The 243,793-nt window shown below is 35.4% G+C and overlaps 3 protein-coding genes across 3 annotated transcripts in view; 2 read left to right on the top strand and 1 right to left on the bottom strand.

Annotated features, from left to right (window-relative positions):
- Nucleotides 1–8,747: 8,747 nt before the first annotated feature.
- On the bottom strand, nucleotides 8,748–9,188 carry LOC150110467 (protein CFDP2-like). The gene has a single exon (XM_090399062.1). It carries the CDS (start codon nucleotides 9,186–9,188, stop codon nucleotides 8,748–8,750), a length of 441 nt encoding a protein of 146 aa, XP_090255188.1.
- Nucleotides 9,189–10,013: 825 nt separating this feature from the next.
- mof (males absent on the first) lies at nucleotides 10,014–164,033 on the top strand. The gene is made up of 9 exons (XM_090399455.1): nucleotides 10,014–10,496; nucleotides 24,751–24,828; nucleotides 62,550–62,722; nucleotides 72,237–72,290; nucleotides 91,313–91,477; nucleotides 126,802–126,891; nucleotides 140,817–141,051; nucleotides 155,841–155,991; nucleotides 163,612–164,033. Exons 1-9 carry the CDS (start codon nucleotides 10,292–10,294, stop codon nucleotides 163,826–163,828), a joined length of 1,368 nt encoding a protein of 455 aa, XP_090255581.1. The 5' UTR covers nucleotides 10,014–10,291; the 3' UTR covers nucleotides 163,829–164,033.
- Nucleotides 164,034–216,803: 52,770 nt separating this feature from the next.
- Nucleotides 216,804–243,793, top strand: part of LOC150110465 (ubiquitin-conjugating enzyme E2-17 kDa) — a 158,773-nt gene continuing 131,783 nt past the window's right edge. Inside the window, exon 1 of the mRNA XM_090399443.1 lies at nucleotides 216,804–217,086. Within this exon, the coding sequence (XP_090255569.1) occupies nucleotides 217,063–217,086 (24 nt within the window). The 5' untranslated portion in view covers nucleotides 216,804–217,062. The remainder of the gene's footprint in view (nucleotides 217,087–243,793) is intronic.

Raw genomic sequence — 243,793 nt, 5'->3', positions numbered from 1 at the left:
ACAGCGCCTCTTTTTTTTTTCCTGACAGAAAAGAAAAATATGGGCAAAAGAGGAAACACTTACTCAATATCGTTTACTAATTAGGAAAAACAAAACAAATCCACAATTGTGTGCTGTATACTTAAATATAGACTTGGCGGCGGCTAGTGGGGGTTAATGTTTCTCACATGACAGTCAGTCGAAGATTGTTAGAATCAGGGAGGACTGCCCACCTTAAGAGAAACAACTGTTGACGAAGGCTATGCATAAAAAGAGGCTCCACTGGGCAAAAGTGTAAAAAGATTGGACTGTTGAGAAGTGGAAGAAGGATATATTCTGAGATGAGAGCCATTTCTTTGTCAAAGGAGAGCAAGTACCTTATGTTCGCAAATTAACGGCAGTGAAGATGTTTCTCACCCACCTTCAACAAGCCTCTAAACGCAAAGCTAAAAAGATGTTCTGTGGTTGCTTCAGGATCATTTGTGCCTATTAACAGTATGATGAAAAGTGACCAATACTTTGAAATACTAGAGAAAAGAGTGGTCCAACAGATCCAGAAAGACAACGAACCTATCATCCAAGAGAATGTCGCTATATGCCACACTTCAATTAATTTGAACGAGCTCTTCAAAAATCACAATATCCAATTGCTGCGATGGCCAGGTAACTCACAGAAGAGAAAATTTGTGAGCATAGGAAAAAAGAGACTCGGAAAATTAAATTGTGATACAAAGGATAACTTGATGCAATCCATTATAAAATTATGGTTCCAGATGCAGAAATAACAAAAATAAGTGCTCTTTGTTTGTAGAGCCCATGCCTAGGCGAATTAATGTACATATTAGGAACAGAGAAGTGCATATTCAAAAAAATAATAATAATAAGCTAACACCTTTTTGTTCCCGTATATAGGGAGTAGGCGAGGGCGTTGAGCCCTATCTAACTTTTGGAGACTGAATGAGCAGTTAAATTTCCACTGGTAGCCAATCAGAGATAGCTAGCCCAAGGTTATCACTAATTAATCGGTACGCAGTGAAGAAGAGGACTAGCAAGTGGCGCCTAACCCTAACACAATATTTTTAATGTTCTGAAAATAGTGTGGGTTCGACGGCCGACGGCGCTTGAGTTAACGGGACGAATAAACCCAAGTTTCCGGGAGAAAAAACCCGCTAGCCCGTGCCAGAGATCGACTAACTCGGGAACCCGTCAAGAAAAGGCTTAGAAAAAGTTCCTCTAGTCGCCGACTAGATTTGAAAGTTTTTCGTCGTGCGGTCAAGAGCCGTATTGTGCAAACGCCACTTCTACTAAGTTACAAAGGCTCTCCAGAGGAGCGCACAGATAAAGATGGAGTTAAAAATGTTTGTGTTTATTTTCTTGCAAAAAAATTATAGATAAGTTTCTTAAATACTCATATATTTAAGAAACTTTTCTTAAATATGTAAGTATTCGAATTAATATATATATATATATATATATATATATATATATATATATATATATGTGGCGATTAGTTTTTACTCGGTTGTTATACATTTCAAAAAATAGATTTAATGGCTCCAAGACCGAGATAACATATAAAGATTTTAATGATAAATACTACTAGTTTCGGCATATAGCAGCCTTCTTCAGGTATTTATAAAGGAAAGGAATACTAATAAACATTGAATTATTTAAATAAACAAACTGGAAATTACAGGTACAAATTGCCTCACATAATCGATACATAAAAACGTTGTATTTTTCAAGTTGTTCCAACTGGCGTGCCATTGTTTGTTGCAATTGTGCGTGCAAGTTCACGTGAACGCCAATATTGAATAACTGCAGCATGGCTATCTGGGATGTTATAACTTAAATTATTATTTAAGTGGACCGGGTTCAGTAGGATTTCCCGTGATTCTACGATTTTTCTTTCAAACTCATCTTCACAGCGAAAAATATTTTCTGATCTATTCCAGCATACAGAGTGGCTTTGTTGGTCATCATTAGGATTATTTGAAAAAAGAACATGACTGGATAAAGCAGTTGCTTTATCCAGTCATGTTCCATATATTTATCCATATATATATATATATATATATATATATATATATATATATATTCATTTTTCTAAATTAACTGACTTAAAACCCGAGAATCACAATGACATTTATTTGAAAAAAACGCAACATGTTTCGTCAAGAACGACTTCATCAGGCGATAAGAACATAGAAAGATGTTAAAAGACACGAAATTAACATTGACACACTCTAAAGCTATACAATTATAAAGCCATAATATTCGACTGTAAATTACAGTTATTATGAGCTTGAACTACAGTCCGAGTTAAAGTTCTATTGTTGTACACCTGTGCGTGTGTGGAATCACGCGATCTCCAGTATCTAATAGTAGAGTTAAAAGAGTCAGGCAAATTATATCTAAGATTGTTATTCATGTGAAAAGGGTCCAAGGTGATTTCTTTTGATTCGACAATGCGGCGCTCTACTTCATCATGGCAGATGTGTAGGTTTGAAGTTGATGTCCAGTTTATTTCATGTTGGTGGCTTTCGTTGTTCGTGTTTATTGAAAACAGGACATGGCTTGACAGAGCAGTTGCTCTGGTTCTTTTATAAGCAGTTTCTCAATGGTGCTCTTCGAGACGTAGTAAGATAGATTTCTCTGTCTGCCCATAGTAAGGCTTTCCGCATTCACAAGTGACCTTGTATACACCTGGGAATTGTAGAAGGTTGTGAGGTTGTTTATAGTTGTTGAAGCGTGATCTTATTTTTGGCATAGTCGAGAAGCACGTTTTTATGTTAAACTTCTTTAGAATTCTACTCAGCTTTTTGGATACTGTGCTGATATATGGCAAGACGATATGACCTTTGGAGTCGTCCTGTGTCTCTACGTTGCTACGTTGACGGTGGGATAATTGGTTGTTAATATTTTTTAGAGAGTAGCCATTGTTTTTAAAGGTCCATTTAAGATGTTGTAGTTCCTTTTTCAGTTCTTCTTCACCTGACAGTACAGATCTTGTACGATTCGCTAGAGTTGATATAATACCCAACTTTTGTGCTGGATGGTGATGGGATGACGCATGCAAATATCTGTCTGTATGAGTTGGCTTTCTAAATATAGAGACTTTAATTGATTCAGGCGTCTTGGTGAGTTTAACATCTAGGAAACAGATGGAACTATTTTCTTCAATCTGCATAGCCAATTTTATATCTTGATGGCGGTTGTTTAAGTGGTCGAGAAACTTGTGAAGATTCTCAGTACCATGCTCCCATATGAGGAATATATCATCCACATATCTAAGCCAAATTTTCGGTTTTAAAGTAAAAGAGGAGATTGCTTTTTGTTCAAATTCCTCGAAAAAAATGTTGGCTAACACAGAAGAGAGGGGGCTTCCCATAGCTAATCCTTTGACCTGTTTGTATAGTTTACCTTCGAATTCAAAATAGCCAGTGTTTACACAGTGAGATAACAGAGAGAACATTTTATTTGAAATCTTGTTTTTTAAAATATGGAAAACGTCCTGTGTCGGAACGTTGGTAAAGAGTGCTACCACGTCAAAGCTCACCATGATGTCAGAAGATTTTAGTTTTAGGTCCTTTATTTTAGAGACAAAATCTGTTGAGTTTTTAATATAAGAAGAAGATTTCCCCGCATAAGCTTTTAACGATGACGCCAAATATTTGGATAACCTGTGGGTGAGTCAATGCTGTCTACTATAGGTCTCAGTGGATAGTTTTCTTTATGTACCTTCGGGAGACCATATAACCTTGGAATGAAGGGGGTGTACGGATGGAGAGCCGTGTATTCCGTGGAATTTCTGTGGTCTTTTGTAGGAGATTATTGGTTCTATTGTGTATTTCAATTGTTGGATCTCTCTCAATTTCCGAATAACTATCTGAATCTAACAGTGTTAAGATTTTTTCTCGGTAGTCTATTTTATCTAGAACTACAGTTGCATTCCCCTTATCAGCCTTTAAGATGACAATGTCCTTGTTAATCCTTAGATTTTTAATTGCAAGTCTCTCAATTCTTGCAATCAACAACGCAAAACCTCCTTCTGATAATATATCCCCTAGTGAGATTCTGGGCCACCCTTTGGATTTTTTATCATTCATCGATGTATACAGGCTTTAGCTGATAATCTTTCTGTTCCCATTTTGGTCATGTGGCTAAACCATCGCAGTCTTCTTTCTTTAATTTTGTTCATTATCGTTATTTCTTGTTTTAGTCGTTTCATTATTTCTTCGTTTCTTAGTCTGTCCAGCAGAGACATTGCAATTAAACTTTTTAGCCAACCAAATTCAGTAGTTAATAATTTTTTTATCTTTAGATTAATATTAATTAATCTATATGGTGAATGACAGTTTCAGCCCAATATGACTTTGAAATTGAGTTCTCTCTGATTGGCACTCGTTTCCAATCAAAAAGAACTCGTCCAAGATTATCACTCGTTATAAATGTCAACAAGTGAAATAACGGTTGACAAGTGCCGCCATCTTGTGGTCCCCATCATCATCGTCATCATCATCATTGGCTTGAGAGCCCTACCAGGACCCTGGCCTTCTTCAGAAACTTCTACCTGCCTTCCTTTATCAATGTCAAACTCCTCCAATGTTTGACTCCTAAAACCTAAATATCTTGCATCACTCCATCTTCCCATCTTAATTTAGGCCTTCCAATTTTTATTTTCCCTTCCAGATTAGAATTAAACATCTTAACTATTCTATTACTATCCATGCATATAATATGTCCAACCCAACTTAATCTATTTATTTTTATGTACTTGTTGATGTCTGGCTCATTAAATAATCTGTAGAGTTCCTTGGTTATATATTTTCATACACACACCATTCTCTTGTACCACTCCAAAAATATATCTGTGAACTCTTCTTTCAAACAGACCTAGCAATCTGTCATCTACCATTGATAATACCCAGTTTTCAGAGGCATAGGTTAACACTGGCCTTACAAGTACTTTGTACATCATTATTTTTGGTTTTTTTTTAGATCAGATGCAACTTTAGGTGTTTCCTAAGTCCACAAAAGCATCTATTTGGGAAAGAATACCTCTCGGAATCTCAGGACTGATATAATTTTTACAATTAACTTTTGAACCCAAGTATATAAAATGATGTACAATTTCAAATTTATAGGAATCAGTTTCAATTTGAAAACGATTTTTATCACAAACCTTTCTAGTTACTGGCATATACTTTGTGTTTTCTTGGTTAATCTGCTTTGCTGATTTTTCTAAACTGATGAAAGTTTGTTCCATTGATGTTTGTGTCTTTCCTATATTATCGATATCGTCTGCATCTACCATCTGCATATAATTGTACTTAGTTGTAGAAAATAGTTACACTTGTATTAATGCCAGCTTCTCTGAAAACCTTTTCAAGTGCTATGTTAAACAGTAAACAAGCAATCCCTTTGTTGAACACCACTTTTTATATAATCAGACAACATGTTATGAATTTTGATCTGACAATGAGTATTTCTCATTGCAACTTTAACTAAAGCAATAAGTTTTAGTGGAATCTGTATTTCCTCCATTGCAATAAATAAGTTAGATCTATCCATGCTATCATATGCAACTCCAAAATCTATGAAAAGATGGTGTGTTTCAATTCCAACTTCATTGCATTTTTCAAGTAATTGGTGTATATTAAAATTCTGATCATTTGTGGATCTCCCTTGATGGAATCCATACTGATAATTGCCAATAACATTTTCTACATAGGATAAAGTATCTTAAATAGAATGTTAGAGAAAATTTTATAAGTTGTACATACTAAATTTATTCCTCTATAGTTAGAGCATATCATTACATCTTCTTTCTTATGGATAGGACATATGACGCTCAGATTCCATTCTTCTGGAATGGTTTCATTAATCCAGATTTTGATGATATGTTGACAGAGATGTTTGAAGTATTCTGTACCCGCACCTTGAATTAATTCTTCTTGTATCCTATTCATTCCTGGGGCTTTGTTGTTCTTAAGTTTTTTAATAGCTGCCTCCACATCTGCATCTGTTGGTACTGGTTCATTATCTTCTAGATCTTAGCTCTCTTCCATATCATCTAATCGACCAGATATATTTGAATTCAATAGTTCCTTGAAATGCTCTGCCCATCTTTCTAGTGTCATTTCATTCCCACTGGAAATTATACCTTCCGAAGCACTCATAGTATTTCTTCTTTCCATTCTTATGCACTCTTTTTTCTTCTTTTCTAGCGCAACGAAATTCCTCCACAGCTTTACGAGTGTGGTTCCTTTGCTGCATTTGTTTATATGCTAAGCTAAGCTAAAGCTAACGCCTTTTTTATTCCCTTATAGGGCGAAGCCTTCAAACCAGTGGCGACCCGTACATAAGCACTGCGACACTGCAGCACCCCCAAGGAAAAAATGAAAAAATGAAATTTTCTTTGTGTTTATAAATAATAACAATGCTTACAACATTATATAAATGCAGTACAACATGTTAAAGGTTACAGCTTATGTTTTGACATTGATTGAATAGTTAATAATTGGAATTGTTCGATTAACGCTTTAGATTACGAAACAAATGCACTGCGATCTAACGCCGATATTCGTTTGCTCTTGGCATTTCACGTTACATCATTCCCAACTGTAACTGCTCAAACAGCAGTCTATTTTTAGTATGCTTATGTACCTTATTTCTGTGAGATATTATTATTATTATTATTATTCCTGATACCTCCAAGGAGTCCGAAGACTCATCGCGGGAGAACACCTACAACTGTCTCAACCACACCGAACCTCTACTACGAATCATCTTCATCAACGCCATCTACCGCTCACCTCGACCACCACAATTGGTGTTCTGTGTCTATAAATTGCGTGTGTTCTGAAGGGCCGATTTGTCTGTATGCGGCATGAAAAACCCGAGTTTCCGGGAGAAAAAAACTCTACTACCTCCGTATGAGATCGACTAACTCACCTTCGATTGAAAATCGTCCAGATAAAGATTCTTCCTGCTGCTACGAGAATCGAACTTAGGCCAATTCCAATCGAAGGGCGCAATGTACCGTCGTTCTTCCAATTGCTCTATGGAGGCGCTGAAGCGTTTATTATTGGTGTGTGTGCCTGGTGAACTATTTTTTGTAAATCTTTTTATTTTTATTTTTTGTTAAAACAATATATAGTTATTTATTTATTATAGATACAAGGCTGAAATATAACGAGTCTCACTGTTGGAAATATGAAAAGAATAATATTTTTTCAATTATCGTTACACGAAACAAATGCACTGCGATCTAACGCCGATATTCGTTTGCTTCGTTGCACGTTACGTCATTAGATACACTGCCGCTTGGGCAGTGTATCTTATGCCTGCACTCGTTATTTTTATTATTATTATTATTATTATTCCTGATACCTCCAAGGAGTCCGAAGACTCATCGCGGGAGGACATCTTCAACTATCTCTACACCTTACCTCTACTACGAATCAACGCCATCTACCGCCCACCTCCAACACCACCACAACTAGTAATTTTTGTCTGTAAATTGCGTGTGTTCTGAAAGGCCGATTTGTATGTATGCGGGATGAAAAACCCGAGTTTCCGGGAGAAAAAACCCTGCTACCTCCGTATGAGATCGGCTAACTCTCCATCGATTGAAATCGACCAGATAAAGATTCCTCCCGTCGCGACTTTGATATCTCATATTTCTATGAGATATGAAACGTTTATCATTGGTGCGTGTTCGTGGTGGACTATTTTTTTTGTAAATCTTATTTTATTTTGTTTAAATAACATATAATTATTTATTTATTAATACAAGGCTGAATTATGACGAGTGTCACTGTTGAAAAAATGAAAACATTTATATTTTTTCAATTATCGTTACACGAAACATATGCACTGCGATATTCGTTTGCACTTGTTGCTATTGATACAAAACTTTTATTATTGGTGTTTGTTGATGGTGAGGATGAAATATCTTTAATAAAGCAATTTTTAATATGTAAATTTATTTATTAATAAATTCATCACCAGCACCCACTTAAAATTTTCACCGACCGCCACTGCTTTAAACTCTATCTAAGTTTTGGAGACTGAGTAAGCAGTTAATCTCCACCAATCAGAGATAGTTGGCCCATGACTATCACTAATTAATAGCTGCTACCGATTAAGAGACTGGTAAGCAAGTGCTGCCACCTCTTGTACCTAACCCTAACAGAATATGTTACTGTCTGGATTATTGCGGGTTCTACGGTCGATTTACTTAAGTTTGGAGAATGAAAAACCCGAGTTTCCTGGAGAAAAACCCTATTTCCCATGTCAGGGATCAACTAACTAGAAGATAAGCTTAGAAAAAGTTTCTCAAGTTGGCGACCACACTATAACTGAAGTCTATCTTCGAGCGATCTAGCGCACAGAATGCAAGCGCCACATTCACTGAGCTGCACAGATCTTTCTGTTTATATGCTTCATTTTTTAATACAGTCACACGTTCACATTTTGCATCAAACCAATGGTTATACTTATCCCTACTGACTTTCCCTAATACTATGTCTGCTGTTGTCACTATGATATCCCTAAGAACATACTAAGCTTCATTATCACTCTCACCAATGGTCAGACCAGACAGGTTTTCATTGAATCTCTCACCATATTGGCTTTAACTTCTAATTCCTTCAATCTTTCCTTATTAAACTTTCTAACATGGGACCCATATATCTCCCTTGCATTAGAAATTCTTCTTATAATCTTAATATAATCAAATAGTGATCAGAATCAATATTTCCTCATCTGTAGGTTATAACATCCATCAAATTGGATAGGTGTCTTGCATCTATTAAAAGATAATCAATTTGGTTAAAGTTATCTCCATCAGGAGACTTCCAGGTCATTTTATGAATATCTTTATGATTAAACATTGTACTACCAATAACCACATTTCTTGAAGAAGCAAAGTTGATCCATCTAGTCCCATTATCATTAATCTCATTATGTGAACTATAATTCCCAATGATTGGTTTGTGTGTATCCTCGTCACCTATCTTGTCATTTAAATCACCTATAATAATTTTTGCATCCCTCTTTGGACATTCCCCATAGATGTTATCTAATTCGTCATAAAACAACTCTTTTTCAGCTGGTGCATGTATGTAGATAAAACTGTAATTAAAAAACTGTCCTTTAATTAGTAACCTGCACAGTTGAGGTGAGTTTGCTTTGAAGTCCATGATAAGATGTTTTATCGTCTTGTTTACAATGAAACCTGTTCCAAACGTGCGATCTTTTTATTTTTTTTTGGAACTATAAAAAATTTTATGATTTTTCTTTTCTATAATCCCCTCCCCTGTCCATCTAATTTCTTGTATAGCCATAACAAGTATCCTGTATTTATCCAATTACTCCAGCAGCATTTTTAAAGCTCCAGATCGGTAAAGAGAGAGTACATTCCATGATCCAATTTTCAAATCCATACAGCATTTGCCATTTTGTCGCCATTTAGCTATCCGATCTTCAGCCCAAAAGGCTGCGGGTTCGAATCCCGTCGTGGGCATAGATGTTTGTGATTATCCTTGGAAATACCAGTAGTGGTGGGCGGCGGTGGATGGCGTTGATGTAGTTGCGGTCAGATGGTGGATTGAATGGTGGAGACAGAGTTGTAGAGCAGGTGCCCTCCCTCGACGAGTCTTTGGACTCCCTGGAGGTGTCTCATAATAATAATAATAATAATAATAATAATAATAATAATAATAATAATAATAATAATAATAATAACGGCCTCGCCTACTCCCTATACGGAATAAAAGGCATCAGCTGATATTTTTGATTAGCAGTTATTTCTTTAGATTTCGTAACAAGTTTTTTTTTTTTTTTTTTTCAGGGTGGGGTCGTCAGCCCTACGCCCAACTCCAACCTGTAGGACCTGGCCTCCGTATTTATGATACCCAGAGACAGAGTGACCCAGCTATACCCTCAGTCACTGGATACTCATTTTAGTCGCCTCGTACGAAATGCATGAGCTACAGTAGGGCTTTTTTTATTCGCCGACCACCACACGGGGACTTATGGCCCCTAACACAATATATTTATTGTCCTTAAATAGTGTGGGTTATATGGTCGATTTTCTTGAGGTTACGGGAAGAAAAACCTGAGTTTCCGGTAGAAAAAAACTAGTGGCTATCCCTGAGATCGACTAACTCAGGAACCGGTTTAGGCTTATGCTTAGAAAAAGTTGTTGATTAGAAAGAGTGATTAATCTTTATGTCGAGAATCAAATTTTGGTATGGTGAATAATAATGTGTTTTGGTACTGAGGTTATAAACGTATTGTGACTATGGCGGATAATGAAAGCAATTTTGATGTGTCTGCTTCAAATCCAGCTGTATTAACCGATATTAGGAATGAAAATAATTTACAGAATTCTCGAAATAACAATGTCATAACTCCAAGTAATACAAGTTGTTTAAGCACTCCTTCGGGAGAGAATGTCTTAGATATTGGCGAGCACTATCTTGTCAGACGATCCGATGAAACTTGGCGTGAGTATGAGTAATATAAAACAATGTTTACTACATGTTTTGATATTGATATAATGCTTCTGTGAATTGGAAAGGGTCATCGCAGTCAGTAGTCCTTTTTTCTAAAATAATGACTACTGCACTTGCCTAGCCAAACTATCAAAGCCCATAGATAGTTTGGCTAGGCAAGTGCAGTAGTCATTATTTTAGAAAAAAGATACTTTGACTACTCCCAGGGGCGCGCCGGCCATGTGTGCGACGTACACAGGCGCCAGGATAGTAAAGGCGCCAAAGAGGAGGAAATACTTTAAAAAAAAAACGTTTTTTTAAAGTAATTTTTTTATTGAAGGGGAGGGATAGGGGCGCCAACTAAAGTTTTACACACTGGCGCGCCCCTGACTACTCCATCTGGAATTTGACTTAAATAGGCCTTTTGATTCATGCAGCATAGCCGTGTTAACTGTCGTGAGGGAGGTGGATTGTGCCATTGATTATAATGTGATTTATTTAGATTTAAGCAAAGCCTTTGATAGTGTTCAACAAGTTGTGTATGATGGAACAGTGCCTCAAAAAATGAGGGTAATCTGCATCCCTCAGGATTCTGTGTTTTGAGTCCCTGCTGTTTTACTTGCTTGTAAATGATATATCATGTGGACTGACAGGGGATCTTCAGATGTTTGCTTATGATGTAGAGCTGAGGAGAATTATAAGTAACCCTGCTGATGTTCATTCCCTTCAGGAAGATTTGAATAGATGTTTGGCTTGGACAAAAGGAGTGGGATTGTAGTTTTAATATTAATAAGTGCAGGGTGTTGCATTTTGGAGTGCAGAAGTATGAAGTGCTGTGCTGATAAGGAAGTGGATAAGATTCAAGATTTGGGAATGATGGTTGATAGTTTACATTAAAGATGCCAAGAAATTATATTCTTGGTTTTAATCCTTTATCCAAGTGTAGGGAGACAAAAATCTGCACCTGAAATAACTTCATGACTGGGCTACTTATATATGGAGGCTAATGACTTCACACCAATCATCTTAGTATCTCATAATGCTACTCACATACCCTTACATGCACAAAAATTTTTTGTTTGCTTACGCTTGGATAATGGTTGATGGTAAACTGAAGTTTAGAGGACATATTATAAGTCTTGCAAAATCTGCACATTGGAGTGCTGCTATGATAAGTACACTAACATGTAGAGATAAAGAAGTTTATTTATCTCTAAAGGATAAATAAACTAGGGATAAAGAAAGGAATTTTATTGGATTAATCCAGAGGGGATTATAAAAAAAAAAGTAGAAGGTGAGAGGGAAAGAACCAGAGGCCATCCCTGGAAGTTGTAAGAGCATGGTGAAGAGAAGTGTGAGGAGTAGATTTTTTACATGAAGAATTGTCAGTGAATAGAATGTATTACTAGATTATGTTGTTAATGCAGCAAGTGTTTAAGGATTTTAAGATAATAGATATGTTGTCAGTTGAATGAAGCTCCCACGATGAGTCTTCTGATTCCATGGAGGGTGTAATAATAATAATAATATGAATTTGATAAAGCTGCATGATTTGGCTATAGATTATTATTATTGCACAGGCATAATCCATAGGGTTTGAATACTCCATGGAAAAGATTGTGAACAGTCATTCACACAATCCTATGTACATTCCACTCATTCACCACTCTCAGAAATCTATTTCTTATGCCCTTGCTTATTAAGCACAAGTACACTCGTACCAGCTCATACTCAATTTTTTCTATCTATGGATAATTCCTTGTTTTTCACCCCTTTCCCGATAAGTGCTGAAATATTTCCACCACATCAATCCTATAAAACCCTTCTAGAAATCTTTCTTATCCCATTTTCTCATTTTAGCCTATCAGCCAACTTATGCAATCATCATGCTTTCATCCTATTCTCATATGGAGAGAATATTACTTAAACCACTCGATTTTCACCTTTGGATCTGGTCTACCACTTTCTCACCCCTAGGAAACTCCAGTGAGTGATCAGATCTCTCCACATTAGTCCATATGGAATATCAAAGGCTCACAAAGAGGAAAGACATTTTCTTATTTCTGTTTGTTGTGTGTTCTTCAAAAACCAAGTACTCCTGTGACTGTTTTGGCTCCTTTTTATAACCCTCTAAACTGTTTATCCACCAACATGCCAAAATCTGTGACTTCATTTTTTTTCCTAGTATGGTTCTGCCAGTATTGTACTCATCTAGTAATCAAGTTAATTAAGTATTTTACTAATTATAGTTTTGCATCATCAGAAAACAACTAAATATCCATATCATGCTTCATGTCTATCCCCACTTTCTCTGGTTTGTATAACAGAGTTCCAAGTGGCATCCTGTTAGATGCCTCTGCAAAGTCCAGCAGTTTCATCTTGTAGTCATTCTCTTTATCTAACTCAGCTGTCACTTTTATAAAAATGGAGTAAATTACAGAGGCTTGACCTAACTTTCACATGGCCATATATATTCTTATCCACCCATTTCTGAATTTTGTCTTTGAACATCTTCAGTATCTTTACAAAGCACCACTCGTGAGATTTTTTTTTTTTTGATGAGATGCAGGTTGTAGAAGCAGGTTTGGTATGTTTACAGTTGCATATTTGCAGCATTACCTCTGTCTTGGGCTTTCTTTTATGAAAGAACTTTTTGCACTCCTTCCACTTTCTTGGGACCTTATCAGAGAACAGCTTAATCTGAGACTTTGCCAATTTTTGTGCATTTTTGTAATATGCAAGTTAATATAATTTGTCAAGTCCCATGGCCATATTTGTATTGTGATTCTCTATCTCTGATTTTTTCTGCCTTTATTCCCATGAGTTCCTGTCATATCTGTCACTACATCCTTTCCACCTAGATGAAAGCTAGCAAAAACATTCAATAACTATTTCAACTGCATCTCTCACATATTAGCTTTCATTAAAGTTATTCTTATATATATATATATATACACACACACACATTTTTTTTAATAACGAAACCTGTGGTGAGATCATAATTAAAAGAAACACACGTATTAACCATAGTGAAAATTATTTACTTGTAAATATTTCATCCTAAGTATCTTAGGACATCATCAGTACAGTAGTTTAAACAATAATAGGAATAACATACAGTTAGGGTGCATGATTACAATAGAATCTCATTAAACGTGCGTAACGTGTTACAGAAGTAAAAAAAAACAAAAAAAAAATAATTATTTTACACAATTTTGTATGACAATTTCCCATACTTTAGGAATAGTAAGAACATCATTGTGGTTTAAATTTGGTCTGTGTAGTAGGGCTTCAGAACTTTCTTTATATAAACATGAATGTTTATATAAAGATCTGTGTAAAAGTTTAGACTTTTCCCAATGGATCTTATGGCTTGGATTTTCAATTCCATGTTGAGAGAGGCCAGATTTCTGCGGTTTGAAAAGACGAATGTGGTCTTGATGTTCTGAGATGCGTTTCTGAACAGACCTACAAGTCTGTCCAAAGTAAGACAATTTGCATGAGCATGGAATCTCAACCTAAAATGTTTTCTCAATTAATTTTTTGAGAACAATCTTTTTTCTCAAAGGTTTTTTTTAAAAATCTTTTCTCAATGTAGAATTTTTTAAAAATCTTTTGTCACATTGCATCACATTCATTTGCAATTCATTTGAGATTCCATGCTCATGCAAATTGTCTTACTTTGGACAGACAGACAAGTCTGTTCAGAAACGCATCTCGGAACATCAAGACCACATTCGTCTTTTTAAACCGTAGAAATCTGGCCTCTCTCAACACGGAATTGAAAATCCAAGCCATAGGATCCATTGGGAAAAGTCTAAACTTTTACGTAGATCTTTATATAAACATTCATGTTTATATAAAGAAAGTTCTGAAGCCCTACTACACAGACCAAATTTAAACCACAATGACGTTCTTACTATTCCTAAAGTATGGGAAATTGTCATACAAAATTGTGTAAAATAATTATTTTTTTTTTGTTTTTTTTTACTTCTGTAACACGTTACGCACGTTTAATGAGATTCTATTGTAATCATGCACCCTAACTGTATCTTATTCCTATTATTGTTTAAACTACTGTACTGATGATGTCCTAAGATACTTAGGATGAAATATTTACAAGTAAATAATTTTCACTGTGGTTAATACGTGTGTTTCTTTTAATTTTAATTAATTCTTATATAGTCATTCTTCTTTATAATAAAATACCTTTCTGAGGTTTCCTTTGGTCTGCTTGGTTAATTTCTTACTTTTTTTTTTTTTCTTTTTTTCAGCTCTTACTTAATGATAATGCTCATCTAATTCCTGCCTGTTTTATTTTCCTGATCTTGGTAAATATCCCATCCTTCAGACACCTCTTGATTATCTCATATGCACTGCTAATGACCTTTCTTTGAAGATTCTTATGCTACAGCACTGCTTCAAGATGCCTCCTAAGCTTGTCATAATCATCTCCCCTGTAGTCCACATATATGCTTTCTTAGCTGAAAATTTCATTTTGTGATCCCTCAAGTTGAGAATGATGCACAATCACTCTCTAGTCAGGGACAATCTATGTAACTTGTTTATGAACATATCCTCTTGAAGCTGTCACCAATAAATGTGTGATCTAGTGATGGCACATCATGTGATCTTTCCACTTCCAATATCTGTCCCTATAGTTAAAGTCTTCCATAATAATTACTTGGATTTCACTCATGATAATTTACTGATGCATGTGTGTATTTTTCCCTCCTGACAGAAATTGCCTTTTGTGGAGTGTGATTGCATCAAAGTGTGCAAGTCTTTGCTTGTAAGAAACTATTAACCTCTCTACCAGTCAAAATGGATGAAATACACAAGCCACCTTAATTTTTCAAGGATTAACACATGAGCAGCTTTCTGCCTTTTATCATATAATTATCCTACTCCGTTAATCCCACAAACTGCAGTTGGATCATTATATGCTAAAAAAGGCAGAAATTGGTTGTAAAGCCATTATTGGATTAACTGTAACAGAGTGACCTTTGTGTCCACTTGATTTAAAGTATACTGTTTTATTGGAAGTTTTTTTTTCCACTTGGTTAGACTATAATAAATTTAGTTTAATCCTTTATCCAAGTGTAAGCAAACAAAGTTTGCACCTGAAGTATCATCAGGACTGAGGCAACTTGTGGTAAAGGTGGACCAAGCTCTCATCACTTATGTCTTAGTATCTCCCATAATGCAAAGCACATCTCCTTGCAGACATATATAATGCTATGCATTAAGGAAAGGGCCACTACCCAGACCAGTTTCGACCTTTATTGAGGTCTCATCAGTGGGAGCCAGATCCAGAGGTAGTGATACTAAGGTGAAAGCAATGGAGAAGTCATATTTACCTATATACAGTCACCAAAAGGTGTCTCATCTTATTATTAAATTACTCTGGATTTAGAGAAAGATGTTGGAAGTTTTTTTTCCACTTGGTTAGACTATAATAAATTTAGTTTCCTTTATCCAAGTATAAGCAACAAATTTGCATTATGGGAGATACTACGACAAGTAGTGATGAGAGCTTGGCCCACCTTTACCATGAGTTGCTTCAGTCATGAAGATACTTAAGGTGTAGACTTTGTTTGTTTATACTTGGATAAAGGATTAAACTAAATTTATTATATACTGTTTTACTACGAATATACTGTATTTCCTTCAATATTTTTACTTTTTGCTTATTTATTATGTTTGTTCCCGAGGATAAAAATGAATTTCTCATTTATGAAAATAAAATACATTATCTGTTTTGAAATGTGATAAGAGATCAACTTGACTCATGATTTTTATTTTATTCCACATGTGAGGTAAAAGAACCCATAGCACATCAGTGCTGTGTGTGAGGTGCAGATAAGGATTGAAAAAGAAATTCATTGACAGTTTTTCTTAAAGAGTTGGAGGTTGAAGTTGTTGGGAAGGCTGTTTCAAAGAACCAAGATAGACAGAATAAATGAGAAAGAGTAGAAGCAAGTTCGATGTGTTTGCAGTTGTACTGAAAAGGGATGTTGTGTAAATGTTGCTTTTGTTTTAACAGGTTCAGCATTAAACGGAGGAATGATGTTTGTCCATTCACTGGAACGGTAACTATGGAAGTATTTGTAAAAGAGATGTTGAGCTGAAACTTGTTTGTGAAACAGAGATTGAGGTGAGCCTGTGAGGGAAGGGTCATCTAATGCTTCTCTTTTGTATAGCATGAAGAAATTTTAAGTGCACTACCCCAAATGTGCAAACAGTATTCTAAGGATGGGCGGATTTGGGATTTATATTAGATTAGTAGCTGGGTGGGTGTAAAATAGTTTCTTGAGCGGAAAAGAAGAATGCGTAGGTTTTTAGAGGCTGAAGAAGATACTAATGTGAGGTGTTTGTGCCAGCAGTGGTTGGAGGTAAATGTCATTCCTGGGAAGGAGGTAGGGGGAGAGAGAGAGAGAGAGAGAGAGAGAGATGATTCTGGCTTGTGATGTGTAGTGACCAGATTATCCTTGTTACACTGAAGGATAGTATGGAGATCAGTGTTATAGGCACTGGTTGCAGATGATCTTGATGCTTGGGATGTCTGAGAATTACATGGTTTGTTGAAAGTGTAGGGTGAATGGAGTGTTCTGTTGTCAGCAAAACTGTGGATAAGATTGGTGGTGATTGAATGTAGGTCATTTATGTTTAAGAGAAAGAGGGGTGGGTGACAGAATGGAGCCCTGAGATACTCCTGCATTAGTGGCAAATGTTGAAGAGAGGGAACCATCCACCATGATACTGAGTGAACAGTCAGAGAGAGAAAGCTGGCCATCCAGTTATAAAGAGTGACAAATAGACCAAAGGAAGGCAGTTTGCAAAGCAGACCTTGATGCCAAACACAATCAAAAGTCCTGGAGATTTCAAGTGTGACAGTACACATTTTTCTGAACTTTTCCATGTCACATGTCCAGTGGTGGGTAATGTAAAGTTAAGTGGTGAGCTGTGGATCTGGGTTGGCAGAATCCATATTGGTGGTTGTTGATTAACTGGTGAGCTTCTATGTAGTGAAGAAATTGACTACTCATAACTTTCTCCATTATTTTGGAGAGGGTTGCAGTGATGGCAATTGGCCGTTGGGTTTTATCTCCCTTTTTTTAGAATGGGTTAGATATGTGATGCCAGCTGAGTATAGAAGATTGAAGTGATTATAGAAGACGTTAGTTCTGGAGCACAATGTTTGTATACAATAGGAGAGATGCCATTGGGACCAGAAAACCTTTTTGTTGTTCAAGATATCTAGTATTCTTATGTCTTTTTATGTCCAAAAGACCACAGGAGACAAATGGCACTTAGTTGCTGGCATGGAAGGAGGTGATTTGCCTTTGTCATCTGTGCAGGAGTTAGAGGAAGTGATGCCAGGAGGTTAGCTTTATCTTTGGGTGCTGCTGTAAAATTCAGTTCAATGTAAATTTTTCTATTTTTTATTGCATTGACTTTTACAGGAGTCACATCCAAAATTCACAAAAAGTAAACTTATAAAATCTATATGTAAATAATACTATCTGCCCATATATTAAAACTCAGAGGAATTAGCATGATAAAGTGTGTAAATAGAAAATATGTGAATGTGTTAAATTCAAGGGCAATGCTAGAAATCAGAAAACGTATTCTAATTGTCTAAGTAATACCAAAAGCCCAGTATAGAAACCCAGAGGAATTAACATGCTAAATAGAGTAAACAGAAGATGTCTTAAAATGTTATGTTCAAGGGCAATGTCTTTGAATTTGGAAATGTATTGATGTTAGCATTTAGTATAAAGGAAACCTATTGTATCCAAAGTCAGTCCGATACCGCCTTCAAGGTCAATAGTAAAAGAGGATGGTACACATCAGAAACATTTCCGCTATGCTGTAAAAAGGATTAAACATACTCTTCAGGGAGAGCTAGAAGTGTGCGCTTTCAAGCGGTTAAGAGTTTGTGCGTGAAAGTACAGGGGTCTCAGACCTTAGTTCAAAATTTGCACAGGAATGTTTGGGGTCCCAAACCTTCACCCAGGGTTCCACAGAAAACCAAATATAAGGGTCATAGAAAAGAGATCAAGATCAACATTCGACCATCGGCAGAGTTGACGCCAGGAGAAAAAAAGAGGAGGGAGTCGATCCATGGACTACGTCGAATCTGGATGAGGTCGTGGATTGAAAACCGGAGGTGAAAACTTACAGAGCGAATATCAGCCCAGGACCAGGATGACTAAGCCTTGATTGTCAGACCGTATGTTCGAATATAACGCCAAAAAGTCATGCTCCAGCCCCGCATGCCATTCCAGAGGAGAATATGGTATCCATGAACCCTCTAAATTAAGAGCCCAAGCCCTGACATAGATAGGAATCTAGGAAATCTGTAAAGGAAGTATGAACAAGGGCACTGTACAGATGAAAGAGTCGGGAGTTAATTTTAGTCGTGAATTTTCTTATGTTGTGAAGGACTGCTTAGGACTAATAATCTTATAGAATTACTATATACAGTAGAATGAGAATTTGTTTGCATAGAAAGAAGTTGTTTTTAAATTAATTTTGTCTAATGTAAAAGACTGTTTTTGAAGAACTGATAAGATTATAGAATTACTATATATATTGTTATGAAAAGTAGTTTGCATAAAGAGAATTATATATTAAATGAAGGCTGGAATTTATGGTTATAGTTAATCAAAGCATGATAATTCCCAAATTGTAAATGGGCTGATAATTATCTCATTTAATTGCTTAATTATTTGTATCACTGATATTTTGTTGCATGCTTACGTATATGTGCTAAAAGAAAGTTTCCTCTAAAGTGCTTAACTTAGAGAGGAGTGACAAGTAGCATTTCATTAGATGTTTCAGCATAAATAAACATGTTTGTTTTAATTACAAAGTGTGCCGCTTGATCTTTTTCGCAATGCACTGTTCCAAATAAATACGATCCTGTGAGCGGGCAGTTTAAAAATAGGTATGAATTAAAGTTAAGAGTTAGCCACAACTGTAAATAATTATTGAGAAGGGCTTTAAAAGCGAACTTTACTGGAAGTATTGATATTTCTTATACCACAAGGAGACCTTTAGTGATGCAGTCTGTAATAAAAAATAAATTTCTAGAGATCTTTGGTATAAGGAAGGAATACTGAAGGTAGAGCAAAGATAATAAAGTTAATAGAGTACATGAAAGGATTAGATAAAGAAAAAGTAAGGATAAAAATAAGGATAGTGAAGAACACAGATATAGAAGTAGTAAATTAAAATATAAAGAAGAACGTAGCAAGAGTAATTGAATAATAAGAAAAATACAAAAGCTTGTACAAATAGATATAATAGAGTACAAAGGTGCAATGACTATAATATTACAATATAGACAACAATAGCATTCAGTTTACACTGTAACAGTAGTGCAATCTAGATGAGAGAGAGGTGGAAGTGCAGGCGAGCAGAAGTTGCATCGGAAGGTAACTTCTGTCTGGACAAGAGGCAATTTTTCTGCTATTGGTCTTTTTGAATTTGGATTTGCTAATACAGTAGTGATTTTACATTTATTGCATGCTTCAGCATAGGCTGAGGATGAAGCTGGGGTTCTCGATGCACGCCACCTGATTTAAGCTGAGTTTTTTCTCTCACCTGCTTTTGTACATCTCATCTTCTGTACATGAAAATTTTGGTTTGAATGAGTGGTAAAGGCCTTCATGCCAGTGTAGATGATCTCTGTGACTTCCTCAGTGCAGGTGTCTGGGTTAGAATAGTGGAAGTAATAGTCATGCCATGAAAAGAAATAGTAGTAGTTCTGGAGGGCATCCCACTTGATACCTATGTTTAGCCAAAGAACATGAAGTGAGGTGTGTTGTTAAGTTCCTGTGCAAGTTCCCATTCTCACAGAATGGGAACTTGCACAAGATTGTGATCTGAGTTACTGGTAGGAGAGATGACCTCTGTAGTGTATCTGGAAGAAGTAGTAGTTAAAAAAAAAAAAAAAAAAAAGATAAAAAGGATATTGGGAAAATGGACAGATTTTTGGGAATTCAGGCAGATACATGTACGATCTGTGTTGGATCATTCCATATAGCAAAAACTTCCATTTCATGTCCAGCTTGATTGGTAGTGTTTGAGAAGGGGAGCCAGTTGAAGTTGTGGACATTCAAATTACCTAGGAAGATGATTTTGCTGTATAGCTTAACTGAAGATAGTTAAGTTTCATGAAGAAGTCTGAGTGGTTTGTAGTGTTTCCAGGAATGTTGCTAAATGGGCAAAGAAAATCCTGAGCCAGAGGAGGTCAAAAGCAGGGGAGTCTATATTTGGCAGGCTGTGTTAGTTGCACAAAGGTATAGGTGCCACTATTGTGGCAAAATCAGTTGTGAGTATAATTTAGACATTGAAGGTGAAGTGTGGTAATTGTAGCTGTAATTTGAGGTGGTTAATATCAGGAGGTCTGGTGTGGATGACTGTAAGTGGTGATGAACATTGTTTATGTTAGAGTTTTTTCTACAGGTATTTCTAAAGTGGATGTTAAAGTGATTTTTTTTTTTTTTTTTGGTAGGAATTCTGGAATGTATTGAATATTGTGCTTGGTTATCTGTTTATTTGTTTGGATGAATTGGTCGAGATTTCTTTCAATTGCAGTGTTACTGTCATTGTTTCATTTTGGTTTTTTATTACATGAAAGGAAAGAGTGGGGACATGCACTTAGAAGAGATACTCTTGAATACGATACATACAGCGACCAGTCTCCTTGTCATTCTGTAGCCTTGACATTGCAACCCATATCCCACTACTTCGTGTGTAGAGGCTTAAGTGCTGTGAAGACATCATGTTGAAGGTTTAATGGATTTTTTACAACACTCAAAAAGAATTAAAATAGAATTTAATACTTCCTATATTTCGTCCTAGTCACTAGGACATCTACGGGGATTACAAAAACAATTAATGTAACATGCACACACAAATCTTACAATACTAAGCCCAACCACGTGGGTGACACTAAAAGTCCTATCTAGGTGGAGCGCCCTCTAAGGGTGGTAGTAGGTGGCCTGGAATGTAAGGTGGGATCTCTGGTGATGAGTGTTTCCCAAATCTTCGGAAGCTTAATGCAACCGTATTTATTAAGATTTGGTTGGTTTCTGAGAGCTGCTGCTTCTAAGAAAAGTCTCTCTTTCTTGAATTTGCTGTGGTGGAGCATGGTGGTTTTCTTCCATGATACTCTGTGGGTGGTGTCCAAAACATGGTCAGCCAAACTTAAATGGCCATAGTTGTGTTTACAGATGTAAGACTTGTGTTCCTCCAGGCAGATGGATGCTGATCTGTCTGTCTGTCCAGTTTTGGACACTACCCACAGAGTATCATGGAAGAAAACCACCATGCTCCACCACAGCAAATTCAAGAAAGAGAGACTTTTCTTAGAAGCAGCAGCAGCTCTCAGAAACCAACCAAATCTTAATAAATACGGTTGCATTAAGCTTACAGGAACAACCAACGTGGTTCGGCTTAGTATTGTAAGATTTGTGTGTGCATGTTCCTGTAAGCTGGCGTACTTTGGACAGACAGGCAGATCAGCATCCATCTGCCTGGAGGAACACAAGTCTTGCATCTGTAAACACAACTATGGCTATTCAGGCTTGGCTGACCATGTTTTGGACACCACCCACAGAGTATCATGGAAGAAAACCACCATGCTCCACCACAGCAAATTCAAGAAAGAGAGACTTTCCTTAGAAGCAGCAGTAGCTCTCAGAAACCAACCAAATCTTACTAAATACGGTTGCATTAAGCTTCCGAAGATTTGGGAAACACTCATCACCAAAGATCCCACCTTGCATTCCAGGCCACCCACTACCGCCCTTAGAGGGCGCTCCACCTAGATAGGACTTTAGTGTCACCCACGTGGTTGGGCTTAGTATTGTAAGATTTGTGTGTGCATGTTACAGTAATTGTTTTTGTAATCCCCGTAGATGTCCTAGTGACTAGGACGAAATATAGGAAGTATTAAATTCTATTTTAATTCTTTTTGAGTGTTGTAAAAAATCCATTAAGCCTCGAACATGATATCCCACTACTTGAACTCCCTCTCCAAGCATGACAAAGCAGAGTGTGTGGCATCAGGATTATGATTATGCAGTAATTGACCGGGCAGCTTCCTGACAGGCTCAGGGCCTGTATACTATCTGGCAGCCAGCTTGCATTACTACTATTTTAACTGATGTACACTTGCAATGGAAGATATTCTGAGTCTCTAAGAACTGATACAAGGGAAAGGTTGTCCTTTTAAATCTAAACAGCACAATAGGAAATTAATACCAGACATACAGAGAAATGCTTTGGGAAAATTTTGAGAAAAGTGCAAAACTAATAATAATGGTACGTGCCTGCTGGATTTCTTTTCAGAAGATGGATTAGTCATTACTGTTACCATGTTCCAACATAAAGATGTGCACAAATTCACATGGAAAGAAGACATAAAAAATTTCTAGTTTTAGTTTTGAGTAGGATAAAATTGAATATACTACCAAAAAAGGTAGTTTTTAAGTAAATGAAAATCATGCAGAATTCAGAGATGAACTGTAGACTCAAATGTACAAATATTATTTAAAAAAAAAAAAACATCGAGGGTTTGAAAACAAGAACCTAACTTTGGAGGCTGAGTGGAAGAAAACAATGAGTGATTCATCAGTGTTAGCTCTAGAAATCAAGCTTTCTCCATTAATCTTGGCATTACTTTTCTTGATCAGATGTGTAATGCATAAAGTGGGTTGCTTTGAATATACACACACACACACAAAGAAAGAAAGCAGCTGAATTTAGCAATCAGCCTAATTTTTTTTTAATTATTATTTTTTTACATACTAAATAATTCAGTATTCAGAAATATTAAATTGTTGAGGACTATACCAAAAAAGAAGCAAAAGGGCCTCTTGCCTTATACTTCATTTCTACCTCAGTTTGCAAAGACAGATATTCTGAAGTATTGGCATCTAGGATGCAGTATTCAGAGGTTGGCATAAAAACAGTTCTAGTTTTAAGGAGGATATAATTGAATATGTTACTGAAAAGGAAAGCATCTAAGTTTATTTTTGAATATTCATTTATTTTCCCCCTTAAAAAAGTCCCAAATTTCACTACTACTTCAGCTGCTGGTTGCCATTTCTGAAATAAGCTGTCTTACAAATACTAGGTAATAATCCTCTTTGTCCCAGCAACAGGGTGAAATCCTAGAAAACTTTGACAGCTATTGAGGGGGGGGGGAATCTTCAGAAGTCATACTAAAGAGCCCCAAAAAGTAGTGAATTATACATCAGCAATTCTTGTTTTGTTTTTAGTACTTGGCCATCTGAATACAACAGGAAATAAAATGGCTGGATTTAAAGTTTACATTCCCTTAATGTTTATAAAAATAGGTTTCTGAAATGTCCAATAATTTGCACATATTTGGGTTGGGCTGCAGTGCAAACACTGAGTTAGTTTGATAGTATTGGTAGAATAGAATACCAGTGGATTCTATAATAAGGGTCTGATTCAAGCTTTTCATTTCAAATCATAGCAGACTGCTGCTGGACATTTCAGTTTTCAACTTCCACAGTGGTTTGTAGCACCACATTTCAACCAGGTTAGTTAAGAATAAATTAGAATAAATTTCAATGGATATGCTTGGATGTTGGTTATTCATATTGATGTTTCATGGAATGAAATAAATGCCTAAAGCTAGTCATTAACTAACTAAATTTATTTAGCTAATTAAATTATTCAGCCAATATTTCTCTTTGGTCACCAGGACATCTTCACAGGCACACACAGATATATTGAGCATGAGCACAAGCATGTAGGAACACCAGTACAAGCAAACACAGACTATTTTCAGTTTGTTTTCGTGCTTACTAGCATGCATGTGCTTAATATATCTATTTATGCCTGTGAAGATGGTGACCAAGGTGAAATATTGAATGAGTAACTTAATTAGCTAAATAAATTTAGTTAATTATGTGTTTTATTCCATGAAATCTTCAATATGATGAAGATTTCATTCAAATTGTTAACAACTAGCAAGAGTCAATTTAAGAATGATAAAGAATTTTGCACACAAAAATATAATATATACTGAAGTACTATGTTAAAAGTTTTTAACACTAGTAGTTAAAAATTGAAAATTGCTTTTGATCTACTCTTAATTAAAGATGATATTATTAATACTGCAACTTTAATCATATTTCTTTATATGTGGAATAAATGATTTTATATTAGGATCATACTTATCTGTGATTATTGTTTGTTTCACAATGATTTTTTTTAGATCCAGCAGAGATAATTCAAATTCGATCCAATGACCAGGAAGAAGGGAAGTTTGAATACTATGTGCATTATGAAGGATGTAAGTCTTCTTTTTTTTTTTTTTTCAGTGAAATGTTTATTATTAACCATTTATTATGAGTATATATTCACACATTCCTTATTTTATATGTCATATATTCATATTACAGCAGCTTGTTTTTCATCCTGTAAAACAAGCAAACCATCCAGAATAGCATGTAATTAACTGGGATTAATTAATATGGCTTTAGCTGTTATGGATATGATTATAAACAATAACATATTCAGTCAATGTATATTTATAATAGTGATGCATTTTAAGGTATAAAATTCTACTTATTGTTTCATTTTTTTATATATATATATATATATATAGATACCTCAGCTGCTTACTGTTGACCCTCATTATAATAAACACTTAACAAACTTGCTCACTGTAATAAACTGTTGAAAAGCCCTAACCATACCCCCATAAGCATAGTGCTATTCTTAAGGGAATTCAGCAAAAAAAAAAGTGAAATTGCCCATGAAAGATTGTAAATCTGTAATAGTATTATTACTTTTCCAGTAGATGTGCTTGGAGGGAGTCTTAGAAGTGTTATGTATTGGAGGCACTGCTGTAGCCATAATATGCAGAGGAGTTGGTGAAATTCTCCATGGATATAGCTTAGCCAAGAATCCATTACTGTATATACCATGTCCATCCCAATTTCATTATATATAAAACAAAAACCCATAAGTCCAGCAAAGCGAAATAGATTAAATACTGATAAAGGCAAACTTTCCAGATACACTTTACAAATGATGAATGTATCATTTCCAATCTCAGTTAATATTTCTTCCATATAAATTTTGTCAAAACACACCTTTTTTTCCCTAATGGAAGTTCAAATTTCAGCTTCAACCATTTACCATTTCTATGACTCTTTTCATCTCAAAGGGAGCATTTGTACATGTTTGTTCTGATAATCACATGATAGAGAGAGAGAGATTGCAAAACCCCTCTTTTTAGCCCGCTTTGCTATAACTGCCTTGCCTCATTCCATCAAATGCAATCTCTGTCACCTTACTAATGCTACCACCTATTCTGAGCTTTTTGATTTTCACCTTTAAATGTTGATTTTCTGCAGTCCAGTTTTCCTAATAGAGAATTCATCTTCCTTGGAGATTTTAATTTTCACAATTCCAAAATGGCTTTCTAACTGCGCTGATCCAGCAGGTAGAGATATTGACAGATTTGTTCTCACCAGCAATTTACAAATTGTTCACATAACTACAGCATAGGCAATAATTCTTAACTACTCCCTCTGTGTTCCCACTAAGTTGGTTGATAGATTTTTATGTTGCTTGATGTGAAACCCCCCCCCCCCCCCCAATTATTAGATTACTGGTGTGGCTTGAAAAAATTACTCCCTTACTACCACTTTTAGTCCATTTCCATGGATGACCTCTTGTTTAACTCATATTATTCATGTACTGAAATATTTCATCCACATCAGTCCTATAATCCCCCTCTTCCCCAAGCAATTTATATTATATCCCCCCTCTTATCTGCCAATCAAAGTGTAACCCACAAATCTTCAAATTTCTCTCCTCATATGGAGCATCACACAGTCCTGTCACCATCTTACTTACTCACTCTCCTCTGAATCTGCTCCACTTCTCCAAGAAACCCAGGTGACCAAATCTGTGCAGTAATTCACATGAGGTCTTATCAAAGCTGTATAAAGCCTTATTAAAATCTTATCTCTGCATGTCAGGTGTTCTTCAATAATCAGATAATCCCATGAGCTTCTTTAGCCACTTTTGCCCTCTAAATTTTAACTCCCTATCCACCAACATCTCTAAATCCCTGCCTTCATCAAGTTCTAATTTATGTATCAAGTTCTAGGAGTACAGTCCCATCAATATGGTATGCAGATGGTAATCTTTTCATTACAAAATGCATAACCTTACATTTTGCCACATTTTGCCAAATTGGCATCCATTCTTCTCTCCCCATACTGCCAATCTATTTAAATCAACCTGTAGGATATCATCATAGAGATGATTTATATACTACAGGATGATAGACTATTGCTCTGCCTAATTTTGCATCATCTGCACAGCTGAATATATTTCCCTTCAGATCATTTCCTATATGATTAATAAACTAATTAAATTGTAGTGGCCCAAATACAGAGCTCTGTGGTATGCCACTCTGTGGTTAGCTTTCCACAAGACTGTGCACCTGTCTAGGCTATTATCTGGTATCTCTCCATCAACCAGTCCATACCCATTTGATGTAATTTATGTATCAAGATTCCATGGGGTATCTGATCAAATGCCTTTGCAAAGTCCAACATTATGACTGTATAGCCAACCTTTATCCAACTTAACTCTCACCCTATTATAAAATGTATGTTTTTGAAGCCATTCCTATCCACCTGAATTTTGTCTTTAACCAACTTCTCCAGTACTTTGACCACTAATCATCATCATCAAATTCCTGACATGTACCCTCAAAGGGTGTACAGGACACATGAAAAATTTACATCATTACTAACTTCCTATCTACAATTTTCCTCCAAATCAGTCTGTTACTTGTCAAGACTCCAACATTATCAGATCTTATATTTCTATCGTCTAAGGCACTTTGTACCGTATCAATCCACCTATATCTTGGTCTTCCTCTGGGTCGTTTTCCTTCCAACCTGGCAGAGAACACTTGTTTTGCTAATCTTTCCTCGCCCATTCTGTTTAAGTGACCATACCACCTGAGATTAGCTCTGCTAATGCATTCCTGGATGCTGACAATGTCAAGTTCTTTCCTAAATCCTCGTTTTTAATATGATATTGCCATTGATGCCACCTATTCATGCCTCTAATCTTTCTCAGGACTCTCATATCTGCAGTCCCTAGAGTCTTTGGTCAAGTGTTTTACTTCTGACCCAGTTCTCAGATCCATAAGTTAAAACTGGTTTGAACATTGTCTTGTATACAGCTAATTTAGTGTTCCAACTAATTTCTTTCTTATTCCATATGAATTTTTCTAGTAGTAAGACTTATACGTTGGTTAGACATAACTGGTAATTAGTTTACGGAATGACGTCTGACGTTCCTAAAACGCTGCCGGGATAACAAAGTGATCCCTAATTGTGTCAAATTGAAGCACCGTTTCACTTCCGAGAAAGCTCTACGCATTTATAACCGCACTAGCTTCGTCCTGTTAAGAGAACAAATTACCGCGACACACGTTCTCCTTGCCGATGAAAATAAAACCTTACGGGCACTAGAGGAAGAGCTTTCTAATACACTCGGCCTTGATCTATGGTCTATACTTCATGACATCTCATGCACATCGTCAAGAAAGGAATTCGAAAAAATACGTAGTCGACACATGAAAAAATACGAAAACCTGACAAAGACTTCTACTTCTGTACCCCAGCCACCACTCAACGCTGTAGTCAACCTCTCGTCGGCAGTTTTAAAGCCTGAAGCACTCACCGCACTTTCACGTGGTCACAATTTCGCCCTAGCTCCTAAAAGGATACCTGCTGAAGAAATCATGATCCAAATAGAGCGTGGAATTCGCAACCTGCTTAACCATATCGCCAACAACGTGAGACTGGATGTAGTCAGTGTTCTCACTGAAGCCAAACCTCCAAAATCCAACTTATCCAAAAACGAATATACAGCCCTACAAGAATTGAAAAACAACAAAAAAATAGTAATCACCAAAGCTAATAAGGGAAGCGCCACTGTGGTACTCAATCAAAAAGACTACAAAGGTAAGCTAAATTCTTTAGTACGAGACCGTACTACTTACCTCCCCATTGAATATAGTCCGACCAGCTCTCAGATTAGAACTATCCACAGACTCCTTAAGAAAGTCACTTCTTGGCCTGTGGAAGTCACCAACAAACTTAAACCTTATAACTCTAGGACCCCCCCCCGATTATATGGACTCCCAAAAATACATAAACAAAATGTGCCATTGCGTCCCATAGTGGATGGCATTGATTCCCCCACATATAAATTAGCCAAACATTTAGCCAAGACGCTCACACACTACACTGGCAACACACCATTACACATAAAAAACTCGGCCCACTTTAAAGCCAGTATAGAAACCCTCACACTCCAACACACTGACATAATTGTCAGTTTTGACGTCGCCTCCCTATTCACTAATGTCCCACTCAAAGAAACCCTTGAGCTCATCCAAGCCAAGTTTCCTCCCGATATCTCAGCCCTATTTCAATTCACAATGAACTCAGGCTATTTCGTTTGGCAAGGAAAGTTCTACAAACAGATAGAGGGGGCAGCCATGGGTTCACCACTTTCCCCACCCTTGGCCAATTTCTTTATGCAGACATTTGAAGAGAAAGCCTTAAACTCCGCCCCACAAAAACCCACTATTTGGCTTCGTTATGTGGATGATGTGTTTGCTATTTGGCCACATGGCTCAGACACACTCCACTCCTTCCTAACACGCTTAAACAACCAACATCCCAGAGTCCAGTTCACCTTAGAAAAAGAGGAAAACAACACCCTCCCCTTCCTAGACACTTTAATCACCCGCCAGCTTGATGGATCTTTGGTTTTCTCTGTTTTCAGAAAACCCACCCACACTGGCAGATACATTCACCAGCAATCCCACCCCCCCTCACAACAATATGGGGTGATAAAAACACTATATAACAGGGCAAAATTAATCTGCTCAGATGACAAGGCCCTGACTATTGAACTAAACCACATCCTCAACACTTTCTTAGCCAATGGCTATAACCCCAAAAAAATCGAAAAAATACTAAAACCTGTAAACCACAACCTCCCTCCCCCCCCCTCCACAATATAGATTACACCAAGTCTATCACCATCCCCTACATCCAGGGCACCTCTGAAAAAATAACCAATATCCTCAAAAAAATATGACCTTACTTCCTGTTACAGACCATATAAAAAGTTGGCATCCCTTATTCGCTACCAAAGACCAACCACTTCCCCTAGACCTACCTGGTGTATACCAGGTCCCTTGCAGCTGCAAATTGTCCTACTTTGGCCAAACAGGCAGAACAACAAATATCAGGATTTCAGAACACCAAGACTACATCCGGTTTCACCAGTACAGCCGCTCTGGGCTGGCAGACCGTGCCTAGATACCCACCATAAAATTCGTTGGAAGAAAACAAAAATAATCCATCGCAGCCAGTTTAAATACGAAAGATTATTCAAAGAATCTTCAGCAGCTCTAAAAAATGTTCCTAACCTCAACAAATTTGGGTGCATGAAACTGCCCCAAATTTGGGAGACTTTCATTATGAAAACTTCAGCCCAACTGCCAAGACTACCAAATTAGCCCACAAGAGGGCACCATTAGGACTTTAGGAACAATATTAGTTTCTTGCCTTCTTCCTCATTTGCTTTGTGTTAGTTCCTGAGTTGCACATACCATATCTTTATGTTCCCGAAGATGGCAATGTGACATTGCCGAAATATAGAAGTTGTTCATTAAAGTTACCTTTAATTAATATACTTTATATGCGTTGTTAATTCCGTAAACTAATTTCCATATGAATTTATTCAATTGACTTCCTACCATACCAGCTTTGTTCATTCTGTTGTTTATTTCCATTTTTAATTCACCATCTTCACTAAAAATTGTGCCTAAGTAGCCGAAATGTTTTCCTTGTTCCACAGGTTCTCCGTTCAAAACACAGTTGATATTTTCAACAATTCTACCTATTTTCGTTGTCTTTGTCTTTTTATTGCTAACCTTCATACCATATCTATTACAAGTTATTCAATTTAGTCAGGGAATCTTACAAACTTGTAGCGGATTTATTTAGAAGTATAACATCGTCCGCATAAAGCAAAGAGCTGATATTAACATCTCCAATTCTGATATCATATTTAGTACCACTTTCCTTCATAATGTGATCCATATAGATAATGAATAACAGAGGGATAATGTACATTCTTGTCTGACACCAGATTTAACATTAAACCATCTTCCTGTACTTCAATTCTAACTGCTGACTTACAACTCAAATAAAGACTACGTATTGTTTGATATAATGCCCCATTGACACTATATAACTGTAGCGTATTGAATAGCTTCTCTCTTGGTACCTTGTCATATGCCTTTTCCAGATCGACAAAACTTAAATACAGATCTTTGTTATATTCCCATGCTTTCTCAACTATTTGTCATAAGGTGAAGATCTGATTCGACAGCCTCCATTTGGCCTGAATCTAGCTTGTTTTTCACCCAGCTTTTCTTCCACAATTCTTCTCAACCGTTTCTCAAGTATACTGGCATAAATCTTGCCAGGAACACTCAGTAGGGAAATACCTCTGTAATTCTCACATTCAGTTTTATTTCCCTTTTGTGTACGGGTACTATTAGAGCTCTACTCCAGTCATCGGGAATTTGTCCCTCTGTAATTCTCACATTCAGTTTTATTTCCCTTTTGTGTACGGGTACTATTAGAGCTCTACTCCAATCATCAGGAATTCGTCTCTCTGTCCAGGCCTTCTGAACTATGCAGTGCAGCCACATTTCAAGCCTTTGATGGCTTTTTCCACTTCAAGTATGAATATGTATTCCTGACTATGACTGTTGAGTGTTTTTTACCACTGTGCTATCACTGCTTGTTTCATTTAGCAATTTTTCGAAGTACTTACTCCATACTTCAAGGATATCTTTTTCCCCATTTTCATGTCACCTTTATCATCTCTAATTCCTTTTATTAACATCTCTTTCCTCCATTTCTAAGCTTCTTCAACAACCTCCAGAATATCTTACCACCCTCTTGATATTTATTTTCTATGTTCTTGCCAAAGTCCTCCCATGACTTGTTTAGCTAGTTTTACACATTGTTTATCTTTCTTACATTTGTCTCTATATTCTCTAAGAGCACAAGCTGACTTATTTGTCAGGAACTTTTGATATGCTTTCTTCTTTTCTTCACTGCCTCTTTAACTTCCTGTGTCCACCATTGGAGTTCTGATTTTTCTATCCTTACAGACAACTTCACCACATTCCTCTCTGGCTGAATCAATCAGGGTTTTCTTCAAGGCTTGCCACTGAATCTTCAAGGTTTTTTCCTGTTCTGAAACTGTTTCATTTTTTCTTCAATAATGTTTGTGTATTTTAGTCTACAGTTCACATCTGAGAGCTGCTCAACTTTTATTCGCTTTAAAACTTTCTTACATATTATTCTTTTCAATATGAAATTCAGTTTTATCCTGCTCAAGACTAATAGTGATCACTTCCAATTTCAAATCCTCTGTACACTGTGGTGTCCTGCACCAGGGAGAAAACATCACTATCAACAATAACATAGTCAATGAGACTTTTCTTATTCCTTGCCTCTTCTCTCCATGTGAATTTGTGCACATTTTTATTTTTGAACTTGAGGAGAAATCCAAATGGTATTTGCCATTATTATTAGCTTTGTTCTTTTCTCCAAATTTTCCCAAAATATTTTTGTATGTCTGACAATCATTTCCTACTCTGATATTTAGATCCCCAACAAGGACCAACTTTTCCTTTTTCATTGTGTCAGTTGCTTTCTCCACTAATCCTGAAATGCTAATTGATCCCTAAATCAGTCTTGAAACCACCTTTATGCAATGGTGGTTTTTACCTCCTTCCATTCCCTTGGGACTCTACCCAAGCTGAAACTAAATCTAGTCATGGGGACTACCAATTGTCTAATACATTCTCATAATACGAGCTAATATCCCTTCCAAACACACAGCTGTATTTAAATCAAGATTCTGTAATATACTATGTAACTTGACTTCCTCTATCCTTGTTTCCACATTAATCTCTATCATATCTATTATTGTAATATCATCACCTTGATATATACTCTTACAAAATGATTACTCAATAATTCAACTAGTTTGTTTGCTATAGTTACTCCCCTACCATCTTCATTCTTCTTCAAACCATTCCTCTGTGGTCCTTTTTTTTTTTTTTTGTCACATATTGAAAGAACTCTTTCGGATTACTCTTGTCTCATTGGACTAATCTTCTCTCATATTCTGATTTTGCCTTCCTTACCATGCCAGTCACTTTTCTGGCCTGTGCTTTATACTCCTCATGAGAAAAAAAAAAAAAAGTGATTAACGATTTCTGTGCAATGACACTTCATGACTGACTCTATGGAAGTACAGAATGTTCTTTTTGCTTAAATAATATACAGAAATAATATACTGTACCATCAAATAAAAACAAAGTGCACTTAATAAAAATAATCATTCCTTGTATGTGTGTGTGTGTATATATATATATATATATATACACACATACATACAGTTCTCAGCAAAGATATCAATTTGGTTTACATGAATATTGTTATAGGTGATATTTTAAGAAACTAAATATTATTATGAAAAGATAAAGCAATACATTCTTTAATTCTCACTACACGTTACACACAATTATAAGAAATATCCTTTCCTTTAATATGGATTTGAAATGTATGATATAATATAACACAAGTCAGTTTGTATTTTCTTTCATTTATTGTTCATAATGAAGTGTGAATTTATATAAACTAACTATAAACAATTTAATAGGAAAAACAAATAATAAAATTCACGAAAACAACAAAAAAGTAGGTCACTCGTGGAGCAAGACTCACTTTTCAGAATGCACCCAGTTACATAATTTAGTTTTTGACTTATCTTTGCAAGATAATTGTATTTTTTAAATAACAGTATTCGAAAGCCTTTTTATTATGTAAAATGTTCAAGTATTTACTTAAACTTAATTAATTCATATTGTCAGTTATGAAAATAATAGCTTAGGACATTACTATATTACTATTACCTATGTAAAGAATAAGTTGTGTAGGTGTAATAGCATTTAATTAAATTTTACGTGTTTTAATTTGTGTTAAAAATGACTAGTTTCTTTTGTTAATGAAATTATATCGTGAGAAAAGCACAATTTTTTTAAATAATAGATTGTTGGTATGAGACCTAATGCAGAGACTCAGGGGAAACAGATCATCAAGGGAGGAAAGGGAAAAATATGTGCGAAACTTCAGCTATAGTATGCAAACGTGATAAAGATATGATTGTCTTCAAACATAATTGTGTATGTGGCAAAGGGCGGAAAAATATGCTTTCAGTTCAGACCTTTTAAGAATGTCTGGGGAGGGAAAAAGAAAATTCTAGAACAAGACGAAATAGATTCCATATGTAATTATAAGAATAGGCTAGGTGGTAATTTATTATGTCTATACATGAATAACACATTCTCGAGCATCAGAAACAAAAGGGTTGAGTTTGTTACTTTATTGAATATGATGTGGCCTAAGATTGTTGGCATTAGTGAAACCTGGCTATCAGCATTGGATATGGTAAGTAGGATCGAGTGTAATGGATATATTATTTTTAGGAATGACAGGAGAGGAAGAGAAGTACTACTAATGATACAGATGACTTAAGTCCAATTAGGGTAGAACCAGTGGTGTGTTGGGACCGGCTCGTGCGAGCCGGTTGTTAATGTTTTTAAGTCAGGCGAGCCGATTATTAAAATTCTTTATGAAAGGATAGATGATGAAGGGTAGTATATACTTTTTCTCGTAAATATTTAGATTGTATAATAAACACTTACATATATTATTATTATCAAAAATAAATGCATAAAGGAGAATTCACAAAACACAAACTCAATTTACGAACAGGAATTTGGAAACGATTTTATTTACTAAACAATGTCTGTATTCATTAAAACACAAACACGTTATCAAAACTTCCGAACTGGGTATTTGAATAAACAATAATGCCTTAATTTTCGGCGAATTCCCAAGAACTTGCAACATTAAGTTCTTGGAAATGCAACATTGTTGCACTATCGATAAATACAAAAATTCGTCGCAACGGCTACAGTCTATGGTCATTTGATCGACTACGAGTGGTAATATTAGTGTTACATTTTTTTTGTTCAGGATTTCATTTGATAATAGGTAAGTTGTAGGTAATATAGGAAAATTTTCTTTAATATATGTTTTTATTTTGTTTTTTTCTTTTTTTTTTAATAATTAAATTAATTTTAATCAGGGTTAGAGTTTTGCGGTCGAAAAAGTGGATAGCCTTTAGTTGAAAAAATGAAATAGAATGAAACTTCTTAAACATTAAAAGGAGCAGAAAATTTGAAGAAGTAGAAACAAAGACATCTGAAGATACAATAGAACTTTGTGAAGAATCAAATTTTTCATAAAGCGAGCCGGTTGTGTTAAAAATTTACCGACACACCGCTATGTAGAACACAAGAAAACAATGTCCCATGTAATGGTGAGTTTGAGTCTCTGGTGTGAATTGGAGGTTAACCGAATGAAATATATTGTGAGGTGTTGCTACAGACCTGGCGACTCAGTTGCAGGGAACGAAGAAATGCATCGCCAATTTAGCCTTATGGGTACCAAACCTCTGATCATTATGGGTTAATTTTCCAAACATTTATTATTCCCAAATAAATGGTAGAAGAGAAATCTTATGATAAAAAAGAAGAGGAATTTATTGAATTCTTGTGAGACAACTTTCTCAAGCAGCATGTGAAAGAAAGAACTCTAGGTCAAAGAGTGTGGATTTGCTCATAGCATCAGAAGGGGTCTCTGTTAAGAATATAGCTATTTTATCACCAATTGATGAAAGTGATCATGCTGTGTTTTCTTGGGAAGTATTTAATTGTATTGATGCTTCAATTAAAACAGGTTACATGGTGAACTGCAAACTGGAAATTATAATCAACTTAGGAGAATACTATTTTTGGTCTAATGGTATGAGTTACTGAATGGGAAAAATGTCAGCAATGCATGGGAATCTTTTAAAAAGTACTTAAATGATGCAGTATCTGACTCATTACTCAGGATCATATATCCTAATGTTCGAAGAATAAATAGGTTGGAAGTGAAATGGATGTACAACCTTATTAAGTAAGAGATCCACAACAAGAAGTTGACGTGGAAAGGATATCATGAGAGGAGTTATGAAATATGTAAAGCTCAGGCCAGAAGAGTAACGAGTATTGTGGGAAAGCTAAATATCAGTATGAAAAGAAATTGGCCAAAGCAAAAGTTGCAAATACAACTCAGAGGATAATTGCAATGTTGAAATGAACCTTGACATGTAAGGATAGGGAAGTCATTTTGCCTCTTTATAAGGCTTTGATAAGATCACACCTGGATTACTGTGTGCAGATTTAGTCTCCTGGATATAGATAAAGGAGATAAAGAAGGGGATAAAGAAGCTGTGGAAAAGGTACAAAGAAGAGTTACAAAGATTATATCTGGATTATGGGGTTTAGATTATGAGGACAGATTGCGAGTATGTGGATTGCAGACTCTGGTTAACAGGAGAAAGAGGGGTAATATGATAGAAATCTATAAACTTTTGAATGGATATTTTAAGATATCATCTGATGAAATTTTTCGTTATTATGGAAGGTGGGGAGAGAACATGAGGGAATCCATCGAAGTTAAGTTTGTTCACAGTCGAGAAAGGGATAAGAACTTGGTTTTTCTCCCAGAGGGCAGTGAGTGAGTGGAATAGTTTGTCTTTAGGGGTAGTGAGTGCATCTAGTGTGCATGAATTTATAGGAAGGTTTTGACAACTGGTTTGGGTGATTTATAGCCTCCTTTTGATGAGTCCTTGATTCCCTGGAGGTCTCAGATAGTAATAATAACTATTATTACGTGACACCTCCAAGGAGTTCAAGAACTCATCGAGGGAGGGCTCCTACTCTACAACTCTGTCTCCCCCTAATTCTCCAATTACAGTCATCATCTACACCAACACCATCTACCACCCACCACTACTAGTATTTTCACAGACAATCACAAACATCCATCCCCATGGCAGGATTCGAACTCGCAGCCTTTTGGCTGTAGAGCAGATATGATAACCACTCAGCCAACCAGGCTGGCATAATAATAATAATAATAATAATAATTATTATTATTATTATTATTATTATGCTGGCCTGGAAATAACTTTAATTTACTTTAAATGTATTTATTCATAATATGAAAAACTTGCTTGTTTTGCTTGAAGTATGAAAGATATGTGGTTTTCAAGTAGGAAACATTGATTGATTCTGCCAGAGAGGCATGTGGTGAGGTTGTGTGCAAGGATAAAAAAATCAGAACTCCCTGGTGGACACAGGAAGTTAAAGAGGCAGTGAAGGAAAAGAAGAAAGCATATCAAAAGTTCCTGGCAAATAAGTCAGCTTTTACTCTTACAGAATACAGAGACAAATGTAAGAAAGCTAAACAGTGTGTAAAACTAGCTAAACAAAAGTCATGGGAGGACTTTGGCAAGAATATAGAAAATAAATATCAAGAAGGTGGCAAAATATTCTGGAGGTTGTTGAAGAAGCTTAGAAATGGAGGAAAGAGTGCTGTAAAAGGAATTAGAGATGATAAAGGTGAAATGAAAACAGGAGAAAAAGATATCCTTGAAGTATGGAGTAATTACTTTGAAAAACTGCTAAATGAAAGAAGCAGTGATGACAGCACAGTGATAAAAAACACTGACCAGGCATGCAGTCAGGAATACATATCCATACTTGAAGTAGAAAAAGCCATCAAAGGCTTGAAATGTGGAAAGGCAGCAGGAGTAGATGATATTCGACCAGAAATGCTGAAGTATGGTGGTATAAGAGTCTTACAGTGGCTGCACTGCATAGTTCAGAGAGCCTGGATAGAGGGACGAATTCCCGATGATTGGAGTAGAGCTCTCATAGTACCCATATATAAAAAGGGAAATAAAACTGAATGTGAGAATTACAGAGGTATTTCCCTACTGAGTGTTCCTGGCAAGATCTATGTAAGTATACTTGAGAAACGGTTGAGAAGAATTGTGGAAGAAAAGCTTGGTGAAGAACAAGCTGGATTCAGGCCAAATAGAGGCTGTCAGGATCAGATCTTCACTTTACGACAAATAGTCGAGAAAGCATGGGAATATAACAAAGATCTGTATTTAAGTTTTGTCGATTTGGAAAAGGCATATGACAAGGTGCCAAGAGAGAAGTTATTCAATACGCTGCAGTTATATGGTGTCAATGGGGCATTATATCAAGCAATACTTAGTCTTTATTTGAGTTGTGAGTCAGCAGTTAGAATTGAAGGAAGTACAGGAAGATGGTTTAATGTTAAATCTGGTGTGAGACAAGAATGTACATTATCCCCTCTGTTATTCATTATCTATATGGATCACATTATGAAGGAATGTGGTATTAAACCTGATATCAAAATTGGAGATGTTAATGTCAGCTCTTTGCTTTATGCGGATGATGTTATACTTCTAAATAAATCCGCTACAAGTCTGCAAGACTCTCTGACTAAATTGAATAGCTGTTGTAATAGATATGGTATGAAGGTCAGCAATAAAAAGACAAAGACAATGAAAATAGGCAGAATCATTGAAAATGTCAACTGTGTTGTGAATGGAGAACCTGTGGAACAAGTAAAGCATCTCAGCTACTTAGGCACAATTTTTACTGAAGATGGTAAACTAAATATGGAAATAGACAACAGAATCAGCAAAGCTGGTATCGTGGGAAGTCAATTGAATAAATTCATATGGAATAAGAAAGAAATTAGTCGGAACACTAAATTAGCTGTATACAAGACTGTGTTCAAACCAATTTTAACTTATGGATCTGAGAGCTGGGTCAGAAGTAAAACACTTGACCAAAGACTAGAGACCACAGATATGAGAGTCCTGAGAAAGATTAGAGGCGTGAACAGATGGCATCAATGGCAATATCATATTAAAAATGAGGATATTAGGAAAGAACTTGACATTGTCAGCATCCAGGAATGCGTTAGCAGAGCTAATCTCAGATGGTATGGTCACTTAAATAGAATGGGAGAGGAAAGATTAGCAAAACAAGTGTTCTCTGCCAGGTTGGAAGGAAAACGACCCAGAGGAAGACCAAGATATAGGTGGATTGATACGGTACAAAGTGCCTTAGACGATAGAAATATAAGATCTGATAATGTTGGAGTCTTGACAAGTAACAGACTGATTTGGAGGAAAATTGTAGATAGGAAGTTAGTAATGATGTAATTTTTTCATGTAGTACTGTCATATCCTGTACACCCCTTGAGGGTACATGGCAGGAATTTGATGATGATGATGGTTTTCAAGTATGGCACTGCACATTCTCCAACTACAGTCATCATCTACACCAACACCATCTACCACCCACCACCACTAGTATTTTCACAGACAATCATAAACATCCATGGCAGGATTCGAACCTGCAGCCTTTTGGCTGTAGAGCAGATATGCTAACCACTCAGCCAACTAGGCTGGCATAATAATAATAATTATTATTATTATGCCGGCCTGGAAATAACTTTAATTTACTTTAAATGTATTTATTCATGATATGAAAAACTTATTTGTTTTGCTTGAAGTATGCAAGATATGTGGTTTTCAAGTATGGCACTGCACATGTAATTGCAGCTCATTTTTCTTGCTTCGTGGCTGAAATGAAAAAATTATTATAATAACAGTAATAATGATTATTATTATTATGTAATTAAAAGTATAATTAAATTAATTAACCTTATACATGTTAACATTTATTAGTTATTATTTCCAATAAATGGAAAATTTCCAACATCATAGGTTTAAGTGAAGTTCGCAGGCAAGATGAACATGTAATAAAACTAAAAAATGGAGACTATTTATACTATTATGGGAAAACTAAAGGACAATATAGAATTAGATTTCTAATTAAGAAAACAATTGCACATCTTATAGAAGAATTTAATTATACAGATGAAAGAATAATAGAAATCATACTTAAAATAAACTCCAAACTTAAAATCAGGATCATCCAAATATATGCCCCCACCTCATCCTACACTGATGAAGAGATGGAAGCATTTTATGACTCACTGCAGCACACTCTAGACAAAAAAAAAAAAAAAAAAAAAAAAAATAGAAATAGCAATAGCAATCAAAACAATCAAAACTTTACTATAGTAATGGGCGATTTTAATGCCAAAGTAGGTCATCCCATTCACCAAAGAGACACAATAGGACCATACGTATATGGTACAAGCAGTAACTCAGGAATGGCTCCTACAGAATTCTCTATCAGTAACAAGCTTTACATTATGAATACATTTTTTAAGAAAGCCCTCAAAAGAAAATGGACATGTAGAAGTCCAAATGGAGAAATAAAAAATGAAATAGATTATATACTGTGTAATAATAAAGAAATAGTTCAAGTTACCTCAGCATTAAATCAAGTAAAAACAGGAAGTGACCACTGACTGGTGAGAGCCAAATTTAAAATAAACCCCAAATTGGAAAGAATAAAATGGCTAAACAACAAAAAATCCAGAAGTTTTGACTTAAAACTTATTGAAAACAAGAAGGATTATGAAGAAAAACTCAATCAAAAATTAGACTTAATAAATATATTTGAAGAAGAAGACATAAATAAAATAAGCAGAAGCTAACAGGAGTAATGAATTCGAAAACAACAAAAAGACCATAAACTTTCAGAGGAAACTTTACAACTACTAAAAAAGAGACAAAATATGAAACAAGACAAAAACTTAATTTCTAAAATAGAATACTCAGAACTATGCAAAACAATAAGGGAAAAGATGAGAAATGAAATAAGATCTTACAACACTAAAAAAAAAGTAAAAGAAACAATTGAAAACGATAAAAATATGAAAATACTAAGAAAACATTTATCAGTTGGCAAAAGTCAAATAACTGCAATAAAAGATAAGAATGGAACTATAATAAGGAACCAAGAACAAATCCTAAGCAGGCTAGAAGAATTTTATAAAGAACTCTATAGTGATCCTTCAATAGATAAATCAAATATAAATAACTCTTCTCCACTGCATATAGAATTCATCTCCCTTATAAGAAGACCTAATTCACATAGAATTAATTAAATGGGGAGGAAACGATATAATTCACCATGTCACAAACTTACTAAATCTATACCTAGAAGAGGGAAAGATACCAGAAAACGGAAAAAATGCTACTCTGATACTGTTATTTAAAAAGAGGGAACAAAGAAGAAGTAAAGAACTATAGACCAATTAGTATTCTCTCCAATCTGTACAAAATTTTCACAAAAGTAATAACAAACAGGTTAACCCCTCTTCTAGACTCAAATCAACCAGTAGAACAAGCAGGATTCCATAAAGGCTTTAACACAATTGATCATATTTATGCAGTAAAACAAATAATAGAAAAAGCAGAAGAAAATCAATTGCCTCTCTGTTTAGCCTTTATTTATTATGAAAAAGCATTTGATTCCATCAAAACTAATGCAATAATCAAAGTGCTCCAGAATCAGGGAATTTCAGAAGAATATATGGACCTCCTGCAGGAAATATACCACACTGCAACAGCAATAATCCAACGTCACACAAGTAGCAATAAAATATCAATTGAAAAATGTGTCCGACAAGGAGACCCTCTATCACCCAAAATCTTTACCAGTCCTTCAAGAAAGATTTAATAATATAAACTGGACAAACCTTGGTTTAAAAATTAGTAACAGAAACTTAACACACCTAAGATATGCAAATGATATAATAATTTTTGCAAACACTCCAAGAAGACTTTAATAGAAGACCTATATCATGAAAGCAGAAAAGTCAGTCTAAAAATAAACAGAGAAAAAACTAGACATGTTTAATCATTTTGTAAAACCAAAAAACATATTAATAGAAAATAATTTCTTGGAAAGAGTCTCTTCATATACATACTTAGGTCATCTCATTGATCTAAACGGTGGACCCCAAAAGGAAATAAATAGGAGAGTTCAACTTGCCTGGGGTGCATTCAGAAAATTAACACGCATTTTATCAAAACAATGGTGTCCCACTCTGTATAAAAAAGAAGACATTTAACCAATGTATACTTCCAGTCATCACATATGGTTGTGAAACTTGGTCGCTAATAAAAGCACTGCAAATAAACTAACAACAACTCAAAGAAAAATGGAGAGGTTGATGCTAGGCATCACATTAAAAGATAAGAAGCGAAACATCTGGATAAGAAGCCAGACTCACATCATTGACATCATTCTTCATCATAAGTGACTAAAATGGAAATGGGCTGGACATCTATCCAGAAGAGGAGATGAGTGTTGGACCACCATACTAATCCATACTAATGAACTGGATTCCAAAAGAAGGGAAACGAAGCTGAGGACATCCTAAAAGAAGGTGGAGTGATGAACTGTCAAAATTTGTTGGGAAAAATTGGTCAACCATTGCCAAGAACTGGAGGAGGCCTTCGTACAGTAGTGAACAGAAGATGGCTGAAAAGAAGAAGTTTTCCAAGAAATAAAATTTTATTACAAATTTTATTTATTAGAAATAACATTTAATTTACTTTAAATGTATTCATGATATGAAAAACTTACCTATTTTGCTTGAAGTATGCAAGATATGCAGTTTTCAAGTAATGCACTGCACATGTAACTGCAGCTCATTTTTCTTGCTTCATGACTGAAATGAAAATTGGAAGTATGGTGCATAGTGGAGGGAGAACACTATAATACTGCAATGAGAGAAATTGGGGAGATTTTTGGAACTCTATTGTAGTGGATATGTTAAGACAATCACAGCAGCCATTGGGAGGATATGGCAGGTTGAGCTTTAATGACTGATTTTTGTAGTCTTTCATATAGAATGGAAAATAACATTCTGAATCTTAAAGGAGATAAAAGGATGGAAAACATTAGATATGACTGGTTTATGTTATGACTTTTAGAGAAACTCAGCATAAAATTGCAAGCATTTTTGTGATTCTTTAAAAATGAATGCTGTACTGTTTAAATTAAGGATTTCAGATCAAGAAGTTTTATTTCCAGAGTTGGAAATAAAACTTCTTTAATAAATTTTTGCAGCCACCCATGATCATATAACTTGACAGTAAATTAGGTGAGGTTTTAAAATGAAAAAATAAAATAAAATAAGCATAAATTATGTGAAAAAAAATAATATATTTTGAATGCATTTAGAACAAGGCTGAAAATTCACTTGCTCTTTCATAACTCGCCTGTGGCGAGTGGAGATTTCTGGAACCATTATATATATATATATATATATATATATATATATATATATATATATTATATAAGCCAAAAATCACATAAAAGGGGCAGATCTAGTAGTTGGTTATTAATTAAATACTCTATGGGAGGAAGGTCATAATTTTAGCATATTGTCTTTGCATTACCTCTTTGTTTAATTTGTATATCAATGATATTATTATTATTATAAAAACCTCCATGGAGTCAAAGACTCATTGTGGTAGGTCCACTGATATACACACAGTTTATCATACTGTGCCTTAAATATATTCACTGTCTCTGCACACACCACACTCTTGGGCAAAGCATTCCAATCACTCACCACTCTCCATGCAAAAAACCTGCTCCTCACTCCCTTGCTCACACGCTCCTTATACAGCTTCCAGGAATGACCTCGTGTTCTCCTGCTATCCTCACCCATTCTGTGCAAAACCTCCCCAACGTTAATCTGGTAATAACTACTTAACAGCTTATATGTCTCAATCATATCCACCCCCCCCCTCCTCCTCCTTCTATCCACCAATTTCTCCAAATTGCATTTTGTCAATCTGACCTCATACTCTACATTCCAGAGACCAGAAACCACCTTAGTCAATCGCCTCTGAACTTTTTTCCAACGCAATTTCATCTTTTTGAAAACCAGGTGACCAGATCTGTGCACAATAATCCATATGTGGCCTGATCAAAGCCTTATACAAAGGAACCATAACATCCTTACTTCGACAAGTTAATGTCCTCCGCATCATTCCCATTATCCGTTGTGTTGTCTTCACTATTTTAGTAACATGTCCCCAAAATTTTAGGTTCTTGTCTACAATTACTCCCAGATCTCTCATTTCCTCTACCTCTTCCAAGGTATTCGCACCGATTGTGTACTTTACATCCCATCTCTGCTTCCCAAATTTCAAAACCGTACACTTTCAAACATTGAATTGACATCCCCACTTATTTACCCATTCAGACAGTGTATTCAAGTCCTCTTGCAACGCTACAGCATCCACACTACTCCTAATAGCTCTGCCCAACTTTGGCTGATACCTATCAGACAACCAATCTACTGTTCAGCCCCATCCGTTCCAATTTAATTACCAGCTTGTCATGTGCAATTTATCAAACACCTTTGCAAAATCTAAATATACCACTGTATATGCAACACCCTTATCCAATGCATTTGTCACTTTATTATAAAAAGTAAGCAGGTTGCTAAAGCACGATCTTCCTTTAGTAAATCCATGCTGGCCGCCAAAGAGTATTTTTCTGTTGTCAACTCAATTCTGAACTTTATTCCTAACTAACTTCTGTAATACTTTGACCACAACTCCAGACACACAGACTGGTTTATAATTCAAAGCCTTACTCTTATGAATTGGAACGATTCAACCGGAAATATTCAGTTGTTTGCTGATGATGAAGGTGATGTAGAGTTCCTGCAGGATGACTTAAATAGAATAGCAGTATGGTCAAAAGCTGCCAGTTTAATGTGATCTGAGCAGATGGTTCTAACTCTTTTAACTAAGATGCTTGATAATGCCATACTGCTGGGAGGGGCCATGGTATGATATATAATGGATGTACCTCATTGTGAGTAGATTTTCAGAAAATGATAAGGATCTTGTTTTCCTTTTCAGTGGTGAAACAGATCCTCAGGTGTTGAGGCATGTTAAAAATGTTTTTAACATATCCTTGAAATGTGTCCAAAGGGAGAACACATCATCAAAATAGAATGAAGCATCTATAGCCTTCCCTCACATATTGCCAATAATATCCAGCTGGACATAACCAACGTTTTAAATTTTAAAGCTGTGTTGTCTTTTTTTTTTTTTTTGTGATGTAAGAAATTGGAACCATTTGACTTCTCCACACTTTCATAAAGTTATCATTATGAAAGTGTGTTTGTCCAAGCCATGGTTTTTAAAAAATGTGCCATAGGGGATGGAGAAGGAGCAGCATAGCATGAATTGCTTCAAGCAAGGACTGGCTTCATTCTGAGAGCTATACTATTAACAACAAAACAGCTATTAAGTGAGTAAATGAAAAGGGTCTTGCAAAAGTGTTTAGGTGCTGTTTCTGTCCATCTGTGCTCCCACGTTATTCTTTCTAACCCAGATGGCATTATTGTGACAGCATATAAAGAGAAAGTGTTGGCATTTTTCTCTTTCAACTCTTGCATTGATGACCAAGGCAAATCACCTCCAGCTATAATGGGAACAGTGCACATCATGCCTGCTATCACCTTCCAACAGAAGGATCATCAAAAGAATCTTGAAAAACTTAGATAAAAAAAAGTCTTCCAGCCCTGATGGTATTTCAGTTGTTCTTAAAAGATGTACTTATGAATTAACACCTGTCCTTTATCATCTCTTCATCCTGGCATCATCCACATCATAGAAATAAGTGCACGTTCAGCCCATTTCACAGAAAAAAAGGAAATAAATGTCTATTATCAAACTGTTGACTTATTTCTTTCATCTCAGTGCTGTCTAAAGGTATGGAGAGGGTAATCAACAGTCAAACTTTTCATCATATAGAGAACTATCACCTAATCAGTAACCACCAGTATCGATTCTGCTACTCATGGTCTATAGCTTATCTTGTCTATATCATCCTACCTCTGAGCATGTTGTGGAAGGTTTGGGGAAATATGTGCTGTTGTGCTCGACATTTCCAGTGTATTTGATAGGGTCTATATGGAGAATGTCGCAGCAAGTTGCCATCTTATGTTTGCTTTTTGCCTTTATAATTGGATCACTGGTTTTCTTTCTGATTGTTGACTGTATGTTATTGTGGTTGATGTTCTCTCTTCATTTCTCTACTAATGCAGATATTCCTCAGGGCTCTGTTATATCACTCACTCACTCCCCTCTTCCACATATGAATAAATGACCTTTTCTCATTGACCACAAACCCCATCTTCTGCAGTTTGATGGTAGCACTCTCTATGACAGACCTTGAAATGCTCAAACATACTAATCTTCCTGATTTCCTATATCAGTGCCCTTTTCTTGAAGGGAAAAAAACACTTTAGCTTCTCTTTGTAACTTTTATTATTATTATTATGAACAACTCCAAGTAGTCCTTAGACTCATCGAGAGAGGTCCTAAACATCGTGTCAAGAACTATCCAACATTTGCACAGTATTTATTGTTACATCTCCGATATTTTCGTTTCCTTATTAGAGTACGTATTTAGTATGATCAAATTTTGATCCAGTTCTCTCTATGTCCTTCTACCTTAATTTTATATCTTTCTCCTTAATATAATCCGGTTTGACTCCTAGGGATATTTCCTCTTCAGAAACTGGCAAATTTGTATTTTAACTGCACCAGCCAGCTTCCTATAACAAGAATATAATTCAGGCTCAGGGAAATATTCCTAGGGTTTTAAGCATATACGTTAATCTAAATTCACACGCGAGTATATAGATCTCTGTTCCTTGCATTCGTGACCTAAGATCTAATCTCTATTATATAAATTTCTAAACTCTTTCCTGCTATTTGGTTCGAATTTTATAAGTGGTAGGTTGACACCTAGAATTCAGGCAAGACTCAGATTCAAATAACAAAACATGTTTATTAATACTAAAAGACAGGTACATTAAATCTTGTATCAAGTTACATTAAATCTTGTACATTAAATCTTGTCAAAACTTCTGAATTTCTAGCTAAGTTAATGTCTTATACAAACTGTTCAATACTAATCTGACTTTCTCACATAAACTAACATGCAAAATCATGTAATACAATGGATAATTTAAACAATGTTACACTCGAGTCAAGTTCCTTCATTCACATTTACTTTAAATATATATTTCTCAAATCATTTCTCTCTTAGTTAAGTTTACTCAATTAACAAAGGGTTTTCACTATTTCAATCTTATACACGTTAGAGATTTATGATATACAATTCTTTGTCTAATAGAATTGGCTGTATTAATTACTCTATCCTATCAAAGTTCTCTAAAATGTCCTCAGTCTTGCTTTATCAAGACACAAATTCTACCTTCAAACAATCTCAAGATATAAAACAAAAGAATCTTTACTTTACAAAGTCCCTCCGAAGGTCTATTAGCTGTCACGTGTTGCTCGGGTCATCCTTCATCTTATGACTGAGTTGTTCCGTTCTCTGCTACCAGACACAAATCAAGAAATGGCTGTTGCTACAAGCTTTCTTCGCTCGATCGGGTGGGTCATTCAGCGTTTGGCATTATTCTGCATGAGCTGTTGATTCTCGTATGGAACTCTGCGGAATACCTCTCAGCACAGGTCATGAATATGGCCAGCTGTAGTTGACATAGCACCCTCGGCTTGTGCTATCTCCGATCACTCGTCGAGAGTCCTCGATCTCCAAAATCCCTGAAGAAAACAGGAAAAAAGCCTTGAGCTTGGCGCGTATTGCCTTAAATACTTTTTCTCAACACTCTCTTTTCTGCATTGTTTTTCGCACTATCCATAGTTTACATCGCCCTTAGGTTGATTCCCTTGCTTTTCCTCCTTGCTATTAGGTGTTGTTTTCGAGGAAAAGTGCTTACGTCAGCCTTCCCCGTAAGCTACAGCCTTCGCCATTACGACAGGTACTTGCAGCTTAGACGTGACCATTGATCCTATTAGTCATTTCTTACTTAGCAACTTACGATTTTATGATAGTTTGATAATACATAAATTAAGCCATTATTCCTTTACATGAAATGCTAATCTGATATTATTCTTGATTTTTAGCTTTCCGTTTTACAATAAATAAATTCCAATATGTTACTCGTACCGATACATACTTTCATATACAACAACTTAAGTGTTTCTCACATTCCACTGGTAAGCAGGTATTATGCAAATTTCTTTGTAATTTTGTAAAGCTTACATGTTAGATCCTGAATGAATAACTTGTCAAGAAGTTCTCCATTCAGTATCTAACACTATCATACTTTGCTTTGAACTCATTCATAGTCATGGCACCCACAACAGACTCTGGCAACCTATTCCACTCATTCATTACTCTTCAAGAAAAAACCTACTTCTAACACCTTTGCTAACTACATTCTTACTCAGTTTCCATGGATGGCCCCAAGTTCTCCCATCAACACACCTGTTCTGAAAAATTTCTTATGAATTAATCGTGTAAAAACCCCTCAGTAATTTCCTTCCCGTATTAGGCAATTGTTTGCCTGTAACGTTTTCAAGGGTTTAAAAAGTCTTCTGCCCATCTCCTCCTGGATCTTCCTCTTGATCAGTGTCCCTTTGGTTTATATTTCCAAGCAATATTTGTCCATCTGTCCTCATTCATTCTTTCTACATGGTTTTTTCACTTCTTTCTATAGTTTGTGATGTCTTTTATAATGTTAAATATGGATAACTGTTTTCTTATTTCTTCATTTCTGCAGCTTTCACTTGTCTTTCATCTTGTCCTCCCCAAGTCTGGTTTCACTGCCATATTTCAGAATTGGTTTGGCTATTATTTTATATAGTTTTATTTAGGTTATTCTAGACATCTGTTTATTGAAGTGTCTATTCAAAGTTCCAGTGACTGCTAGGAATTTTTGCTTCTTTATATGCAGTGTCTATTTCTCCATTGGGCTTATGTAATTTCCTAGATATTTAAATTTGTTCACTTGTTCTATTACTTTATTGTGGGTGACTAGTTTGCATCTTTTAATTTCTTTACCTTGAAATGCTATTGATTTTATTTATTGACAAACATGTTATACTGTTCTATTGTTTTCTTCAATACATGTAGATTTTTCTGTAATTGGTCTTCATTTTCAGCAAAAATAACTTGGTCATCATACAAAAGGCTAGTTAATTCTTTATTTCCTATGATTTTGTTTTTCTTCCACTCTCTTGAAATTTTTTCCACATATATATTGAAGAGTACTAGTGATAATCCACTTCCTTGAATGAGACCTCTATTGGTTTTAATTTTTTTGGTTGTTTCATTATTTTAATTTTAATATAGTTTCTTCCATTATATTTGCTATTGCTTTTTGTGGTTGGAGGTGGAGCTTTCAAGTCATACAGTATATTGATTAATTTTGTTCTGTTGATTTGATCATATGCTTTCTCATAATCCAGGAAGACCATATATGTTGTTATTATTATTATTCAGGCCTCCATGGAGTCAAGAGACTCATCATGGGAAGACCTTCCTAGGAAACACAAAGGCTATCATACCACCATTCTTACTCTCACCACTATCAGGCAATGCATTCCAAGGTTCAACCACTCTCCACACAAAGAAACCACTCCTCACCCTATTGCATACAGCTTCCTTTCATAACTTCCAGGGATGGCTCCTTGTCATCACTCCACCAAGTGGAACTCTCCAGTGTCAACCCTGTAACTACCTCTCAACAGTTTAAAAGTCTCGATCATATCACCGCTTCTTCTTCTATCTACCAAACTCTGCAGTCCACATTCCATGAGCCGATTATACAACTGAATGATAACTCTTCTATCTCCACAGGTCAGCTTCCTTCTCAGTATTGCAGCAATACTCTGGGTTACCTTCACCACCTTTGCAATGTGCTCCCTGAATTTCAGTTTTTCATTTGAGTATGCAGCCTCCCATTGATGTATCCCAAACTTCAAGACTTTACATTTTACTGCATTAAACCAATACCCCCCATTCGTTTGCCCATCTGTCCAGTTTATTCAGCTCCTCTTGAAGGGCTGCCACATCTGCACTATTACTAATAACCCTGCCCAGCTTCACATCATCTGCAAACAACTGAATATCCCCTTGCAATCCATTGACAATGTCATTGATATAAAGGTTAAACAATACAGGTCCCAGTACTGAGCTCTGCAGAACTCCCACTTGTAACCTTCTGCCTCCTTGATATTGCCCTACCATACACAACTCTCTGACACCTATCAGACAGCCAATCCTGAATCCAGTTGACTAACCCGACATCTAAACCCATGTATGTGCTGTAACTTAAGTATCAGCTTATCATATGGTACCCTATCAAATGCCTTTGCAAAATCCAAAAAAAAGATAGTATATTCCTTTCCTTCAACTGCTCTTGTCACTTTATTATAAAAGGCAATCATATTACTAAAGCAAGAGCTCCCCTTACCAAATCCATGTTGATTCTCACAGATAACATTACCCTCATCTGCCCAACGCTGTATGTGGTCCCTCACTAATTTCTCCAAGACCTTAACAACTATTGATGACACACAAACTAGCATATAATTAGACACTTCTAGTCTGCTACCACCCTTATGCAATAGCACTATCTTACCTTCCTTCCATTCCCTGGGCACCTTTCCCATAGTCAGACTTGCATTGAAAAGCCAGGTCAACGGAGCTGCCAGACCTTTAGCACATTCTCTCAAAACCCATAGTGAAATACCATCCAGTGCCCCAGCTTTACTGACATCCAGAGTACCCTTCCCCCCCTCTTGCACCTCGAACCTGCCCTATCCCTCTAGTATTAAAACCTATATCTCCGGGATGAAATACTCCAGTAAAATGTTCATTGAACAACTCCGCTATGTCCTCTGCATCAGTCACTCTATTCCCATTTTTATCCCACAATGTCATTCTTCCACGATAATTTCTCCTCCTGCTGGCCACATAATTAAAAAATTCCCTAGGATTTTCTTTGGATCTTAATGCCAATCTCTTCTCATATTCCAGTTTTGCCTTCCTCACCATACTAGTCACTCTCCTGGCCTGAGTCTTGTATTCCTCATGCATCTGCTCTTCACCTGTCTCCTTATATCTCTTCCATAATCTCTTTTTCACCTGCAGTTCCTGTTTGATATTGTTTGTCATCCACTTTACACCAAATTGTGTTCTTTTCTTAACTCGTGGAATACAGCTTACTATTGCTGCTAACAAATGTTTCCTTCACAAATTCCCCAGCACTAATGATATCTCACCCTTCCAATTCCTCCCTCCATGGAACTGTCCCAAGTTGATATCTAAGATAATCACCTGTCTTATAATTCCATATACATTCCTTTTTTTTTTTTTTTGATACTCCTGTATGTCTGTTTTCATCTTCCAAGTCAAAACCACATGGTCACGCTCTCCAATTGGGGGGGGGGGGGATGTCATCTCAGTTATTATCAGCTCTTCTGATGCTATGACCAAATCCAAAACTCTCGAACCTCTTGTTCTCTCTATTACATGATGCCTAAGACATTTTCCCCTCAAGATTTCCAGAAATTCCATTCCCTTATTACTACATGCATTTTCCTCTTCTCAGCTTATACTGCTGTAGTTAAAATCTCCGATAACGATAATTTTTCTTGCACTTGCCAAGCTCAACTGCCTAAACATCTTCTACTCCCCACTAAATATTCTGTCTTACCCACCTCTACCTCACACCATATGCTTTCAAAACCATCAGTGTCGCTGCCTTCCAAAGCCTCCACTCTTAGAGGACATAAGTCACCACCTATCATAAGCAGTACTCCACCACCGTGCTTTCCCTTCCTATCCTGCCAAAAAATGCTGTACCCTGCTACTTCTATTTCTGTTATATCATCTTTCGTCAACCGCGTCTCAGCGATCCCAATAATCTTTGGCCTGGCTGATGATGCTATCGGTGCCACCAAATGTTGGTAGGTTACTAATTTTCTAATTGTAGATTATTCTTTGTTTCTTAAGTCATTTTTTTAGTGATTTTATAGCTCTTTAGTTGAGGTCCATTTATTCAATCTTGATACCAATTTTTCCCAGTCTTGTCTTCTGATTTTCCTGGTTTCTCTTGTTATTGTTCTGATTCTTTTATATTCTGTTTCATTTCCTATGGTTCTGCCGTTTAACCATTTAAGGTACATTTCTTTTTTCTTTCTTATTAAAGATTGTCTTAATCATATGACCCTTTTCTTTTAAACACACAAATCTTCAACCTGTTCTCATAAGGCTCATTCCATAGACTTTCTGCCATCTTGGTCACTCGTCTCTGGATTCTCTCCACTTCCTCATCACTAAGAAACCCTGGCACCTAGATCTGCACATGCAGTAGACAAGATGGGGTCATATCAAGGCTCGATAAAGAGGAACAATAACCTGCTTGTCTCTGCTCGTAAAAGTATTCTTCAGTAACCAAGTGGTCTGATGAGCTGCTTTAGTCACTTTTGCTATGTGCACCCTAAACCTTTAACTCTTTATCCATTAACACTCCCAAGTTTCTGGCTTCATCTATTTCCTGGAGTACAGTTCCAGCAATCTATCTAAATCCACCAGTCTATCTAAATCATTCTGCAAAATTTTGACATTATGTGTATTAACTATTGCTGTACCCAACTTTGCATCATCGATAAATAATTGAACAGTTCCTCTCAGATCCTTTCCTATATCATTAATGAACAAATTAAACAGTAGCAGTCCAAGAACAGAACCATGCGGCACGCCACTAGTCACAGGCTTTCTTTTGAACTCTACTGCTGAATAAATTACTCTCTGCTATGTCTCCATCAACCACCCTCCTGTCTATCTCACCAACCCTACATCCATCCCCACGTGCTGCAGTATACTGATTAGAATTCCATGTGGTATCCTGTCAAAGGCCTTTGCAAAGTCCAGCAGTCATTATATTATAAAACATGAGCAAGTTATTGAGGCAGCATGACCTCCCCTTCACAAAACCATGCTGTTCCCCCCCCCCATAGTATCCCATTTCCATCTATCCATTCCTATATTTTGTTCTTGACCAACTTCTCCAATACTTGGACAATAACTCCTGATACCCTGCTATATCAGTCTTGGAGCATCCTTTATTCAGTGGAACTATTTTCCCTCTCTTTCCATCTCCTTGGGACTAACCCAGAGCTGAGAATTAAATTAAACAATATGGTCAAAGGCACTGACAATTCCCTTGCCGCTTCACATAAAACTCAAGCTGGTATACCATCCAGTCCCACAGCTCTATTCATATTAAGATTCTATAATATGCTATGTACCTCCATTTCATTTATCTCAGTTCCTAATAAGCCTTTGGCTCTCATTCCTGCAATATCATTACCTGGATTGTATACTCTTGCAAAGTGTTCACTTAGTAATTCTACTATTTCGGCTGATTCAGTTACCTCCCTACCATCGGCATTCTTTAAAATCATACTGCCATATACATTCTTTCTTTTACTTGCAGCATATTGAAAGAACTGGTTGGGATTCTCTTTGCCTGTATTGCTAACTTCCTTTCATAATCTGCTTTTGCCTTTCTTACCACATTAGGTACCCTTCAGGCCTGTGCCTGCAGGTCACTATTCTCCTTAAATTCCCTACACAATTTTTTTTTTTTTTTTTTTTTTGTAGCTCCAGCTTTATGATGATATTCATTCGTTTAACTCCCACTTGATTTACTCTCCTGACTGTAGGTATGCAGTCTGCCATTACCTCCCCAAACCACGCCTTTACTTCCCATGCACAATCAACATCCAGCCATTGCAGTTTTTACATGCCATGGCATTGTTCCAAACAATCTCCTAAGCTTGTCTTTACCAGCCCTGTAATTCCACATATACCCTATCTTAGCTGAAAATTCCACACATTTGGCCACCTCCAAGATCAAGACCATATGATCACGCTCACCAATTGATGACAACATGGTCATGTTTGTTATAGGCAAATTCTGAGATGCAATTACTAGATTGAGCACTCTCAAACCCCTACTATATTCCATTACATGCTGTCTCAAATATTTATCCCTTAGTAACTGCATAAAATCCATTTCTTTCCTCTCATGTCCTCCTTCCAATCTATGTTCCCATAGTTGAAATCCCCCATAATAATTACCTGTCCTCCATTCATTGAGTCTATTTGCCAATACATACTATCTCCATCATCTTTTCCATCTCCTGGTCTGTAGCAGCATCCAACTGTATATTTTGTTGTACTGGCCTCAATCTCACACAAGGTAGCCTCAAATGTGCTATTTTCACTGGCCTGTAGTTGAACTTCTATTCTCTTTGGCTGCAGTTCATTGGCTATCATTAGTAACACTTCCCCCCCATTCTTCCCTCTGTATCCTCCCTGAACACACTATACACTTCACATTCTATCCCACTAACTATATCATTGTCTTTTAGCCATGTCTCACTAATGGCAATAACCTTTGGCCAGAATGAGCCAACCAATGCCAAAATTCCTCCTGCTTGTTCCAAATGCTCCTGGCATTAGGAACAAGCAGAAGTCCCCTTAGGCCCACCGCTATCCTGGCGCTTTATATTAACTCTCCAATTCTAGTTTACCAGTGGTACTAACTTAGGCATATTATACACATTCTTACACTCAACATTCTCACTGATGTCTGCATATCCACTCAACAGCTTACCCCCCCCTCCCTGCCAAAGCTCTAGTTTCTCTGATTCTGCACATCCACTTTCACTTCATTCATCAACAGTTTTTTCAGTCTTTGAACACCAAATCCATTCAGATGCAAACCATCCTTCTTGTATAAGTTCTTTCATCCATCAAACTCACTCCACACATCCACAAACTTCACAGCATTCCTCCTGCATAACCTATGCATTAAGTCATTCGCTATTATGTTCCCTCCTCCTCAACCGCGGCAACAGACTCACTATCTTAACTCTCTCGCTCTTTTCTTTCATGTCCTCTCATGCAATACTTTTCTCCTTGTAAATCATTCGTTCCAGCTACTACAATCATTTCTTTCACCCTATCCTTTTGTGCTCTAATAGCCTCACTAACATTATTAATTTTTGCACCAGAAAAGCACGATTTTGTCATACTCTCATTGATCATTTTATGATTGAATCATTGTACAACACTCGCTCCTTGATTTTTCTTTCTGTCTTGGTCATGCCCTCATTTTTCTTATCTCGCATTTCTTTCTTCCTGTTATTAGATGATCCACTTGCCAGGCATTTTTGCATTTGCTCCACCTTCTGCTCTGCCCTATGTACCACTCCATTCAATCGATCTCTCTCCCTCATTGCAGTCAACTGTACATTCTTACTTTTGCTAACTTTTGTTTCTACATTTTTACTTTTGTTAACTTTCGCTTCTACATTTTTGCTTTTGCCAACTTTCGCTTCTACATTTCTTGCATTCTGTCGCTCCATCAGTTTCACTAGCTTTTGTTTCCTTCCTGTTTCTATTACATTTATGTCATCTTTTATCTTTTCAATCTGCTTCACATTTATTGCCTCAAGCTGTGGCGTTGCTTTTGCATTTAATGGATAATGCCTGAAAAGGACTGAAGACATTCTTCTTGGGATACCCAAGATAATTTGCAATACTGCAGTGCTAGCAGAACGGATGTTCTAGTAAATTATTAGGCAGATTACTAGGCACTAAGCTAATTTTTCTTTGGGAGTGGATATTCGAGATAACTCAAATCTCTCTCTCTTGCTCTCTCTCTCTCTAATATATTTATCTATCTACTGCCTCTGAAATAATTTGATTTTTGTTCCTTTAGCTATAGTGACAAAGTGAAAAAAAAACAGGAATTATATTTTTTAAGAGAAAATACTAAGAATATTTTGGCAGCAGTGGCAAGTTGATATGTGGCAGCTGCGTGAGGATGTTAATGCAACACGCAGCTTGTTTCTAATGAGCTGGCCAATTGCTTCTTGTATGGGATTATAAACTTTCAACTAGTAAATATAAGCACGGGAGCTCTGAAAACTTTTATTAAAGAAAGGTTGTAGTTTTTTCATGTCAAAGTAAAAAATGTAGCAGCAATTATATATTTCTGAAGAGAATGCTAAGAACCTATGGCACTCGTGGCAAGTTTACATATAGGCCAATGGCAGTCAACATGTTAAGCTGATAATAAATCTGATCTACATTAGTGCAATACATACCAAATACCAAAATATATGTACTTTCTCATTTGAAAGAATAAGGTGCAAGCTTATGGTTGGTTGGTTTATAGTTTATTTGGCACAAAAACTACGAAGGTCATACTATGCCATACTAAAGGTGACAACGTTAGCATTTACAGAAAATTGTAAACAATATTTCTCTACAAGAATCTAGTTTCACAAAGCAGCATCTCTAGGTAAACAGAACTGCTACAGAGGGCACAGCAACACACAAGGTCAGAGGTTATTACAGTAGTGTAATATTAAAATTACAGTAGTGTAATATTTTAATATTACATTACTGTAATATTTTAATATTACACTAGTGTAATATTAAAATATTACACCTAGTGTAATATTTTAACAATTATTAACAATATAAGTTAATACATAATATATGAAACAGTAAGCCAAGGAATGCATTATCTACATATATGTAAAATTATAATAGATGCCTTTATAGCAGTACAAAAATAGGCAAAAAGGGATTATTATACAATATGCATGGATGAAAATTAAATTTAGCAATGCAGTATAAACAGAATTACTAGAAAGTACACAAATAAGTAAGATGTCCTACAGCACTACATGATTATTCAAAAAATAAAGTAGTAAATAAGATGCATACACAAAATGTATGTTAAGTGATGCAGTATCTACATATAAACAAAATTACTGCAGAGATTTCAGCAGTACATAAATAGATAACTATAGGTTAACATACGTATATGCAAAACAAGTCAAGGAAAGCAGTGTCTACATATAGTAAGATTACAACAAACATTATTATACTAATACTTAAAGACTCAGAAAGGAATTATTATGCAGCATTGATGCATAAAATTTAAGTTTCGCATTATGGTATTTATATATTAACAAAATTACAACAGGGTAATACAAATATACAAGATCAAGGCCTATGGTAATACATAATTGGTCAGATTTAACCTAATGAATAACATGTATGTATAAAAGTTAAGTTAAGCAATAAGCAAAAACGTATTTACATATAAACAAATTTATGGTCAAATGTGTTTGTACAAATTAATTCTTTCTAAAAAATTACTAAAAAATATCATGCAATTTGCCCGAGTCTGCTAGCATTTCCCTGAGTGTATATGGCTTGGTTAGATAGGTGAAAATTTCATTCCTCATGTAAATTTTTGACAATCTACCAGAATACGATGAATAGTGAGATATGTGTTGCATTTTTCACATATGGGAGGGTCATCAGCTCTCAGTAAATGAGAATGCGTAAGGTGACTGTGACCTGTGCGGAGCCTAGCAAGGACAACCTCCTCCCTTCTCTTTGTACGTTGACTAGAATGCCAGTGTTTAATTTCAGGTTTAATGTTATATAATTTGTTTGTTGATTCTTCTTGCCATGTTAACTCCCACTGAGCAATTAGCTTTGATCTTATAAGTTGTTTGTAGTCTGTATATGGAACTGTCAAACAGTATGTGGAGAAGGTATGAGTTGATTTAGCAGCTGCATCTGCAGCTTAATTTCCTTTGATTCCAATGTGGCCGGGAATCCAGCAGAACTGAACATCAAAATTAAGGGTTTTCATTTTGTGAACTCGATGTAGCACCGGATTATACATAGGAGAAGGGATAGCCTGTAAAGAGCTCAATGAGTCTGTATAAATTATACACTTTTGGTAGCAGTTTTCTTTTATATGCACAAGTGCAAGCTGAATGGCATGAAACTCTGCTGTATAATTACTGCAGTCTGGTGGGATCTGATTTGAGATAATAATAATGTCAGGAAACATAGCAGCACAGCCAGCAGAGATGTTAGTTCTTGAACCATCAGAATAGATGGGTAAGAAATCAGCATATGCTGCTCTGTGTGCATTAAACAATTGCAGGTAAATGGATAATGGGGTATAAGAGTTCTGTAGCTGACAAAGTGAGAGGTTACAGGGTGGTGTGCAAACCTTCCATGGAGGAATGCTGTTATGTTTAGTGTAGCTAATGTTATCAACATTTATACTAACAGCTTGCATACCAAAAGGATGTATAGCAGCTTGATGTGTGTGATATTAAGCTTTCCAATGCAGAGAGAAGATATTATTCCATGTAAGGTGATCTGGGAGAGATTTTATTTTTAGGGCGTAATTAAGAGATAACTGTTTCTGTCAAAGTGATAGAGCTGGTTCATTTGCTTTAACATAGAGACTTTGAGTGGGTGAGGTGTGAAAGGCACCAATAGCTATCCGTATACCCTGATGATGGATGGAATCCAACCATCGTAGGTTACTGTCTTGCCGAACCATAGACTTGGGACCCATAATCCAGCTTTGAACGTATAAGTGCACGATAAAGATGGAGCAATGAAGCTCAATCAGCATCCCACTCAGTAGAGGATAGAGTGCAAAGGAGGTTCAAAGTTCTTTTGCACTTTTCTCTTAGTTGATGAATGTGTGCTAGAAATGTGAATTTTCTGTCAAAAATGAGTCCCAAGAACTTGGTTTCTGTAGTTACTGGAATAACAGTAGGTCCCATTCTTAGTTCAGGATCTGGGTGATGAGTGTGTTTTTGACAGAAGTGTACACAGACACTTTTTTCTGTTGAAAACCTAAACCCATTATTAAGAGCCCACAGAGAGGCATGATCATGCTTGCTGAAGTTATCTTTCAATTACCCTCATGTTATGTGAGTGACAGTAAATTGTCATCAACATATAGAGCATTGTCTACAGTTGGAGGAAGCTATTTCAATGATTGAGTTAATTTTAATAGCAAAAAGGGTTACACTTAAGACAGAGCCTTAGGGAACACCTTGTTCTTGATATGGTCAAGATAGCATATTTCCCACTCTGACTTGGAAAGTTCGCCTGGACAGAAAGTTTTTAATAAATATAGGGTGGTGTCCTTTGAGACCTAGGTTATAGAGGTCTTTTAATATACCATATCCCCAGGCTGTGTCATGGGCTTTTTCCGTGTCAAAAAAAACTGAATCAGGATGTTCTTGCTTCAGAAATGCATCTCTTATACAAGTTTCTAACCAAACTAAATGGTCTAAAGTGGATCGATGTGTACGGAAACCACATTGTGTATTGGAGAGAAGACTGTTGCTTTCTAAATACCAGAGAAGTCTGGCATTAACCATTTTCTCTAGTATCTTACAAAGACAGCTGGTCAGAGCATTGGGTCAATAATTATTTGCTTGTGTTGGATCTTTTCCTGGTTTTGGGATAGCAATGGCAATTGACTTATGCCAAGAATTTGGAAACTCTTCCTCTGCAAGTATTCTATTGTATAATAAGAGAAGAAGATCCATAGAAGACGATGGTAGATGTTTTATCATTTCATAATGGATGTCATCAGGTCCTACTGCACTAGGGTGAGATTATAAGCGAGCTCTTTTTAGTTCCTCCTTGACAAATGGCTGAAGAATGTTGGTAGAAAAATTAAGCCTTTATTTCTCTTGCTGCTCTTTCAGTATTAAAAATTCCCGAGAATATGAAGCTGTTGCTGAGATTTTAACAAAAGTTTCTCTCAAAGTATCTAAGAACACTTCCATTATAGTCTTAAGGTGGACAAACAGTGTGTACTATATCTGCCTTTCATTTTCCGGATTTTATCCCATACAATTTTTGGACTGGTCATTTGATTAATTGATGTAGTAAATTGGATCCATGATTGTTTTTTGACTCTGACGTCTTACATAACATACTTTGGCTCAAGCACGCTTAAAAGTTATTAAATTTGATGTGGTGAGGTATCCACAAAATATGCTCCATGCTCTGTGTTGATCTTTTTTGGCTACCTGACATTCTGGGTTCTACCAAGGCTTTGGATAGACTGGAAATCGAGATGATGTTTTTGGGATGGAGGTTGTTGCTGCCTGGACAATGCATTCTGTTATATATTTACAGCTTCATTGAGGTGTTTGACTGATGCTATCAGCATTAAATTTTGCAAGATGAGAGAAAGTATTCCAGTCAGCCTGGTCATTTTCTATATAGGTATCTGTGTGGGTGAACATTGTTCCTGTGAAGACATTGTACAAAGAACAGGAAAGTGATCACTTCCATATATGTTCTCTTCAATGTCCCACATGAGCAGTGGAAGAATGGAAGGGGAACAGATTGTAAGATCAATTGCAGAATATGAGCAGGTAGGCATATGGAAGAAAGTATTGAGTTTATTATTTAGAAGGGAAAGGTTATTATTATTAAGAATTTTTTTCAATGATTCGACCTCATCTATCAGTGTTGGCACTACCCCATAGAGTATTGTGACCATTAAAGTCACCCATCAAAAGTATGGGTTCAGGCAGTTGCGAGATAAGGTTATTAAGATCAATTTCATTTAATTCAGCATTTGGTGGTAAATATATTGAACATACTGTAATAAGAAATCCCACAGAGAAGCAAATTACTATTGCTTCCAGAGAAGTATTAAGTTGGACCTGATGGAAAGGAATATGAGTGCTCACTAGGATAACTACTCCTCCATGAGCAGGACCATCTCCAGTTCTATCCTTATGTACAACAGTGAAATTCCTAAAGGTACAGTCCTCATTGGATCTTAAATAAGTTTCCTGTAGACAGAAACAGAAAGATTTGTGTTTCTGCAACAACATCTTGATATCGTCAATATTCTGGCGAATCCCACTACAGTTCCATTGTAAAAATTTTCCTATTGTCTTGATTTTATTGACTTGTCTGGTTTTCGAGAGGTTGAGGGCTTACCTTTGTCAGATTTATATTTATCCACTGTTTTAGGAAAGTATGGATGGCCAGTGTCCATCTCTTCCTGTGGCAGAGTGTTCAAAACATCAAATGTGTTAGGGTCAGTTGGTATGTTTAGTTTGCTTTTAGTGGGTATCGAGACATCCATTTTTTCTGTGTGAGTGTCTGGTGGTTTATCTTTGAGTGAAGTCTCCACCATAATTTTTTTTTTGACAGGTGAGTTTTCATCGAATGGGACTATTTTTGAAGTTGTCTCTGTAGTGAAGCCATAGGTCTTGTGATTAATGCACTCAACAGAGAAGCACTTGAGCTCATAAAGTTCAGGTATGGTGAAATTATCAAATGGTGGAATAGACATACATGTTTGAGTTGCTGTTGACACTTTTTTAATTGTTACTTTTTCTGCATAAGAGGATCGTAGAACAGGTTTAATGTTGGCTGCTTTCTTTTTGCATCCTGATATGTTATGTTTTGTTCTGTTTTAATTTTTTGTATCTCTTTTTCATCTTTCCATTTCTGACATTCACGAGAGTATTCTGGATGACCTCCCTGACAGTTGACACATTTAACTTTTTTTTCAAAGCAAGATTTATTTTCATGTTCTTTACTACCACATCGAGCACAGGTAGTAGAACCACGACAGGCAGTTTGGGCATGTCCATATCTTTGACATTTAAAGCATCTCAGCGGGTTAGGGGTATACATTCTAACAAGACAGCTGAGATACCCTGCTTTTACAGATGTTGGAGGCCTAGGTGTATCCAAAGTAAGGATGATGTTCTTGGTTGAGACCAAGCGACCATCCCTGCGTATCAGGATGTGCCTCACACCTGTCACTCCTTGATCTTTAAGCTCTGAACATATCTCCTGATCAGGAACATCAAGGAGATTCCATTTTGATATCACTCCTCTACTGGAATTGAGTGTTCTGTGAGATGTTACTGCAATTTGTATTCCATCCATTGTCATTGCTCTCAGTAGTTTCTCAGAATGTTGTTTGCACATTGTTTCCACTAGGATATCACCAGAATGCAATTTCTTGACAGTTTTGGGAGGTCCTGCCAGTCCTTCTAAACCTTTTAGGATAAAGAAGGGTGACATTTTCCCAATTGGTTTTTCACCTGTTGTATGAATAATTAAAAAGGTTGGTACATTTATGTTAGTATCCGATATCTTTTGTTTCCTACTTCTGTTTCCATATGCTGTGTCTATATTATCAGTACTTGGTTAGGGTCCCTGAAACATTTGAGGATGAAGAATTCGTATTTAAGGAATTTTTAATTTGGCACCAGAGCTCCCCACCCACCATGGAGCCACACATGGACGCCCACTACCCAGCAAGCAAAGACTGCACTCAGGAGTAGAATGCCAGGGCTACCCTGGATGCTATACTGGCACTGCAGCAGGTCTAGGATCCCGACCCCAGACCATGGGATGAGAGACTTACTGCAACACCGTTGACTCTTGCAGGCAAGCCTACTAGCTGATTGATCCTGGCTGGGCCATCCAGGACCACCCGTCTTGCCAAAGCAGGGGCCAAAGTAGTGCAAGACTACCAGGATCCCCCTTTCCGGATGTCCACGGGTCGCACCACACGGTTGGATCCCAGTGATGGTGGTCTTGAAAAAGGATAGTGAAAAAGACTCAGTAGAAGCAGAGTAAAGAATACGGGAAGAAAAGCAAAGAAAAAGAGGAAGAATGAAAAGGGCCAGTACCATCACTGGGAGGTCCCTTCCACCACGAACAGGTGCCCCACATGGAGGGGAAAGCTTATGGTCACTAACTATGACTGTCACAGTGCTGACAACTAGTGAGGTATTTGGTAGAAATACTTATAACTAGCTATGGATGTTAAAATTTGTGCAGTTGCCATTTGGGTGGGGGGGAGGGATAAGCAAAAAAAAAAAAGGGGAGTTTTCTAAATTGTGTGAACTTTTACATACATATGTGATCTCTCCATGAATATTAGTAATTTTTCAGGCTGTTCTTTCAATTCAGTGAATCAGATTTGGGGATAAGAAATTGTATAAATGTTCAAGCAGTTCAAATTTGTTTAATTCAAAGTTGATAAATTCATATCCTTGAATTTTGAACTATGACTAGTGTTGGCTTTCTTTATTTAAGTTTATTTTTGAGTCTATGTTTCTTGCTTAAAAACTGTTGAACTTTCTTTATAATTTAATATATTTGTAAACTTGTAGATAATCGACGTTTAGATGAATGGGTGGATAAGGACAGATTTGATCTCAGTGCTACATATAAGGATTTGGATGGAAAACATGGTCATATACAAGGTGACCTTTCTGATCAGCCAGACAGAAAAATTACTAGAAACCAGAAACGCAAGCATGATGAAATTAATCATGTTCAGAAGGTAAGAGCTTGTAAAATTCATCATACTTATATAATGAACAAATAATTTTTAGCATTTGTTTTATCTGTTGGTTGCAATGTTAATATTATTAATGATGCATGGGCACTAGAACATTAAATAGCTATAAAAATTGTAAAATCTAAAATATGGCATTACATTTTTCAGTATTTCTGACAGTTTTTTTTTTTTAATAGATAATTTGAAACGTCAGTCATCATATGTACAAGTGACTATCATCAAAATTTTTCAGTTTTATCCTTTTATTTGTTGCATTCAGCTTTTATGGTGTTTATGAGTTTTTCAAAAGATCCTATGATGCAGCAAATGAATCCTCACAGCAAGGATTATTAATACTTTGCAAGGTGGTCATTACATTATTATTCTCTCCAGAAAGCTGATTAGAAAATTCACATAGCATAGGGATATCATTTGAGCAGAACTTAAGACAAATTTAGATGTTTAAATACCTTAGTTGACTTTGTGGGAATCAGGAGATATTGGCCTGCTAAACAGGTATGATGCTTCGTCTTAGAAGTCCATAAGCGGATAAAGTGTAGCGTTATTCATAATGTGAAAATATACCTCTCCATTCATAGCAACATTGATAAAGACTAGTTAATCAATTTCATACCAGGAAAAACATCCCACACTACTGCATGTATAATTTGCTGGGTTTCTGCCATCCAATGAAAACAAGACTGTAGCAAAATTCAATGCTATCGAGTATATTTCCAGTTACTAGGATGCAGTTTCTGCATTTAATTGCCACTGCAGCTATCAGTGAGCAAAAATTCTTGCCATTGTTTGAAGTCATTAATCTGTCCTCCACATGCCACTTTAATTCAGACTAAATGTATTGCTTAGTCATTTGTATTTGCATCATTTACATTTTGCTGAGATGTTTTAGTATTCTGGCAAAGAGAATTAGCACCTCTTCTAACCAAGCTGTTTAATTTAAGCCTCAGTTCTGGTAAGTTCCAATACAGTAGAAAGAGGGGAAGATAATTCCACTGCTTAAGGAAAACTCCAAAACAGAAGTAACAAATTATAGGTCATCCAGTTTATTAGCAGTAGTTGTGGTTAAGGTTTTGGAGAAGTTGATAAAAATTAAAATTCAGGACTGGGCAGACAGAAATATGATACTTTATGAGGGGCAACATGGTTTATGAGAGATAGATTTGCCTTAGTAACTTACTTTCTACAATAAAGTGTAGTTGGATAAAGGAAATGCTTACTTGATGATACTACTAGACTTTGCAAAGGCATTTGACAGGATTCCACATAGAACTCTGTTGCATAAATTGGAGCAAATGGGAATGGATCTGAAGCTAGTGATTTGGATTAGAGGGTGGTTGATGAACAGATATCAAAGAGTGGTTTATTGAGGAGTTGAGTCTAGGAGAAGGCAGGTGACTAGTTGTGTACCTCAGAGCTCAGTATTGGTCCTCTGTTGTGTCTTTTGTACATTAATGATATTGGAAATAATTTGATAGGAAATATCCACTTATTTGCTGATGATGCAAAACTAGGAAGAGCCATAGTCAATGATGATCGTCATCATTGACTATGATCATCATCATCATCATAGTCGATGATGATGTAGATATTGGAAGTTTATTTTTCACTTGGTTAGACTATAATGAATTTTGTTTAATTCTTTATCCAAGTGTGAGCAAACAAAGTTTGTGCCTGAAAATATCTTCAGGACTGATGCAAGGTGGTGCATCTGTTGGCAACTCGTAGCAAAGGTGGACCAAGATCTCATCACTCCTTGTCTCAGTATCTCCCACCATGCAAAGCACATCTCCTTGCGGACATGTATAATGCTATACATTAAGAGAAGGGCCAGTACCCTCAGTCCTAAAGATATTTTCAGGCTCAAACTTTGTTTGCTCACACTTGGATAAAGGATTAAACTAAATTTATTATGATGATGTAGATATTTTGTGGGATGACTTCGGTATGCTGGCTGTATGGACAAAATTAAATGGCTTCCAGTTTAATGCGGCTTAGTGTAAGGTGTAATTTTGAAAAAGCATTCGACAAAGTCAGACACACCAACTTAATAGAAATCCTTCAACAAATAAGGCTAGACGAACAAGACATAAGACTAATAACAAATCTGTATTGGAATCAGTCAGCTACCGTTCAATTAGACAACATTACCACCAGTGATATTAACATCAAAAGAGGAGTGAGACAAGGATGTGTGCTCTCACCACTCCTGTTCAACATATATGCAGAGGTAATCTTTAAAAAAGCATTGGAAGAATGTCCAGAGGGAATCGCAATAAATGGAAAGATTGTTAACAACCTACGATATGCAAATGACACCGTGCTAATTGCAGATAACATTATGGATCTCCAAAAACTCGTTGACAGAGTATACATAGAAAGCGAAAGAATGGGAATAAATATAAACATCAACAAGACAAAATACATGATCATCAGCAAACATCCAGCCTCATCAATGAAACTGACACTCAATGGGAAAAATATTGATCAAGTGTCAAGATATAAATATCTTGGTTGCTGGCTTAACGAACGGTGGGATCCAGAAATAGATATAAAGACAAGGATTGAAGTTGCACGGCAGTCCTTCATGAAAATGAGAACACTATTCTGCAATAAAGACCTAAACATGGAAGTCAGATGCCGAATGCTGAAATGCTACGTGTGGTCTATTCTGCTCTATGGAGTTGAAACATGGACATTGAAGGTGACAACCATCAAGAAAATCGAAGCCTTTGAGATGTGGCTATACAGAAGAATGCTAAAGATATCATGGACAGAAAAAATTACCAATGAAGATGTCTTAAAATCCATTGGCAAAGCTAAACATCTTGTACAAATAATCAAGAAACGAAAAACATCATATCTTGGCCACATCATGAGAAACAGCAAATACCAACTTCTACAAACTATTTTGGTAGGAAGAATTGATGGCAAAGGAACTAGAGGAAGAAAAAGAATATCATGGTTTGACAACATCAAGACGTGGACAGGAAAGAGCAGTGCACAACTGCTCAGATTAACACAAGATCGCAGTTTGTTCACCAAGATGGTCGCTGACCTTCGATAGAAGATAGCACAATAAGAAGAAGAAGTGTAAGGTGATACACTTTGGGAGGATGAGATCACATTCTGTGTACTATATTCATGGAATTGAACTGCAAGAAGTTGATGTGGCAAGGGACTTGTTGGTGATTTTTGACAGAAAACTAAAGTTTAGAGGGTGTATTGCAAAGGTGACCAAAATACCACACCATATTACATGGTTATTGAAGAACATACTAACAAGCAGGGATAGAGAAGTTATTATTCCTTTATAAGGCATTAATAAAGCCATATTGGGACTGTTACACACAGATCTGGTCACCTGGAATCCTTGGTGATGAAGAAGTAGTGGAGAGTATCCAGAAGCGAGTGACATAAGATTGTTGTAGGTCTATGGAATGTTTCCTATGAGGATAGAATTAAAGTGGGTTCCAAAAACTAGGTGATTGGCATAAGAGAGGTAATATGATAGAAGCACATAAGTTATTCAAGGGGTTTTATAGGATTGACATTGATGACTTTTTTCTGTACAGTGCAGGAAGGGAGAGAATGAGGGGTCATCTCTGAAAATTGTGTAAGAGTGTGGTTACAAGGATGTTAGGAATAGAGTTTTTGAATACGTTGCCAAAGGTGGTTGTGAGTGCTTCATCTGTGAATCGGTATGATAAGTATTGTGTGAGTAATGGCTAGTGTGTCAATGTAGGGGTCTCCTGTGTGATGAGTCTTTCAACTCCATGGAGACATCTATTAATAATAATAATAGTGTACTAGTCTTCCCTATAGACCTGGGTGATAAGTGAAAAATATCAGAAACATTATGCAAGTTGACTATCAGAAGCATTCATCGTAAAATTTAGATAGCTTGCAAACATTCACCGCAACAAGATTTCAGTGTAATGAAAATGTTTGTGTGGGGGAGGGGGAACGTGAGAAATAACATGCTTATGTTGAATCACTCACAGGATAAAGTGTGAATTGAGAACTGTGTGGTAAGAAAGAAGGGGGCGAGATAAAAGAATAAGGAGAGTATCAGGCAATATAGGAGGTAAACTAAGGAACCATTTATGATTTCATGGACTTTACGGATGTACTTAAAATGAGTGAGTAATGAAATTTTTCTTCTTTTTTTTTTGTGTAAAGATTAGTGATGCTGTTAGAATGCAAAGAAGGAAAAGTAAAAGAGTTAATAATTTTGCCAAAAATGAATAATTTAAACAATGAAAAGAATGGAATGCAAGAAGAATATATTACAGAGTTCCTGCAGAATGATCCAAATACACTGATAGAATGGCTGCCACTTTAAAGAAATTGTTGGGCTAGGAATTTGAGGATGATGATGATGATGGACAAAAAGTTGTCCATCATCATCCTTTGAAGTTTCAAGAACATATTGCCAACTTCCTGATATTTATCTTCTATATTTATTTTACATCTATGATATGATATTTATCTTTTTATCTTCTTATTCTTCTTACGCCTTCTTCTCATGATCTCTTCTTAGCTGCCTTACACAGATCTCAGCTCTTTTACATTTTCTCTATATTCTCTTAGGGCATCCACTGACTTATTTGTGGGGAACATTCTGTATACTTTCTTGTTTGCCAGGACCATCTCATTAATATAGAGTCCACTATGGAGTTCTGATTTTTCTATCTTTGGTGACAACTTCACCATATGCCTCCCTGGCTGAATCAGTGTTTTCTTTAGTTTGCCACTGAGATTCCAAAGATCGGTTCCTGTTTTTGAACTTTTTCAATCATCATTTTCCTAATATAATAATATAATAATACTCTCAATGGGTGTACAGGATATGACAGTACTGCGAGTAAGTTTCCTGATATTATGTCAACAATATTATTCTATCACTTGTCAGCACTCCAATATTATTAGATCTTATATTTCTGTCTTCTAGGACACATCTTGGTTTTCCTCTGAATCTTTTTCCTGTCATCATGGCTTTAAACGCCTGTTTTACTAACCTTTCCTCTCCCATTCTGTTTGTGACCATACCACATAGATTAGCTCTGCTCACACATTCTTGAATGCTCAGTGTCCCATGCAATCCTAATGTTTTTATTTTTAGTATGATAGAATTTCATTTTTGTTGAATATTTGTATATTTGAGTCTATAGTTCATCTGTAAAAGCTCAACCTTAATTCTCTTTAAAACTTTCATATGTATTTTTCTTTTCAGTATGATATTCAGTTTTATCCTGCATTAAACTAACTTATGATAGCTTTATTTCAGATCTCTTGTATACTTTTGCATCTTGAACCAGTGTAAAGATATCATTTAATGATATTATAGTCTGTAAGACTTTTTTATTCTTGTGTCCTCTCTCCATGTTCGTTTGTGAACACTTTTTGTTGAAACATGATGTTATGTTATTGTCTAGTCTGTATCCTGAACTGAAATCCTGCAGGTCCTTATCATTAGCATTTTTTTTCCCCAGAAACATTTCTGCATGTGGGATTCATTTCCTGTGTTCTCTAATGACTCAGAAAATTTGTCCACCGCTTCTTGTTCTTTAGAAGGACCTTCTGTTGAACTGTAGTCCCCAATAAGGCTCATTTCACAATTCTCAAGTTAGAAATTTATCCTTTAACTGCTTCATATTGCCTTTCAATCAAGAAGTTTATTACATAAACTAATATGTTGAATTCCATTGCTACTCCTTCTTTTCCCTGATCACTATTGCTCAATATAACATCCTGTACTTGTAAGAAGATCTCACCTGTTTTTTTCTTCTTTGTCTCAGTAACACCAATTATGTCCATGTTATCGCTTTTCTAATTCTTTTGCCAGTTTGACTTTTCCATTGATGCTTCTTATGATACTTCTTATTCCATTGATAATGTCTTGTTTGTTCAGTATTCAGTAGATACTTACTATCAGGTTGCATCAATCAATCCTCACAATTAGATCAGAAGCCCATGAACAATAGGCCAGGCTTTCGCGTACCTTAAAGGTTGAGAGATCACCAAAGGTTGGAGATCACCTCCCAGTTATCTAGCTTCCCAAGGTGATCTCAAAGGTGGTAATTTTATAAAGAAGGCCTTGGATCTAAAATAGCTTTCTATTTATTGATTTATAAGTTTATCTTGTATATACCTTTTCTTTAGGTTTATTAAATATTTATATTTGATAAAATATAAATATTTAATATTTTATTTCCTAGATTCTAAATGAATTATGTTTAAAGGCATTTTACAAATTGGATATAAACTCATGTTAATATTGATGCATTTGACAGAATTGTGTGCGCATGCGCGTGCACACACACACAAACACAGAGAGAGAGAGAGAGAGAGAGAGAGAGACAGACTTGGCAAGCCGAAACTAGTTGTGCTAATAAACTTTTTCATTTTTCTTGGTTTCTAGTCATTCAATTTTTTTTAAAAAATGTATATCAACCAAGTAAATCGATCTTCTTATATATAGATAGATAGATAGATATCCATGTCATCACATGCCCAGAATGGTTGGGTGTGCTGTCATGTGGGTTTTGCAACCCACATAAGTCGCACAAAATTCATGTCAATTTGACTGCATTTTTATCGATGTATGAAAATTTTAAGAGTGCATAGGGCATCAGCACTCATCTTAATTGGTCCAATTCAATTAATTGTAGGATAATATAATAGCCAGCCTTGTTGGCCGAGTGGTTAGCGTATCCATTCTTCAGCCAAAAGACTGTGTGTTCGAATCTAGCCATGGGCATGGATGTTTGTGATTGTCTGTGAAAATACTAGTGGTGGTGGTGGGGTACAGTGGATGGCATTGGTGTAGTTGCGGTTCGTTGTAGTTGGTGGAGACAGGGTTGTAGAGTAGGTGCCCCCCCCCCCCCTCGATGAGTCTTTGGACTCCCTGGAAGTGTCATGTAATAATAGTAATAATAAATTTGAATACTTTAATTTATCAGTTAATTGTAACCATATCTGTGTAGAGTGGAGAGAATAATGAAGGGTAATGCTATATTTGGTTAGTATATTTGAATTACTCAAAGGTGTGAATATGTGAACCATCATTAATAAGCAATGTGAGAATGGAAAACATAAAAGAAAGAATAAGTGTGAGTAGAAATGCTTTCATTAATGGCAAATAAATTAATAATTGACATCTGTGATATGTGTGTCCTACAAGTTGCTGGGTAGAGTGAATAACATGTGATCCTATTCACTCTCGGTGCCAGGTTATTTTGCTCCCTAGGCAAAGTTTACAAGTACGCCCCTTATTTCATAAGCTAAAATGTTTCTAATTGACATTTTTTTTATTTTCTTTTTTAATTAATTTTGAAAATTCTCTGTTATAATTCATTTAAAAAAAAAGTTATAAAATACTGAAATTTAATATTTTAAAATGTTAACGTTTTTAAATATTTATCTTAACTGAATTTTAAATGGCGGTAAGTTCAAATCATTTAGGTAAGGAACAAAAAAGAACCAAGAGTTAAATAGTGTGAGGGATAAGGAAAAAGAATCGATACCTAAATCATATATCATTATTTAATTTTGATATTTTAGTTAAGTATGAATAAAGCATAGCTTGAAGGTTTGTGCCCCTTCATGGCATGCACCCGAGGTGGTTGCCTAGTTTGCCTAAATGGTAGCACCGGCCCTGATCCTATTAAGTCTAGACATGAATAAGTAAGTTTATGATGACATAATTAAAAAAATAAATAAAATTTGATGAGAGGAAAAGAAATTTGTTTGCAAAGTATAAATAACTAACCAATATATAGTATGTGCACACTTTGTAGAGCTTCGCTTGGCTTGGTGCCAGAAATAGTCATGCTGAAGGGGAAAAAGAAATGAAGGATGTACGAATTGGTCGCCAACACGCGAAATCACATGCTTTATAGATAAAATTTTCCAACTGTTCTACAAGCAAAATAGTTACCATTTTAAAAACTACAATGATCATAAAAGAGAAGTTAATTTTCCGATGTGTAATAATAAACAACTCATCCCAGAAGACGGATTGATTACCCTATTATCGGAATGGATTCTCCTTTTTGTGACATGCACAGAAGTGACGAAGGGTCTCGAATCTGTGGGCATACTATAGGAGAGAGAGAACTAATAATGTTGATCAGGTGATTCATTTTGGCATGGCAAGAATACATGAGATTTGATGGAGCAGCAAATAATCTCATAAAATTTCTTGTGCATGTTAATGTATTATTATTATTATTTGACACCTCCAGGGAGTCCAAAGACTCATCGAGGGAGAGTGTGCTAACAGCATTGAATGATTGATCTCCTTCCAACTGCTAACCACACTCAAACTTGCTTAACTTTTTGCATGAGCCATTAGTAGCAGAGGCTCTACCAATTGACCAACCTTTGCTGGTATTTTTCCAAAAAAAGTATGTATATTTCTCTTCTCTGGTTTATGTATATTTAGCTTTGTTTTCTAAGAATTTTCTTTTGATTACTGAGACTCGGTATACATTTTATGCAATAATAGGATACATAATATCTGCTCGCTATCAGAAACATCCACACTTTCAGGAATCCTGCATTCATTAGTTTTTTTGTTTTTTTTTTAAATTTTTATTATTTTTTTTTTTATAGTGTCAGCAGCTCTTCTGTCTTATCAGTAATAGATATCTCACATGTGCTATTATTTTGTTGTAGATAGATCAACAACTTCTTTTAATACACAGAAGTATTCGTTTTGATTCAGGAATATATAAATTTTTACCATGTCTGTTGTTTCCAAAGACTAGAATAAAAATATCCCTATACTGTTAAAAAAACTTCCCAACCTCAGCAGATGCTATACTGCACAAATAAGAAAAACAAGTACCTTTGTTTATCTCTAAATACAGTAAATAAACAGACATTTAACATCTCTGTACTATATTTAGGACAATTAGTGTAACTAGAGACAACTCCAACAATACATTTAATGGAAAAACACTCTGCTCTCACCGACTAGTCTGCATGCATGTGTCAGACACCATAACCAATAATCACAGCCACTAGGTGCTATTGTCTCAGTGTTCACTCTGCCTCGCCTTCTGGATGGTTTAGAACAATTGGGATGCTAAGAATTTGACCTGCTGTGCCATCTGAACATCTGTTCAAAGTGATCAAAGGTGTATGTATTTTGAATGCACACACCCAGGCTGTTAACGTGAATGTGATGCAGTGTACATGCATTGAAAAGTGTCCTCTCATGGATCATACGAAGCCAGGAAACAATTAAGGGAGTCTTTAATGGGAATGAATGCAAAAATATAATATCAGTGGTATTGCTATTGAGTGGATGTGCACTGCATGCCTAGCACATCTGGAATATTCGCCCCTTATATATATTTGCTGCATGCTAAGTTTTTTCCATTTTGTAGAAGACTCGAACCACTACTGATTACAAATAATACTTAAAAAAAAAAAAAAATTTATTGGTACATGCATATAGTTTTTTTTTTTTTTTTTTTTTTTTTTTTAGACTTATGCCGAAATGGATCCAACTACAGCTGCTTTGGAAAAGGAACATGAAGCTGTAAGTACTTTTCTGTTTAAATTTTGTAAAAATTATTAATTTTCATTGTTCTGTTAATTTATACATGAACTCAGTTTATATTATGGTGAATACAGCTCACCAAAAACTTTGTAATAGAATCCCATTTCTCATGAATTTTCTGTCCTTAAAGATCTCAGTTTTTTTTTTGACAGGATTATATCAGATTTCTCTTATGCTCATGAATACCGTTGGATAAACTAATTTAATGTTATGGCATGTGTCTTCCGAGGAAATGTACCTTCTTTGGAAGAGTTTGTTAGATATCGGTTAAATGAAGAAACCTTTATTGTATCAAAGCTCTAATTCAATTAGTGGTTGAAAGCTTGTTTGGCATGTATACCCGATGACATATGTACTTATTTGGAATTACCATGTTTCAAAAAATAATATGCATCATATTAAAGGTCTATATGCAGGAGATTCGTAATGAATGAATATCAGACTTGATGTAAGATGATGCCTTCGTTTTTATTGCAGTGAGTTGTGCATACCACTGTTGAAGGATCCTTGAATTTTCTTACAAAGCAGTTATGGCCGTTGTGTGGAATTTCCATTTTCTGCTAAAATACAAGATGATCTTCATTTGGTTGTATGATAGATTCATCTGGATTTATGTTTTCTCTTCTTTTTTATATCTTTAACATATTTTCTAACATACAAATTACTCTGGATCATCTTGTTTATCCTACATTACATATACTGCATGAGCAGAACGTTTCCCTTCACACTTCTTAAAAAAAACCATGGTTTTTTTTTTAAGGGAAGTGGAAGATGAAGTGTTTAGGAGGATGTAAAAATCTTAATCTCGCATATTGGTATGAAAGCTGCTTTTATTGCCATGTTGTCAAAGTATTTCAGAAATTTTGTCCATCACAAGTTGGACAAATAGGAAGGGGATTACCAAATCTTTGCATTTTTGCTTACTTATCTGTTGTTTTGAGATACTGAAGTATTTAAGTTCTTGATGATTCTTCTTCTACGAGGAGGTGGGGAGGGGGTCTGGAAAGTTCTGATAAACGCCCAGACAAAAATGATATTAAAGCAACTGATACAACCACAAGAAAGAACATATGAGGATATAAGAACATAAGTTACCTTCATAGCTCTGCTACTAGTATGTTCTTTCTTGTGGTTATATCAGTTGCTTTAATGTCATTTTTGTCTAGGTGTTTATCAGAACTTTCCAGACCCCCCCCCTCATATGTATGCTGGCGATGTATGTTTTACCATGACAGCATCTTCGATTGTGGGTAGGTGTTCTCTATACCAAAAACCTTAGTTTGTTCTCTTATCCATAAATGATAAAAGTCCTGTTGTATTTAAGTTCAAGTGATCAAATACATAGATATTTGACCATTCGGGCAGTCTGTGAATTCTCTTAGTTGTTCTGTTGGACCTGGTCAGATGATGAAAGCCTACCAACACCAGAAGACATCTCATGACCTTGAACAAAACATAATAATTAAAGTGATCATGGGCAGAACATACAACATAAGAGAAGAGGAATCAACCTGTCCCAAAATGGAGATATATGCAAAATGATCAACAAGATCTTGCAACCCACCTCCAAGATGACAACAAATAAGCAAGAATACAAAGGTGTAGTAACCCTTCCTTCTATGTGACATGTGCAAAATTTCTGAAATATTTTGACAACCTGGCATAAATGCAGTTTTCTTCCCACTATGTAAGATTTCAAGAATTTTACATTCTCTTAAACTGCTTCATACACCCCTTAAGAAAACCAGTGGATTATAAAATCCACTGCTCAGTGCATCATAATGTTATATATAGGACATACAGGATTATCAAAGAGATCTGCATGTCAGAACATGCCAAAGATGTAGAAAAGAAGAAAAATACATCTGGACTAACCTGTCATACAGCTAATAAAGGTCATCTGTGCCTTGTCAGAAAATTCAAGAATGATTCAGAAGTACTATGCATACCTACTTCATTGCTATAAAATAGGCATAATCTTATATCAAGTTTGATAATATTCACCAACAATCTCATGCATGCAGACCTTGGATGCAATGTGCATTATTTTTTGAAATGTGATAATTCCAGCTATCATGCAGCCATTGTTAAACCAATTTTCCACTGTTGATTCCATTAAAGCTTGATACAGGAAAAATTTCTAGTTGTTTGACTGATATCTAATAAACTTATATGAAAAATTGTACAAAAAGGTATGCAAAACTAGTCGAAGTATAGGACTAATAAATTTCGCCTAGTAATTATGTAGTCTTTATACCTGAATTCTCAAGAAGTTCATTTACTGTTTCTTATCCAATTTGTATAATGGTGTCTTATTTTATTTTATTTTATTTATTTATTTATTAATTTTTTTCCAATCCAGCTATCTTAAATCACTTTGTGCCTTCAGCAGCAAAAATGATGGTAGTTATATTGGACAATATTAACATCTACTTCCTGTTTGCTTTTCATTCTCCATAGAGTTCTGCTATGATCATTTTCTTATTTGTAATATATTGTAGACACGTTAAAGTCTTAAAATGGCAGCAAAAACTTGACAACAATTAAGCAGCATCAAAAGCAAAGATACATGTAAATGTTGGAGATGAGAATTTTTGTTCCAGTGATGAAAAGCATTCTAATATTAATGATACAAATGAAGATAATTTGACATTTGAAATTTCCAGATTAAAGCAAATCATTAGACAATTCACTTGGCAGTTAGAAAAAAAGCTGAGAAACAGTAAGAGACAGCAAAACAAGAAAGTAGGTAAAATATCTGTGAGTAATAATAATATAGTAAGTTAGTCAGATTCTTAAAGAGTATGGTACAGTGATTCACGTATTAAATTTGCACCTGATAATTAAGTCGTTATTTTAATTTTTCAGAAGCAAAAATTAAGGATGTGACAAATACAATTGAGAAACAGAAAAGAAAACATGTGGTAGTGCTGGTAGGAAAAAATGATTTAAGTATGATAAATTCAGCATGAGAGAGAGGATACGAAACGATTTTTGGAAGAAGTGAAAATTTATTTATTTCGTATGCGGTCCCCCCCCTTTCCTCCCCATCCCTTACAATGGGTTGAGCTCTCCTAATGAGAGACTATGTATTTTATGCCTTTAGATCTGTGTGTGTTCATGGGGCCAGTTTGCCTGTTCTGAGGGACAAAATGTTGAGTTTCCATGTGAAAAAAACCCTCTACATACGTATGAGATTGGCTAACTCACTTTTTAGTCAAAAGGTTCCTCGTGTCATGGACGGAAATCTAACCCAGGTCTTTCTGACCAAAGAGCTTTGTCTATACCAACTGCTATGGAGGCTCTAGAAGTAAGAATGAAGAGAGAGAAATTTGTTAGTTTATTTCTGAGATAATAGTACTGGGTTAAGAAAGAGAGTTATGATAGTAAATGATTTGATGCACAGGTTGTCTAGAAGAAACGGGTGTGAGTCTTTAGATATGGGGAGTGAGTTGATGATAGAAAAGACTTGTATAAGAGGGAAACTTGGAAAAATTATCGAGTTGAGACCTAATTCGGAGATCACCATGGGAAAAACCATGAAAGTGTGTGTGTTATATGTAAGTTCATTTATGATATTCAGATGTGATATGAATGTGTGAATGATAATGAATCTAGTGAAGGGGTGGGCCTGTATACTTTGGGTTTGGACTTTTTAAGTGTATATGAAGATAGGAAAGAGAATGTTGTCCAACCAAGCTAAGCATACTGCAGATGTAGGTATATGAAAAAAAGCCAGTTAATAACTTATTATGTCTATATGCAAATACCAGGAACAAAAGGGTTGAGTTTTCTTGCCTTAGTTGAATACATTGCGATCTAAGATTATTAGCATTAGTAAACTTGGCTTTCAGAATTATAAGTAATAAATGCAATTCAATGTAAAGTGCACAGTATTTTTAAGAAAGACTGAAGGGATAGAAGAAAAGTGTGAATACTATTAATGATATCGAATGATTTGATTTCTCCTAGAGCAGAAACTCATAAGCAATAAAAGTAATGTTTCATGTAGCAGTGAGGCTAACAGCATGAAATATGTGGAATATCGCTACAGATCTGACAGTTCAGTTGCTGGGAAAAATGAAATACATTACCAAATTACCCAGATGGGTGCTGAATGAGTAATAATCATGGGTAATTTAAATTATTCAAATATTGATTGGGTAGAGGAGAAAACTTAAGAATGAAAGAGAATTTGGTGAGTAGCTACAAGACAACTTTCTTAAGCAATATCTAAGAGAAGGAACTCAAGGTCAGAGAATGTTAGATTTGATTATAGTATCAGAAGAGCGGAATCTGTTAAAGATAGTTTTACCATCATTTAGTGATATTGGTCATTCTGTACTGACCTGGGAAATAACAAAGTATAAGGATGTTCCAGTTAGGAAATGTTACATGCTGCACTTACAAAACTCGACATTATGACAAACTGAAGATAATACTAAGTTTGATCCTATGACGTCAGTTACTAAATGGAAAGGATATCAACAGCTTTGAAAAGATGCTTAAATGACGTAGTATCAAAATATGTGCCTAGTTTTAGACAAACAAATAGGATACGAGTGAAATGGATGCACAACCTTAATAAGTAGAAAATCCATAAGAAGATGAAGATTAGCATGTATGAGAATATATAAAGAATAGGCTAGAAAACTTATGGCTATATGTATGGCAAGCAAAGACAGATTAAAAAATAAATTGACTGCAGGCCAAAGGGAACAAAAACAAATTTTCCCGTTATGCTGCAAGTGAAAGAATGAATGTGCAAGAATAATGTTACTAAATTCAGACAGACCTTGTCTCAGAAGCATATGTAATTGTTTACAAGATGATGTAGCGTGCTAGATTGATAGACCTTTGCTAAGATCTGTTAACCTGGTGTATGTAACATGGTACACACTTCTACCACTACACTGGATAGAAATAGAGGTGCACAAGAAGGGGGTTCTAGAGCTGTTGCATAACCTTGTGGATAAGAATTCAGCAATCGGGAGGACAGATGGGATAACATTACTGTAATGTTCAGCTAAACTATTTAGGGCCCCTTCATATTGGCATGAACTCGCATGCAGAAATGTGTTGACAGATAAGCTATACTTTGCAATGAATAACATGTAATAAAAGTAATTCACCCACATTTTATAATATAATATGAGCAAATTTTATACTAACATTAGGGGTGAATTGGATAAAGGGAATACACTATAGTGACATTGGACTTTGCTAAGGCATTAGAGAGGATACCACATGAAAGGATGTTGAATAAATTGGAGGATGTGGGACTGGAATGTGAAGTATTGATGTGGATAAATGGGTGACTAATGGAGGTATCAGACAGTGATATATGGGGAGATGCAAACAGCCTGATTTGAGGTAACCTGGGGGGTAACCCCTCCCCCCAGAGGTCAACCCTTGAATTAAAGGACCTCCTTACTTTCAAAGAACTGTTTCTATTTTTTAAAAATCAAAATGCAGAAATATGTAAGGTTTGGGTTGTTTAAACATTCCAGACTCTACAAGTTTCATCCAGAATTATTTCCTGTGTCGTGCTGCAGTGGCACTGCTGGACAGGGACGTCATAGTTTTAAACATGGCATCAAGGGTGGAGAAATGCAAGTTGTGCTGTGGTTAGCTGAGCTGAAATCAATCAAAGGTGCAGCATAAGTGCCATCAGGTGTACATAAAGGCAGCATCTGATCCAGAGAGTATCTGTTTGTGGAAAAAAAATTTCCTAACGACAGGAAGCGTTTCAAAACATGAAGGAGGGAAGCAGCCAATATCGGAAGAGAAGGTAGAGAGGATTTGCCAAGCCTTTGCATGAAATCTGACAAAATCCATTAGGAACACATCACGTGAACTGCAAATATCCCACTCCACTGTTCACAAGGTCCATCATAAATTGCATCTACACGTGTACAAAGTACAGGTGTTGTAGGAAATCAAGCAAAATGATAAGCCACAATGGGTTATGTTTGCAGCTGAAATTCTGGAATGTGTCGACGAGAATCCAGATTTTCTTTCCCAGATTTGCTTTTCGGAAGAAGCCTCGTGTCATTGGAAAAGTGAACAGGCACAATGTCAAGATATGGAGGAGTGAAAATCCTCGCCGTATGTTACTGTCCCAAAGTAAACGTCTGGTGTGATGTAATGCGAAATGCTACGATTGGTCCATATTTTTTTTTAGTGGAAAGCAATATCAACAGAATGATTTACCTTGACATGCTGGAAAATTTCATCTTTCCACAATTCCCTGGTGATCACGATTGCCGGATCTTACCACCACTTGATTTTTTCTTGTGGGATATATGAAGGACACAGTCTATGCAAATAAAATGAACAGCCTAGAGCAGTGCTTCCCAAACTTCTGGATGTCAGGGCCCCCTTTGCAAAAATTAAAATATTTCATGGCCCCCCTCGAAAAAAAATCGTAATAGAGATATATTATTATAATATTTATTCTATTTATATTCAATACAAAACATACACAGCGAATATTGCAAAAATCAAAAGCATATATTACATTTTTTGCTTCTTACCGTTTGGTTCTGAAGACGATGCGGGCTGTTCTGGTAAAATATGAAATACTGTCCTTTTTTTTTTTTAGTCTGTTTCTGCTTCTTCTGATTGTTAGCTGGATTTTTTATTTTATTTTTTATCAACCACTTATCCATCTCAGGGTTAAATTTTTTAACGTAGAATAGATCAAATAATATCACCACTTACCAATACTGGCACATCACAGACTGATAGCATGAAATTAGTGAATATTACCTGAATAAGGGAATCCCCAGACCGGGAACATTTTTCACTTTTGTGACTTTTCTCCTTTTATGGTAATTAAGCCTAACGCGAAACAGACGTCAGTCTGTTTATTAAAACGTGCATATGATTGGTGCGGTATTAACAAAAGATAAAAGCATAGCTGACAATTGAGTTGAAATGCTAACTCTCTTCAACCGAATTCCATATGTGAAACTGCCATAACATTTTATATATATATATATATATATATATATATATATATATATATATATATATATATATATATATATTACTTAGTTTTAACACTTTTACGAATTTTAACACGTTCGGTTGAATTTTATTGCTGCCTTGGGAAATCGAACTCACATACATCTAATTAATAACAATAGTTTTTAGTTAGATACTGTGTTTGCCCATGCAACATATGGTTTTGTTTCAGTCTATATAGCATAGTTTCTGTATGAGGGGACATGTGATTCATTAATTAGTGTGTTTTTATCCCAGTTGTCTCTAATTGCACTATTTGTTGAGAAATATATTACACAGACTCCTCATACCTTATTCACTGGCATAATAAAAGTACTTATTTTTATTGCCTCTGCAGTATGATGGCTCTTAGGGAGGGCGTGTTGTTTACCACTGCAAGCGAGTTACTATATCCCCACATGAACTTATTTAAACTTTTTTTCATGTGTGAAGTATGTGCGAAACAGAAAACTAGCTCAGATGACAGTATAATATAAAACGAGTTTTGATATATATATAAAGTCAATATCAACAGTCCCTGATTACGAACACGTGATGAAAGGGACGGGAAGATTTGGAGCTTCCCCGGAGAGCATTCAAAGTTAATACAATTAACCACTGCTTTGAAATGAAACATATGAATAAGCAATATTTACTAATATTCGTTAAGTGCCGAAATACGCAGGAAGCAAAGCAAAATATAAAAAATAACAAAAAAGAAATAAATAATAAAAGTTAAAGACGTTTCTTTTAAAATAAAAAAAACTACTTAGTCTTAAAACATTTTAAATTTGTTTTCATTATTTCACGGCCCCCCTCAATAAAACCTACGGCCCCAAGGGGGCCACGGCCCACAGTTTGGGAAGCACTGGCCTAGAGAACCTGAAACATCGCATTTCTGCTGCTGTGTCGTCCTCCATCACCCCTTTCATGCTTCAGAGAACCTGGTCATTGATAGACTATCAACTTGACATTGTATGTGCTACTAAAGGAGCACATGTGGAAGTGTACTGATTTTTTTACAAAAACTTGGTGAGTGTTCCTTCTTGTTTGTACACTTTCAGCACCATGGTTCATACACTTAGTAGTAATACCACGTTGAAACTAGGGAGGTCCAATATGGACACCCTTATGGTTGTTCAGTCTATGCAGTAATGATGTTAGAAAGGACTTGAATAGGTCAATTGTTTGCTGGTAATGCAAAAATAGGCAGGACAATTAGGGATGCTACTGATATTCAGCACTTATATTCTGATTTGAATAGGCTTGAACTGGGGGCAAATGATAGCCATCAATTCATTGTTAGTAAGTGGAAGGCAGTGCTTGGAGAAACTGATGAAGCTATTGATCTTGGAGTTATGGTGGATAGGAAGTAGAAGTTCAAATATCATATGGCAAAAATTGCAAATATAGCTCATAGGATAATTGTGATGCTGAAACAACACTAACATTTAAGGATAAGGACATCATTTTCTTCTTTATTTGACCCTGATATGAATATACCTAGACTACTGCACAGCTTTTGTGTCATGGGTTTGGGAAGAATAAAGAAGCTGTGGAAAGGGTACAAAAAGAGTTATAAAGATGATATCAGGATTGTGGAATGTATTTTTATGTGGACAGATTCATGAGTGTGTGGACTGCAGACACTGGTAAACCGGAAAAAAGAGAGGATGATATAATAGACACTTATAAACTTTTAAAGGGGGTGTTATAGGGTATTGGTTGATGAATTTTTTGTTATATTGGAAGGTGGGGAAAATACAAGGAGCATCTACAGAAGTTAAGTTTGTGTAGAATTAAAAAAGGGGCAAGAACCAGATTTTTCTCTCACAGAGTACGTAAGTGAAAAACATTCTGCCTGCTGAAGTGGTGAGTGCATCTAGTATAAATAGCATAAAAGAATGTGTGACAGCTAGATTTTTTCAGTGGTATTGACAAAAGCTGTAGGTATTGCTAAATATCAGTAACAACAGATGATATTTTCACTGTATTCCTACAAGGTGTGATTGTTAAGTATACATTTTGTAGATGTATGAAAATTCTTGGGAGTAGCAAAAATACAGTCAACTCTCACTATAATGAATGTGTAGTGACCACAGGAATGGAATTGGCCTACAGTGAGTGGGTTGGTACTTTTTTGGTTTGTTATAATAGTGTTTGCAGTTGCGAGTCATCTGTAGCAGTAATTAATTACAAGTACAGCTGAAAGCAAATAGAGAGAAAAATAAGATATGTAACTTTTTTGATTAATCATATAAGAAGCTTTGAGTATTGGGAGGAAGTTGAAAATTTTCTGAATATGAATTGAAAAAAGATATGGTCTGATGAGTCATGTTTGGTGCTTTCCTAGGTAGCAAGATAAGGATTTACTCATATACTATTTTGTCTTCTTGATCAATCTGGAAGTGTAAAACTCTGCCTAAGTTTACTTGAGTATTACTGTTATTAAAAGATTTAATTGACAACTTGCAGAACTTTTATTATTGTCAATAAAATTTTCAGACGTGAAATTGTCATCTGTGTCTGTCAAGAGAGTCGATTCACAAGACATATGAGTCAATGGGAATAAGTTATTTAAAAAAATGTTTAACAGGAATGTATGTATTTTACATAACTTTCTTGAATTTAGAAAGCCTTAAATGGTATTTCTAAACAGAAAGCTTGGTTTATGAAGACAATCTGATCTGAACAGCTCCTTTCCTAGTCTTCTAGTAAGAATTGGCTTCTGTGAAGAATTGGCTTTTTTATTGTTCCAGTTGACATTGGAACTGGATTAAATTACATGCTGTTAAAGACCAGGCTTGTTTGAAGCTTGATAACAAATCTAACCTTGCTGTTCTTCTAGGTGTGGAACACTTGCTGATTATCCAGTTTGACTGAAGTACAAGAAACTACATGAACACAGCATATTGAAGATTCCTGCATGAAATGGTGGATAAGTTTGTCTTTAAGGTGAGCTTGGAGAAGATGCCTGCTTGTGTATTAGACAAAACATAACATGCAACATTGTGGAGTTCAGAAGCTACTATTTTTCCAGAGATATCTTGCACAAGAGGATAAAAACTGGATATCATCAGAAGGTGACTGCAAACAATAACCATAACTGTTGAAAGTTTATTTTTCACTTGGTTAGAGTATAATAAATTTAGTTTAATCCTTTATCCAAGTGTGAGCAAACAAAGTTTGCGCCCGAAGTATCTTCAGGACTAGGGTAAGGTGATACAGCACCAGGGCAACTCGTTGCAAAGGTGGAGCAAGCTACCAACACTCCTGTCTCAGTATCTCCTATAATGCAAAACACATCTCCTTGCGGATATGTCTAATGTTATGCATTAAGGGAAGGGCCACTACCCAGACTAGTTTCGACCTTTATTGAGGTCTCTTCAGTGGGAGCCAGGCCCAAGTTGAGACACCAGGCAGAAGCATTTGCAGGTCATCTCCACCTATCGGAGTTGCCAAATGGTGTGCCACCCTTTTTTAATAAATTACTCTGGATTTAGAGAAAGTTGTTGAAAGTTTATTTTTCACTTGGTTATTTTCACATGCTTTCTCTTAGAACTTTCATCTCTATGGCTTTTGGCCTGTTTTGCTTCTAACCCAGCTCTTAGATCCATATGGCAAAATTATTCAGCTAATGTAGTGTTTTGACTGATTTCTCTCTTATTCTGTATAAATTTATTCAGTTGCTTTGCTTATTCTGTTGTCTATTTCCATATTTAATCTGCCAATTTTGCTAAAAATTGTTGAAATATTTTACTTGTTCTATTCTGGATGTAGTTAGTGTTTCAGTTCTCCTGCCTAAATATAATAACAACAATAATATTGTTATTATTTATTATTATTATTATTATTACTACTACTACTAGACACCTTCATCTGGGAGTCAAGTATTCATTAAGGGAGGCCATATCATCCAGACCAGATGTCATATTTATTCATGAATTCATTCACACACTACTTGCATTCACATCTCCAAAAGCAGTCTATTAAAACCATACTCTGCTCTATGATAGAAAAATCTTGCTTTCACTCCTTACTTGAGTGCATTCATTCTCAACTTCCATGGATTCCCTCTCATCCTCTCTCCATCCTCCATAAAATGAAAAATTCCATCTACTGATATTATTATTATTATTTCACACCTCCAGGGAGTTCAAAGACTCATCAAGGGAGGGCACCTGCTCTACAACTTTGTCTCCACCACTCAATCCACCAACTGACCACAACTACACCAACACCATCTGCTGTCGACCACCACCACTAGTTTTTCCCACAGAAATCATAAATATTCATGCCCATAGTGGAATTCGAACCCGCAGCCTTTTGGCTGGAGAGTGGATACGCTAACCACTCAGCCAGCCAGACTGGCATTATATCTTATATAATTCTTTCAGAAGTTTAAGTTTCTATCATTTCTCCTGCTTGCTAGTGTCTACAGTCCATAGATTCTCAATCTGTCCTCATAATCACTCTCCTTTGCATTCTTTCCACTGTATTTGCATCACCTCAGAAACCAGGAGACCAGATCTGTACACAGTATTCCCAGTGAGTTTGTATCAAGGTGTTGTGATGAGACATAATGACTTTCTTTTCCTTACATATCAGTGTACATTTCAGCATTGCAATTATCCTCTGAGTGTATTGGCAATTTTTGGTGTATGGCCCTCGATTTTCAGCTTCTTATCTATTAAAACTCGAAGATCCCTAGACTGATTCAGTTTCTTCCAGCATAATATGCCATTGGATACCTCATTACACCAAAGTGTATAAATTTACATTTAATAACATTGAACTAATAGCCATTTTCATATGCCCACGCTACTAGCCTGTTCAATCATTCTGCAAGTATATCAGTCATGCTCCTAATTATCCTGCCTATGATTGCATCATCAGCAGACAGCTGTGTGAGCAGCCAAATCCTTCACAATGTCATTAATGTAAAGCTTGAATACAATAGACCAGTGACTGGTCCCTGAAGTACACCACTGGTCACCTTAAATTCTGCATACTTACATCTCTCATATACTATTTTTGATATGTCAGTCGGTCATCCTCTTATCAAAGCTATTAGTCACGCAGTCAATGTTCAGATAATTAGTCACCCTTGATGATTTACATATTTAGCACTCATTTAAGATGATTTGGTAATGCATTTTGTTGTCACCAGACTTGTTGCTACATGGAAAATTGATACTAGTATTGCAATCATTGCTCTCTACTCTTCATCATCATCATCAAATTCCTGCCATGTACCCTCAAGGGGTGTACAGGATATGATAGTACTACATGAAAAAATTACATCATTACTAACTTCCTATCTACAATTTTCCATCAAATTAGTCTGTTACTTGTCAAGACTCCAACATTATCAGAGCTTATATTTCTAACGTCTAAGGCACTTTGTCCGTATCAATCCACCTATATCGTGGGCTTCCTCTGGGTCGTTTTGCTGCCAACCTGGCAGAGAACACTTGTTTAGCTAATCTTTCTTCACCCATTCTGTTTAAGTGACCATACCACCTGAGATTAGCTCTGCTAACGCATTCCTGGATGCTGACAATGTCAAGTTCTTTCCTAATATCCTCGTTTTTAATATGATATTGCCATTGATGCCACACCTCTAATCTTTCTCAGGACTCTCACATCTGCGATCTCTAGTCTTTGGTCAAGTGTTTTACTTCTGACCCAGCTTTCAGATCCATAAGTTTAAAATTGGTTTGAACACTGTCTTGTATACAGCTAATTTACTGTTCCAACTAATTTCTCTCTTATTCCATATGAATTTATTCAATTGACTTCCCACCATACCAGCTTTGCTGATTCTGTTGTCTATTTCTATATTGAATTTACCATCTTCACTAAAAATCGTGCCTAAGTAGCTGAAATGTTTTACTTGTTCCACAGGTTCTCCATTCACAACACAGCTGACATTTTCAATGATTCTTCCTATTTTCATTGTCTTTGTCTTTTATTGCTGACCTTCATACCATATCTATTACAACAGTTATTCAATTTAGTCAGAGAATCTTGCAGACTTGTAGCAGATTTATTTAGAAGTATAACATCATCTGCATAAAGCAAAGAGATGACATTAATATCTCCAATTTTGATATCATTTAATACCACTTTCCTTCATAATGTGATCCATATAGATAATGAATAACAGAGGGGATAATGTACATCCTTGTCTGACACCAGATTTAACATTAAACCATCTTCCTGTACTTCCTTCAATTCCAACTGCTGACTTACAACTCAAATAAAGACTAAGTATTGCTTGATATAATGCCCCATTGACACCATATAACTGTGATGTATAGAATAGCTTCTCTCTTGGCACCTTGTCATATGCCTTTTCCAGTCACCAAAACTTAAATACAGATCTTTGGATATTCCCATGCTCTCTTGACTATTTGTGTTAAAGTGAAAATCTGATCCTCACAGCCTCTATTTGGCCTGAATCCAGCTTGTTCTTCACCAAGCTTCCCTTCCACAATCCTTATCAACCATTACTCAAATATACTTGCATAAATCTTACCAGGAGCACTCAGTAGAGAAATACCTCTGTAATTTTCATATTCAGTTTTATTTCCCTTTTTATGTATGGGTACTATGAGAGCTCTACTCCAATCATCGGGAATTCGTCCCTCTGTCCAGGCTTTCTGAACTATGCAGTGCAGCCACTGTAAGACTTTTATACCACCATACTTCAGCATTTCTGGTGAAATATCATCTACTCCTGCTGCCTTTCCACATTTCACACCTTTGATGGCTTTTTCTACTTCGAGTATGGATATGTATTCCTGATTGTATGCCTGTAGTGTTTTTTTACCACTGTGCTTTCACTGCTTGTTTCATTTAGCAATTTTTCAAAAGTAATTACCCTACACTTCAAGGATATCTTTTTCTCCTGTTTTCATATCACCTTTATCATCTCTAACCTCCTTTTACAACACTCTTTCCTCCATTTCTAAGCTTCTTCAACAACCTCCAGAGTATCTTACCACCTTCTTTGTATTTATTTTCTATATTCTTGCCAAAGTCCTCCCATGACTTTTGTTTAGCTAGTTTTACACAGAGTTTAGCATTCTTGCATTTGTCTCTGTATTCTCTAAGAGCACAAGCTGACTTATTTGCCAGGAACTTTTGATAGGCTTTCTTCTTTTCCTTCACAACCTCTTTAACTTCCTATGTCCACCATGGAGTTCTAATTTTTCTATCCTTGCAGACAACTTCACCACATGCCTTTCTAGCTGAATCAATCAGGGCTTTCTTCAAGGCTTGCCACTGAATCTCCAAGATTTGATTCCTGTTCTCAAACTCTTTCATTTTTTCTTCAATAATCTTTGTGTATTTTAGTCTACAGTTCACATCTGAGAGCTGCTCAACTTTTATTTGCTTTAAAACTTTCTTACATGTTATGCTTTTCAATATGAAATTCAATTTTATTCTGCTCAAGACTAAATAGTGATCACTTCCAATTTCAAATCCTCAGGTCGAAAACATCACTATCAACAATAACATAGTCAATGAGACTTTTTGTATTCCTTGCCTCTTCTCTCCATGTGAATTTCTGCATATTTTTATGTTGGAACATGGTGTTAGTAATAACTATTCCATGTCCTGAGTAGAAATCCAACAGATATTTGCTATTATTATTAGCTTTGCTCTTTTCTCCAAATTTTCCCAAATTTTTGTATATCTCACAATCATTTCCTACTCTGCTATTTATATCCCCAACAAGGACCATATTTTCTTTTTTCATTATGCCAGTTGCTTTTTCTAAAGCATCAAAAAATTCCTCTACTTCTACCTTAGTAGAACCTTCTCTGGGACCATAGTTACAAATAAGTCTCATTTGTCCAGTTCCCCATTCTCATATTTGCCCACATTACTCCACTTGAGACTGCCTGCCATTCAAGAAGATTAGCCTTGTATTTTGTGTTGAATACTATGGCTACTCCTTCTTTTCCTTGATTGTTATTGCCTGAATATAACACTTTGTATTTATTGCTCAGAAAGATGTCACCAGTTTTTGTCTTTTTTGTTTCAGTCATCCCTTTTATGTCGATCTGGTACTTATCTAATTCCTCAGCTAGCTCCATTTCTTTGTCATTCAGGCTTCTTATGTTGATAGTACCGATCTTTAACTCTGGTGATGTTGAGTTGGGGGGGGTGTTTTCAGATTTGTTTCTGTAGCTAACTTTTCACTGTTCGCCCTGGTTCCCTGGCGAAAACAACAGGGGCCTTGTTTAACCGGGCGAAGCCCCAGCTGGAATGAAATTTTGTCATGTTGTACCATCATTTTTTATTTTGGTTTAACCAATAAGAATATAATTTGGTCAGCTAAATCCCAAATTGCCAGCCCATCCTCGTTCATTCACTATCCAAGTAGATACCCAACAGGGTGCACCACGAGAAGGTGAGGATTGGATATTAGGTCAGAAGCTCTGGTTGGTTCTCCGCATTCCTTTAAAGACTATGTGGAGGTCTCCTCTCAGTTATACTGCTTTGACCCTTAAGCATTACTCTTACTGGACTCAAATCATCTAATATTTGCAGCACTCTCTCTCTCTCTTTCTCTCTCTCTCCCTCCCTCCCTCCCCCCCTATCTTGTCAGTCCTTTCTAAAAATACTGTAGTTTTTACACCAATACCAGTTAGTATATCTGCTTTTGATAGTCTAGTCTCACTAATGCCTACAATCTGGGGCCCCACTGCATTCACTAAGGCAACAAACTCTACTCCCTTTGTTTCTGACACTCCTGTTATTCATGTACAGACAATGCTATCTCCAGACTTTTTTCTATATGCTCTCCTCTCTAGTCTGAATGACCCAGTTGGACAACTTTCAGATCCCTGTTCGTATCTAATGCTCTACTTATACAGATATTCTTATATACACTTGATAAGTTTGAAACAGACATGCACACAATTATCCTTTTCTCATAATCACCTCCATGATAATGCACATTCATAGCATTAACAGAGTTACATAACTTGGTCATTCTTACATATAGATTCTCACTATTCCTCCCATCATGATCTAGTTTCACTCACTCTCTATATCGAGTCTCATTGTTTTTGATTTACCTCAAGCTAGACTCACACTTCACTATGTAGGCATTCAGAACCAAACTCTATGAAATAAGCTGGTTAATCATTATTCCAGGAGTGTCTTATGTCTATAGATGTGTCACAGGCCAGTTTGCCTGTTCTGAGGGAAAAAACCCTCTACCTTCATATGAGACTTGCTAGTTGAAAGAGACCAGATAAAGATTCCTCACATCATGGACAGGAATTGAGCCCAGGTCTTTCTGACCAAAGGGCTTTGTTTATACCGACTGAGCTACAGAGGCTCAGTCGGTATAGATGTATAATATTGATTTTATTTTATTCTCATATTAATAAATAATTTCTCTAGACTGCTGATACTAAAAGCATTCAAGTGCAGGCCATCCCTTTTTATATAAATCTATTCTTCCCTCATACTCACTCCACACACACACACACATCAAATCATTTGCTGTCATATCCCTTCTTCTTAATTCATTGTTACCCATCTAGGTAATCCACTAATGATTTTCACATTCACACTCTTTATTCTTGCATCTTCAGCAATCCTTTCGTATCCTCTCTCTCATGCTGAACTTATCACCAGAAATAATTTCTTCCTACCAGAACTTCCATCATCTCTTTTACTTTTTTTGTTTCTATTTTTCGATTACATTCATTACATTTTTCACCTTGAAAACTCAAAAGTAATAACATAGTCATCAGTTGTATATTTTATAATTGAATCTGCATGCTATATCCTTTTTATATTCAACTTTACTTCTTGATTGTCTTTTCTTAATATAATACTGCTTCAGTGCATGGTTGTCTCTCCTTTTGCTGATTAATTTGCTTGTCCTTCCTCTGCTCCTCTAAATGCCTCCCGACTTTTTGTAATTTCCACATCATCTGCCTAATAATTTCCTTCAATCTTGAAATTTCTAAGATTAATTTATCCTGATGTTTCTCTTCACTGGGACAAACCTTCCTGTTCTCAAGTTTACTACTCATGTTGGTATTCCATTTGTTACTGCTGTATTCTTGTGCATTATTGGCACCATATTACTGCACTACTTAATATTACAATATCTCAAAAAAATATGTTAGTTAAATATGACTATGATATGTTAATAATCATAGTTCTTTGTCTTTTTATTGCTGATTTTTTTTTATACCAGCTTTGTTAAAGCTGCATAAAAAATTTAGTAATTTTTATTCAATTTAGTTAAAGAATCCTACAGATTTATAATGGCATATTCAATTTAGTTAAAGAATTCTACAGATTTATAATGGGTTTATTTAGGAGTATAACATCATCTGTATAAAGTAAAGAGCTGAGATTAACATCTCCATTTTTGATATCAGGTTTAATGCCACTTTCCTTCACAACATGATCTGTATAGCTGATGAATAACAGTTGATATAGTGTAGCAGCTGTTATTCATTAAATCTGATTTTACATCAAACCATCTTCTAGTATACTTACAAACTCATTCGTATCAAACACGCTCGAGAGGTCTTGAGCAAGTAGCTTGGCTTTGTAAAAACCTAATTTGGGTGGTTAATCCTTATTTGCATGCTCAGTTGCATGTATTCCGTTAGCCAGTTTGTCTTTTTTGCAGGAGGTAAAGCCAAAGTTTTTAGGAGTAAAAACCCTGCCACCTCCACAAGACTGACTAATTCACCTGTATTTGAAAAGCTTGATGGGAGGATTAAAATCTAGGTCTTTCCAGCCAAAGGGCATCATCATATGCATTATGAAGACTCTCAGCCAAGTGTGAATTCTCATGAACAAGTTACTCAGGTCGGTATCTATACAGTATAGCTAATTCACCCTAGAACTGTTTTCTAGCATTGGCAAAGTTTTAGCCTTCATGAGTTTTCATGTTACTAAGTGGTGACAGTTTGTTTTGTATCCTTGAAGCACAATTGATTTGTCTTTGGTCATTAGTTGGTCAATTTTTGCCTGTGATGGCATGTTATTATTTGTGCTGATTTCTTTAGAGATTTTAATAAATTTTATCATGCACAATGTAGTAAGACTAATGAGGCTGAAATAATAATTGCTTTTCTCAAAAATAGCCCACGAGAGGCTGAATACACTTGTGACAGGGTTTATATACACTTCTCTAGACATCAATAAGAAAGTGGTGTTGAAAGCAGAGTTTAATTGTGAACTTTATTTCTTCCTTATTTACATGTAGTTCACTTTCCATCATCCTGAGTGTCAATCACTGGCCTCTTATGAATAAATTATGCATTATTTCAAGATATTGGAAACTTTCTGATTATTCAATTTAACATCTTTCACATTCTCTTCCTCTTTTCTCTCTCTCTTAAAAACGCTTAAAATTGAAAGGTGGGAAATTTCTCTAACTATCAAAATATTTGTGCTCTCGACATAGGCTTATATCCATAAGCCTTTTTTTTTTTTTTTTTTGTAATAACATTTTATGCATTTCATTTCATTTCTCCCGCTTTACCAAATCTTGATGTTAATGTACCCGATTAAGTTTCTGGCAGTGCTGGTACATGATGCACAAATCATATCAAAAATACCACTGTGCCAACTGTTTACAGCAAATGAGACTGCCAAGATCACACTTAAGTACACTGGTGACTTCTTGCTGAATTTAGAGGCCTCTGCTTTTAATATCACTTTCTTATTGGTGTCTAATCCTTTAATAATAATCTCTTTTTCTCCCCTCTTCATACATCCTTTTCCCAAAGTGTGTATATATGTAAAACTTGACATGCCTATTTGTCAGGTGATAACTAAAGGATCTGAAGAGATAGAGACAGGTCTTAAATTTTTAATAGAGCATAAAACATTTTATTGTGGATCTTTATTATTTTAATTAAATTATGGATTTTGCTGTGATATACTTCAAAAAATTTTGAAATTTTATCATTTATTTGTTTTTCTTTTCATAACAGATAACTAAGGTAAAATATGTGGATCGAATCCAGTTTGGAAAATATGAAATTGATGCCTGGTATTTTTCTCCATTTCCGGATGAGTATGGGAAACAGCCAAAGCTGTGGATTTGTGAATACTGTTTAAAATACATGAGGCTAGAAAAGACATACAGGTATCATCAGGTAGGATTCAAAGCTTGTGATACTTTATTTTATTATTATCATCATCAGAGACTTCCACTGAGGCTATGCTTCACCCACATTCTTAAAATCATTCACTTATTCAATTCATTCAAACTCATTTGCACTCACCACTTTAGCAAGAAACTGTTCCACTCAATTACTACTCTTTGAGAGAAAAATCTAGCACTCACTCCCCTTTCTTACTGCACATTGGCTCTTGTCATATTGGTTCTTGTCATATTACTCTTCTTTCTCCTGTTTACCATTGTCTCTGCAGCCAACCTACTTTTTCAATCTGTTCTTATGCGCTATTGAACATCTATCTCCTTTCGGGTCCTTTCTAATATCATTAATGTATAGATTGAGTAACAATGATTCAAGGACTAGTCCCTAGGTCATGCCACCACCATCATTGTCATAATCATCAAATTCCAACATGTGCCCTCAAGGAGTGTACAGGATATAATAGTGCTACATTAAGGTACTTTTTCCTGTATTATCAGTCCACCTATATCTTGGTCTTCCTCTGGGTCTTTCTCCTGCCAACCTGGCAGAGAACACTTGTTTTGCTAATCTTTCCTTTCCCATTCTGTTTAAGTGACCATACCATCTGAGATCAGCCCTGTTGACAATGCCATTTCTTTCCTAATATCACTGTTTTTAAGATGCTATTGCCATTGATGCCATCTGTTCACGCCCCTAATCTTTCTCAGGACTCTCATATTCTGCAGTCTCTAGTCTTTGGTTAAGTGTTTTACATCTAACCCAGCTCTGATCCATAAGTTAAAATTGGTTTGAACACTGTCTTGTATACAGCTAATATAGTGTTTGAAGTAATTTCTCTCAGAGCCTGTGTAGCTCTGTGGATGTGGCATTTGCACACCGCGGCGCTTGGCCGCACGAAGAAAGACTTGGTTTTGAGTCTAGTCGGCAACTAGAGGAAATTTTTCAAGCCTTTATTCGACCGGTTCCCGAGTTAGTCGATCTCTGGCACGGGTAAGCGGGTTTTTCCTCCCGGAAACTCAGGTTTTTCATCCCGTAAACTCAAGAAAATCAACCGTAGAACCCACATTATTTCAGACATTAAATACGAGTGTTAGGGACCACGAGATGGGCACCTGTAGAGCCGTCTCTCTTCACTGCGTGCTGCTTAATTAGTGATAGCTTGGGCCAGCTATCTCTGATTGGGTACCAGTGGAGATTGAACTGCCCACTCAGTCTCCAAAAGTTAGATAGGGCTTAAAACGGCCTCACCTACTCCCTATACATACGGGAAGAATAAAAAGGCATTAGCTGATTTTTTTTTTTTTTTTTTTGAGTAATTTCGCTCTTATTCCATATAAATTTATTCAGTTGACTTCCTACCATATTGATTTTGTTGATTTTCTTGTCAATTTCCATATTTAATTTACCATCCTCACTAAAAATCATGCCTAAGTAGCTGAAATGTTTAATTTGTTCTATAGGTTCTCCATTTATAATGTATTTGATATTTTCAATGCTTCTGCCTATTTTCATTGTCTTTTTCTTGTTATTGCTGACCTTCATACCATATTGGCTGGCCTGGTTGACCGAGTGGTTATCATATCTGCTCTCCAGCCAAAAGGCTGCAGGTTCAAATCCCATCGTGGGCGTGAATATTTGTGATTGTCTGTGATAATACTAGTGGTGGTAGTTGGCGGTAGATGGTGTTGGTGTGGTTGCGGTCCATTGTAGTTAGTGAATTGAGTGGTGGAGAGTTGTAGAGTAGATGCGATGCCCTCCCTCAATGAGTCTTTGAACTCCCTGGAGGTGTCTAATAATAATAATAATAATATCTATTACGACAGTTATTCAGTTTAGTCAGGGAATCTTGCAAACTCGTAGCGGATTTATTTAGAAGTATAACATCGTCCGCATAAAGCAAAGAGCTGATATTAACATCTCCAATTCTGATATCATGTTTAGTACCACTTTCCTTCATAATGTGATCAATATAGATAATGAATAACAGAGGGATAATGTACATCCTTGTCTGACACCAGATTTAACATTAAACCATCTTCCTGTACTTCAATTCTAACTGCTGACTTACAACTCAAATAAAGACTTAAGTATTGCTTGATATGATGTCCTACTGACACCATACAACTGTAGCGTTTTGAATAGCTTCTCTCTCTCTTTGCACCTTGTCATATGCCTTTTCCAGATCGACAAAATTTAAATACAGATCTTTGTTATATTTCTGTGACTTTTCAACTATTTGTCATAAGGTGAAAATCTGATCCCGACAGCTCTATTTGGGCCTGAATCCAGCTTGTTCTTCACCAGGCTTCCCTTCCACAATCCTTATCAACCATTTCTCAAATATACTTGCATAAATCTTACCAGGAGCACTCAGTAGAGAAATACTTCTGTAATTCTCACATTCAGTTTTATTTCCCTTTTTATATATATGGGCACTATGAGAGTTCTACTCCAATCATCTGGAATTCATCCCTCAGTCCATGTCTTCTGAACTATGTAGTGCATCCGCTGTAAGACTCTTATACCTCCACACTTGAGCATTTCTGGTTGAATATCATCTACTCCAGCTGCCTTTCCACATTTCAGGTTTTCGATGGCTTTTTCTACATCAAGTATGGATATGTATTCCTGATCAGTGTTTTTTACCATGCTGTCACTGATTGTTTCATTTAGCAAATTTTAGGGCATGCCACGGTAACCTTAAATCTGGCTGATTCATCCCCTCCCCCCATATATCCAAGTCAGTAGTTCATATTCCAATCCTGTATTCTCCAATTTACACCTTTTGTGATATTCTGCAAAAGCTTTAGCAAAGTCTAACAGTATCAAAATGTATCCATTCCCTTTATCCAGCTCAGCTGTAATATTATTATAACATGTGACCAAATTGCTCAGACATGATCTCTCTTTAGTAAACCCATGTTGTTCCTTGCAAAGTATAGCTTTTTTTCAATCCACTTCTGTGTGTGAGTTCTTATCAACTTCTCTAAAATCTCAATAAAATTCCTAATAGAAAAATACATATGTATATAGATATACGTATATATAAGAAAGTTAGGAATTATTAGAGAGGTGATTCAATAATATCACGTGGGTGGGAGGGAATAAATGAAGATCATCGGTCCATTTGCATTTGGATGACAAATTTCTTTATGAAGAAATTCTGTAAGGAATCTACTTTTGTATAGAAGTTTAGCTTTCTTCCTCAAGGCTGTGCATAATAGAGATAACATGTTCAGCCAGGCAAGACTGCTCAAGTTCATGGTAGTGTATAGAAGAATTATTTTCTTCACAATGGAAAGCAGCAGATCTACTTGATTGACTGAAATAAAATAAGTCACAATAGGGAAGAATCTGGTAGACACTTGAGAAGTGAAGTGGAGTAAGTTTATCCTTAGGTAAACATAGGAAGGTTGAAATTTTCCTGCTAGGATTGAAATGATGCAGTGGGATCTCAGAACTTTTGCAGTGCATTCTGTTATTCCTTTAACTTAAGGAAAAGGAATATCAGAGATTTCTTCTTTAGAGAAGGAGGCAGAGAAACTAAAACTATTAAAAGCTTTGATTATGAAAAACTCACTGAAACCATTTTTTAAAAAAGCCTGATTTGATTAATACAACTCTTATAGTAATAAACCCTCTATAGAGCTTAAGGTATGAGCAATATAATAAAGTCTTGATAGTCTCAAGGTTTTGACTAGCATAATGATGTATTGTGGCATGGATATTATGGTCGGTAGGGTTTTCCTCCAAAACACCAAGAATTACAGACTATTATCTAGTTGACAAAGAATCAGTAAATCTACAATAGCTAACTGAATGTTTTTTAATTCTTTCTCTAAAGTAAACTGAATCCTAGGATGAATCACATTTGTTTTTGAAATGGAGAACTATTCCCATACCAAAAATGTTATCCACACATAAATACAAAATTAATAACAGAAAAATTCAAGTAAAAAGATTATTTAATAGTATAATTTTCACCTGTGTGTCACAGGCATCTTCAGTACATTTTAAGCTAAAATTAAACAATAACTGACAATTCCAAAGAGCGCCACCTAAGTAGCTAATGTAAGATAACTAAAAAAAAAAAAATTATATATACAATAAAAAGTTAAGAAAGATTAGCTGATTTATAAAGTACTATCTCCCATAAAGGGGATAGACGTAAATCATGAGATCTGTTTAAGTTAGGAGAGTGAAGTAAAGTTTCACGTTTCTTTATAAAGCTGTTCCATGAGGATCTGACTTTTGTGAAGGACTCTTGTCTTTTTCCAATGAACTCTGTGTCTAGTGATGATGGCACGTTCTGCAAGTCCAGACTGTTCAGGTTCAAGGTATTGGTGTTCTTCTAGCCGAATAGAGTCAGATCTTCCTGTTTGTCCTACCAGGTGTCTGGTAGATACCTGGATAATTAAGATGTGGAAGCTTGTCCTTAGGAGAAGTGAGAAAGGTGGAGATTTTTCTGAATGGTCGAAAGGCAACAAATATATTCAGTGGTTTTAAAACTTTTGCTAATGTTCACTAATGCCTTGTACAATAAGGGATAGGAATGCGTGTTATTTCTTCAGTATTTGAAGAGGAAGACATATTAAAACTATTCAAAGCTCTTTTGATGAAAGAATTCTTATATCCATTAGATAGAAAGGAAGAAATAATATATTGCAGTTCTTTCTGTAATAGATTGTCTAAAGAACAAAAAGGAGCGTGCCCGATGAACCAGTGTTTTAATAGTTCCTGCCTTTTGACTGGGATGGTGATGAGATTCAGCATGGATATAATGACCTGTATGAGTCTTCTTTCTATAGACTGAGAAATGTAGGTTACCATCTGGTTGGCGAAGAATTAAAAGGTCTCAAAAGGCTAACTGCTTATTTGATTCTACTTCTTGGGTAAACTGGATCCTTAGATGAAGTGCATTTAACTTAGAGAGAAACTGTTGAAGTTCATCAGAAGAGCCATTCCATCAACATATCTGAACCAATGAATAGGTCTGGGTGAAATGTTGTCAAAGATACATTGTTCAAAATGTTCCATGAAAATGTTGGCGATAGCAGGAGAAAGAGGATTGCCCATTGCTGGTCCTTCAATTTGTTGCTACAACTTATTAAAGGAACATTTGTAAATAAAGAAACAACATCTAAACTGATCATGATATCCGAAACGTCCAAATCAAGATCTGAAATTTTATTTTTGAAATCCAAAGTATTTTTTATATAAGTATCAGTTCTTCTAGTTGAAGAAAGAAGTAAATTTGATAAAAATTTTGAAATTTTACAAGTGGGACAACCTATACAATCTACAACTGGCCTCAACAGAATGCCTGGGTTATGAACTTTCGGAAGACCATACAATCTAGGTGGACGACCGAAGAAGGTTTTAAGTTTTTACTTTTGATCTTCATCCCATGCAGATATATTATCTATAAGAGAATTAAGTCTCTTCGATTGACTCCTGGTAGATTCCGATAAGAGGCCTATAAGTAGAATAGTCACAGAGTAATAGACATTTTTCTCTCATATTCCTTCCTATCTTGAATAACTACAGCCTTCCCTTTGTCAGCTTTTGTAATAATTAATTTATTATTATTCTTCAGTGATTTCAGTGCTTTAAATTTAAGTAAGAAAGATTAGGACAAGGAGGCTTGGCATTAAAAAGAATTTTTGCACATTAAAAACTTAATGTGCAAAAACAGCCAACCTGTTGGCTGTTTTTTGGGATAAGGATCAAATACCTCTGTCTATGTTATGAAAAAAAATCCATTAGGGGCACCTTATTCAGCACAATGGCAAAATCATGTCCTTTTGATAAAACAAAACATTCACTGTCTGTTAGTGGACGTCTGGAAACATTGATAATTGCTTTATCTGTATCAATAACATTAGTACTGGATCTAAGCAGACTGACCAGTGATTTAAACTTGCGTTTTAATTTATCACGAGAATCATTAAAAACCTTTAGGTAAGAATTCGAAGATATACGCACTATAGTGGTAAAAGTTTCAGCCATTAAAACAGATTCTAGGGCGTTCTTGATGTCCATAATTTCTCTATTTAAGAGGGCTAGAAATTTTTTAGTTTCGTGTAGCTGATAATTTAAAAGAGACTTACTAGCTTTTAAATAGATCTGATGAGCTCTTTGAGACCTAAAAACTTCTTTTATTTTACTTATTGAATATAAGACAAACACCTGTCTTATATTCAATACCTTGAACTTTGAACAGTCTGGACTTGCAGAACATGCTATCATCACTAGACACAGAGTTCATTGGAAAAAGACAGGAGTCCTTCACAAAAGTTAGTTCCTCATAGAACGGCTTTATAGAGAAACATGTGAAACTTTACTTCGCTCCCCTAACTAAACAGATCCGATGTTTTACATCTATCCCCTTTATGGGAGATAGTACTTTATAAATCAGCTAATCTTTCCTAACTTTTTATTGTATATATAATTATTTTTTTATTTCTTTTTTTAAGTTAAGAAATTTATTGACATTTTTAGTTATCTTACATTAGCTACTTAGGTGGTGCTTTTTGGAATTGTCAGTTATTATTTAATTTTAGCTTGAAATGTACTGAAGATGCTTGTGACACGTAGGTGAAAATTATACTATTAAATCATCTTTTTACATGAGTTTTTCCATTATTAATGTTGTATTTATATGTCTGCTCATGGTATTGCCTTATTAAAATTTATCCACACATATGTATCTCGACCTAAGTTTAAGGGAAAATGTCATTGAAGAGATGATTTTCAAGTGTTCCATAAAGTAGTTAGCAAGTGTAGGAGAAAGAGGACTCCCCATTGCTCTACCTTCAGTCTGAAACAAAACTGAAAAGCTTGAGAATTTCAGAAGGAAAATCTTGTTGAAGCAAATCAGTTATATTTAAAGTAATATTTGTGAAAATATAGACTTTATTTAAGCTAATCATAATATCTGAAAGACATAAACAAATTTTACAAATTTTGTTTTTAAAATCAAAAGAGTTTGATTTCCCTTTGAAGGTAGATATGACTTAGAAACTATGCAACACCATATAATGTTAGAAGATGAGTGTAGATGGTCTTGCATTTCTTCTTTATCTTTATGCTAACTGGAGGCATTATCCATCAATTATCCCTTCTATTACCCGTACTATATTCTATTACGAGTAATAGAAGATTACCCGTTTCTTCTATTTTTGTCACAGGGTCCTATGTTCCCTCTTCCATTCCGGGTTTTGGACTTTCCTGGTCTACCAATCTGTCTTGCACATCCTTTGTACAGACTGGCAGATTTGTTAACTTTCACCTTGAAGAACATAAGAACCACATCAGTGATCATCTATATTGTAATATGTTTGCCTTTTGTGCCTTCGTATATTTTTATTTGTATATACTGTATTCACTGCGTTTTATATATATCTTGTAACATACATACATGTAGTGCCCTCTTCTTATATCTATCTTAAATTTATCTCATTTTTTTTTTACTCAAACATATATCGCTCCACCTCTAATTTCTTTCTATTCTGCCTTCGGTGATTCTATGTTCTTTGCGCCTGAGAGCAAAGGAAATTTATATAGATTTATGACTGCACCACCTTGCCTCAATATGGTACATTAAATATGATACCTCTGGTAGATCTCAATCATGCAATATTAATTACTTCTTAGAACATTCACAGTCATGGTCTCTTAACCTTATTTTCCTACTCTAATGATTTCCCGCTTGTAAGCTCGAATTATTTTAGATCAATGCATTGCAATAAATAAGATCAGGCGACACTCTTTAAGAAAATTCAACAAGCATATTTAATGATCACTAATTAAAGAAATGTACAATACAAAGAGAAGAGCAGGGGAACTGTTCTCTGTTAATGTCAACTCAAAATTCATGCAACTACCTATATATCTTTTACAACAACTTTCTTTAGTTATTTGAATAGTTTATATTACTTTCCTCAACTTTATTCTCAATATCTACTTCTATTTGCATCAATATACCAACACGACATATATATATATATATATATATAGCAATCAATCCTTATCAATAAAACACAACTACCTATATATCTCTTACAACAATTTTCTTTGGTTATTCGAATAGTTTATATTTCTTTCCTCAACTTAATTCTCAATATCTACTTCTATTTGCATCAATATACCAACATGACATACATACAGCACTCAATCCTTATCAGTAACACACAAGGTAATTTCCCAAAATTTCTCAGTCAGTTTGCAATACTTTCCTCAGCTTAAATTTCAATATCTAGTTTAAGTACATCTCTATCAATATCAAGCCTTATAATAACAATCAATCATATCAACAATAAAACTTAGATATTATACAAATGTCAGATTACCTCCTAAATTCAATTAGCTTCTCAGGAATTAGCTATACTCGTATATACATGCATTACCAATTTCAATCTTAAAGGGCATATCAGTTATTTTCTGGCTATGGCTATCTATCATATGAATCTTATCAGTTCGTTAAAACTTCTTACACCACATAATCTTATAAGATACAATATCAGACTCACGTGAACAGTCCTCCTCTTTGATGCACCCTTTTCTTCTATTTTTGTCACAGCGTCCTATGTTCCCTCTTCCATTCCAGGTTTTGGACTTTCTACCTCTGGATCGTCGGAGAACCAGCAGCTTCGTCAGGTCGGCAAGCAGGATACGAGGAACGATTCTCTGGCATTGAACACTTGGTCGAAGGGTTATGATTGTCGGGCATTCGCAGACTCGGCTGAGTGGAATAGCACCTGGACGGTTTCGTTTCTCCTTACATATTCGCCTCTGGACATCCACGCTCCTTGACTCGAACGACTTACAGTTGATTGACCTTCGGACTTCTCCACGTCTGGGCAGAACCTCCCTTGTTCCTTTCTGTACATGTCGATGCTGGTTGTCAATCCCTGATCATTCCCCAAAACTTGCCTTATATCCTTCTCAGTTTCCAAACCTTGGATTTAGTTTTGGAACCCCCCCCCCTTGCAATGTCACGTGATAGCATGTTCTGGAACTTTCGCCGTCTTCTTTCATGTTCCTAATCCGTTTTTGTCGGCCTGTGGAAGTCACATTTGATTCTTGCCATCCCTTTCTGCACTGACCTTGAAGTCCACCTGCGACTGAACATGTAAACAAGAATCGAACGGCCTCCCAACTGCATGGCCTTGCCCTTGGCGTTATCAATTCTACATGTTTTGTTTTTTGTAAAGAGTAAGCTAATCCCCGTTGTGCTGTACATATTCTGTATACAATACTAAATAATAGCATAAGAGACATATTTACAAGTTTTCTGAGTTTTTCCTTCCTGTAAAAGGTTGATGCATTAACCGGACAAAAATTCATACTGCATCGAACTTTTACAATATGGCTAGTCAGGACTGGCACACAATTCTCTGGCAGTTCTTCACACAAGATTAAATGGAAGAAGACAATCTTGCTGCTTAAAAGTTGCTATAGGTGAAACCATTTTTAGGAGTATTGGTTATGGATCCCCTCTTCCCCCCAAACCTCAACAAATATGGCCGCATCAATTTGACAAAGGCCTGGGAGACTATCATTCCAAGATGATATTTAACCTGACTTTTTTGAATTAACTTCATTTTTATCTGGTCCCTAGAAGGCACCTTGATAGAATGTTAGTTCCTTTTTTGTTGCAATCTGAATTGTTTCTACAGCTAATTAATGCTGCATAATTACCACATTTGTAATTTTGTGCTCTGAGAATGCTGGTTGGAAATCCAGCAAAAAATATTAGTGAGTTCTGTAAATTATTTATTTTCCTGTGGGATTGTTTATGATGTGAGGCATTGTGTAAATAACAACCAACACCTACCAGCATATCTGTATGTGAACGAGGTACAGGATGATTGTTTGACATAAAACCGTGTGTGTGATTAATCAGCTCTTTACTTTATGCAGATGATGTTATACTCTTAAATAAATCCAGTGCAAGTCTGTAGGATTCATTAACTAAATTGAATAACTGCTTTAATAAATTTGATATGAAAAATCAGCAATAAAAAGACTCTGAAAATAGGTAGGAACATTGAAAACATCAACTGTATCCTAAATCTGTAGAATAAGTAAAATGTTTCAGCTATTTCAGCACATTTTTTTTTTTTTTTTGTGTGAAATATGGAAGTTGACAACAGAACAGAGCTCATATGATATTCAAACCAGTTTTAACTTTTATGGATCTGAGAGCATGGTTATAAATAAAATGCTTGATTAAAGACTACAAATAAGAGAGTTTTCAGAAATATTAGAGGAGTAGACAGATGTCATCATTGGTCGAATTGTATTAAAAATGAGGAATGAAAAAACTTGACATTGTTAGCATTCCGGAATGTGTAAACAGAGTTAATCTGAGGTGGTGGTACAGTCACTTAAATGGAATGAAAAAATTAGCAAAACAAGTGTTTGTTGCAAGGATTACAGGAAAATGATCCAGAGAGAGCAAAATTTAGTTTGATTGATACAATAAGAAGTTCCTTAGAAAATGAAATAGAAAATCTGATAGAATTGGAGTCCTGATAGATAATAGACTAATTGGAAGAAAATTGTTAATAGGAAGTTAGTAATGGTGTAAACTTTTCATGTAGTACCATTATAATATCTTGTAATCCTCCCTCCTCCAAATGATATATATCAGGAATTTGACGATGATGATAATGTATCTTGTTCCTTGGGTGTTGTTCATACAATGAAGCACAATATAAATGTGGGCTCTCATGATCCGTCTAACAGCAAACTTGGTAATCAGTAAAATGTTGCTCACCAAACCATTATTGTCTGCTCAAATCAAGGTCTTTTAAAGCATAAATATGATCACATAAGAACTGACTGTTCTCAATTGGATGTTACTTTTCTACAATTTAACAGCATACACATTTTAAGAGAGTGTTCATTGCAGACATTATTAAGAAGTGACTAATGGTTAGTATTTGTAAAACTTATAGATAAAAATATACAGAGTAATTAATTTACTTTATTATAAGGACATTTAATTACTCCTGTATATTTTTATATATAAGTTTTACCTGTGCTAACCATTATTCACTTCTTAATAATGTTATAAGGACATTGTCAGAGAGAGAGAGAGAGAGAGAGAGAGATGATGTTCTTGTAACATCACTGTCATTATTGTGGCCGAGATGTAAGCAGTAAATGCATGTTGTGTGACTTGCCAATTTTGAACGTTGATCTGCTGATCATTTATTTTCTTTTCTGATGATGTCTTAATAATAACGAAGAAATATATTGGAGCAATTAATTAAATACAGTGCTACCTCGCTAATCTGAACTAATAAAAACCGTCCTCGTTCGGATTAGCAAATTTTTCCCCCGAGATACAATAACAACTAGTGTTTAAGACCAAAATAATCAGATTCTAATGGTACATTAATTTAATTCTGTAAATAAATGAAGTAACTAATAGAAAAAAAAACTACTGTACTGTAATGTAAAACTTAAAAAATAATACAGTACACAAGTTTATTTTAGTAAAAAATTGAGCTTGTATGTACTTGTATTGTTGAGGATTCTGATTTAATAAAATTGCATAGTTCAGTACATTACTTATTTTGCATAAAAATATCACTTTTATACACAACACAACAACACAAAAAAAAGTTTCACAAAATAACACAAAGTTTTTATTTCTTTGTAAAAAAGGTCACTGATTTTCTTTTGCTTCTTGAAAGCTAATCTTTTTTCGAATACTTCTTCTCGGAGCTGCATTAGCAATAAAATTTTGTGGAATAGCATATCATTCTGCTTAGCCCATTCTATACACATATTAAAACATTCCGTAACATCTATTTGTGAAATTTCAACATTTGGATTTATATTTTTAACCAAACTATGCACGTTTTGAATTTCCTCTTTTTGTGTATCACCGTAGTTATACTGTACCGTAATAAAATAAATAATAATAGTTAAAATAATAATTATTAAATAAAAATAATAATACACAAAATAATAAATAATACATAATAAATGAAACTTTTTTTCCTTTCAAACCACAGTTCAGATTACTGGAGGGTTTGGACTACAGAGGTTCAGATTAGCGAGATACCACTGTATATATGTTTTATATATCTTGACATGTATTCATTTTTTAAAACAGTAACTGAATGTATAGTAAATACAGTAGATTTCTGATAATTGAGGCATCGGTTAATCGAGACAGCTGTTTATTTGGGACAAATACTGAAGAACAGAAACAAATCGAGGATATAACACAAAGTTGCCTCGTTTATTTGAGCCACCTTGCTGCTTTACCAGGACAGTGGCTGTAGATAGTGCACGTGTAGTGAGTTACATAGAAAGTGTTACAGAGAGTGTTATTTAGGCTCTTAATTGCATTTAATAACTGTTTTGGATAGCCTTAGTCTTTTATTATACACTGCTCAAAACAATTAGGGGATATTTTAGTTTCTGTCGGATAATTATAAATTTCTGCAAATAATTATAATTATTAGGTACTTTATACATGAATAAATATTTCTTACTTATGGATAGGTTGTAATTGATGAGATATTGTTTAAATAATCGATATTTATTACAAAATTAACAAATTATACATTTTAGTGTGAAATAATTTTACCAAGAATAGCCAAAATGCTTTTGTTAATTTTTAATTGGACGTATGGTCTCCATTAATAGCCAAAACAGCGTGATTGCATGGAGCAGATAAGATGATCAAACAGTTCTTGTGGGATATTTCGCTACTCTTCTGTGAGAGTAATTTTGAGCTTTTGAAGCAATTATGGTGGCACCAGTTGAGCAGAAATGCGCCTACCTAAAGCATCCCAGGCATGTTTGATTGGATTACAATCCAGTGAACAGGCAGACTAGTCCATTTGTTCAATACTTTCTTCCTCAAACCACTCTTGTACCAAATTTGCACGTTGTGGTTTTTTGCGCGGTGTGGATGAGCATTGCCATCCATAAAAATGAATTCTTGGCCAATTGCAGCAGATATGGACGAACTATAGGTTCCAAAATCTCATCACAATACCTTTTGAGCTGTTAAGGAACCATTTCTGATAAAATAGAGATCAGTATGACCACTTGTACTTATTCCAGCCCATACCATCAAACTCCCACCTCGATGTTGGGCTCTTTCACGAACAAAGTGTGGATTATTTCTTTTTCCACTTTCATGCCATATCAAGATACATTGATTATCTGGTTGCAGACTGAACCTGGACTCGTCACTAAAAAGTACACAAGCCCAATCCTCATTTGTCCAATTGCAGTGTTCTTGTGCCCAAATTCTTTGGGCTGTTTTGTGATTTGCAGTAAGTGGAATACAAACCATTGGTCTTCGAGCATGTAAACCTATGGCATGAAGACAATTTCGAACATTTCCCATCTCCAGTGATTCCAAAGTCACAAAATTACACTTTCAGATACACGACACACTTGAGCAACGATTTGCTGCGTTTGTCCAGCTTCTAATCGACCAATGGCTCTCCAAGCCATGGATTCTGGGATATCATGTTGCTCTGCCATTTTTAACAAAATAATGGGTGGTAGGTGACACAAGTTTACAATTGAAGTGACAATTATGCACTGTGGAAATGAACGCAACAAGCCACACTTTTATAACTTTATAATTTACAAGAAAGCCAAAATATCCCCTAATTGTTTTGAGCAGTATATTCTATAATTTTTTTTCTGTTAACTTGGTCAAAGGCTTTTACATAATCTATGAATGCTAGATAAGTCTGTAAATTAAATTCTCGTCTTTTTTCTGAGTAGTTTTAGTGTGAATATATCATCATTGCAACTTGTACCCTTCCTAAATCCAACCTTCCTCTAATAACAAACTATCAACAATAGTGGCAAGTCTTTTATTCAAAATTTTACTATATAATTTATATGCTGTATTTAATAAGCTAATATCGTCTGTAAATTTTGCATACACTTCTGTTTTCCTTTTTAAAAAATTATATTATTTTATCTTTTTTTCATGCTTGGGGTATATTGCAGTAATCCAATAACTATTTAACAGGTTGAGGAATCTTATTTTAAAAGAGATATAACTATACTTGATTAACTTGAGATAATTCCATCTGTTTCTGCTGATTTTCTATTTTTTGTTATTGATAAAGCTTCTTTGAATTCCATCATCTCCAAAAAGTCTATTCCTGTATTACTTACATTTCTATTTCTTCAAAGAGATAGATTGTACCATAGTTGTTTGTAATGTTGTACTCATTCTTCTTTTAAGATTCCTGATACCTTTAATGAAATTAGATGTATTTTGAATTCATTTATGATCTTGCTTTTTTTTTTAGAATACAAGATTGCATCGTTAATTCCTATATTAATTAGTACTAAGTTAATTAGCAAAATGCAAATACTTGAGAAACTTTTTTTAGTGATGTATCTTTATTTATAGGATTTTTCCCTTTGTAAGAATATTTGTCAATCGTATAAGCAATGTTTTGGTGGCAATGTAGATCATTTTCAATGTTGTTAATTTTTGTTAATCATATAAGCAATATTTTGGTGGCTATTTAGATCATTTTCAATAATAAATTTAGTTTAATCCTTTATCCAAGTGTATGCAAACAAAGTTTGAGCCTGAAGTATCTTCAGCACTGAGGCAACTCGTAGTAAAAGTGGACCGAGCTCTCCAAGATACTTCAGGCGAAAACTTTATTTGCATACACTTGGATAAAGGATTAAACTAAATTTATTATAGTCTAACCAAGTGGAAAATAAACTTCCAACATCTTTCTCTAAATCCAGAGTAATTTAATAATAAGGTGGTACACTTTTTGGCAACTCGTATAAGTAAATATGACCTCTCCATTGCTTCTGTCTTAGTATCACCACTTCTGGGTCTGGTTCCCACTGACGAGACCTCAATAAAGGTCGAAACTGGTCCGGGTAGTGACTCTTCCCTCAATGCATGTCTGCAAGGAGATGTGCTTTGCATTATGGGAGATACCGAGACAAGGAGTGATGAGAGCTTGATCCACCTTTGCTACGAGTTGCCTCGGTCCTGAAGCTACTTCAGGCGCAAACTTTGTTTGCATTCACTTGGATAAAGGATTAAACTAAATTTATTATATTATAACCAAATGGAAAATAAACTTCCAACCTAGATCATTTTCAATATTACTAATAAAACTGTCCTAAGAATCTTGGTGAACTTACATGTTTTTTGTCATATTTATTTTATTTCTACAAGCTTCTAGTGATTCTGTTTGTTTCTGCAAGTGTGACTTGTAAACTTTTTGTTTTTCTTCTATAGCTGTTGTTATTCCATCATTCCAAATTTTCAGTCCTTTTTTTTTTCTTTTGGTCTTTGTTTTTGTCCCAAGAACGTCTTCTGCCGTATGTTTCATTAATTTGCTTATATTTATCCATTCTTCATTTATGTCACAAGAAACAGGAATTTGAGATGAATACTGAATCAGTCTGTTTTGATATAGATTCCTAATACTATCTTCCTGGAGTAGGTAAGTTTTGTAGTTTCTTTCTACATTTTTATTTTATTTAGATCCTTGTGGTTTTTGTGATTTCCATTTTGCTTGTATTGCTATTTTTGAGACTACCAGATAATGATCTGAATATATATCATTGCCTCTACAACTTTTGTGTCTCTTACGTGTGAAGATAGCTTTTTGTTGATGATTATATAGTCTATTAATGATTGTAGTCCTCTGGCACTCCAAATATATTTAGGGATATCTTTTTTTCTGAAAAATGTGTTTGTGATTTTTAATTCATAAATGATGAGAACTAATATAAAACACTCATTTAACCTACAAATGCTCATGTTATAGATTAATTTTCTGTGCTGAAAGATAAACTTCAACACCACACTCATTTTCTATTAGAGTAACTATATGAATGAGTAAAGCATGTTGCAGTAAGCAGTTAAAATGAATAAAGTAGATGAAAATTAAAAGAAACTATGAATGTATTATTATATAGTGAAACCTGTTGAGTATTCATAACTAAACATAAACATGTAACCACAGTACTTAAATTACACAGGCCTGCAAATTTCGAATCATGAAAAGTTGTCTGGAAACTATTAACTGTTTCTGATTTATTTTTGACCACTGATTTCAAATATCTCTTCCATTTTTCTCTATCACATAAGGATTTTTCACAAAATGGATCTCAATATTACAATAAAATAGCTTTAAAACGCATTATATTAAGTAAAATAACAGTATTTAAAATTTTCCGTAAACATTTTTGGAATGAAAGTATTGGAAAAAATTCTTTTAATTAAAGTAATTAAAGAGCTTCTTTTTGAACTTTTTCTGTGAAATTCTTTTCCCGAGTCTTCTCTGTGCAACATCCAGCAATAGTCTGCCATCACTTTGACATTCCACCTGCCCTGATACCTTCTTTCCATCTCAATGTCTTGGTGGAATCGCTCTCCTTGCTCTTCGCTGACAGTTCCCAGATTCTCAGGAAAGTAGTCTAAATGAGAGTTGAGAAAGTGCACTTTTAAGCTCATGGAGCATCCCAAATCCTTTAATTTCTGTGGCATGTCTTCCCCAATCATTTTATAGTTGGGGTACTTATGATTTCCTAAAAATTTGGTCACCACCTCTTTCAAAGCTTTCCATGCTTCTTTTTTAATAGTTGCCATTTTTTCTTCAAACAGTTTATCCTTCATAAGTTTCCTGATGTCCGGACGAATAAAAATGCCTTCTTTCAATTTTGCTGTAGATAATCCCAGAAATTTTGCACAGATGTATTTAAAACACTCTTGTTCTTTCAACAAAGCCTTGACAAATTGCTTCATCAATCCCAGCTTTATGTGAAGAGTCAGTAAGAGGATTTTTTCCTGAGCAACCAAAGTTTCATGTAACACATTTTTACTTCCAGGTTCTAACGTGACTCTTTCTGGCCATTCCTTCTTGATCTCGACTGTCCCACTCACACAAAAAGCACAGGTATTTGGTGAATCCACTTTGTTGTCCCAAAATCATAGATATGACTTTAAGATCACCACAAACTGTCCATCCATGATCATTGTACTTAAGTTGGCTAAGAATGAAGGCTAAATTTTCATATCATTCTTTCAAATGCATGGAATGTGCTACTGGCACTGAAGCATACTTATTGTAATTATGGAGAAGCAGAGCTTTGAGGTTTCTTTTTGAGGAATTGATAAACACCCTCCAATCAATGACTTCATATTTTACATTGAATTTGCTTGTCAGTCCAGGAATATCACTACAGTAAACTTAAACTAAATCACCTTCCTCTGAAAAGTAAAGAAGAAAATTTCTTTCTGTCTGTGTGTGTGTGTGTGTGTGTGTGTGTGTATACACACCATGAGAAAGAAGTGCCAAGAGCTAACAAATTCTTTTTGTTTAGTCTAGAGTCCAGCAGTTCTGCAGATTTCTTAGAAAGACCCGAATCCCTGACCAAGTCATTTAAATCAGTCTGTGTTCAGGTGAAAACTTTCAGAAATATGATAACCTTAGTAGTCAACGACTAAAGTTCAACTAAAGAATCACACAAGAAAATGTAAATGTCTGTGACAACAGGAAAGTCATCCATTAACTCAGTGAATCAGATTCCAAGTAGCCACCTGCACTTTTATCTGCATTCCTCTCTTCCTCTCCTATCTTAAGAATGAGAAGTTTCGTGGAAATTTCTTTATTTACCATAAAAAGGCACTTCAAAAAAAGCACTTATACAACTAATTAACTGTAAATAAAGGAGAATGAAAATAAATACCGATGCACTGAATTTAAATCCAAATACTACTAATAAAAACGATAAAATCAGAAATTGGGTAAAATTAATGGATGGAATTTTTTAACTATTTTTTTCTGAATTCAACACCTGAAAATCTATAAAAAATCAATTATTACTTCTCAGACAACTTTTCCATCACAGCCCTGTGTTATTTAATTAGTAAATATTTCATCCTAAGTATCTTATGACATCATCAGTACAGTAATTTTAAACAATACTAGAAATAACATACAGTTAGTGTGCATGCTTACAATGGAATCTCACTATGCATGCAGTAGCATGTTATAGAATTAAATTAAAATATATCTGATAAAAAATAAATTAGATTAAATTAAAATAAAATAACATACATAAATTTATTTTACACAATTAAGGATGACAATTTTCCAAACTTTAGGGATAGTAAGAATGTAAGATCATTATGGTTTAAATTGGGACTGTGACATAGGGCTTCAGCACTTTCTTTATATAAGCGCTCATGTTTATACAAGGATTTATGTAGAAGTTTGGTGTTTTTCTACTGGCTCCTATGGTTTGGGTTTTCAACTCTGAGTTGTGCGAGGCCAGATTTATGCTGTTCGATAAGACAGATGTGGTCTTAATGTTCAGAGATGCGTTTACCAATAGATCTTCCTGTAGATAATGTTCAGAGATGCGTTTACTAATAGATCTTCCTGTCTGTTCATAGTAAGACATCTTACAGGAACATGGAACTTCGTAAATGGCAGGTAGCATCAAAGGTGAGAGTTTTTCTTTAGAAGAAGGTAGCAAATTATCGATCTGGTTGATTGGTTTGTAGGTAGCAGCAAGTTTGTATTTCGTCATAATTTTTGACAGACATTCGGAGATGGCTTTGACATATGGTATAGGAATCCTACGGGCTTGTTCTTGTCTAGGTTGATATGTGGGGAAATGACTGATGATTTTTGGAGTTGTTTTTGGATTGTACCATTTAGTATGGCTGTATTTTTGATGATTTCCAATTCTTGGTTTAAAGATCCTTCGGAGGAGCAAAATCTGTGTGCTCTGGCTAATAATGATTTAATGATGTCATATTTTTGAGATGTATGGTGAGCAGATGAATTGTGAATGTAACAACTGAAAATGTCGGCTTACTTACGATAGGCATAAGTGGAGATGGAACCATCTTCTTTTCCAATGAAAAGAAGATGCCCTGTGAAGATTATTTTTCTAGTGTGAATTTGATGCGAGGATAAAGAATGTTGATCTTATCTAGAAACAGGTGTAGTTCTTGTTCTGGTATAGTATTTGCCAAATGGCAAATATGTCATTAACATATCATAGCCAAATTTTTGGTTTAGGTTCAAATGTCCATTAATGGAAGATGAAATAAATGTATTAGCACGAGGTCATAAGTTGGCCATTTCGCCTAAATGTATTCGATATCTAGATTTCATACACAACATTGAAAGAAACATCGGCCATCTGTCCAATATAGAAGCTGTTATATATAAAAAGGGAATATATATATAAAATCCTAGACAAGAACAAGCCTGTAGGATTCCCATACCGTATGTCAAAGCCATCTCCGAATGTCTGTCAAAAATTATGAAGAAATACAAACATGCTGCTACCTTGCATTTACGAAGTTCCATGTTCCTGTAAGATGTCTTACTATAGACAGACAGGAAGATCTGTTAGTAAACGCATCTCTGAACATCAAGATCATATCCGTCTTATCGAACTGCACAAATCTGACCTCTGAACAACACTGAATTGAAAACCCAAACCATAGGATCCAGTGGAAAAACACTAAACTTCTACATTTATGTATGTTATTTTATTTTAATTTATTCTAATTTATTTTTTATCAGATATATTTAAATTTAATTCTGTAACACGCTACTGCATGCATAGTGGGATTCCATTGTAAGCATGTGCTCTAACTATGTTATTCCTAGTATTATTTTGAAATTACTGTGGTTATGCGTGTATGCTTAGTTAAACTATGAATGTGTGAAAGACATATACTAGCTAGTGTTGTTGCATTCTGGAATATCATGTGTATCAGAGAATAATGTCTTGGTTCTTATTTGTATTGGGTGGGAATGCATAATAGCATTTCAGAAGTTTCTTTAAGTTTTCTGACAAAACACATTTTGTGTGAAAACCTAAAATAAACCAGATCTATATGTTCATTTCTTATCTTTTCAACATCTTTTAAATGCTCCACTGACTAAAATCATAAATGTTGCATGAACAGTGAATCTTTTTTGACATAAGGCTTTGTGAGGGTAGGATGAAGAGATGCAGTGGTCATAAGAATTTGGCGATCTCATATAGTGGAGTGAAAGCCATTTTTGTCATGACTTCAGAGAAACCTAGAAATGTGACATCACCGGTGTAAGGAAGGATGACTGCACTTTTGAAGTCTTGTTTATTTATTGATGTCTTGTGGCAGGGTCGCAATCATGTTGATCATCCTGTATCCATATCTCTTAAGGGAAAGAGTATGGCTGAGGTAATGAAGGTCTATATTTCTCTTCTGTATGTTGTTGGATATGTGGTGTCCAGCATAGTGTTTTGATTATTCTACATACTTGCAAGAGGTGGTGATGAGAAGCATGGAGGAATCTACAAGTGTTTATTAGTTTTCTCTGTGTTTTTTCTTCATAGACTTCTAGTAGATTGTTAAGGAAAGGTAATTCTTGCTGCTTTCAAGTTCAAAGGCAGATTTTATATTATAGTGTAGGATAATTCGTGAATTCTTCTGCTTCACATTTTGAACCTGGCCAGATGATGAAAAATCATCAGCATATTACTGCCATATTTTAGGTTTTTGATAGTATCCTTATATGACTTTCTTTTCAAAGGATTCCATTAATAAGTTAGGCAGAACCGAAGATGAGGAGAAGCTATTTTTCAACATCTTTTATATTGGACATATAAAACAAAAGCACTTCATAACTTTCTTTGTAAAGGCGTTCATATTTAAAACTACCTCTGTGGAAGTAGATGAACTCCATCGCACGGGATGCTGTGTTTAGTATCAGCTATACTGTGCCAGACCTGACTTTGAGGTTTCAGGTATTCAATGTAGTAATGATGTTCATTAATTCTTTTTTCTACAGAATGACCTACCTGTCCAAAGTAGGGGTCATGACAGATCTGGTAAATACTAACTAAAGATAGAGGTTTGTTTTGCAGATGTTAACAGGTTAGAAATGTTGTTGATAGGAAAACATGTGCCATTAAGGTGAAAGTGTAAAAATAATCATATTAAAAATTCTGAATATTTTTACGTATTAATTTTGCTTGTTAGTTTTTGTTTTCATACACGCAGTGTCTGCACTTGTGATGTGCTCGTTATGAAAATATTATGTTAGAAGTAATATGTAAAAAAAAGTAAAAATATTGAAGTACTTACTTAATTGATTATTTGTATTATTTATAAGAAAGTTTATTGTATTTTTAAATGTTGAATTTTGTGTTTATGAAAGACTTTCTTCAGCGCTGGTGGATACAGCGAGTCAGCCATATTTTTACAATGCGTAGTTTCTGACGTTGTTGAAGTGCGCATGCTCCCGGAGTGAACTTGATGTTTGATTGACAGCTGACAAGAAAGCGTTGCGTATCCAAGTTACAGTGGTAAACAAGAGAGCGTTCGGAAAGTTTTTTTAGAACACTGGCCGAGGAATATTCAAGTTGGGAGGAACTTGATTTTTTGTGTGCGGCAGTTAAAGGAAATTTTATATTGTATTCCGAAAAAGGAATAGTGGAAATAATATGTTTCAAGAAGGAATAAGTAAAGAAAAGGGAAATCTTGAAACTAAGTTTTTATAAACTGGCCGAAGATATATTCAAGTAGGAAGGAACTTGAATTTTTTGTGTGCGGCAGTCAAAAGGAAATTTCATATTGTATTCCGAAAAAGGAATAGTGGAAATAATATGTTTCAAGAAGGAATAAGTACAGAAGAAAAAGGAAATCTTGAAACTAAGTTTTTATAAACTGGCCAAGATATATTCAAGTAGGAAGGAACTTGATTTTGTTTTGTGTGAGGCAGTAAAAAAGAATTTTTAAAGGGATCTTGAAAAGAGCCTTAACAGGAAGAGAATAAGACTATGAACATTTTTTTTGTGATTGTAAAGAAAAAGTGTTTTGTCTTAAGAGTAAGTTTGTATTTTTTTAATAAGGCCTTGGATCCATATAATCTGTATTTGTAGTTATGTATTTTACTAGAAGTGTATATATATTGTTTTAAGTTTTATTAAATGTGTTTATTTTGTACTTGGTGTTGAGTCAATGATTAGCTGGATTCTGAAAAAGTGAGTTAAAGTCATTGCACCAATTGGAGTGAACTCTTTGTGCAAATATAATAACATATAGGGACACTCGGAGTCAAAAATAAAAATAATTGTTAGTAAATGAAATATTATTTATAATACACATTATAAATAACTAATGGCGCAGCCTATACAGGATAAATAAATTCATTAAATATTAACAAAAGGTCATTATGCTTACCTTGTTATCTAGTTTGCAGGGTGTTGATGAAGGACAAAACTTAATAGGTGGTTAGGGCTTGGCTGTCATCATAGTGAAAGCACTAAAAATTGGATTTTAATCAAAGTCTTTTGGAAGCTATTGAAAGTACTGTAGCATTTGTTATGCCATATCAAGCCAAATTTTATAGATTATAAAAGCACTTAACAAATTATAACACTGGAGGAAAACTAACATAAACAACTTTATTAGCATAGAATTTTTGCCAAGTATTAGGTATCAGCAGTGCAAGATCACAGAATGGCAATTAAACATTAACTGTTTACTTAGTGCCACCTAAGTAGCACTTTTATGTAAGATAACTATAAAAGGTCAGTAATTTCCTAACTGATTTATATATATATATATATAGACAATACAAAGTTAGGAAAGATTAGCTGATTTAAAAAAGTACTGTCTCCCACAAAGGACTCCCTCTAGACAGAGACCATCGGATCTGTTTAAGTTAGTACAGTGAAGTAAAGTCTTACACATTTCTTTATAAAGCCATTCTATGAGGAAATGACTTTTATGAAGAACTTTTGTCTTGTTCTAATGAACTTTGTGTTTATTGTTGATATCATGCTCTGCAAGTCCAGACTCTTCAGGCTCATGGTATTTAATATAATACTTGTGTTCTTCTAGCCTAATAAAAACAGATCTTCCTTTTTGTCCAAAATAAGATAACCCACAAGCACGAGGAATCTGCTCTTGTAGGTTATCTGTTTTTTGGCTATTGAGACTCTTATTTATATAAAGTTTTTTAAAACTCCAATTTTTAGTGCTTTCACTATACTATCAGCATTACATTCTTCTAAACACTATTATTAATGCTAACCAGTTATATTCACATTGCCAGTGTGGATTGTTACAAGCTTATTTATATCTGGTTTTTTATTCTTTAATTCAGTTTGCTGCACTTTGACTATATTATCAGTATTATATTCTAGTTCTATAAGGATATGTTGAAGTAACCTCATTGCAGTTTTTAATAAAATAAGCGATTATTATATCAAGCATTTTGTGAATATGGATATCATTTGACTAATCCAAAAGCAAGTTATTCTTGCCATCATCTCCTATATCATTATATAAATCATTCTCAAAATGAGAACTGAAAATATTTTTAATTATTTCAGAATACTTTGTTTGATGCATGTTAAGTTTTGAGGTTGTTTTATTGTCATTAATTGTATTTTTAAGCATGTCTTCCAAATGATCACATTCAGCTATGTGATCATTTACAAATGATCACATAGCTGAATTGCTTGCCATAAACAATACATTACTTTTCAAATGTTAAAGGAGTGGCACTGGCCTTAATATGTTTATTGGATTTCAAATTATTCACTGGCTCATTATATTTGCCAGTAATATCCATTTTTCATACTTTGCAGAAGTTCTCCTGGGATTATCACACACTTCTTTAAACCAATCTTGAAATAAATTTGTCACTGTTTACTTTTAAACTTTTGTTTGTATTGCTTTACTTTTGGATAATGATGGGATATAGAAAATCTAAATAACAGCTCACACTGCACATCATATGAATCGTAAAAAGTAGTGGTGTGGCTGAATGTTGGGCCAGTCACTCCACCCACGCATAATTAAGTAGGTCTGATTTCTAAATATTTTCTAGCAGCATGAATTTCTATTGTAATTTATTGGTATTTTCATTTAAAAATATAAATACCAAAATTTCAAACTTATATATGATAATTTATGTAAATGTATTTGGTTCTGCAAAAAAGCTTAAGCCTATAAGATTATTTTAAAACAGAGCTGTATAGAGTTAGTAGATATTAAAGATCCAACATTATTTCAAAGCTGAATACATGCAGAAACTTCAGAAGTTTCAAAATTTTGATGAGAGAGCTTATGAGAATATAATCCTCAGAATCAGAGTTGCATTAGCTTGCACTACTTAAAAGACATAAGTGCTGTCCAAGAGTCCATATATTTGCTTTTTTACTAGTGCATTTTGATAAAGGTTTCACTGGCCTGGCAGCTGTTTCGAACCGGTTGGTTTGCTTCATGGACCAGGCAGTTCAGTTTGTTCAAAAGAACATCATTGATTTAAACCAAGACCTCAGTTACAAAGTATCAGTCATAGATTCCTTCCAACCTCTTGATATCTGAATTGCCATGGTCTGCAGTGCTGCCCCTGAAAACCTGAAAGAGAGTCAGTGACTCTTTTTATTATTATTATCTGAGATCTCCAGGCAGTCAAGGACTCATCGAGAGAGGCTGTAAATTACCCAACCCAGCTATCATACTTTCCCTTAAATTCATTTACACTAGATGCACTCACTATCCCTAAAGGCAAACTATTCCACTCACTCACTCACTGCCCTCCAGGAGAAAAACCAAGCTCTTATCCCTTTCTCGACTGTGAACAAACTTAACTTCGATGGATTCCCCACCTTCCATATAACGAAAAATTTCATCAGATGATATCCTAAAATATCCATTCAAAAGTTTATAGATTTCTATCATATTACCCCTCTTTCTCCTGTTAACCAGAGTCTGCAATTCACATACTCGCAATCTGTCCTCATAATCTAAACCCCATAATCCAGATATAATCTTTGTAACTCTTCTTTATCCCCTTGCAAACCGGGAGACTAAATCTGCACACAGTAATCCAGGTGTGGTCTTATCAAAGCCTTATAAAGAGGCAAAATTACTTCCTTATCCTTACATGTCAAGGTTCGCTTCAACATAGCAATTATCCTCTGAGTTGTATTTGCAATGCAACCTTTGAACTTTAAATTCTTTTCCACCAATACACCAAGATCTCTTGCCTGTTCAGTTTCTTGTAGCATAACCCTGCTAATATAATATGCCGGAACTCTAATCACGCCAAAGTGCATAACTACACTTACTAACATTAAACTGATAGCCATTTTCATTTGCCCAGATTTTCAGTCTATTCAAATCATTTTGTAATTGCTGAATATCAGTAGCATCCCTGATTGCCTTGCCTATCTTCGCATCATCAGCAAATAATTGCAAATCTGACGATAAACCCTGCTTGATGTCATTAATATATAGATTGAACAATAATGGCCCAAGGACTGAACCTTGAGGTACACCACTGGTTACCTTAAATCTGGCAGATTCACACCCACTGTATACCACTTTTTGATATCTGTCTGTCAACCATCCCCCTCTAAGTCAATAGATTATATTCCAATCCCATATTCTCCAGTTTACGCAACAGCCTATTGTGTGGTATCCTATCAAATGCCTTAGAAAAATCCAACATTATCATAGTGTATCCATTCCCTTTATCCAATTTGGCTGTAACATTGTTATAAAATATGAGCAAATTGCGAAAACATTCTTTCCTTTAGTAGACCCATGCTGTTCCCTGCAGTGTATGGAATGCTTGTCTACCCATTTCTGTATGAGTTCTTACCAACTTCTCTAAAATCTTCACTACCACACCAGAGATACTAATTGGTCGGTAGTTAGACACATCAGTTTTGCACCACCCTTGTGCAGTGGAACTATCATACCTTCCTGAGCTGAGACTCAAGTTATACAAATCTGTGAAAGGCCTAGCCAATTTAGCTGAACATTCCTTTAGCAAATGAGCTGATATTCCATCTGTCCCTGTTGACAAATTCTTTACCAGGTTAGGCAAGAGCTCTTCAACCTCATTTTCATGAACCTTTAACTCTTCATCCAACATAGCAGTAGCACTGTGCACCATGCTACATTCACCTGGTTGATATATCTTAGCAAAGTGAGCACTCATTAACTTGAAAATCTCCTTAGCTTCCGACACTCGTGTACCATCTGCATTCAATAAAGTTATTCTTCCGCATTCATTCTTTCTTTTGCTTGTGGCATAATGATAAAATTCTTTTGGATTGCCTTTAGCTTGAATGGCCAATTTCTTTTCATATTCCGTTTTAGCTTTTATCACAATACTCATTACTTTTTTTGGCCTGAGCTTTATATATTTCATAACTCCTCTCACTCTTGTTCTCACGATATTCTTTCCATGTCATCTTCTTCTTGTGGATCTCTTGCTTACTAAGGCGGCACATCCATTTCACTCCCAGCCTATTTATTCTTCAAACACTGCGGATACATTGAGATACTGCCTCATTAAAGCACTTTTTCAAAGCTTCCCATGCATTGCTGACATTTTTTTCCATTCAGTAACTGATACCATGGGACCAAAGATAGTATTCTTCTAAGCTGCTCATAATTCCAGCTTTGTAGTTCAGCATGTAGCCTGTTTTAATCGGAGCTTCGATACCAGTAGATACTTTCCAAGAAAGAACAGCATGATTACTGTCACCAATTGGTGGTAAAATAGCCATATTTTTGATAGAGATTCCTTCTGACACTATGAGCAAATCCAACACTCTTTGACCTCGAGTTCCTTCTTTCACATGCTGCTTGAGAAAGGTGTCTTGTAACAATTCAATAAATTCCTGTTCATTCTTATCATGAGATTTCTCTTCTACCTAATCAATGTTTGGAAAATTAAAGTCCCCCATAATGATCATTTGCTTGGTGCCCATAAGGCTAAATTGGTGATGCATTTCTTCGTCCCCTACAACTGAGCTGCCAGGTCTGTAGCAACACCCCAACATATATTTCATTCTGTTAACCTCCAATTCACACCAAATAGACTCAAACTCATTGCTACATGGGACATTGTTACCATCATTGTTTCTTGTATTTCTACCCTAACTGGACTTAAGTCATCTGATATCATTAGTAGTACTCCTTCTCTCCTATATCTTCTGTCATTCCTAAAAATAGTATATCCGTTACACTCGATCCCACTTACCATATCTGATTCTGATAGCCAGGTTTCACTAATGCCAACAATCTTAGGCCACATCGTATTCAATAAAGCAATAAACTCAACCCCTTTGTCTCTAATGCTCCTGGCATTTGTGTATAGACATAATAAATTACGATCTAGCCTATTCTTATAATTAGATATGCAATCTATTTGGTCTTCTAGAATTTTCTCTTTTCCCTTCCCCAGACATATTTAAAATATCTGAACCTAAAGCATATTTTTCCACTCCTTCACCACATACATAACCATGTTCAAAGGCATTCATATCTTTATCACGTGTGTTTCTAGTTTCCCTGACTCTCTGCATTGGGTCTCATACCAAGAAGTAATTATGTTGTAAAGTACATTATGTTATTCATTGGATTACTTTCTGAAGTTACTAAAGGTAAACGAATGGAAGCATCAAACAGATTTGAATTATGTCATTTCTAGCCTGCATAGTATTGTCGATATGCACTGAGAGTTTTCCAAAAATGTTCTAAAGGCAGAAATTTTGAGATAAGAGCTGTAGAAAGCTCTGATTATTGTAGAGTATGAGTTGTTTGCTGGGTTTTGTGTCCGAATTCTCTATAAATGGTACTTGAATTCTCTAATTAGAAAGATGATGATTTTGCTAGTGAATGGTGGAAGAAACTGTAGAAATACAACTTTTCTACTCTCAACATAGGAACATACTAATAAGAAACCTTCTTCTTCCTTTCCAGACTTATAGGCCAAGTGGCCTGTTCTGGACTCAGTTCCATCTTTTTAAGAGTCTTCCTTTGCATCTAGTACCTTTTTTTTGGGTGATAATTTACAATTTGTTTAGGTATTCTGCTTCTATTCATTCTCAGTACGTGTTCTTTCCATTCTTCTCTATAGCAAATAACTTAATTTAGAGAGTTTGTGATTTCAAGTTTATTTCTGATTTCGCTACTTTTCATTTTATTCATTATTATGACTCCTTTAGTTCTGTGCAGAAATTTCATTTCGGATGATTCAATTCTTCTTTCATCTGCTTTTTTTTATTGTATTATACATCCTTATTCGTGTGTGTTTTTGTACATAGTTGAATTTGGAAATTTTATTTATATTGCCTGTTACTTTTAAAAAAGTTTGATATCTTCGGTTCTATATCAGCTTCATTTCATATGGCATTGTGCATCCTAAATATTTGGATGCATTTACTCGCTCTGTTATTTTGCTGTTTATTACTATTTTACTTCTTACTGGATTAGCACCTTTGAAGTCCATGACTTTTGTTTTGTCTGTTGAAATTTCCATGCCATACGTTTTTATCAAAAAGGAAATAAATAAGAGAGTTCAGCTTGCCTGGGGTGCATTCAGAAAATTGAAAAGCATTTTCAAAACAATGATGTCCCACTCTGTTTAAAAAGGAAGACATTTAACCAGTGTATACTTCCAGTCATCACATATGGTTGTGAAACTTGGTTGCTAACAAAAGCACTAGCAAATAAACTAACAACAATTCAAAGAAAAATGGAGAGGTTGATGCTAGGCATCACATTAAAAGATAAGAAGTGAAACACCTGGATAAGAAGCCAGACTCACATCACTGACATCATTCTTCACAATAGGCTACTAAAATGGAAATGGGCTGGACATCTATCCAGGAGAGAAGATGAGCAATGGACCACTATACTAGCGAACTAGTTTCCAAAAGAAGGGAAACAAGGCCGAAGATGTCCTAAAAGAAGGTGGAGTGATGAACTGTCAAAATTTGTTGGGAAAAATTGGTCAACCATTGCCAAGAACAGAGAAAGGTGGAAAGAACTGGTGGAGGCCTTCGTCCAGCAGTGGACAGAAAATGGCTAAAAAGAAGACGAAGAATGTTTTTATCATATTATTTAAACTGCATAATGATTTTTATAGCTCATCTTCATTGTTTCTAAAGATTATTTGATCATCAGCAAAAAAGTAGAGTGACTAATATATTATTATTATTATTTGACACCTCCAGGTAGTCCAAGTAGTCATCAAGGGAGGGCACCTGCTCTACAACTCTGTCTTCATCATTCAATCATCGACTGACCGCAACTACATCAACACCATCTACTGCTGACCACCACTCGTATTTCCACAGACAATCACAAACATCCATGTCCACAGCGGGATTCGAACCCACAGTCTTTTGGCTGGAGAGCGGATACGCTATCCACTCGGCCAATCAGGCCATAATGGTATTGTTGCGATTTATTTTGAATCTCCCCTTCATTAGTTATCTTCCATTCTTTTATGATTTTATCTATGTATATATTAAATAAAGCTGGTGAGAGAAGCAACCCTGACATACTCCTCTATTTATAGATTTCCAACTTGATGTTTAATTATTGTACTTCACAGGTATTTTATTATCTTGATATATGTTAAATAAAGCTCTAGAGAGTTGGTTTGATACTTCATATTCTTCCAGGATTTTCCATAGTTTTTTTCTGATAATTTTATCAAATGCTTTAGTGTAGTCTGTAAAAGCCATATGTGTTTCTATGTTCATTTCTCTATGTTTTTCAATTAGTAAATGCAGAGTCTATGTGCAAGACTTGCCTTTTCTGAATCCATTTTGTTCTTCTATTAATTTTGGGTACATTTAAATTTATGTGCTAAGATTTTTGCATATACTTTATAACCGGTATTAAGTAAACTGATACTATGATAATTGTTACAATCAGATTTGTGTCCTTTTTATAAAAGTTAATCAGTCTAAGCGAGAATTCAAGTCCTGCATATTTAATAAGTTCCAAGTTTATATTATCTTCTCTTGGAGCTTTTCCTGTCTTACCTTTGGATTAATGCTTCTGTTAATTCTTCTAGAGTGATGTTTTTTAAGTTGTCCAAGTTGTTTACAAAGGGTGATTCTGTTTTGAATATTTTCATCATACCATAAATCTTGTAGTAATTTTGCCATGTTTCTATTTGAATGGTATATTGATATCTGCTTTTTCTCTAATTTCATTATTTAAATCTTTAAGGATTTTATATGTGTTAGGTCTTTTGAGAGTACAGTCTCTCTATCTAATTTTGTTACAAAATTGTCCCATCTATTTCTGTTTATTTTCTTGCGTGCTGCTTTTGCTATTACTCTTTTCTGTTGTATTCAATTTTTGATTCTATTGTCTCCAGGTTGAGCCAGTTTTTATATGTTTTTTCTTTTCTTCAGTGATGCATTTAATTTCGTCATCCCAGTCCCTAAGGCCTATTTTTCTTTTCCACTTTTGTCATTATGGTTTTTAGGTTTGACCATTCTTCTTCTGTGATCTGATTTTCTTTAATACTTATCATCCAGTTCTTTATTCTTTTTTGGTACAAGTCTTTAATACTATTCTTGTCCAAAAATCTAACTTTGAAGGATTCAAAATTTCTATTTCCTTTTGCTTTTTTTTTTTTTTTTGTTGTTGTTTTCCATCTTGGTTCCCATTTTATTTTTCTGATTAAAAGGTAATGATCTGATTCTATTTCAGATCCTCTGTATACTTTATATCTATTATCATTTCTGACATTTTGATATTGCTGATTATGTAATCAATAATGCTTTTTGTGTCTGTTTTTTCCCAGGTATATCTGTGGATGTCTTTATGTTTGAAGAAGGTATTCATTATTTTAAGGTTATTACTTATAATAAAATCTCTTAATCTATTTCCATTCCTGTTACAGTTAATTTCATTCTCCTATAGATCCTATGTTTGGTTTATATGGTATATTGCCAATTCTTGCGTTAAGATCGCCTATTATCAAGATATGTGATCTCTAGGATTGATCTTATTTAAAATGTTCTGCAGTTGTGTGTAAAAATTTTTTGAGGCATCCTTTTTTCCTTCTTCAGGGGTGTAAGTTCCAATTACTGTCATATAGCCTCTGTATATTTTAATTCTCATTTCTGTTATTCTGTTGCTCTAAAAATTGTAATGGATTGTGTTATTTCTAAGAGATTATGTAAAAAAAGGTCATTACACCAGATTTAGCTCTCTCTTCTGCTTTTACACCACTGTATATATAGATGTAGTTTTCAGTTTCGTCTGTCCCTTTTTTCTTTTTTTAAGATTCTGTAATTACTGCTATTTTTACATTTCTTTCTTCTAATGCGTGGTCTAGTTCTCTGATTTTGTGGTGGATGCTTCTCACATTCCGGGTAGCTATATTCCAATAGGTGTATTTTTGCTTTTCTTTTGTTTTCTTCTTGAATCCTTATTCCAAGCCGATTCATTACCATAAGAGTCTGTCCATTTACTGTCTTCGTGAGTCTAATAAGAAACCAAACACATCTTATCAGAGGGTGGTAATAAAAGAAGTGATTAACTGTTTCAAGCTGTCCACATATGGAGCAAGTTGGGCTGTCAGTCTGAAATTTACTGTATTTTATCCACTTCACTGGAAATTTCCCATGTGTTACCTCCAGGACAAGTGTTGCCTGGAAGGGTAGCAGTGAGGTTTGTAGACTACTTGAAAAAATTCCTATATCCATATTCAAGTTTGGTGCTAGGTGGTTATGACATTGGAAGATTTTTAGTACAATTGTTTGGATTTTAGATATAACAGATTTATTCATTTGACTGGTGTTTATCTAATGAGATGACATGTAGTCTGATAGTATTCAGGGATAACTTCTGCATAGGCTTCTTTATGCTTACTTATACTGAAGTGAGATAGAGAATTTCCTAGGAAGTAATTGACTAGATGGTTATAAAGATGAGTGGAGATAAGAATTTTCTTAATGATTTTAATGATATTAGTAAGAAGTGATATCTTAGCACTGGGAAATCTATGAGCCTGGGAGATGATGATGTTGAAGCCCCACTTCTTGCTTACAGTGATTCCAAAAGAACTGAAGTAAGGGTTTATACAAATCAACTCTATATTTTCCATGATATCTGAGATACCACAGAAAAAAATCACAGTTTTGATGATAGTGGCTCTTACTGAAAAGGAGAGAAGACTGATGTCCTCCCATTCGTGTAAAGTGATTTTGCTCTTGCTGGTTAAGTCGTCTGTATTAAAGCTTCCAGGAATGGCACTATTAGAATATTTATAGGATCTGTCCTTGGGATTAAGCTGAGTGGTAAGTTAGTAGTTATCCACCATCCAATGATTAATAACTTTGTTTTATTAGGATTGGCCTCAAGTCAACTATTTTTTCTGACCTGATAGAGGATCTTAAAGAACATGCTGATAGAACTATTATCTCGAAGGTACAGATTAAATCATCTGCATAGGTGATGATTTTATGCTCTTGGGGGGTTGATGGTAGTGATATTCTTATCATGGCAGTATTGTTCACCCATCTCAGAAAAGGTGAGAAAAGTAGTGGACTCAAAGGACAACCTTGACGCACTCCTTTGCAAAGGGGGATTGGATCTAATTTGTAGCCATTGACTATCAAGCTGGTTTTAGCTTCAGTATAAATTTCTCTGATTGCCTGGCATAAACCTTTGGTAAACCCTGCGAAATATAAAATGTTGAAGAGAAATTCGTCTTGGACTCAGTCAAATGCTTTTTCTAAGTCTGTACTGAATACTATCAAGGGATACTATTTATTCTTGGAAAGCTGTATAATATCTTGTAGCAGGAAGCAGTTAATCCCATCTCGTGGCCTGGGATACCCTAAGTCTGTTTCCCTGGTAAAAATACTTGCAAGATTGACCTTCATTTAGTTGTTAATTATTCTTGTGAATAACTTGTAGTCTGTGTTGCTGATTGCAATGGGATGCCAGTTGCCTATGATTCTGCTACTCTGTCTTTCTTAGGAAGAACTCTTGGTGAAGTCCACTGGTATGTCCCCAGTTTGTAGGAATTTATTAAAGAGCTTGATTATTGGTAAAATGGTATTCCATGTTGCTCTGTAAAATTCTATTCCCGGGCCATCAGGCCCTGGAACTTTTCCTGGCCTGCACTTCTTAGCCGCTAGATTGATTTCACCCGCTGTTGTGGATCACCTGAACATCAGGCGGCAAACTTGGTATCTGTCACATACCTGGAACAACCACCTCTTGCTTATCCAAGATTTCCTTGTAGTGATAAGTAAAAGCCTGAAGAATTCCCTGAATGTTGCTTACTGTGTTTCCTTGCAGTTTGATTTCTTGATGGTTTTTTTTCTGTATAGTAGTCCAGAGACAATTTTTGTAAAAGACTGTGGAAGGAGCATCCATTTCTCTAATTGCATCCTTACTTTAAAGTTTTCTTCTTCTTTTTTAGATCTATATCAGTAAGGATGCTTTGTATGGCAAAGTTCAGGGTATGGCATGCCCGATTTCTTGTTGATATACCATTTCAGCTCTTTATATAGCTGATGAAGCTTCTGACATTGTTGCAGACACTTTTCTCCTTCCTAAGACTTGAATTTACTTTGTATGACAATCTTGAATTGGGACCATGCTGTCTTGTCCCATTCAGCCTATGCCCATTCCTGACATAATTCTTGGATTTTGTCTTGAAGGAGCATAAGAGGGTTGGAGTCGGGTTGCCACAATCCAGAACATATGTCAGTGTTGTTAACTAGATCAAGCTTTAAGAGCAACATTTTGTGATCTGAAATTTGCTATTGTTGGGGATGCCTAGATGGCTTATGTTGATTAACTGATGTTCTAGGTGGACAGATACATAGAAACAGTTATTCTGGGTACTACTGCTGTAGTAACAGAACCATGTACAGCCCCAGGTACCCACTTTCAAACACTCAAAATGTCTATTAAATCAAAGTTTTTACAAAAAGTCCATAATGCAGCCACTCTGCCACTAGAGTCACGGGCATGGTTTATTTCGTTCTTGTCCATATGCAGTTCCAGTCACCAGCTGCTATGATTTGGTCACTCTTCCTATTGGAAGCACATATGTTCAGAAATCTAATTTTGTGTCCATCTAAACCCCAGTCAACAGCTAATATTCTTCCATTAATATCTTGTTGTATGTTGAAGAATGAACCAATAATCGAGAGTTGTATTAATATTCTGACTCCATGACTCCTACAATCCCCAAAGCCCCAGAATGATAACATTGGGTAGCGGCTTGAAAAGTTTGTACATCGCTGTAATTTGAAAAGTGAGTTTCTTGTAAAAAGAGCACTTGAATGTTATAGAACAACGTAAGTTTCCATATTTCTTCTTGCTTGTTTTTTGAAGAAAAGCCTATTGTGTTTAAGCAAGGCATTGGAAAAGTTCTGTAAATGTCAATATTTGCAAATGTTTGTATTGCTTCTGGTATATAATAAACTGTTCCATAACACAACCATGTATCAGTGCTCTCTAATTGCATGCAGAAGGAAGGAAGGGCCTTCCCCCTTTCCTTGCTTCTGGTTGGCTCTCATCAGAGGACTGACAAATCTTAAGAGAGCAAGCACTCCCATTCAGTACCAAAGCAATCTGATGGTAGAAAGTTGTATTTTTCAAAAGTGAACTCTCGGTTGGTGGGTAATAGTAATTATCAAGGAAAGAGCCATAGAGCTTCATTTTGGTGACGTAAATTATATAGAAATAGTGAATATTAAAAATACAACATTATTTCAAATATATGTAGGAACTTCAAAAGTTTCAAAATTTTGATTAGAGACTTATGAGAATACAATATTGAATATGAGAATATTCAGTGTTGTGGACAAAATTTCTCATTTTTTCTGAAAACTTATGACATAGAAGTGGCTCTCACTTTGTGATATATGACCTCCATCTCTTTATCCTCCCCTCAAGGAGCCAGATCTACCAAATTCAGTTTGTGCTGCATTTGTTATATTGGAATTGAGTGTTGATGAAAAAATTGCATGTCAGAACATTTCAAAGATGTTAAAAAGAAAACCTAGTCTCATTTAGCTTTTCACCTGACCAGTGAAGGCCCATCCATTACTTTGGCATAAAACAGAAATGTCTTATTGTTTGAGGATAGGTATGTAAGTTGACATGTTTATGTTAATTTTTTTTTTTTTTTTTAAATCAATGCAACCTATTACAGTTGTTCCTTTGAACTCTAATTGTATAATATCATATGCTTCTACTGTGAATGAGACATGAGCTGATATACGCATGCTTTATGACATTATTTTGATTCATCTTTTGAATGTAGTTAACAGCCTATTTCCATGATAATGTCTACATAAAGATGAATTAAATATACTGGAGTTTTTGAATAAATTCTATATAATTTTTGTTACATATGTAAGCCATGAAACTTGCTTTAATATGTCTAGTGCACATGTTCCATTAAAGCTATTAATGCATATTATTTGTTGGTTAAATCTCGGTTTAGGGAGAATGCACATGGAGGCAACCTCCAGGAAAAGAAATATATAGGAAAGGTACCATCTCAGTATGGGAAGTTGATGGAAAAGACCATAAGGTATAGTCAAACTCTTATCATATTTAGATTTCATTTTATTTTCAGTATTAATAACATCATCTCATTTTATATTTTGAAAAGGCAGTGGGAGTAGATGATATTTGACTAGAAATGCTCAAGTTTAGAGGTATAAAAAAAAGTCTTCCAGTGGCTGCATAGTTCAGAATCCTGGGCAGAGGGATGAATTTCAGATGATTGAAGTAGAGCACTCATAGTACCCATATATAAAAAGGGAAATAAAACAATGTGAGAATTACTGAGTGTTCCTGGTAAGATTTATGCAAGTATACTTCAGAAATGGTTGAGAAGGATTGTGGAAGGGAAGCTTGGTGAAGAACAAGCTGGATTCAGGCCAGATAGAGGCTGTCAGGATCAGATTTTCACTTTACGACAAATAGTTGAGAAATCATGGAATATAACAAAGATCTACTAAGCATATGACAAGGTTCCAAGAGAACAGCTATTCACAATGCTTCACTTATATGGTGTCAATGGGACATTATATCAAGCAATACTTAGTCTTTATTTGAGTTGTAAGTCAGCAGTTAGAATTGAAGGAAGTACAGGAAGATGGTTTAATGTTAAATCTGGTGTCAGACAAGGATGTACATTATCCCCTCTGTTATTCATTATCTATATGGATCACATTATGAAGGAAAGTGGTATTAAACATGATATCAAAATTGGAGATGTTAATGTCAGCTCTTTGCTTTATGCGGATGATGTTATACTTCTAAATAAATCCGCTACAAGTCTGCAAGATTCTGTGACTAAATTGAATAACTGTTGTAATAGATATGGTATGAAGGTCAGCAATAACAAGACAATGAAAATAGGCAGAAGCACTAAAAATATCAATTGTGTTGGGAATGGAGAACCTGTGGAACAAGTAAAACATTTCAGCTACTTATGCATGATTTTTAGTGAAAATGGTAAATTAAATATGGATATAGACAATGGAATCAATAAAGCTGGTATGGTAGGAAGTCAATTGAATAAATTTATATTGAATAAGAGAGAAATTAGTCAAAACACTAAATTAGCTGTATACAAGGCAGTGTTCAAACCAATTTTAACTTATGGATCTGAGAATGGGTTAGAATTTAAGAATGGCAAAATGCATACTGGTAGTTGCTGATTTTTATCATTTTCAGCCAACTGGTAGTTGCTGTTTTTCATTTTCAGCCAACTTTTTCATTACTTACAAACCTTCTAGTTGCTGATTAACTAGAAGGTTTGTAGGTAATGAAAAAGTTGGCTGAAAATGAAAAACAGTTTAATAATATTAAAATACATTTAAAAAAATACACAAGTTAGTAATGATGTAAGTTTTTGGAGTCTGGAGGTGTCTGAGGGAGAAGAAGGTGCCAGAGAAATATGTCAGGTTGGTGCAGGAAATGTACAGAAATGTGAAGACAAATGTTCGGACCTGTTTGGGACAGACAGAAAGTTTTCAAGTAACAGTTGGCTTGCATCAAGGGTCAGCATTAAGTCCGTTTCTGTTTAATATTGTGATGGAGGTGGTAACAGAGGAGGTGAGAGAAGATGCACCTTGGACAATGCTGTATGCAGATGACATCTTGTTGTGTGTAGATTCAAGAGAAGAAGCAGAAACTAAACTGGAAAGATGGAGAAAAGTACTGGAAGAGAGAGGTATGAGACTGAGCAGAAGTAAGACAGAGTATATGTGTTGCGCAGTGGGCGGTGGCCAGGAGACAGACCTGGAGCTGGAAGGAAATGTCATCAGGGAGGTGAGAGACTTTAGATACTTAGGTTCGACAGTGGAAGAAGATAGAGGAGGTGAGAAGGAAGTGGGATGCAGGATACAAGCAGGTTGGAGGAACTGGAGGGAGATGGCTGGAGTGTTATGTGATAAGAGGGTGTTGATCAATCTGAAAGGCAAAATTTATAGGACAGTAGTGAGGCCAGCTATGACATATGCTATAGAAACTGTGGCCCTGAGGAAAAATAACATTAGCAGGATGGAAGTAGCAGAGATGAGAATGCTTAGGTGGATGTGCGGTGTGACCAGAAAGGATCATCTGAGAAATGACTATGTCAGAGGAACAGTGAAAGTTATGAACTTAGGAGCGAAAATACAGGAGGCAAGGTTGAGATGGTTTGGTCATGTGATGAGGAGGGAGGACGAATATGTGGGAAAAAGGGTCATGCAGATGGATGTGCAAGGAAGGCGGAAGCGTGGGCGGCCAAAGAAGAGATGGAGGGAGCTGGTAGAAGAGGACTTGAAGATGAAGAACTTGGATGTGGCGACAGCCCAAGACAGGAAGGTGTGGAGGAGACTCATAATAAACAGTGACCCCACTTAAGTGGGAGAAGCTGCAGAAGAAGAAGAAGAAGAAGTAATGATGTAAGTTTTTCATGGAATACTATCATACCCTGTACACCCCCTTGAGGGTACATGTCTGGAATGGTAGAATGCACACTGTTAGTTGCTGATTAACTAGAAAGTTTGTAGGTAATGAAAAAGTTGACTGAAAATTAAAAAGTTTAATAATATTAAGATAAATTTTAAAAAATTACACAAGTTAGTAATGATATGAGTTTTTCATGTAGTACTATGATGTATAGTACTATACATCATAGTACACCTATACCCTATACACCTTAAAATCTAAAAAGACAGTCAAACAAATCATATCCTATCTGGTTTTTTGGACCCAAAAATATACCAGCTGAAAAGAACATTGTCTCTTAACTGTTGGACCTCTCTTGAAAGAAACAGTTTATTTCTTCAGCAGAAACAGTTCTTCTCCAGAAAACCACTTTGTCTTGGAAATAACTAGATTTCCCATTCTTAGTTAGTGATATGAAAAAGTTAGACTTGACAATAAAAGCTTCAAATTCGAACACTGTCTGTTGTTCCTCCTTTAATGACTTTAGTGCAACACGTTTCCTCATCATGCATGAAGGATTCCCTAGGAACAATGATTGAACATATACAAATCAACTCTCTGAAACAGCTGTTAACTCATTACTGCATTAATATTTGATAAACATTTCTCTTCCTATATGAGAAACTTAATTTATGAAGTTCCACAGTTCCTACAACTTTCTTCCACAATTATTATTCCAGTTACAAAAGTAACTGGAATAACAATTTTACTTTTGTAAAAAAAACATCTATAGAAAAATCTCTCTCTCTCTCTCTCTCCCCCTACACAAACAGCTCTATCTAGCTGTTTACTAATTATCATGTTCTTTGTGAGTGTTACCACTTTGCTCAAAAGTGGTAACACTCACATTTTCAGTCAACTTTAGTAAGTCTTTTTAACTTATTTATTTTAAACATTAAACTATAATACTAATTATACATATAATAAACTACAAATAAATATTTTGCTGCATTCACTTCATAAAAATATTAATGCTACACATGTAATATGTAAACAATGCACAGCTATATATACATATAAAGACAAGCTAATAATCATGCATCCTTTCTTTTAGTGTTACACAGTGATCAACATTCATTTTAGAAATTATGGACTTTACAACTGTGCTATTAACAACTATTTTAATTTCCCAACATTTTGACCTTCATATTAAGGTCATCTGGAGTATATACAAGGACAAACTGAGTTACATTTCACACAGTATGCTAAAGAAACAATGATTTGATCAACAGTTATTCTACTGGCATGACCTCTAGTGAAAATATTTTTTTAAAAAATACAGATAAAATTAAAAATTAATTAATTAATTAGAAATTACATCAAAACTAAATTCTATTTAAGATAACATAAGAGAAACATTCTTTCATATAGATGGTTTCTTACAGTAACAATGATGTCTTATTTTTAACATGGCAATTGTTAAATTAGATTTACGCTTCTGTATTATCTACAGTTTATAGTTAACTCTTAGGGAGAAAGGTTCTGTGGGTAGAATATGTTCCTTCCATATGCTTGGGATTTCTAGACCATCATTTCAGCAATAAGATTAGGGTAGTTGATAAGAATCTCGCAGACTTCCTTAAATTTACGTTCATACCATGTTTTGGCATGATGTAAACAATTGGTGCTTTTCCTGTCAATTCTGTGTAAAGTGTTCAGGACATGATCAAAAGGCCAGCTTCACCATAGTTAGTATATTTAATGTGTCGTTTATGTTCTTTTTGCCTAATAGGAATTGTGCGTCCTGTTTCCCCTATATATGGTAGATTACAGGTCAATAAATACAGTATACTCCAGGGTGGGCCAGCAGAGGGAGTGGGTCTTTGGATGAGTTGAGTAAGCCTTTTAATTTTGCAGGAGGTTTAAAGGTGGCTTTGAGGTTGTATTTCTGTAGTATTCTGTTTATTTTATCTGATGTCTCTTTAATATAAGGAATGGTTATAGTTTTATTGTAGTCTGATTTATCTTTGTTTTTTATTGAGGTCTTGTAGAGAATTTTGTTAATAGTGTTTTGGCTGTGACCATTTTTTAGAAAAGTATTGCTGATAACTTTAAATTTGTCTTTCAGCACGTGTTCATTGGAGCAAATCTTCAAAGCCCTGTTTTAATGACACATAGTTTTTGTGTTGGGTGGTGGTGGTAGGAGTTTACGTGTATACATTGGCCAGTATGTGTCGATTTCTGGTAAACAGTGAATGAAAGACATGTGACAAGTGTATCTAGAAATGGAAGTGGGTTCTGTTTTTCAATCTCAATTGTGAACTGTATGCATTTGTATTGTTTGTTTAGGTGGCTAAGGAAAGTGTCTAGTATCTGGCAGCCATTGGGCCAGATTGCGGTGGGGGGGGGATGATGGCTGTGCCTTCTTTTTGTAGGTAGAAAGCATTTTGCCATACAATAAAAACAGAATGTAATACGTGCGCAAAGAGTGCTGTGATATCTGGAGGGAATTTGTTCTGTAAAAGAAGGATTCTGTCATTGATTTGGACATTCGTAAAGAGGACAGAGATGTTCAAACTGACTAATAAATCACCTTTTTCTAATGTAATATCTTTGATTATGTTTATGAAGTGTTTTTGATGTAGGAGGGGAAATGACCTACCAACTTCTTGAGTGTTGCAGCTAATTTCTTGGCTAGGTGATAATTCAGGCTGTCTCTACCTCTAATAATCATGCAGTTCTCATAATATAAATATACTAACAACCAAAAATGGTAATTTGAAACAGAATATTTAAGTTTACACTAATTTACACAAACAAAATACTGTAGAATATGTGTATGTATGTATGTTCTGATAGTCTACAGAGTAAAGTTGCTTTCTTCCAGCATATTCTACGGCATGGTCAGCAAGTCCTGAGTGGCTGTAAGTGATGGAAACAGATATAGTCCTTCTGTTCAGTAATTCTGATGGCTGTCCTGCATGTTCGGCCATAGTAGGTTAGTTTGCAACTACCATGAATCGTATAAACACCTAGCAGGTCTAGTTGCTGTGGCTGGTATTTGATGGAAATGTATAGGAAATGCTAATTTTATATAGCATCTGCAAGTCATTGAATCGTTTTTTTTTTTTTTTTGTTAGTTTTTAATATATGCCTTGAATATATTGTTACATCGCTGATTTTTTCATATAAACTATACTATTATTCCCCTTTATGCCAACTAAGAGTGAGATCTCTAATCTATCTCTCTGAGATCGTTTCCTTTTCGAATTCTGACAAAATTTGTTTGTGTAAACTGCGCCAGTCAGAGTTCTAGGACAGAAGAATTCTTGCCTCAGAGAAACCTCCTAGAGTTCAAGAGCTATCTAATCTTGTTAAAAGTTTAAGGCATCTATAGAAATCTTAGCTTGCAGTCATGGCCTTATTACTTTAAAATTCTCTTTTCTTCCCCTTATGCATAGGTTCAAGCTTTTATGAGTGGTAAAATTAGTCTCATGCTCAGATTTCATAGCAAAACATGTTTATTAAGAATCTAATGAGTTTACAAATAAGTTTAAACATATCAAAAGCATATTACATTATCTTTACTAAATCAGTTGACAAACAATGAAAGAACACTAATTAATAAACATACAACTCATATCCTTAGGTTAAATAAATAAATGCACACTTAGCATAAAATACATGTTCATAATTCTAACTTCAATTGCCAACATAGGCCCCTCCACATTAATTAGGTCTTGCACAAAATCTTAAATCTTCAGACTACCAGTCCAATGGAACTAACAAATCACTAAACACATTAATCACTCAAAAGTTCTCTAAGTAATTGTCCATCTTCTTATCCAACAAAATTCTTGTTCACTCTTTTCCTCTAATGCTAATTGATAATTGAAAAAGAAATTTCTGTACGTTACCACCACCACTTGAGGTTACCGGTGTCCCTTTTATCCGTCCTTTGTCCTTAGATACCTTTCTGCTTCAGTTGTTCACGTCCACGTGGAGGTCACATATAGTCATTTTCTGCATTCTGCTGGGCAACCGCTCGTCTCGCTGGTCACTGTCGTTAGCCTGACCGCTTTCCAGAGGAATCCTTCCGCTGTTTCATCGGTAAAAAAACTTTACCAAAGGCCCGAATTGGTAGACGCCGTCAACTCACGTACAGCTCATTCGATACTAGTCAGTCAGCAACGGGGAAAGGGCTGCCATCGGTCATCGTAGAGCTTCCTTCCACTGGTCAGCATCGTAGCTCCAAACGAGAACGGGAACAGAAAAAATGGGGTTTCAAACCCCCACGAACCCACATTTATTCTCTCTCTCTCTCTCTCGTCGCGCCCTCTTTTGGTTACTGAAACTTTCTCATTGCGCCTTCCTATTTGCTCTCACATTGTTACATCTCAACACTTCGTCTTGAAGAGCTCTCTTTTTGTGGAAAGCGAGTTCGATTCGCTTTCCACGAATGCTTTTGCCTCGGGCGTTATGCTATTGTAAGTAACTCGCACATGACCTTTGTTAGCATTTTGACATACATTTTGCATAGAGTATATTTCAATCACTAATGCTTTTAAACAACAAAATTTCTATTTAGACACAAATTTCTCCTCCTTATTACTTCATTTAAGGTAATTCAAATATGTTCTCTTTTTATTATTTGTTTTATTCATCGATAGTACAAGTATTTCTTGGTCAGTATGGTATTCTTGTTAAATCTTGAATGAATGATCCTTTTGATGAAAAGGTTCTCATTCAAGATCTAACAATATGGAATAGTAATAGCTTTGGTGTAGTCTCTGTTCTGGAGAGAGGGAGTGGTTGCTTGGGTTTGGGAATTTTAATATTTTTTGGATATAGTAGGAATTGTAGCCATTATCTGAACTAATTAGCCCTGTTATATAAATTTTTAATAATTCCCTACTGTTGGGGGGGGTTTGACTGCTTGTGAATGTTATGCTTCATAAAGATTAGAGACCATAGATGTGAGAGTTCTGAGAAAAATTAGGCCTGAACAGATGACATCAACGGCAGATTTATATTAAAAATGAAGATATTAAAAAAAAAGAGCTTGATGTTGTCTGCATTCAGTAATGTGTGAATGTATTGGCATAAGGTGGTGTATGGTCAACAGTGTAATTGAAGACAGGATTGAAAGAGAAATAGAAGTGATGATCAAAAGAATAGTAGTATGACGGATGTGAAGAATGAAGAGTTGGCTGCAATGAGGGAGATAGTGGAGTTACGCAAAATGATATACACAGGACGAAGCATTAACTGGAGCAAATGCAGGAACTTCTGGTGAGTGGTTCAGCCGAGAACAGAAAAAGAAAGAAAGAAATGCAAGAAAAGAGAAACATATGCACTTGGTCATCGACTTACAACCACAAAAAATAATAATAATAAATTAATGAATAAATTAATAATAAATCAGGCAGCTGCGCGTACGATAACTATGGGATACGATAGTTATCGTACAATAACTATCTCTCACATACACTCAGTCGCTTATAAGCATCTGTTGCATGTGGTGTATTAATTAAAATTCTAATGAAATACTACTCATAAAATGTCTAGTAAAAGGAAAACGCCTTCATTTACAGATATGCCACCTAAGAAGTCAAGGAAAACTATTGATTTAGAGTGTAAAATGAAAGTTATTCAGAAGTATGAAGGTGGAAAGAAAGTGAATACGATAGCACGTGACTTGAAGTTTTCACATTCCATGGTATCAACGATACTTAAGGACAAAGAAAGAATTCAGGAAGCTGTGAAAGGTTCCGCACCATGATCCTGACGATCCACAACCCAGCACAAGCAAAGATTAAAAATTGATTTTGTAAATTTCTTGTGTATTAATTTTTACATTAATTTTAGATTGTATTTTTGTGTTTACAGTATGTACAGTATTATTTTTCACATTATGTACAATATACATAATTATAAATTTAAAATATTATAAAAATAAATTATAAAGATGATAAAAAGATTAGAAAGGTTAAAGAATACTGTTAATAGGTAGTAAAAGTTAAAATATAGGAAATATATGGCCGACACACGACCAGATCGACTTACGACCTGTCAGCCAGAACGGAAGTTGGTCGTAAGTCGACGAACTTACGACCATGACTGAGAGAGAGAAGGAAGAAAGGAAAAATTAAGGAGAGAGTCTTGTGCTGCAGTTCTATCATGAGAAGTGTGATTGGCATTAGAGTAACAAAATTGTGCTTCTCAGGTGCATAGATTATGATGTTAGCAAGGCTATTAGAATGCAAAAGGGTAAAGTGAAAGAGTTGATTGTTTTGACTGGAATGAATGATTTGAAAGGAGAAAAGTGTAGTATGAGGCAGGACATAAAAGAGTTACTGAAAGTAGCAAAAGAAAAAAGAGAGGGAGAGTTAATATAGTGAGTCTGTTGCCACAGTATGACAGAGTTGATCTCAGAATGAGGGCAATAATAGCAAATGAGTCGATGCATAGGTTATGCAGGAGAAGTGATGTGGGATGTATGGAGTAAGTTTGACAGATGAAAGGACTTATACACGAAGCATTTGAATGGATTTGGCAGTCAGAGTCTAAAAAAAATGTTGACTGAAGTGAAAGTAGATGCTCAAATTCAGGGAAACTGGGGTGGGGGGAGCTGTTGAGCAAGTACATGGACAGTGAGGCAGTTGAATGTGCATAAAATGCTTATGTTAGTACCACTGGTTGCAAACCAGTATGGAATAGTTAGTATATAGTATTAGGACAGCAGTGGGCCTAATTAGGGCTATTGCACTTTAAGAATGTCAGGGACTTCGGAACAATGGAGAGGAGTTTTTGGTATTGGTTAGCTCATCTTGGCCAAAGGTTATTGGTATTATTGAGACATGGCTGACAGATTTATATTAAAAATGAAGATGTACAAATTATGTATAAACTTTAAAAATTTATATTTTGCGAACAATATGAATAAGTTTAATACATTTTTGTATTACACTTATTATAAATTAAAGCTAAAACACATGCAATTCTTTACATTAATTTTTTTTTATGAGAGATTCCAGTAAAAAGGATACAAAACCCTTAGTTTTCCATCCTGAATAATGGATTGCGTGGGGATACTTAAAAAGTCAGGTTTCTTACAGTTCTACAAACTGTAAGGTGCCTGACTTATGCCTGATCTGTTTGGTTGGTGGTTGGGCTTTGCTGCTACCATATTTGTCTTGTGGTAGGCATGGTTGGTTCTTGGTGCATTGTGTGTGTGGGCACAGTTGATATAAAAATAGAAGAGAACTTTTTATGAATTGCTTAAGAGTACTTACAGATTTGTCTGGAGAACTTCAAACCCTTAAGGATTATTGCTGTACTTTTATTTGCTGTTAAGGTTTGAATAAAAACTAAAAAGAGCCTCCGTAGCTCAGTCAGTATGGACAAAGCCCTTTGGTTGGAAAGACCTGAGTTCAATTCCCCATCCATGATGTGAGGAACTTTATCTGGTCTTGGTCTCTTTTGACTAGAGGTGAGTTAGCCAGTCTCATATGGAGGTAGAAGTTTTTTTTTTTCCTGGAAACTCCTGGTTTCAGAACAGGCAAACCGGCCTGTTCTGAAAACATGAACACACACGGATCTACAGTCATAAAATACATAATTCCTCATTAGGAGAGCTCAGCGAGTCCTAAGGGATGATTGAGGAAGGGGGAGAACCTTGCATAAATAAATAAAAATGAAAAAACTATTTTAAAATGATTAAACAAGAGCACAAGTTCAAGTTAACATATTCCAAAGCCACCTATTCTTGGAGTTTCAACAAAGTTCTTGGAACTTATAATCACTAAAACAATTAACATTCCTTCTTCTCATATGTCACTTGCAGGATAAATGCTGGACATCTTCCGTATGCCAGGGTGCAGACCAGCATTCTTAGCTCTGATTCTATTCAGAACTTACCCAGTTAAGACTTGATCGTGGGCACTGAGTCTCTGCTTCTGGATGAGACTGTACTTTGGTAGCTGGATTCTGTCCATGGTTAGACAATTAGAAGTAGATCCATTTGAAGCATTCTGAACATCACCTGTCTCAAAATGAATAAACACCCACTCTCATTTGATAGTCATTTGCAGTATGCCAGAAAAATAAAATCCTTGCCAGATTATCTGACTTGGACAAGTATTTTTTTGTCCATGTTGGGAAAATTTGTACAGTATTTGACGGTCATATGTCCCTTTGGACTGTGTATAAAAAAATAATATGCACATTACAGTAAACAGTTTCACAAATGCTTCTGAATACCACTTTGACACAACTGCATTCTGCTATAAACATCTATTTGTAAGTTAAGGAAACATTCCAATCCTTCCTCCCTGCTCTCACTCTGATTTTATACCTACCTATAATACAGACAGTTAAAAATCAGTTTCTAGTGAGGGTTCACTGCTATCTTCCCAGAAAGCATAATACAGTCATACCTCAGTCATGTTACACATTAGGTTTCAGACCACTGTTGTATAGCAAATCACTCCCTTTTATTTTTATTTATTTGTTTTCACTTGTAGATGCATGTAATGGTTTTAGTAATGTTTTATTTACATCAGATATGCAAATGAACAATTTAGAATAATCTTCACAAATGCAAAAGTTATTAGGTTGGCTTAAGGGAACATCCCAATCAGTTTGATCATCAATCTGCACCATTAAAAGTATTTCCATTTCAGCAATAAGATTATCACTTTTACTGATAACTGTAACATTAACTAGTGTAGCACTTTTCACTTCACTAACAACTTTATTTTTTTTGCTTTTAACAACTATAACAATAGTAATGCAAAGTAAGTTTGGCTCTTCAGCCTTTCTCAGTGTTCAGTACACTACTGTCACTAAATTTAATCATTTTAATCTTAGTATTTAATGTAATAGTTTTATGTGTCTGCTTTTCTCTGTAAGTCCTTTCTTTCATGCTTACACGGTGATCACAATGCATTTTGGAAAATTATGGAGACAGCTACCTTGTTGGAATAAAACTTTAGTTTAATATAAACCAAAATACACACTCAACATTTCGACCTTCATATCAGGGTCCTCATCTGGAGCATACACAATATATACACAGAGACAAGCTGCACTACAATCTACATGGTTTGCTAAAGTTACTGACCAGCCGTTACAATTATTGACCTGACCTCTAGTGAAAAAAAATAATAATTAAAAAAATAAAATAAAATAAAATAAAATAAATGATGTAGTAAAGGTTTTTTTTTTTTTTTTTTATTTTTATTTTTTTTTCACTAGAGGTCAGGCCAATAATTGTTATAACAGTTGGTCAGAACTTTAGCAAACCATGTAGATTATAGTGTATATATAATGTATGCTTCAGATGATGACCTTGATATGAAGGTCGAAACGTCAAGTGTGTATTTTGGTTTATATTAAACTAAAGTTTTATTCCAACACGGTAGCTGTCTCCATAATTTTCCAAAATGTTTCTCTGGAAGCAACAGAACCCCTACTTTGAATTTTATCTGCCATTATTAATGACATAATAGAACAATAGTTATAAACAGTTTATAATTCACAGCAAAATACAGATGTAATTAGCAATGACGTTATAAATAAATAGCTCACAAAAACTCATCAGTGATTTACGGTAGCATCATTGTCACTAAACCTGTCATATTTATTTTCATTGGTCATAATTGAAAAGCATTGTATGAGCGATTGTCGTTAGTCAGTGTATCTAATTGAGTTCCACTGGAATATAGCAATTATACTTCCAAGCTGCATGTCATAGAATTTACATTACATTATATGTAAGTAAATTCTACCAAAGGTGCATTATTTATACTGATCAGGTTTAGAGAATTTTGGTATACCACTCTCATCCAGTGTGCCCTCTCAGATCTGGCATCTCTCTCTCTCAGATCAAATCTGGAGGCTTCACTCAGACATTTGCTGGATCCCAAGCTACACTGAGTTCACAGGAAATGAAGCTATAGCTTGGTCAGCTCATCCCTTAAGATAGCATCATCTGTTAACAGTGTGACCATCATCTCTCCACTCTGCACTGATAAGGACATCTATATTATAAGACAAAAATTAATCATGGAATATAGGGCAATAACATATTATGACACATTTAAGTGAAATCAAACTACATCTCTTATTAAAATTGTCAGTATACCTAATGTTCTATATTTTTCTAGTACTAATTATCATTGTATATAACTATTTTAAACCGATAAATAACCAGTGTTGCCCATGTGCCATTAAACACTAAACCAACTAACCAGTCCTGGACGAGCCAAGTATCCTTGGTTCTCATAACCTTAATTTTATTAGGATAAGTTTATTGCCTTTTGAGTATATTTTGTCTAAGTTAATGTGTTTTCTTCTGATTAGTTTGTTTGTGGATTGAATAACCCACATGTCCAGAAGGAAATACCTGCACCTCTGTATACAACCTACTAACTCATTTTCAGTTGAAAAACACTTATAAAAGTTCTTCATGTCCTAAATGGGATTCAAACACAGGTTTATTTTGATCAGAGACACTGTCGATACTGATTTGCTACAGAAGCTCACACTTTACAATGCACAGAATATTTCCTCACCCAGAAAGAGATGTCAGTTAAATAAAATAAAATAAAGATAAAGATAAAGTCTCATATAAAAGTGATCTACAAATTTCAATTTTCTCTTTCATTATATCTGTATTGTAACAAGTTTTACAAAGCATTATAATAGAACTCTTCAGATTGTTTTTGTAATCATTTTCCCACTTTTGCTATGACGACCCATTCATTATTTTCAGTATCAATACTCTTGAGGTGTGTTCAGTTTAGAAAATAACTAGAAAGTGAAATGCAGCCAAGTTCACGCTGTAGGAAGGATGATCCATAACTTCAAATCTGATAAAATCTCCCTGTCTCCTCTTCAAGTAGCAGCATTTTGTGGGAGAGCTGTCATGTTGGAGGCATTACTGTCAGAATACAATTATTGTCAATTATCCAACCTTCAAACAAAAGAACCTTCAATTAACCAACTCTTCAATTGATTAGTGTGTCATCTGAATTCTAATAGAGTATGATGTAATTTCATGTCATGACATGAGTCTGACATGTTGAAAAGTCTGATGAGAAGACTCATCTTCTTCTGAATAATAATAGTAGGCAAAATCAAAGGAAAAAGAGAAATATGAAGACTAAGGGAAAAAGATACTTTGATCAAATAAAACAAAGCACTGGATTAAAAACATACTATGAAATAAAGAAAAAAAAAAACAGAAGAGAAGAATGGAAGGAAATGCTGCTGAGCTACCAGTCATAAGACTGATGCAATAGAAGAACACCATGTAATTGTACTTTTAGTCAACTAATCAGGAAATTGTTCTTCCGCTGTGGTTGGATAGTTCAGGGATTACTGTACTACCTCGTTCTGATAACCTATAACATGGATGTGCATCCTGTCTCCCAGAACCTATGTTATAATAGTATTTGATTATATTTATTAAACATTATTATTTATATATTACTCTACTTTTTATTATATTATTATTACTTTGTGAAATAATAATGCTTTTGGGTGCTATTTATTTATTTAAATCAGATATACTGTCAGAATCTCTGTTTGCTGGCTAAATTGTTCCTAGATCATAAAACTCTTTATTTTGATGTGGAGCCTTTTGTGTTTTACATCCTATGTGAAGTTGATAAACATGGATCTCATCTTGTTGGCTATTTTTCCAAAGAAAAAGAGTCACCTGATGGAAACAATGTTGCCTGTATTCTTACTCTCCCACCTTATCAAAGGAAGGGTTATGGAAAATTTCTCATTGCCTTCAGTAAGTAATTTATCAAAATTTCTCATTTTCTGTATAGATTAATTTACAAACTTCTACTTTATAGAAATGCATGCAAATTAATAAATCAGAATTACCAATGTATTTAAAAAAAAAAAGATTGCAGACATTCATAAAATGATACATTCATTCACAATCTTGTATTGGTATTCCATTATTATAATAATTTGCTTTTGCCTGTTTTTACCATTAAAATAGTCCATTTGAAACAAAATTCTAATATCATTAAATTCCATTCTGCAGGAGAGGTATTAACATTATTATCATGTTTGCCAAAAAAAAAAAAAAAAAAAAACAGTCTAATTTACATATAAAGTCATAATGTTCATTTGAATTTTTAATTCGCTTTCCTTTGATTTCAAGAGAACTGTCGTGATTTTTGTAACAACTTCATGCTGTTCAAAGTGAGTTCTTAAGGGATACTTTTGTAAAACCTTGATAAATTTTAATAGAAATACTAATTATGTTAGAAAACTTGAAAATTTCATGTGGCTGAGTTATATCCAATCTTCTGGCAAGTGTTGAATGATTGTTGTTATAATTTTGCAATAGAAAGTAATCCGACAGAAACCTAAAATCAAAAAACGCTAATGGATAAAATCTGAAACTTTGTAAAATTCTACCCAACTAAAACAAAAATTATTTGGAAAAAAAAAATCATAATTCCTCATTTAGTAATGTTCTATTTTTGCTGCTTCAAAATTATGCTAGTTTGGTTGCAGTTGGGGAGGGGGGGTAAATAATATAAAACTTTTTTTTTTTTTTAGAAATAAGTATTGAAAATTCAAACAAATATAGAATTTATGGAATCTTTCACTGTTTGTTTGTCTTTCAGTGACCCAGTCCGCTTATTTCACAGATTACTATAGGAACCTCATGACAAACATACACTATTAGTTCTCATTTAGCTATGTGAATTTGAAATATTAGAGAGTTTTATTTACATTATTCTAAGTGAATTAAACTTGGGTGCTTAATAAACTATCTATAAAGTGTTGTGCCTTGATAAAGTCAAAGTTAAGAGATGGTAATAGTAGCACAAGTCCCAAAAATCATCTTCAAAAGAAGGAAGACAGCATTGTCCATAAATTTAGAAGAACAAATGGAAAATATAAGGAGAGAAATAAAGGCTAGATTTTATTTTATGATTTTATCATTATCAACTTCAAATTTCTAATATGTGTCCTCATGGGGTGCAGGTTAGGTTGTTTCCTATTAACATTTTTCTTCAGAATTAATCTGTGATTTTTCAGGTCTTCGATGTGTTCATATTTAATGTCTGTCTTGTCTTCTAAGGCACTTTTAACTTCATTAACTCACCTTCATTGTTCTCTTGGTCCTTTTTCATCTTCCCCCATCCCCCTCCTTATCAAATGCCTGTTTTAATACCTCCCATTCTGCTTAATTGAGAATATTACCTTATATTAGCACCACTCACACATTCCTTAGGGCTAACATTATTAAATTCCTGTTAAAAAACATTTAATTTTCTTCACCAAAAAGTTCTGGAAAGACTTTTAATGGGATTATATTGATCAAGTGCATATAATAAACAACTATGTTATACCAACTAGTTTCACCAACTAAGACTGTTGGCATCTTTCAGGGTACATAACTGATGTAAGGCACTAAAAAGTAAAAAACTGTTACAAACTATAATCAACTGATTCCGATTATATTAAACAAAGAATAGAGCGCGTACAATACATGCATACAGTGTGCATGATATCGCTTGTTGTTATTTAGGAACGTTCTATAGTTGGCACTATCATTCAGTTCTAGCGAGTTGAAGGATCTGATAAGGGTCTTCCAGATCACGGGCAAGATTAGTCATTGGTTCCTGTTAAGGTTTTGTATACGGCAGGCAACTGTTGTTGTTGTTGTTGTCACTCATTAAAAATTCGTGAGTGGAAGTCCTCCTCCATGTAAGGAATTGTGCTTCTATCCCACTCTCTATGGTATGGTTTGTTCTTGAGAAATGAAAAGCTAACCCCGATTTTTCTTCTCTGTTATTATTGACGTCACCTATGTGTTCTTTTTTGCCTAATTTCAAGGCTCCTTGAAGTTTGGCCGATGTAATTCAAGCCGCACAAGCAGGGTATGTTATAAACTCCAGCATATTTGGAGAAAGGATGGCTATCTTTTGGAGATCTTAAGAATTGTCTAATCGTTTCTGTGAGTTTAAAGGCCACTTTTATTTTATGTGGTCTAAGGAGTCTAGCAATCTTATTGGAAACTGTCCCTAAGTATGGAATGACGATGGTAGAAATAATAACGTATATCATCTTGTTGTCTTTGTCGGTGTTCAGAGAAAAGTATCTTGTGGACAAGTCTTCGAGGAAATCCATTCATGGTAAGGTTGGTGGATATCAGGGATAGTTCTTCCTGGATGTCATGTTGATCTGTTGTAAGGAGAGAGGCATGGTTCTTCAACATGTGTACAATACTAAGTTTCTGAGAAATGTGGTGGCAGGAAGTGAAATGTAAATAACGTCCTGTATTGGTAGGTTTGGGGTAAACTGAGAGGTTGATATCACCATTCGGAAGCTTCTTAATTAAAGTGTCCAGAAATGATAATTGGTTATTTTTTTTTTTCAAGTTCTAGAGTGAATTTGATTGTGTGGTGTAGAGAGTTGATTTTGTTAAGAAAGTCAAACAGGTCCTTTTTTGTGTGGTTCCAAACAATAAAGATATTGTCAACGTATCTCCACCATACTGTGGATTTAGGGTCTGTTTGAGTTAAGATTTTACTTTCAAAATCCTCCATAAAGAGATCAGCACAAGATGGAGAGAGGGGGCTACCCATTGCAAGGCCAGTCAATTGCTGATATATGGTTTTATTCCATAAGAAAAAGTTATGTTACACAATGATGGAACAGAGAAGTAATGTCTTGTCGGAGCAAACTTCCTAAAATGTTGATGAGTTCCTCCACAGGGATGTTAGTGAATAGAGATGTGACATCCAGGCTGGCAAGTAAATTTGTATTGGAGATAGAGATGTTGTTCAGTTTCTCAACGAAATGTTGCGAATTTCGTATATAAGTATCCGAATTATGGATGTGTGGTTTGAGGAGGCCTGCCAGGTATTTAGATAACAGATAAGTTGGCGAATTGATTCCATCCAAATCGGGCATAGTGGTATTCCATTTTTATGTACCTTAGGAGCACCATATAGTCTTGGTGTTAGTGGATGCATGGATTTCAATCTTCGTTTTAAGTCTATAGACCAGTTCGGCATGTGATGTATTAAATCGTTGGTATCATTGTGGGTCTTTAGTGTTGGGTCTGTGACTAGGACATGGTAGGTTGATGTATCCGACAATAAGCTGTTAATCTTATCTTCGTAATCACTGATGTTTAAAATCACTGTTGAATTTCCCTTATCTGCCTTCAATATGATAATGTCTTTCTTTTTCTTCAAACTATACAATGTTCTTTTTTCCAGAGTAGTGATGTTTTTGTTAGGAAATTCTGGAAGATGACAGGATGATACTACTTTTTAATCTAATATCATTAGCTATGGGTTCCAGTGATGACGAGACTGCCTTTTTCTATATTACGAATGATATCCACTTTAGGGACATTATGAGGTGTTATCGCAAAATTGAAACCTTTTTTAAGTATATTGATCTCTGGGTTTGTTAATACGTGATCCGATAAATTAAAAATAATTTTGCTGTCTGGTAGAGAAGGTTTTGACTTAAAACGTTTTGTATGAAGATTGTTAAATTTTTTGATTTGTTTTCGTTGGCTTGTTGTAAAGGCTTTATCATAGCTAATAGTGACCATTCTGTCCAAAAGTACTTTAGACCAAGATATATGGTCACTTTTGGACAGAATGGTCACTATTAGCTATGAAGGAAATGCAGCAGGAGTAGATGATATTTGACCAGAAATGCCCAAATATGGAGGAATAAAAGTCTTACAGTGGCTGCACTGCATAGTTCAGAAGGACAGAGGGACAAATTCCAGATGATTGGAGTAGAGCTCTCATAGTACCCATATATAAAAAGGGAAATAACACTGAATGTGAGAATTACAGAGGTATTTCATTACTGAGTGTTCCTGGTAAGATATATGCAAGTATACTTGAGAAACGGTTGAGAAGGATTGTGGAAGAGAAGCTTGGTGAAGAACAAGCTGGATTCAGACCAAATAGAGGCTGTCAGGATCAGATTTTCATTTTACGACAGATAGTTGAGAAATCATGGGAATATAGTACATAACTGTTGTAATAGATCTGGTATGAGGGTCAGCAATAACAAGACAAAGACAATGAAAATAGGCAGAAGCATTGAAAATATCAACTGCATTGTGAATGAAGAAAGCTATAGAACAAGTAAAAAATTTCAGCTGATTAGGCATGATTTTTAGTGAAGATGGTAAATTAAATATGGAAATAGACAACAGAATCAACAAAGCTGGTATGGTAGGAAACCAACTGAATAAATTCATATGGAATAAGAGAGAAATTAGTCAAAACACTAAATTAGCTGTGGTACAACATGACAAAATTTCATGCCGGCTGGGGCCTCACCCGGTTAAACAAGGCCCCGTTGTTTTCGCCAGGGAACCAGGGTGAACAGCGAAAAGTCAGCTACTGGAACAAATCTGAAAACAAACCCCAACTCAACTTCACCAGAGTTAAAGATCAGTACTATCAACGTAAGAAGCCTGAATGGCAAAGAAATGGAGCTAGCTGAGGAATTAGATAAGTACCAGATCGACATAATAGGGGTGACTGAAACAGAAAAGAGCAAAACTGGTGAGATCTTTCTGAGCAATAAATACAAAATGTTATATTCAGGCAATGACAATCAAGGAAAAGAAGGAGTAGCCATAGTATTCAACACAAAATATGAGGCTAATGTTCTTGAATGGCAGTCAGTCTCAAGTAGAGTAATGTGGGCAAATATGAGAATGGGGAACTGGACAAATGAGACTTATTTGTAACGATGGTCCCAGAGAAGGTTCTACTAAGGTAGAAGTGGAGGAATTTTTTGATGCTTTAGAAAAAGCAACTGACACAATAAAAAATGAAAAGTTGGTCCTTGTTGGGGATCTAAATAGCAGAGTGGGAAATGATTGTGAGATATGCAAAAATATTTTGTGAAAATTTGGAGAAAAGAGCAAAGCTAATAATAATGGCAAATATCTGTTGGATTTCTGCTCAGAACATGGACTGGTTATTACTAACACATTTTCCAACATAAAAATGTGCACAAATCCACATGGAGAGAAGAGGCTAGGAATAAGAAAAGTCTCATTGACTATGTTATTGTTGATAGTGATGTTTTCTCCCTTGTGCAGGACACCAGAGTGTACAGAGGATTTGAAATTGGAAGTGATCACTATTTAATCTTGAGCAGGATAAAATTGAATTTCATATTGAAAAGAATAACATGTAAGAAAGTTTTAAAGCGAATAAAAGTTGAGCAGCTCTTAGATGTGAACTGTAGACTAAAATACAGAAAGATTATTGAAAAGAAAATGAAAGAGTTTGAGAACAGGAATCAAACCTTGGAGATTCAGTGGCAAACTCTGAAGAAAACATTGATTGATTCTGCCAGAGAGGCATGTGGTGAGGTTGTGTGCAAGGATAATAAAGTCAGAACTCCCTGGTGGACACAAGAAGTAAAAGAGGCAGTGAAGGAAAAGAAGAAAGCATATCAAAAGTTCCTGGCAAATAAGTCAGCTTTTACTCTTACAGAATACAGAGACAATTGTAATAAAGCTAAACAGTGTGTAAAACTAGCTAAACAAAAGTCGTGGGAGGACTTTGGCAAGAATATAGAAAATAAATATCAAGAAGGTGGCAAAATATTCTGGAGGTTCTGGAAGAAGCTTAGGAATGAGTGCTGTAAAAGGAGTTAGAGATGATAAAGGTGACATGAAAACAGGAGAAAAAGATATCCTCGAAGTATGGAGTAATTACTTTGAAAAACTGCTAAATGAAACAAGCAGTGATGACAGCACACTGGTAAAAAACACTGAACAGACATGCAGTCAGGAATACATATCCATACTTGAAGTAGAAAAAGCCATCAAAGGCTTCAAATGTGGAAAGGCAGCAGGAGTAGATGATTTTCGACCAGAAATGCTGAAGTATGGTGGTATAAAAGTCTTACAGTCACTGCACAGCATAGTTCAGAAAGCCTGGACAGAGGGACGAATTCCCGATGATTGGAGTAGAGCTCTCATAGTACCCATATATAAAAAGGGAAATAAAACTGAATGTGAGAATTACAGAGGTATTTCCCTACTGAGTGTTCCTGGCAAGATCTATGCAAGTATACTTGAGAAACGGTTGAGAAGAATTGTGGAAGAAAAGCTTGGTGAAGAACAAGCTGGATTCAGGCCAAATAGAGGCTGTCAGGATCAGATCTTCACTTTACGACAAATAGTCGAGGAAGCACGGGAATATAACAGAGATCTGTCGATTTGGAAATTGCATATGACAAGGTGCCAAGAGAGAAGCTACTATAAGTCAATTGAATAAATTCATATGGAATAAGAGAGAAATTAGTCAGAACACTAAATTAGCTGTATACAAGACAGTGTTCAAACCAGTTTTAACTTATGGATCTGAAAGCTGGGTCAGAAGTAAAACACTTGACCAAAGACTAGAGACCGCAGATATGAGAGTCCTGAGAAAGATTAGAGGCGTGAACAGATGGCATCAATGGCAATATCATATTAAAAATGAGGATATTTGGAAAGAACTTGACATTGTCAGCATTCAGGAATGCGTTAGCAGAGCTAATCTCAGGTGGTATGGTCACTTAAATAGAATGGGAGAGGAAAGATTAGCAAAACAAGTGTTCTCTGCCAGGTTGGCAGGAAAATGACCCAGAGGAAGACCAAGATATAGGTGGATTGATATGGTACAAAGTGCCTTAGACGATAGAAATATAAGATCTGATAATGTTGGAGTCTTGATTAGTGACAGACTAATTTGGAGGAAAATTGTAGATAGGAAGTTAGTAATTATGTAATTTTTTCATGTAGTACTGTCACATCCTGTTCACCCCTTGAGGGTACATGGCAGGATGATGATGATGAAGAGAGTGTTCAAACCAATTTTAACTTACGGATCTGATAGCTGAGTAAGAAATAAAACACTTGACCAAAGACTACAGACTGCAGATATGAGAGTCCTGAGAAAGATTAGGGGCGTGAACAGATGGCATCAATGTCAATATCATATTAAAAATGAGGATATTAGGAAAGACATTGTTAGCATCCAGGAATGTGTTAGCAGAGCTAACCTCATTTGGTATGGTCACTTAAACAGAATGGGAAAGGAAAGATTAACAAAACAAGTGTTCTCTGCGAAGTTGGTAGGAAAGAGACCCAGAAGAAGACTAAGATATAGGTGGATTGATATGGTAAAAAGTGCCTTAGAAGATAGAAATATAAGATCTGACAGATAACAGATTGATTTGGAGGAAAATTGTAGATAGGAAGCTAGTGATGATGTAAATTTTTCATGTAGTACTATTGTATCCTATACCCCTTCAGATAAATGTCAGAAATTTGATGATGATGATGATAAAGTTGGTACATCTGTCGTAAGCATCCATGTGAAATTGCAAGTCATTGTATCAAGTAGTTTGTTTTATACAGCTGTCTGAAGCAAAAGTGTTGTCTGTATCCCTTGAAATGGATAAAATTGAGTATCGTGCAGTTATAAAATTCTTTGTAAAAGAAGGTTTAATGCCAAAAGAAATTCATTCTAAGTTCATAAAAGTTTATGGGCACTCATCTCTTTCTTTTTTGACAATTAAGAAATCAGCTGCCGAGTTTAAACATGGCCGTACCAGCCTTGAAGATGATCCATTTGAAGGACATCCAAAAAAGTAACAACACCAAAAATCATTGAACAAGTGCTCAATATGGTATTGGATGACCGGTGAGTTGAAGTTTGTGAAATTGCTAAGACTAGGCATTTCAAAAGAACGAAGGATATATTTTGTATGAAGAATTGCAAATGAAAAACTTTTACGCAAGATGGGTGCCGTGCTTGCTCACAGAAGATCAGAAACACACTTGCATGAAAATTCTGAACTGTGCTTGGAGCATTTCAACAAGAATAAAACTGATTTTGTATGCCAATTTATTACTATCAATTAGACTTGGATTTACCATTACACATCAGAATCCAAACAGCCGTTGAAATAGCGGACAGAAGCCGTTTGTTCAGCACCAAAGAATACAAAGCATTTTTCTTCAAATCAAGAGGTGATTGCAGCTGTAGAGGGGGGGGGGGGGGCTATTTTGCAGATCTTACTAAGAACCACTACAGGGACAGGATAATGGCGCTGGAGCATCATTTAAGATTAATAAATGTATTTGTCTTAAGGGAGATTATGTTGAAAAATAAAAATAATTTTGAAATTATAAATCGTTTTTTCATTGTTAGGCTGGGAACTTTTCAGACCATCCTCATAGACTGTGTATTGCTCTGTATTATAATCTCCTATTTATCATATAATTGTACTGTTATCAGTATTATATGATTTCTTAACTATTTGCTTTGTAGCAAAAATCTGATCCTGATATTCCCCCTTTAAAAAGCCTGAACTCAGTTTCTTCTTTCAAAATTTCTCTTCCACAATTTTTCTTAGTCTCTTCTCAAGTATACATGCATAAATCACAATTGGAATAATTATTAGGAAATTCTTCTTTGATTTTCATTGTTTATTTCTGTTTTTATAGATGGATATTATTAAAAGTTCAACTCATCTAGAATTAGACCCAACCAGGTCATTTGAATTATGCAGTATCACTATAAACTTTTTGTCTCCATATTTTGACATTTCTAGTCATATGTCATCTATTCCAGCTCCTTTCTACATTTCAGTTTTTGATGGCTTTTCCACCTCAATTTGTTGAGGTTTGGAAAGTTTTTCAGGGCTGAAGCAAATTCGAGGAATAGCCTTTCACATTTATATTTGCTGTGGTGTAATAGAGCAGCATATCCTGTGGTGGGTGTTCAAAGCATGGTCAGCAAGTCCTAAGTGTCTGTATTGTTAGAACTGGATGTAGTCCTTGTGTTCAGAAATTCTGATATTGGCTCTCCTGCCTGTTTGGCCATAGTAGGACAGTTTGCAACTGCAAGAGAACTGGTAGGTCTAGGCAAAGTAGCTGGTCTTTGGTGGAATGGATAAGAGATGCCAATTTTTAATGTGGTCTGTAAGTGGTAGTAAGGTTGTATTTAATTAGGATTTTTGTCAGTTTTTTGGATGTGCCCCAGATATATGGAATGATGATAGATCTTGAGTAATCTCTGCTCTAAAGGAGAGGGAGGTTGCGGTTGCAGACTTTTAACATTTTTTGGATTTTTTCAGGGATTGTAGCTATTGACTAAAAAGTGTTGAGGATATGGTCAAGTTCAGTAGTTAGGGTACTGTTAAACAGAACTGATTAATTTTACCCTATTATATAGGGTTTTTATAATCCTATATTGTTGAGAAGGAGGGAGTGGGGTGACTACTAGGGAATGTATCTGCCTGTATATGTAGGTTTTCCGTAATCAGAGAATGCCATGGATCCATCAGGCTGGCATGTAATCGGAGTGTTTAGGCATGGCAGACTGTTGTTGTCCAAAGTATGGTCAACAAGTCCTAAGTGTCTGTATTGGTGGAACTGGATGTAGTCCTTGTGTTCAGAAATTCTGATATTGGCTCTCCTGCCTGTTTGGCCATCAGTTATCAACCAAGGGACTTATGAAGAACTGGTAAACTGGATCCTGGGGTGTTGATTATTTAGGTTCACCAGCACTCACCATGCTCCATTGCAATAATATGGGATTATAAAAACTCTTATATAACAGGTAAAATGAATCTGTTCTGATAATAGTGCCCTAACTACTGAACTTGACCATATCCTCAACACTTTTTTAGCCAGTGGCTACAATATAGTATACATTATAGTACACTCCCTGTCCAAAAAGAAACCGAATGTTTCGAAAATAGAAGAAACTAGTGGCACCACCTGTTGTATCTTTTTGTTGTCGAAAGCAGCAACCTTCACTAGAGTTGTGTCAACTGTTTATGACATTTGTTTCATTAGAAGCCGAGTTATAGTGCCAAGGGTGACAGTGTGTTTTGATGAACGAAAAACTCATCGGAAAATGAGTTTCAAACAAAGAGCTGCAATTGACTTTTGTGTTGGAAAAAGTTTTACTGAAACGCATCAAATGCTTCGAAAAACACATGGTGTATGCTTATCCCGTACTCAAGTTAAGCTAGTTTAAAAACTCGATTAAGTTAAGGGGATAATAAATCTCTCATTATTTTAAAGCTGGATACGAAACTCTTTGGCTCTTTATCATAATAAAAAAACTCATTTAACGAATTAATTGACTGTGCCAAATGCTGTATCGAACTGAGGGAGCATATATTGATTGAAATAAATGATTTGAATAATTATAATTGGCCTGTGTTTTATTTTCTATCAAAAGTTTGGTTTCTCTTTGGACAGAGGGTGTATACTACTTATAATAGTTATTAATAACCAGCGTATAAGTCTATCTACCAGAATCACTTTGTTTTCCTTATTTTTATTAATTTTTTTGTATTTTTTTTTTTTTTTAATTTCATCTTTACCTGATCTGAATATCATACTCTAGAGACCAAACGTGGAACTTTTTAACCTACTTCAGGCCTTCAATAAGTGAGAAGAGGTCTCAAACCAGTTGATGAAACTAATCTACTAACTAACTATGACAATCATAAATGCTCATGCCCTTTGTGGAATTCAGACCTACAGCCTGTTTAGGTTGGAGAGCAAGTATGCTAACCACTTGGCCAACTGAGCCAGCAAATGATAATTCAACAGATTTTTGTATGGATGCCAATACAAAAGTTCAGTAAAAGTCATCTAGCCAGAGGCTAGGAAAAACTTTGATTTGCAGATGGAAAAATAAATCTAGTAAGTGCTCTCTCATTTTGCAAAACATACCTAAAAAAAGAAAAATCCAGTCAAATTATATTAAGAATATTCAACAGAAATGTAATAAAAATATGTTATACATAATCATGGGTGGACTAAAGACTTGTTTTCCTTATTTTTATTAATTTTTTTGTATTTTTTTTTTTTAATTTCATCTTTACCTGATCTGAATATCATACTCTAGAGACCAAACGTGGAACTTTTTAACCTACTTCAGGCCTTCAATAAGTGAGAAGAGGTCTCAAACCAGTTGATGAAACTAATCTACTAACTAACTATGACAATCATAAATGCTCATGTCCTTTGTGGAATTCAGACCTACAGCCTGTTTAGGTTGGAGAGCAAGTATGCTAACCACTTGGCCAACTGAGCCAGCAAATGATAATTCAACAGATCTTTCATTCTTTAAATGAAAAATTAAACTTCAATATTTTTCTGTTTTAAATATTTCCAGAAAAAATATCCTGCTGTTTCTCATGCCTGATTTTTACACATTTAGAATTTCATGTTACTACTACTTTACAAATTACAGCTACTTTGGAATAAGTTACTTTTCAGTATCTGCTATAAAGCATATAAAAATTTACTCTGCAGAATTTTATGTGTACAGGGTTCTTCTATGTGGAATGCATGTACATTTCAATGCAATGTGCATATTCATTATTATGAAGTGTAAAATATGAGTGTGCATTTATAACTAGTGAGTCAGTTGGGTCACTTTATGGTTAAAGTTGGAAAGGTAACTTTTTAAGGTATGGAAAGGAGGCTTATTGGAGTTTCTAACATAATGCACATTCCTCACCTTTTTATAATGCATCCTAAACATAGGTATCCACTGGGATACTTAGTGAATGAGGATGAACTGGCAATTTGGAATTGCCAGCTCATCCTCATTCAGATTGTCTGTATCAGATTGTCTTATATACTGTCTTAAACCAAAAGATAGTGATGTTGCAACACGATGAAATGTCATAATATCGAGGCATTGCCAGATAAAACAAAATCCCCATCTGTTTTTGTCAGAGGAACCATTAAGAACAATGAAAAATTAAGTTCTGGAACAGACTCATTCATCATCAACAAAATCCAAGATAGACATTACCTTCTTGCATTTTTCATTAGCTACTTTATTTATCAGTCTGTATGAATCACATTATGACAGAAAGCGGCATTAAACCTGATATTGGAATCTAAGATATCAAACTTAGCTCTTTGCTCTATGTACATAATATTGTACTTTTAAACACATCCAGTGTAAGTCTCTAGGATTCTTTAACTCAGTTGAATAACAGCTATAACAAATTTGGCATGAAAATCAGCAATGAAAAAGACCAAAACTATGAAAATAGACAGGAACATAGAAAATTTAAGCTGCATTTTGAATGGAGATCCTATAGAACAGGTAAAATATTTCAGCTATTTAGTCACAGTTTTTAGTGAAGATAAAAGGTTAAATCTGGAAATAGACAACAGAATAAGCAAAGCTGGTACAGTGGTTAGCCAACTGAATAAATTTATATGGAATAAGAGAGAAATTAGCCAAAACACCAAACTAGCAGTATACGGGACAGTGTTCAAACCAGTGTTAGAAATAAAGCATTTGAGATGTATGGAAGTAACTTGACATTATTAGCATTCAAGAATGTTTGAGTAGGGCTAATCTAAAGTGATATGGTCACTTAAACAAAATTGGACAGGAAAAGTAAAGAAAACAAGTGTTTGATGCCAAGATGGCAGGAAAAAGACCTGGTGATAGACCAAGATCTAGGCAAATTGACTCAGTCAGAAGTGCTTTAGAAGACCGAAATGTTAAATATGATAATATTGTTGATAGGAGATTAGTAATAATATAAACTTATTCATCTAGTACTGTCATAATTGCCTGTACCCCTTGAGTGTACATCTCAGGAAATTGATGATGACTGATTAACTGGACTGAGTGTGATGGAATCCATATTGGTGGTCACTAATTAACTAGTGGATAGGATTGTAGGTAGTGAAGTTGATTGTTGATGATTTCTCCATTGTATTCCATAGAACTGAGGTAGTTGAGTGCAATGGGATGATAGTTTGGCTGGCTTTTATCTCCTTTTGTGGGGAGAGGTTAGATATAGTCTTTTTTTTTTCATGCTGAAGGATAGTAGTTGCCAGATTAGTATGAATGATTTTAAAGATGATATGGGATGGATATGAGCTCTGAGCATAAGTTTTAAGCACTATTGGAGGAGAAATATTGCAACCAAGTTGGTATCCAAGCAGTTCAAAATTCTTCTGTGCATGTTTCTTTCAAAACACTAGACAAAACCTGCAGTGAGTAGTTCATGGTAATTGAAATACTTTGCCTTGATCAGTGAAGGAATGAAGAGAAGAATGATACTAGGAGGTGAGCTTTGTTTTTGGGTGATGTTAAAGTGGTATCTCTCTCTCTCTCTCTTTGTGTGTGTGAGAGAGAGAGAGCAGCAAAAGCATGAATGGTCAGAAGTTGCACCCAGTTGCCTTTATGAGTGAGCAGAAGGAATATTTTTATTGCGCTTGGCCCTTTTTAGAGTCAGATTTGGAGTAGCTGATTATTATTATTATCTATTTATTTTATTTTATTTTTTGCAGATGTGTACTTTCATGTAGGCTGAGTGTAATGCTGGAGCTCTGGTTTCAAGCCTTATGGTAAGGGAATTCCCACCCCCCGTGCTTTGGCAAACTTATTGGAAAAACCAAGGGCTGGGCTTTTGTTTGGAATTGGGGATGAAGACCTTCATACTAGTAAGAATTATTTCAGTTGTTATTTCGGGACAAGTGTCTGGAGCAGAAGTTAGCCTAAGAAAAGTCAGAGTAGAAATCACTCAGATCTTCCTGTTTGGTGCTATCGTAGTACCATAGAACACAATGCTGAGAATGATTGAGTGAAGAGTGTTCTGTAGGAAACAAGGCTTAGGTAAGGTTACGGTTTGAGTTAGCAAGAGGAAAGCCAACATTTGCAACATATTTATTAGAAGAACTAGTTAATAAGTGATCATGGGAGGATGTTGGGAAGGAGATTATATAGGTACTTTGCAAGCAGGTGAACAATTCATGAAAGATTGATAATGACAGCAGATATCTTTGCCAGCTTTTAATATTAGCAGAATTGGAGAAAAAAAAACATTCTGGGTTGTGAACATTAAAGTTCCCAAGACGACCTCACTTTAGATATTTGGGCAGTAGATGACCAAGCTTTATTCTATTCTGCTAAAATTAGTTTGGAAAGCATGAATGTTAATGAAGGGGAGGTATATATCTGTTTATGTTCTTTTGTGTGATTTTTTTTGTTTAAATTTTAAGTTTTTTTTAGGTTAGAGTTTTGTTGTTACTTTTTGTGTGATTTTTTTTTTTTTTAACTGGCTGTAATTTTTTCCACTTTGTCTCACTCAAACTTAAAATATCATTCCTCACCATCAGAATAACTGCCAGCTCCATTGAGTTTGACTTGTAAGCATCAAGATGTTTTATGTTTTTATTCTTAATTTCCTTTGCAGTCCAGGTCATGTACCATTTACATCCATTTTGCTTTTTATTTATTTATTAATTTTTTTTTTCAGGTGTACATCACTGCAGTATTTGCTGCACCTGTTACACGTTCACTAAAACCCTGCTGTCTGAACTTTTGGAGTTCCCAATAAGTCTCATCTATCAGCACCCAGCTACTAATTTACATGTTTCCTCATTTCATGAACATCAGATTAGGCTTTGTGATGCTCTAATTTCAAACTAAATAAAGAAACTGTAATTGTCTATGTAGAATAATTATAAGCAAGTAAAGAATCATTCCTTACTTTCAGGTTATGAATTATCAAAACTGGAAAATTCAGTGGGATCACCAGAAAAGCCACTTTCTGACTTGGGCAAATTGAGTTATCGTAGCTATTGGTCTTGGGTTCTTCTAGAAATTCTAAGAGACTTCAGAGGTACATTATCCATTAAGGACCTAAGGTAAAAATAATAATTTTTAAAAAAGAGAAATAAAGTTACTGCTTGTATTATATTGCTTGTGTGTGTGTGTGTGTGTGTGTCTTGCTTGCTTAAATGACAATATCTTCAGTCTCACAAACAATGCGGTATCTGTCCTTCAGTCAGAAAGATTTCAGTTTGAATTCCATTCAGAATGAAAGGAAATCTTTATAAAGGAACTGAAGATAGCCAGTTCTTTTTTTTTTTTTTTTTTTCTAATCATTGTCTCTTCAGCATACTATGTGAAATGTAATTTAGCTTATCTCTGTGTATATATATGTGTATACTCCAGATGATGACCTCAATATGAAAATCGAAATGTCGGGAAATTAAAATAATTATTTATAACACTGTTGTGGAGTCCATAATTTGTGTAAAATGAAAAAAAGAAAATAGTCAGTTGTATCAAGCAGGGGGGGGGGTAATTATTGAAAATGGAAAATATATGCAGATGAAAATAGTGAACTGGCCTCTGATCCATGGCTTAAGTTTGCTGCACCAATAATTCCACAGTCCCAATCCTTGCATAAATGAAGCCAGTACTAGTCCATAAACACAACATTCCGACTGTATTATTGTATTCTCACAGAGTTTTAGGACTGCATTTCTAAGAAGAATAACAGCACTTACTTCTAGAAATATTCAAAAGGTAGATAATCAAGATTGTAGATACAGGCAGTTGGCATAAATTTTAAGGTTTTGAATGTATTAGAAGAAATTTAGTTTAATTATGAGTATTTTGTAAAGGTACACTGAAGCTTAAATTTATATATGCTTCTTAATAAGATCTTTATGTTCTTTCAGAGAATCCTGTGCAATGGGGAAATTCCTTACACTGCAAAAACAATGTTTCAGATTATATGTGTTACCAGGATAAGGTATATGAGCCTGGGAACATTATAGACATTGGGATATAGAAGAGGCTGCTTATTTTTAGGTGGAAAGCTGATTCACAAGGTTGCATCACTCTCATATGGAATTTGCAGATTTTCTTTTTTTTTTAATCTGGAAACTGATATTTCATCCCACAAGATCATAGACTTTGTTACTTTGGCCATAATTCCATTTAATTGGAATTAATTCCATTTAATTCCAATTACATTTACATGCAATTGCATGTAAATGTAATCATTTACATGCAATTGCATGTAAATGATTACATGCAATTGCAGGATTACATGTCTGAAGTTGTCTTAAAAATCTTCTAAGAAATACCTTTGGCATACATTCTGTATACTCTTATGTTAGGAGGACAGTTTGGACTGGTGGTTTACTGATCAGTACTGCATTTTATGATTAAGCTGTATAACTGTTAAAAGTCTCACTATTGCTGTGTTGCATATTTTCTTTTAGAGTGAAATATCAGGAAAGCAAATAATTGTGCTATATATGTTAAATGTCAACTGCTTCATACATTTTGATGAATGATGAATTGAATGACTAAGAATGTTAATGAGCTTTCAGGCAACTGTTGAATTATGCTTATGCAGCTTACTTTATTTTGGGCAGTGGGACAATCTGTTGAGATGCAGATTTCTAAACATAAGGACTACATCTGCTTCAACTTAGTTCCGGTGCCTCTTCAAGGCCACTCATCCCAACTTAAGTTGAAACTCTTCGTTAATCTATTAAAACTATCATAAATCATTATTATAAATTAATTTTGGGGTGCTTAATATCAAAACTGGATGATTGGGGGGGGGGGACCTCCACATAGCCTTTGGTTAATGCAGAGAATCAACCAGGGCTTCTGACCTGATGTCTTCACCTTCTCATGGTGCATCATGTGAGATGTCTACCTGGATACTGAATGAACAAGAATGGGATAGCAATTTGTGATTTAGCCAACCAAATTGGCTTAAACCATAATGCAAAATCATGTTTAACGCTCCAGCCAGCATGAAGTTCTGTCATGGGAAGGGAATGGAACTAGCAGAAGAATAGGATAAGCACTAGATCGACATGGCAGGTGTTACCCAAACAGAAAAGACAAAAACAGGCGAGATCTTTGTGAGCAAAAAATACATAATATTATGTTCAGGCAATGGTGATCAGGGAAAGGAAGAAGTAGCTATTGAATTTAACACTAAATACAAAGATAATTTTCTTGAATGATAGGCAGTATCAAGCAGAATGATGTGGAGAAATGTCAGAATGAGGAATTGGACAATGAGACTTATTTGTGCCTATGGTCCTACAGAATGTTCTACTAAGGAAGAAGTAGAGGAATTTTTTGAGACATTAGAAAAGGCTGCTGACACAACAAAAAAAGTTAGTCCTTGTTAGAGATCTAAACAGCAGAGTAGGAAATGATTACCAGACAGAAATGTTTGGGGAAAATTTAGAAAAAAGAGCAAAGCAAATAATAATGGTAAATACTTGGCTGGATTTCTGTTCAGGATATGGACTAGTTGATACTAACACCATGCTCCAACATAAAAATGCATACAAATTCACATGGAGAAAAGATGCAAGAAATAAGAAAAATCTCATTGATTATGTTATTGCTGATAGTGATGTTTTCCTACTGGTTCAGGACACAAGCATATATGGAGGATTTGAAATTGGAATTGATCACCACTTAGTTTTGAGCAGGATAAAATTGAATTTCATATTGAAAGAAGAGTATGCAAGAAAGTTTTGAAACAAATCTAAGTTGAGCAGCTTTCAGAGGTGAACTGTAAACTAAAATACACACACACATTATTCAATAAAAAATGAAAAAACTTTGAAAACAAGAACCAAACCCCAAAGAAAACATTGATTGATTCAGCCAGAGGTGTGTGTGCGTGCATGCGTGCGCTGAAGTCTGCAAGCATAGAAACATCAGAACTCCATGGTAGACTCTGGAAGTTAAAGAGGCAGTCAAAGAAAAGAAGAAAGTGTATTGAAAGTACTTCACAAGTAAGTCAGCTTGTGCTCTTAAAAAATAATAGAGAAAAATGCAAGAAAGCAAAGCACTAAAACTCATTACACAAAATTTATGTCATGGAAGGACTTTGGTAAGAAATAGAGGAAAGAGCATTGTAAAAGGAATCAGAGATGATGAAGGTGACATGAAAACTGGATATAAAGATATTCTAGATATCTGGAATAATTAATTAAATCTGGAGTTTTTACTTTGAAAGATTGCCATAAGGGACATGATGGTTGTGGAAAACACTCAACAGGAATGCAATTAGGATTACTGTATAGTAATACTTGAAGTAGAAAAAACCCATCAAAAACCTGAAAAGTTGAAAGGCAGCTGGAATAGATGATATTTGACCAAAAATGCTCAAATATGAAACTATAAAACTTTTACAGTTACTAATTCAAAAGGCCTGGTCTGAGGGTCGAATTCCAAATGATTGGAGTGATGCTCTCATAGCTAGCCCATAAATACTGTTACTACTTGAACAGTGCATAAACCTTTAATCTATCTTTAAATCATTTCCAGCTTTCAGCACTTACAAACTACATGTATGATATGCATATATTAGCACTCAGTGTTTGAAATGTCCTCCTTTTGCCTTCACTCATGCACAACATCCAATGGAAACACTGCCACTGCTTGCTCCGAAATCCACTTTCAGGCTAGCAGTGCTGGGGTGTCATTTCTTGCAGGCCTCTCTCTCAAGCTCCAACTACAATTTGAAGTCCAATGGATCCAGATTGGGACTCCCAGACAGCCAATCAGATAGTAATATGTGGTTGGGCACATTAGCTTCCAACCACTGTTGCGTGGTCCTTGCCTTCTGTACAGGGGCTGAGTCCTGTTGTAAAGGCCACTGCTTACCGTGAAACAAGGGTGTTGTTGAAGGGCAGTACCACAACTGCCAGCACAGTGTCTTGGTACACTTTGGCAGAGGTTGTGACCCCTTTCTTGCAGAAATGTAACTTGGATGCCCCCCCCCCCCCACACACACACACCCACACACCCAACCATCACTGACACAGGTTGATGAACTTTCTGAATCTTCGGTACTATGCTGTGCAACCATCTGGGCCACATACCTGATTGTTTTGGCAATGAAATGACCCTTCAATGGTGAAAATCTTTTCATCTGTGAAGAGGATATCTCTGTGTCTGTTGTTCGTGTACCGTCGGAGAAGTGCCTTTGATTTTATCATCCTTTGCCACATAAGTTGTGTTAAGAAGTGTCCAGTAGAACAACAATAGCTTTTCACCCTGAGGTCATCAGTTAATACAGCAACATCATTCTCTGTGAAACATTCATCTATCATGGCATCACTTTCTGCATTCTCACAGGATTACAGCAGAGGCATGCCCTCACAAGCTGTTGTGTCTTAACGCAGCATGGATAACCTGTTTGGCAGTCAGATCATATCTTATCATTATAACGGTTAATAGTCTAATGCACAAACATCCTACTGATCCCAAATGTTTTTTTGCATATTGAAAATAACAGGTGGCTGCATCCCAGCCTTGTGAAGTGCTATTACAGCTACACAGTTCTCATAATTTCTCTACTAATAAACACATGAATTTGGCTGTGCACAGCATCACTAATGGAAATGAACTGGGCTTGCACAGTTCAGTGAGCAGCACTGGAATGTATGGAAGTTGTCTATAAAAAGAGAAATAAAACTGAATCTGAGAATTACAGAGGAATTTTCCTGCTGAGTGTTTCTGGTAAAATTTGTTCAAGTTAACTTGAGAAATAGATAAGAAAAATTGTGGAAGGGAAGCTTGAAGAGGAAGAAGAACAAGCTAGATTCAGGCCAAATAGAAGTTTTCAGGGTTAGATTTCCACTTTAAGACAGATAGTTGCAATATCATGAGAATATTACAAGGATCTGTATTAAATTTCATCTGAAAAAGGCATATGACAAAGTGCCAAGAAAAGTGCTGTTCAAAACTCTACAGTTATATAGTGTAAATGGGACATTATATCAAGCAGTACTTAGTCTGTATTTTAGTTGTAAATCAGCAGTTAGAATTGAAGGAGGTACAAGATGATGATGTTAAATCAGGTGTGCAACAAGGTTGCAGATTATCTCCACTGTTATTCATCATCTGTATGAATCACATTATAAAGGAAAGTGGTATTAGATCTGATATTGGACACGGACATTTCCCCTCTCTCCCCCCATGGGCAAGGTGCATCATGCCATGTAATGAATCATGTCTTTGTACCTGATATAAATTGGAGGAATATGATGCTCCCAATCAGTGAAACTATGTCTAGGTGAAGCGGCTGCAAGAAGGGAACTGATGGAGTTTGAAAGAAACATTGTGATAGGATGCCATGTTGCAGACTTCTGTTCAGTAAACTGTTGACAAATTGAACCATCCCAGGTCAACAGTTAGTGATACCATGCTGAGATGACATCGCTAATATTTCGCTACCATACTAACCACAAAATAAAAAAAAAAAAAGAGTTGATGAATTCAAAAGTTGAATGCAACTGTTGAATTCATCCATATGATAAAGACAAACAAGTATCTATAACAAACCAGAAAAAAAAAATTATACAAAATTTTAGAAACAACCCACTGCTCTACTTCTTCACTGATTCCCCACAAATGAAAAACAAAGTGATTTAAGAATGACAAAAATCTCATTCTTTGTATGGGACAATTTCCAAGTAAACTGCAAAGAAATGTGCCAGGTCTCCCTACTACCACCATCATTGAGTACAGGTTATTTATCTTCTCTCTATCTATGTACAGTGTATATATTTCCATGGGGATCAGTGTAAGCTGCATCTTTAAACCTACAAGTTTGTATTATGTGTATATGTTGAACGAATATATTTACATGGATGTGCATTTGGGTATAGTGTACCTTTCCACTGTTTTCCAGATATTGGTTACACTCCAAGAATCCTTTATTTTTTTACATTATTATTATTATTATTAAAAAAGTTATTCCTGGGACCTCCTGTGATGATTCTTTTGATTCCATGGAAGTCTGATGATGATGATAATTAAATTTTAATGAGATTTCTCTGTTAACAACATCCTTCTGCCAAGGCTCAGGTAAATAACTTTTTAATCATGGAATTTCAAATTAAACCTTAGATTTTGGCAGACCACTGTGAAATAAAATAAACAAACTTGTCTCTCTTAACTAGAATTACTTTACTACAAGAAGAAATTATAATTCAGAAATCTCTGTACTAGAAATGCTTGGCTATAGTAACTTAGCCAGTAATGCTTGACAAAAAGATGATGCTACAAAAAATAAATTAATCTTAATACACTACAACAATCTTTTCCTTTTTCCGACTGGATAGTTATACAACAAAATCTGTACATTACCATTTCTTGGGGGTAGGGTCTCCAGGTCCGTCGGAACTGTCCTTTGTTTGAATTACCTTTCGAATCTGCCATAAGCCTGCATCCACGTGGTGAGTCCTTATGGTCCTCAGTTTCCCTCATCTATTCTCGATCTGTTTCGGGCCATTCTCAATTCTAGCTGCCGGTTAATAATGTACGTATGCGATAGTATTCCATCGGTACTCTCAGCGAAGGAGCGAAGACAGATATGCCAACATCTCACACTTTCGTACCGGCATAAATTCTGACATCGAAGGGAAAGGCACACCCTCCGATATCGAACTATCGCCACGAAACACCATCAGGAACCACCGGTCCACGAGAGAAGTCAAATCATCATCCAGAAACATGGGCAAAAAAAGCCCCGAGAAAGGGGTGCAAACTCCTTTCATTCTCCATTCACTTCTCCCCTTTTAGCACCACGATAGCACCCTCTTACTTTTTTTTTTCTGTGATCTTTTCCCCGCCCGCTACTTTCATCGACCACGGCAACTTCGGCACATCACGAGATCATAGCAGCGTCTTCCGGGAACCGAATGTGCATAGCTTTCCTAGATTTCCAATGCCTCGCGCCCACCCATGACCTTTGGATAGCGCCCTCTTACTTTTTTTTTTCTGTGATCTTTTCCCCACCAGCTACTTTCATCGACCATGGCAACTTTGGCACATCACGAGATCACAGCAGCGTCTTCCAGGAACCGAATGTGCATAGCTTTCCTAGATTGCCAATGCCTCGGGCCCGCCCATGACCTTTGGACTATTGTTTACATCTGATTTACCCATTCATTGTATACATGGTGATTTCATATAATACTCATTTATACAAGAAGTTCTTTACATGGTATTACAATTCTACTAAAAGGAGGTATTTCCATTTACAGTTAGTAATTTAGTTCTTTTGCTCCAGTACAAGTTTTTTTATCTCAGCTGATTTTTCTGACTTGTTAAATCCTGAATGAATTTTTTCTTTAATAAAGTTCTTTATTCAGGATGTAACACTGTTCCATCTGTAAATGTAATTAGAAACTGACAACATTTCTTTTGTCATTATTAAACTTAGGTTCGTTTTTAGCTCCAGAAATCATTTGGAGCATAAAAATTCATTCGTTTATTAAAGATAAAACGTTAAATTAGACAAAAAAGTATGTGGTTCACAGTTTGTCTTGACCAGTAAATGCTAAGTAACACAAAATGGAGAAACACTGCATTAGGATTTCACTGTATTGAAAGTTATTTTTGTGTGCATGCGAGATAGAGAAGCAAGCTTTTTCCTCCTCTCCCGCCTCTAATAATAGTTTTCATTTATTTACTTGCAGTCAGATGACCAGCATTACACAAAATGATATTATCACTACTCTTCAAAGTCTCAATATGGTCAAGTATTGGAAAGGCCAACATGTCATATGCGTGACACCTAAATTGGTGGAAGAGCATCTTCGTAGTTCTCAGTACAAAAAACCACGGCTAACAGTTGACACTTCCTGTCTTAGGTGGAATCCTCCTAAAAAGCAGCTGAAAGTTGGGAAGAAATAAATTAACTGGTGTATTCAGAACTTTTTTTTACCGGTATTCAAGAAATGGATAGCTATTCCATCTTGAAACATTGTTTCAGCATGATGCATTTATAATACCGAAATTGTATGGACTCGTGTCCATAATGTGAAAACTTGCAGATGGAATATGTTTGTAAAATGTATTTTGTAATATTTTTATTCTTAAAGAATAAAGAATGAATGAAAAAAAAATGCTATTTCAGAAAAATTCTGTTTTAAATTATACATAATTTTCTTTCTTTTATTTAAATTTTTTAAGGTACTCCCTTCTTAACAAACAAATATACAAGATCATAATCATCATAATTGTATCACTTTTTTAACATTCCTTGCTAAAAATCCACTTGTTCTTGCAATAAATTTATTATTGTATATGTGAAATATTGGTAGGTATAGACAAAATGAAGTGTAGTTCTGCTTCTCTTTTATGCTACATATGTATAGCTTCTCTCAAACATTGAAATTATGTAATAATATTTTTTCTACTTATATGTAGCTTTTCTGAAAGCAAAAAAAAATTTTATTACTACGAGGATAGTCTGAAAAGTTCTTGGCCTAACAATGAAAAAACAAATTTATAATTTCAAAATTATTTTTATTTTTTCACATAATCTCCTTTAAGACTAATACATTTATTCCAGTGATGCTCAAGCGCCATTATCCTGTCCATGTAGTGGTTCTTCAGTAAGATCTGCAAAATACCCCCTCTACAGCTGCAATCACCTCTTGATTCAAAGAAAAACACTGACCAGCAAGAAAGAGTTTTAGTTTTGGGAAGAGATAGAAGTCAGAGGGAACCAAATCTGGGGAATAGGGTTCATGTTCCAACAATTCATAGTGCATATCCCTTATTTTTCCCATTGCCAAAACACCTTTGTGGGCAGATGCATTGTCTTGATGAAAGATGATTTTTTCTTCTGCAAACTGGATCTTTTCTCACGAATTTTTTCGTCTAGTCTGCTTAAAGATCGGAATAATATTCCCCTTTACCATCCCAAAACACCAATGCCATGATCTTATCTTCTTTGGTGCTGAACAGCCAGCTTCTGTCCACTTTTTGGATTCTGGTGTGTGTTGGTGAATCCAAGTCTCATCCATAGTAATAAATTGATGCACAAAATCAGTTTTATTCTTGTTAAAACGCTCCAAGCACTGTTCAGAGATTTTCATGCGAGTGTGTTTTTGATCAGCGCAGCACCCATCTTGTGCAAAGCTTTTTCATTTGCAATTCTTCATGCAAAATATATTCTACATGTTCTTTTGAAATGGCTTTAGTCTCAGCAATTTCACGCACTTTGCCTCGCCGATCAATGATTTCTGGTGCTGTTACACTTTTTGGACGTCCTTCATATGGATCATCTTCAAGGCTGGTACGGCCGTATTTAAACTCAGCAGCCCATTTCTTAATTGTCAAGTTGAGCAGCTCTCAGATGTGAACTGTAGACTAAAATACACAAATATTATTCAAGAAAACGTGAAAGAGTTCGAGAACAGGAACCAAACCTTGTAGATTCAGTGGCAAGTCCTGAAGAAAACACTCATTGATTCAGCCAGAGAGACATGTGGTGAGGTTGTCTGCAAGGATATAAAAATCAGAAGTTCATGGTGGACACAGGAAGTTAAAGAGGCAGTGAAGGAAAAGAAGAAAGCATATCAAAAGCTCCTGACAAATAAGTCAGCTTGTGCTCTTAGAGAATACAGAGATAAATCTAAGAAAGCTAAACACTGTGTAAAACTGGATAAACCAAAGTCATGGGAGAACTTTGGCAAGATCATAGAAAATAAATATCAGGAAGGTGGCAAGATATTCTGGAGGTTGTTGAAGAAGCTCAGAAATGGAGGAAAGAGTGCTGTAAAAGGAGTTAGAGATGATAAAGGAGACATGAAAATGGAAGAAAAGGATATCCTTGAAGTATGGAGTAATTACTTTGATAAACTGCTAAATGAAAGAAGCAGTGATGACAGCACACTGGTAAAAAACACTGAACAGACATGCAGGCAGGAATACATATCCATACTTGAAGTTGAAAAAGCCATCAAAGGCTTTTAAAATGTGGAAAGGCAGCAGGAATGGATGATATTCGACCAGAAATGCTGACGTATGGTGGTATAAAAGTCTTACAGTGGCTGCACTGCATAGTTCAGAAAGCCTGGACAGAGGGATGAATTCCCGATGATTGGAGTAGAGCTCTCATAGTACCCATATATAAAAAGGGAAATAAAAGTGAATGTGAGAATTACAGAGGTATTTCCCTACTGAGTGTTCCTGGTAAGATTTATGCAAGTATACTTGAGAAACAGTTGAGAAGAATTGTGGAAGAAAAGCTTGGTGAAGAACAAGCTGGATTCAGGCCAAATAGAGGCTGTCAGGATCAGATCTACACTTTACGACAAATAGTTAAGAAAGCATGGGAATATAACAAAGATCTATATTTAAGTTTTGTCGATCTGGAAAAGGCATATGAAAATGCCAAGGGAGAAGCTATTCAACATGCTACAGTTATATGTAATGGTGTCAATGGGGCATTATATCAAGCAATGTTTAGTCTTTATTTGAGTTGTAAGTCAGCAGCTAGAATTGAAAGAGGTATAGGAAGATGGTTTAATGTTAAATCTGGTGTGAGACAAGGATGTACATTATCCCCTCTGTTATTCATTATCTATATGGATCACATTATGAAGGAAAGTGGTATTAAACATGATATCAAAATTGGAGATGTTAATGTCAGCTCTTTGCTTTATGCGGATGATGTTATACTTCTAAATAAAGCTGCTACAAGTCTGCAAGATTCTCTGACTAAATTCAATTGCTGTTGTAATAGATATGGTATGATGGTCAGCAATAAAAAGACAAAGACAATGAAAATAGGCAGAATCATTGAAAATGTCAACTGTGTTGTGAATGGAGAACCTGTGGAACAAGTAAAATATTTCAGCTACTTAGACATGATTTTTACTGAAGATGGTAAATTAAATATAGAAATAGACAACAGAATCAGCAAAGCTGGTATGGTGGGAAGTCAATTGAATAAATTCATATGGAATAAGAGAGAAATTAGTGGGAACACTAAATTAGCTGTATACAAGACAGTGTTCAAACCAGTTTTAACTTATGGATCTGAAAGCTGGGTCAGAAGTAAAACACTTGACCAAAGACTAGAGACCTCAGATATGAGAGTCCTGAGAACAGATGGCATCAATGGCAATATCATATTAAAAACGAGGATATTAGGAAAGAACTTGCCATTGTCAGCATCCAGGAATGCATTAGCAGAGCGAATCTCAGGTGGTATGGTCACTTAAATAGAATGGGAGAGAAAAGATTAGCAAAACAAGTGTTCTCTGCCAGGTTGGCAGGAAAACGACCCAGAGGAAGATCGAGATATAGGTGGATTGATTTGGTACAAAGTGCCTTGGACGATAGAAATATAAGTTCTGATAATGTTGGAGTCTTGACAAGTAACAGACTGATTTGGAGGAAAATTGTAGATAGGAAGTTAGTAATGATGTAATTTTTTCATGTAGTACTATCATATCCTGTACACCCCTTGAAGGTACATGGCAGGAAATTGATGATGATGATGGAAAAAAAAATCCTTAGCCCACTCATGATACAAATGTACTATAGATTTCTGTGGGTGGCAAGCCACATATTAAAAAAAAACCGTGATGGTATTGACCCTTTTCGATTCTTTGTCTGTTTTGTTCTTCACTCTGCTTCACCTCTTTTTAACTACAATGTTTTACAGACCACCACCACCACTATGATTCAGCATCCTGACACTGTTTGCCATGTGGTATGGACATCTGAAAATCAGAGGGGGTGGAGATCCTGGTAATCTTATATTAAGTGTGGTCCTCCCCTTCAGCAATACTGACAGTCCTGCATTGTCTGCAAAGGGTCAGTAGTGTTGCAATGTCTCCTTTCCTATAGTCTGGGAGCCAGTATCCAAGACTTGCAGTAGTGCCAATATAGCATCCATATGTGGTTCCATGGTGGGTTAGAAGTTCTGATACTGAATTCTCCCTTCATGTGAGAGCGAGTCTTTCATCTTCAAGTTTATCAGGTACCCACAACAGACCCAATGGTACAGAAACCATTTACACATCAACATCCAATAAGAACAAGAAACAGAAAATGTTAGAAAATAAAATCACCTACAAGCGTACCATTTTGTCTCATTATTCATGCAACAAGTTAATGTCTGATTAGAAAAATTTCATCCTTTTTTTTTTATTGAGAAGAGTTGACAGGATCCCCAAAATCAGTTAAGAAACTCCATTCAGGAGACATTCTTGTCAAAACTCTTCCTATGAACGTCAGAGAAACTCCTTCAGTCACATAACCTCCTCAAAACTGAACCTTTCTCAAGGATTAATAGCAGAGTTGGACCTCTTCATTGTTCTTGACGAGATGGTTTATCCCAAAATAACCATGAATATCATTCTTACATGTAATATCAATGAACTCCCAACATCATTGAAATAGTATCTCAGTTGTCCCGTGTATCCCAAACCTTTTTTTGCCCCTTCAAATGCATCTGTGCTCAGGCTACCTATCTGCCATCTGTGTTACATGTATAAATACTAAGTGTGCTAATTGTAAAGGAAACACACCAGCACACACTCCTGAGCATGCTAAATGTAGAGGGATGAAAAGAAGATTCAAAAGATAAAAGGGGCAGGACGATGCCATAGGTGAAGTATACAACAACAGCAGTTTCATCTAGTGAAACATCCTCTTATGCTGATAAGAAAATGTCAGGTGAGCATTAACTCATATGTTGTCCTGCCTTCTCATAAATTCATCATTAATGAGCTGTATGATTTACTTGTGATCTATATGGAGGGAATTTGAGAAAAAATGAATAAAGCCTGCTGCTGAAAATACACCAAAAATGGTTCCACTACATCTGAATCCACTAGTCTGAAAAATAATGGATCACCCAAAAAAATAAAAAAATACTTCCAGATCCATTGATAAATGGGATGGTCCCTCCCAGAATAAAATAAAATGATTAATATATGTTGGTTTTGAATGGAGTAGAAATTGATGACATCTTAGATATATTTCCTGAAGAGGAAGAGATGGATACTGGCTGTTCATAGTTCTCCGAAAAGGAAAAATCCAAGACTGATAAAAATCCTCACAAAATTTAGAAGCCAACATCCACCAATCATAAATAACTAACAAATTCTAACAATGGAATTGTTATGAAATCGATCAAAATATGGATATCACAGTCCTCTTATAGAATTATAAGCCAGTGTATTTCTGTGTGTAAGAGATGTATTTGAAACCTGGTGAGGATCCTACATTGCAGTATACCTCTTATTTGTAAGGATAGGATAGAGATGAATTTGCCCATGGAGGAGTTGCCATCCTTGTGGACAGTAGGATCTTTGTTACAGTATGTTACATCTATCTACCACAGGATGACTTTGATGATCTCTCACTGTAGTTTCCATCCCATCATCCCCCTATACTATTGTTGGATCGTACATCCTGGCTTTGAATCTGCCATCTTGTTGGAACGTTATTTTTATTTAAATTATCCGTTTTTTTTTATTATTATTAATTGTTGGTTGATCACTGATCCAAATATAGAGAAAATTATATTATCCCGTGCCACCCTATATTCAGATTAGTCTATATAATATAGTGGAATCAATCATCAACTAACTTTAGCAATCTCACTTTTCTGCAGGCCGAGTTTAAAAGTAATATTTAAGGCTTCCGCATGGTCCGATAAACTTTATGAGCAGTGCAATGAAAGAGAATCAGGTAAACACCAAATTGGAATCAATAAAACAAAACATTTAATGTGGGGTTACATAACATGTACACTAAGTATAACTTTGAAAACAAGATAATGCAAATCAACTTAGTTCAAATACTCATAACAAACATAAAACATTAGGCAGCAGACATCCAGCTGTCAATTTTACATTCTTCCGAATAATTAAAAATGGTTCACACAGTTCAATGTTACAGAATCTTACAGTAAATATTCTTAAAGTAGTAGTCTCTAATTCTCTCTTAGTCTACAAACACTTAATTCAATTATGAGGCAGTTATCACTTCAAGGGGGAAACACTTTAAAGCTCCATACTTTGGCTAATTTTAGTAGAACGCCACAGTTAATGTTAAGATATATCGGGCAGAGCTAACTTATTTCTTCACGCTGCAACATAAAAAACTGGACTGTTCTTACCGGGTTACATCCTTTGCACATTGGATTCACTATAGGCACACTTAAAACTGAAGTTAACTGTCACTTTGAAGTAACACTATTCAAAAGGAATCTTCACTATATAACTGAAATATTAAACATAGAGCTTCACAAGTCTTGATGCACTCGTTTCAGGTAATCTACTGATTCCTTATTTTCTTCTACACATTAATTTCAGCTTTGCACTATTCTTCCTCAAAACAATTGGAATTCGTCGTAATTTTAGAATTCCGTATAAATATTCATAATTCCCTATTAATTTCCCAGCCCCTTCTTAATTTAATTATGGTAATTAAAATCCCCATGCTGCCACCCATTACTTTACTCCATGCTGTCCTGAATACTTCTCCCCTGTTTACTTTCGTTTTCCAATAAAATACCTTCATTCTTCCTGCCAAAATCCGGTTCTAGCCAGTTCAGCTAATACAATTCCTTCTCCCTTCGAATACCATAGCTCACGCTCCACGCACACACTATCTAAAATTAACTCTGTTTCCTTGACAACAGCCAATCAGAAGAATTACATAAAATTACTTTGTCTCTCAGTAATGATAAATAAAAAAAAATCATAGTTTACTTAGGGTACATTAAACTTACATATATACATTCTCTTTCAGAAATACAAATAAAGAAATAATCCATAGTTCATATAAATCACATTCAATCATAATAAACACAAATTCTATAACATACATGCACAGCTTCTTATAATATTATTATATAATAAAGTAAATTAAAAGAATATTTTTATACAAAGTCTTTTCTATAACTAATACATTACCTAAGATTACACTATTAAATAATAATAAACAAAATTCAAGGCAATTATATGAATAACACACTATAAGCAAGAGACAAACAATAAATAATATACACAAGTCTTGTTTATGACATGGTGGATTATGTTGGATTCTGAAAGAAGTATTAACAATTCATTTCTCTTCATTTAGAATCCAACACTATTAATGGGGAATTTAAATCGCCACAATACACTGGGGGAGTGCACGTACCAAATCAGGGGAAGAGTTGTCGAGCACATGCTTCATAAAAAAAATACATTATTTCTGTGATATCATCTGGTTTTTGAAAACATTACACTGGATCATTTAATCTGATCCAGTGTAATGTTTGGAGTGACAGCTTAGAGATTTAACATATTAAAAGACCTGCATAACTGTGGTCTCTAAGACGAAAGTTGCGTGGGTTCATTCAAGGGAGCTCTCTTTACTAAAAACTTCCTTGGAGTGTTCTAAGTCTGAATGGGATCAGCTTGAGCTTTTCTCCAAGAGGAGAATCCAGCTTGGTTCCATATTGTCATGCTATTGCTGTCAAAGTTAACTCAATAGTAACTTCCTCAACTGCTTGTAAAACCCCTCCATTTGGATGACATTACCATCTTTTGCCATTCTTGCAATATGAGGGTTAAAGAAAGGCAGTGGCAATAAAGCCAGTGACTATCTTTTAGATTGGTCCAGATTTTTGCTACAGAAAACTGATTGCCTGTATTTTTGCAGAAAAAGGTCTTCATCCTGATTTAGCCCTAAGACTAAGACAAATATTAATCCCAGTTGCAATAGAAGCAAGATTCTTGAGACTCATATTTATTCAGCAACTGACATTTCTCATATATGTTAATCATGAGGTAAGTGTTGAAGAAATCTGAACATCCTTCGTACTCTAGCTTTCACCTCTTGGGAATGCAGATAGATGTTCATTGTTTCCCTCATATGTTGAGCACTTATCAGATCAAGACTCAGTTATTGATCTCGTGGCTGTGCTTCGATGGCTGGATCTAGCTCACCATCGGGCTGTCAGATTGTAACTGGAGCATTTTGAAAATCACCTGTTCTTAGTCTTTATTTCAAAATAAATGAATATTTCTGTCACTTTGATGTCAACAGCTATCCTTATTCTATGAGACCAAAATAAATCCCTTCTAGACCATTTCGCATAGCCAATTATTTTTTGTCTGCAGTTGGAAAATGTGTATAATAGCTTTCAGACTGCTGTGTATAACTTTGGTCCAGTTGCATTCTATCATGCAGATAGTGAAAGATACCATCCCTTTGTCTACCAGCAGCTCTTTCAAACACAGACCAGAATGCTCTGATTTTGTATCTCTATACAGACAGACAGTTCAAAATCAGTGTCTCTAGTGAGACTGCAGCTGTTTTCTCAGACAATGTAATATTTAATTCAATCCCACCAGATTGTACTAACTATGCTGCTGAGCTGCATGCAATACATCTTGTATTAAATTACATAAAACTCAAATACTACCAGAGGTGTATTATTATGCAAATTTGAGAAATTCTTTGAGCACTTAGAAGTTTGGTATACCAACAAGATCCAAAGCTCTCAATGGATTTATCAATTGGATTTATCAAGGAGTCTAACTGAATGTTTGCCTATGCTAGATTTCTAGCAGCATTGGGCTCAAGAGAAGTGAGACCACAGATGCTGCACCTAGATCTACTCATTCTCCAAAATACAGTTATGTGCCTATCCCCTGCATTCATTACGGTAAATATAAAATGTCTTATAAATTATAAGATATGCTTGTAATATCCACTGGGAAATTGCAACCATTAATATCCCAATGTAAAGCATCATAGTATATAGTGAATAACAATGAGCTGTACCAGAAAAAGCATAAAATTAAATTGTAGCAGTGCCGTCTGCACAGAGTTCGCAAGAAGGATCTTGGGTTCCACATAGGTCAATCACCTTATGTGCTCCTTCCTGTTGAGGCATGATATGTCTCTGTGTGATTACTGTGGGTCTGCATTATCCTTCACATATTTTAATTTACTGTCATATTAATGAGCACAGCAATTTTATTGCTATATAATCTTTCATTATCTTGATTTATAATAAATTATAAGTCAAGATAATGAAAAGTTATCTTGAATTATAATATATTTACATAAGTTTTTAGCTATTGTCATGGCACTTTTATAACCTAAGTTGCTGATCTGCAGTAAAAATCAAACACCACCATCACCAATGAATAAGCACTTAAGTTAGATGTGAACAATACTCATAATCATTTAGAAGTTCTTATTATTTTATGGAATCTCCATGGAGTCTGAAGACTCATCGTGAGAGACCCAAATCAACCATTATACACACAAATCCCATCATACCTGTCCTCTTGAATCCATTCACCATCAGGGAACTCGCAAGCAATTCTAGCAATCTATTCCACTCATCACTCTCCACTCAAAAAATCTAGTCCGCACACCCCTACTAACTACACTCTTACCCAACTTCCATGTGTCATGTGATAACACAGGTAGAAACTAGTACTTCCATTTCAAATTCTGTTAAATGAAAATACCTATTTGCTGTGTATTATGGGATACTATCACCACAACAGATGAGAAGTAAACTGCCTGTATATTTAATTAGTCAAGTCATAAAGATATTTCACTGGCAGCCTTTTGTTTGCTCTCGGTCTTTGGTAAAATAAGGATGGAAACAAAAATATAATTTATTGTCAACAATAATTTACGATGCTGAGTCAAATATCTCACGATAACTAATTGATGTTCACCATTTTGAGTAATGTTATGATTAAGTTATTGTCCTCTTGCATTGACAGTGGCTTAAATAACATTCTCGTATTATTCATACGGTGCCATAAGTACTTTATTTAAGAGGATAGTCCTTTATCAACAATAATTTACGATGCTGAGTCAAATATCTCACGATAACTAATTGATGTTCACCATTTTGAGTAATGTTATGATTAAGTTATTGTCCTCTTGCATTGACAGTGGCTTAAATAACATTCTCGTATTATTCATACGGTGCCATAAGTACTTTATTTAAGAGGATAGTCCTTTATTTCACTGGTCTGTGTTTTTTCTAAAATGGTCATTTTGCTCTTTATTTTGTGAATTGAAATAGTAAATTGAATATTGGCGTGCAACACACGGCCCATAGAAACATTTCACTGGCACTCGCTATTGCACGGCATATATGGCTGAGTCGTTGATGTGTACATAATTGTACTTGACTGTGTGTAGTGTAGAAGCTGTGGCAGGAGTGAGTGCTGGACGTCTTGAAGTTGCGTTGTCACTGGTGTACTTTGGCTCAAAAAAAAAAATCTTTAAAAATCGTTGAATTTTGCTTATGTCTCCCTTCATCTAATTCCCCCACTGAATGAGTATTTTCATTAGTGAACAATAGGTGGACCCAATTAAAAATGACGGGAGGAATCGTTATATGGACTTTTTCAATCGAAGGGAGTTAGCCGATCTCATATGGAGGAAGCAGGGTTTTTTATCCGGAAACTCTGGTTTTTCATTCTGCATGCCGAGAAATCAGCCCTTCAGAACACGCAATTTATAGACAAAAATACTAGCTGTGGTGGTGGGCAGTAGATGGCGCTGATGTAGTTGATTGGTGGAGATGGAGAGTTGTAGAATAGGTGTCCTCCCATGATGAGTCTTCGGACTCCTTGGAGGTGTCACAAATAATAATAAAAGCGAAACATTGAAAGCATGCATTTATACCAAATGCAACTTTGTCGTGGATTGTATACAGTTTTATGAATATGAATTTTTAAAACAAACCTGATTTATTAAAAAAAGTTCATTCTTGTAAAATGTTGGCCGAGTGGTTAGCATGTCTGCTCTATAGCCAAGAGGCTGCGGGTTCGAATCCTGCCGTGAGCATGGATGTTTGTGATTATCCTACAAACTTTGTGTGGAAAGAAACTCTGCGACCTAACCCTTATTCTAGTAGAAGACATTGTTGCCAAAACTATGTGACCATACGGCGTCTACAGGTGTCAAATGTGAAAAAAAAATTTTTTTTTTTTCTTGTAAAAAGTATTAAATTTTTAAGTAATAATATGATTCATAAGGCACATTCCGGTAATTGGACCACATTTTTTTTTTATTTATTAAGCTAAAAGCACAATAAAGAAATAAAACCGACAAATTTTGTAAGTCATTTGGCTTATATCTTCAGGGGTAAAAGGTAACTGAAAGTTAAAACAACAAAAAAGAGAAATTAATAGTTCATACTATACAGTTGTAGCCGTCTGACTGTTTATAAAATTAAAAAATCAGAATGCAGATTCAAAGCAGTGCTAAGTTTAAACAATGCTTGATGATGCCACATTCTGTTGTTCACGATCATAATGTCCGAGGTCTGACTGAGGTATATTTTTTTATCAAAGCTGACCAAACTTGGTGTAGAATTAAGCCTTGGTTTTTATTGCATTGTGTTGGAATTCTAAGCATGTTTGCAGCTTCTTTAAATTTCCTTATGTAGCAGTTTTTTTTCTATATAAGACATGTTTGTTTTCTGCTAGCGTACATTGTGGCCGGTGGAAGTGGTATGGAAAGCTAGACCTGATTTGTGTTCTCTTCTGTTTTGTACATCCTTTTGGTGTTCGCTCATGTGTATTTCCCCAGATCTTCCTGTCTGTCCTACGTAGCAGATGCTGCAAGAATAATAAATTTTATAAACACCTGGTTTTTTTAAAGGATGATGTGGAGGTTTCAGGGGATATAGAAATCTTGAAATTTTTTCCAACGGCAGAAAGGCTACTTTGATGTTATGTTTGTTTAATAATTTAGCCATCTTGTCTGTAACATTCTTGATATATGGAAGCGTAATGCGTTTTTGAAATCTTGTTTCTGTGGGATGCTTGTAGGAGGTGTGTGGAGGATTTTTTTGATAATCTTGGGTTCATAACCTTTTTTTTTTTTTTTTTTTTTTTTTGAGGATCTGTGTTAAATATTCCAGTTCTTCGTTTTTCTGTGTTAGAAATATAAGCTGTCCCTCAGGGTTTTTATTACACCTATTTTTTGCGAAAGGTGGTGGTGTGAGGCTGCATTAAGAAATCTTCCTGCGTTGGTCGGTTTTCTATATATTGAGAAAGAAAGTTTATTATCTTTTTCATTGACTTCTAATAGGATGTCAAGAAAAGGAAGTTTTCTAAGTTCTTGTTCTAAAGTAAATTTTATATTCTTATGTAATTTATTCAGGTAATTTTTGAAAGCAATGAGTTCATCTGTTGTTCATGGCCAAATGATGAAAATGCATCTACATAGCATATCCAAATTTTTGTTTTTTTATGATAATTGATTAAAGCATTATTTTCAAAATGTTCCATAATTAGGTTAGCTAAAGCTGGAGAGAGGGAAGAGCCCATAGACAATCCTTTTTGTTCCCAAAATTTGTCTTGATACATGAAAAAAGTATTATTTATACAATGTTTATGAAGATCTACGATGTCCTGAGGAAAAACTTATTTGGACTTATTTGAGCATTTAATGGGTGTTAGATTTATTTATACATCCAAGTAACTGTATTTATGATGATGTACGAATGATGTACTTATTTGAGCATAATGTCTGAGGTCTGACTGAGGTATATTTTTTTATCAAAGCTGACCAAACTTGGTGTAGAATTAAGCCTTGGTTTTTATTGCATTGTGTTGGAATTCTAAGCATGTTTGCAGCTTCTTTAAATTTCCTTAGGTAACAGTTTTTTTCTATATAAGACATGTTTGTTTTCTGCCAGAGTACATTGTGGCCAGTGGAAATGGTATGGAAAGCTATACCTGATTTGTGTCCTCTTCTGTTTTGGACATCCTTTTGGTGTTCGTTTATGCATATTTCCCAGATCTTCCTGTCTGTCCTACGTAGCAGATGCCGCAAGAACAATAAATTTTATAAACACCTGGTTTTTTAAAGGATAATGTGGAGGTTTCGGGGGATATAGAAATCTTGAAATTTTTTCCAATAGCAGAAAGGCTGTTGGAAAAAATACTTACAAATAATATGATTGTTTAAAATGTTATGTATATGCTTATATTTTATAATAAATGTTATAAAGCTTTTTAGCTTTAGTGAAACAAATAAACGCAACCTGGTTTTTTTTTATTATGAAACAATTTCTGATTTGTCCTTTATTTTCTCCAAAAAAATATTGTCACTGTAATTATGCTGTAAAATTCGCCTGCAGGCATTCTTCGTCAAAGCTACCTCGTCCTATGCAAGAATGACATTCTCATTCTCTCTTGAAATGGAAAGGTTAAAACTGGCCGAATAAGTACATCATCATAAATACAGTTACTTGGGTGTATAAATAAATCTAACACCCATTAATTGCTCAAATAAGTCCAAATTGGGAGAATTACAGGAATGACTTAACAATTCTGAAAGGAATCAAACAGCAACTCTAGTACATGAAAATTAAATAATATCAGAAACAGCCTTGTTGAGATTCTTCTTATTGTGCTATCTTCTATCGAAGGTCAGCGACCATCTTGGCGAACAAACTGCGCTCTTGTGCTAATCTGAGTAGTTGTGCACTGCTCTTTCCTGTCCACGTCTTGATGTTGTCAAACCATGATATTCTTTTTCTTCCTCTAGTTCTCTTGCCATCAATTCTTCCTACCAAAATAGTTTGTAGAAGTTGGTATTTGCTGTTTCTCATGATGTGGCCAAGATATGATGTTTTTCGTTTCTTGATTATTTGTACAAGATGTTTAGCTTTGCCAATGGATTTTAAGACCTCTTCATTGGTAATTTTTTCTGTCCATGATATCTTTAGCATTCTTCTGTATAGCCACATCTCAACGGCTTCGACTTTCTTGATTGTCGCCTTCAATGTCCATGTTTCAACTCCATAGAGCAGAATAGACCACACGTAGCATTTCAGCATTCGACATCTGACTTCCATGTTTAGGTCTTTATTGCAGAATAGTGTTCTCATTTTCATGAAGGACTGCCGTGCAACTTCAATTCTTGTCTTTATATCTATTTCTGGATCCCACCGTTCATTAAGCCAGCAACCAAGATATTTATATCTTGACACTTGATCAATATTTTTCCCATTGAGTGTCAGTTTCATTGATGAGGCTGCATGTTTGCTGATGATTACGTATTTTGTCTTGTTGATGTTTATATTTATTCCCATTCTTTGGCTTTCGATGTATACTCTGTCATTGAGTTTTTGGAGATCCATAATATTATCTGCAATTAGCACGGTGTCATCTGCATATCGTAGGTTGTTAACAATCTTTCCATTTATTGTGATTCCCTCTGGACATTCTTCCAATGCTTTTTTAAAGATTACCTCTGCATATATGTTGAACAGGAGTGGTGAGAGCACACATCCTTGTCTCACTCCTCTTTTGATGTTAATATCACTGGTGGTAATGTTGTCTAATTGAACGGTAGCTGACTGATTCCAATACAGATTTGTTATTAGTCTTATGTCTTGTTCGTCTAGCCTTATTTGTTGAAGGACTTCTATTAAATTAGTTTGTCTGACTTTGTCGAATGCTTTTTCAAAATCTATGAAACACATAAAGACAGCTTTCTGTTTTTCTATGCATTTTTGTATCAATATTTGGGTACAGAAAAGGCCTCTCTAGTACCAAAACCATTCCGAAAGCCGAATTGTGTTTCACTTAGAGTTTCTTCACTTTTTCAATAAATGCGATTCTGAATTACTTTCAAAAATATTTTTAATGTTTGGCTCAATAGACTAATAAGTCGGAAGTCACCACAGGAATTCGCTTTGGGTTTCTTTGGGACAGTGATAAATGTAGATTTGAGCGAATCTGGTGGAAATTCATCACTTTCATATATTTTATTAAATAGTTTTTCAAGAAGTTTGATGTTATCTGGTTCTATTAATTTTAAAAATTCTGTTTGCACACTATCTGGTCCACTGGCTTTTCCTGTTTTACTTGTTCGTATAGCATTCTCTATTTCGCATTTCATGATTGTTGGTCCTTGAATGTTATCTTTTATATTTATAGGCTTCTGTCTAGTATCATTGAAAAGTTCTGTTACATATTTTATCCAAATCTGTGCTTTATTCTCTTCTTCTAGAACTATTTTTCCATTTTCGTCTCTTAGAGACACTATTTGCTTTTTCCTCAGTTTTCCGGAAATTTCGTTGATTTTCTTATACAGATTGAAATTATCATGTTTCTTCTGAAGCAGTTCAATTTCAGTACATAAATTTTTCATCCAATTTTCCTTGGCTTCTTTTATTTTTTTTCTTGATGATGTTATGTGTTTCTGTATACCTGGCTAGGTCTTTGTTTTTGTACATTCTTCTTGTATCAATAAGAGAAAGAATCTCATCTGTCATCCATTCCTGTTGTTTTATATTATTCACATAACCTACTTCTTCAATACTTGCTGTTACGATGGCATTCTTTAAGCTATTCCAAAGAGATTCCACACTTTTATTTTCTTCTATGTTAATCTATTGTAATCGCAGGTTAAGCTGTATCTTGGCACTTTTATTTATGTTCGGGTCTTTCAGTTTTTCTACATCAATTTTCTTTTTCTTATTTTGTGATTTTTTAGCTGATTTTAATCTAAGATATACTTCTGCAACTAAGGGATTGTGGTCTGATGAGATATCTGCTCCAGGATAAGTCTTCGCACTCTTTATACTACTGTGGAATCTTTTATTTATCAGTATATAATCAATTTGATTTCTGACAATGTTATGTTGGTTATCTTGAGGCGATTTCCAAGTGTACAGTCTTCTTGGTGGAAGTTTAAACCAGGTATTTGCTATTGTTAGATCTTCTTCCTGACAGAACTGGACTAGGCGATCTCCTCTGTCATTTCTGGTGCCTAAGCCATGTTCTCCAACAATTTCTCCATCACCCCCTCTTCCCACTTGTTGAGATTAGCCGTCCTAAAATGAATAAAACATGTTTTGCTCTGGCTTGGGGTTATTTACTTATAAACTAAGCAGCCTCTATCCTCAGGTCTTGTATGTGTAATTCTCACTTGAAAATCATAAATATATTTTAAAAGCAAACTTTCTAATTTAAGTTTAAAACTCCACTCAACATATCTGGTATTCTGGAATCCTTAAAGGAAGAATTTCCTTTGCACATCATTATGACTGTGATTGAACAAGGTTATTGTACATCGTAGAAAAGCTTTACAAACTATATTCTGAAATTTTTTCAGCTGATATATGCGGCAGTTTGAGTAGAGCATCCAGTGCCATCAAAATTTGGGGGGGGGGGGTGAGTTAAGAGTATACGATTTGAGAATACACACTACGCATTGCATACGACCTATGACAGCATCTGCAGTGATCGCCAATACATGATACCCATGATCTCCTTTGGCCCGGCTCAGGCAAACGAAGTAGCGCTCGGTCCGATGGAGCAATACTTCATTCGCCTCGCGTTCAACAGTGGCCGTGATTCCCGAGAGCTATAGGGTATTTCCACCTTATGTGACCTCTAATTCATAAGTAGTATAGCAATAGAAGACACGACACAATATAAATAAAAAAAATAATAATTTTAATTAGGAAAAGCATTTTGGAAAATTTTCTAGTGTTTTTTCTTTTTTTGGGGGGGGGGAAGGTCCCCTTTCCCCCCTCTCTGGGTGCGCCACTGGTGTGCTAAGGCCGGTCTACAGGAGCTTGTTATTAAACCTAAGATAACTCCAAAGTTATCTTAGGTTTAATAAGCTATAGATCGACTCGCACTTCAACCAGCTATGGCTAGTCGAATTTGGACGATAAGTTTCTATTATATTATTGCCCAAATAATATATTATTATATTATTGATGGAAAATCAAGCAGGTGGCGTGCTTGTTTCAGTACCCTTTGTTTCTTTTCCCCTTCCCTACTCAGTACTCAATGTAGGGGATTATCTCCTCTAGCACTTTTACAAGAATATTATTTTCCAACAAACATCTGCTTAATTTTGCATGGGCCGCTTAAGGTAATAAAATTCCCATAATCGAAGTCTGTCAAAGATTTCCTGTTTACTTTAAGAAGAAGAGGTCCAGATAAAAATAAGTGGATGTTGGTGAACAATAGAATTCGATTATGTTTTCGAAGGATTGTAAATCTTACAAATGGAAAACCTACCTTTTTTTTTCAGCTAGACGGTTGTTAATTTACAACACATCCCCACCCCTCTAATTATCATTATTTTATGTGGTTCAGCTATGAAGAAAAATTAACATTTTAATCTTTCAAATACTGAATTGGTAGGCCATCAATTTATTGTGCTTTAGTGATTCCACGAGGTGATGCTTTCAATATGTGCCTACGCTGTCATGATCGAAATCTCCAGAGTCATATTCTGAACACAAGTTCATCACGATTCTCCTTTTTTGTTTAGTAGTCATTAATTTCGAGACACTTTTTTTGCAAAAATTACTTTATCTTTCTATTTACATTTTTTGTATCTTCTTTAGAAGGTGATGATGTTCAGCCTGTTTTCTACCCACTACAGGGTGAAGGCCTCCCCCATTGCAGGAGGGTTGGGTTTACTTCTCTCATAGCGACCCAGTCCATCTTGGAGAGTGTTTATTCAATTGTATGAATGAATATATGAAGGTGAAAGACAATCACAAACATCCATGTCTAAGTGGGATTCGAACCTACAGACCCTTGGCTAGAGAGCGGATATGCTAACCACTCGGCCAACCCGGCTTTGGAAGGTATCCAAGTTTAAAAAAAGAAACCAGCAACGCCTTTTATTTTCCTATAAGGAGTAAGCGAGGCTGTTTCAGTCCTTTCTGACTTTTGGAGTCTGAGAGAATTGCAGTTGACACCGGTAGCAATCAGAGATAGCTGACCCAAGACTATCATTAATTATAAATGCCATCTAATGAAGGGATGGTTGACAAGTGCCGCCATATGGTGGTCTCGTACCCTAACACAATGTATTTATTTGAAATATGTGAGTTTTAAGGAAAATTTTCTTGAGTTTACAGGACGAAGCAACCCACTTGCCTGTGCTAGAGATCGACTCACTCGGGAGCCGGTCGGGAAAAAAGGGGTTAGATGTACGCCCTTTTGCTATCTACTTGCAAACTAGAAGAAATAGGTTCTTCTAGTCGGCGAGTACATATGAACAGCTTTCGAACTATTTTATTAAATCAACAATAAATACACTGGTGTCCAAAACCTAAGAACAACAACACTATTTCTATTTGTATAACGGCATTTTGTATATAACTGATTAATTCGAGTAGAAAGCGGGTACACATTTTCAAATCGCACACAAAGGGGTCACATGGTAACACTCAACAGGAAAAGAGGCAAAAGGCTACGCTAAGCGAATTGTGTTTGAAGGAAACCCTTTTCATGAAGTAATAAACTTGCGAACTTTGATGCCTTGTAATGTCTCAAAGGCATCTAGATGATTTCACATAGGGAAGAATTATTGGAAAGCTTGAACAAGGCTGCAGAATTATTGATATTGCACAAGAGCTTGGAATCTCACATAGCGTTATATTCATGCTCTAGATAGCATTTCAAACCAATGGAATGTGTTCCAGACGTTTGTTAATTTTTGATTATAACAGCAAAACGTAATCGACGCACCATGTGAGGTTAGCTTGCAAGTCGGCTCCATTCAAACACAGGTATACGGATATCTCGACAAACTATGGCAAGATGCCTGCGACAAATAGACCTGTATGCCCTGTAGTCTGTGTCCCATTATCCACAGCTCATCGGAGAGCACGTTTTCAGTGGTGATGTATCCATAAAAATTGGAAAAGACACCAATGGGCTGATGTACTCTTTACATATGAGAGTCGTTTTAGTCTTTCCTCCGATTCTAGACGACACTTGAACTGACATGAAAGTGGTACTGCTTACCATTGCGATAATGTTCTTGAAAGGAATAGATACTGCAGTGCTGGAGTCATGGTGTGGGGAGGCATTATGCTTAATGAACTCACCGAGCTACAAGTGCTGGAAAAAGGGACTATGACTTGTGGACGATATTGCAATGAAGTTCTTCAAGTCATGTTCGACTGTTCCGTTGTGCTGTAGGCAAAGAATTCATTTTTATGGATTACAGTACCACACCAAATCGAACACGAGCAGTGGAGATACTTCTGGAGACTGAGGATATTAATCTAATCGAGTAGCCAGCATGCTCCCAAGATCTCAACCCCATAGAACTTTGGGATGCAATAGGGAGAAGCCTTGCCGCTGCTCCAAATCTCCTCGAGAAAACAAGCAAGGCCTTGCTCTAAAGGAGGAGTAGACCAGTTTTCCACAAGAACTGAATCACTTGGTGCTAAGCATGGTATGACGCTGCAAGAGCTGCATCACAGTTTCGGGTGGACATATTTCATACTGAAATATTCTCTCCTCATAGTTTTATGTAAGCACTGTGCATTAATTTCTTAACTACATCCTTAGAAAATGTAACTTTTGCCATAAATGTTATGCAATTTAATTTGTACGAAATTTATAACACTTTTTTGTGTAATATAATATAATATAATTTTGTTTCATATACAAATAAAAATGTAGTTCGTCCTTAACTTTTGGATACCATTGTATATGCATTATAGTAGATAATTTTACAATATATACAGATGCTTTCACCCCGAGGGATGTCACTATTTGTTACAACTATTTAATTTTGTGAAATACTTCTTATGGTCATTAATTGTTGGAGACATCATCTAGATTCTAGATGATTGTGTGTTTATGTGGGGAGAGGATATGTGGATGTTTCCACATATCCTCTGTAATTCTATAATCCTAGAACCATCTTGGTTTATATGTGAATTAAGTCCTACTTTCGTTTCTCTTTTGTTTAACCAACTGTTTTTTTATTATTTTATATAAATAATATAATAATGAGCTAACACCTTTTATTCCCTTATAGGGAGTAGATGAAGCCTTTTAACCATGTCTAGCTTTTGGAGACCAGTGGGTAGTTCAATCTCCACCAGCAGCCAATCAGAGATAGCTGGCCCAAGACTATCACTAATTATAGGCAGCGACCGATGAAGAAAACTGCAAAGAAGTGTTGCCAATTCTTGGTACCTAAGCAATGTGGGTTTTATGGTCGATTTTCTTAAGTGTACGGGGCGAAAAACCGTTTCTAGGAGAAAAAACCACTTGCTAGAGATCAACTAACCCGGGAACCGGTCGAACAAAGACTTAGAAAAAGTTCCTCCAGTCAGCGGACTAGACGTAAACTTAAGTCTATCTTCGAGCGGCTTAGCGCAGATGATACAAGCGCCACGTCCACTGAACTATATAGGACTGATTATTTTTTATTTGAGATTTATTCTTATTACTTATTACGTATGTAATACAGTATGGTTTTGTGCCATGCTTATTTCTAAGTACATAAAAATAGTTACATAATAATAATATTCTTAATTAGATTCAGTGTTGTACACTTGGTCAGCCGAGTGGCTATACGCTTCGCAACCATATGCCTGGGAAAGGAGCATCCTGGGTTCGATTCCCGTCGCTGACGTGAGGAGTTTGGGATATTTCTCAAACATAGCCAAGTTAGCTAGAGTTCTTAAAGTTCACTTAGTTCTTCCTGTTCAGCTATCTAGGTGACTCACTTAGTTTGATGTAAGGTGAACTTCCGACTCCAACTTCTTTACTTTCATCGTTTATTTAAAATAATAGAGTTGCTCATTGCATCTCGAAGGTATTGACGGAACTTTGTCAGGATATTTTCACTGCCTTTTCTTTCATACATATGGTCACGCCTGTACGCCCAAAGGATGTAAATAGTTATAATAATTACGACTGTTTGTACTCTAATCAACTTCTCATTTAGCCAACATAGCACGTTTTCATTTATTATTGGAATCGTCATCCATTGTTCCACAACACTCGAAACTTCTACTTTATTACAATAACTTATCATGTGGTAAAGTGCCTCTGGTTCTTGACAAAAATGACAGGTAACGAGATCATTCAATGGTATGTCTTTTGCCGCAACCAGCATTTTGGTCGGCAAACAATGCATGGTGCACTTTAAAGAAAAATGTTTTGTAGAATGAACTTATCGGAATTCGGAATACATTGATCAGAACCGGGCTTATTATGGTCTCTTCTCTTTTTTGTTGTAAGTGCTGAGATATGGGGAATGTGGACCTAAAAAGCTTTGCATATATTTCTTTTAATTTAGTATGTGGTAACTTCTCCATGCTGTAATTTTCTGCTATAAGTTCGCCCACCGATTAGAGGCCCCTCGACACTTCTGCGCATGTCAGAAAAGGAGAATCCATTCCGATAATAGGGTAATCAATCTGTCTTCTGGGGTGTGTTTGTTTATTATTACAGGCCGGAAAATTTAGCTTTTCTTTTACGAACATTGTAGTTTTTAAAGTGTAACTATTTTGCTTGTATAACAGTTGGAAAATGTACGTAGAGTATTAAAAAAATTAAAAAGGTATAGCATAAAACAAAAATTTAAATAAGTTTATTTTTAAGAAAGTTTTCTATAAAATAAAAATAATTATACAGAAAAACAGAAATTTTTTCAAATGAATTTAGATATTCTAAACTTACAGTTGAGAGAACTGAGACACTTTAATGTCCTAAACCGATTAATTATTTATGACTTGTTGTGACTCTTTTAACAAACCCATGCAAAAAAAAAGGTTGAAAAAAAAAATACCATTATCAAATCCTTTTAATCTTCATAGTCATCTGAATCGGTGTCCGAATCGCCATCACTTAAACTGATCATCAAAGGTTCGCATAATTCTTCGATAATTCTGTCTCTGTCCCAATACATATTTTCCAATGAGGTGACATGAAAGCAATATTTTCCCCAGTTTTGAACTGTAATACTTTCAATCGCCTGTTCTGAAAGCTTAAAAAGTTTCGACATGCCAATATTTCCAGTTACGTTGGGATGGTGAATGAAACTTTTCACTTCTGCCCAAACATACTCAATAGCATTAATATCGCAATGATATGGTGGTGGCCTCAAAGCTAGAAATCCATGCTCTTTGAGCATCGTGTCGAATATAAATAGTTTAGTTGTGGGCGAGTTTCTTTTGACCAAGTTAAGCAATTCAATTTTTAGCATATCTGGGGAATGAGAAATGTTATTTGCAGAGAGCCAATCCATAAGAACTTGCTTCTTATTAGACCAATTTGGAACTTTGTTTAATCGAATAGAGTGATATGAAGCGTTATCAATTATAACAACAGCATTTTTAGGAAGGTTTGGAATCAATTTTTCTTCGGCCCACTTTTCGAAGATCGTAGAATTCATTTGCCTATGGTGATTGGCTTTGTATAGTAAGTTTGAATTTGGTAAAAAAAAAACATTTCTCCACCCGCACACAAAATTATTATGCGCTGCGAAGCATTTCCGGTTTGCAGCACTCCACATTCTTCCTTAGACTGCCAACATTTTCCATAAGTTAAATTACTATCAATCCAAGTTTCATCTAGATACACAATCGGTCTTTTCTCCTCCCTGAAACGTCTTATTGCTCTCAAATACTGCGTTCTAGATAAAACAATGTCACTTCGCTCCATGATAAGTTTCCTTTTATTCTGGGACTTTTTAAAACAAAATCCGATTTCATGAAGTATTTTCCTTAAAGTTTCTCTTTTCCAAGGAAAATTAATTTTTTCTTTAAGCACAGGAATCAATTTCGGAACAGTTGACACTCTTTTCTCGACCACGTAAAATTCGTGAATAGTTCTTCTTATAACGTCTACATCAAAATCATTCAAAGCTACGGTTTCGACGGTTTTCTTTACTGTGGCGCTTTTTTTAGGAGATTTAAATTTTGGCTTACCTTCGCCTTTTGATTCCCTACGAATTCTTTTAACAGTCGACCCTGATATGCCCGCAATTGCACTTGCACGTTTCATGACTTGAGAAAGGGGAACAAGGAGACGATTCTTTTTCGCAGAATGTCAGCACATTATTCAATATTCTTTTGCATGAGCTACTGAAACGTTTAACAACATAACTTGTTGACTGTACTAGATCCTTCATACAAATTAATAATAAAAAAATAATGCAAAAAAAGCGACAACAAAAAAAAAGTACAGCGACAGACAAGAAAGCACGTGATTTCGCATGTTGGCAACCAATTCGTACATCCTTCATTTGTTTCTTCCCTTCAGCATGAATCGACTATTTTTGGCAAAATGCCAAGGAGAGATCTACAAACGATGGGCGAACTATACAAACTGGTATCCTTCAGCCACTTCCACTTTAACAAAAGCTATCCAAATTTTCCAACGGTATATAGATTATTTTAAAACCTTTCGTACTTATTATGTTGTGCTTTCTCTATGGCAGATAAAACATGCTTAAAATCACTGTTAAATGTAACTGTGTTGTGTGTGTGTGTGGGGGGGGAATAAAACCTAAATGATACCAGAAATTGTCCAAGCATCTTTCATATTTTTGTATATTTCTTCGATGGATTATTTCGAAAATGAAACATTTTATTTTCGACAGAAAAAAGACGTCTATTTTCTTTCATATTTATATTATCAGTTGTTGACAATTTCAAAGAGTGGAATAGTAAAACACACTAATGCCGCATGACTGGTCAATCCGTCATATTTTATCGCAGCGGTTTCCAACTTTTTTTTAAATACTTGTAACCACCAAAACGAAAAATTTCGGTACCACTTATTAAAATACGTACATCAAAGAATGAACTATAAAATACTGTATTAACACGGGGAATTTATTTCTGGGAATGTTTGTTGCAAAGAATTTTGTGACTAAATTTTTGCCAGAAAACGTAATCGTAGTGTTGTAGTGACAGAAATTAGAAGCTAAATAAAAGGAAATGTTGAAATAACAAATTTATGTGAGCAGCGCGCAGGACACGAATTACGTCAATTGACTCAGACCTTTACTAAATCCTTAGTGCTGCATTGTAATTTACTAAAGCGTACTGACGGCAACATTACCGTGTAAGAAAGTTTTCCAGGAAGGAATAGAAAAACAACGCCAGATAAAGCTCGATTGCGATTTTAATCTTTCCGAGAAATATATGGCTAGCAGTTCGGATGTTGAAGAAAATATTTGAAAATCAACACATAATTTGTCGACTCCTGCTAGATTGAAAAAAGATAGGTGAAATTATTTATTTTTGGGGAAAGAGTGAATTTTTCAATATTTTATTTTAAGACATATAAACATGGAGCATGAACGAACAGCTTATAAGATGATTAAGTATTTTCGAAAGAAAAATACTACGAACTATATATGGACCAGTGAATAATGAATAAAGAATAAGGTATAATAATGAACTGTGTGATTTGTTTATGGAACCAGATATTATTACATTCATAAAAATTGGTCGCCTGCAATGGGCTGGACATTCAATAAGAAAGGAAGACTTAAGACCAGTAAAGAAAGTCTTTCTCTCTAACCCAGGGAGTAATAGATCTAGAGGAAGACCAAGAACTAGATGGGAGGATAATGTGACAGAAGACGCCAAAACTATTGGGTGACGTAATTGGACTAAAGCAAAAAATAGAGAAGAGTAGCAGAAGCTTCTGAGAAAGGCCCAATGATGATCAATGATATAGCAACGATTAACTCGGTAGGTAATAGGTTAAACAGGTTGTAATATAATTCACAAAATAAATGCTGAGTCTACAATTAAGTTGAATCAGGAAGGCGACTAATTAAGATAATAATGATTATTATTATATGTACATATTATATGCAGATTATTGCATATAGCATTACTTCTCTCTCTTTTGTCAAATTCATTTTTTTTTTATTTTTTAAATTTTACTCTTCCAACATATTTAAATATCTTTAAAGTGGTGCCGTAATCTTATTTTCGTTTATTACAACCATTAATAAGAAAACTGTCTAGAATATTATACCCCTGATATTTTTTCCTGCAAAATAGACGTTTTATTATTTTAGAAACATCATTTTCTTTATCTACCAGTGCATTCTCCACTTCAGAATAAGTAAAGAACACAATAAGCTTAATATCGCGCTTTACCATACGAAACAAAATGTCATCGGACGAATAAAATGTACCTACTAAAATTTCCAATTTCTCAATAACAACATTATTTTAGTATAACCCTACGCTTGCATATTGCAGCCGGGTAAGTATGTGTACTACTAGTTAAATATCGTTATATTAAAGTGTAATGTCTAATTTCTTAGTGAAATGAATAAAAAGAGAAAATTGAGAAACTTGTGCAAATAAGGACGAAATAAAAATCATATAAAAATAAATAAATAAAATAGTCGCATTCAGATCGATACAACTGCTATTGTATAAATAGCAATAAAAAAGGTTGAATGTCTAAAATTCCGACGTAGCATTAAAATTTTTGTGAAAATGACTGGTTTTGATGCCGCTTTATAAAAGTAGCTACGAGCTTATAGCGGTGGGTCAATTAAAAAAAAGTATTAACTTTTGAAATATTAATTGAATGTGTGAAATGTTTAAAGTGATTTCTAATGCCTAATGAAACCCTTTTGGTCTTTTCTCTTTTCCAAATAATTTAAATCAAAAGGTTTCATGATCTGAACACTGCATTTTAACACAACGTAACCGACAGAGGGAGAAAGAAGAAGAAGAAAAAATTAAGATAAATCCGCTGTATATGAGAAAGAGCTTATGAGAATATGACCTTTGATAACTTTTAGCTTAACAGACATGTTTATCTGTGAAACTTAAATACGTTCAACGATTGCTTTGGGGGAAAAAAAAAAAAAAACTTTTTGGGTTTCATAGGCGAACATTGTTTTTAGTACCGGAACACAAAACCATGCCTATTTATTATCCTTTCAGCCTTACGATAAAGTTATTCTACTTACATAACACTGGATCGCCTGGAGAAAGACTACTCTAGTCAATGACACTAGGTTCAATTCTAGCGTGATTGACTGAAAAATATTTTCTTTTCGGCCGGATTTTCAGCAGTAAGTCTCAGGAATTGGCAAATAGGGATTTTCCTTCAGCTTTCTAATTCCGAACTCAGAAAAATCGACGTACACCACTCGCCATTTCCGACAATAATATCAGTTTGGATTTAGAAACAAAATGACAGTCTTTGATTGCTGTACTCTCACCCCATCTTATCAACTATGAACTCAACTATTACTGAGGGCTAATGGCAGAAACCAGCTGTCCGCAAATTTCCGAAAGTTAGTGTTCTCCGTGATTTTTTTTTTTTTTATTCTTTTGGGAATAAAATGTGTTAGTGATTTTATTTTACTATAATTAATTTTGATTGGTTTCTAATGCCGAATAAAGCCGTTTTGTTCTGTTATCTTTTCCAAATAATTTAAATCAAAAGGTTTCATGATCTGAACACTGCATTTTAACACAACGTAACAACGGAGGGAGAAAGAAGTAGAAGAAAAAAAATTAAGATAAATCCGCTGCATAAACAAATTACAAGCCAATATAAGACTGATCGCTATAAGTTGGGAAATAGACATATCAGTTTTATCTCACGGGGAGTAGTTAATTATCTGCATTAGAAATTACCTAGGATTTTTTTTTTTTTTTTTTTTTGTAATGCAGTGTTTTTATATTAATGGATAATTTGAATGACGATAGACATTTTCAGGAAAGTCTAGAACATCTTATAGAAATTTAAATACATATTCTTTATATAAGATTAAGAAAAAATATAAATTTTCTTTAATAACGTATTTGAGACAATTTTTCCTGGATTAAAAAAAAATTACTATAACTATATGTGTGTGTGTGTGTGTGTGTGTGTGTGTGTGCCGTTTCATTCCCTCCCATTTAGCAAACTCTGTACGAACCTTTGACCTCAGGACAGAACGAAGTTATTTTGTCATTTTCAGAGCAGTCACTCCTGTGTTCGCATCAATTAACAAATACGAAATGAGTTTCGTATTGATAAACAAAGCATTATGATATCTCATAGTTATCTTTGGTTTTATGTTTGCAGACTAACTTTGACTCCGTTTACATTTAGCTTCTCTCAGACGAATTTATTTATTTTTTAAATTTTCCTGAATCTTTTCGTTCTTTACTTACCCTTCAGTTTTCTAATAATAAACACTTTCCATATTCTTCTCTTTCAGTATCAAACAAATTTCTTTATACCAGTGGTGTTCAACCTTTTTTACCACGCGAGATACTTTTCTACAAAAAAGTTATTCGGCAATCTACTCATATATAAGTTATTCGGCAATCTACTCTCTTATATAGATCACGTTCCCCCAACCTGATATCTGATTACGCACAAATAAACAACTAAAAAAAAAATGCACAACTAAAAACTTTATTTGTGTATTTAAAAATTTATTTATCACTTTTAATTATTTGAATACAACAAATATTTTAATACAAAATATATATATATATATATATATATATATATATATATATATATATATATATATATATATATATATATATATATATATATATATATATATATATATATATATATATATATATATATATATATATTGGAATAAAATATTTATTTCTCTATTTTGGAAAACCAAAGTTAGAAAAAAAAAAAAACAGATTCATTACAAACTCACAAGTTACAGGAAATGCTGGTTCATTAAAAAAAAAAAAAAAAGTTAATGTGAAATTTAGCATTGTTTGGACCTCGCAATATTTTCATAGTCAAGTTGATATGAAGAAGTGGCCAATCGCAGACAATCATCCAAATGATCATTTGTGATTTGGTTTTTTAATTGATTTTTTATGACGGTCATGTTCGAAAAAGCGGATTCTGACAAGTATGTCTATCCGAAACACGACAGAATTTTTCGCCCAATATCAGTTAATATTGGGAATTTTTCATGTGCATACTTCCAAATGACTTCATTGTTTATTGATTTTAAATGTAAACTATTCTGAATGTTTATTATCTCAAGTTCTAATTCAGCTTGGTTTATATCAAACAGCCCACTAATTTTATTTGAAATTTCTGTGATGTTCAAGTTTTCTTGAAATGGATTATTGATAAGAGATACAATCATTTCAGTTTTATTAAAATCTTTAAATCTTGAATTTATTTCTTCCTCAGCTAATTCTATTTCACGAATAAATTATTTTAAATCATAGCGAAGCATTTCTTGATTTTGTTCAAAAAATTTTAATAAATATGGGAGATGTCTAAATTCGCAGTCATTTATATTTTTCTAAATTTTTATCTCTATCTTGTAACTCTAAATTTAAATTGCTTAATTTCGTACAGAAATCTACTAAAAATGATAAGTGTAACAACCATCTTTTATCACTCAATTGTGGATAAATATCTCCTTTTTTATCAAGAAAAATTTTTATATCGTTAATTAATACAAGAAATCTTTGTAAAAATTGACCTGCTGAGCCAGCGAACATTATTGTACAACAGAAGTTCCCTATCATCATCTGCCTGTAATTTAAATAACCGCTGTTGCAGGGCTTTTCCTCGAGCAGAATTTACAATTTTAAATGTAACATCCAAAACATCTTTTGTGTTTAATCTTTTACTACACAGTACTTGTTGGTGAATAATACAGTGTTATGTTAAATAATCTGGATATTTGTCATCATTTTTACATAATGAAATGAAACCTAATATATTACCTATCATTACTGGCGCACCATCAGTAGTAATAGATACAAGTCTAAAAAGCGGAAATTTGCGTTGTTTCACAAATTCATCAAATGCCGAAAAAATGTCTTCTCCCCTAGTCCTTCCCAATAATGGTATAATTTCAAAAGTTCTTCTTTACTTGAATAATCTTTAAATACCATGCGAATAAATACCATTAACTGAGCAATATCAGTGAATTCGTTTGATTACAATTTGAATTCATCAAATTGTAATGAAAACGCAACACGCTGGTGAATGTTTGACATTAACCTGGCCTGGAAACTTTTCTCTGGCAATTGGAACTCTTCCTTTCTGCAATTTGAAACCTTGTCTGCAGCCTAGAAGTAGTCTCTCTCTCTCTCTCTCTCTCTCTCTCTCTCTCTCTCTAGTGACGTCTCGAACCGAGAAGCTCCTTTCTGGAAGCGGGAAACTCCTCTCTCAAGCAAAGTGGATCCGGGCAGTCTCTCTGACGGCGACTCTGGACCGGGTGACCTCCTCTCTGACAGCAATTCTGGAACCAGGACCCCTTCTGATTGCTTCAGTCCCTTTTTATTAGGCTTCCTCTGAAACCTCGCATGAAGTTTGGCAACCCCAAAAGAATCGGTATGAGGCTTTCATCTTAAGTTTCAAGTTCGGCACGCCTTTTGTTCTCCTCCGCTTTCTTTTGATTGTAAGTTGCCGGCCATCGGAAAGTTGTTTGAACTCTTTCTGACTGACTTCGGAGATGTTTACACTTAGAGCCTGCAAGCCTTTCTCATACATACAAGTTTCAATAATAATCTTTCTAATGCCGCCATGTACAGCTTCGGCGACAAAAACATTGCCTTCGTTTTTAACACTCTAACATATTCTTATTAAAGCAGTATATACAGTTAGCTTGAAAAGAGTTATTTACAAAAACATCTAATACAAACTATACCGAGGCAAACAAAGTTTATTTTTTACAATATTCACATGGGACTTAACCTAAGTAAAAAATCGATGTAATGTGCTTTGGATTATTTAAGCTACAATCGAGTTTTTACACTTTGCTTATAATCGTATTCACTTGGCTCGCTGTTTGACTTCCACTGATCCAAATTAATTCATTCACCCGGACTTAAGACAATTACTGATTTGACAATTTTAACGAAAAATAAATAAACAATAGCAATGCACTTAAAGCGAATTAAAAATAATACAAAATAATGATTAATAAAATATTATGTTTTCAGTTTTAATTAAATTTGTAGATAGGCCTGTGTAGCTCAGTGGAAGTGGCGCTTGCGTCCTCTGCGCTTGGTTGCTTTAAGTCAGACTTAAGTTCAAGTCTAGTCTCCGACTGGAGGAACTTTTTCTAAGCCTTTCTTCGACCGATTCCCGAGTTAGTCGATCTCTGGCACCGGCAAACGGGTTTTTCCTCCCGGAAACTCGGTTTTTCATTCCATAAACTCAAGAAAATCGACCGTAGTACCCACATTATGTCAGACAGTAACATATCTTGTTAGGATTAGGTACCAAGAGATGGCAGCACTTGTTTTCCAGCCTCTTCATCGGTGGCTGCTATAATTAGTGATAAACATGGGCCAGATATCTCTGATTGGCTACCGGTGGAGATTGACCTACTCACTCAGTCTCCAAAAGCTAGATAGGGTTAAAAGGCCTCGCCTACTCCCTATAAGGGAATAAAAGGCGTTAGCTGATTTATTTTATTTATTTATTAAATTTGTAAGTAAGAGATCGACCAAAAATCGCTCTGGGATCGACAGGTTGAACATCCCTGCTTTATACCATTTAATTTTTTTTTTAATGTCGTGTCATTCTTCCTCAAATTATGTACTCAGTCCTTTTCTTTCACCCATTTTTGATATCAGTAAATAGAAAACAAGTCTCCACTTTTCGGCATCACTATAGTTAGAGCATTTCTGCAACATGCTAGATGAAAGGTGACTCTGCTGATTTAAATTTAATATCCCCTCCGTAACACAGCTGGAGGAACGACAGTGCTTTGCAACTTCCGATTGGAAAAGGCCACGTTCGATTCTTGTCGTGACGAGAGGAATCTTTAGTATGAGTTTTTTTTTTTTTTTTTCAATTGAAACTTTTTCAATTAGAAACTTTTATTTAATACCGTGTTGAGCCTCTTTTATTCCGAATTACAGCAAATATGCGGTTTGGCATGGATTCCAGAAGGTGTTGGTTTGCATTTACGTCACAACATACTACGCGTATACCAGATAGTTTTTTAACTGTTTCAGATTTGACAAAAGAGTATCTTTTTCTACCATGTCCCATAAATTCTCAATGGCTTCAGATCCAGGTTTTGTGGTCTCCAGGAAAGATGATGGGCGTTGCTGTCCTGCTCACCGAACCGCTGCTGAACAATTCTTGTGCGATGGGCAGTAGCATAATCCAAAACCTTTCCTACTTTGGACAAACTGGACGTTCTATAAAAAAAGAATTCAAGAGCATCAATTATCAATTCAACACAACAAACCCGAGAAATATGGATTAGCTCAGCATGGATTAGAAACAAGCCACAACATCCTTTGGTCCAAGACTCTCCTCCTACACAGATGTCGCTACAAATTTGAACGTTTATTTAAAGAAATATGGAGGCCTTACTTCAACGTCCTAACTTGAATCGTAATGACTGTATATCTATATAAAAAATGTGGGAAAGTTTAATCAGGATAACACATTAATTTTTCTTTTTTTTTATTTTTATGTAAATTTCCTATATTAGTCTAATGTTATTTAAGACTATTATATGAATTTCTGAATTAATATCTTTAATTATGACTTTAAAAATGTTTACTCTTCTAATACTTAGCGATATGACATCACGCGGCTCGTTCTATCGTGAATGATCAATTGTTCGTATTCCACCTTGTTTTTTAATTCTATTCCTATGTAGCCACTGAAGATGGTCTGTAATATTCAGACCGAAATATTTGACAAATTAAACATTATTCTTGTGTAAACGTGTATATATTTCTAATTTTGTACTTTTATCTTACTTATCTCACTTATTGTGAGCCATTCCGGTCATTATAAAACGCTTGTTTTGTCAATTGTCATGAATTTTGTTATAATATCTAAAATAGATATGCAGTAGAGAGAGGTAACTCGCTTACTTCGTACCCAGTGTTATTACATGTGTGGAATTTGAACCATAAATAGTAGTCTTACAGATCTTCCCTTTCCCTCGAAATGTATAATTTCTTTATATTGATTATAAAAAGAACTAAGAAGTTTTTTTGAATTTTCTTCCATTTGTAGCCGCGTCATGTGACATTACCCGAAAAAAAAAAAAAAAAAAAATCCGCTAACATTTTTTATTCCTTATAGGGAGTAGGCGAGGTCGTTTTAGCTCAAATTAATAATCATGATCAATTATCACTATTAATATCCACCAGTTTTTAATTCTCAAACTGAACATGTTTTCTTCAACACTGGTAATTACACTGGGTAAAAATTAGCTACAGCATTACCAAAAAAAAAAAAAAAAAAACGCCTTGAGCATGGATATATGTAATTGTCTTTACGTGGTAGATGCCTTTCATCATGTAATGTGAGACCACCCAGCTTATTGAATGAATGAAGTGGCTTCAAAAAGTTGTATGTCGTGTCTCTAGAGCAGGGTTTCCAGCTCATGTGAAAAAATAAATGAAAACAATACAAAAATTATATGTATATCTATAAAAGAAAAAGCAAAATCCTTTGCACATTTATGATACTAATGTACTGTAGGTCTATAACATTTCCATGAGTGGAAATCACATAAAAAAATTAAATTAAAAAAAATGTACTGGATTGAATGCTTCGTTATAATATTAGGCGACTGTAGTACTCCATCCAGACTAATATCTGACTAATGAAATACTCATTTCGCTGATTATTCTAACATAAAATTTGTCCTGCTTATCATGACCATAGTTGCTTTGGTGATTTCTATCTACGGTTGCCTTTTATCATCAAATTGACACGCATGTTTATCAATTTAAAACTGATAAAGGTGCGTATAACAGTCATACTGCTAGATTAATGTAATGAATTAAAATAATGTAGCTAGTATTCTCTGAGGGCCTCTGATAATTCGGTTAACTGTGTGTGTGTGTGTGTGTGTGTGTGTGTGTGTGTGTGTGTGTGTGTGTGTGTGTGTGTGTGTGTGTGTGTGTGTGTGTGTGTGTGTGTGTGTGTCACAAACATTTAATTGTGGTAAGGAACGAATTAAATAATCATATTCACAAACTTTTCATCTAAAAATTTAAATTTATCACCGATTAGTATCTTAGGCTAAGAATTAGGTGAACTCCAGCACACCAAACTCCACAGTAAACAGGAATTTTCGGCTTGTTGCCGGTTTCTGACAACTCATTCAAAATCATGGCAATTGGAGATAGATGGATTGTTGCATATTAAGTACATTAGACAGAGAGAATAGCTGACTAGATACTTAAAATTCATTCATTAACGAAGGCAACATGTTCTAGTAAAGCTTATGCAGTTACGTTTTCTGCTTTTGTTAAATCCATATTGCTTTTGCTGCTTCTGTAAACCTTCCACACCAGAATTTACCTTGGATGAAACAGGTATGGCTCTAATCTGTTTTTATCATGCTTCGAGGGTATCATAAGCCAAACCACAATTAGTACTAGATTTTAACCTAAACGCAACCTATCAATCTCTATTGTTTAATTTAGCCTCTTCAATATGAATCCAGTCAATCCTTTTTTTTTTTCTTTCCAGTCCAATCAGATGTACTTGGTCTGCTTATTTTAGCAAACAATAATTGGAATTACAGCAATTCAGACAATTCCATTGCCTGTCAATCGATAATACATTATCACCCATCAGGTTCACCTTACTTCTATCCTTTCATCTTAATTTAAAATTTTTATTTTTGTAATATAATGCATTGAGAATGTTCAGAAGAAGTATCCCTAACCTAGCCTTATATGACTAATTCTAAACCAAGGTAGGTTACTAGATTTGAATATAGTTATGTTCTGTTGCATTACAACTCTCTTTATCCAGCTATTTCATTACTTCTCGGCAAGCAGGTCCTTTGGAGATGTATAGAGGACGTTGCAATTTCTTTTTCATGTCCATAATTGGTAGAATCTCTGCTACTAATGGTTCACTCAAAAAGTTAAGCAAGTTTGAGCGCGGTTAGTAGTTGGAAGGAGTAAATCGTTTGATGCTGTTGGCACACTCTCCCTCGATGAGTCTTTGGACTCCCTGGAGGTGTCAAATAATAATAATACAGTTACCTTTAATTGGTTTCAAGCGAAGATGAATTGCACTTCTTGAAATAGTAGTTTTAGTTTTTTTTGTTCACAGAATATGCAAACCAGCCAGAGAACACACAGTCTACATATGTAGAAGCCTTTTAGTATTGAGGGTGGGATTGGAGGCCTGAAGTGATTTGTAAAGAGTCACTTAGTTCAAATGAGGTTACAGGATTATCTTGCCATTGTTCTACAGACAGCACTGTTTTGCTGTAGGTTATCAACGATGTTTTGGTGGGGTGAATTAAAAACTATCGCCTAACGCCTTTTTAATCTCTGAATGGCATAGGGTAGAGCTTTTGATCGCAGACTAACTTTTTGGATACTAGCAGCCAGTCTTCAGGTAATCATCAATTACTGTGTACATTGGTTAGCCGAGTGGTTAGCAACAGACTTTGGGTTCGAATCCCACCTTGGGCAGAGATGTTTGTGGTTGTCTTTAGATTAGAGATAGATTTCATCGCCTTGTGTGAGACCACCGTCTCGCTTATTGGAGGCCTGAAGTGGCTTGAAAAAGTTCATGTTTGGTCTCTTGACTACGTAAAAATGAATTTTTTAAAAAATCTAAAATTAATAAAAAGGACAGGGAAAAAACTTATCCTACCCACAGTGCCAAATACGTTTTCAAATAACCTTTTGTGAATGAGAGCAACAAACACACACACACACACACACAAAAAAAAAACATGCTCTTGATTATTTTCGAGGCATTGGGATATAAGTACTGTAGATATAACTGCTGCCATTTTGTGGTTTTAAACAGTAACACTCCTATTGTTTGAAGCAGTGTGAGTCCCACTGTCTAAGTTACAAGGTTTGAAAACTAAGCTTCTGGGCACAGAGAAAATCTAATTGCGATTGGCAGATAATTATAATAATAATAATAAATATAAAATATTTATTATTATTATTATAATTATTATTATTATTTGGAAAAGAGTTACATTTTTCTCTCTGTTCCCACATTATCTGCAGTGTCACATAGGCCTCAAACTTGACAAATATAATTTGAACTCTATACAACTCCTTTGTTCCTCTACTCTACGTTTTTTACTACAAATTCAATCCAATTTTGCTGATGAGCATAAATTGCCATTTTCTCCTTCACTTAACTAATGTTATAGTCACAAATTAACAAAACAAAACTTTTTATCATTTGGCTTTTTAACATATTAATATCCAGGGGCGAATGCTGGTCTTGAAATTCACGCTTGCTCTTGTTATCATTCAGGGAGTGAGAGGTGTGATTGAAGTCTGATTAGCGGAATAATAAATTACTGACCATTTAAAACTATATATATATATATATTTAGAAATTTATGTACATTTAATCATACAAATACAACATTTATTTCACAAATGATATTCTATCTTTTTCAATTTAGCTACTTGAATACAAATTCTACCCTACGGTTCTTCCTTATGAACTGGTCAATAACATCATCATAAAAAGTTGGTTGTAATTTAATTTTCCCAAGCAACACGCACACTTGTAAAGGTGAAGCTAACTGGCTAGAGCTACTTTGACTGCGTATGGCCTTGTGTTTAAGACGACGTGAAGGGAGCTCATGAAATCACAGTGCTGCAGCAAGGACCTGGAAGCTCCTACAAGTGAGCAAACTAAGCTAGCTTTGACTAGACGAGCAAGCATCGGCCTTCATTACACAACGCAAAGCTCAATTATCGCCGCGCAAGCTTAAGACGTCTTCTGTCTACAAAAATAAAAGCCTAAATGGAATGCTTATAAATGCATGCATTTATTAACAAATTAATATTTCTTCTTTCTCAATTAATGAGCTCGCGCAGCAAGCATAGCAAGCATGGAGAATTCGTCCCTGTTAATATCTAAACTTTCGCTGGAGAGTAGTTGCCCTTGACTTCTGTTATGGAAAAGTCAATTCTATGATATCTCTTACAAAAAAGAAAGAAGAAAAAAAAAGAGAGAGATTTTCTCTCTTAAGGGCTTTTTGCATGTTAAGTTCAGCCTTCAGTATTTCTTGTACATACATGTGCCAAGAAATACTAGCAATTTACTCGAAGTATTTCTTGATATATATTTATATCAAGAAATACTGAAGGCTGAACTGAATACCGAAGGCCAGAACCCTGATGTATGTTGCTGACTTACCGTATATGGTAAGTCTTAAGCTTTTCACGAACCATTCAGGTTCTTTAGCAGTGGACCTCACAACCGCGAAGTCTCGAGCATAAGGTGGTTGGTCCTCTGTCTTTAGATGCGTGTATTCACGGGATCAGTTTGCCTGTTCTGGGATAGGAAAAAACCCCTAACTCCGTATGAGACCGGCTAACTCACATTTAGTCGAAAGAGACCAGATAAAGATTCTTCACGTCATGAACGGAATCGAACCCAGGTCTTTCCGACAAAGGGCTTCATCTCTACCGACTGAGCTATGTAGGCTCACCTCACCTTACCGCGCATATAGAGATTTTTATTCCTTTTTACTTTATTTTCAGTTCTTTTAAATTCATAATTTGCGTAATTCTTCTTTTCGGTGTTGATTTTTTCGTCATTGGTTTTTTTTTCTTCGCTTTTTTTCGTTTATCTGAATGGATTCAGATAAACGAAATGCTCTCCCCATTAGCTGTATACCATCTCTGCTCTGATAAAGTCTTCTACCAAGTTTTATACCGTCTTTTCCTTCACAAATTTTCACACAGGTAAGTAAAATTAATAATATTTAATTTTATATATTTTCGCCTAGTTGATACAAAAGGGACTATTCCATTGCCAAAATAACTCAGCATTTTTTTTTTTTTAAATCCAACTTTGAAACGATTTTGGGAGCATTATAATTTTTTTGTTTTTAACGTTTTTGCCTGAGGTATGACATAAAGGGGCTGATTTTCACTCGTGCTTCTGAAGTAAACGCTGTGGTTGAAGCCATGAAGAGGAAGTTATATATCCTACGAATTTTCTGGTTACCGTGAAGTAATTGTCAGTAATCTGAACCGTAAGTGAAGTAGTTGCCAGCAATCAGAACCGTAATCAGTAATCATTAATTCTAGAAATGTACAACTACACACACACACACACACATGAATGTGTGTGTGTGTGTGTGTGTGTGTGTGTGTGTGTGGTGCAGGTTCTGAAAGCAGTTAATCGACAATAGCTAATCACTTTGTTTGCAGGACGGATCAGATATGTGCGTTCCAAGATACCCAGAGAGTTGTAGAAGGGACAAAGATGCGATTCCCTCAGTTAAAATTTATGGAATCTTGTTGGAGTGGGTAAGACTTTGTGCCACAGCTGTGGATCCATTTAATGTCTGCACTGGCTCTCTTACACCTTGTTTTGTAGAAGAGATCTCATTGAAAGCTGGCTAGGTGTGCAGATGTGGATGCATATGCATTAGATAAAGCTGGATGCGTTAATGTGAGGAAGTGTTATATTTTCTTGAAATTAGTGAGTAGAAGTGATGGTAAGGATTCTGTATGACATAAAGAGATATGTGAGTTGGTGGGAATTTTCGGTGGTAATTCATATTACTTGGGGGTGAGACGATATCTGAACAGGCTTTTGTAGTGACTGTTTGCACTCCTGTTGGTATTGCAGTTTTGCCTTTGGCTTTTCATTGTAGGCTGTTGAATGTTTTTCACTTCAAATTACGGATTCGAAGGTCTTCCACAGTTCTTTTTCTTCCACCCAGTTCAATGTTGGAAACAGAAAGAATTGGTATTCTGGAGTTATCACATTTCCATTTAAAAACAGAGGCTTGAAGCACAGATTTGAGATGATCCGATCAATGTGTGACGCGTTTCTGCATTTTTTTGTGAGTTGTACAGCGTCTCGATAGAATGAAGATGGTTTGGAAGGTACTGGGGTACTATGAATACCAATGACTGTGGAGGGTATGAATTCTCTGGTAGATTATTTCATGATATGTGCAACAGTTATTTCACATAATTGAGTTATCTTAAGTGCATTCAAGTGAAGAGTAATCCTAAATTATATGATTTTGCTTCCAAGGGAGACTACGTCCTGGCCTCTCTATTGAGTGGCTTGCAAAGTGCTGCCTAAGTTATACAGTTAGTTTTATTCTAGATTTTTCCTTCGTGCCAGATATTTTAAAATAATTTTGAAACTCGTTTGATGAATAAGATGCCTGCATATTTAATAAGATCTATGTTTATTGCATTTTTCATCTACCTTGTGGGTCTTCTGCGCTCCAGCTGCTGGTCTAATGAACTGGCTACCATCATTTGTCGGCTTTCCCTTAGGAATTGGGAACTTCAACTTCCTTCTGTGTTCCTAATGATTGTTCACATTCACTAGTGCTGAATTAGCCTCTCATCCATTTCGTGTACCTTTTTCTTCTAAGTTCAACTCCTCATACTCTTTGCCGCAGGGCCTCAAACAAAATTATTAACAACTTCTTTCTGTATTCTTAACTACTTGCTCACACTCTGCACCAAGCTATAACGATAAAAAGAAAAACGGTTTTTTCTATTTTATCTCGTGACTCTTTGGGATTACGCTGGTTTATTATACTCTTTTTAATATATTAGTCTTTTGCGTTCTTACGTTTCATGACAGTTTCGTTAATGTTTTTCAGTTCCTGGTGTTTTCATTTTAAGTATTATATGTGTTGTTCAGATTTTTATTATTATTATTTGTTGTTGTTGTAAGACCAATTCGCTGATGTATTCCAAGACGTTTTTCACCATATAGTTTTCTAGGTATTTTCATCTTTACCCATCATCATTCTTTTTATCATCCATAAAGAATATGTCTGTCTTGAGCTTATAATGTCAGTATAATTTCTTTTTTTTTTATTGTTGAATTTTATGGTTTATTTCTTTATCCTTATTTTAATTATTTTTAATTGTAAAACTTGTATCATCCTTTTAGTTTTGATTAATATATTTATTGACTGTATTTTCTTTGTACTATTCTTCTGTTGCTTCTCCAGATGTTTTATTTGTGAAGGTTTAGCTTTGGTTATATTATATCTCTCCAAGCTACTTCATTATTGTGCGACTCCTGACATTGACAACTCAAACATTATAAAGATATTCTAATCACATGAATTTACACTCAGAGATAGATTTATGATGGCAAAGTGAAAGATTACGTAATTATAACAAATGGTCGAATAAATATATTATAAGAACTGTCTGACATTGGTATGTTCACTGCAAGATGGCCACAATCTGAACTAACAACGCATGAAAGAAATTTTTATCTTTCATCATCTGATCCAAAAGTATATCACGTACTGTGTCCTCGAATTTAAACCTGCAAATAGTAGAATTGCAGTAATAAGATTAAAGGGTAAACCACTAAATGTATTCACCAACGACCTCATATTATGATCATGAAGTATTTATTCTATGATAATATTAATCACTTGATTTATGAGCCATTCATGAGAGATTTTGAATGCAGAGGAATGCTCCTATGTCAGCCCTATTTTTAATGGAAAAAGTAGAGCGAACACAGGAAACACTCTTGTTTGTAATTTTGTTGGACCATTTTGGGTACGAGAAATTAACGAAATAGGATGAAATAGAATGTGCTATGCAGAAAGATATCATCATAACCAACAGACTCTTTTCCACATTAAAGTTCACAAAAAGGAACATAGAGCTCCTTTGACGATAGCACGCAGAACCCGATTGGTTTCATACTTTTAAAGCTAAATATAAAACTTATAAAATAAATCAAATTATTCCTTTCCTGGTGCTATATTGTAAGGGGCTATAACTATTACTATGACTTAATTATATTAATATCGACAAGCAAACAAGAAGCTAAAGCGCATGCAACTCAAATCACATACTACTGAAGAAATCTGCAAATGAAACATTGATTTCTATTTTTCAGTAATCTCTACCCACTCTCTTGACCCTGATGGTACTTCCTCATACTTTTCACAGAGTCACTAAAGCAGCTCAAGTCATTCTAAGAAGAAAACACGTTATCAATAAACCATGGATTACCCAAAAACTAGAGGTGGGCCTGTAATTAAATTAGAATCGACGATGCCCTTTGATTTGAAAGAACTGGATTTGACTCTCATTTAGCATGCAAATTATCGTTAAATAGCTTTTCGTTGTGAAGATCAATTAGCTGATGTCATTCATACGGGAAAGATTTCTTCTCTCAGAAACTTCGTTTTTCATTTTCTTCGAAACAGGCCGTGGTAAAACATACAACTAATAGACATAACAGTAGTATCATTACTTGCTTCAAAAGTAAATCCAAACAAATTGAATAACTCATACTAACCCAAAAAATAATAGAACTCTATGATCAACGTAGAAACTTAAACCTCATTTCGAGCAATGTAAAAAAAAAAAAAAATCAACTAACGCCTTTTATTCCCTAATAGGGAGTAGGCGAGGCCTTTATACCCTATCTAGCTTTTGGAGACTGAGCGGGCAGTTCAATCTCCATCGGTAGCAATGTAGTTAAGTGTAATTATCTGAACAAGATTAGTAAGAAAAGAAACCAAAGTCGCGAAAAATAAGTCAATATCAAAAGAATGCAAAGAAACTGAGGATAGTCTTCAAAAGAATAATCACAAATGCATACTAAGTAATTAAAAAATAATAACCCTTTTATCCACAAAAGTGGATTACTGAGATTTAGAACTAAACAGATATTATTGAAAATGAAAATATATCCAAAAGGTGGTGTGAATATTGAAGACTTTTTTTTGTGTAACTCCTCCCTCAGGAAAGCATGAAACCCCAAGAGGGCACGTCCGCGGATGGCGGGTATGAGTGATAGGAGGGAATTGAAATACCTCCCGTGGAGTAACATGCAACAGCAGCATCTGATCCATTGTGGGCAGTTGAAAACAGTGTCTGTTCTCCATGTTTGGGACGGATAAACGAACCATTAGGTGGGTGAGCAATTCAAGTTGGCCAGGTGAGTGTCCATGTGCTGACTGTAAAAACAAAACAAGAATTAAAATCTGCTGCAATATTGAAATGTAAAGAAAAAGTACAACATGTCAGTTCGGGCGCCACCCCGATAAATAGGTCCTTACCCAACTGAACGATTAGGACTGGATCGAAAAGTTAGCTACCGAAAGAAGTGCAATAAATTTAAAACCAGCAAAATACAAGCTATTAGTATGATTATGGAATGTCCGTACTTTATGAGCTCAATGAAAGCTAGACTTACATTGCAAGAAGATAGAACGATGCCGGTGTGACACCATTGGATTTGCGGAGATGGGATGGACAGAATCAGGAGAGATGATATGTGAAAGAATCATCTCGTCTGGTAATAGCATAAAGCATGAGGCAGGAGTTGGATTCCTTCCAAGCAAAAGATGAAGAAATGCATTATGACACATGATTTAGGCTGTAAGAAAGAAATAAGATCCCGAATAACAAAAGCTAAAGTAAACCTACAGGCAATGGAAAAGATATGGGCAGATAAATCACTGAGCTTCCCATAAAGCTGACTGGAAACATAAATATTCCCATGTGCTTTGTATGACTGTGAATCGTGGTTAATGGTCAAAGACTTGGTGAGATGAATATTAGATTTCGAAGGAATGTGTTATAAAAGATTCTGCGAATTAGACGAGTACAAAATGTAACAAATTAAGAACTACATCGCAAAGTAAACTGCAACGAAAATGTAATGCAGAAAATCATTCAAAGTAAAACCAAAATTTTTTGGACATCTCTGCAGACTGTATAAGCGTTGAAAGATCGAACCTTTCATGCTTGGTACATTGGCAGATATAAATAGAAGAGAACGGCCAAGGCGATAGTGGGTAGCTGATATGAAAGGGTGGTGTGTAACGAATTTGGGATTTGAGTCATCTGGTGGTGGACAGAGAGAAGTGACAAAGGATGGTGAAACAGGCATCGGACACCAACGAGCATTAGATCTATGGGCAATGACGATGATGAACTCCTGACCACGAAAGACTACACTCATAGTACTTTAATTATATATTTATAATATTCATCCAAGCTTGATTTGCTTCTTCACTTTAAGTAAAAGGCTAGTTATATTTCACTGATTCGAGCCCTATCCAAGGGCCTATATATATATATATATAATATTTTTGTGTTACATCTTTATGTTGGCCAGAAACCAAACATAGAACGAACTTTTTCAGCAACTTCAGGCCTTTAATAAGCGAATTGTGGTTTCACATCATTCGTTAAGATTATTTATATAATCTTAACGAATCATATGGACCGCTAGAGTGTGTTGTAATCGTAGGTGCAACTTTCGAGTCGGGTGATGCAGCAGTTTTCGTGTGGCAACCGTTGAAGTAAAAGTGTGTGAGTGGAGCATATCAGAAGATGCGTCATAGCAATGATCTGTGATAAAATTTTACCTGTAAATTAATAGAAACTGCTGCACACGAGCGGCTGCTTTTTTTTCCCGCGTTCTCTTCCTGGTTGTCCACTTGTCGTTAAAAAAAAGACTTTTACTCTGGTGCGATCCTATTTTGAATTCACGTCATTGTGAAACGATAGCAATATAATACGATTGATTATACATCCCTTTATTGATATTCTAAAACCAACCCTTTCCAATGAGCATATTTACAACTCCGTAAGCAAGACCATAAACTATCAAACGTAATTCATCAGCTAACGCCTTTTTATTCCCGTATACGGGGAATAGGCGAGGCCATTTAGCCCTATCTAATTTTTGGAGACTGAGTGGGCAGTTCAATCTCCACTGGTACCAATCAGAGATAGATGGCCCAAGGCTATCACCAATTAAGCGGTACTCAGTGAAGAGAGACGGCTCAAATGTGCCGCCATCTCGTGGTCCCTAACCGTACCACAACATATTTAATGTCTGAAATAATGTGGGTTCTACGGTCGATTTTCTTGAGTTTACAGGACGAAAAACCCGAGTTTCCGGGAAGAAAAACCTGCTTGTCCGTGCCAGAGATCGACTAACTTGGGAACCGATCGAAAAAAGGCTTAGAAAAATTTCCTCTAGTCGCCGACTAGACTCGAAACCAAGTCTTCCTTCGTGCGGCCAAGCGCCATGGTTGGCAAATTCAGAATTTATGAAATTGAATGCAAAACTTGCTTCATTTTCTGAAATTATAGGTACACAAAAGGTTTAATTATAGGTGCTCAAAAACAAAATCAATATAAAAGATGTTTCTATATTAGAATCTGGAAACAACACACTTGAAGGAAACTGCTGTGGCAGACATGTTTATTTAAAGAATGCGATTCTTTAAATAACCAAATACTTAGGAAATTTTCTTAAGTGAAATGAAAGATGAAAACACGATATACAAAATCTCAAAAGAAACACATTAGTCTAGAAAAGCAGCCAATGATAAATAGCAAACTTACAATCACAAATAGTTTACATCTTGACACACTTTAATTCAATGTTCATATATGAAAGTGATATTCGGACTTTAAAAATAATAAATAGACTAGAACGAAGTGCTTGCGTTTGCAAGAAAGCACTTATAGATGCCTTCTAAAGTGACATACACTTATAATCAAATTTAGGGTGAGGCAAAGAATCTAGCCTTCTTCTTCTTCATGAAATAATATCACAACAGAGATTTGAAGTGAACAACTCATCTGGTTTGGTCATATGATCATATCTAATTGCCTAGCAATTTAGGTCTTTGTAGGACTTATTTCAAGAACTCAAAAACAGGATGACTCAAAATAAATTGGATTAAAAAATCCTGTAACGTTTTTTATTCCACAAAGGCCTTAAATGGAACTTATTTAATCATAACTACCTTTTGAAGTCTTTACTGATGGTTGGCTTAAGCTATTATTTATCATCATCCTCATCATATGACACTTCTAAGAACTTAATGACGAGTACGCTACTCCAAGCAACCTGCTTTCAACACTTCCAAGCAACCTGCTTTCAACACTTCCAAGCCTATCTGCACATAACGCCACTCTTCATTATCTACTCACAACGTCATCAACAGACCACTGATAGTATTTTTTTGCTTGTAAATTGTACGTGTTCGTCCGCGGATTTGCCTACATACGGAATATGAAACCGAGTTTCAGAGAGGACACAAGCCTACTCAGTATGAGATCGGCTAACTCAGCTTCAGTTGAAAACGTCCGTATAAACATTCCTCTCATTACCACGATTTTCAAACTGATGTCTTTTCTAATCGGAGGTTACAATAGTCTCTTCGTTTTTGGGCTACTGGCACTTTAATGAACGAAGGGTTTCTGGAAAGAGAATCATTATCTGTTATACTCTTTCTTTCCAGAAACTTTAATAAAGGAAGGGTTTCTTGTAAAAGAGTATAACGGATAATGACTGCCATCTTGTGGTCTTAAATTCTAACATTTGTTCGTAATAATGCATGTGCAAGAGCGATTTTTCTGAGATATAGATTAGAAAAACGAGTTTCGAAGAGAAAAATCCGAATGTCTCTTTCTAAAGTTTATGCTTGACTAACTCAAGAAGCAGCAGAAAGAAATTCTAGAAAAAGCAAAAAAAAAAAAAAAAAAAGAAAGAAAGAAAGAAAAAGAAAAACAAGTTACTTATTGCAATAAGTTTAGTTTAATCTTTTATCCAAGTGTGAGCAAACAAAGTTTGCGCCTAAAAGTATCTTCAGGACTGGGGTAAGGTAGTACAACACCAGGAAACTCGTTGCAAAGGTGGAGAAAGCTCTCATCACTCCTATCTCAGTATCTCCCATAATGCAAAGCACATCTCCTTGCGGATATGTGTAATGCTATGCATTAAGGCAAGGTCCACTACCCATACCGGTTTCGACCTTTATCGAGGTCTCGTCAGTGGAAGCCAGGCCCAGTACTGGAGTCATCAAGGCAGAAGCAATGAGAGGTCATCCCAACCTATAGGAGTTGCCAAAGGGTGTGCAACCTTATTATAAAATTACTCCAGATTCAGAGAAAGATTAGAGTTTATTTTTCACTTCTTCTTCTTCTTCTTCTTCTTCAAGTGTCATCTTCTAGAAGGAGGTTGACCACCATGTCACGGAACCTTTTTCTTTCTTTTGCTGCTCTGGAACATTTATGGTAATTCAAGCCAGTCCAGTCCTTAATGTCTTCGAACCACATTCTCCTGGGTCTACCTCTCCCTCTTTTTCTATCCAATTTCCCTTCTAATATTAATTTCTGAATGCCTTCTTGTCTCGTTAGATGTCAAAAATATTTACGTTTTCGCTCTTTAATTATTTTCATTAATGTTCTTTTCATTTTTGCTTTCTTTAAAACATCTTCGTTTTTCATTTTTCTCTGTCCATGGTATTTTCAACATTCTTTTGATGGTTCTCATTTCGAAAGCTTCTAATTTTTTCTCTGCTTCTTTATTTAGAGTCCAAGTTTCACTGTTGTAGAGAAGGCTTGACCAGATATAGCATTTTATTAATCTTTTTCTTGTGTCTATATTAATGTCTCTGGATGTTAGAACAGTTTTCATATGAGTAAAGGCTTTTCTTGCTATCTCTATTCTTCTTTTTATTTCTTTAAGGGAATTTCCTCTGTCTGTAAACATTTGTCCCAAATATATAAAAGACTGAACTTGTTCAATTTTCTTTTTGTTAACAGTTATATTCAGTTTCTTTTTTATTGGTTCTTTTGAAGTAATCATGCACTTTGTTTTCTTTGGGTTAATAATTAGTCCCATGTCTAAGCTTCTGTTGTAAATAATCGCTGAAACCCCCTCGCAAAAACAAAACAATGAAAATGGAACAAAGATACTATTCTGCAAAAAAATATAATTTGTGAAGGAATAAACATATGACAGACACTAATAGCAACTTTGCAATGAGTTTCCTGGTATTGTACTACCTTACCCCAGTCCTGAAGTTACTTTCAGGCGAAAACTTTGTTTTTTCACACTTGGATAAAGGATTAAACCAAACTTATTATAGTCCAACCTAGTGAAAAATAAACTCTCAAGTTACTTGTTGGTCAACTGGTATCGAACCTTTGACCTCTTTCTTCCCACCTCTTGTGCATTGGAAACAAATGCCGCTTGAAAGTGACTAAACAGCCACTCTCAGTATCGGAAAAACGCCTCATTTACAGAATTTAAAGAAAAATGTAAATCAAGAACTAAATGGATGAGTTTTTATTGGAATTCTTACCTGATATTCGTGTCACGGTCCTATCATAGGCAATAAGGAAGAGGAAGAGAAGATAGCGATTCCTTAGTTTTCTTCACGTCCGTTTTTTTTCAAAACGTTCCCAATTGATTTTCGACTTTTTTTAGCATGCTATTAGTGTCTGTCATGTGTTTATTCCTTCACAAATTATATTTTATTTGCAGAATAGTATCTTTGTTCCATTTTCATTGTTTTGTTTTTGCGAGGGGGTTTAAGCGATTATTGAATTTTATTTAAATTTCATTTAAACTAAACAGTAGCTGCTTTTTCTCATGGGACGAGAGCAAAAGAAAGTTTTGGCTCCTATCACTGGCTAGAAAAATTTTAATGTTATTATTTATTTGTTTGACTCGTTCTGATTTCTTAATCTTTGGTACATGATACAAAGTTTTTCTTCTCCAAAACTCGAAAGAACGGTGTTTCATCCCAAAAATTCTATTTTAGAACTAATAATATTTCATGATATATTAGATTATGAACCCCAGATAGCTGCAGGTATCTGTTGACTAATGTATGCAGGATGATTCCATATGCAGTTTATGCTTGCAGGGAAACAATAGCAACAATCTTGGTGGTTGAACTATCTGCCCAGATTTCCTCAAAATCAGAGTTAGGTAATGCCATCTTCTTGTGCGAAACACCTTTTGACACCAGTTTTCCCCCTCCACCCTTGTATAGATGACCAAGGCAAATCTGTACTCTCCTAAAAATTCTCACAGCTTGCATACCCTGATCTTTTGTCAGAAGGATGTTAGCGCCTCCATAGCGCAATTGGAAGAACGACGGTACGTAGCGCCCTTCGATTAAAAAAGGCCTAAATTCGATTCTCGTCATGCGGGAGGAATTTTTATATGGATTTTTTCAATCGTAGGTGAGTTAGCCGATCTCACACGGAGGTAGTAGGGTTTTTTCTCCCGGAAACTCGTGTTTTTCATCCCGCATACAGACAAATCGGCCCTTCAGAACACACGCAATTTACAGACAAAAAAATACTAGCTGTGGTAGTGGTGGTTGTGGGCAGTGGATGGCGTTGATGTGGGTGATTAGTAGTGAAGGTTCGGTCTAGTAGTGGAGGCGGAGTGTTGTATAGTGGGTGTCCTCCCGCGATGAGTCTTCGGACTCCTTGGAGGTGTCACGGATAATAATAATAATAATAATAATAATAATAGTAATAATAATTTGTAGTCACTATTTGCATCTCAGGTATCTGTATCTCTGTGCAAATGGCGTTTGCGTCTATATATAGCACTAGGCTGTTCGAAGAAAGACTATTATAGGTTCGGCTGTGGTCAACGACCAGAAAAAGTTTCTCTAGGCATTTCTTCAGCTGGTTCCTGAATTAATTGGTGGAATACTGGCAAGTACGGTTTCCTTTTCAGAAACTTGAACTTTTAACGACACAACGAAACATTGACCATAAAACTTGAATCCCCCCCCCCTGAAAATAGCATACACAATTTAGGAAATGACCACACTTGTTTTTTGCAATTTCTTCCTAGAAAGTCTTGATTTATTCGTTGAGCTCAGCTATGAAGAAAAGCAGGATAGTGGAGCAGAGCTGTTTTCGTATCTTTAAAATGTAATCTACGCTAAAAGAGCTCCGCATTAGATTTTTTTCATCTACTTCAGAGTACACTTTATACAATTTCATTTAGGTTTTAAATCTGTGTTTTAGCCCATATGTCATTAAATCACATTATGCTATATTTCGATCCCATTCAGTTTCTTTCTTTATTTATTTTTGCTGTTATCACATCAACCAAATATTTGTTATCAGTTGTAAAACAGAAAAATGTCTATCGCCTTTTTTTTTTCTTATTATATAGGTGTTTAAATTTGTATTTATTTACTTTTTTTAGCTTAAAACCTTCTATCTGTCATATCAATTATCCTTATTGCATTTAGTTCATGTTTGTTTTTTTAATTTGCATTAGTTTTCAATTCTTTATTAGATTCATAGTCTTTTACAATGACGAAATATCACTAATCAGACTATAATGCAATGATATATTGTTAATCCACGGGACAGTTAATCTTGTGTCATTTTCCGCATACATTATTTTTATTGTTTCTGTTGGTTTTGGCTCCTCATTCACCATTATTATCCTGCAACTATATTTTTCTGAGGTTATCAAATACTTCACAGCATTATTTGCTGAATACAATAGCAGCACTTCTCCTTCCCTTTTCTTCTTCAGAATGTATTATCCTATGTCATCAGTCTTCTTATTCGCGTATTAGGCAGAAATCAAATAGATTAACTGAACCCGAATTAATTCAGTGGTAGGGCAGTTAATTCTATTTATATAATCTAATACATAGTATTACTGTCCATCTCTGTGTTGTATATTTTGAAGGAAGAAAAGCGACTGTCCAAGACCAGGTGATGGAATAGATGGTGGAGATAGTATGCATAGGGAAATTGATGAAATGAGTGGAAGGAGGGTAATTATTATGGGGAATTTCAACTATGGTAACATTGATTGAAAGGAGGAGAGGACACATGTGAGGAAGGAAAAGGATTTTATTCAATTATTAAGGGATAACTATCTGAGACAGCATGTAATTGAAAATACTAGGGGTGTGAGAGTGCTTGACCTGGTAATAGCATCTCAGAGTTTGACTGTAATGAATATGACCATGTTGCCACCTATTGGTGAGAGTGATCATAAGGTCTTGACCTGGGAGGTGGCTAAAGGTGTAAAATTTTCGATTAAGACAGGGTATATGTGGAATTACCGTGCTGGCAAGTATGACAAGCATAGGAGATTGCTTGGATCAGTGCCATGGCATGTACAACTGCAAGGGCTGGACGTCTATAGAACATGGGAAGTGGTCAAGGAGCATTTACAGGAGGTAATGGTTGATTGTATAAATAGGGTCCGAACAGTAAAACAAGTAGGGGTTAAATGGATGAATAACACCATTAAGCTTGAGCTGCAAAAAAAGAAACAACTGTGGAGGGAATTTAAAGAAAGGGGTGACCTGCAGGCACACGAACGGTATAAAGTGCAGGCCAGAAAGGTAACGAGTGTGGTAAAAAAAGCAAAAGCGGATTATGAAAGGAAACTAGCTTTGCAAGCCAAAGAGAATCCCAAACAGTTCTTTCAATATGCTGCAAGCAAGAAAAAAAACTGTACACGGTAAAAAGATTTTAAGGAATGACGATGGTAAGGAGGTCACTGAATCAGTCGATATAGTGGAGTTACTGAGCGCGCACTTTGCAAAAGCATATCATCCAGGTGGTGACATTGAAAAAATGAAGGAACCATTAGTTTATACGGGAATAGTGATGAATGGAGTGGAGGTGACTACTCTATTACATAACCTAAATGTGAACACATCTGTGGGATTGGATGGTATACCGGCACGGGTCTTGCGTGAAGCGGCTAAAGAATTATCAGTGCCCTTGAACATGTTGTTTAATCTGAGTCTCAGGTCTGGCTTAGTCCCGAAGGTGTGGAAAGAGGGGAAAATAGTTTCACTGCATAAAGGAGGATCCAAGACTACGGTTGAAAATTACCGACCGATCAGCATATCAGGAGTCGTTGTCAAGGTCTTAGAGAAAGTAGTCAAGGGAAAAATACAGGAATGGATTGATGAAAACGAGATACTGTACAGGGGACAGCATGGCTTTGTGAAGGGTAGATCATGCTTCAGTAATTTGCTCAAGTTTTATAACAAGGTGACGGCTGAACTGGATAAGGGAAATGGGTTTACAGTGATACTGCTGGACCTGGCAAAGGCGTTTGACAGGATACCACATGGAATACTAATCCGTAAACTACAACATATGGGAATGGATATAGGATTGGTGAGGTGGATAGGTGGTTGGTTGATGGAGAGATATCAAAGAGTAGTTTATTCGGGAGTAGAGTCCAAAAGACGGCCTGTGACTAGTGGTGTGCCACCGGGTTCTGTTCTTGGACCACTGCTGTTTAATCTGTTCATTAACGATATAGGGAAGGATCTAAGTGGAACAATTCATTTGTTCGCTGATGATGCAAAGTTGGGTAGGGCAATAGTGAATGCAGAAGATGTCAAAGTCTTGCAGGATGACTTAGATAGATTGGAGTTCTGGGCTAAGGAGAATGGATGTCAATTTAATATGACAAAATGTAAGGTTATGCATTTTGGGTGAAAAGATTAGCAGCAGTATACCACATTGGTGGAACTGTACTCCAAGAGATTGATGAGGCCAGGGACCTGGGAGTGTTGGTGGATAGGGAGATGAAGTTTAGGGGGCACACTGCAAAAGTAGCTAAATCATCTCATCAACTCATTTGGTTGTTGAAAAATACCTTGACGAGCAGAGACAAGCAAGTTATTGTACCTCTGTACCGAGCCTTGATAAGACATCATCTCGACTACTGTGCCCAGATTTGGTCAGCTCGGTTCCTTCTTGACGGGGAGGAGGTGGAGAGGATCCAGAGGCGAGTGACTAAGATAATAACAGGTCTATGGAATGAACCATATGAGAACAGGTTGAAGATTTGTGGGTTGCAGAAACTAGTTGATAGGCGGAAAAGGGGAGATATGATTGAGACATTCAAATTGCTAAAGGGATTCTATAGGATTAATTCAGAGGATATTTTTTAATCAGGACTGGTGGTGGGAGAACTAGGGGACACCTATGGAAGCTGGGCAAGAGTGTGGTTAGCAGGGTGTTAGAGCTGGGTTCTTTACTTTTAGAGTGGTAAATGAGTGGAATAAGCTGCCAGAGTCTGTTGTGGGTGCTATGACGGTGAACGAGTTCAAGACAAGGTATGATAGATACTGTGAGAATGTAATCGCATAGTTGTGTGGACATGATGTTTAGAGCCTCCCTCGATGAGTCTAAGGACTCCTGGAGTCGCCCGAAATAATAATAATAATAATAATAATAATAATAATAATAATAATAATAATAATAATAATAATTTAGGAAAAAACCCTGTGATCACCTTGAGAATGTCTAATTCATCTTTAGTTGAAAATACCTCATAACGCTACTTTTCGTCTTAGACGAAATATAAACGAATCTCCAAAACTCATCTCACAGTTACGGTTTGATTATCCTACGTATAATAACAAAATTAAACTCACTTGTCTTCCTTCGAGGACCTACTGCTCAGGTGCTGTATATTATGCATTCTCTTGTAATTACTATGATACAATACTCTGCACTAGAATAGAACAAGGGCCTGTTTAGAAAGTTGAAGAGAGATGGAGAAAGAGAAAAAATCCTACGAGATTGATCGCGTATGATAAGTCAAGTAATACTTTTCTTTTTTGAGACAGTCCCATCAGTAAGTAACTGTGCACCTTATAACACGTTTTGCTGCTGTGTATGGATTAAGGCTTGTAAAATCTGGGCCTAATCTTGAAGACTAAACAATGTGCTTTTTCAAGCCACTGGATATCGTCAACAAGAAGAACAGTGATCTGACTACGGACAGCAATCATCACATAGGGTAAGACCATAAAGACATTCACAAACATTATGCCACAGAATCAAGCGTGGCCTGATGTTTGTGAATGTCCTTAGATTAGAAATGAAAGTTATTATATCATGGTAATCAGATCAACAGTTGCCTTCTACACAACTGTCAAGCTTTCGCTGTGTGTAGAAAATCCTCCTCTGGATTATGCTGTTTATTCAACATCTGTTTATTAGAAAATATCTTTTGCAATTAGCAGTATTTATTGTATCTTATTGTTGAAAGTTGTAAACTATCAGCTAACGCCTTTTTTATTCACGTATATAGGGAGTAGGCGACGCCGTTTAGCCCCATCTAACTTTTGGAGACTGAGTGGGCAGTTAAATCTCCACTGACACCCAACAGAGATAGCTGGCCTAAGGCTATCACTAATTAAACGGCACACAGTGAAGGGAGACGACTCAACAAGTGCCGCCATCTTGTGGTCCCTAACGCTAATACAATATATTTAATATCTGAATGTGGGTAGATAGGGCTAAGTAGCCTCGCCTACTCCCAGTATACGGGAATAAAAAGGCGTCAGCTGATTTTTTTTTAAATTAATGTGGGTTCTACGGTCGATTTTCTTGAGTTTACGGGACGAAAAACCCGAGTTTCCGGGAGAAAAAACCCACTTGCCCGTGCCAGAGATCGACTAACTCGGGAACCGGTCGAAAAAAGGCTTAGAAAAATTTTCCTCTAGTCGACGACTAGATTCGAAACAAAGTCTTCCTTCGTGCGATCAAGCGCCATGGTGTGCAAACGCCACATCCATTGAGCTACACAGGCTCAAGTAGTTGTAAACTAAGATTATATTAATATTAATTTTGTAAGTGAAGTAGATGATCTGAAACTCCACCTCTGGCATCCAAACATTCAACTTTTTCAACTACTTCAGGCCTTCAATACATAGATTGGTGGTCTTACACCTGACGATGAAATAAATTGATATTTACAAGCATCCATGCCCAAGTCGGGATTTGAACTAGTTGGATGGATAGCGGAAAGAAACTGACATATGCAGTCCTATATGCAATCTATTTTAATGTAGTATTCTTATAATGTTTTATAAGCTTTTTATTCCTGTTAAGTTCAGAGTTAATTCATATGTAAGTGGATATAGGGTGAACTAATTTCTTAATGTTATAAAACTTTTTAATTCGTAATTTGAGTAAATCACTTCCATCTGTACCATAGTGCTATAATGCATATTTCAATATATATTCTTTAAATTTTTTTTAGTACATGTTGCATATAATATGAATAGTTAATCATTCAAAAAGTAATTGCTCTGAAAGTTAAAAATATACAATAAAATTGTTGCATATTAATCGGTTGTCCAGAGTATAGATGGTGTGTGTACATGCAATTATGTTTTGCAGTAAAAGACTAAGTGCACCTTTCCTATATGATGTAACCTGCAGCAGGGTATCTATTCTTTCATGCCCTTGTCTCTAAATAAAGTAGTGCGAAATAAAATAGATTGTATTACATGAATTTATTTTTATATGATCAAATGAATTATCTTCATGTTAAGACACTTAATGTTTGTGATGATTTCATGAATTGTGGCAATTTATATTTGTATATCTTAGTAATTAAAATTTCAGGACTTGATGAGGTGTTGCGTATTAACCATGAATGGTATTCATCCGCGTCCGCGTAGACTGCCGAATCTCTTTTTAGCTTTCAACCAACGGCTTTCGTTAGTCAGAGGGAACTTCCTTGACCTCAGCTGGTAGGCGGATAGGAGTAAAGGAATATACCGGTTTATAGTGTAGAGAAATTGTTTAAAGAAATATGGCATTGAAGAGAATCAATAAGGTAAGTTGGCCTTTTTTAAATATATATCTGTGATGATGTTAACTGTGAGCAAAAAAGGAGTACCTCTACTTTGCTACATATACATATACCGTCATCTATGAATAAAGACAGTGTCCAGGATGTTATTTTATAGGATAACAACAGTTCTCTTTTAAGTCTTTCAGTCCTGTTGTTGTTATTTAGTTTTATTTAACTTTGATTGTTTCCCTTTCGTTAAACCTTTGATTTTTGCCTGACTTACTAAGTTGTAGGTTCCATTTTTTTGATTTTATGATGAACTGAATTAATTTTTTGACATTTGTGAAATGAACATAATAAAAAGATAAACCTTCTGCGTCCACCGTAAATAGGTTAACCCTTCAAATGTTATAAGGAGAACATTGAATTCAGAGTTCTTCAGTTATGTTCGATAAGTCTGAATACGACAGAAAGAGAAAGCAGAGTTCACTAAGCCTAACTATTATGTCAGTCTTCTTAGTTCTCTGAATTGGGGACGGTGTTTTGTATTATCTCATTTTGGCTTTATTTCTGCATTATCACAAAGAAACTAAGAATTATTTTATTCTGAAGAGTATATCGCAATTAAACAAAATCCCTTTCTCCTATATACTTGCCATAAGATATGCATATATCTCAACTCCGTTTCAGCTGATGTACCACACGTTGTGATTGGCCTGGTTTTGTTATTCGTGTAATGTGAAGAAATGAGTGATTTTTGTTGTTATATGTATTTAAAGTTTTAGACCATTTTAAAACAAATTTTGAGACACAACAAATATGCGATTGATGTGGTTCAGCTACATACACATGTTCAATAATTATCCACTTGACACTAAATAAAGTAAATGGATAACTTAGGTTAAATAAAAGGATTTTGATTATAGAATTTTTTTTCGCCTGTGTCTCCAGGAGTCTTTAGTACAATCAAAAGATACCCTAAGGCGATTAAAATTATTTAGCGTAAGTTATTATTATTATTATTATTAAACAAGACCTCATGGAGTCAAAGACTCATCTAGGAGGTCCTTTTATCTCACACACATCTCATCATACCGGGTCTTAAACACATTCAAACACCTTGCAGACACCACACTCTCAGGCAAGGCATTCCAATCATTCGCAACTCTGCACGAAAAAAATCTGCCTCTCGCTCCCCTACTCACACCCTCTTTATACAGTTTCCAGGGATGACCTCTGGTTCTCCCCTGATCTCCCACTATTCTCTGTAGAACTTCTCCACCATTGATCCTATAACAACCCCTTACCAACTTGTAGGGCTCTATCATATCTCCCCTCTTCCTTCTCTCCACTAGACTCTGCAAATTACATCTTTTCAATCTTTCCTCATACTCGACATTCCAGAGGTCAGAAACTACCTTAGTCTGTCGCCTTTGGACCCTTTCCAACATCTCTTCATCCTTCTGAAAACCAGGTGACCAAATCTGAGCACAATAGTCCTTGTGTGGCCTAATCAGTTTTTTTTCTTTCATCTAGTATTTGGGCTGCATGCGTTCATCCAATTATAAAGCAGTTGTGTATATAAATTCTGCTATAATGTCAAGTAGACAACTAATATTGCATTCGGTTAATTAGAGTACTATTATATGTATGCAAATTACTAAATGCATCGTGAAATGAATTGCTGTGGAGAATGTGATGTGATACAGAGAAAAATAGAACGCATCCTGTATATGTATAGAGGGGAAATGTGAAAACAAATCAGGATTTCACAATATAATTATAAATTCGATCACAGGCTAAAATAAACGATCTTCCCTCCATAGCTTAATTGGAATTTTGGCAATCAATTGAAAGGGTAGGGTCTCTCCATTGGAACAGTTCTGATTTTCATTTGTGGAAAATATCTATTTCATTTTCTTTTAGTATCTAAGTTTATATGAAATGTGTGTGATGTAAGGTATGTTTTATAGATGTAACCAGTTGCTTTTTAATTGATATGCTGGCAGTGGACTGTTTGCTTTTTTAGTAAACAAACACATTGCAAATTCTGATATAATTAGTTCTTGGTTTTATTATTTCTCCAACTTATGTATATTTCTGTGGATTCAAGCATACTTATCATTGTCTTCTGTTGACAAGATAGTACCAAGTACTATCCTTGCTAATTCCAAGCTACCAGTTTTGAATTGTGTTTAAACTACTTTCACTTTTTACTTGACCTATAAACATTTCAAGGAATATCCTTCATGGTTAGAGGCTGTACTATTAACTATAAAAGTACAAATATCATACTTGAAGAACCATAACAGAGCTTAACAATAAAATTTTCTATTCACTATGATATACAGCTATTTTTTAATTTAATTTTAATAACTTTGCATTGCACAAAGTTTATCTTCTGTTTATAAACACTAATAGTAAAGATAAATTAAGAGAAAATTTTTAACAGCTGTCTCAATTTTGACATTGAATGGATTGTGGCTGCAATGTAACATTTATTATAACTTAAATGAAATTACTAAATGTTATTTCATTCATCAGGACATCAGTCAGATTAGGATTTGTAAAGGAACAATAGTTATTCATAATGAATTATGACTTTAACAGTCCCTTCAGATGCGTGCATTATTGCATTTTTTTTTTCAATTGTGGTGATGGACTGAATGGCTACTTCCTCTTTACTTTATAGTTTCTTGGGAGTGCTGCTGGAAATGGCATGAAGCACTCTTACCACACAGAATTGTAAGACTATGAAATGCCCATAATGGGATTCAAACCCATGCCTGTTAGTTGGAGAGCTGATATGCTATCCACTAAGTCAACATAGCTGGCTGTGGATAAATGACCTGCAGCATGCCACAAGGGTCATTTACACAGCCAGCTATGTTGACTTAGTGGATAGCATATCAGCTCTCCAACTAACAGGCATGGGTTTGAATCCCATTATGGGCATTTCATAGTCTTACAATTCTGTGTGGTAAGAGTGCTTCATGCCATTTCCAGCAGCACTCCCAAGAAACTATAAAGTAAAGAGGAAGTAGCCATTCAGTCCATCACCACAATTGAAAAAAAAAATGCAATAATGCACGCATCTGAAGGGACTGTTAAAGTCATAATTCATTATGAATAACTATTGTTCCTTTACAAATCCTAATCTGACTGATGTCCTGATGAATGAAATAACATTTAGTAATTTCATTTAAGTTATAATAAATGTTACATTGCAGCCACAATCCATTCAATGTCAAAATTGAGACAGCTGTCTCAATTTTGACATTGAAATCAAGGGTCGTTATTAGATCTGTTGTGGTTCACTTTGTACATTAATGCTATTGGGGATATGAGGGAAATATCAACTTGATAGCTATATGGTGGTAAACTGGGAAGATCAATATTAATAAAGGTGATATAGAAATCTTGCCAAATGATCTAAATAGATTGGTAGTTCTATGCAAGACACCATCTATAATGGCTGCTAATTTAATGTGTCAAAGTGCAAAGTTATACACATATAGACAAAAACTACAGATGGTGTCTTGCATAGATGGAAATGTATTGCAAGAAATTGAGGTTAGGGATTTAGAGATAATAATGGACAGAGAATTGATGTTTAGAATATTGTCGATGGAGTATCTCAAAGGCTCACTTGAATGTTAAGAAATACACAAGAAAAGAAATGGAGGTTTTATATTTTTTAAAAGGCCACATATCATATTTGGACTAATGTATATAGATTTGGTTGCCTTGGGTTTCTTGGGGATGCAGAAGTGGTGAGAAAGATAAGTGACTGAAGTGGTGACTAGTTTATGGAGTGCTGCTGTGACAAAGTTTTGTGAGTTACAAATTTTAAGTGAAAGAGGGGAGATAATAAAAGCATCTTACTAAAGGAATTTTATAGAATAGAGACTAAAGAAATGTTTCCATACAGAATTGGATGGGAATGTCTTCCTGGAAGTTAGGAGCTGTGGTGGCAAGTGCTTAAGAATGCATTTGCTTCAGTAGTAGTGGCTGGAATGTTTAGAGGTGGTGAGTACTTGGTTGGTGAACAAGTTTAAGGTGAGGTGAGGTGTGATACACATTGTGTGAATAATGGTTATTGCAGGTTTCTCAGGATGAGTCTTTTGTTTCCCCAGAGATGTCTTATAATACTGCATGCAAAACTAGGTCAAGGCTGAGCATCACTTTCAGGGATCAACCTAGTTTTGATGATTCAGTCTAGAATTCTATATCAAAATTGGTCATCGGTCACTTGTAGATTGTGACCAAACCTGATACTCTGAAAGGAAGCTGAGATGTCAGTCTCATCAACTTGGTTATGCCAACTAAAAACATGTTCATTGTAAAGTTTTCTACATAAAGTTGCTTGTAAATCTGTGGAATGAATGCTTAATTAACTTTTATGTTGCTCCCCATACATGATCTGCAAAGCCTATAGTAAATCAGCTCTGTGTGGATAGGAGTTGAGAGAGAAAAATTTTTTTTTTTTTTTTAAGATGAAGAGCTAGAGATTGTAATCTTTGGCAAATACTTTAGGCGAAGGATCTTCCTAGAACCAAGACAAAATGACAGTTGAATGGGAATAGCATGGGATTATTCAGTCATCAGTTGTAAAGATTCTGAGCAGCTATGCAGCTATTGCTCTTTATTATAGATTTAATAGAAATGGAAGACATTTCTAGGAGTGTGGAAACTGACCATTTGTGGGCAGTAACTGGAGAGGATCATGAGTTAGCTGAACTGCTCTTCTGGAGAGCATCAAGAATTTTTAGATGTTCTTGGTGTACCAACCCAAATGTGACAGGCATTCCAAAATGGGCTGGTTTGTGATTTGTACAATTTTTATTTTATTTTTTTAAGCCTGGGATACTATAGGTTTGTGCCAGGAAATTGATTGTCAATTTGAGAAAAGATCTGGTCTTAAGTGTTAAACTGAGCATTATCAAAAGTAAGAGGGAACAGAACAGTTTTTATGAGGAAAAAACACCAACTGTTTTTGTAAGCATTAAAGTTGGCTAGGTTATCATTTGTAAGTGGCCTGATTGGTTGAGTGGTTAATGGATCTGCTCTCCAGCCAAGAGGCTGCATGTTCAAATCTTGTCATGTGCACAGATGTTTGATTCTCTTAACTGGAAAGGGCACATGCAACCCTATCACTTCTTCTAGCAGAAGACTTTGCTTCCAAAACTTGTGAATAACTAAGGCTGTCATCATCCCATTGAAAGTAAGTTTAGGGCACTGATAGATCTTGATGTTTGAGCACTGTGCATGGTTTGTTTTATGAGGTAGAGGAATAAAATAAAAAAAAAAATTAAAAATTGCTATCAAGTATGGGTAGGCTTTAAGTTAGTAAGAGAGTTATGTATATGAGGAATAGGGTGGGTTAAAGAGTGCTGAGGAACACCTGCATTAGTAAAAAGTTCATCCTTCACCATTACATGCAATGAACAACATTAGAGAAAACTTCTAATCCATTTATAGAGGTTGAAAGCATAAGATGGTAGTTTGCTGGGAAGCCTTTAATGACAACCTTATACCTACCATCAAAATGTTGATTCACAAACAGATTTTTTTTCAGACCTTCTCATGGCACTTGTCCAGAGATGGGTGATCTGCTGTGGATCTTGATTGGTGGAATCCATGTTAGTGGCTGAGTTGTTGACTGCCAATGACCTCCATTATTTTATATATAGTACTGAGATGAGAACAGTATGTTGATAATTTGATAAATACTTCTACTTTTTTTTAAATCACTGTTAGGTGTTTGTAAGACCATATACAGCTGTATATGGGGTGGATGCCAGTTAAGTATAATATAACAGTTGTTGGAGTAGTCATGAGCAAACGTTCATTGGAAATTGGCTCTTCTTTAACAGTCGAAACATACAACCACTGGATTTGATGAAACACTTCTGGTTATCTTAAGTTGTCACTGCAAGAATATTGTTGGATTGAGGGTGTAGTCCACTTTGAGCTATCAAGAGCTAGAATCATTGCATGCTCTTCTCCATTGCTAGTGTTCAATGGGCAGTTGAAAGTAAATGTACCTCCATGATATCTCCAAACTGTACTCATCAGTTCTGATAAAAGGGAAAAAAAGTATACCATAGAGGTACTTCTTTCCCTATCCAGTTTATTTTGACATATTTAGCTCATTTTACAAATTAAAACAAATGTCAAATTCTAAAATGATATGTTGCTTTTGAACCAGATGTACACTATACTTTTATTTAATAAACTTTGATTCAGTGATATACCAAAATAGTTATTTGGGAATTTCCACTTTTGTGATTCATTTATAAATGAATACTTTGGTTAAGTAACTCTCTAAGTAGTATGGGTTGTTGATGAAATTTTTGAGGAAATTCTAAGGAGCTTATTAATTTGCAGAATTATATCACCTCTACAAGCAACTTGGCTGCTTTTACAGTAAATAGTTCCTGGGTCCTTAACAAAAATTCCTTTGCTGAAAAAAATTTTTTTTGGTTGTGTTGCTCAGTGAAGTAGTGAACATTATAGTACTATTTCTTAGTACATTTATCAACTAGTAGTGATAAATCATAATTCAATTTATTTTTAATATGTTACATCTCTATACTTCATCCCAAGTGATGAGACTTCAGTTATATGTAATATGCTAACACTAACCACAACAGGTTTTCTGATTTCTTTATAAAATTTAACTCAAGTGGTTGCATGGAAAGGGAATTTGATCTGATCACAGCTCTGTTCATCTGAAGCTTGAGATGGCTTGTAAAATTCTTTCTAAAGAAAAAGTATGGTGTAAAGGGCAAGGTTCCTGGTTCGTTTTTAATTCACTCATGTTAAGTCAATGTGTCATTGGGGTATAATACATTAAGAGTGAAATTCACATTACAGAAGTATATAGCAAGCTGTTCCATGTTTATACATGGAACAGCTTGCTTTTCCATATATATAAACATGGAAAAGCATGCTAAACATGGTAGTGAAAAGACCTTTTCACTACCATGTTTAGCATGATAGTGAAATATAAGTGTGAAAGAGCTTAAATGTAAATTTCATACTTTAATTAGGTATAATATACATACATAAATCAGTATATGCAGCCTAGGTATTTCATTTTGAATTGTAACCCAGATATCAAAAAAGCTTATCTTGATATATTCTTTCAGATGTCTTTTAACTATATGATCTGAAACTTTAATGCTAAATCATTACAACAGATACTTGGGCATCTCTCTCTCATATCATGGGATTAAATTTTATAAAGCTTGATTTTTCAAATCTGAATTTGAGTTTTTTAAAATAAAACCTATATTTAGCCCATTATATTAAGACACGTTTGCTATCAAACAGTGGAGAAGGAGAGCCACTAGTCAGCAGTCACTACCATGAATTCTGCCACTCATGATCCACTTCTGGACATTGGGTTATTGAAAGATTTGAAACAATCTGTGCTATTGACTATTTCTAAGGCACCACATTATATATGTGGGTTTAGTAGACTGCACATTCTTTAATATGACTAATCAAAGAGTTCACTCCAACCACCGTATTTTCTGTTCTGGTTTTTGAGTATTTCCATTGGGATACTATTCCACATAATTAGTATCAGTCATTTCTTCCCCTCCCTATTTTAGATAAGCATCCTTGCCATAAGTGGTTACATCCATTTACATTTCAACTGCTAACCATTAAACCTTCTTGCATGCCTCTTTCATTCATTTTGTCTGTTTTTGTTGGGGGGGGGGGAAAGAAAACTTTATTCTAGAAAGTATTTCCCAAAGACTAAAATTTCTAGCTGTTCAGAAGTTTATGTCACCATATTTGATATTTTGCTACTTGTATATAGAAAGAATGACTGGCTTCTGTATTGATTAACAGAAGCCAGTCATTCTGTAGTCTCTTCTTAGGTCTAGCTCCCACTGGTGAGATCTCAAATCAAAACTGGTTTTGCTATGTACACTTCTGATAATGTTTTTGCATTATGAGATACTGAGGCAATGATATGAATTCAAGACTACATATAAGTAGAAGGAATAGTTGTGAAGATACTTCATGTGCTAACTTTTCTTACTGTTGAGTAAAATGTTAAAACAAGAATAGTTCTTGTGAAGTATAATGTATAATATACTTGTAACCAAGCAAAAATTTTCCAGAGTATTTCAATAATATGACAGTACACCATTTTTCATACTCGTGTATGAAAATTGACTTCTGCATTGGTTTTAACCTTAATATCTTCCTGGGTCTAACTCCTACTGAGGAGACCTCACTGGTCAAAACCAGTCTTGGGTAATGACCCTTTTGAATTAAAAGATGCTGAGGCACTCATGTGAAATTGACAGTATGTACATGTAGACTAGTGAAGGTACTTCACACTTTGTTTGCTTATGCAGGTGAAGGGTTAAAGCAAATGTAACATGGCAAGTATAAAAATTCCCCTCTCTTAACTCCTCTCCCATACACTGCACAATGCTGTAGATTTTAAAACCATTATGGAATAGGAAAAATAAAATTTGTACTCATGTTCTTGGACAGCAATACTTGCATCAAACTTAAGCTGCCTTTTCAGAAAAGGTAGTGATGTGTATAAGGCAATATAGTAAAGGTGGTCCAAACTCCTCCAGTTTTTTTTAAGCTTGATTTCAAGACATTTTTCCAAGTGGCAAGTGCTTCATATAGTGAGTGAAGTCAGAATGAAGTTTCTCATTTATTGTTATAAATGTTCACTTTACGACAAATAGTCGAGAAAGCATGGGAATATAACAAAGATCTGTATTTAAGTTTTGTTGATTTGGAAAAGGCATATGACAAGGTGCCAAGAGAGAAGCTATTCAATACGCTGCAGTTATATGGTGTCAATGGGGCATTATATCAAGCAATACTTAGTCTTTATTTGAGTTGTGAGTCAGCAGTTAGAATTGAAGGAAGTACAGGAAGATGGTTTAATGTTAAATCTGGTGTGAGACAAGGATGCACATTATCCCCTCTGTTATTCATTATCTATATGGATCACATTATGAAGGAATGTGGTATTAAACCTGATATCAAAATTGGAGATGTTAATGTCAGCTCTTTGCTTTATGCGGATGATGTTATACTTCTAAATAAATCCGCTACAAGTCTACAAGATTCTCTGACTAAATTGAATAGCTGTTGTAATAGATATGGTGTGAAGGTCAGCAATAAAAAGACAAAGACAATGAAAATAGGCAGAATCATTGAAAATGTCAACTGTGTTGTGAATGGAGAACCTGTGGAACAAGTAAAACATTTCAACTACTTAGGCACAATTTTTACTGAAGATGGTAAACTAAATATAGAAATAGACAACAGAATCAGCAAAGCTGGTATGGTGGGAAGTCAATTGAATAAATTCATATGGAATAAGAAAGAAATTAGTCGGAACACTAAATTAGCTGTATACAAGACTGTGTTCAAACCAATTTTAACTTATGGATCTGAGAGCTGGGTCAGAAGTAAAACACTTGACCAAAGACTAGAGACCGCAGATATGAGAGTCCTGAGAAAGATTATAGGCGTGAACAGATGGCATCAATGGCAATATCATATTAAAAATGAGGATATTAGGAAAGAACTTGACATTGTCAGCATCCAGGAATGCGTTAGCAGAGCTAATCTCAGATGGTATGGTCACTTAAATAGAATGGGAGAGGAAAGATTAGCAAAACAAGTGTTCTCTGCCAGGTTGGCAGCTAAACGACCCAGAGGAAGACCAAGATATAGGTGGATTGATACGGTACAAAGTGCCTTAGACGATAGAAATATAAGATCTGATAATGTTGGAGTCTTGACAAGTAACAGACTGATTTGGAGGAAAATTGTAGATAGGAAGTTAGTAATGATGTAATTTTTTCATGTAGTACTGTCATATCCTGTACACCCCTTGAGGGTACATGGCAGGAATTTGATGATGATGATGATGTTATAAATGTTATTGAAGCTTGTGCACTCTGTGGGAGTTGTCAACAAGTTCAATCCTATTGCATATCCCTACTCTAAAATTTCCAAATATTGTTATAATGAAAACATGAATTATTGTTACGGCAGTTGGAAGAACACTGTAATGTTGCACCCTTTGATTGGAAAAAACCTGAGTTCGATTCTTCTCATGACGAAAGGAATCTTTATGCAGATTTTTGCATCTGGAAATGAGTATTTGGAGTTGTTTTGAGTTGCATAATAATAAATCAAATTCAGAATTTATAATTAAAAAACTTTTTTTTTTTTTTGAGGTCCTGAAACTGAACTGATCTGACAGTGATAATGATCACCATCAGATCCAAAATAATATTGAATAAGTTCTGCTTAAACTCAAAGCAGCAACAAATTCTGGCAAGCTCATTCTGCTTATTTTCTTTCCACTGTCCCTGAAAAATGTAGTTCCGATGCTGTTGCTAACCATTTGTTTCTGGGATGACTCTTTGTTCTCTGTTTAGTTTCTCCCTTTGTCATGCAAGCAAGATTTTGAAAGAAAGGAAGCCATGCTTGAGAGTTAAACACTTTATCTTCAATGGCTTTTGGTTAGGATAGAGTATAAAATAAATGCTGAAATGAAACAAATTATAGTGATTATTGGAAAGAGCATAAGGAGTGGTGTACATGATGAGCATAATAAAGGTGAAGTTCTAATGGCTGCACACAGTGTAAAAAGTGTCAGATTCTGAGATTTTTCATTGTGCGAGTGATTATTGGAAATTATTATAGAATGACCTTATTGGATGAAGATAGTGATGTTATCATAGAGTGGTGAAGGAATTAGCAAGGGATGATTCAGAGACAGGTGTCACATTTTGAGCACTTTAGATATGTTAGTAAACCTATTTCATGAATTTTCCTACATTTCATAGCATTCTACTAGAACATTGATTCTTAATTTTAACCATTTAAATCCTAATTTTCAGGTACTGAAAATTAGGATTTAAATGGTTATTCTGCATCAAGATTAGCATAGGTTTAAGAAAAGTGTTTGATCTAGTTGTAATAGTTGACAAGAGAAAGGTGTGCATAGTAGTAACACTTGGTAGTTCCCCATTCTCAAAGGATTTGATCATTGCCACCTGTTAAGTTAATATTTAAATTAACACACAAATTTGATGATAGCAGCAGATTGCACCATTGTTTTCTGAACTTTTTTTTTTTTGTTTGTTTGTTTTGAAGCCATTATAGTTTTTACTAAGCAGAACAGTGGTGATTACTTTAGACATTTAAAATTTCTCTGATAAATGCAATATTAACTAAAAACAATAACCTTGAAGGATATTCAAATAATTTTAATTTGAATGTCTTACCCTTTGCACAAAACCTGTATTTTTTTTATTTAAGTATACATGCCAATATATACTAGAATATTAATTAAAAACTTTAATCAATACCTTCCTATATTTTGGCAATGTTATATTGCCATCTTCAGGGATCACAAAACAATATGTGCACACAGGCACTAACACTTAGCAAATGAGGCTGAAGCAAGGCAACTGAAGTTGGCCCTAGAGTCCTAAAGGTGGACTCAATTGGGTTGTGTTGGCTGTTGGGCTGATGTTCTTAGAATGCAAGCTTTCCATATTTGGGGCAGTCTCATGTACCCCAAATTTGTTGAGGTTTGGGAAGGTTTTCAGAATAATCTTTCATATTTGTACTTGCTGTGGTGTAATAAAGTGGCCTTCTTCCAACATATTCTGTGGTGGTTGTCCAATGCATGATCAGCAAGTCCTGAGTGGCTGTATCAGTGAAACTGGATGTAGTCCTTGTCAGGATATCCTGATATTGGCTATCCTGCCTGTTTGGCCATAGTAGTACAGTTTCCAACTGCAAGGGACCTGGTATATTCCAGTTATATCTAGGGAAAGGCTGGTCTTTGGAGTGGATAAGGGATGCCAATTTCTTATGTGATTTGTAACTAGTTGTGAAGGTCATATTTTCTTAGGATTTTTGTTAGTTTTTCAGATGTACCTCAATATAAGGAATGGTGATAGAGTAATCTGTTATGAAGGAGGAGCTGTTGCTAACTGGTTTTAATATTGTTTGGGGGGGGGGGAGCATTTATTTCTGGAGAGGGTTCTGAGATAGGTAATGCAAGAGAATACACGTGGATAGGCTTATGTGTTCGTCAGACATGTTGTAATAGGTTTCACGGTATAAAAATAACACAGATGGTTAAGAAAATAACTATTTATTAACTTAAAAGCTAATATTTCGCTGGTATTATATCCAGCATCTTCAGAGCACACAACAAACTTTGTGTTGTGTGCTCTGAAGTCTGAAATCTGGATATAATACCAGCGAAATATTAGCTTTTAAGTTAATAAATAGTTATTTTCTTAACCATCTGTGTTTCTTTTTATACCGTGAAACCTATTAGAACATGCAAGAGAATGGCTGGAGGAGGACAAAGTCGCATCTAAATGCTATCATTGGTTCTTGTTATAGATTCAGAAATGAACTGTTATGTTTGTATACATATTCTAGATATCAGAGATAATAGAAACAAAATTGTTGGAATAAGTGAGACACGTAGTTTGGGGGATCACATCTTGACATATAGATGAAAGGGTATGCTTTCATGAAGATAGAAAAGGAGTTGTGCTGATGGAAGAAATGCAAAGGGGAAATATGCACTGGTTTTGAGGCAATGTGCTGTGAGATAGAGGTAAATAGAATGAAATACTTAACTGAATGTTGCTGTGACCTGATGTAGAGAGCAGTGACAATGGAATATACAAGCAAATAGAAGTGAGAGACAGGGAAACAGGGTGGTCAGAGGGATAGCGTGAAAGGTCAAATGCATGAAGAGGAAGAATGATCGTTATGGGTGATATCGTGGTAATGTAGATTGGGATTACAAGATTGCATCTGGAAGTAAAGAAAATAAATTTCTTGAGCTTCAGAGAACTATCTCAGGCAGCATGTAATGGCACACATGGATAGTATCGTGGATTTAAATCTCTTATCAGGGCATAATTATCAATACAATTGAATCTCCCTCCAGTTAGTGACCCATGAAGTGATTGCCTGGTGGCTGTCAGCTCTATGGAATATGTGGAACTGCAAGGCTAGTAATTATGAAAAGCTTAAGAGACAGCTTGTAACTATAGCATAGAATTAAGCAGTTAAGTGGGTATGAGAAATTCTGCTTGGATGTTATTCAAGAACTGTAACAGAAGCAATGTTTAAATGTATTCCAAAGGTCAGAAAGTTAAATATGGTAGTGCAAAATGGATAAATGAAGAGATTGCATGCAATCTCTTCATTTATTGAAAAATTCATCTTTAATTTGGTGGAAAAAAGGGCATTGTGTAGGCGGTATAACATGTAGTAAATAACAGTTCCATGAGGAGTACAAAAAAAAAAACCAGCCAAGGAGAGTCACTTGATAAATGTAGAATCTTTCCATAGTAGCAGTCAGCTAATGAAACCAAAATATTCCAGGCAGCTCTTATGATATATAGTCATCAGAAGAATGATTATGGAAGAATATTTGCTAGTGAAAATGGTAAAAGGATACTCACTGTAGAGGATTTAGTTATATTAAATGAGCAGTTAATAAAGATATTTCATCCTTGTGAATATGACATGAGCTTGAGTGCAGTAGAAAGGGAAGAGAAGCTGAGTGAGAAAGCAGGGAAATTGAATAAACTTGATTCATCTTAATAAGACTGTGGGTCTTAGATACATTGTTCCATTTTGAGGAAATGTGCCAGAAGGTTGACAGTTGTTTAATATTAGTCTTACATTGGGCCAAATTCCAAAGGAGTGGAAAACAACTGTACTCTTTCATAGGGGAATTGATAACTCAAGCTTCAAATTATGAACTAACTTTTGTCAGGTGTTATGGTTAGTGTTGAAATTAATGATGATCCATATCCAGAATTCGGTTGACGACAGGAGCATTCTTTGATGATGGACTGCATGGATTCTTTTTTTGCTTAAAATGCAGCAGTACTTACACCCATCCACACAGCTGACTATAAAAATATGAAATCCACCATCTCTAGAATGCTGTTTACATATTTGGGGTGCTGCTGCTGCTGCTTAAAACCTCCTTAAAAATTCTTGATGCTATATAGAGGGGAGCAGTTTAGCTTATAGATGAACCTCCTCTTCTAAACTCCAACAAATGTTTCATGGATGCCCTGTTTCAGCTTTGTGGCTCTTTTACAGCTGTTTTCATGGTCACTGCTCCAGTACACTGGCACATTTCTGTTTCCCATTGGACCTGCTTCTCTTCCACAATTATCCTTTCTCTCTGTGTCTTCTGGAACAGCCTTTCTTGTGTTTCTGATCACCTACAACCTCTAGCTCTTCAAGAATGATGTTAATAGCTTTCTTTTTTAGTCCTTACCTGCACCCCATACATGAGTGATGTGCTATAGACTTTTATACCTCTTTATGTGTGGAAAAATTTTTTTTCCATAGACACTGATCCAGCCATTACCATTCATCCACTTTTTTTCTTGCTCTTGTATGAACACAAACAGTTGCTGGTCAACACCCATATACATTTAAGCTCTAGAGTCAACTTGCCTTTCATTTCCTACTCTTGTTCATTGGAACCATGAACAAGAACATGAACCATCTTCCCCATCTGTTTTTCTCCCCCTAATCATTACAAGCTTCAAGTCTTTAAGAAACAGTGTTTAATTTTAACCATTTGTCCACAGTTGTGTTGTGTGGGGCTGGTGTGTGTGTGTGTGTGTAATTAACATCCCTTTGGTTGACAGTTTTCCTTTCATATGAAGATTTCTCTCTTCGTAGTAGTAATTTTTAATTTATAATACAATTGGGATATTTTAGTTTAAAAAAAAATCTATAAGCAGATCAAATTTATAGCCATGGGGATCTCTCTCTGTCCTTGACTAATTACAACAATATCTAGAAGATACTTTTTGCTGCCATTCATCCCTCTTTCTGGTTTGCTATGTAGTATGTGCCTTTTGGCATCCTCCTAAAAATTGAACTGTGTTCCTATAACAAATTAGCCAACATTCAAATTTTCAGTTCACCATGAAAAGGAGTCCATCTAATATACAAAACTAATCAGTAATTTTTATTATTAAGAGAGACCTTGAGGAGTCAAGGAAGACTGCAATACCTGCACCAGCTGATATCTCCTTAAATTCATCTCTATTTGCATACACAGCATCCAGTGGCAATTCATTCCAATCACGAACTACTGAGAGAAAAAATCTAGCCCTTGCCCCCTTCCAAGGATGCTCCCTTGTCTTTTCTCCCCATCCTTCATAAAATGAAAAATTCCATCTACTAATATCTTATAAGACCTTTTAGAAGTTTTGTCTCACTCATATCACTACTCTTTCTCCTGTTTGCAACTGTCTGCAGTTTACAAATTCTCATTCTGTCTTCATAATCATTATTCCACTTTCCTGATATATTTGTACCTCTGCACTATATCAGAATTACCACTGAAACTAGGCAAACAGACCTGTGCACACAAGAGTCCAAGTTTATATGTAAAGATTCATTTCAGCATTCTAATTATCCTGAGTTCTCTTTGCTATATGTTCTTTGAACTTCAACTTCTTATCTACTTCATCTCCAAGATCTCTAACCTAATCAGTTTCTTCTAGTCTAATTCATAACATTAGCTATCATCACACCAGAGCCCATGGCTTTCAGTTTACTAACATTGAACTGATGGCCATTTTCTGACAGCTGGAATTGTGGGCATGTGAAAATACCCACAATTCCAGTCTCTTCTACAATTACTGCGTATCATCTGCATTCCTGATTATCCTTCCTGATGTCATTAATGTATAGATTGAATAAAAATGGACCAAGGATTGATCCTTGTGGTACATCACTGGTTACCCTAAATCTAGCAGATTCACATCTCCCATATACCACTTTTTTTTTAATGTCAATCAGATAACTTACTTATCCATGCTAATATTTCATAATCCATTCCCATATTCTCCAATTTTTCTTCCATGATATATTCTGTCAAAAGGTTTAACAAAACCCAAACATGTAGTATATTTATTCACATTGTCTAGCTCAGTGGTAACATTATTATAGATTGTGAGCAAGTTGCTGAAACATGACCTTCCCTTAGTAAGCCTATGCTGTTCATTGCAAAGTAGAGATTCTTTGTCAATCCATTTCTGAATGCGTGCCTTAACCAACTTTTCCAAAATCTTCGCCACCACTCTTGAGATGCTGATTGGTTGATAGTTAGATACATTTGGTCTTTGCACTACCCTTGTGCAGTGGGATTACCAGACATTATCTACTCCTGTAGAATCTTCCCTGTTTTGAGATTCAAATGATATAGCTTGGTCAAAGGAATAACCAATTCATCTGAACATTCTTTTTAGCATCCATGCTGTGATATCCTATCAGTCCCTATTGCAAAATTCTTATTCAGTTTTTGAAACAACTTTAGCACCTCCTCCTCATATGGCTGAGTTTCTCCTCATACATCCAATGAAGAGGTAGCAGGAAGCACGATGTTGCATACCAAGTTGATAGCTTTAGCAAAATGACTACAGTCATGCCCTGACTTATGCGAATCTGGAGTTACGCGGTTTCCTACATGTACGTATTTCCCGTCCTGCTTCATGCCTCACCACTAGTCGTATCTTTCAGGCGCCAGACGCATTCTCCAGTGTCACACATGCTGTGAACAAGCACTGATGTGTTTCGCGTGGTTTCCATTCATACAAGATTTTTTATAGTCTACAAACCTTGCGATTGTTTAATGTTATGTTCTTGATAAAAATTTTATCACATAAAAAATAATAATGTTGTCCAAAAGAAGCAAGTCTGATTCTTCTACAGCTAGCAAGAAAAGAAAAACATTGACTTTGGAAACAAAACTCAACATTATAAAGGATTTTGAAGGCGGAATGAAAATTTGTGAGCTAGCAAAGAAATTCAATCTACAGGAATCCACAGTAAGAACAATTATAAAAGAAAGGTTTACAGATATTGGAGGACATAGATTCTAATGAGGAACGAATTGTAGCCTCAAGGAATAAAAAAATCATTAGCTTGCTATGAAGAAATTTTACGTGACAAGAAGAAGACATTATGCCGTCAGGCGAATTTAGATTTTATGAAACCATCGACATCGAAATAACTTTCTTTTTTTTATGTACGAAAAACTACAATTATGATTATATTTCTTAAAAAAAAAATAGGCGTTTTTGTAAACCTTTAGTCCCAATTGTATGTTTGTATATATAAATTACATGCAAAATTATACCCCGAGTCACGCAAATTCGCCTTGCGCTCTTTTTGTTGGTCCCACCTACCGCGTAACTTCGGGGTTTTACTGTACTCATTAGTTGAACAATCTGTTCTGCATCTATCAACCATATACTATCTGCATTGTAGTTATTCTTTCATATTCATTTTTTTTTTATCTACATGTAAACACAAAGAAAAGTATTATTTATGTGTAGGTAATTTATAATGCTATGGCACAAGTTTCCTTCAAAACTAGAATTTTTTGGATTGTCTTTAGCTTGCAGTGTTTTTCATACTCAGAATTAGCTTTCCATACAGATTGACTTCTAGCCTGCTCATTTTATAACTGAAATCATCCTTCTGCACATGGTACAGTATGCCTTTCTATCTTTTCTTATGAATCTCTTAAGAATAGATAACCATTTTACTCCTGCCCTATTTATTGTTTGAATTCTAGGGACGCAATTCCAACACTGTATCATTTCAGTATTTTTTAAACATTTCCATACATTCTCGATATCCTTCCCATCCAGCAACTGATACCATGACACAGAACCCAGCATACTCTTCATGTGGCCATAATTTCTTTTTTTTGTAGTTCAGTGTAACGTTTTCTGAATGGAACATTCATAAACTCTCACTTCCTAAATGATTACTGCATGATCACTGTTACCAACAAGAGGGCAGAACAGTTAAGTATTTAACTGAAACCCCTCTGACACCACTATAATCAGATCTTAACTCTCTTTGACCTCAAGTTCTTTCTATCACATGCCACTTAAGGAAATTCTCACAACAGCTCAAATTCAGCCATGGAATATTGCTTCCATAATGGAGCACCAAAATCCTCTCTAAGACTGCCTGATTCTATCCAGAAGAGGGCAATCCAGCTAATTAATGATCCTTTCTCACATACCTACTTCATCTCACAGATGTTCAGTTTCTGCATTGTGTCTCTATTACAGATACTTTCATGGACAGTGCTCTGCTGAATTAGCTGCTATTATTCCTCCACTCTCCTCCAAAAGCATTAAAACAAGAGCTTGCTGCTAACCAATACCCTTTTACAGTCCATCTCGAAACTCACCGAACCAACTTTACTTCATCCTCTACTTTTGTCCTGTGAAACAGTCTCCTCTACTCTGCCTACAACCTTCAGCTGTTCAAGCAAAATGTGAACAGATTTCTCCACCTATTCCTCTTACCCACACACAGCATCAGTGTGCTTTAGGTCTTGTGACCTTTGTTGTGTGGATCAGATAAAAAAAAATTAAAAAAATAGTTCCACATTATGATTGCTTGTTTTGCACCCATCTTTATTTGGTAATGCATTTCTTTGTCACTAGCACAGATGCACTAGGCCTTTAACAACACTCACTATATATTTGATCTTGTTACACTTGACCTCACACAAGATGGCTTCAAACTGACTGCTACATGAAACCTTGTCACTAATATTAGTCATAGGTCAACTCTAACTGTATTAGTTGAGGTGTATGACTTTTCCTCATCCTTTTCTTTACACTCGATACCAGTTAGTATGTCTACTTCTGATAGCTAGGTCTCACTAATGCTTATAATCTAAAGTTCCAACATATTGACCATAGCAACAAAATCTACACCTTTTTTTGTTTCTTATATTCCTAGCAGATTCATGTTCAGCATGCTTTTTTGTATGCTCTTCTTTGTAGTTTGCATGGCACAGTTAAACAACTTGTAGATTTGTTCTTATCTAGTGCCTTACTTACGCAAACATTCTTGATAATTCCAAACTGGATGAACACAGGTGCACAACATTATCATACAAATTCTCAACAATTTATTAAATTGTTTTAATGTTTTTTGTATTAATTTAAAATCATGAATACTACAAGCCATGGGAATATAAACTCCATAACTTGTTTTGCCTTCATCTCTACAACAGGGGCCTTTTTGAGCCATTTAATGAAATCAAATGGCTACAACATTTCTTATACTCAGTAGAACTCTTCCGCCCAAGAATGCAATAGAATTCAGGGCTCCAATCTCATATTTATCATTTTCAAACCTATAAGCAGAATCTTGAATTTTGACCTGATGCCCATTTTTCATCAAAATTGCTAATCTTTCCTACTACAAAAACTTACCTGTCTCTCTAACTGGTGTTTGATTAAATTGGAATTGACGGTAAGTCAGTTTGAACTGTAAACATTGAAGACCCTTGAGGAAGATGGATCTGAGAATGCAGAAAACTAAGCTTTCAAGAGAAATTGGGAGCAAAATCTAAAGAATGCTAGACTGGTAATGGTGGAACAAGGCAGTATTGACTAACAATTTTCTGTTTTAGTAAGACAACCAGAACTGCAAATGAATCTTTCATTGCTATTTGTTTGAAAATTGGAATTCCAAAACAGAATTATGAGCAGTTGATGCTGTTATGTCTATCACTTGCATAATATTCTGTGGCTTTTGTTTCTGAAAGAAAAATGTTATCTTTATATAATGCACTAGCTTGAATAGCTAAGTGGTTAGTTGCTCAAGTAAAGTAATGTTAGTTCTTGGTGTGAGGCTGTGAATCTTGATTTAGATGCCTGAAGTAACTAGGAAGAGTTAAACATTTTGTCTCTTGAGTGGCATTTCTGGATCTTTAGCCCATCTGCAGTAATAATTACGATATAGATTTCCAGCTTCTCGTATTTATTTAAAAAAAAAAAAAATTCACAATTTCCTAGTTTCTTGTTCTAGATGGAACCCAGGTCTTCCCAATTTTTTTCAGCTGAGCTGTGGAGGCAGTTTGGTCTCAATAACCTTAATTTATGGAGGTCATTTATTCTTGAGCACGTAATATCTGCTACAGCTATTGATGAGTTCAGGATGCAGAAGCAACTATTAAATTTCACCTTGTCATTGTAAAAATTGTTCCTGGATGCAGTTGAGTTTTAGTAAATTTCATTATTTAGTCCTTAACAAATTTTAAGTTGCTGTTTATTAATATTATGGGTAAAGTATTTCATAATTATATATGGCATTAACTCTGCTCTGGCAGGAGATGAATTGACCTTGGTATTTAGGATGTATAGCATTAGGATGTATAGCAGAATTCCATGATGAGTTTTAATATCTGATAGTGACATCTGTTGATTGATAGGTAATAGTGAAATTTTGTAGATGAGTATGATAGTTGCACACCGATTAGAAAAATAGTATACAGGGAAAACCTCACTTAACGTGAATTTGATATGCACGATAATCAGTTAGCGCAATTGAGTGAAATGATTACCATTTCCTGCTTTAAGCGAGTGATTAATCGGTTAACATGATTTTTTTACGTTACGTGAAATTTTTTGCCTCTAGTAATACAATGACTATGCGAGACTTGGGATACAGCGAGTCTGCAGTTTGGACTATATTAAATAAGAGCAAAGAACAAGGAAAGTTGTTACTGGTTCTTTAAGCATGCAGATCACCTGAAATAGAAGCCATTTAATGATCAAGATGGAGTGTCTTTTATCACTCTGGATTGAGGATTATAACCAAAAAAGAATACTTAGTACAGGGAATATTCAGACAAAAGCTCTCAATATTTTTACTTCATTGAAGAGATCAAATTTCAAGAGGAATGTGAAAGCTTTACTGAGAGTTTAGAATGGTTGGACCATTTTAAAAATCGAACTGGACTGCATAATGTAAGAATAACTGGGGAATCTTCTAGTGCTGATAAAGGTTCTGTGGCCACGTTTCCTGAAGCATTGCAAAGGATAATTCAGGAGGGTGATTATGATGATTGGCAAATATTAAACGTCGACGAAACTGGTCTCTTTTCGAAGCGCATGCCAACAGAAGCTTTCTTAGCTAAAACTGAAGCATCTCAACCAGGATAGAAAGTATCTGATGATCGTCTTTCATTTTTATGCTTTTATTAGGAAGCAATTCATAGGCTTTAAACTCAAGCCTATGTTAGTTTATCATGTGCAAAATCCAAGATCTAACATTACTGAAGAAATCGGAAAAGAACTTGAACTGGATAATGAGTGTGAAAAACTTGCTCGATTCCCATTCAAAACAGTTAAGCAAGAATGATCTCCTTCAACTAGAAGAACAGTGTGCATATGAAGAAGAAGATAAGGAGTGCGAATAAGAAGAGAATGTTATGACTAAGAAGCTAACTGCAAAAGAACTTGGGCTAGTTTTCAATCACATTGAGTATGTCAAGGAAATTTTGTTTGCTGATCCTGATATGGAACGAAGCTTGGAAGTCTGCCGAAATCTTGATTAAAGTGTCCATAGCAATCGCAAATTGCATGACAAGATGAAAAAGTTGAGCATGATTTAAACATCTTTAGTTAATTTTTTTGGAAAAAAAAAAGCTCAAATGTTTAGACATTAAATAAAAATTTAAGCAATGATTTTTATTAACTTTGATTTTATAGTCTAATGTAGCTTATACTGCAATTTTTTTCCCCAAATTTACTCTGATGGATGAATTATAATTATTCCTATTATTTATTGTATTTGCTTAGTGTGCATTAATTGATGGATTAATTGCATTAAGCGAGGTTTCATGTACAAGGCATATTATTTGAAATGAAGTGATCATTAGTTTGGAGAGAAAAAATTAACACCATGCTGAAAAGCAAAATATTATGTGACACCTCCAAGAACTCATCAAGGAGGACACCCACTCTGCAACTATCTGCCTCTATTGCATCATCTACACCAATGCCATATACTGCCCTCAACCAACACTAGTATTTTCACAGACAATCCATTCTCATAGATTCAAATGTACAAGCTATTAACAAGTTTAATAACAAAAACCAGCACTTGGAGACTCGGTGGTTGAATCTGAAGAAAACAGTTTGATCCAACTGGGGAGGCATCTGGTTAATTGTTTGCAGTTATAGAATGTCCAGATTTCGTGGTGCACTGAAGTTAAGGCATTCCTGGAGAAGTATCATAATTATACTAAGGATTGTAGTGCTCTTAGACACAGATTTTTTTTTTTTTAAGCTGGGTAGACTTTGGCAAGAATATAGAAGATAAATATTATGAAGACAACAAAATGTTTGGGGGATGAGGGATTTAAAATAAAAAAAACTGAAAAACGGAGGAAAAAGTAATTGGATGAAAAGGTGATGTAAAAACTAAGGATAATGATATGCTGAATGTCTAGTCATTACTTTGAGATTGTTGCTATTTGTTTCATTTAACAGCAGTAGTAGAAAACAGTAAGGATTACGGTCATTAAATATCAGTACTTGAGTGGAAAAAGCAATCGGAAACCCAACATGTAGAAAAGCACGTGAAGTAAATATTTGATAAATACAAAAATCTTTTATTGCAACTATTGTGCTTACTTCAGATGGTCTGATCAGAGGTTCAGATTATTGGATTAGAGTTAGAAATTTCCTTACTGTTTCAAGTGATTTAAGCAAACATGTTTAAGAGGTAGAACAGAGACTTTAAAGAATAAAGGACTTAAAACAGCTTGGATTTACACAGAAGGATATAAAAGTTCTTTCCTTGAGGGCTCTACATGGCACACTGGTGGCATGGCATTGCCACCAGAGAATGGCTACAATGATAACTAGAACAGGCATAGGGTAAAACACTTGTAAAGGCTTAGGCCTATATCAAGTCTGGACGTGATGCAAGCGTAGTACTGCCCATAATCAGTACAAAGATTAAAAAAAAGTGGTGTACTACAAGGATCAGTGCTTGGTTCACTGTTATTCAATCTGTATATTAATGATATTGGGAAGGATTTGATAAGTGACATACAGCTATTTGCTGATGATGCAAAGATAGGTAGGGTAATCAGGAATGATGCTGATATGCAGTACTTGCAGAATGATTTGAATATGCTGGAATTGTGGGCATGGGGAAAATGGGTGTAAGTTCAATGTCAGTAAATTGTAAAGTCATTTATTTCGGCATGATTAGATATCCAATGTCGTATTATATTGGTGGGATTAGGTTAGAAGAAGCTGATGAGGCTAGGGATCTTGGAGTGTTAATAGATAAGAAGTTGAAGTTTATGGGCCATGTGGCAAAGATTGCAAATACAACTCAAAAGATAATTGCAATGCTGAAACAAACATTCACATGTAAAGATGTTATTTTGCCTCTTTATAAGGCCTTCATAAAACCTCACTTGGACTGTTGTGTGCAGGGCTGATTTCCATTGTGATTCTGATATATTGGAGAGAGTACAAAGGAGAGTTTTAAAAATATCAGGATTGTGGAATACTGATTATGAAGACAGATTGAGAATTTGTAACTGCAGACACTAGCAAACAGAAGAAAGAGGGGTGATATGATTGAGACTTACAAACTTCTGAAAGGATCATACAAGATTTCAATTTATGGAGGGTGTGGAAAGAACTAGAGGGCATCCTTGGAAGCTGAGAATGAAGGCTGCCAAGGAGGGTGGGAGGGCTAGATTTTTTTCTCAGAGGGTGGTGCATGATTGGAATGGATTGCCATTGGATCTTGAGTGCAAGCATTGTGAATGAATTCAAGAATAAGTATGATGGCTGGTGTGTGTAATATATGGCCTCCTTCGATGAGTCTGACTCCCTAGAGGTCTCTGTTAATAATAATTTTTCATTAAACTTGAGTCATTTATTTTGGTAAGTGGACCATTTATAGAGCCAAAATCAGAAAAAAACAATGTTCAGTAATCATAATTCTTGTAGATAAAGTAATAGGTTTAAAGTGGGACCGCTAACAATTAATGTTTCCCAAATTTTGGTAAGTTTTATGCATCCATATTTATTTAAATTCGGTTGATTTCTGAGTGTTGCTGCAGATTCTAAAACAGCCTTTCCTTTTTAAATTTGCTATGGTGGAACATGATGGTTTTCTTCCAGGAGATCCTGTGAGTTGTATCATATGATTTTAAATTTTTCAGGAAATAACAACTTATACTAAAATATTAATTGAATAGCTAATCAATACCTTTCAATATTTTGTCAATGCTATTGGAAGGTATTGATTAAAGTATTTAATTAATATTTTATTATTATTATTCAGGCCTCCATGGAGTCAAGACTCATCACAGGAGGTCCCTCCTAGCAACAGTCTATCATACCACTCCTTAAACTCATTGACCATTCTTTCTCTCATCACTATCAGGCAATGCATTCCATGGTTCAACCACCCTCCATGCAAAGAAACCACTCCTTGCCCTCTTGCTCACAGCTTCCTTTCATAACTTCTAGGGATGGCCCCTTGTCATCACTCCTTCCAGCTGTTCAACCAAGCAAAAGAACTTCCCAGTGTCAACCCTCTAACCACCTCTCAACAGTTTAAGTCTCAATTATATCACCTCTTCTTCTATCCACCAAACTCTGCAGTCCACATTCTCTCAGCTGATTATCATAACTAACATTGTACAGTCCTGAAACCATAGTCTAAGTGTGGTCTGATCAGGGTCTTATACAACGGAATGATAACTCTGTTATCATTCTGTTGTATAAGACCCTGATCCTTTGCAATATGTCCCCTAAATTTCAGGTTTCTATCAATCGTCAACCTCAGATCTCTTATCTCCCCTAATAGAGTATGCAGCATCCCATCGATATGTCTCAAATCTCAAGACCTTGCATTTGCTGCACTAAACTCTCCCATTCATTTGCCCATCTGTCTAGCTTATTTAAATCCTCTTGCTGGGCTACCACATCTGCACTATTACTAATAACCTTTCCCAGCTTCACATCATCTGCAAACAGCTGAATATCCCCCTGCAATTCACTGACTATGTCATTGATATAAAGGTTAAACAATATAGGTCCCTGTGTGGACCCCACTTGTAACCCTCTGCCTCCTTGAAATTGCCCCACCACATACAAATCTGATACCTATTGGACAGCCAATCCTGAATCCTGTTAATTTATTGACCAACCTGACATCCAAACCCATGTGCTGCAACTTAAATATCAGCTTATCATGTGGCACCATGTGAAATGCCTTTTCTAAATCCAAGAAAATGACAGTATATGCCTTTTCCCTCATCAACTGCTCTTGTAACTTTATTCTAAAAGGCTAGCATCTTACTAAAACAAGAGTGCCCCTTTACAAATCCATGTTGACTCTCACAGATAACATTACCCTTATCTGCCCAATGCTGTATACGGTCCCTCACTAATTTCTCCAAGATCTTAACAACTACTGATGACACACAAACTGGCCTATAATTAGACCTTTCCAGTCTGCTTCTGTCCTTATGCAATGGCACTATCTTACCTTCTTTCCATTCCCTCAGCACCTTTCCCATAGCCAGACTTTCATTGAAAAGCCAGGTCAAAGGAGCTGTTAGTTTAGCACATTCTCTCAAAACTCGTGGTAAAATACCATCCAGTCCCACAGATTTACTGACATCCAGAGTACTCAGTATTTGGACACACTCTCTTCCTGCACCTCAAACCTGCACTATCCCTCTATTATTAAAATTTACTCCTCCAAGATGAAATACTCCAATAAAGTGTTCATTGAACAATTCCACTATGTTCTTTGCATCAGTCACTCTATTCCCAGTTTTATCCTACAATGTCATTCTTCCATAATCATTTCTCCTCCTACGGGCCACATAGCTAAAAAGTTTCCTCTGACTTTCTCTTCTCATATTCCAGTTTCGCCTTCCTTACCATACTAGTCACTCTCCTGGCCTGTGTCTTATATTCTTCATGCATCTGCTCTTCACCTGTCTCCTTATATCTTTTCCATTGCCTCTTTTTCGCATGCAGTTCCTGTTTATTATGGTTTGTCATCCACTTTACTCCAAATTGTGTTCTCTTCTTCACTTGTCGAATACATCTTTACTATTTGATTTTTTAACGATACTTGTGACTTGATTAGAAATATATACACGTTTGCACAAGAATAATGTTTAATTTGCCAAATATTTCTTTCTGAATATTATAGACCATCTTCAGTGGCTACATGGGAATAGTTTTAAAAAACAAAGTGGAATACGAACAATTGATCATTCACACATAGAACGAGCCATGTGATGTCATATCACTAAGTATTAAAGAGTAAACATTTTTAAAGTCATAATTAAAGATATTAATTCTGAAATTCATATAATAATCTTAAATAACATTAAACTAACATAGGAAATTTACAAAAAAAAAAAAAAAAAAAAAATCCATAATCTGAGTTGATTATGGATTAAAGATAAACTGGTGTTCCTGTACATTTTTTTTTTTTTTTTTTTTTTTTTTTTAAAAACTCTTCTGATTTCTTAAATAAATTGAAAAACATCACTTTACAACCTACAGATCTTATGGTTATCTTTGATATAGAATCTTTATATACAAATGTACCTCTCAAAGAGACTATAGAATTACTTGCTGACATCTTCCCACAAGATATTATAAAGTTATTTGATTTCGTAATTCACTCTGGATATTTCTTATGTCAAAACAAATTTTACAACCAAGTGGAAGGAACAGCCATGGGAAATCCACTCTCTCCTGCTCTTGCCAACTTTTATTTAAAACATCTAGAAGAAGTCCTGTTCTCATCTATATTCCCTCACCCATCCTTTTGG

Source organism: Typopeltis vanoorti, chromosome 1 (assembly GCF_054136105.1).
Source record: "Typopeltis vanoorti isolate ZY-2024b chromosome 1, IOZ_Tvanoo_1.0, whole genome shotgun sequence".
NCBI lineage: Eukaryota > Metazoa > Arthropoda > Arachnida > Uropygi > Thelyphonidae > Typopeltis > Typopeltis vanoorti.
Note: the sequence above shows the minus strand (reverse complement) of the source record. Positions and strands in the feature narration are given on the sequence as shown.

Bases quoted from the DNA above. Each gene is read 5' to 3' on its own strand.
- LOC150110467 (XM_090399062.1), bottom strand. From the start codon at position 9,188: ATGGACTTCAAAGCAAACTCACCTCAACTGTGCAGGTTACTAATTAAA.
- mof (XM_090399455.1), top strand. From the start codon at position 10,292: ATGGCGGATAATGAAAGCAATTTTGATGTGTCTGCTTCAAATCCAGCT. The intron at 126,892-140,816 runs GTATAGTCAAAC...TATTTAAATCAG, and splicing joins TTGATGGAAAAGACCATAAG to ATATACTGTCAGAATCTCTG. The intron at 141,052-155,840 runs GTAAGTAATTTA...CCTTACTTTCAG, and splicing joins AAAATTTCTCATTGCCTTCA to GTTATGAATTATCAAAACTG.